Below are 229978 nucleotides of genomic sequence, written 5' to 3' on the forward strand. Positions count from 1 at the left end.
CGTTAATCGCCGGTTATTTTACAGTTGTGTCGCAGCTTAAGTGCCGCCTCGCAAATCACTTTGATAGCCAGAGTGTGTGTTTATACGCTGACTGGAAAATATACACATAGACGGATTATTTAATCGGCCCACGAGCCCAAAAGATGGGAAACTTCAACTGACACAAGATGACTATAAAGAGACAGAAGTGAAATAAAACAGATGCAAAAAGACTCAAAGGAGACAGAATATGTCCTCAAAGAAACGTTAACTACTCAAAGAAGCACAGGACTACAACAGCAGAAGCAAACTTACTGCAAAGACGCAAAACTACAACTAACAGACACAAAAACAACTATAAAGAGATGCAACACATGATGAGACACAAGCAAAGAGTCACAAAATGAACTCAAGATGCAAAAGCACAAAATGACCACAAGGAGACAACAAGTACAAAGGGACAGAACAAAAAACACTGCACAAAAAACCTATAACACACAAAACAAGGAGACACAAAACTTCAATAAACAAACAAAACTTTGACAAACTCACAAAAACGACCACAAATCAAAAAACTATGAAGAGACACAATATTCAAACAAGGCAAAAAATTATTTCAGAGACAAAAAAAAAATGGTAAAGAGACAGAAAATGATATTAAGAAAAAATAAAATAAAACCACAAAAGGAGACACAAAACAACATAACAGTGTAAACTGCAGTCAGTCTGTGTCCCTCAGTCTGGGGGTGTTGAGGATTTGAGGGCCCTCGTACAAGTTGTGTAAACCATCCACAGAAAAAGATGATTTATTCTTTTTATTCCAGATTCAAGATGCCTCGGAGAACAAGGACATGAAGAGACAGAGGGGGACAGAGACACACCACGATCATGAAGTCCTTAAGAGCTGAAGACATTCCAGATGGTGCTGGAGTGCAGGAGGACATCACAGAGACTGTGTGGCTCGTGAATGTCAACAACTCTGATTAAAAGCCATTCCGCTCGGGTGGTGGTGGTGGTGGTGGGGGGAGGGGGGGGGGGAGAAAGAGAGAGAGAGAGAGAGAGAGAGAGGGAAAAAACTGCTGGCTTTGCCTTTCATGCCCATTTATCACATGGAATTGTTTGTATACAGTTGTTTTATTCTTCCCGAGTGTGTGTTAGAGAGAGAGAGAGAGAGATGAGATGAATGTAATTAAAGTTTTTTTAATTAGACGCTGTTCTTTTCTGGGAAGCCTGTGGCAGAGCTGGGTGGAGCCAGAGTGGAGACAGGAGGTTTGTGGTCTGGCTGAGGGAACCACACCGGCCGAGGGTAATGGAAACCGGGTGTTCACTGTTCACTGTACAGACACACACACACACACACACACACACACACACACACACACACACACACACACACACACACACACAGACTCTCTCTCACACAAACAGACACACACATAAGCCTAAGCTTGAACACACACACAAACAAAGCCACATAAACTTATACATGAATTTGGAAGCACAGCCCCCACAATACTAATGTACACACACACACACACACACACACACACACACACAGTCATGTGACTACCTGTTTAATAGAATTCAGCCTGCTGACACGTACATTCACTAAATAGTGATGACGTGTGCGTTTGCATGCACATCCATGGGTCCAAGCTCATGCATACGAAATAAACAAATAACGCCTGACACACACACACACTCACACTCACACACACACACACACACACACACACACACTCACACTCACACACAGACACACACTGATGCACAATCCGCACGCACAGGCACGGATGAGCAGACGCAGGGAGGCCGATGCATGAGTGCACACACTCACCCCACCGCCTGTCACTCACACGGATGTGCGTGTGCAAACGCAGGCTCATTATAGATGCACAGAGTGTTTATGCGCACACAGACATATAAACACTCGGCTGCACGCACGCACACACACGCATGAGTGCACACTCTGCACCACCGCCACTATACCTCCCCATCCCCCCCCCACCGGGCCATTTCACATGCATACACACGCACACATGCATGCACACACATATAAATGCGCTTAGGCACATGCTTGAGCACTCACACTCTCTCTCTCTCACACACACACACTCACACACACACAATATAAGCCCTCATCACTCAAATCCTCTGGCACACAAACACTTGCACGCACACATTACGTTTCTTCTTCACAAACGCACGCACACACGGGCAGTCACGACAGCAGTGCTCACACATCCAGCCACAGTCCAACAATGTGATAGAAACCTATATCTCCCTCCCTCCCTCTCTCTCTCTCTCTCTCTCACACACACACACACAGAGAATGCAGAAAACCGGTCTCAGGCATCTCCTGACATCAGAGGGACAAAGACTTCTCTCCCATGAGACCCTGACGTCAATTTTCCACAAAAACCGTGTCACCCTAAATGACAGGGGATCAAACTCTTCCTCACAGTTAAGATCAGCTCGGTCAGAGGATCTTCGATAGGTGCAGAGCATCTGTGCTTCAAAGCAAACAGGGCGACAACAGAGAAACCCAGACTCAGTGATTCACAGGCCTCAGTCAGATGTAAACATGTGGAAAACACTGGGGGTGTGAGGCCGCATACATTTAAACACTGACACCATATGTGAGCTCCATCCTTCTACAAACACTTATTCTACTGTTGCACCTGCATCATCACCTCAGTGCTTCTTCTTCTTCCTCTGTCAGTGCTGGACAGTGCAGCTCCAGCAGGTCAGGTTGGGCAGCAACAGGTCAGTCGCTATGAACAGGGCACCATCTAGTGTTGCAAGCAGAGTATGAGACACAGCTGAGAAGTTTTACTGAGGAGGAGGCACAGCCATGTTGTGTGTGTGTGTGTGTGTTTGCAGAGTTTGTGTCAAGTGCAGTTTTTCCCCCCTGAGGTCACAGAAAGTTTAGTTTCACGTCAGAGTAGAACTATAGAAGTGAGACGGAGCTGAACCAACCTGGGCAGCGGTGGGACGCCGGGGTTGGGTGAGGAGGGGGGATGGGCAGCAGTTGAGGTTGTTTGCTTGAGGCCTGGACGCTCTGCTGCTGCTGCTGCTGCTGCTGCTCGGAGGACGGACTCGACTTGAACTTCAGTTTCTCTGTCACAATTTGAGCTGAAACTCGATTCAGTGGCTCTTACACTTAAAGCTGCAACGGTTAATCAACGTGTTTCGAGCGGTTTCAAGGTCAACTAAGTGTTTCAAGATGTTTGGACAAAACTGCGTCTGAATACTTCACCTTGTGAAACTCACAGGTGCTTTAGAGGAAGTTATTAGCTGCATTACATTGTCGTCCAAAGGATAAAACTTTACCATGTTTCCATTGTTCATCTGTTAAAAAAAACTCTTCACTGCTTTTTGAACACTTTGACATTTGCAGACATGAGTCACAGTGTGTTTGATCAGCTCCGTGCTGCAGCAGCAGACACCTGTCGCTCCCCTCTGACCTCGTTCTGACTGTTCACACGTCATCATCACTGGAGCCATTTATCACTTTAATGAGTGTTTCAAGTGCAAATAAAACCCAGGTAGCTTCGTTTACAGGAACATTTAACTTGATGTTGTTTTTTTTTTTTTTTTACGAAACCAGACACAATCGTCCCGTGTTGATAAGTTCGTGAATTAAGATTAGAAAATAAAGTCAATAAACCTTTTTTCAATACGACCGCAACAACAAATGACATGAACAATGTGGAAACTGCAGAAGGAATAAAAAGAAAAACTATCTCTGAACGATCTTCACTAAACACAGAATCTGTTAAAAAGATGATTTGGTTTTGAATATTCGACGTTCTGTAGAAACGTTTCAGGTTTTCACTGCAGGATACAAAACTCTGAAAAACCAAACTTTGCAAAAAACAATAAAACACAGCAAATGGTGTTTATTGTCAAAGTGTAGGAGTAGGACAATGTTATATGTGCATAATTCATTATTGTGTACTCTAATTGTGCAACAAACTAAGCTACAGTATATACAGACATCTATCATTAACTGTTGATAGCTGGATGACAGTTATACTGTATAACAGTAAAATCTAGTTGGCCGGTTGCTTGGGCAGGACAGTCTCCACAGACGATCCGTCGAGGGCCCAAGACTTTGGTATCATCTGCGTCAAATGCAAAATGGTGACTCTTACAGTGTAATATCAATCAATACGACTAAACACATCCATTTAAAAACATCCACATGAATATACTCAATGCAACAAATGTTATGCTGAACATCTTTTTCTCCCCCTCCCCTCCCACCGAACACTCGGCGTCTCTCTTTTACCTCCATAAAATCCAGTAAAGGTTAAACAAACATTTAAATGTTACATATCCCATAAAAGTATAAAGAGAATAATGTTATGAGAACCCTCAGTCTACATAGCAACGATGCTTTGTGAAAAATATATGTATCGTAGAGTGAACTAAACATTTACATGTTTTTACAGGTGGAAAGAAAACATCGTCTGGACATAACTTTTTTTTTTTTTAGAATAATAATAATAATAATAATACAGCCCCACAGTCTTATGAACATGCTATGATCTCTCGTTACTCACTCCGATCAGTGTCCGTGTGATCGGGCCGTCAGCCCGCCACAGGGTCGTGGTTGTGTAAGTGTGTTTGCATGTGCATGTATGCATGTGTGTGTGTGTGTCAGTTGGTGTGTGTGTGTGTGTGCAGGCTCAACAGTCTCCAGAGTTGTGCGAATGTGGCCCGGTTTCCATTTTCCAGTCTCTCTGGTCGGCGGCGTCTGCCTGGCCGTGCTGGGAGGCAGCGGGAGACAGTGACATCTGTCTTCGGGGGTTCCCGCTGTGCATGGTGTTCCAGTGACGCTTCAGGTCCGACGCTTTGATGAAGGCTTTTTCGCAGGAGCCGCAGTTGAATGGTCGTTCGCCTCTGTGTTGCCGTTCGTGGTCTTTCAGGTGGGACTTGTGCTTAAAGGCCTTTTCGCACATTTGACACGCGAAGGGCCGCTCGTTGCTGTGAACCCTCTCGTGCCTCTTCAGGTCGGGCCCCCTGATGAAGGCCTTGCCACAGACGACGCAGCGGTGAGGCTTGAAGCCGGAGTGGATCTTCAGGTGCTCTTTGAGGTGGGCGGCAGTGGTGAAGGCTTTGGGGCAGTGCTCGCAAGCGTAGGGACGGTTGGCGGTGAGCAACCGCTCCTTTTTGGCGTTGTGGTCCAGGGGCTTCGCTCCTGTGCCCTGGCAGGAACCGTGGTCACGGTGGCCGTACAACAAGTACTCCAGCTTCATGTCGCTGGAGGTGGAGGAGCCCCAGCCGTGGCTGTGGGGATCTTTACTCATGTTGGTGTTGTAGTTGTGTGGCTGTGACACGTGCGAGCCGCCCGGCCCCATCCCGTCCATCCCCTGGTCGTAGAAGCTGTTCTTCCTCACCTCCTCCATGGCGAGCTCCTTCAGGATGGCGTCCTGAGCTCTCATCCCGTGGTCGCCCGGAGCCTGGTTCTCCCGAGTCTTCATGTTGGTCAGCTCCCGTTTCTGGGTGCACAGGTTATCCAGGAAGTTGATCCCCAAGATCTGTCCGGAAGACATCATCATGTTGATGTCCTTCTTCCTGACGGCGAGCCGGGCCGTGTACATGTAGTTGAGCACCTCCTCGAAGATGTCGGATCGGATGAAGTCCAACTCCACGATGGAGTTGTCTTCGTCGCTCTGCTTCTTGAAGAGCTTCTTGAAGTAGTTGCTGCAGGCGGCCAACACACAGCGGTGAGCCCGGAACTCTATGTTTTCCACCACCACCACCACATCGCAGTGCTCACCTTCCATCCTCTGCTGGTTGAGCATCTTCAGGAAGGTGGCTTTGTGGTCGTAGTCGATGTATCTCAGTAAATCAGACATGGTGGATAAATAGGAGGAACCTGCAGGAGGAGGAGGAGGAGAAACAGGAGAGAGTCAAACACTTTGATTTCCACAACAGGAGCTGCACATCAGATGAGAGGGAGGAGCCTCGCATCCACAAACATCCACAGGAGAAACTTTTAACGCGTTTTCTCTGCTTTTCCGTCAAACACTGAATTCAACCAACTCAGTGGATCGTGCAGAAAAAACCTCCGGGAGAGAAAACAACCGAGAGGCCCGACGGCGGCGAAAGCCTCGGCAATGTCAGCAAAACACCGAAACAAGCAGCAGGAATCGAACACACGCACTTTTCTGCACCGGAGCGAGGTGTTCGCGTGACAGCGGAGTTGCGCGCGTGGAGGAAAAAAAAAACCTGAGCGAGGATATTTCACATTTCACTGCGCCCAGCCATTTTGGTCAGCGAGCCTCCATTGGCATGTTCCTGGAGCTGCACGGCGGCTCGCGAGCGGCGGGGAGCGCAGCGGCGGAGGGAGGGAGGGAGGGAGGAGGAGAAGAAGAAGAAGAAGAAGCGAGCGAGAGACGACGACGACGCGGTTCCGAAGCGACGGAGGAGAAGGAGGGGAGAGGAAACAAGTGTTAGTACCCGAAAGCCTGGACGCGATCCCGGTGTTGTCACGCAAAGGCAGTCGACGAAGATCCAGAGCTGTCGTTTTTCCTCTTCCTCCTCTTGTTGTGACTGCTCGGCTCCACAGGAAGCGCCGCGCCGTCCTGCTGCCACCCAGCGCTCCGGAGAGGGTACTGCAGGCGGGATCGTCTCCGAGCGAGGCGAGGGCTCACTCCGCCGGGAAAGAAGGAGGAGGAGGAGGAGGAGGGTACGGTGGCCGAGGGAGCCCAACGCACTGCAAATTAAAACACACGCTCAAATAGATAAAAACAAAAGCAAACAGGAAAAATCGTGCAGATGAATTCAGCACATTCCATCACCACCGAGGAGCAGCAGACTTCACTGTGAACTACAGCAGGTTCGTCACTTTTTTCGGTCCCTGGGAAACATTTCTGTATTTGAACGTGTCGACAAATTTTTTTTTCTATTTGCATTATTTTTCATCAAGATCTGTGGAAGCATGAGAAAACATCATCCTTCCTTACGATATTAAAGAAAGTGGAAAAACAACCCTGTCACAAGTTCCGTGGGTTGTACAGTTTTGCCATTCACACACATTCACACAGTGCATGTAGGTGCAGCACTTTCTCCATCACATGTGCTCATAGTTTGGGGTTTAGTATCTTGCAGAAGGATTGAACCACTCACCTTCAGGTTACAGCCCCCCCCCCCCTGTGAACCCTGACAATAACCGTGGGGCCTTTGGGAGCCGAGATCAGAGAACCATTTCACCTCATTATACTGTGAACAGCACTCATCTACAAACTACCTGTTTCATCACGATCTATTCATACATGATGAGGCTAAATTGATTTTAAACTACTAAATTATATTATTATCATATAACGATTAAAATGCTTAGAAAATAACAGTATTTGAGTTTAATTGATTTGACTAACTTAGGGGGGTGAACCTAACTTGAGAGAATCTGAGCTCTCCCATGTCTCTGCGTGGATCCACTCGCGCCCAGCAACAGAGACGGAGTGAGAGGTCTCACTTGTTTTGCTCCTCTGTGAAACGCGCAGTCAGCGGGGCGGGGCTTCAGAGGCCTCCGTGTTTTCTACATAATCACCTTCAAGAAAAAAAAAAAAAAAAAAAAAAAAACGCGTCTTAATTCGCCCGAAGCTTCAAATCAACTCCTCAATTAAGATATTATAGATATATATAATAAACTATATATACATATATGCATTTTACAGCTTTACATATAAATCAAGATTAAAAAAATTAATAAAAAATGTAAAGTTAGATAAATTAAAGATGGTGAAAACCAAGGTGAGCTCCAGGGTTATGATTCTATCTATATTATATATATATAAGTATTCTCTATAAGTCGTTGTTGCGATTGAACCTTAACACTTTTGCATTTTATATATAGTTTTATATATAAACTGTAAAGTCAACAAAAAACGAAATAATAAACAGGTTCACTGGCGACACAAGTTTCAGTACTGTGGTCAACATTTTTATTATTTCAGAGGAAAACAGCCAATTAAAAAAAAAAAACAAAAAAAAAATGTGTTTGCCATTTTTATTTCACCATTTTGAGGAAAACGTGGCTGCACAAGGACAACAGTTGTTTATTCAGATACAGTGGAGGAGATGGGGGAGGCACACTGTCGACATGTTCGGGAGGTGGGAGGGTGGGCTGATCTCTTTTGGCTTTGCATCGCTGGGGCCGCCGCGCTCGGCAGCCCTTCGCCTCACAGTCACACAAACCTGGGACTTGTGCTGCAGCCGATCATCTGCCCTGAAAAACATTCACAGGCTGCGCAGGCACATAAAAATCTAGTTCTTGCACAGAAATCTTGATTCCTTGGCGTTTTTGCCAAAACAGACCTTCAGTGGTGGAATCAACTGATGAGAAACAATAAAATACTGAAATGATCATTAAAAAGAAAAAAACACAATTCAAGTAGACAATGACACAAATCAACTGTGAGAGATGCTATTTTTTGAGGAAAGCTTTGTTGATATGTACAGTACTGGGCTGCGGGGACGCGCCTCACAAGGGAAATCATCCTGTGAGAGGCGATGCTTGCTGGCAAATGAGGTTGGCACTTCTACAGCAAGGTTAAATAGTGTTTACTTTCTAACATATACAGCCTATGGCGATTTAAAGTTTCTGGAGTGATGGCTTTATTTCATAAATAAAAGTCTGCTACAATTAATATTCTCGATTATCATAAAAATGCATCAAGGTCATAAGGCAGTGAAAGCAAAAGGTTTGCTCGCTGCACACAGGGATTCGGCGTGCAGGTGGATCGAGAACCATTTTTAAAAATCGTACGGGTTTCTGTTTAAATCTTGCCGTTTGTTTGGTGATGCAACGTTGCATCCCTCTCATGCAAAATGCATTGGTTTCTTTTGCAGGTTGATGGTTGCGACGAGCGGCGAGCTGCGGGAGTTGGAGAGTGAGGAGCCGTTCTTCTGAGGAGTCCCGCCGGCTTTCATGAGGAGATCTGGATGTTGGATTGTGGGAGGTTGAACAGAAAACAGCCCTCAGAGTTACTCCTGGAAGAGCAGAGCAAACAGGTTGGATTTCAGGTGCAGTTCTTTTCCCCCTCATGAACAGAGGCACTGAGGGACAATGCAAATACACAACATAGATACACAAAGGCTGCTGGGGCACTTTGACTATAACTCACTAAACCATTATGTTCCCGGAGGCTTCATCAAAAAAAAAATCAAACCGTCATGTTTTAGAGGGAGAGAAGAAAAGTAACGATTCTGACGTTTGAATCACAAACACAGAAACCACCATTATCTTTCTATCACGATGTGGTTTTTGATTTGAGTTTGATTCCAGTAAAATCTAAACACATCAAACAACTTCTCTTTATGCACCACGTTCAAAGAGAGAGGGAGATTTACACAATCTGCTCTTTGAGGCGTTTGGTTTCTAAATTGGGTGAGTTAAGAAGGATGAGTGAGGAATTGGACTTGAAGTGTTTCTTGCAGAGTTTGTTGGATTAAACGCAAAAGAGTTCAGGGATGGATTTGATTTGGTCAAATACAGGTGGACTGAAGAAATGTGAATATACTGTTATCGCCGCCTTCATTGGCTGCCGGTTGTTTTTAAATCATAATTTTTAAAGGAAAGTTCAAGTGGATGTTGTTTGTTTAATTCTTCTCTTATGTTATCTTTCTTTTGTTTTACTCCCAGGTATTTTGTTAGTTTAGTTTTATTATATTCGACCTTTTCACTCAAAGATAAATGTATTTACAGAATATTCTCTGTATTAATGTTCATTCATTCTCCCAAATAAGATTCTATATAAGATACATTACTTTGTATTATTTCTCACATCCAGGAACTGTATATAAAGAAACTAGAGACAACCTCAGACACACGGATGAAGGGAGGGTAATGTTGTGTGATGAAGACTTGTGTGATGCTGAGTTTAAGTTTTAAACTCTTTCTGATTCAGTGCCACGGTTCTGTGTGTATTTACAGTGAAGGAGACAAGCATCTGAAAGACAAACATTGAGTTTCATGTTAACACAGTAATGCTCAGAAACAGAAGCTGCTCTGACACAAAGGTGTTAGACAGGGTGTACGTGCACACACACACACACACACAAAAGACTGAGGGCAAGGCTGCAGAGACAAAGCCAAGCATTCCCATCTGGTGAGTCCCACAAGTACACACATGCACGCTGGCTCGTCACACACCCTGCACTTGGGATCGCCTCAGTGAGAAACATATGAAAATCAAGCTCCAGAGACAAAGGTAGATTTGAATAAACTGGACAATGTGTCGTGTCCAGAGACAAACAAACGATGCTTCAGAGAAAAGGTGGCGGGCTTATAACGACATGCTGATGACATGAGAAGGTTCCGTCACGCAGCTCCTCCCCTGCCATAATCCTGATGTTACTGATGGAGGACATGTTGAAACACAAATGGCTGCATTTGTGAAGTTTGGGAACGCTGGCTTTCCCCCCCACACAGAAAGTAAGAGTGCAACTGAAAGGAGCAGGATGTCACAGATCGTTCCCCCGGAAACACGCTTGTAACATTTCAGTGATTCAACAGATGAGCCGCTGCGTCGAACAAAACTATTGAGCACGAGATAAATGACGACACTGTTGGATAACTACCGTGTCATTTACGCAAAATTTACTTCAAATGTGTTTGTTAACCTTCTACTCGCTTGTCTGATATAATCTTTTATCTTAAATTAAAGATTATTGTACAATGATTTCTATGGTTCATAGTTATAAAACTGATGCTCAATGAATTTGAGCAAAGTTTAGAGGAAAGTTTTAGTTTTTTTGTGCCAAACGAAACCGACATAAATGCACATATCAATTTAATAATTTGTTTTGTTGGAACTGAAGTTATTTCAGTGAAGAGAGTTAAACTGAGATTGTTCACGAACCAAGATGAAAGTGGACTAAACTGTGTTTGAGCTCAGATCCAGTCAGCAGGACACACCGAGCGCTCTGAGAAGCAGAAGCCGGTCAAGCCAGTATTTAATAGCACATCACTGCCAGTGCCTTTTGTGAGGCTACACAATGTAGACACAACTGTGCGCGGAAACGTTTTGACAGAATATTCCCTGAGATGGAGGCTTAACTACTCCCACACAAGTTGTATTTCTATTTATAAGCAGATTAATAAAAGTCATCTCCAGTTTTCCACCACTTTTTCTTCTGGATGATGAAATTATTTGCATATTTTGGAAATTTCAAAGATCAGCATTGCAATCTAGATTTTTTTGTGATGATTTGCTTGTGTTAAGAGGTAAAAGAGCTTTATCATAAAAAGGGATGGAGCTTTCATCCAGCAGGGGGGAGTGTTGCAGTGAAGTTACAGGAGATTGCATGAGACTGCCAGCAGCATTACTGTAAAGGTTTTTAAGCCTTGTCATTGCGAGTTGAGACCATAATATCCGCTCTGTGAGCACACACGCACCAGCCGACCTTTTCCCTGCAGTGTGAGTGGAGCGGGAATGACAACATGATGCATTAGCTGTAAGTGCTACAGAAGCAGGGCTGTCTGTACCAGTGACAAGAAGTGCTGATGGGAAAGCAGCATGCCCGAGAATGGAGACCAGCTTGGAAAAAAAACCCAGTCCAAACTAAACGACACCAGACTACACCGGACAGTGCCGGGACCAGGACTGGGGCCTCGTGGTCTTACCTGGGTCAGTCCTCCTCCTCCCCCTCCTCTGGCGTGATCTCTGTCTCTTTATGTACCACTACTTTGGTCACTGACATGTCAGGATGCTGTTCTTTAGCCTCCTTTATGGCCTGAGCCAGAGCCTATACACGGGAGTGCAGTGCCAGAAGGGATCACCAGGGGGAGACAGAGAACGGGGAAGGGCAGGGAGGGAGCGGGAGTTTGGATTGTAAGTCACTTTCAGTCAGACTTGTCATACTTCCAGTATTTGTTACATCACGAGTTAATGTTTTGTTTTGAATGTCACATGCTGGACCTCCGAACTTGCAAAAGGGAAGTTACGGTCCTGGCGATTCACTAAGGTACGAATATTTACTTTGACACTGTTCAAACTCAATGACCGTCTTTAAAGGCAAAGGAAAATAATATCAAAAGTGGAAACATTAAAAAAAAATAAAAGATTAAAACTCTGAGAGACCTGATCGTGGTCGATTTCGGCATCTCCTGTGATGACGATCCTCTTCTCAATTCTCGTCTCTGATACTCCGCCTTTCACCGTCTGACCAACAGAACCGAAAGACACTTAAATCAGTTCACATGGCAACAATCACATTAATAAAGATTTATCAAAAAATATACAGCTGATAAAATAGCTTGAACATCTTAATCTAACTTCCAGCCCTAAAATTAATTTCCAATCATCAGCTATTTTCACAAGATAACCATTAAGTTTAAAATACAAGTGCACAGATTTGTTCACTTCCTTTCCCCGCTCTTGTTTAGACACAGAGGAGCTGGAGACATATATGAGGCTTCAAGTGTTAAGAGGCCAAAGAGGCAATAGATGAACCCTGACCTTTGTGATGTGTGTGGTGGTCGTGGTGCTGGTGGTTTCTGAGGTGATGGTCTGAGCGCTCAGCAACACCCCAGGGTCAGCGTCACCATTAGTGTCAACCTGGTGACGAGCAAAACACATCGTGAGAAGTCTGTCAGTGAATATGTTTAATGAGGATTTATTTATGAATACATGAATGTTTGTTTCTCACCTCTGCAGCCTCATAGGTGATGGTTTTTGTCTCTGTGTGGACCACAGGCATCTCTTTGGTTCCCACCTCACTGTTCTCAAGACTCTGGAGCTGAAGAAGCAAAACACAAACTCATTCAGTGAACCCTGCGTGTGTGAGAGCACCAGCGGTGCAAAAACCATCTGCTCAAGTGAAATTAGTCTGAAACAAATTGCTGCAGGTGTTCGCTGTTAACTGCACCTCTTTGTTCTTAAAATAGCACCGCAAGGTTGGACATAAAATTTTATTTGACGCAAATAAATACCGCATGCTAATAAACTAAACCAAAGGCGCTCGTTGTCGGGCTTAAATCTCTCAACCAGCATGCAGTCATGCATTAGAAACCCCTAATTCAGTGAAGGAAAAGATACTGGAAAGTGCAAATCACAAGGTTTCGATCAAGTGTGTGCACCACATCATATCACATGTCCCCTGATCTGCTCGGTGACAAACTGTTAATTTAGGAAGCGGAGATGCAGATCCATGCGTTCGCTGGAGTTTTGGCCCTTGATTATTAGCGGCAGATTGTGTCAGCAGGAGGTGGTGGTGAGGTTACAGGGCCGAGGGGAAGGCCGCTGGAGCCGATGTGGGGTTACCTCCGACTGAGACATGGCTGGAGGTGAAGGGGTGCGTGGGTTTTCTGTGGGTTCAGTCACGTTTGTATCGTGTTGGCCAGACGTCCAGTCTTCCTCCTGCGTTGCCTCCTCCAGTACTTCAGATTCAGAGACCACGTCTCCACCTTCTGTATCATTTTCATCGATTGAGTCTTCTTCTAGTTTGAAATTCAGTTCTTTGTCATTGAACTTCTCTTCTGCTTCTTCTTCCTTTGCATTCATCTCCTCCTCCTCTTCCTCTTCCTCCCCCTCCATCCTCTCAACTTCATCGTCTGAGCTGTCTGTCTGTGGGTAGTGGTATTTCTCTTTTTCAAAGGACAAAGATTTCTGGATGTCTGCAGAGGTCTTTTGCTCTTCATCCTCTGCTGGCGAACATTCATCCACCTCTTCAATACAATTTTTTAACTCTGTGGGAACCTCTTCTTCCTCAAAGTACTGCACCTCATGAGAGAACTGGACTCTCTTGCCTATGTCTACTTCTGTCTGATTTCTCTCCTTTGCATGTTTTAAATCTGTCAGTTCATACTCCAAACAACTCTCCACAGCCACCTCTGTTGATGAAAACTTCTCCTCCTTTTCACAACCTCCTATGTAAGCAGGAGTTACAGTGAAATTTATACATACATTTTCATTTTCTGACACCAAAGACTCCCTGTCAACACCTGCATTCTCCCCCTCCTCATCTATTGCTTCCTTATTTTCCATTTCTGCGGGCTCTGGCAAAGCACTGCTGTCAGAGAGACTCTCATCAAACCCCGGAGCTGTTGCTACTGGCTGCATTTCTGCTTTCACAGATGCACACTGTTGAACTTGCTCTGAAGACGGAGCAGAGCCAGGAATAACACATTTTTCACAATTAACTGAGTCAGCGGTTGGATCTGCTGAGCTACTGTCACTACTATCCCTGTGTAACATTATTATGCAGCCTAACTCTCCCTCTCCAGGCTCGGCTGACATTGTGACTGCGAGCTCTGCTGCGGTGTGCGCCGATTCGGCTTCAGCAACCTCTGTGGTCTGGATATTCACCGTTGGCCCAGTGGACTCGGCTGGCCCCTCCTCCGTCTCTGTGGCAAGCACCGTCTTCTGCTCTGGATCAGCTGGTGCCTGTGATTGATAATCGTACCGTTAGATTTAGTTTTTGAATATCCATGATTTAAAAACACAGTGTACTGCAGATTCACATATACCTGATGGGAGAAACATGGTAACGTTGATTAGCAGAGTTCATTATATTCAACAGGACTGAGTTACATACAATAGGCATAAATATCTAAAAGATAAATTATGAGGACCAGAGAGGAGTGGTCACCTTTTGAGAGGAGGAAACCCATCCCAGCGTAGACTGATGGAACAGAAGGATAGGAGGAGAGAAAGAGAGGACAGTCAAAAGTCACAGTGAACACAAGACCAAAAGCGAAGGAAGACGGGAAAAATGAAAAGGTCTGAAAAGTAAAATTTTATATGGAATGTATGGAATACCACAAAAGATCATTAACCGCTAAACTGGTGAAGCTAAAGCCAACGAATTGTAAAACAAACTGAAAGTCTGGTTTCAGAAATGCTGATTTCAGCTAATCTGCTTTTGAAAAACTTTTCCCTACAAGCAGTGAAACGTCCTTTCAGGTAGATCCATACATTTTATCTGTTAAAGAGGCAGAATGGGGGTTTTGGAGGATGAGGTGGGGAAAGCTGCTGTAGTGGCACTGAGCCAGGGCTATGAAGTCACCTCTTTCAGGAAACTGAAAAGAAAGAAAGGCATGGTGTAGCTGAGCCAAACTGTAATAAACATTTCATCCTTATCAGCTGCGGGAGCCAGCTGCTAAGGCGGGGTGAACTGTTTTAGCTGTCAACAAACGGAAAACAAACACAAAACAGTTGTATCAAAAAGAAGCGGCAGGTTGGACGGCAACACAAATCAGCAGCTTTGCAAGTGTGAGAGTAAACGCTGGGTGTTAAAGGTGCCGTTAGCCATGCACAGCGCTTGGTTACACTGTTAGACTGGTTTGGCTGCTGCTGGAGGGAAGGCAATGAGGGTAGGCTGCAGGTGGTGGTGGAGATATGGAGGGAGGCAGCCCTTGATTTTCATACAGTACCACTGCTATGGTTGTAGTCGAAGATTCCGGAATTGAGTTTTGAGTGAAGATGGACTTTGACTGTTCGGTCTGGACGACTTCTTCAAAGGTGAAGAATTCTGCTTTCTGCTGCAGGCTGTCACACTTCATCACCTCCTTGACTTCCTCTGCAGACACACTTATGACCTCTGATGCCTCAATCTTCACCTCCTCAGAAATCCACGATGCCATCGCCTTTTTAGGCGAATCAATACCTTTATTCTGAGTCATGTCATCAGCTTTTACATCAATCTTCGGACTCAGAGTCTTGACTACTGTCATTTGGGCTTCGATGACAACAGCACTGTCTTCTTTGATAGTTTCTGTCTCAATAGAACTGGAGAGTGAATCCTTCTCTTGAGCTTCTGGCTCTCCAGGGACAACGGGCTCCTCTTTTTCACCCAAAATGCTCATCTCGCTGCCCTCAGTGTCTAATCTATCCTCTTTCAAGATTATAAGCGTCCCTTTCTTGTCAATGATGGCCTGGGACACTTCCTGTCTTACAGCTCCAGGGCTGACCTTCAACGCCGACCTCTCTGACACCTCATCTTGAGAGTCGGGCGTTTTCTCCTCCACCTCCCTGAGGGTCCCGTCCATGAAGACGTCGTCATCCATAGTGGTTGACAGACTAATCCCGTGAGGCCCCGAGGAGGTGGCCCCATCTGTTACGATACTATCCGCCACGTATTTCACCAGATATCCTGCGGCCTGGGAAGACACTTGGCTCATTGGTAATGGGTCGTTCGAGTTAGTTAAACAAAGGGCAACACACAGCCAATACATGGCAAGAATCAGAAAGAGAGATTAATATCAAAAGACACTTAAATTGAGCTCCATAAGTACTCGAACAGAGACACTGGAAATTACTTTAAACTTTTATACTGCAAAAATATGGCAGAATGGTTACTTAAGGACTGTCAAAGGGAAGAATAATCAGGACAATATAACCACAGATATTATTCAAAAAAGCTGTGATCATATTTTAAAACTACTGTAGCGATTCCTCCCAATCACTGTGGACAACAAACAATCTTTTCAGACATGAACTCTGGACAGTTATCTTAAAATTGCCCGTCACATATGAAGAATGCAGCAGGAGATTATCCAGGTCACACGTGTTCTGAACAAGATAACGTTTGGAGCATTTAGGCGAGGGGTGGTGTCTGGGTGGAGCATGCGGGATGTAGTAATTCTGCTGCTGAAATCACGTGTTTCCGTTTACAGCAAGACACCAGAGTTGAGACTTATTACTAAAAGCTCTTCAATCTTTCTAAGTTCATATCCTCGTTTGCATCTTCTACACGTGTGACACCTCTTTTTTCTCCTGAGATTTGATATTCATTTTGTCAACGTGCCCTCTCGCCTAGGTGAATTTCTACTAGGGGGAAAATTCTGGAGAATGTCTGGAGCAGCTGACTCAGACATTTGCGTTCTCACATGCAGCATCTCCGATGAATTCAGGAGATTATCCAGAGGTCATTTGCATGTTTGAAAGCAGCTCAAAAGTCATGAGAAAAAAGGTGGATAGAGGAAAGAAAAATGGCAGAAACGCTGTTATTTTACAGCACATGTTAAGTCATAGGAGCCAAAATACCAAACACGGTTCTGCTGTCCATCTACATCGGGAGCGAGGTCGACACAAAGAGCAACAAACAGCATCAACACTCAAAAAACACAAGTTTGAGAAGACACAAACAAACTGGAGGCATTTTTTTTTTACCTCAGTGGCTTTAGGCTCCATCTCTTCTTTTGTGTCCTCTCCTGCAGGTGGCTCATCTTTAGTCTGCAGAGGAATCAAAAATCCAAATGTTAGACACATTGAAACAGACACATGAGGAGATAACTACTGTTACATCTTCAAATGGACAAGATCTGGGTCTCAAGGCTCCTGCAGAGAATCAGTTTTCTTCTGCTATCAGATGAGAAACATTTGATGTCAGTGATTAGGCATCAGAGGCTTCGATTAGCGTCGCTCATTAGTCCTGCACAAGTTCATCAGATTGTGTTACACAATTTAAGTAAAAGAAGAAACCCCTTTAAACTTCAGTACTGTCACTGATAACCATATTTTCTGATTAATGACTTCACTTTCCATAACTGAGATGAATTTATGTGCTAATTAGCTGCTGAAGACATAAAATAATAGTGGCAAAGAAAAAGACATTTGCAGGATTACATGTACAACTTTATATCACTTTGAAAGAGTTGCCCATATTCTCCTTCAATGTGCACCAGTGCCATCTGAATATACTGTCCGAGACACTTCTCTATATAAAAACACTATTCCCGTTACTAATATTGAATTTATTGCACTAGGAGTCATTATGCGATGACTCCCCAGATGTCTTTGTTCATAAAAAAATCTCCTTGGTGATGTCATTCCTCACACACACACATACACGCCGCCACTCAGTCTGCTGGAGACTGCAGCTTACATCCTGCAGCTCCAGAGGCTCTATCATGGGCGCTTCATCTGCCCTTGGTGAGTGCGCTGGGGATGAGGAGAGTCTCTTCTCCCACTCTGTCAGGCCTGGCGTGCTGTCGCCAGTCTCAAGGAAGGAGCGCTTCAGTTCGCTGATATTGGTTTGGTGCTTGACCATCTCCGCCGGAGGCTCGGTGTCCTGCAGTAGCCGGTCAACCATGATACAGAGAGATGAGGGCACGAGCAACGCGGAGAGAACAACGGCCATGCTTTATCATCGCAGCGGTAGCTTGCATATCCGATGAATTACGCCAAAAAAATGTTGGTAGCATAAAATGCAGTTCTGAAAAGGTCTGGAATCAAAATGTAAACTGACACAGACCTGAATCAGATGCAGTATGCACTTTATAATTCGTACATTTCTGGTCACAGGCCTGTTTACGAGGCTGTGCAGCAGATCAAACAAACAGCAAAGTAACAGCAAAAGATCCACCCACATAGCAGATGTAACTACGAGAGCAGCAGCTTGTACTTAAATGCTAACAGAGCATTTAGGACCAGCTGAATTGAAATGAAAAAATAAATGGCGTCATGCATATATTTACTGATGTAGTTTTACAGGTTTAGTTGAGCACAATACTCCCAAATCTCATTAGAAGTCAATGTATTTCCACTGATTTTATTCTGTTTAATTTCTCACAAAAACTTATTTTGATGTTCACAGCAAGAACTCTGTTAGAGAAAAGTTAAATAATAACCTCTCATTCACACAGGAACTCCGGAAACCATATCTGTGATCAGTCCTGTTATTGGTTAGGATTCCTCATAACAAAAACACCTGCATGCATATTTCAGTCATGCATTGTTTTCTTACCAACCTCTAGCATCAGATTACTATGCCTGATAAAAACGTCCTCCCCTTTTACTCGTCTTATGAAACTATACTGTAAAGACAAAGAGGGGAGAGGAATTGTAGACAAGGCTGTGTTGTTTTGTCGAATTTAGACTCTTGTTAGGAGAGATGGGAGCTTTGACTTCTTAGACGTGGCTGTCAATGACACGAAGGTAAAAAAGTCACTGGATAAAACCTTTAAAACTGTGAAATCTGACTCTTGGGCAAAGCAGAAGGAAAAGAAATGTGAACATGACCACTTTTTACACAAAAGCACTTGAGAAATGAGCTGGAATGGTGTGTTCAGAAGCAGCGACAGCTTTGCAGCAGCAGTCTGTGAAGTGAATTCAGGCAAGAGTGAATGGTCAGTCTGGTGTGTGGTATGATAATGTCAACAGCAGCAGCAGCAGCAGCAGGCAAGCCAAGGCGGCAAGATGACAAAGAGTGACGGATGGCTGATGTCTGTGAGGCTCAGTGCATCTGGTGGTGGTAGTGATGGTGGTGAGATGCACTGAGCTGGGCCATGAAGCGAGCCCAGTGTACCTGAGTCCGCATCTCAGAGTCGTCCTCTGCTTCCGACTGACAGCAAGTAAAGAGGGAGAGCACAGAGAGTGTGAGACGAGGAGGAAAGGAGCCATTGCTTTAAGAATGTTAGAAGAAAGTCAAAGGGACAGTCAAGTGAAAGAAAGTGTTTAACAAGGAGAAGCAAGCAGAGAGACAAGAGGAAGTGACTGTTTGCTAAACCCCTCCCATGAACAACAGTTATCAGATTATGGATTAGCAACCACAACAGGACTCAGCAGGCCAGTCAAGAGTAAGAGTGACATTGCATTTAGTTTCCTGGTTAGTGTAGAGAATGGAGTAAACAGTGCACTTGTCTGGTCAAACATGAGCTGAAATATTACCAGAGGTACCTAGTTTAAAGTTGTGCGACGTCATCATAATGTTCAATCAACATGTGCATATGGGCCACACAACTTGGAAGCTAGAAAACGAATTTGTGTTATATGTCACAAATCTTTCTTCAAATGAAAGGACACCTCCTTTGAGTTCGATATCCAGTTCCTGAAATGCATGGATTCACTCGACTCACTGAGCTACGAAAGTTGTCATTTCAAACTGTGAACATTCAATGTTTGCTGGCTATGAATGAGAAGCCAGAGTTCTTCTACACTTGTATGAAATCAACTGTTTCACATTCTACAAATTGAGTGGTATATCTGCAAATGTTTCCACCGTTTATTTTGTGCCAAGCAAGAACAAAAAATGACCAGACTAGCATCAGTCGTGGGATTGGGTTTGGCAAACAGTCAGTAGTTTTGTTTTTAGAGACATTGACATGAGGGAAAGAGTGTCACATTCCATTTTAAGTTTAAAATACATTAAAAAAAGAAAATAACTAAATTGACTAACAGGATGCAATGCATGCATAATATGCAGATCTTCAAGTGCAGGTGTTGTTTCACATTTCACAAGTATGATCCAGCATCACTTTTTTTCTCTCGTCTTTATCTGTGTCTTTCATGCCGGAAATACAATATTTTTCTCCGATGTACAGACCTCTGTGGCGGTCATCTCTCCATCAAAGGCAAAGTCAGTTTGCTCGCTGTCGGTCTGCATTCACAAATGCACCGAGACCGTTCCGAGTGGCAAGCAAAAGAGGAATGACAAGAACCCAACATTTAAATCCTTGAATACATTACTCATTGACAAAGATTCTTCATTACCACAGATGAAACAAATGGAAATGCACCGGTCGTTTCTGTAAGCTTCAAAAATACAATACCAGACAAGACTATATAGATAAGATTAGCAGTGGAATAACACAAAGATAAATAAAAGAAAATGCAAAGTAAGCAAGCAAAACAGACTCAGAGGAAGTTGAAACCTTCGGTCGGTCACTTTGATATTCTAACAAAAATATTATTTCATTTGCCTCAGATTCGAAAGGACTATATTCTGGTATACAGTTAATGAAACTGCCCAAATCTGTGTTGTGCAAAAAAACAAACCACGATAACAACATGTGATTTTGAAGTTTGTTTGTTGACGAACAGTAACCTGACTTTCAGGCCCTCCCCCCTCCTCTCCATGCATGTTGACACTGAAGGTGATGTTGATGCATTTGAGAATCACACTCTCTCTGCATCACATGGATTTGGATTTGATTCTAACTGATGACATTTGAGGGAAATATCTCATCTTGGCAGACTGCAGAAAGCTACGTTGTTGAAATGCTGAGAGCTCTTTTCAGCACAGTTTCCATTTAAATGATCCATTTTGTTTGAGCCTGGGTCAGGCAGCGATGCAGAGAGACTGAGAGCTTAGATCGATATGGAAATGTTGTCATGCAGCTGGTGTTGATCTTGTAACAATCACTATCTACACTTTTTAGCCTTGAATGTGGATATTATTGAGATGAGTTAGGCACAAAGCAGTGTTTTTTTTAAATTTGAAGTAACGTGAAGGATTAGTGACAAAAATGGAGGCCGACGACTTCTTTCAATCTTAGTGAGTATTAACATTCAGTAAAATAATTAAACGTTGGCACGATTATGTGTTTTACAGTGCAGCGGTATTTCTTGGAAATGTTTAAACATAAGTAAAAATGTTACGCTGGTGAGTAAAAGTCATGAGTGGTGCTCACTGTCTGTGTCGAACCCTCTCATAAAAGGTGACAATCAAATATGAAATGGTGAGACTTGCAGGTTCATCTCTGTGCACTCGTGATGTTGATGGGGATGCGGTCTACAGGATGAGAGTGACTGGGCAGAGATGAGGTTCTGAAAGTAGGAGAACTGACAGACACTGGGACAGACAAGGTCTCCAGGTCGGCTCTGAACTGGTGGAACAGCAGAGCGAGATACAGGACAGGACAGGGAGTTAACAATCATAATGAACTGTACGTCTAAGCCAGAGGCCATTACTGGAACATAAAGTCGTACGCACACACACCTCCTCTTCCTCTGAACTGTCATGGTCATGGTAGCCCTGGGCTATGGAGGCGGTCAGGGAGGCTGCCTTTGGCTCCAGGTAGCAGAGGCACAGCGCCAGGGGGAAGGAGAGGGTGAGAGCGTAAGGGACGGAGAAGGATGTGGAGAGCAGGAAGAAAAAGATGAAGAGGAAGCAGGGGATGAGTGACGGTGACTTAATGGGGAGGAAGTTCTGCGCACACTCAGGGAGGAAGCGCATCTCTGACAGATCGGGGAAGGTGAGGTAGCCGTCCTCATCCAGCATGGAGGACAGGTCAGGCAGGTGCAGGGAGAAGGAGAAGAGCGTACCGCCGCGGCTCTTGCCCTGCTCCAGCCTCTGCTTTCGGGCCGAGAGCAGCAGCGCCTGCTCCTGCAGCAGGGCAGCTTTGCGATCAGCATGGGCTTGCCGGCGGCGGCACCCATTGCCGTTCTTGGCTGGACTGACTGATGAGGCTCGTTTTCGTACATTCTCCCTGCGCCTCCGCCGCACTTTAGTTGATGAAACAGGTGATGAGGGGAGTGAGAGCTCGGAGCGGAGAGGGTCAGTTGTGTATACACAGGGAGAGTACTGACGGAGGGTAATGTCAACGAAGGGATGACGTGTGTGTAAATGGAGAGGAGCGAAAGGGGAAGGGGGCGAATACGCATGAGCACACACGAGTATAGTGTGGGGTCAAAGGAAGGACAAGAAAAGAAAAGCTAATTAGTAAAGCGCACACAAGATGAAAGCACTTAGGCCTAGCCTACTGCAGAGGGTTAAGCTGAAAGCAACTAGGAAATTCTATTCAGCCATTACGTTATTAAAGAAAGTTTATTAAGGAAAAAAAAAACAACTAAAATCTCAAAAAGGATTAAAAAGAGTTGCAGCAGCTTCTCAGGATCATGATCCGTCTCTCTTTGAAAATCCAAGGGCATATTTACCAATATTACCGCTCTTTGAGCCAAATACAAAAACACTTCAAAGCCTCTGAAAGGTTCTTTAATCTGAATGAAACGCAGCTCTGACTGCGCTGAAGGTGTCTGTACACAGTGGATTACCTTTGTGTCATGTCTGAGCGGTGTCGTGGCAGTGGGCTCCAGTGTGTCCGCTTCATCCATCGCAGTGTCTTCCTGCTCCGCCTTCTCTTCCTCTGCTTTCTTCTCGGTTGTTACCGTGGTGATAATGTCCCCCTTGGCAATGACTTTGGCTGCCCCATCAGCTGCAGTGTCCTTCATCAAAGTCTCGTGGTTCTCCATAATGGGAGCTGAAAGCCAGAGGACAAAGATGGATGTGAGGGGCCAGAATATTTTTATAGACACTGAGGGTCCGAGGAAAATCTGCGAGCAGGGAAATAAAAGGTTTGATTTGCTCCTGCACATTGATGTTATGAGGTCCTGTGACTTTGTCGCTTAACTACATAAGTGTACTAGATGTTTTAGCTTTGCCAGCTTTCATTTTTCTTGCTTCCTGTTTAAAGAAACAGAAAAGTCTCACTTTTAACAAAGAACATTTGATGTTGTTTTATTGTGCAGGTGACAGAAACAGGGTTTCTGCTCTAAACAAACTGGATAACTAAACAAAAGTCCTGGAGTTGACACCATTTCAACTCTGATGGCACTTGTGGCCAGTCAATGAAAACACAACCACAAACAGCTCCTCACCTCCATCTAAGCTGAGGGACATGTTGTAGCGTTTGCTGGCTGAGCGCTCAAACAACGGAGCAGGTCTGATGATTTGGGAGCTGGCTCTGCGGGTCTGAGCCTGCGTTCTGCCACTGTAGCGAAACTTGGAACCGAGGCTCAGGAACTTCTTCGGAGGTGCCTCTGGGGACACGAGCCTGTCGCCAGTTACAAACACTCACATTAATCAACAAGAAAACAAAACATCAATTTAAGCTGCACACTTTGAAAAGAATTAGAACGCCTTCTAATTTGAATACTCTCCAGAGAGCCTTTGGGCTTGACTCGCTACACAAAAGAACCCAGGAGACCAATTTTTGCCTTAAGCAGCACAAAGCTACTCTGCATGTTGTCCAAATGACAAGAGCTACTAACAAACTGAGCACAGTTCCACTAAATCAAGCATTTGAGGTGGTTATCAGTTCATTTATGTTTGCATGGCTGGCAAGGTCACTTTAATGAAACAATAGCAAAGAGCTGGGGAAACAAAGAAGCTTCTGTTTGACGAGTCCAATAAGTCAAAATTCTTTTCCTTTTCTACAAAGGCAGATTTTCAATCATCATCCACTTTAGGGAGGAATAAAATCCAACCTTTTATCTTAAATTACAAACCTTCTGCTATGTGAGAAACAGTTTCCTCGTTTATGTCTTACCTGAAAAAGGTATGATGTTCAACACAGACCTTCCACAGCCTTTTGGCAGCGCGATGATTTGGAAGCTTGAAACCGATTGTGCTTTCAAACTGTTCAAACTGCAACACAGATTAAACACTGTAGTCAGATTCTCTTACTCTGAACTTTCCTGTAAATACATCCATCTAATCTATCTTTTTAAATTAACTATCACGAATGTCCTCTTTACCTCGCCGGGTCGGATTTTAATGTAGAAATTGTTCCTCTTGTAGGAGATCTTGAGGATTTTGGGCCAGGCGAACCTGTTGATCCGCAACCGGTCTCTGTAGATGAGGAGGCCACTTGCACAAACGCCCAGCATGATCTCCACACCCTCCGAGTCCTGCAGACATTAACAGAGACACACACAAAAAAATAACAAAGAAAATGCACAAAAAAGAAAATTAGTTTAGTGAATCTCCTTATTAATGTGTAACGTTGGTAGAGTAACACTGAATCCCTGACAAAGGAGAAGCTTAAGAACAACAATGCTCTTCTTCTCCTGTTCTGCTAAAGATAAGCTCGTATTCGACAAACTCTAAGGTGTATGGAGGTTTTCGGGAGCCCGGGCACAGCAGGGTTATGTAGACTTGAACAGAGCTAACTTGTGATAAGAGAAGGGTAAAGCAGGCAGGTGATGAAATAATGAGTTCAGGCATACTCTAATCTTCTCTATGCAGGCTGTGTTGCTGTTGAACGGTGATTCAAAAGGGGCACAAAGTGAGTGAGAGTTGGCAAAAGCGACAGTGAAGTCTTGGGAAATGGTGGATGAGGCACAAAATGATGCTCTTCACTGCAGAAGCATGAGATGAGCAGGTGAAACCAGTGATAAAGGTTTGAAGAGGGAGGCTCTGGCCCCAAGCAGGAACAACCAGTCTAAAATAACAATGGGATGTTGAAAGTGACAAATTTGTATGTAACCATGCACGAGAAAAAAAACACACACACGCACTCACACACTTGGGTAAGCACATGGGATGCAGCCTCTTACCTCTCCCAAAGCTGGAGCCAAGCTTTCATAGAGACTCCCTACCAACTTTGCATTTAATGAGAGAGGAGAGAAGACAAAAGAGGGATGCTGGTCTGATATGTACATATTTTTCTCGTGAATCAAAACGGTGTCTCATAGAAGCAACGCTGAGCATTGTCGTCGACTCAGTTTGATCAAGGCCGCTTCCTCGTCTCTGTCATCTCCTCCATTCTGATCTAAATCTGCAAAGGCAATATCCTCCCCATCACTCACATCTACACCCATTTTGACTTTCAAAGCGCTTTGGATAACAGATTCATATCAAGACTGATGACTGTAATTTTCTTTTATGATGACAGTGGTCCTGCTGTCACATTTCAGCTCTCTCTTTACTGCCTGTGTTCTAATGAAGTGTTTGATCCCATCTGGCTGGCACACTAGACGAAAAAAAGAAAGAAGCCGAGCTGGGCTCTAGATCCCACCCCATCCCGCCCCTTTCTCCCCCTACTCTTTAGCCCCAGATCCACGGAGGTAGAAGTGAAATAATGTCAGTCAATCTGTGGTGCAGCAGAGGCGTTTCTGTGACAGCCATGATGTTTCTGAAGCAGCGGTGCTGTGGTGGAAAGCGTCGCTACTGACTGCATGATTGCGATGTGTTAGATTGCATAGAGAGAATACAAAACATATTCATCAGATTACTTGAAAACATCTTAATGCAGCTCGGAGGCACTGACTGTTTCTGGAGACATTAGGTTAACAAATAAAAAGATACCACTCACGATTTTTATGGTTGATATAAAGCTGCACCCAGCAGCTGGTTAGCTTAGCTTAGCATAAATGCTGGAGACAGGCAATGTTATTTAATTTTAGGAACTGTTTTGATAAACTTTATACAAGCAGTTAAAAGTTCATATGACGTGTTACCTTGGCGTGGTGGAGGTCCACACCATACATGGACAACTTCTTGGCGTTTTCCAGGAAGTGTATCTCCGCTTCGGCCGGTGTCATCCCCCTGATAAAGACGGAACCAACCAGACATTAGGAGTCAACAAATTGAGACAAGAAGAAAGATTTGATGCTTTCAGACCAAAGTTATACTCAAGACCAGTCCTGTGAGATCTGAACAGGGATACTTCACAGATTTATTGTATAAAAGCTTTCAGGGAAATGGTTGCTTTTATGGATGCTTTCAACTGAAGCGACACAGATAACCGTGAGTGCATCCATTTTTAGCATAGAGGCCTTCGGGGAAACTCTAATCCTGGCACTGTCATAGCCTCGCTCCACCCACAGGGCGAGACAGGACTGCATTAAATTACACACAAATCACTGTAATACAGAGAGAACAAGGGGCTCAGACAAAAGGACAGCCAGCTGGAACCATTAATAAGAAAACACAAATCCAGTGTCTACAGACGTGTTGCCTTTCAAAGAATATTATTAATCTTTAATGTGACTCAAGTTAACCGGACTGACTAAAGGTTTTAAAGTTAAAAGAACCTGAAAAAAACATTTTCCAAACCTGCATCAAAATATGAGCAACAGGCTTTAGTGGGAATTTTCTGCTGAAGTTAGATGTGTTCTTTTATTTTTTCATACGATAAACAGTTTCTCATTTAGAGGGTTTGTGCACAAATCAAAGTTTAGAAACATTCAAATCTGAGTGAAGAAATTTGTTTGGTTGTATTTCAGGCCACTTTCAATCAAATCTGATTACAACTAGAGCCTTGCTGATAAATCGGTTCAGTCATTGTGAAAACCTTTATTTTACACAGATAAACAATATATCAAAGATTTGCATTTATATTTGTACTGTAGATTAAAAAAAAACATGTTTATTTTCTTAATTCAAGATCTATATATTTGGTTGTATTTGTGTTTTCTTTATATTTCTAGTCTGGTTTAGTTTGTGGTTAAACAGTAAAATATCAAGCCTCAATTCCATTTCTTCATATATTTCCCTTTTCTTTTTTATATACATATGTGTTAGAAATATTTTACTCCCATATTTTACTTGAATATCTGGCTCTGAAAAATCTATAAAATTAAAACCTCACTTAAAGTAAAGATTAGATGTTTTTGATTATACAAAAAACAAATCTTTACCTTTTACTAGAATGATTTGAAATAACTTTTTAAAAGATGTTGTACAATTTGATTGATAAACCATCCAGGTCCAGGGCTGTATGAAAAGATAAAGCTATGAAAATTGTTTTATAAATAAAGTGGAGACTAACTTGTAGGTCTTGTGGAGTTCCATGACCTTCTCCTCTAGCTCTTTGGTCTGGTTGGGTGCAAAGCGCAGTTCGCTGATGTAGTCGCTGCCCAGTTCTTCAGGGTCATAGTCTCCCAGTTCAGACTGCACTGCGTAGGAACCCAGTACTGTGTGGGTGGCGAAGGAGCAGGGCAGGCGACCTGAAACCACATCATCTCTAAGCTGCAGGCACAGATAGTACCTGTGTGAGGAAGAAGAGACACAATACAAATCAGTAAAACATTTTGTCTGGATTTCCTTGAAAGCCTATCAGTGGTATTTAATGTCACTGCATGCACATAATTAATTATTTTCCCTTTTAAACTACATTTTTAGGCATCAAATCAATTAAACTAAAGCTTAAAAACCCACAATTGCATTACTAACTCACCTTGTGATATCCTCAGTGAGCTGGGAGGGATCTGGGGGGTAAAACTTTACGTTGAATGCAAAGTTCCAAGGACCAGCTGAGACATAGAAAAGACATTGAATTATTAAAAGCAGCACTTTCGAGGTGATACACCACATTTAATCAATTCACTGGATTCAGGAGGATATGAGACTTACTCCTTATCTGCTTCTTCAGTTCCTTGGAGGGGTCCAGCCAATTCTGCAACAGACAACCACAGACAAAAACATTCATCATCACCACTTTATGAGCATATTACTAACGACTGAAGTTCCTAAGTCGGACATTCTGGCTGTCTGAGAATGTTTAGCAGAGTCATCATATAATTTCCCTACATAAGGACTTTAGGAAAGTTTTAGTCAGTCTGGTTTCAATGTGGATGCATTTTACTCCACTAACTTTAATTTGAGGGTTGTCCCTAATATGACAGTTAAGATGATAGTTTGCTGAAGTACCTTCTGGTTCTCTACATCTTTGTGTGTGATTCCGAAGTAGTCTCTCTCCAGCAGATTGAGGTGATCGCATACTTTGTCAAAGAGCACTTGTCCCCTGGCTCGTTTCTGTGACAGGGAAAAAAAAACATTCAGCATTCAGTACTGTCATATAATAAAAAACTGAAAGCAGTGGGAATATAAGAAAGAGTGATCAGACTGAGTTTTCTTTAGAAATCTCAGGCCGTTTGCTGGTAATAATTAAATGAAAATTAACTCTAGATTAATTTTTGCAGTGCATCAACGTGACATCTTTTCAATTACAATAAGAGCGTGATGACACAGCACTTTACACTGCTGCTTAACGGAGATCTCTCTGCACAGGCAATGCCCAGAGGTATTGCAGCCGCTTTCGACCAGGTGGGCAACTCTGGATCAATTCATTCCCTCTGTATAAAGAAGAATTTTACAACAAACACACCTTTAAATTCCTGAGCTCAAGGTGAACCTCAGTTAAGTGAAGGCTTAGCAACGATCCAGTGCACATCACTGACCTGGAGCCGGATGTCATCAGCTGGAGCTGTGTCACTTCAGACTCATTTGGCTCGGCTCACACGGGATATTTTAAGGTCTGAGTTGCCACAACACAGACGCCTCCAGCCAAAGCCAGCTCCTCATGTCTGATACGCTGAGAGCCACTGCCACATTTGAGCAGCAGGAGTCACAACGCACCGCCGCATCTGTCAGATTCACATGTCAGGCACAGTATTGCCTGACATGGATAAACACACATCTGGCAGGGATTTTAAACAGATGCAGACCAATATAGTCTTCAACACGTGGTTGATTTGTGCGATTGTCTACATGCACAACATTCTCTTTATGAGAAAACTCCAGGGTATGTGCGTGATTTGAAGAGAGCTATAAAGCTGCTGTTGGCAGCGAGTTAATCCTATCAGAACATCTCAGATGGAATTAGCAGAGTCATGTCAGACTATTGCTGCCTTGCTGTGACAAGCAGCTTTTCACTGCAACACTTAACTCTGGCTTTTAATGACAGAGCCTCCACACACACAAGACAGAAGGTTCGGCAAATCTCTGTTTAGGCTCAGTCACAGAGTAGTCTGAGAGAAACAGCTCCAGTAACCAGACTGAATGTTAGGGCTGCAACAGATTCCACTGACTGATCTGGTTGTTGAGGAAAATGGAAACAGCAAGAAGCTGGAAGGAAAATTGATGTCATATTGAACAGCGACTGGAGATTCATAATGACCTTATGGAAAAGGAACTTACATCACCAAACCATGATTTAAAACTTGTTATACAACTAGTAACTATTTCCATCATGTATTTATCTGCAGACCATTTTTTAAAATCATTTGCTTTATAAAATCCTGCTGACAAACAAACAACCAAACAAACTAACAAAAAGACGACGGGGAATGTGTAACCTCATCAGCGGCGATAATGATATTACTGATTAACAGATTATCAAAATAGTTGCAGATTAACCAACATTGACTGGCATGCATTGCCATGTAGTTTTTAAGGCAGGATTAAAATGTGTATCTAAACTCAAATGAGTCTGTGATAGATAACAACAACAACAACAAAGTGAGGCGTGGGATTCCCCCCCCACCCTCTACAGAGAAATAACAGCCTCTGAAGTGAAGCGGAGGAGGTTCAGTCACAGTAAATGATAGGAAACGATTATGCCGGGACATTTGAGTTGAGCTGGAAAACTACAAGGTCAGGGGGATAAAAATGTCAAATCCTGACATTTCTGGATCAGTTTAAATGGGTTTGGGGGAGGGGGAGGAATCCCTGGCAGTTCTGTAAAGGATCCTCTGACCTTAATTGTATCACTGTGTCAAACATCATACACTGACCTGCCACAGCTCAGGTCCGCTGAGGTTTTACTTACCCTCTTCGGACACTTTCATACTGATCTTTTCTATTTTCAGGAAAACAGCATGGATGATGGATGTTCATGTTTGTTCCTTAATGGTTGCTATGACAACTCCTCTGGGAAGCAGGCAGCTGACCAGCTGTTATTTGTTGTAATTTGCTTTTGTATTGTTATGGATGTTTTTCTTCATGAAACCCTTTCAGTCGGTATTAGTAATATACACATGAAGACACTGGTACTGTGACTTCAGGTATCAGGATCAGTCGTGTATGATTCCCGCCTCGTGCACCATCACTGCATCATTAGCACAGCTTGATTCTGTGATATTGCGCTAATAAAAAAAAAAAAAGGATTCAGTCACAACCACGATTTGCTGAAGGGTCCTTGGAAGGTCTGAACTGAAATGTAATCAGTTATCAGGTTTGTTTTTTGCATATTTAAACACATTGAGAAAGGAGAAGCAGTTGATTAATGACTTGCTTGTTTAATGATAAATGGCTTAAAATATTAACTGCTTATCAGACTTAATAGAGACAGTGAGTACCAAGCACCAGCCTGATAAAAAACATATTGTTAAATTAAGAATGTGTTTGTGATTATGTTTCCAGTTTCTGTCTCTGCTGGATCCATTGTCTCACATTCCCTCTAATGACCTCTGCTCCAAGGTTATAAGTATTCCTCATCTAATGGTCGCCAGTGTCTGGAAACAATGAGCGAGACCCAGGTAGCCCTGGCAGGACAGCAGGACTGGAGATTACAAGATGAAATTAGATTCTTATAATGTAAGATGTCATTAAGACATGAATACAAACTTAACAGTGATGTTTACATTTCTTCAGTGTGTTTTTGTAAATCACACATTATCAGAGAGTAGTCTGATTACCTTAAGGATAAGCCCCTTGAGAAATATAATCTTGCTTTAAAGGAGAGTTCCAATAGATTAAATTATAATTAGATAATAAGGTTGTTGTGCATATACAGTTAAAGCTCAACTGCAGGATTACATAGTTAATGGCATCTAGTTTATACTCCATATCTGCACGATAATAAAATCAATATCGTGTTCTCAACGAAATTGAAATCATCACTCAAAAGGCTAATTATTGATTAAATGCTCATACCGTTTAAGCTGATTCACTTAGATAATTGAAGAATCGTGACTCGTAATTTATAAAATATAAGACATTTTTTTGTGTTTTTCATTTGCTCATAAATAACAAACAACATGAGGGAACATCTAACTCACATGAAGTTACTATCTACTATGTTTTTTTTACAATATCAGTTTACAAATTGATATTTGATATTTATTTTAATTATATTATCCAGCCAGTAAAAGCAGTTGGTAGATGGAGATGCAGCCATATCGGCCAGGGTCTGATTCACATACATACTATCATCAGTTATATTAGATGTAGTTTAAGGGAAAGCATTAGCACATCTCTCTGAGCAAAATCCTTTCAAATCAGCAGCACTGGAGAAACACAAAGGAACAAGTTGCCCACATTGTCCCTCATTTCCAGCTCCTTGTCCTTAAGAATCCTTCTCTGGCCTCAGTGGGACATCAAAAAATGCTGCCAACGCAAAGTCAGTGACACTGATTCCCTCCAACAAATGCTCCTGAGTCACGGTCAGAACGCCTCACCTCACCGCCACCACCAAAAACAGTGGGATTATCTTTCTATCCAAACCCCTGGTGGGAAGGAATCTGCTCAGAGGAGACCCGAGAAGAAAGGTCTGGTTCTTTACTTCAGCCCGCACACATTATTGGGAAAAGTAGAAAAGTTGAAAGCCACACAACCCTGAGAAAAGGCTCCACTTTGTATTGTTACGAAGAAAGAGTGAAATGTCAGGTGAGTTCACTGGTCAGATTTCTTTTTGAATTCATGCATTTCTGAGAAAGAAAGACTGTTTGAAGGCAGTAAGCAGCTACTATGTTCAAACAAATGCATTTACAACAATAACAACGCCTCTTTGACTGACTGTGGTGTCGTGTTTGATAAGCGTGAACACTGGAAATAATTACTCAAGGCTACATATGCTGTTATTTGACACAATAATAAATGTAAATCCTAAAGAATACATAAGATATGCACTGTCCTAACATATCACAGCTTTACTCTGGTGACCACTCTGTTTTGATGCAACTAAATCTAGGTCAATGAACATTCTATTTTTAATATGACCATTTTGTTTAATTGTCCAGACTCCAGCCCAGAAACTGATGCAACCATTCATCACCTCACCCTGCTCTTTCATTCTAACCCTGTATGATCAACAACCAACTCATGCTCCATTTCTCCTCCTCATAAACATCCCACCGCAGTATTTAACTTCTCCACATTATGATAAAAGCAACACTGCTGGGATGTTGAGGTTGCAAGCTTCGTATTTACAACACAAAGGCATGTATTTTTCAGTGTGTCGGTTCTCTTTCCCTCACAGGATTTATTTCTGGATCATGGATGAGCTTTGAAGTACCAACTAAACAGCTAAAGAGCTGTTACGTAAAAAAAAAAAAAAAAAAGACTGCAGGGAAGAAGCTTTGGAGGAAAAACAAATCCCCCGAAGCAATTTGGCACAATGCAAATGCACAGTGAAATCCATGAAATCCCTGTTTCTAAGAAGCACTGCTAAAAAAGAAGATTTTTTATTCTATTTTGTTACAGCAGGGCCAAGTGTCACAGGACTGATATTTGGAGGAATCCAGAAACAAACTCTCAGGGGTTTCATCTCCTTAGAAAACTGTCTTTGTGGAACACGTGTATTCGAATATACATGTTTGAAAATAATCTCCCACCGCTCTATCTAAAGGAAAGAGCTTATACATCAATTCAGACTGAACCAGCACTTATTCACCTTTAACAAAAAGAAAATGCTTCAGTCTTTTTTAAATGTTCTAAATGGTGACATCTTCAGATTAGTAGTGAATCCGCAGATGGAATGCTACGTTTTCTAATAATGGGTGATCATGCGTGATTTTTCAAGTGTTAAATGCAACACCTTTCGAAATACACCGCTGATGAAACAAACTGAGATTAAATAATCACACAGTACCCACCTCCACATCGAGTGTGAAGTCCGAGCCATCGAGCAGGGAGACTTTGCACTGCATGATCTTCACCTTCTTCACTCCTCTCAATGGAGACTTGGACAGACGACTGATGGATGACCTGTGGGATTCCTGGTCCTCTTCCTGCTGCTCCTGAGACAAAGGGATCAAGTGCAATATAACATCAATGAGTACATAAGGTTTGTATGGACTCTGTGTCTATTTCACTGGATGACTAAAAGAATTCTGATCAAGGCTTAAATGATTTTTGACTGGACGTGTTCAGACATGAAATTAGAAATACTATCTGTACACCATTTTCTTACCTAACTGCCTCAGACTGACCTAAACGTATTTTAATGTAGCTGTCTTTGACAAAACCACCAGTGCTGTCACATGTCCAAAACCTAAAAATAACAACGGGGACCCTGAGTGAATGTAATCAGGTCCCACTGAGAGGACCTAGAGGTGTACCGCCATTTTGTCTTTAACAGAGAAAATCCAATTTTCCACTTGGCTGAAAACAAAGCCTTCCTGACTGACTTTATGCTGAAAAAGAAGCATCAAGCCCAGAGACATTTTTTTTCTTCTTGTTCACACACAAAATGGATTTAATGCACTCTTTCATTCCCACATTGCAAATTTCTTATCTTGTTCGTCAGAGGAATTAGAATCATTTTTATAGAGCATGAGAATTGAAGTAACACCATAACTTAGATATGAATAACTTCAACTTTCCAAAGAATCTGTTTTAAGCTGTTATGGGTGATTAATGAGTGACAGAGGCAAGTGTCACTGATGTATGATATTCCAGTAGGGAAACTCTAAACAGAGGCCACTTCATTGATGCATCACAGCAATGACTGACTGTGTTGTATCAGGTTGCTGTGATATCTTTCAGCCGTGTTTCTGCTAATTCACACACCTCCGACAATGGCAGAGCCTCATCCATCACCGTCAGTGTGACATGATGAGGGCTGTGCATTGCTCTCGTTGTGTCAACATCAGAGTGTCGAGTGGACTTTCTCAAATGGAATCAGATGAATTGCAAAAATAGATTTTTTTGGGTAAAAACAACCTTTCTATCAACCTCGCCAGTAGCAGAAAATATGGTCACAACCTTCATCACAGTGAAAGTGCCCTTTAGGATATAAAATGTCAGCACTTCATTATTTTTTATCCAGTTACACATTAGAGTGAAATATTTTCATATTTAAAGTGAGATTCTTTCTTTCCTTCATTCACTTCCTCTTCCCTCTCTGCACTACTGAAATCGTCAACAACCAGAAAACATCATGTCGCTGGCCTGGCCGTCACAGAGTCACAATAATAAGAGAGGACAGCTCAGAGCTAATCCCTTCTCTAATGCAGTCTGAGAACCCACATACTCCAAACATCAGTCGAAGCCTGTACAGCCTTTTTTCATTAGAATAATAAATATTTGTTCTGCTCTTGAAGTTCAACCAATGGATGTAGCAATTTCTTCCTGATTTAAAAATAAACGTATAAATGGGTTTCAAACCTTGTGCAATGAGTAAATATCCTGCAGCTGAACTGGTTGATTTAAAGCTTGTACACGTGTAGCTACTCTAAAGCGAGTACTGCCTTGGGCTATATCAGTAACAAATTTGTGATCGCCAAGGTTGCCCATACTGAAGACAATCTGTATGCATGTACTCTCCTGCGGGCCAAAGTAGGACTAAAGCACTAAAGCAGGGAATGGGCTGTAGTTTCAGAGCACTGAAAATTTGATTTCCAGATCGATTAGATAGTGAGGCCTGGGGGTTGTTTGGGCCAAATTCAGCAGACAAGCACTTAGTATTCAGATAACATCAGAGGCTACCTGGACTGTCTGCCTGTATAACATGTATAGGCCACAGGCTGTATTTTTTATTCATAGAAGATAGAAGAACTGGGGTTTCCACTGTTCCACAGCAGAATATATAAATACCAACTTAGTCCACGAGCCTGGTGGTTGATCATACATATATATTGTTCATTAAATTCAACAACAAATAATCAGCACACATCACCGCAGATGAGACAGTCTTACAAGAAAAAGTAATCTAGATAAATTTGATAATGCTGCGAATGAAGACATCCACAGTTTGTCTGTGGTTTCTCAATCTGTGTTTTCACTGCCATTTCAAACTCAAAGCACAGAGCACTGATGAGGACGAGTCTATTTGTCAACAGATATATTTTGATTCAGAGCTGTAAGCACCACTGAGGCCTTTGAGGCCATGTTGTCAGTATTTTCTTTCCCATGTTCATTTCCAATTTTCACACAAAGACATAATTCATTCAGGAGAAGAATGAATGGTGTGTATTGTTTCTTTTTCTCAAATTCAAACCTACGATATGAGAATATGTAGAGTGTTTACATTCTGAGAATCCGTCCTTAATGGAAACACAGTATTTCTAAGCATCATAAAAAATAGGAGGGCATGTTTAAGAGTAAATTATTGTGGATGAAATGTCATTGAAGTCCAAATGTCCATGACAACCAGCTGGGTTTTTTGTAGGCCTGTATGTTCAGGAGACGGGGCCTATGTTGTGAATGTGGTTGTGAAGAGGCTGACCTGTTCTTTCCTGGCCGGGGTGCTGTGTCCGACAGCGGCTGGAAGCTGCTCCGGTTGGTTCTGCGGCGAAGAGGGCTCGGCTGCGGCCTGGCTCTGCTGGGATGCTGCTGCTTTAGCTTTCCCCTTCTCCGTCTCCTTGTTCTCCTGCGGCTGCTTGGCCTCTGAGTCTGTGCCTGATTCAGTTGTCATGGTAAATCACGCTGAAGTGGAGGAAAGAGGAGGATAAAAAGGAAAAATGGATGAGTCAGCTGACTTGTTATGAAGTGATCTACTGTTGCTTTTCAGACCAAATGTAATGATACACATGCAGACATATGGACAATGTTTGACAGCAGAATAACAAGCGAAATTAACTGAAGTGGCTTAGGTGCACTCTAGTCTTTTTTCCAATTGTGTTACTGGCTGATAATGAAAAGTGCTTCGACAGTTGGTGCTTTGACGTCAATGAGGGGTTTGATTAAACTGGCAGGAAATTGCTGATTATCAACCGATCAATTAATTGATAAACCACTGCTGAAAATAATTTGAATAGCACATTCTTTCACAGCCCCCCTCCCTGAGCATTAACACACAACCATCCCAAGTATCCCAACAGCACTAGTAAGCGTGCATGACCTTCTGCCTCTGTGAATAGCAGCATACCAGCTCCAACAGATGCTGCCCGAGAAGCAAAAACTGGTTAATGAGAGGAAACATCTAATGGCCAGTTTTGCCAAACAAAGATGAGAGATCCCTCTGGGGGCGCTGAGCTAACCGTACCCACAGGCTTTGGCTTGTTTTGGTTTTTTGGGGGGGAAGGGGGGAGTCTGGCTAGAATCTGGGGTGTGTAGTACGAATGCCTGTCATTCTGCTGTGGGCTTGCTTCTCCCTTAGCACTATTTATAGGGCGTGTTTACGCTTTGGTGGAATGGTTGCGAGGAGGATCAGTGACTTCCAGCCATGGCAGAGGACGGCAGCCTCTGCATCAAGACAACACTGAGGGCTGAGGAGATCCCTGAACACTGATGAACAACTGCAACAAGCACAGTTTAGAGTTGTGGCTCTAAAAAAAAATGTAGCAAAACAACAGCTATTGATTATCTGTAAATGCCACAAGTTTTTTCTAGGGGGTCAACATATTGTGGAATCTGTAGAAAACTGTTCGAGTCAGAAAAACAAACTAAATATGATCCACATGCCAAACACCTTTTGTCCCACTGAGAGGAACACTGGCAGGCACATAGCTTGCATATGAACAGCTGGGGTCTGTGCCCCTACCATGCATCTGTATTGTTTCGTGTGGTTAATGGGTATTAAAACGTAGTATTATAATGGATTATTAAGTAGATGAAAATGATGTTAAGTCAAAACTCAGGAAATCTGGACTAAGAAATGGGTTTGAAGTCTTAAGGTTTCTTCTGTGCTTCTTCCCTTGCTTTAAAATAAATCCGGCAGGAGTGTTGGTTTGAAGAATCAAGGGTCACTGAACACAACATGCTGATCTCCCTGAATATAAGTAATTTCCGGTGCCATAAAGAGGCTATAAAGATAACCAAACCGAGACTATGGGCCTGAGTGTCAGCAACGTGAATGATGTGATGCAGTCACAAGATCCAAACTCCAACGCTCGCTTTTAAAAGGACATGAAGATAAAAACCACTGAACTGAATTCTACCGAAATCCTGTCAAATCCTCCCTGTGTTTTTTTTTACTGCACTGTTTGGGGCAGAATTGAGAAGAGCTTCAGTAATCAGCTGACTGATTACGGGTGCACAGTAACCTTTGCCTCTCTTAACCCCCCCACGAAACAGGAACTATGGTAGGAGGGGAAGAAAGGAACATCTTAGCACCATAGAAACGGAGGAAGAATACGTTCAGTCACTGGTGACAGGCACTCTTCACATGACCAAACAACAGCCCACACAGTAGCCTTGTGTGTGACCCTCACTATGGACTGGCACATACATTATGCATTCAGAAAGCTGTATTCACAACTCATTTAGTGCCTTGGATTACTCCAAATATACAGGGGCGGTTGATGATTGCACCAATATAGCCTTATCATGCCGAGTATAGGATTCATTGCAAGTCTGTTTAATCTAATCATCCTTGATTGCTTCAATAAATAAACACGCTTTGCCGCTTTATTCCTGAGTAATCTTGCGAAATGAAAATCCAATCCCTGAGGTCATAAAGGCTTTTGCGTCATAAATGATTTGTGTTTGGCACAAAGGAAATGTGAATGATGTTCAACAGCATTTGATCAAATCCAAATCTTTTTGGATCCCTGTGTGAATCTTATAAAAAGGTTTACATATCTGTAACATTTCAGTTTATATCCAAAATAAAACGACAAGCTTCTGCCATTTCTCAAATAATAAAACAATACTAATAAAAATTGAGTGAGCTGTTAGTGTCTAATATTAATTAATCTGAGTGGTTTGTTGAGCAGGAAACGGATCTGGCTTTTGAAACTCATCCATAACAAGTAAAATCACTCCCTCAGAGACAAACTTCCCTCAGAGGAGCATCTTCTTTCCAACATAAATCAAAACCAGTAAGAGAAAAACAATACAGAGACAATGTTCATGTCCATGCCGCATAAACTCAGCACAGGCTAATCAGTATGTCGCTACGATACACAATTTATCAGTGACAATTAATGCTGTGGTGCTGCCCTGCAGATGCAAATCTCCATTTTAAGGTCCATTTATGATTATATTACACAATGTTGGAAAGTCACTCTCACACACACATATACAGAGGAGGATGAGGATCTGCCATCTGTGCTGAGTGACATTAGCTGAAGTACACCACAGCTGGTCCCATCCCTGCCACTCCTGCCCCCACTCCCACAACCCCCCCCCTCCCTGGGGGCTTATAGAGGTTACATGGAGGGGTATGGTTGGCGTATTTTTTGACACATCCCAGCCCATCCCGAGTGGGCCTGCTGTGAATGATGTGACCCCCTCCACATGGCTGCGGGGCTGACAGCTGTTACACAGTAACCCAGCTACTGTAACAGGATACCATGTAGCTGGCCTGGCCACTCAAACGAGACACCTCTGCTGAGAGGATACGGATCCCCAAAGTGTTTTTAACTGTCCCTCCTTCAAAGCAACAAACAACATTATTGATGTGTTTTTGTCGTGACATGTCACGTCCTCTCAGAGGTAAACAAAGTCCGTCAGTAGTTATTTTCACCGTGCATATATAGTAAATTCATGGAATTCATTGAATACAGTGAACTGCATTAACTTATTATAGATGCAACATTATATTCAGCTCTGGATGCATAGAGTTCCACCAATGACAACTACTGCATAAAGGTTGTACTGTCACAAAAGCAGAACTTTACAGAAGACATCTTTGCAATTAAATTATTAAATTATCTTCAACAGTTATGAACAACTGTCCCAAGCACAAATGTTATTGTTTTCATGGTTCCCACTTTTCAAATGAGAGAATTCGCTTTTTTTCTTTTGAGGTTTGAAATGAAGAAGAAGCAGAGAGGGGCAGGATCATGCTGTTATCTGCCTTACTGTACATCCATCATGGGGAAGAGATGAATCAGAAACTACAGGTGCTACACAACCAAAACAGTGGAATTTCTCCTAATACTCAGCTGGTACCCAATGATTGTCAGTCCAACTACAGTTGGGTCATGATGAAAATGTGGCAGATGCATTAAGACTATGGCAGACTGCCACTAGGTAATCACTAGAAATACAGATGGATTGTAACATCAGTGACTCAGCAAAACATCTCAAGGCTGATGCTTTATGGAATCGCTTTTTCTCTCAAATAAAATGAAGACTCATGCATAAACATGGTAAAACTAACACATTTGAATACAATATTCCTAAAAGATATGTTGCATCCATGAATTAGAATATTCCGTTTTTGTGTTAGAGATGTTTATGACAACTGTTGGTTTTGGAGAATGTAGTATATAGGGTGTTGTTGAAGTGCATTTCATTATACTGAGGAGTTTCTATTATTTCTACAATCCCATGCTAAATTACGAGCCCCAAAACATACATCCTTACATAATGATCACACAAAGTGAACATTATAACCTTCATGGGGGTGAGGAGGTGCAGGTGAATTCTCAAAGATCATTTAGTTGATCCCTATCTGACCAAACTTGACAGCTCAACAGCAGACAGTAAACTTGTGTCATGAAGGTGACTTTAAGCAGGGAGCATTTTTTGCTGAGGACGCCATAAATACTTTGAGGTCGCCGGGTTTACATTCTACTGTCTGCAGCAGTAAGGCATTCAGAGATACAGCAGGCACAACTTACTTTCATCTCAACTTGACTGACTCGTCTGCACTTCTTTGTGCAACAACAGTTTGTCATGTTGCTTAGCTGTTGCTTAGGGCCAGCGTTGTTTCCTTAAAAGCCTAACACAAACTACACCAACGTGTCTGAGAAGAAAAACAATTCCTGAGTTACATGTTCAAACTCAGTGGACTGTACCGCTCCTTTTACAAAGGGAAAATCTCCTATTAACGTAAGAGATTAGAACTAATTCTTGGTAATAACGTCTTATACAGTTACTGGTCGATGGGGATTAAGCACTTTATGAGATAAGCGATAGGTTATCAGTAAATCAGCTGTAACCTGATATACCGATCATTTCTGGGGGCAAGCATAAACACAGGTCGAAGGAGCAGCACATCACTTTTTATAATGTTTTTAGTTGAAATATGCTCTAAATCATATATTAATGTGAAGAGGTGGTGTCAACACCCAATCAGAGACTAGCTATTACAATAAGACAGAGAAACATCACGTCAGGGATGGAAGCTCGCACTGGATGATCAATATATGAACGTGCATCTGGTCCACCAAGTATTAGCTGCTGGTAGAGGTCACCATCTCTGGGCGGAGCAGGGAGAAGGAGGGGGTTGAGAGGAGCGGGGTGGTTTGCTTTCGATTGCCATGCTAGCATGAGATTGATTTCCAGAATGAACAAGCATTTTGGGATCTTGGCCTCAGCTAAGATGAGTGTTCTGTATTTGTCGTAAAACACTCTAACCGAAATCCATGAAATAATTTAAAAGACTATCACATATTACCATTTACTTCCATTAGAGAAGTAAATAAAATCATGGCCGCACTTCCTCTATTACCTGACGATTGTCTTGTCAACTAATAAGCTGGCATACATGTCCTACAGCCTGGTGGCGTTGTCATCAAGTTGCTTTTCTTGTCTCATCGGATATTTTCAGTTTACAATATTACAAAAACATGGAAAAGCTGTCCTCTGATATCCTCTGGAGCCGCGTTCTCTCGTGGATCACAGTGGACAATTAGGCTTAAAAACATGGAGTCGTTTTTTGAATGTCGGGGCTTAGCGACACTTGCATGACACCACAGGAGCAGTATGGAGTTACGTTTAAGGAAGTGGTCACCAATTACTTCTACTGTATTGGATTTGGCTGCAATGTTATTTACTCCTGAAACTCCAGAAGTGTTTGGCGGACTCAAACACTTCACTCACCTCTCCATCTACATAGTGGTGAGTAAATAATGAGTGAACTATCCCTCTAAGTGTTTTTAAGACTCACTTTGATTCTGCATTAATTATTCTGGCTCTGACACGATGTGTCCTTGTTGTTTGCTGTTGCAAGGTGCTGTTCTGCAGCTGCTGCAGCACTCCGGCCCAAGATGAATGTCCCCATGGGCACAATAAAGCATATTTGATTAGAAAGCAAAGCAAAGCAAAGGCCTCCCTTTTCCCCGGTGATGTGGCTGCGGCTTCCAACGCATCTGCACCCACAGCTCACTGTGCATCCAGACGAAACTGTCCAGTCAGACCTCCGGCCATTGCCAGCGGAGCCCGCGGGGGATGAGAGGATGCTAGGAGCGGATCCGGGCCCCCCCTGGCCACGCCTACCCGCACTGCAGATCACAAACAGCCCAGGACGTCGCATCTGGATCCCGCAAATTTCACCGTTTTCACCCGGTGACATGTCCCCAAACGTCACCGGGTCCACGCAGCCTCCCTCCCGCAATAAAAACGTTTGATTCAACGCATCTCTGCCGCGTCGTTCCCCCCCCCACACCACACACACACACCTCGTTATTCATTTGAAATACAACGCTAGCTTTTGACTTTTAGCTTCCGACACGTCGGCTCGTTTTTACTCACAGAAATACAGCTACACAGAAAAAAAAAAAAAACCCCAGCGGGATTCAGAGAACCACGGTTCAGCCACGTCCCACCGGACTTTTTTTTCCGCCTGACTGGAAACAGCCGGAGAGGATTCTAACGCCGATGAAGCTGTCACCGTCCTGGTTGTTGTCAAATTAGGCTAAAATGGCTAAACCGAGACATGGACGTGTGGAGATGCCGCGAATGCATCCGGTGCTAAAGCTGTCTGAGGGTGAGACAACCAGAGGGAAGCGGTGAAAACAAAGAGGAGGTTCGTTACCGGGTACAGCCGTCCTTGCTCGGCTGGTTCGGCGAGTTGTTAGCGGGCTCCTGCTTCCTGACAGCGGTGCTACTCTGCTGCAGTTCCCCCCTCTGCTCCTCCAGCAGCCTATCACACTCCACCACTACTGACACCGAAGAATTGTGGGAGATCTGGACAGCGGGGCAGTTACCGACACACACACACACACACACACACACACACACACACACACACACACACACACACACACACACACACACACACACACACACACACACACACACACACACACACACCCTGTTTTTCTCAGGGAGTAATTTCCATTTAAAGGAAGATGAGATTAAATGAAACTGAATAAGCGACGGAATGTCACAAAGTACTTGTACTACAGTTCTGTACTATAAAAAAGAGGTACTTTACTCTCTCCGACCAACCGACAGGTTGAGCAGGCGTACTAATATGAGAGGTTTTGACTTGTAATTGTTGAATTGTAAGATTACTGCTCTTACATAGTAAAAGAACTGAAATTAGAAAACATAAATCCAGGCCATATTAAACCAAGTTAATAATAAGCACATGCATGTAAAGACACCACACATCTGGTCCCCTCCTCTATAGTTCGTATGTTCCTCTGTGCGCAAACACAGACATAAAAGCCAGTTTGTAATTAGTGTCTGTGTTGTTCCCTCCAGGGACTTTGTGGGGTTTTGCCTCCTGCCTCCCAGTGGGAACTTGACCCGACTCGGTCACCCATTTCACTTTTATTTCATCTAATTGCTTTCATGCTCTCGTAGGAAACTACATGCCGACACTGTAGAAGTCCACAAATATAAAGATATGGTTACGCACATGATGTCTTACTACTTATTTCTTCTGCTGCAGTCGAACATGAATTCCCTAAATAGTAGCGGAGACAGGGGAGGCATGGCTTTGAGATAATAGAGAGTAAATGTAATAACACACAGTGCAGCTCTTATGTGCAGCAGCCAGACAGCTGGCTCCTCATTCAGCCTCTAGCTAATTGTAACACAACTCATAAAACAAGCTCAATGGAAACAACAATGGAGGTTTTACACTGAAGACGTATAATTCACATTACAATAAGAGCTGTTGTACATGCAAAGTCTAATTCGTCAACACAGACGGGCAGTGAGGAGAAAGAGGTTTTGAGCTGCAGTGGCCTGACAACACATGTAACTAAATATTCCTGTAACCTTCAATGCAGGGAGGAGAAATAATATCTGAGAGAGGCTGTCACAAGGATACTTGTTTCAGAGTGATCTCAGACACTGTAATAACTTATTGAGCCATCATCCCGAGTGTGAATGCGATACCTCCGTTAACAATAAGAAGTCCAAGGATAAAAGTCCAAGGTTGTGACAATTTCACAATCTGCAGCTTAAAATGATTCAGTGACGTCAGCTGTCGCATCATTCTCTCATTTCTCCAGAGTTATGTCTTTCACTTCCTCCTTCATTTCTTGTTCTCAAGGTTCTCAGGAGCGTAATTGTACTGACGAGTCAGTGCATCACCACAACATTATTCAAAACACAGTTACAAATAACTGGGGTGTCTGTTCTCCACTCGGCCAAACAATAGTTATCTACATTTAGAGCAGGTGGAGTCTGGCTCAGTGTTGTCATGACCCGACTGATCGTCCCAGACACTGCTCATCGGGGGCCTGTCTGGCCAGTGGGTGGTGACTGTGCGGCTGTAATGCAGTAAACAATCTGAAATTGGAAAATGAGAGGCTGCATAATGACTCGTCTTCACAGGAAATACAAATTCTTAAATGCTTTCCTTGTTAAAAACAGCAAATTACAATGAAGCTCTGATTTATTATTACATTTTTTCTTGATACGTAATTGTCCGACTTCTGCAGAGATTAATTCAGGACTTAAACACTGAACCTGATTGTAATGACAACTGAATGATGTAAAACATTAATTTATACACATTTAGTTTAGTGCATAGTCAAAAATATTAGTGCAGAAATCAAAAGCACATGATGCATAAACTGGCCTTTGAAGCTGCATTAAGCCATTTTGACCACCAGGGAGCAAAAAGTGCTTCTCAGTTGAGCACATACCACAAAGAACCACAACATTCTCCTGAAATTCAATCAAGCTGCACCAAATTTCACACACTATTAAATGTTTCATCAAGATCCAGAGGAATCCGCCCCCCTGCGGACCCACGCCTAAATTTAACTAGTTCTTCTTCGGTCAAAGCCCCACCCTTCTACAAAATGTAATGAAAATTGGTTGGTTAGTTTTTGCTTAATCACACAAACAGCAAGGGCATCACAACTTGGTGGGAGAGAGAGAATAACCTTAAACTCTCCCTCTCTCTCTCTCTTCTGTACAGGAGACTGTGATGACATCACGGTCGGAAAACCCCCTTATACGAAATTCCTGCCAAATCCTTCAGGATCATAGAGTTCTGAGTCTAAATGTGTGTGTGTACGATGTCTCATTTAAGTGTCTGCACCCTGTTTATGATTTTGACAATATAAGAAATGTTTGAGGATTGAGGGGGGTGTTTTCAGTATTGTCCACTAGCGTTTTCAGTCTGTCTCATTTAACTCTAGTGTATTTACTCTGATGTGCTGTTGGCTCGTGTAACCACCTGACAAGCTGCTGCCTTCAGTTTTATATCCAGTGACAGACTGAATGTTTTGGTTCCGCAGATGAAAGATGAAAAAAAAGGAAGTGCGGTCGGTGGTATTGGCCGCGCTGACTGAGCTTTCACGAAACCATCAGACATTTGATGTAAACGTTAATAAATCGAAACAATTGTTATTATAAGCAGGCTAAAGTTATACCGTTTCAATTCCTTTAAAATCACATTAAATTCCAAGAAGAGTCATCATGTCGATTGGAAAAGTGTGACTGTGCCACGAAACACAACACACACCCACTCTGTACTGGCATATAGAGGGAATTGAATTTTGCTAAGACATAACGTTCTGTTTGTCCTTGTTAGTTAATATAATACTGTACGTTGTAAATTTCCACCCTATGAAGAAAAATTTTCATGTCAGAGGAAGTAATGTTCACATCTGTGTTTCACAAATGGAGAGTTTAGCTGAAATGGAAAAACAGTTTCTCGTGTCCCTGAGGTTTCACCTGCAGGGGGGTGAGAGTTCAGAGCTATGACTCCTCAGAGAAACAGCCCTCAGTCGGCAGAATGATTAAAACCACACGAGACAGACAACATGTGATCTCTGGACTCTACTTCGCTTATGTGGCTGCTTAAGTCTTCACTTTTTTCTGCTGCGTACAGACACTTACTTCCTGTCCTGCTCTTCTGCTCCCAAGCCTCGACCTTGAACTCCTTTAACTCTGAATCACTCACATTTTAAACAAGTATCGACACAGCACCATTTCCACTATCTTATTATCATCTGATGGGATTTAAAGCCTTGGATACATTCATCACATCTTCTGCTTGCATAGCAACTTCGTAAATAAACTTGACTAAAACTGAAACAGAAACTGAAGTTATTTCAAATCATTACTCATTCAAAAATAACACATTTTAATCAGCCAATCCTGGTGTGTATGAAAATGTGTATTTGCAGAGTGGACCTCATTACAGAAATCCAAACTCTCGAGCTCTGAGGTCAGAACAAGCAAGCCTTCATTAATACATCATTACACTGAAGCATGCTCCTTTCAATACAAAGTAAATCAGCTATGTGATTCAATTTAAATAAATTAAATCCTGACGTACATTCCCTGCCATCCCTGTGGTCCGGGGGAAAATAATTCCTGGTCTAAATTTCTATTTTGTTTTCACACAGAGCCACCATAGTCAGGGCATTAACATGGGCCCTGTTACAAAGATTAATGCATATGTAGTCATTTATAATTAGCAGATCTTAAAGGCCTTAACACATCGATGGCGATACAAGTAAAAGACACAAAATAGTGAATAATTGGGACACGCCTGATTATTCACATTATGAGCGAGGCAGTTAACAATTGAATTAAAAAGAGATTAAAAAAACTGCACAGGAGTTGAGTTGCCTGTTGCTTGATCCAGGCATCAAGTCATCATATCCTTTTAAAAACAAGAATAACTGTGAGTGAGGGCTAAAGACAAAGGTATATAAAGGATAGAGAGCTTGTATTGACTGGATACAGGTTCTAAAAATATCAATAACGTGCAAAGTAATCACAAAAAAAAGTGTTGCCTCAAGGTCGAGGTTTCAGTCTCTATCAGTTCAGTCTTATCACTGGTTGCAGGTTTATTTCAATGATTTGGGACCATTTCTGTTTTGCACTTCACCTCTGACTGACCAGAGCTACTATTTCCCCTGCTGCCTTCTCACTTGTGAAAAGCCGACCAGCAAGCATACTATCTGATTCTGATTCCGACACCCCAAACTGGGCCAAAACTCCCAAATCAACACCTCACCATGAGCACTCCCTCGTCACATCACATCTCCTGTTGGACAAGTCGGTGTTTCCCACTCTGGCTTCCTTTTAAGCAAGATTGCAAAGATGATTTTAAGCAAAAATGGCAAGGGACACTCCTTTTTTATTTTATTTTTTTCATTGCAGGGAGCACATCTTATCTTGAGGAATCATAAATGCAGCCGTGACCTTTGGAAACAGTGGGGTAATGATTGTGCCCTTCAAGTGATTGCAGACAAGGACATGTGGCTGAAAAGAAAAAAACAGCAGCAGTGTTTGGAATCACCCTTCTCTTTTAGAGCTTTCTATGGATATCGATATTTCAGCTTAAGGGAGGGTGATATATGTGTATATGAAGTGGTGGAGATGAGGTAGAGATATTGCTTAATTGATTTTGGCGGCATAGTTCAAAGAAAGTTCAACGGGTCATATGTTAAATCAGGGTCGATGTTTTCATCTATATCTTTAATTGGATTGTTTAAACCTGAAATAAAACACATGATCATTCCAGCTACTGGAAGACACTAAAATGTAGTTTACTGTGCAAGCTTTACATCTTCTGTGTTTAGTTTGTTTAGTAACACTAAAGCTGTGACGGGTAGTTTGGATAAACGTAAGCGTCTGAATTTTTTGGCAGCAAACAAAAATTCCTGCACAGTAACACATTTAAAGGGGAAGTCAAACGGAATCCCAGTTTGTAGCCCCGACTCTCCACTATAAATACCTCCGGGACTGTCAAGGTGCCGTCCCAGGAGCCGCAGCTTTATAAGGCAAAGACGGTCCACATGGCTCCCAAGTGATCCAGCATCACTGGGGGAGATAACAGGACTCTCAACAAGCTTATCTCTTCCACTCAGCAAGATTGAGTCATACGTGTTATCTCCTGCTGCTCCGAGAGACACTGAGCTCACGTGTGGAGCTCGGCTCACTTCAGCTGACTGTGAACTACTGAGGAGGCAGCACAACTCGTGACTATTTTCCTTAGCAATTTTGTTTTTAAAAAATTTACACAACATATATTTACAAGGAGCCAAAACCAGCGAAATCTTGAATCACTTGAATGATGAATCACCTTGATGATGAATCACTTATCACAACAGTTACAGAACTTAGATTATGTCGGTTCAATCAAACAATCTAATCAAGAATGGTGTCAGAGAGAATTAAGGGCGTTTGGCTGTAATTTTTAGGATCATGTCACTTGCATGATGACATAATGCAATTTGTACTGAAGACTTTCAGAAATCGGAATACTTTTATTTTTCAAGCAATATGTTGGCAATTTAAATGATTGTCTTTTTATTTTATGGCTTTAGACGGTGACACATTTGAATAAGTAAATTTAGGAAACTGATGGTCAATTTCCCTATGGATGAATTTATAAATTGAGAAAATAAACAGCAGATTAATCAATAAATGCACTCGAAATGTTCTGTTTGCCAACTGGTGCAACATAATGATATGCTGCAATTCTAATTTAAATATAAAAAAGAAAAGTTTAGTTTTTAAAAAACTAAACTTACGTATAATTTGTTTTGCCGTTTACTGTTACCGAGCAGACATTATTAGCGGGGGTCGTTCAATAAAGGCTCCAGCATCTTATGTGCTGTGGTTGTGGGTGCAGTGTAATAACTCAACCCAGCGTCTGCAGATATTACTTTTCTCTTAACATTTGCGCATCTTATCAGTAAATTGTGATAATGGCAGATCTGTGTAGACTATTTCTTCTAACCTTTAACTCCTGCACACATGGCCCCTCCACCTCCTTCATGCCTCAAACAGCATCAAAGAGCAGGAGGTGACGCTGTGTTCTCCTGCAGCACTACACCCGTGATATTGATCGTAGCAGTTGATTTGAATTCCTGGGATGAATAGGAGATAGTGTTTATCACTGGTAATATCAAATGGAAAAAAAAACTGTGGGAAATCTTTCATGTGGAGACACTAGAAGACGGAGAGGAGACATGAATGAGCTTTTCTTTGGGCCACAGAAATTAGATTTAATCTTGTTACGTCATCCTGTGTGGGTTGAGGAATGCAAAAACAGTCACATCCATTTTCCTGAAGGAGCACGTTTTCTCTTTCTGAGCAAAGGTCACCGGGGTCACACATGACGATGACTAACGCCAAAATGGGCTTTTCAGCGATTTGGCCTCAACCGCTTCTTCGAATCCACACCTGATGAAACAAACAACTTTCGGACGCACGCTGCATTCCTCTCAGATTCAGAATTTGGAAACTCCCCACTGCTTTCCCATAATTACAACCCTCCTGTGCTCCGGCGGCCTGGCTCGGAAAAAAACAGGCAAGAAACATGGTCACCCACAAAATTTAAATACACTTTCCCATGTTGGGGTTGGTATCACGTAATTTATTGTGGACTAGCTGCTCTGTAAGTGCAACTTTCCATTTTGAATTTGTAGCCATGGGATTATGACATTTTGAGCAGTGTAGCGGCCTGTGTTCGGGCTGTGAGACCCCATCTGGGAAACCTCTTGTTTGAAAATAATGCCCAGGAGTTTCCTGAATGGAATTCCACTTTTAAGGCCTCTTCCTCAGTCAGGTTCTTACTGTAAGGGACAGGAGCAAAATGAAACCAGCCATTTGTTCGGACAAATCTAAAACAGTTTTGGTTCGGTGTGTTTTTTTTCTTCGTCAAAAAGTCTATAAAACGTTCGTGCTCTGCACCAGACAACCGACAGACTCAGTAAGGAACAAGCTGGTGGACAAAGTGAAGCAGTTAGCAGCTTAAGAGCCAAACACTTTCCCCAGGAGTCGGTGGAAACCACAAAAAGAGAGTGAATATTGGGCTTAAATTCACCACATGGCTCCAAATGAATGACAATGCTGCTCCATAAAGACTGAGTGTGTAAACAAACAACCGAGTGCTAATAAAGAAAACTTGATGTATCAATGTTGCTTAATGGATCTAATTTGCAGCGGGAAGCTTTTTTCCTGAAAATCCAGCACCTTCGGTTCCAACTGTCACTGCAGACAACCGTACATTACATAAGACACTCATGGGATGATATAACACCAACTCCCCTGCAGACATGGTACGACCCACATTGTGTACATTTTACATTTGAGGGTCCCCCCCCCCCGCCTCAGGAATGATTCATTAATGAACACTGTCCAGATAGAAGCTGCAGGACTGCACATGCCACTAACAGCCTATGAACATGTTCGGTCCCACAGACTTTGCCCGGCCTTATCTCCCCGCTCCTGTACGTTCACCTTCATCATTCAACCTCATAAACCCGCTAAAGCTACTGAACTCTGTGAACGGCCATAAAAAACAATGCTCCCTATTAAAAGCACATGTCCAAAACCCTAAATATTAAATAAGACTTGATCGAACACAAGTGGACCTTCAGGATATGAGAGAATCGACCAAGCAGTCCAGTGTTTAGATGTCTCGTCTGGTCTGAATGTGCAGTGTGAAGTCCATGAAAGATCATTTCAGAGTATTACGACAAAGAGCCCTTCCTTCTTTGATTCATTCTCTATTTTGGGGAGCGACTAAACGGAAACACATGCTGTGAGCACTTCCCATTTCCGAACTGCCCGTCTGTGCCCAGCAGACTTTGGATCAGGTGTGTGTGTGTGTGACTCTGTACATGTATGTGTGTGTGTGTGTGTGTGTGTGTGCTAGCTCAGCAGTGATTCAAGTTAAGTTAAGAAACAGCCAAAGAAAAAATGCTGATCTGGAGACATGTCAGCGTGACAGACCTCAGTCAGCACGTTCAAAGGCCTTCAGACCAAAGTGTCATTGAGAAACTGTCCGTCAATTGAATCTGTGGTGAAATCTGAGGTTGGAAAAACCTCCAGCTTATTACACACTTGAAAAAATAATTCCACCTTAAGAGTTGTGATCACTTCATCAGCACTGAATGACTTTGGTGCCTTTTGTTTGACCCTAATTAGAGAAACTAAAAGTGACGTTTCATCAACTGTGTGTGAACTTTGCTTCCCCAGAATCAGAATCAGAATCAGAAGCTTGTGTGAATGAAAGCTTGTACTCACCAGTTCATATTTCAAGTCACCAGGGACGCAGCGGGTCACAGTGGGAACCGGTGGGTGCAACAGAGAGAGAGACTTTCATTATTATCACGATCCGACATAAAAACAACTTGTTGGAAGTGACAATCAAACATCTGCCAGATGTTCACATAACTTCACCGGGAGGCTCTAACGCGCTTCATTCCCAGTTCGGAGTCTCAGTATAAATGTGCTGTGTGTGTGTGTGTGTGTGTGTGTGTGTGTGTGTGTGTGTGTGTGTGTGTGCACGCGGCTGAGCGCTCGACAAACCAGCCGTCATGAACACCGCACCGCACTGTACCTGGGTCCTGTGAGCGGGGACAGGAGCTCCGTTTGCCGGCTGAGAGCTGCGGGTCACCGGGGGGAGCAGGATCCCGACGCGGGGCTCGTCCGGGCGGAAAAGGAGCGGACACCTGTGGGAGGCTCTTCTGTCCGAGACCCGCAGGAGGAGCAGCCCCGCGTTAACTCCGCCCCTCCCGCCTCCGGAACGGCGCTCATCGTGCTCAGAACCGGGCGCGCCCACAACAACAAGTCAACTATAAATAGATCAGCGCCTCCTAGTGGCAGCTCACAGGAAGAGCAGGACATTTATCTCATGTCACATGACCACTAGAGGGCCACGTCTGAAGTTTGTGTGATTAATGTGAAAACTGAGATGAAAGACGACAGGTAGCCTTTGTTTTTATAATAATATTGATAATAATAATAATCACCATCATTCTTATTCATATTATTATTATTCATACAACTATAATAATAATATCATGATCATGAATAACATCCGTACAGCCACGCATATTACAAGTAGCATTTTCACCACATGTGCTGTATGTTTGGTTTTTATAACAACGATGATGACGATGATGATGATGATGATGATGATGATGATGATGATGATAATTCTTCTTTTCCTTCTTCTTCTCATTATTATTCTTATTATTCACAATCTTGACCTATATTCTAAGTATTAACCCTTAAATATGTCATAACTTTTCCTAGTCTCTCTCTCTCTCTCTCTCTCTGTATGTCTCACTCCCCCATTTTTATCCTTTCACCCCAACCAGTCCAGGAAGATGGTCGCCAAAATTTTGCTCAGGAAAAGTACAACTAAAAGTCAAACTCTTCACTATGCAGCAGAAGGATCCCCATGATGTACTTTATATTATTTTAGTCTTGGGTTATAGTTATTGATGTATAAACTGATTTTTAATGTTGCAGATTGTCTATGTGAAGCTAATTTGCAAGTTGCTTTACTGAGCTGAAGCTAATTCAGTGTAATGGTACACAACTGTAATAATAAATCTCACTTTGTGTGATTGTTTTGAGTTTTGATTGAATTTGCTCATTGGTTCAATGTTATGGTCATTTTGGAGGCTGGAGGAGAATTTTATCACACTGAGGTGTTTGTAGTCATCAGTAAATAACATAAAAAAAACCTCTTGGATATAACTTTCTGCAGCTGACAATGTAAAAATAGAAATGGAGTAAAAATTGAAACAATACTGAATGAAAAGATGCATTAAATGGAAAAACTCAAACAACATACAGTTAAATATACTTGTAGTTACTTTCCACCAATGATTTACTTTTCATGGCCACTGGTTCAGGGAACACGTTCAGATGACAACTCCTCAAGATCGAAAGTTAAATGACAAGTTTTTCGATGACTGGCACTGATGAGTATGAAAACGATGTGAATGGTAATCCTACTACCTGGGAGCATTTGGAAGAATGTGTTTGACTTCCACAACGACATTAAAACATTAAATTATGACAAATCTTTTTACTGGAGTTAAAGACACAAAATTAAAAAGTGCAATCAGGTTGTTCAAGATGCTTCTGGAGATTTTATCAATACAGTTTCTATTGATTCTTCCTTTTATTCATCACCAATCTGAATCAGCAGATAACGGTTACTGATAATTATTCCCCTTTTAATGGTAAAGCCCCATAATTAAAAACTGTAGCAAAGGTGACTGGTCTCAGTTGAGTTAGCAGAGATAATGTAACATCAATACCACTGCAGTCTTTCCCAGTAGAGCTGCTGAGGAGCAGGAGAACTAAATCTATATCTCTGGGTTTGCCACACGCTTAATCACGCACACATAACTTCTTTCTGACTGTTTCATCTCCACATTTAATCTCATCTCACACAAGGACACCTTTCAGAGCAGACAGGAGGTGTTACAGTCAAGTTTATTCAACCATGAACGTCTCATATAAACATGTGTGCACATAATAGGGAAGACCTCGTCCTCAAGGTCCTGATCCTAAACCAAACGTCTACCTGAGATTCAATTCAGTTCACTTATTCATGTGATATTACCACAACGATGTAGAGAAATAAATCTAGGCTATGTTTTGTAGTTTTCTGTGGCGTGTGTCCATGCCACAGTACAACACGTCGCACAGAAGCTCCCAGTGACAGTTTTTGGCAATTCTACAAGCTACAATGTTTGCCTAGTGTTATAGAAAAAAGGAGTTCAAACTCGTCAGATATTCTTCTTTTCTAAATCTGTACTAAATCTTCTTACAAGTCTTTAGTATTGCTCTTGCTACATTGCAAAAAATAGAAACTTTACATCTGAATATTGTAAGTTGTGGATGTGGTGTTTGTAAAGATCCTTGCTCTTGAGTGTTCATGGCTATGTTTCAATAGTCCTTATAGCTGCTTACTCTCCACGTTTCCTCTCCCCTGGAATGGCCCGGCTTCGCGTCAGCAATCCAAGAAGAGGGCACGAAGCAAAGAACGAGACATTGAAGAGTTTTAGGAGGCTCATGAGCAAAAGAAAGAAAAAGAAATGTCTAGTATTCTGCAGAGGTGCTGGGCGTCACCAGGTCGTCCTCTCCCTGAGCTTCTTCCTCCACGGCTGCTGCTGCTGCTACAACTGAGTCCGCTGCTACTTCCCGTTCAGTGGCCACTAAAGAGGTGTCTGTGTCAGGGGCTTCGAAGGACTCGCCCCCCAGATCAGTCAGTTTGATGTAGCCCTTACTGTTGGAGCGCTCCAGCCGAGGGCAGCTGAAGCGCCTGCCTCTGTCGCCTTGACTACACACAGACACAGACAGGCTGCAGCGTCGCACAGACCTGGGCTGATCTGTGAGGGAGTTGAGCGACAGCCGTGACCCCATCGCCCTGGCAACAGGTGATGGGGGAAACAGCTGTGTCCACTGTGGTTGAGGCTGAGCCTGCAGCGCCCCCTGCTGGTCAGCGGTGTCTGTGGCTATGTCCTCGTGGCTGTGACGGGGTGGGGGACGATCTGCTGTGGAGGCGTCCCTCTCCTTGCTGCTGGCCTCGTCAGTGTGGCTGCTGCTGGCCTGTCCCTCCTCACTAATGCTTCCAGCATCGGCCTCGATGACGACCCCTTCCCGTGAGTGCCCCCCCGCCTCCTCCCTCTCAGACCCCTCCACCTCACAGTTGTTCAGTTTGATCACAGGGAGGGTGAAGGCGTTCACAGAGGAGGTGACGATGGAGGTGGTCTCCCACTGGCGGGGCTGTGGCGCCTGCTTGCTGCTATTGCTGTAGTCTTTGTAGATGCTGTAGACAGTGTCTGTGAAGGTCTGGACATCTCTGGACCAGCTACGAGGCCTGCTGGCCAAAGACTGGCGTCTAAACGCCTCCTCGCCCCCCAACTCCCCCTGGAAACCAAGTCCAGTGGAGGGCCAGGAGCTGCGGGTGAGCATCCCACTGGAAGGTAAAGAGCCCGACGGGGCCTCCGCGCTCCTCGACTGAGTGTAGTTCACCAAACCGTTGAGGGGGGAGTACTCCTTCGACCGTATACTGTGCAGATCTATCACCGTGGAGTAGATATCCCTCAGGTTGATGATTTTGGTTTTCTTGTCACGATTTTCATGGAGGACTGCATTGGCGCAGATGAAGAGGAAAATGCCGATTCCCATCACCAGCGGGCCAAAGACTTTCAGATTGTCCGAGTACAGGTGATTATTCAGGAAGTCACAGAGGAAGCCACAGTGAGGGGAGGGGTCGGTGGCGCTGCTGTTAGCATGGCTCTGGTTCAAGACGGAGGGAGACTTATCATGGGTGAGGTTTGAGGGCACAGGTGGACTCTTGGAGAAGCTCAGCCTGTTGTTGTGGTACGCTCCCATTCTGCGTCGCTCCTGGTACTCCTGCTGGTTCTGACTGGGCCAGTAGCCAAGTACAGCCATAGAAATCCCCACAATGAGAACTATAACTCCAACTGCAGCAACCAAACCGGCCGGGGAGCACAAATTAAGCTTCCCCTTCACCACCACCACATCGTTCTTCTTCTTTTTCGGTTTCCGCTTCCGCTTGTTCTCCGCTCGGTTTTTGGAGCGGAGGGAATCTTGGCGCCGGTTCATGCGCAGCAGGCCGCCCGTGGCTATCATGGCGGCGATGGGACAGCAGGCTCGTCACTCAACCTGGCAGGACACAGATCGGAGAGAGCGTCAAGCATTAATGATATACGTGGCAAGCAGAAAGAGTAGGCATATATAAACAGCTGGAGAGTAAATGCTGAAGAGATTACACATGTAATCCAGATGTATTATACATTCAAACCAGGCAAAGCTGGCAACTAACCCTTAGGGAGCACAAAGCCCCCAGGTTCCCTCGGTGAAGTATGCTGCTGTATTATGATTAATTTCAAATTTGCTCAGAGATATTCAACACTGAAACACAGTAATGTCAATGTGGAGGTGTAGAAATCTAGTTTTTACACATGTAAAGCCCCAAAAGAAACTATTTCTGGTGGTCAGCACACAGTTCTGGCATTATGGAATATTTTTTAAATGGAGTGTGATTATAGGTGTGGGTTGAATCGGATCAATCCACACCCACACAGTCCTGATAAAGCTTTATCAATGTTGAATTTAAATACATAAGATTCTTGTCTTTGGTTTCATGATGCAAAGTTAAGGAGTATTGGTTTGGTTCTGAGGCAAAATGGGTCAGACTAAAAATGTAATGACTTCATGGGGGGGCCCAATGGTTCATTTTTGCCCCAGGATCCACTCAAGGATAAATCCAGCCCTGTAACTGAGATTATCCCACAGGTAGAGCAAACACTGCGTCTTTGCACAAATCCAGCTAAAGGCAGATGCAATATTAGTCATCAGCTGGACACTAAACCAACAGATAACATCCAGCGGCTGCTGCAGAATCTATAAATATGACGATGTCAGTGAAAAACAGACAAATCGCTAAGTTGACAGCAGAGAAGAAGGACTGTTATTTATCTATATTCAGCTGGTGCTCGATCAGAATATGAAAATGTAATGTGTCCAGACAGGAGGCCAGCGGGCATGTTTCTCTCCACCTCGCCCTCGCTTCCTTTTACTCTCCTTCCTCACCCCCTGCCTCCCCTCTCTCCCACCAACCTCCAACACTCTCCCTCCACCCAAATCCACTTCACCATCAACCAGCGCCACCGTGCTTCAAGATGACAGCGTCCCTGCACTTGCAGCACACCACGAAGACAACCACCGGCCACTTGTTTACACACCAACCTTGTCTCTGCAGTGAAGGGATGTTTGCATTTGTTTCTGCTTTTTCCTGATTGTGCAGCACTGACCGGTTAGTGCTGCATGATGGGAGAAGCTGTGGTCCAAAGGGCAATGAAAGCCACCAACACTCATCATGATTACAGGCACTGGTGATGGGCCTCGGCCTCATGTGGTGAATGATAATCAAAGGATAAGGCTGATTAATTAGACATCAGACTGCAGCTTGATTGTAGCCAGGTATTTAATTCGACTAATCACGCCTAATTGTGTGTAACTTAGGGCTCAGGTTCATGAATAACTTATTCCACAAATTCCTGTCTGAGCAGCAATTAATAAGATCTTTCCAGAGGCTGCTGTGGACGTTGCTCCCAGTCAAAAGTAATGATGGCGGAGGCCTCTGAAATCCCTTTATGATCCAAGTTATTACGCGCAGCTCCCACGGAAGGCAGAGCACAGTTGGCCGTGTGCACCTGAGCTTCAGCAAACAACACGCCGGTGCTCCGCTGCTGTTTATAGCGACGCTCTCTGTACATCACATCCAATAACCACTCAAATGCCTCCCGGGTGAGCGCGAGTCAACCTGCGCTAAAACTGACAGCGCGTAGGCGGACCTCTCTCCACGTTTGGGAGGAGAGGAGCCGCGGTGGCGTGGACCAGAAGTGGGTGTGGACATGTCGGGTTATGTCTCTGTCTGCGGTGCTGAACAGGAAGCCGCCAACTCCTCGGGTTCGTCTCGGGGAAGCTGGAGAGCAGGGGTGGAGAGGACGGATGGAGAGGATGGATTTGACGCGGGGGCGCATGCTTTTTTCGCGCAATGTTGCATGAGTAATCGACTGTTGACATTACAGCACATCTGTTTCACTTCTGCTTGGAAAACGCAGACACACGAAGCCGCCGTGTGGAGCTCGGAAGGTGTCCTGAAAATGTCCAGAGCCACGGCGGCGCGCGTCGCTCTCACACAAAGACAAGCACTCCGTATTTTCTACGCGCACGGTTTGAGGACAGATGACAAACATCCACACCTCCGCCACGGCCTGACGAAGCCCATGCTTTTATTTTCACTGACACTACAACTCAGAGCTGTATGGTAATACACGACAGGCCCAACACTGTGTAAACCAATAACGCACCTCTCCAATGATTTGCCTCCTTGGAAACGACAATCTAAACGCAACATGCAGCCATAAAAAGTTTAGCTGCGTTTAAAAGCGGGCATGTTCTCAAATCCACTACAATCTTTACTTCATGTCCCCGAGAAATTATACAGATAAGACGTCTGATGTGTTTGACAAATGGAAATATCTCAAGTAAATTGCAGCAAAATCCTAATTTTAAGCTCGGAGATAAAAGTACTCGAGTGCGTAACGCGTCAAGTCCTCCATGGCATCCAAACGCTTATCGATTTATTCAAGATATAAAAATACTACAAAAATACTCTTCACTTCCCAAAGCTCGTTTTTTTTTTTACTTCGACCCAGCCTGCATGTTTGGAGTCTGTGAGGAATCAGCTGCACAAAAGAAGCACGGGGAGCTGCAGGAGAAAAGGGCGCAGGAGGAGCAGATGTCTGATTCAGTAGAATGAGATTTAAAAACAGTAATGGAATAAAAAAAACGCACATCAGCGCGTCTCTTACCAGAAATTGTGTTGTGTCAGTCGAGCATCTTCTAAAGGCGCACTCCCCTTCGCTCAGCCCCGCGTGTCGCGGTGCGCCACTTTGGTGCCACTGCTGGAAGTGCGGTTTCCAGTTGAACGCGGATTCATAACAGACCGGCAGGGGCGGGCCAACTGCATTTCCATTGGTGCTGCTGATTATTGGGCAACGTGAAAAACGAGGGCTGCCCAGGACATTTATCATTTTCTATGTTATACTCCAAACATTTTCTTTCCTGTGAGGACATAAAAAAAAACACAGGAACAGTGCTGAATTGCACTTGACTGATTTTTCATGCCAGCAATGACAAATGGCAAGAGCAAGCTGCTTATTTTTATTGAACATACCTTGGATAAACAGTTTTAAAATACAATGCATCAAAAAAAAATTATACAATATTGCACACAGTGAAGGTGAAGCCAGAGAATCCATCATCTCTTGCATCATGCCCCTTCCTCCCCCCTGCATCTCTCCCCTGGGTTACATTCTTATAATTGCTGGTATGCTGCATCCGCATGTTTAACAAAATGAAATATGACGGAGTCCAGATGTGTTCCAGTGATGTGGGACTGGAGACAGAGGCAGCGGCTCTTACACTGGGCAGGAGGGGAGCGTGAATAACAAAAGCTCGGAGCTGATGCTCCAGAGAGTTGACTGCGAATTTATGACCCAGAAATGTGTTTTGTTTATGGCATAAATTAGTGGAAGGGAGCAGAGAAAACTCCAGTGTGCATGGATGCTGCAGTCAGAGTCACAGTACACACAGACCGGGGAAATAATCCAAGGGGGATGTACTGTATAAAGCTGTCTTTTAATCCATGGTGTTGTGGAGGTCTGGAGGTCTGGAGCAGCTTTCAGTATAGCTCTGTGCAATATAGGAAGCTATAGTGACACACAACAGATGTTTCTGAGCTCCTGACAGAGGCTTATGATGTCTTAGGATGCTGTTACTGCCAACTAATGCTCCAAAATATACTTTTGCAAGATAGCCAAGGGAGAAAGACAGCAGCTATTGTTACAGCATCACTGAGTAAAATGTATCTTAAAAGTCTGTGTAGAAAAAACATGAATTTCATGATCAACTTGAAAATTGTCCTGACGTTGTCGCTGTCATTCCTGCAGGAGCTCAAATAGAAGCTTCACCAGCCTGTCCGAGTGCTCACAGCCAGAAATATAATATATCATCTGTTTCATCCTCATGTTCATATGTGTGGAAATGAACTCTGAAACCACACAGTCACTATAATCATCATCTGTGTATCATTCCTCCATGACTATCCCTTACTTCCCCTTCAACAACTCTTGATTCCAATCAGCAATCAGTCTGAGAACACACACTCACTCACTTCTACATTAACGTCACACTCACATTCTTCCTCTGCATTTCAAACAAAGTCTGCTTTCGCTTATCTACGAGGTCCGGAGCTCACTGAGAGCTCGCTCAAATGGATCTCTGTTGACGGTGGCTAATGGGCTACGGTGCCAAAGGCCTGCCAGCACATGTCCAGCTTGATTAATGAAATAATATTAAAGGAGGATAAATTCATCAGTCTTTTCACAATGTAGGGCTGTATTCAGGTTATTGGTTGTAAGTTTTCCATGACCTACAGCTGAAAGGGTAATAACTTTACCTCATGTGTTATCAAGATATCCCCAGGTAATTAAACTGCACCTACGACATGTTGATGGATTGCAGGTTTGGTGGGTTTTCACTGTCACCTAGAAAGAACAAAAGAATATGACAGAGAGGAAGGAGAAGAAAGGAAGGTGTGTATTATGTCACTCTCTCCTGATACTGCAGGTTTCATCTTTGGGAGAGGTTCTCCCATCTATTCTGCAGCAGTAATTCAATAACTCAATGTATTCCATAGTGATTATATTTTGTTTGTCAGGCCTCTTCATTCCTGTCTGCTACACACCCTTCTATTCTAGATTCTAGAACAGATCTGCTCCTATACCATTTTTTTCATGCTTGTTAAAAAAAAAAAGGTTCATTCCTCAGACATCGCACAGCCAGGAACCTCAGGAGAGTGCACCACAGTAGGCCTCACACATACTGTAGTGTCAAAAAATAGTTCCAGCAGATCTCCTCCTGAAATCTTTCTGCACAGCTGCAGCACAGAGGAAGACATTCACGCAATCTCCACTCCGTCCTCTGGCTGCTGGCTTCACTCTTCAGATTTCTTTCATTAATATGCCAGTTAACAGCCACGAGATCTGTGCAAGGCGGCATCGGGAGCTGCGGGGGGTTCATTTCATTTCCTAAGCTCGGACTTTGCGGGCTAATTGGGAGTGTGGAAACTTGGAATATGGGGCTCAGTGAGGGTTCAGCTCCCTCCTGGAAATGTTACCATCATTACTCGCTGAGTTTCCTCGGGAGTCAGAGGGCTTCATACGCTGCAGAGATAAAAGAGCTGCTCGCTCCGAACTGAGGCCGTAGAAATGGAGCCAGAGTAGCTGGAAGTGTTCGTGGGAGATGATGGTCAGTCAGTTATACTTACAACAACTGCGTGTTGTGATTGTGTTGGTCTGTTAAACTATATCACTTCTTAAATCATAGGTCCCCACCAGAAGTTTGCCGGTGAGATCCCCTTCCAAGTCTATTGTGGGCGAGGTTACCTAAATTCTACGTTGGTTAGTTAATCAGAATGCATCCTGGGTACCTTCCATTGGAGGTTTACCCATAGACCCAGGACTCACTGGGACTGCATATCCCAACTGGCCTGGTAACTTCTCTGGTTCCCCCAGGAAGAGCTGAAAGTGTGTCTTGGGAGAGAGATGAAAGGGATATGGAATACCCTACCTCCGAAACCCTAGTTCGGATAAGTGGAAGACAATGGATGGATTGATTACTAAACAGTCTAGTGGCTATTGTATATTTGAAGCAGCAGAGTTGACTCAAAAACACGTCACAGTGCAACGGGATTCGTTGATGATAATTTGAACTCCTATAAACATGAGTATCAATTCAAACTAAAATAGGTTCAATAATAATTAAACTCAAACGCATAAATCAGTGTGTCGACCTTCAGTTTTAGACCCAAAGCTACAACAGGTTCATTATCTGTACTCTGAAGCAGTAGAAAGGAGAAGTTCCCCATTAATCACACCCGAGTGTCCCACACTAACCATCATCTGCACCATTGTCTGCTGGGTACTGTGGGGAGGAAGATGTTCTGTTGATGAACGACCATCAGGGTCAATCTGCAGGTTTCTGGTTGTGGGCTAATGAGATGCGTGACAGCGCGGCGACTCATGCAGGTCGCCGAGATGTATGGGCATTTCTGGTCCATCTGTTCCTGCGTTGGGCAGCCATGCGTCTCTGACATCATGTGGAGCGCTGGAAGTGGAACGAGACGAGGGTAGTGGGACCAGTGAGATGGGTTAAGGAGGAGAAAGGATCAGAAGAGGGTGGGTGGAGGAGGGTGGGAGCGGAGAGCAGCGGGCGGACACTTGCTACCAGCAGGTAGCCGATTCCCACTGCTGACCTTGTTTCATTTCCACAGCATAAATGGCTGATGAATAGGCAACCGAGCGTCCTGAACATAAATAGAGGCCAGCATCCGCTCACATATCATGAGTTGTAACACTAATGGGAATTCCTGGGTAAAATATGGCGCTGATGCATCCGTGTGATGGAGGATACAGCCCTGGAAAGAGAACTCAGAAACCTCTTTTTAAGTTTGAACCTCCAAAGTTTGCAGAAACAAAATGTCAAATCTTTCTTTTTTCCACCACCTTCTGTGAATATGAGGATGAAGTAGGGAACAAACAGCTCGGAGCAGACCAGAGTGCGCATTATCTCCAAAAGAAGACAGTAATTACAATCCTCTACATCAAAAGCTCCGCTCCTCCTAAACTGCAGGATCATGAATCTGTGTTTCCCTCTGTTTAGCTTCATGGCCACGTTTTGCAAGTGCAGCGAGGCAGTTGTGCAATAAGAGCATGATTCTCTGGCTCTCTGTGTGTGTGTGTGTGTGTGTGTGTGTGTGTGTGTGTGTGTGTGTGTGTGAGAGATCCAAGCTTCATGGGATCAGAGTGAGAAAGCCTTCTTTGATCTCCCATCCTAGATAATATAGGTCATCTCTTCAGGGAGAAACAACAAAAACCAAATGAGGCGGAAAATACCATTCAGCCCACCTCTGTGGAGCAAGAAGCAAACAGCTCCTCCAACGCCGTCACCATCGCTGACCACGACCACAACAGCCTCGCACACCTATTTATAGGGTCTTGATCTTTGGCATCGTCAACACAACCGTCCATTAGCTGTTGCGTTGCTGACGAGAGAGAAAAACAGGGAATTATTCTTTTTAAATATTGCATCTGTCATTCTCCGCTGCCTGCATGTGGAGCCTGTTCGGAGTGGGTATCCATGGCAACCGTTTTATAATGCCTCACGAAACACCTTAGAAGAGGTTTCCTTTTTATCTGGGCTGGAGGGCTGGGACACAGACAGCAGGGAATCATATCATAGGGCAGAAGTGAAGGCTGACGGGGGTCTTACATCAAATATTTTCCCAGCTGACCCCCTCCAAAGGTGTGACTTGCAAAAAGGCAGCAGATAAGGTGGAAATAATGCAAAGAGCTCAGAGGAGAGAGATGAGAGGACATGTGATGACATAAGAATATGTCTGTTTCTCTAATGCCAAATGTCCTCTGGGGACAGATTTAAAGATTTTGTTTCTGCATTTGTCGCTGTCACTGCAAGTGAGACCTGCTGCGACATTGAGGAGCATGGTTCTCCAGATCCTGCACAGAGGCAGCAGAGAATCGTTGCAGTGGGCAACAGTGATGGCTGACGGGAATTTAGTTTCAACTGACGTGCTTGTACGTCGCGTCCTCGAAAGGTGTGACTTGCAAAAAGGCAGCAGAGAGCTCACCCTGAGAGACCAGAGGACATGTGATGACATGAGAACATGTCTGCGGTGCCAAATCTCTCCTGGGTGCAGATCTAGAGATTTTGCTGCTGCGTTTGTGGCAAACAGCCCACTTACTGCAAAAAGACTGCTGTCGCTGCGTGTGTCTCAGTGAGACATTCTGGCTCCAACATTCACCGCACAGGAGCACGGTTCTCCAGGACCTGGAGGACGAGTCCAGTCATGTGGAATACAGCAGGCGTGAACATGATGGGAGGGGGGGCACAGAGCCAGCTGGGTCTTCTGCAGGGGGGTGAGCCAGAGCCCATGCCAGGAGCTGACAGGACCAATCAGGGGAAGAGCTCGGGCCCCATCCATGCATGCTAATGAGCCTGGGTGGAAGGCATCTGTAGGTGTTCATCGCCATGGATACAGCGGCAGTCACACAATATTACCTGAGCAGGTAAATCAAGCGGAAGGAAGGAATGCTGTGTCCTGGCATCGGCTGCACGAGGCTCTGTGACCTTCAGTTACGTCACCGCGAGCAGTTAAAGGCTGCAGAGTCAGAGAGCAAAAAGGTTTTCATACTTCTCAGCTGCTTAAAGAAAGCACTGCTTGATTAATGGAGGATTTCATTCATCCTTTGTTCCCTAAAAACAGGTTGGAAAGAAATCCAAACCAGAGCACGGTGTCTGAAAAACACGAAGGCTGTGGCAAAAAGAAGTCGTTCATCATTTCAGCCCAATCCTACATAAGCGGATTTCAGGCTAATGTGGCCAGTTTATCTTTTTTGTCACAGCTCCACTCCTGCTTCTATTTTCGGTCGTGCGACACACATGGTGTTACCTCAACTTTGTGTCAGGTGATTTTGGAGACCAGACGGTGTGACGGGGGACCAACATGCAAACTCCCCGCAGTGTTTTATTCCTTGGATAAGCTTGTTAATCGCGTTAAACGGCTCGACTGAGTCACCAGATTGACAAACATCATGTAGATATAACAGCAGAGAGGGGGAGACGTACTGTGATTATATTATTGTGACTCTGGAGAATTAAATATGCTGTAGATTTGATGACATCGATTCTTTGCAAAACGTATTCATCCACAAAACACTTTTCATTTTGCACATTATAGTCACTGATCTCCATCACAAGATTTCCAGTGTCTGAGCAAGTGCTTTTTTTTCCTCAAATCAAATTAGGTTTCATCATGGTGGTCGACCTAACACAACCACTTTTGACTGCTTTAATCCGGAGCATCTTTGAGGTCATTCATCTTTTCATATGCTAATGTTTTAATCAACATGTCCCGATGAATGAAGCTTGGACTCATATGTGTTATCAGGGCAAATTAACCTTTACTGCTGGAAGGACGGTTTAAAATCCCAGCTGTCTGAGTCTGCTCGGAGGTTTTTCTTGATGAGAAAACAGCAGAGGAGGTTATGTTTTCACCCAGGCCCATTGGTTGGTTTATATGTTTGTTTATAAACAGGATTACACAAAAACAACAGAGTGGATTTTAATGAAACTTGGTGGAAGGATGCAGTATGGGTCAGGGAAGAACCCAGTGAATTTACAAATGTGCAAAAGTGGAAAAGCTGCAACAAAATCACAACTGGCTTGTGTTTTAAGTTAATTTTGTAACACGTGTGGGCCACTTTAAAAAATCATATAAGTTCAATAGATAGCAACAGGTGATATTCGTATATATCTCTGAGGTTCAGGAAAGGTTGTAATACAGATGTTTATCATTGATCTTCTGTAAAAATATTGATGATCAGGAAGAGACACAAAGCAAAGCAGAGACATTTTTCTTCTTCTGCTGCTTTTAAATGATTTTAACCCACGTTCATTTTCTTTACCACTAAATAAAAAGTGCAACAAGCTGCAAACAAAACTCTGAGACACCTCCACCTTTAAAAGTTAGCCAACGTTGCTTGTTTTAACATCCAGCAGATACAAGAGCACAATTATTCCGAGTTGTGCTTTGTACCACCTGATGACAGTAAATTCAATATACACTCTTCCTCTAGCTTTGTTATTGCTGCACCATCTCCAGAGGGAAATATCAGCCTCTCTAATGCTCCACTATAAACACCAGCTAGTTGCCAACCTTGTCTGTTTGGTTCTCGGCCAGTAACATACCGTGTGTTTATCAGAGCTTCGCATTAAGAACAGCTGCCCGCTGCATCTGGATGTGATGCTGATGAGAGTCTGTGAGACTGAATCAAAAAAGCATCAGGTTGGAAAACCAAATCAAAAGCTTTCTTAGAACTGAGAGGAGCTGAGCCAGGTGATTAATCCTCTGCAGGTTTTGTTATGAAGTGACTCTTTTTAATAAATTTGATCCCTTGTTAATAGAAAAATATCAATTACAGCGAAAACAAAATCAGCCTCAACACCTTTTTGATTTGGTGTTGGAAGAGATGACCTGAGGAAATCATGAATATTTAATAAGCAGGATGGGGATGTGCTGCGGAGCAAAGCCATGCATTAGAGATAACATTTTACATTTTAATTTTCAATTTTAATATTAAACAGAACCGTGCAGAGATCTGAGAACAGGTGTGCTGAGATGGAAAATGACTCTTTTTATGTCTGGCAGTAGCATTTTTTTTATGTCGCCTGCAGCCACAGTAGACTGATGTGTACGAAGTGAGTACAAGTACAGTCAATAGATAAATTAAAGTTTTTCTGCAGGTACCAGTGACATGAACTCTAACTTACAGTATGTTAGTGGCTCTAGAGGTGCTGTTCCTGCTGAAGTTTCTTCATTCGTCTTATCTGTTGGATGAAGCGCCTTGAAACTGACTTACTGATTCTCTGACTTTACCTCTTGCACCAAAACTTTAGCATGAGCGGACACGTGTCCCTCTCAGGATGAAGTGTAATAACCATATACAAAGATGGACGACGAATCCTGTGCTACAGCCACAGAGCTGCTAACTATGCTATAGACCCACATTTTGTCTGAGATTTCTCTGCGGCATGATAAATCAACAATAACACCAAGATGTCTGACCTTTGTGTGAAACCTCGTTGTCACATTTCCTTGAGACAAAGCAAAGACAAGCACGATTTATCACAGCACCGGCCTTTATAGTAAATACTGTGCACGGCCAAAAAAAACCCACGATGAGCACAGGCAGTGGAACATCTTGTGTAAAATCCCTCAGACATACTATTCGCTCCACCATTATCACCTTCTGCTGAGTCTGTAGAGCATGTGAGTGGGAGAAATGGAGCAGAGACGGAAACACAACAACAAAGCCTGGTGTGTACATTGGCCACAGACCAAAGTGTACGGTGAGAGCGCCTACTCATCACTTTCCTCCGTCTCTGAAAACGCACAGCGAGCGGCGGAGGGCGGTGGGACGGTGACTGATTGACTCCTCTGTTTTAACTGCATTATCGACACACATGGGGCCGAGCACAGCAGTTACTCACGTGCACTGTCTTTGCTTGAATTTAACGCACCCTCGATTATTCACTGTAGGACAATGGATGTGTATAAAAATCAATAAGCAGGACACATCTTCCCTATGGAAAATCCTCTGGGTACAGCTGTCACACACAAGCCATCAGTGTGCACTATGGTAGGCAGTCACATGTATGCATATTCTGTAATGCTGACTGCTTTGTATTTTAGTTTCTGCAACTTTCAAAAAATTGGTATAAATTTGTTATGAACATTTTTATTTTCCCTGCAAGATTGTCACAGTAGCTTTGAGGGCAAATGGGGGAAATGCAGAAGCAGCTCAAACTGTTTCACGCACGGCACAGTCACTAAAATATTCCCCAGGTAGTTTTTCTTCACTGATAAATGTTCCTGCAGCAAATTTATGCAGCGAGTGTGTTTTCCCGCTGCACCTAATCTCAGCCAAGCTCTGCGGGATTTGAGGAGCAACTGAAATTAAGTCTCTGTCATGTTCCCCGGGTCCATTAATGAAGGAGGAGACTCGATCAACAGCAGAAACCTGCACTTATTGAAATAATGCAGAGTTGCTACTGAGCTGGACGGACTGTGTGCCAAGAGAAGCCTTTAAACAGCAGCCTAAAGCCTTTTGGTCAGACACAAGGGCAACTGGATCAATGGGCTCGTACTGTTAACAGCAAATTGTGACCCTGACGTCAGCATCTTGTGACTTGCGTTACAATTCATCAAACCAGCAAAACATTTCCCACACGATTGCTTGGTGATCAGTGCTGAAGGGAGCTTTATTGTTCTTATCTTGAGGATATAATCAGCTCTGCAGATGTAGTTCATCCACTGGTGGCAGATTTGCCTGAAAAGATTAAAGGGATGGTTGGCAGAGAAGCAGGACGCCAACATCTGACAAAGAAATGCCGCGAGACAGAGTGGCCCCAAGACCAACCGCCCTCTGAAGCCTGACATGACGAGAGCAGATCGCTGACACGTACGTTTGATAGTAGGATGTGTCAGGTTTGGCCGCCTGCAGGTTCTAATGATGGATGGATGAGGATGCAGAAAGAGATCAGATTGACAGCAGGGAAAGCATTGAAGATTTTATTTTTTAAGATATAAGAACCATCCCCCAGGGTGGATGCTTGCTCAAGGCTGAAACAGACGACTTGGATCATTTTCTTCTCATGTGTCTTTCTCTCTTCGGAAGAATCGTGTTCAGAGAAAGCAGGAGACACTGGAGAAGAAGTTCTGAATTCTGTGAAAGATGAGAGTTTGAACCAGAGATGGGGTCTTACAATGCACCTCACACTCCAGGAGTCAGCATGTTAACTCCCTTTGTCCTCACAGTGAGGGGACCAAATGGCACTTCTATATTCTCACCACAGGCAAAGGCTGGCAGGCACCACTGCTGCTGCACACAGGGACGGTCTCCATGAGGCTGCACATCTTGATTGGTGCATCCAAGTGGTGAGAGGAGATCTACTCATGCAAATTAAAACAACACGTCTCACCTCATCTCGAGGTGAACAGTTGTGTTATGTCCCTTCAATGCTTTGTGTATCATAATTAAAACATAAATCCTTGTAGCATAGTTTCTACTGAGAGACAAACAACAAACTCATCTTTCATCTTATTTTCACATGTTTTTTGTGAGTCACTAATGTGCGAAATGGGTCAAGGAAGAAGCTGTTCAATTTCAGTTCAGTACCAGATAAAGGGGCAACATTCTGGTTGATATCTCAGAGAGTTATGTGAGAATCTTGATTAAAAAACACAAATTTATTTATTTTAATTTTGTTTTAATCTAAGGGCCTTCACATCGGTGAGTGCATTTCCATTTTATCATATGTGACAGAGAACTGACTCTGACTTCCTTGTTGCTTGCACAATCACCATCACTTTGAAGGCTTTGTGTGACTGCACACATCCACATTCTAATGCAAAATGAGTCAGCTGCAGAGTCCACTGCAGGTTAGCTTGTCAGGCACATCTCTGTAACATCCACCGTCCCTGTGTAGCTCCTAATTAGTACCCGATGAGCACGCCGCACATCCAAGTGCAGCGCCGCACTAGATCTCAATATAGATTCACTATCTTGACATCTACCTTCTCCCCCTTCTGCTCCTTTTGTCTGCTCACCATGTTGCGAGCTCTGAACACAGGCAAGCTCAGCTCGATATAATGTGTCGGAAGATAAAGGAACTGACTCCCTGCCATGCCAAATCTATCCAGAACGCTATTATGGTGCCATGGCAACAGATGAAGACACGCAGACCTCTCTGGATGGGGGCACCGCTGGTTCACTCGTCTTCTCTGCTAGACTGACTGGCAGTTAAGCTCCACAGGGCTGCTATGGCAACAGACTGATCATATGCAGAGAGGGGCTGTTGGCTGCCACAGCAACATGGGGGCCAAGTCGTCAGTTTCCCCCCGAGTTGCAGGAAACGAGATTGACTTTGATGAGGACTTGACCTCCGGCACATTTTCAATATCGGTTTGCATCTTCGGGATTTTTGACATGATGGGAATTGATGCTGCAACATCAGCAAGTACTGCATGTGTGCATGTGCATGTGCATGATTTTTGTCAGGTTGCGTTCATGAAAAACAGAAAAACAGTTATACAACATGGCAGCCTTTCACCAAACTAGGCTATCCACTGGTGGGTTAAAACTAAGCTTGCAACTTCTAAAATATGTAGTCTCCAACTGCTGAAAAATGTATGCCACGTCTGTGCACAGTAACACTGTTTCTCCATCCTCCTCACATCCAGCCTGCAACCAAGAGCACTCGAGCACCAGCAGACTCAGAGGGCTGACAATGCAATCACATCAAACTGTCGGGGGGATAGCAACACTATCAGGAGGCCGGAGACATCTCACTCTCTCCCATCTCCCCCCGCATCTGCATGAAAATGGAGGAAATATGAGATATGGATTTACCTCAGATGTGAGAGGCTCGACAGGGGCAGTTTTTGTATGTTGAGCCGGTCCATTGATTGATCGCTCGCTCCCCCTTCGGCAAACGCTCGATGGCAGGGCTGCAAACCGAAAAAAGCAAATATGCTGAATTATTGGAAGTCAGCTCAAAACAGCTGCGACATCATTCTGCGAAAGGAGTGACGGGGGTGTAGCCGCGATTATAAGCTTTTCAAAATGTTGGAAACCACCAGCAGCTCTTGACATAGCTTGAAATGTGGTCAAAGTCAAATCACATTGGGGGCAATTTACTTTTTTATTAACGCTAAGACCTCTTTGTCACTGTCAGTTAAAATACACACAACAGAAAACCACATGGGGGCAACTGAAGATGATGTCCACTTCACGCTCAGCTCTCATTTACAGTGCAGCCGGAACGCTTGTTGTTTTGTGGTAGGAAAGCAAAGAAATGAGGGTGGGGGTGTAGGGGGTGGGTGGGAGTGATGGAGGTGTTGGTGGTAAGAGATGAAGGAGGAGAGAGAGAGAGATAGAGAGAGAGAGGGAGGGAGAAAGAGAGAGAGAAGAGAATAATCCAGCCCCTGGAGATGGAGACATGCTGTTGTGCTCCAGTTGCTTCTGCTGCCCTTTGACCTGTGTGTGGATCCGCAGTTGTGTTGCATGTGTGTGTGCGTGTGTATGTGCACACGTGTGCACGTGTGTGGGAATCTGCAGTGATGTGTGTGTGTGTGTGTGTGTGTGTGTGTGTGTGTGTGCTGTAGCGTTGTTTGCCTGTAATTGCGTGCAGCATCTTGATTATGAGAAAACGCAAACACTTAATCTTTCATTGCCAATTGCAGGGTGATTCATTATTCAGGGGTTTGTTCATTACATTGTTACATCAGCGCAGAGGAGACGGAGTGTGAGGAAATATTATAATATTATGTTCATGGCTCCAATGTGCACATGGAGCGTGAAGGAAGAGACACAATGTGGTCCTACAAACCACAGCTATGTAACTCTCGCTCCATCCACGACATGAACAACTGCTGAATCATTACAACCAATTCAAATCTGCTCTCATCATGTTCACAGAATTTAAAAAAACATCCTTTCTATAATTTCCCACCGTGCTGAAATGTTGAATTTGGTGAATAATAACTCACAGCTGAACTGATCCTGGATCAGAGTGAGCACTGGCCATCCTCTGCTCCACACTGCCACCTCATGGACACGCCACGCCACATCAGCAGCTATTAGGGACAATACATCTGCAGCAGCAGCAGCAACTTTGCTCTTCTCAGTTGCAGCTCATAAAATATTCATTCATTCAATGCACTGCCTACTGTTTTGGAAAATGCGGAACTTGATACCTGCAAAACGACGTCTGGGGTGAGCGTCAGTGTCAAGTTATGAAGGAGGTTTGGATAAATCACTAGTATCAAGATCTTCAGTACAGTCTTCTGCATATTTTAATAATTTTTAGATTAGATTTTAAGATTTTGTGGTTGTTTAAGTGTTATTGTAGTTCTCTTTAATCGCTGTGTTTGTTTTCAGTCTTCTTGTTGTTATTTTGCATTTCTTTTTCGATTTGTCTGTGATTGTTTCGAGTGTCTTTCTATGAGTTTGTGGTCATTCTTTACAACAGTGTCTCTTCAAGTCTTTATTCTGTCTTTTTGTGTTGGTTGTTTAAGATTGTTTTATGTTTCTCTTGAATCTCTTTATAATACGTAGGTTTGCATCTTTCAACAGACATATTTTGCATCTCTATAGCCTCTTTAATGGTTTTGAGTACCTTTTTTTGTTGTTGTAGTTTTGCATCTCTATGTCATTGCTTTGCATCTCAAATAAGAGTCCACTAGGCCTGCTCAGTATTCCAATCACGCATACAGCAAATAATTCATTTATATCATAATTTGATTTGCATTTTTTTGTGTTTATGCATCAAACCCTGATGAACCACAAGTCTGAGACCAGTTAGCTAACAGTCTTTGTCGTTTTCTTGGCTTTACATTCATTTTGTTGACAATGACTGGAACAGATTTCTGTTGCTATTGTTGCAACAACAAAAAAAGACGATACAGCTCTGTGCATGTGTTTGTGTGTCCACATCCCGCCCATGTTCACCTCCTCATCTCAGATCCATATCGTCTTCCCTTATACACTGAGACTCCTCAGCTCCTCTGCCCTCCATGTGTGAGAAGAGGAATAACTCACTCAGCAGTGTTGCATTGAAATGTGAAACCGTCCCTGGTGCCACGGCGCCTGTAGCTCTGACCAGATGGAACGTTCAGTAAAAGGGAAAAGACGAGACCTTCAGCTTCCAGGAGGCTCTGCCAGAGATTCCTTCTTCCTTCCAACAGAGTCCTCAGTGCTCTGCTACAACTAACAAAGACAAACCGGTGATTAAAAGACAATAATAGTCAAATTTGAACTGTTAGCTGTTTTCTTTTTAATCTGCAATGTGGAACCCAGGTCAACATGGACATTTGTGCACATGGTGAGTTGCCAGTTCTGCATTTCTGGTCCTTACAACACAAGTATTGCCAAGTTGCATAACAACATAATATCAGAAGGAGAGATTCAAAATGAGGGAGCATATTATCAAATGTAAAACCATGATTTAATGACCTCTTGTGGTTGAAAGTTGCAGCTACATCACTGCAGGAAGAAAACTAGAATGTACTCAGCAGTGTTCCTCCTCCAAGGCCCAACAGTCGCCTTAAATTCAATTAAGCTGCATTAAATCACACATATTCATAGATATCGACCTCTGAAATGGGTTAGGGTCCTGGGAATCTGTTTAGATGTTTTTGCGTGACACTACAGAAAAACCAACCAATGGACGAAGCAAAAGGTAAAATACAACCAACAAAAATGAGATTTCATTATTTTTTCTTTACACAGAATCAAACTGACTCCCACTGTCTTCTTTTATCGACTAACTGATCCATGCAGGTTACGTGCAGCTTCTCAAACCCCCACAGTGTGCTGGTGAATATCATCTACCACTTGCTGTAGTATTATTTATTATTGTTGTTGTTAACATATGAAAGGTTCCCAAGGACCACCAGGGAGAGCAAACACCAAACAAATCAAGAACTGAGTTCCTCACAGTGGCTCGAGTGATTTTATCCCAGTAAACAAAAAGCTAAATGTCAAATTTGTAAAAGTAGTTTTAATTTTATTTTCCAAAAAATGTGTTACCAACATTTCCTTGTTTACTTTAGTGTATAATTACCAGCGTAATCAAACATTAGTTTTCAAGTGTACATCTATACTTTAAAGGTTCAGTGTGTAGAATTGAGTGACATCTAGAGGTGAAGTTGTATGTTGCAGCTGAATACTCCTCACTTCCCCCTCCCCCTTCCCATCATGAAAGAGAACCTGTGGTGAACTTCAGTTGTCATGAAAACTCAAAAGTTTTTAGTTTGTTTAGTTTGGACAACAGTAAAAAACATGACCAGGATTATTTTATATTCAAATTCTGCCAAAGATTCCTTTCACCTAAATCTCACACACTGGACCTTTAACAGTGTGAGTACACTTCACACTGAGTCCTGTTCAGAATAATGTGATGCTGTGAACTGACACAGCTTTTGTCTGTGATCCGTGTTCAGCTGTTCTCAGAACAGACGTATCACCTTCCTCTGCTTCACTAATCAACCATCTGTGTGTGTCAGGCTTTTGTTTCTGTGCAGGTGCTCGACAAGCGTTTCATTTTTAAAGTCATTGTTCTAACTCTGACAACGAGCTCAGGCGTTTCTCTGTCAGTCAGAAGAACCGGTGAAAGTTTGGTGTCACTGTGGTTTGTTCATCGTGTTTTTAAATTAAATCATTTGTAAGCAGCTGAAGTGTCGGTTTTATTCCAACTTGTCAAACTCATCACACAATTTAAAACTTTAGGATTTGTAAAGGCGGCAAGTAGAAATAGTCCAAAAGTAAAATATATTCAAGATCATAATGCTTTCATTGTGTAGAATTTAGTGATATCTAGTGTTGAAATTGCATGTTGCAGCTGAACACCCGTCACCTCACCCTCTCCTTCCAAACATGAAAAAGAACCTGTGGTCGACTTTAATTGTCACAATAACTCCAACGGTTTTTTGTTTGTCCAGTTTGGACTAATGTAAAAAACATGGAGGCCTCCGTAGAGAGAGACCCCTCGATGAAAATATAAAGTATTTGAATATAAAGGGTTTTTTCTCTGAGGTAAAGAAAACTACAATTCATACAACTTAGATAAAATGAACTAGTGAAAACATCATGAGGATTATTCTATTCTATTAAATTTCTGCCAATAGATCCCTTTCACCTAAATCTTACACGTCGAACCTTTAAATCATCTTTTCAAATAAAACAATAAAATAATATATATATGGCTTTAAAACAACCAACATTATGACTGTGAATAATTAAAAGTAATTTATTACTGTGACCAAACCTCAACTAGAATCTGCAAACTCAGACTCATTTGCAGAATTTGTCTCCAGTTTGAATGTTTCAATGACGTCTGTAAATTCAAATCCATTCAACAAATATGCTTCAAACTCTACAGGTAAAATTGTAATTATACGACAGCATGATGTTAACACTGTGGCTCCTTTAAATCTATAATCTATAATCTGTCAACATGTGGTTTTGTTTTTCCTCATCTCTCCAGCAGATGTCACCCTAACGTCATGTTTTCCAGCTCCACTCAGAGAAGAGGCAGAGATACAAGAATCCAATGTTTATAATGTAGATACATTTATATAATATCTTTACAATGGAATCCATCTGTCATACAAGATAACCAGAAGAAAAAAAAATAGCACACAATACAGTCAATAAAACAAACCTATAGAACATATGATTGTCACTTACTGCGAGTCACAAAGAAATTACATACCGTGAATAAATAATCTACAGAAATATGTACAATATGCACAACGAGAATTCAATGGAAGTGCAAATAAAGCTTTGGATCCCTGCACAGGAGAAAGGGAAAGCAGATGTAGACTGAGCCAGCTGTCCCCAACGAACAGTGATGAAGCAATAATCATCTAGAAGTCATCAATTTACAGGACATTTAGTAACATTTAGGCTTTGAGCTCCTGCATTTAATGACTTTTTTAAAAATGAAGAAGCTGAGCAAAAAAAAAACAAAAAAAACTGAAGAATAAAAAGAACACATTTCATTATGTACAGTGTTTCGCATTCCACAGAAAACTGGATTCGATGCTCGTCGAGCATCAAGGCAACATCCACGGGAACCACAGGCGGCGGAGAGAGACGGAAACGGAGAGAGATCCAGAGAAGAGGCGACTCACTGCAGAAAAAAACAAACCCCATTGTGCTCCTGCTGGCTCCCTCAGCCGGTAATGACAGATACAGGCTGCGGTTTATTTAAACGCTGTACAACTCTCGTCTCCTTCCCATTTATACCAACTGAAGACCAGGAGAAGAAAAGAGCTGGTTGTGTGGTTGGTAACTCGCTCACACACACTCTTAGCACAATGCACACATGTAACGTCCCGAGCTTTAAGTCTCTGGTGGGTTCATTAGCTCCGAGTTACCCGGTGTTCAAGTACTCCAGCGCCACTTCATAGCAGAACTTGTACTGGTCCTAGAAGACGAGATCAAACAGAGAAACATAAATGAAGAGCAGCGGGTCACTTATTAACCTCCTCCTCTCTGTGCAGTTTCTGGCCTGAGGCTCGCTGCATGGTAATTTGCTCAAAATACATATTATTTTAGCCAAATGAATCATACAAACACAATATGAACTGAAATAATGGTTTTAAACTGCATTTGGACAGTGGACACCACTTCAACACACATTAAGTCGGCTGATATTCCGCTGTAGTGGTGCATATTTTCAAAATATCAAAATTAGACTTGATCGAATTACAAGAAGGCATTTGCATCACAGTGAAGCTCAGGCCCTCAGGCTTTGTTAATGTAGACTTGGAGAAATAAATATTTATTAAAATAATTGTAAAAAAAAGCTACTTGCAGTACGGCTGCGCAATGAAACTATCAATAACTATCCCAATACCGTTTTTTTATCAATAGCAGTATAACAAAAGTTCAATGTGTGTAGTGAGTTCATGCATTTTGCAAGCACAGGGAGGACAGAGAATACATGATCCACCTCAGATCCCTAAAATATTTATCAAGTGTTTGTTGTTCTCTGCTCATAAAGACGAGTTTAAATCCACAGAAACATTAAAATGTCACATTTACTGTGATCATCAACTGATATGAAAATGTTTATCTTGATCCAGTCCCAACTTGCAGATATCTTTATGTTTATCTCTTTGTTTTCTTATATCCTCATTGAATAGAGGAAAGAGAAAAGCTGACAGAAAATGAAAGGAGAGAGAAAGCGTTAATACAAAGGTCAAAGGCCAGAAGCAAAAACTGTGATTGTTATTTAGCATGTGTCACTGTCAGGACGTAATAATAAACTGTTGAAAGGGCTCCTCACCAGTAGATCCACCATGTTGGGTTTATTGTTCCTCAGTGTTTTGACGGCGTGGAAAACATCCACAGAGCGCTGGTGCTGGAGCATCTCACACACAATGCTGATGGCACAAAACGTTCCACTGCGACCACCTCCGTTCCTACAGACGAGACGGAAGAGTCAAGCGTTAGAAACTTAATCACATTTCAGTTTGATATAGAACGTTGAGGCTCACAGTGAGAGGTTCAGGTTTTATTTCGATGCAGTAAAGCTCTTCTGTCAATAGGTGGAGATGTTTCATTTTTAATGTCCCAGCTGACTAAACCTCCTCCTGCAGAGTGTTGAGGAAACTTACAGACAGTGGACCACAGTGCGTCCCTCGCCCCCGTCGTACTCCTCCTGCCACTTGTCCACCTGTCGGATCAGCTTGAGGAAGGAGCGCTTGGACATGGGCGTGTCCCTGTACATGGGCCAGCCCAGGAACTGGAACTGCTGCACCATCCGGTAGCCGTCCTGAGGCTGAAGGACAGGGGGAAGAGGACACACCGGTTATCCCAGGTTAACACACAAACACACAGACGAGGGGGGGGGGGGTTAATCGCTGCTGTGCAGAGATACAATCAGGCTGTCGGGACGCGGGGGCTGAGCTAAGCCTCGATGGCGACAAGTAGGACGAGAGATGGATAAGGCCACGAAGAGATGGAGGAGCAGACGGATGAGGGTGATAGATGAGCACAGTCATTGCTGGAGAGAGAGTTGAGCAGACACAGACCATCTGAATCACACTCAGACATATTGATCAATAACACTTGTCAGTGATCATGTGTGATTACACTGGACTGCACTTAACGTGCCCGCGGTGCCCCTGCAGGTCAGAGGATGGTATGACACGGTAAGTGAGGAGCGATTATTGGCAACCTGAGACGGACTGTTGAGGTAAGGAGCTTACAGAGGTGATGCCGGCCTGGGTCAGAACCGTGTCCGTACAGTGATGACGAGAAGTTTCTAAAGAATATGTTGTGTAGCTGAGGAAACAGTGTCGTCACAGCAGAGAGGTTTGGTTTTATTATTTATGTCCATCTCTGAGAAGTGTATTCACTTTGGAAATATAAAAATGTTTGGAAACTTCTCGCTCCAGAATAATAATAGATCGTCAACAATGTTCATTTGTTGTTTCCAGTAGTTCCAGTGAAACAGTTATGTGGATTATCTCGAGCAGTGGTTCCCAACCAGGAGGTCAGGTCTCCGCATGGGGTCCCAGGATAAATGTGATGGGACACAGGACGATTAAAAGGATGAGACCAACAACAAAAAAAAACATATGCTGCGTTTCTTTTTCTGCCTAATCCTTCTTTATTACTTGTGAAACATTGAGATCAAATACTTTGATTCTATGAAAGTTGATTCAAGTTAAACAATCTTACGAGGAAAGGCCAATGAAAGCTTGAACCTCTGATCAGGATCAAAAAGTTAGAAAGAGTCCATCAGCTGATCCAGAGCAAAGGTTCCTTTTGACGTATGTCCCCTCAAAGTGCTGTATGTTAAAATACACAGGTTCAATATGTCTGTAGTTTCCTACGAGTGTTTAAAACGGTGTTTTTCTACTTATTTGTCATAAAAGTGCAGTTGTGTGAACATGAATTTGGGAAAAGTCAGAAAAGTATACATCATTTTGAATGAAATATATTTTCAGTATATTCCCCAATAATCCTCTGTTCAGCTTGAATTGAGCGTCAGGCTTATGAGTGGGACGTGAGCAGTCCCAGAATAAAGTGGCTGTTGGGAGGAAGTTTCCAAAAAATAAGTAGCAGGACAGAAAGTTTTCTGTGTGAAGCGAGACTCTGTGTCACCGTACCCGCGCTGCGTTGTAGATCCGAAATATTCTGCTGATGATGTCCTCCTCCAGGTCGGCAGAGACAAACTCCACCTGGATGGGTCCATGTCGGTGGACTCCGTTTTCTGGCCAGTACTGTGGGCACAACTAAACAAAAGAGGCACGTACACACACACACACACATTCACACACAGACAGATGCACGTACACACACGTACACACACGTACACACACACACACACACACACACACACACACACGCCAAGAAAAAAACAACAACAAGAAAAACAAAGAAGGGAAGATGATTCATTAGTTTTGGAACCGAAACTATACTGACATTGATTTCAACTGTTTATACATGTGATTTATGTTGGAGTACAAAGTTTGAGGAGACAAAGATTCAAGAGGCAGGCAGACACACACACACACACACACACACACACACACACACACACACACACACACACACACACACACACACACACACACACACACACACACGTGTGGATATTGTTTGAATAACGTCATTAATAATAATGTCTTTATCTGCGACCTTTAGCCGACACGTTTACATTACTTTTGTCTAACTAACCATTATAAGCGTAATTCACTATTCATCTAAAGCTGTTTAATATTTCAACAGCTAATGTTTAACAGTTTTCTTCATCTCTTTTATGTCTCATTTATTTCTGAACTCGTTGTCACACACTGTCGATTGTAACCTGTGATGATCCGCTGATTGAAAATTAAATTCAAATACGTTGAGCTACCCTACAATTCTTCATTGTACTCCCTGTAAACTGCAGTACCTCTCGATCAGAATCACACTTTTTTGATTAAAAAACGATTGATTATTGCAAAATGTAAAATAATAATCATGGCCCTTAATCGAAGGAAGCAGTTTGTGATAGATTGTGTTTCAAACAACTCTGGAACAGTGTTTAAAGTAGAGAAGGAGAAATTAACTCCTGGGACAACCTCATAAAAGCTGCCAAATCTCCTCTATTCCCGCTCCTCGGGAGAGAAAGCCCAGTTAAGAACATGCACCTGCAGACCTGCACACCTCCAGCTTCATATAACACTAAATCAGACGACTGGGAAGTGTACAAACACACACACAGATGGACAGATTCTGCACCGACACACACACACAGCGTCACACCGTCATGAACAAACAAGGGGAGAGCGACTACCTGGGAAGAAGGTAAATAACAGGGATGAGTGCATGCATACAGATGGACAAACAAATATATGCTCACACAGTCTGTGTGGCACCTAAAGCTAAACCTCTAGCTTCCTTTCAGAGTGCGTCAAATCCTGACAAACAGATGCAAAAACAAAGATGCTGATGGAGAAGCCGTTACAGCTCCACCTCTCTATCTCCGCCTCGCCGCCTTCCTCCCATCCCACCTGTGCTGTTTTCCTTGGCTGGCTGACTGGCTGGCTACAGTGAGAATATTGAATGAAAGGCCTTTTCTTTTCAGCCAGTCACCGAGGGAAAGGGGATTTGGATGGGGAGAGCAGGCTGGTTTCAGGCTTTGATCCCCGGGTGTTATGACAGAGCCTCGGGCTGAGAAATCCGGAGAGTCTCTTCCACAGGCCTGTCTCTCCATCTAACTGTGCTTTCATGGCAAGTCCTCTTCCACTGTGCAGCGTCTACCTCATTTCAAACATACTCTGTATACATGTGGATATGTGTTTGCGGTTGCAGATATATCCGCAGGTTCACACTCTAACAAAGAGAAAGCAATCTTTCTCTGAATCCAGTTCCCACGCCGTTTGTGTGACTTTATCGGATGAGCGCTTCTGATGAAAGGATGCTTCCTGCGTCGTCTGTTTGCGAATCAGCTTCTTGCCTTATCCCTGGAGGATTATCGTTGTGTTGTTTGTGTCGGAGTGAATGTGCACATGTATCAGGTCGGGTTTACCTGGGCTGGGTCAACGTCGTTGAGCATTACTATGGAAGTGCAGTGGTAGTCCAGCACCAATCTCCAGAAGTCCTTCACTGTGTTTGGCAGCGGGTGCTGGGTCACTATGAAGGCAGAGGGCTGCTTATAACTCTGGAGGAAAACAGAGACAAAAGCAGAGTTAAAAACATGTCACTGAAGGCATCACATGCATATTGCACAGGTTGTAAGCTGATAAACTCCCCAAAATAAACCTAGAACCATTTCTAAAATGACCTCCATCCTTTGACCCGCCTCTCGCTGAGTGTTGTTTTCTAATGGAGATTTCATGTCTGGGGAGATTTTATTAGGACGCTGCACTTTTAATGTGGTTTCTGGCTCCCAAACGTTGCCTATGTTAACTGAGAGGATCCTGCACCTCTGAGGTCACCTGCTCGATCCAGGCAAGAGCCAAAAAGTCCATCACACAACACGTGCCTCGTCAAGGTGATCTCTGTTAGGTCCGCCCTGAATAACTCCATCACCTGAAAGTTGCTGTACGTTGCATTTTCTGTTTCAGTTATTGTGACGGGGGATGGGCAATTAAACAAAAATTTATCGTCACTGACATTTATATATATTCATGTAATACTTTTCTAACCAATGAGTGCCACTGTCGGGTTTACATTAACAATGAACACCGACACTATTCAGAAGTTATTAGGACACGTGGACTCTCTGATACTGGATTTGAAGTTTACTTTGTGTTTGTTTGATTCGCTCTAGAGTTTAGTCTATCTTTCGTGCACACAGTTCACACACAGCACGAGATGTGACGGGATGCGTTCACACAGAGAGGAGCAGCCAAAACTTTCTGTCTTATGAGTCAGCATCAAAGTACCATTTCAAAATCCCAGTGCTGCAGTTCAGAGGAATCAGAATCTGCATATAGTAAAAAAAAAAAACAGGCAAATCTTTAAATGTTCCCGTCTGGGTTCGACTCTTACGTCCATGAGCGCAGCGTTGATGTAGTTGGAGCTCTCCCCGTCGATGGTGATCAGGAAGGGGAGGCAGCGGTCCGGCGGCAGGACGTCCATGCAGCGGTTCTTCTCGTGGTTCCTGGGCAGCAGGGCGATGCTGCAGTCCTCCACCCGCAGCGTGGGAGTCACCATGTTCAGAGTCTGAGAGGTTGAGGCAGAATTACAGGCTGTCACACCGACACGAGAAGGTAGACACTCTGGTGTTGGAGCGTGCTAATTATCTCCCGATATAGTAATTAAAAATGCAATTCTTTAATCAGTTACGTTAGCGACTCCCCTGATGTGACTGTGATGAAACTTAGGGGCATGACGCGTCTCGTATAACGCTGATTGGTCTGAGGAGGGGTGCTACTATTACACATTTAAGAGACATATCTGCTGCTGATTGGCCCAGAGGGGGACCGTGCCATTCATCAAGAGACAACCTGTTTACTGTTGTTCTGAACTTATCCTGCACCTGATAAATATAATAACAGATTCACATACACAGATTTTTTATTTTTCTTTCAATATCAAAGTCTCCTCACCCTGAACTCCTCCTTAATGGGGCTGGAGTTGGTCTGCGGGTCCAGGCGGTTCATGTCGTAGTAGACGGAGCGGAGCTGACTGGCCGGTATGGTGGTGTCGCCGCAGAGACATGCTTCCAAAATGGCATCGTGGATGAAGACATACTGCTCCTGCAAAAAACAGCATCCTCATTGCGGATCCATCAGACCTCTACATTTCACGACAATGCCGGCAGCAGCAGAAATACATGAGCCTGTGTGCCTCTGCATTTCGCCAGAAGAATTCACTGACCTTTCCACAACCTTACCATGATTATTCTTTACCCCTAAGGCAGTTTCTGTGACTAATATTTGTCATTGTCTATGTTCAAAGGTTACATTACATATTTTTGCATTTTTTGGTGCAGAGCTGATTTCATTTTCTTACAAAACTCTGATTTTCGTGACATTTTAAAAACCTTAAAATATTCAGCGGCCGGTAAAGAGGCATTTTCTTCAATTCCTTGACCTTTTCAGGGTTTTTTTTACGACCCCATCAAACCCCGGTGAGTGTGGAAAGGTTTAGATTTCATCCGGATCATCGTCACGATCAATGCATGAGCGAGGTTGATATCTTAAAAACAAAAACAACCCCTGCTGTCCTAAAACGTCCTGCAGAGCGAAACAGGAAATCGCGACACATTTCCTCCTCTTCGCATCAGTCAGTCAAGCAGTCGACGTGGTGACACGGCTGCAGGCTTGACGCAAATCTCTTCTGAAGTGACATTTTCAGCTGACACCCTCCTGTCACTTCGGACCAAAATCGCACACATGCACAGGGGTCACTGATTTAAAGATTTACAGACAGATGTTTCGCCATTTGTTAAGTCCAGTGAAGATTGTGAACTGTTCACCCGAGAGTTTGACCGGCCCGGGCTGGGTGAGCGGGTCGGTGATAGCGATAGGCGCAATCCGCAGATTGATAGATCGTATCTTAGCTCATAAACCATCAACAACAACAAGGCTTTTCATTTCCGCAGACAGATTAAACCACGTCTGAGAGCTAGTGTCTGGCCGCAGGCTAAGGAGCCGTGCCAACGAGCCCGAACACCTGCGAGGGAAAACACACACATACACACTTTGAAGGTCACTGAACTTGAGGAGAGTGACTCAGGGTGAACAACATTTGGTCTCCAGTTACTCAAATCCCAATCCGGACGTCAGTGATGAAACATTTGCCCATTAAGTCCAATGACGCTTGTGATTTAAAGGGAATTACGGGGAAATGATGCATTCAATGAGACTATGGACACCTCCAGATGGCTAGTGTTCAAAAAAGCACAAAGTCCTTTGGTGGTCCACACTGGCGTAAAGCTGTGGGATGAGCCAGGGATGTTTTCAGCCATCAATATGAGCTAAATACTGTCAGTTACAAGCCTCTAAATCTTTTTATTATGGCATGTGCTGCCAAGTACGTGTGCTTAGCACCCGGGGGAATAGTTAGGGGGTGCACTTCAGTCAATGCAAATGAGAAATTATCAAATAAAAAGTAAAGGGGGGAAGTTTGACGACTACATCATGTACAATAAAATCCACACTGGTGCTCCAGCCATTAATACCACTGCTGTAAATATAAACACTGGTCACCATCTTGTGTCAGGATCACAACACCACCTGTCCACATGCTGGCAGTAAATAATACTGCATTAGTACATGAACACTGGGTAAGTAGTACTCATTACTACATTAACAAGAGTACTCAGCAGTCATTACTAGATTATTATTATTATTACAGTACTCAGTAATCATTCACACCAAAGGTTGAAAATGACTGACAGCAAACATTTAAACTAATTATGCTGCATTTTAAAATGGATGTCATCAGACACTGGCAAAATATCCAGATAACGATTTGTTCTCCTCAACACTGACACATGTACTTGATATAAGTTCTCCATTCTTTACTCTTAGTTCTAAACATTTGTTCTGGAGCACCAGAGAAGTGGGACTTAAGAATTACTCTGCGTTACTAGTTAATCCACCTTTGACCCACTCCTCTGTGTGCTACTGAGCGTCCTCAGTGGACGGGCCCGGCTCCGGCACCAGATTTGCCGTACCTCAGTCTGCACCATGTTGACCCTCCGAGAGCGCAGCTCCCTCACACAGTTGTAAATATCAACCACGCCCTCTCGCTCCGCCATGTCCAGCATGATGTCGATGACGATGAAGCAGCCTGTCCGACCGGCCCCGGCGCTGATGATCAACAAACACAGAAGATTCTGAGTAAGACAACTTATGAGTAAGATAACTCTGGGTTATTCATACAATTTGTAATAAAAAGCACATAATAGCCTTAATTGATCACTCAATAGATTATCTCACCTGCAGTGAACCACCATGGGTCCAGCGTTGGTCAGGGTCTTGGACTTAACTCTCCTGATGAACCCCAGCAGCCCCGTGGCGTGATAGGGGACGCCGTGGTCCGGCCAGCCCGTGAAGTGGAACTGTCGAATCTCCCGGATCTCGTGAGCTCCTCTCTGAGGGACGGAGCGGTCGTGTTACACAGAGATGTGGTGAGAAGACAGAGGTTACACAGTGTACACATGATGTGAGGGGTCACTACAAGGCAAACACAGAGCTGGATTGAATACAAACACACACTTCATGGACAAAGTCAGGAAGCGGTTTGAGCAGAGTTTCTATTATCTTACAGCAAACGAGATGTTGAAGACTGACGTGGACTTATGTCTTTACCCACATTGCACCTCTCAGTCCTGCTGGGTTCTACCACGGACACAGGTTGTTACATCTATTATTTGGACACTATGTATTTAACATATAAATCAAAGTTCCTAAAGTTTTTGGAAGTTGGGATTTAAGTTTATTCTGCAAGTGGATTCACAGAATAAACTTGTTGCGTTGGGGAATTACAAGTTGCAGTATGCAAAATGTCATTTTGATCGAAATGTCCAACTCTTTGTTTTTCAACATCAATTAATAATTATTTTAGGTTAAACACAAGGAAACTTTCAGTAAATAAAGTGACCAGTATGTGCTGTACTTCCTTAGCTACATATTGTCTCTGCAAAATACATCTCCTTTAAAAAACCCACCAAACATGGCAGCCTTAGTCACATTGTTTTAACCTTGATAAGCTGTTTGTGGTAAAGTTTATCTAGAGCAGAACTTTTATTCGAGTGACATTAAACTTTTAAAGATGACCCTCTTTTCAACCACTTAACAACAACACTCAGCCTCTTTATGAGCCACGACCCATGACTTCTCCAGCTCTGTCAAAGGTTGAGAACTGTTCGAGAGTGCCGATGTCTGACGCTGTGAACGTTAGTGCGCTGTTAAAAGTCTCTTTGTGAAAAAGGTTAGAAACTTTACCTTCTCCACAGCAAAGGTCCTGATGACGTACTCCGACAACAGCTCGGTCTCTATCAGCGTCACCTTGATGTCTCTGTAGATCTCAGTGTCATCAGGCCAGTACTTACAGCACTTCACCTGAGAGAGTAAAAAGCCTGTTATAGAACCACATGCACACATTCTGTATGTTAACCGCAATGTATTTATGCATCTGCAATTTATCTTGCTCTGCACACACATTCACTCACACAAATTATTTGAGTGTCTTCAACATGCGGTGCCATTTTTTTCCTTCGATAAAAGATAATTGTCACATAACGTTATCTCCCATTTGCCACCTGATATTTCACTTTCTCGAGACCTTCTTTCAAGTCAAGATGAGATTTGCTTCGTATTAGTTTCTGCCCGCGGTCAAGGATCTGCTGTAAATGGGAATCTTATATATCGACGGAGAGCTCATTCTCACATTATTGCTTTTTCATTCTCACGTCGATAATGTGAAAATGAGTGTAAAGGTAGATTGTAAAAGAAACCTGCAACAAAGCAGATTAGACAGAGAGGGGGTGTGAGATTTCTCCTCCTTAAAAATTTTGACTACCGGTGCAGAGAAATAGGGCAAAACATAAAAAAAAAAAGTGCACTAGGATTGGATGAGGGAGATATAATGACGATCTAATAACAATGTGAAATAATGAACCCTGAGCTGTTTAAAGCAGATTTCCCAGCAGGAATCTAAAACAGCCCACTGAAAATATTACTTGTATTAGGTGTCATAAGAGTGCAAATTTACCCCACTCCCCTCTTATCTCCCCCCCCCCGTTCAATTAAACTGTTGATACTGGGGGAGTCAGGCTTTAAATGAGACGGAGATCTTGGAGGTATATCAGAGAATGATAATTTTTGATGAGGGATATACGCGACATCAGCCACAACTAGATTCAATTTTCATTTCTGGAGTCTCTGCACTGATTAGGAATGAAATGAGATTTTGGTTTGTGGAGTGACACAGACAGAGGGGGACTTTCAGGTCCCTCTCTCCGACACCCCCGATGACTAATCCCCGATGACAATCACAAATCCATCGTCCGCTTCCAGCCAGATTGAATTAGGCAAAAGCCATTACCTTATTAGATCACTCTGAATCAGGAGCCTGGTTTCGGGGGAATTAGCCTTTGGGCTGAATTATGCCAACGTATATACAGATGTTCTTTTGCGTTGTGGATACGCTGAGCGTCTCTTGAACTCACCTGCTCTTATGGATAAAATATATGGAAGAGAAGCACACGTAGCATCACCTCATCACACACACATCAACACACACACCTTCCAAACCAAACCTCTCATACATCAAAGTGTACCGAGCGCCCGCCCCCGAGTGCGGAACCAGCAGGACGGAGCCTGTGTGTGCGTATCTGCGCGTGTGCCAGGATTTCCCAGAGTTCATCAGCAACTGTGGCGAGCAGATGGCCCACTGTGATATGGCGGAGCGATTTTATGGGGCCCTCTGTGGAGCCGCCACCACTGTGACCAACTGTGCCTACCGCCCGCCATTGGACAAGGATCATATAACAGACGGTTTGGGGGCCGGGGCCCGCCGAGGACGGCACCGCAGCTAAGCAGGTGTGGAGAAGGTGTGGGGCGGGCTGGGCTCAGCTACTGTAGAGGAACGGCCTAATGAGGTACCTAGAGATGGGCCCATGAATCATTATCAGCTCTGCTACATTTAAGCCCCACCAAAAATGCACATCAGCGAAATCAAGGTGTGCTGGAGTTTAAGGGGCTTTCAGCGAGAGTGTGTTTAAAATTCTTAAGAGAAAATCCCCCGGCGGTAAGAGCATTACAGTGTATGTTAAAACCTTCATTTTCTCTTGATTATAACCTCACCAGGAGGAACTACACTGAGAGTTAAGTGGAACAAATTGGGACTGAAGTAAGGCGGTGGGGTTTTCCTCTTCTACAGTTAGGCCCCATGCTGTAAGCGAGCAAAAAAATAAATAAGTCAAGCCTCCGCCATTAGTTTGATCATAATGAAGCGTCCACAACACTCAATAACACTCCCCTTTTTTCCCCAATGAGCACAACATTAAGAGATGTTTCTGCTCCGAGGAGCCTGGTAGGAGCTGCTGGCTACAGCGGAGTATAATCTGCTGTTATAGAGCCACTCAGATGAAACAGTAGTCAGTCGCCTGGATGCCTCTCTGGTAATGAAGGCCATCAATCAGATTCTTCTCTCTTCTCACTGATCAGATAGATGGAAAAAGAGCTGGCGGGATGCGAGACCCACGCCTCACTAAGCCCCACACACACACACACTCACACTCACACACACATTTGGGCACTGATGTTCAAAGACACGCACATTAAAAAAAGATGGCTCCGTTTGCCTTGAGATACAATCAGACCGTCAGTCCACTGGGGGCAAGGTAATCTCATTTGAGATCTGCGGTCCTGATGAACACGTATTTAACACCCACCCTGCCTACTTCCACCAGGTTGGTCACCATGACGATGGCTGCCGTGTTCTCCTGCCAGACCATCCTCCAGAAGTCAAACACCGTCTCCTGCATGGGTCCTGTGAGAAACAGGGAGGGAGAGAGATTTTACCACTACCACAGATTTATTTTCCCTAATTTACCCATAAAATTTCAGATGAGAGCCAAATAAAACTTCTCTCTATGAAATTGTTCACCAGGCAGAAATGTCAGGAGAATATTTAACTGCTCGTGATAAAGTCAGTTTGTTTGTTTGCAGGATTACACAAAAACAACTTTACGGATTTCTATGAAAAACGTGGAGAAGGTTTGCACTCTGCTCAACTCTAAATTTGTATAAATTTGGACATTACATTTCAGGATTCTTTACATTTTTGGACCTTGGACTGTAACACAACTCTGATCATACAGTATACAATTACTGTATTTTGTCTCTAAACTAAGGGTTTGTTCTACACAGTACCTGGACTGTTGGATTTAATGTATGAAAGGTTCTACAAAAACAACATTGTTCATTAATGTAATCATTATCAAATCAAAATATATAGGTTAATTATGAAAACAAATACATTAGCAATAGTCTGAATACAAATTCTTCTCCCCAGTGACTCCAGCACAACAGTGATATCACACACAAAAGAAAAGGGAAAAACCCAAAAAGCTTAGCATGGACACTTGAATCTACTTTACCGTGACAACATTTTCTTTATCAAGCCAATAAAGCTTCCTTTTCTGTTTACAGAGGCAGACTAACAGTCAGATCAGCTCACACATAAAAACACAGGGGATTTGGAGGTATTACAGCAACAATGCAGTTTATAGACCAATTTCCCCTCCATTCTCACTCCTCGGATCGAGCAGCGGAAAACACGCCAAGTCAGATTTATTTATAGGGCGTTCTACAACTGATTCATCGCAAAGTGCTTACTCCACAGCAGAGAGCTTAAACACAGATGAAAATGAAAACAAGAGTACAAATTAATCACAAACGCGGAGGTGAGACGAGAGCCGGAGCCTCTGTGTGTGTGTGTGTGTGTGTCTGTCTGTCTGTCTGTGTGTGTGTGTGTCAAAGCTCAGAGTAATTACCACTACACCTCATCTGCTCATCACCAACTTTTCCACTGAACCGAACCCAAATGTGTCAGGTGAACATTGGAAATAAATGAGCAGAGAGCCACTCAATGCCTCCAATATTTAAAACTTCACTGAGCAATAATTGTGGATTGATTGGAATTTAATTATTATTCTGGTTAATTAAAAATATTAATATTAGTTTTAATCAAGAAGCAAGAGAGAGAGAAAAAAATGCTTCTGACAAATTAATTAGTAAATGCAAATCTCTGCAGTTGTGCATTCTCCTGTGTTGGCCCAGATTACCTGGAGACATGACACATTATGCAGACACACACAGCGACACAAGCTATAACACAACATGGCTCAGACGAAAACGATTAGTGTTTGTGTCCCTTGTCACTTATGAATAAATGCACAAATGATTCAAAAACCTTTTGGCCCCTGAGACAGGTCACGTCAAAACACTCACTTTTATTTTTGCATTTCTTCCACTGCTCTTTACATTTAGTTTCTCAGCTTTCATTTCCAATTCCACACTAACATCTACCTTTAAGAAATAAGAAATCGTGTCGCTCACTCACAAAGATTTCTGTGAATAGTTGATTTTTCATCCGGTTTTGGGGCATTTCTGTTTCTGTGAGATAGCGGAGAGGTTTGAGGTGGAGAGACAGCGTGAGACGACCACTGAAATCGAACCAGACATGATGCGATCACAGTTTCTGTTATGTGCCTTTACCACAAAGCCCCCGTTGTAAATAGAATTTGCTACGGAGCATTACTGAATCCTTACAACTCCAAACAGGGTTGAGTGCTTCACAATGCCTTCACTCGTCCACACACACCGACTGTGGCACCAGACGAGTCAACGACCCGGTCATCAGGAACAATACGGGGCCGATGTCTTACTCAAGAACGCAATATGACATTTTTTGGGGGAATATGATTATAAAAGATGTTGAATTTAAAAGAAACATTTTTCCAGAACTGAAGTTGTCATCAAAACTACAATCAATGCTCCGAGGTCGGCCTTGTGCGAGCTGATTGGCTTCATGCTTCACAATCACCGGCTCATTCAGCTCTGTGGTCGCTGACATTCAGTCATAATCGTGCAGTTAACAGCACGGAGATTATAACCTGACACTCGGCACTGTAACGGCTGATTCGAGTACCGACCCAATACCAGTGCATTTAAATCCATCAACTTAAATGCACAACGTATTTTAACATATATTTAAATTTGAAATAGATCTGGCTGAAGCTACGCGACCAGAAATCACTTCTTCTCCGTGGCAGTAAAGCACAACTGCTGTTTTGAAGCGACGAGGAAGAAGAAATGATAAATCTTTGAAGAGCTGCAGGAACATTTCCTGTGACTGACCAATCTCTTAATTGCATATTTATGTATATGTTTGATAACATCAAGACACCAGTTGCAGTGGCCCTTTGCGTTTGCTGCGTGTTTGTGCTCCTCATTGCCACACGTCTTCTGCAACAAGCTGATTTCCCTCAGGGCATCAATAAAGTGTCATCAACATTTTATTCACTTGACTGATCAAGCCATGTTTGATCTGCTCTCTGCAGTGCATAAACACTTCTCGACTGTCTTGCCTCTAATTGTGCTCAAGTCGAGCCTCATGCGTGAGTTTAAATCACTTCTACTTCGCACCAACTCTGCAATTAAATTCAGGAGACTTTCGGCTGAGAGAGAACACGAGCACGAGCCATCGTCTCTACCATCATGTTTCCACTGCTGCTGGCAGCCTGTTCACACACCTCGCTTTTTGCAGCGTATATTAGTTTTTTTTTTTATTTTTCCAATTGGATCTCTAGAAATTTGGAACAAATTTCCTCAGCATCTTCAGTTTGTTTTCCCTCACTTCCTCTGCTTCGCATGTGCTGGTGGTTTGTCTCGATTTCTAACTGTAGGACCTCGAGCTCCAATTCCAGTCACTTCCATTCTCTCCCGTCACCACCCAACCTGATTGAGCCGCCCACGCTGCTGCCTCCTACACTCATCCCCCGAGGAAGGATGCACACTGCCGAGAAGTTTGGGAGAGGGAGACTGAGAAGCAGGACAGCTGGTGTGTAGGACTTCAGTAACACAATAACACTTGGCATTGTATGGTAAATCATCCAATGGGAGGCTCATGCCAGACTTCAGTCGGCCAATTTACACTTCCATATGCACGCAGAGATGGAGAATAGGTGAGGAGGAGGTGCCGGGCAGCACTGAACCTGATGACACTGCAAAGGAAGTGATTATGGCTGCTGATGAATATGTGGCTCAGAACAAAGACATTTCAGCCACAAACTGTTTCATCTCAGTTCAGCTGGAACTTTTGGTGACAGAAGGAGGTCGATAATAATAATTCTAAGATAAGTTTGGATTCAACTCTCCGTGGATCTAAAAGTTGACACTTCCCCCACTGCCGTTATTAAGTAGTAAACACAGACTGTATATAAATGCATGTATATAAATGCATATATATAATGCAGGCTACTTGTCTTTACTTTATTACGTCAGATCTTAAGGATGTTAAGAATCGCAAGATGTCCATTTGGTAAATTATAGACCCAGTTAAAGTCAAATAGATGATAAATGCGGAATGCTTCGAGGTGTTAGCATCGTGCAATGGGTGTAGGTGTGTCCTCCACCTAACATCTGATAAAAATAAAACAAGATGGTGCTGGACAAATGCCTGACTCGAGGCCTTAAAAACGACAGGTCAGAAACCAGTAAGTGACATCACAGTGGGTTGCCAGTTGCCTGTAGTGGAAGCCCACTCAAAACAAACCTAGTCTTTGTTTGTTCAGACTCTTGAAACTAGCGTCCTCTGTGTGGTCATGTAAATAATGACTTTCAGGAAGTATATTGTTGTAATGGCACCATAAAACTTATTGTGGACATAAGGGCTGGTTGGGTGAACAGAGTGTGTGACTTTGACATTGGAGACATCTGTTCACATCCAGTCTCCTGCCAACAGGCTCGATTGATTTCTTTTAATTGTGATCACGATGCTTTCCTCAACATATCTAAGTTTCCTGACGACAGGGACCATCGAGGATGTTATGGGAGCCACTTGGAAACTACTACTATGTAAACAGGCATTGGAAAATCTTTTCAGGCACGATTCGGACCTGTGGACGCTGCAGAGCCTCAGATTTACTTTAATAATATTGGTAAATCTCTTTCTTTAGAAAATTAAAACTAAAGATACTAGAATGCAAAGGCCCAACAGTACCCTTATGAGAGAACTTTTAAATTCACTAGATGGGCCTGATGTCTTTAATCAAGATCTGCAAATTAATGACGAAGTAATCAAGGAAAATGTTGAAAACCTATCCCACAGTGTTAAAGAAAGAATTTTCAGAATCAGCCCCCCTGATCAACATCTGCACCAAAACTGAATGGCTTCTTCTTTGACCCATAATGCATCCTTCAACCAAGCATCGTAATTAATCCCTACTAACAAACAAACAGGGGTGAAAACCTCCTCACAAATCAACATGTATCAAAGTCATCATCCATCTTTGCACCGAGCCTTGCTGAGTGGCTGCTTCCAGCGTCACAGTCTTGGGTTACTGGAGAGGAATCGGTTGGAGAGCTCACTTGAGGAGCTACAAGGTGGGAGCAGCGTTTCCCGTGCGGCGTGCCTGGAGCCTAGTTGAAGAAGTTTGGAGGAGGCACTTCACAGAGGAAGGAACACCAGTAGGAGCTTCACTTCCAGCTGTCAGAGAGCTAATGCTGCTGCAGCCAAACGCTGCGTTTTGGGACTAGGCCTGTTCCTCCTTTAGCAGCGAGGAGTGTGACAGCTGCAGAATTCCCTCAGCCAGGTACGCCACAAAACTCTTGATGATCGTGCGTGCGTACACACTCCGCAAACAAACACTGGCTGTTTTCCCCTCTTGCCCATTAATATTACATGCAGCAGACTTTGGCATAATGTACACTCACTTATCATTGATTTGCTCCTCTCTTTCTATCTGCCAACCCCCCTCCATCAGTCCCCACTGGGGTTTGAGATGTTAACCTGTAAATAATAAAAGTTTGGCGCTGCTGGTGACATTTGCCACTTGTGAAGGAGGAGGAGGAGGGAAGAGCGGAGAGGACTGGAGGGGAAAGCTTGATGAAATTGAGCCCTTTCCTGCATCATGAATATTTTCCACATCACCAGGAGGATGCTGGGACTTATCGGAGCCGTTTGCACCCAGGCTTCGGCGTAATTCACGGACTCCAGCGGTATAAAGCTAGAGTCTGATCTGTATTCAAACAATCCGCAGGACATTAAAATGGACAGAGGTAGAGCGGCGAACTGGGAGGGCTGCTCCACACGCACGTACTCAATCTGCTAAGTAGGTGAGCTGCTGCTAGCGTCGGTGAATTACGCAGTTCTTGTATCTCTGCAGCAGAAAAGTCCTGGATGAGAGAATGACCTACATAATGACGAGCAGAGCTTGGGTGATGAGGCTTTTATGGAGTGACAGCTGTTCTACCTGCCATCCTCACCTTGACAGAGCAAAGGGACTCGTCAATAAACCCCAAACTAATGAGTGTCATTGTAGTTTATAGCGTAAGAGAGCGGGGACGACGTCGTCCCACATGCCTGCCATATTAAGCACCCCCTCCACCACCCCCCTCACAACCAATTTATGACAAAGAATTTTTTTTTTTTTAGCTTATCCAGCACTATTGTGGGCCTCATCATTTTCTGAGCCACCCGATGGTCCCGGTGGACTTGGAGTGGAAAGTGTCACTCACTGAAAAACTTTACTGAGTGGATGGAGGGGGGGGAAGAGAGGGAGAGAGAAAACAGACTACTTCCTCATTTCCAGCAGTGGTGCCAATGCCCAGGTGCTCTTTTCAGGTGCTACGCTATGCAGTTTGTCTGACTGAGAGAGACAGGTCTGTGTCTGGTGCTCCTATCATCTCTAGCTGCTCTTTGCCTTGGTGTCAGCAGAGTGAGCCTTCCTTCCTGTCAGTCTGCCGGAGCTGATGATGAATTATAAAAGGGCCCGCTCTCCCAGAGAATACAGATGTTTGCACACACACACACACACACACACACGTTTCATGCTGGATGGCTCTACACACTGAAAAGCCTTATCGCTCTTGCGATACAGTCAATGGAAAATGAGGACTTATTATGCAAGCTGAATGAGGAAGCAGGGGCTAATTAACTTGAATGGAAACATGTTTGGCTTCTTGAGCTTTTCATCTCAAAGAGAAGCTTCTGTTTGCACCGTTTCTCTGACTGCTGATCTCCATGTGCATATTTTTAAATGAAATATAAGAATGCTCTTAATGACTGGAGGACAATTAGAAGAATCATAATAGTCCGGTTGAAATCCTTTCAGGGGTGAATGTTTAAGCGCCGTGTTTTAGTGAAGTGAAGCCCCCCCGCAGGAGAGAGTGGGCACTTGACAGACGGCTTTGTTTCGGAGCCTCGGCGGTCAGTTTAGAGCCGGAGCTGTGCGTATACAGTGAGACAGACCCAGTGAGTGGCCGCTGCCTGATTGGTATGCCTTCTCCTTCTGATTTAAGAGCAAACAGAGGGTTGTTTTAATTGAGACACTGAGGAAGAGAAGCGACGCACTAATAAACAGGTAATTATGCAACTCCCAGCTCCACCAAAGCAGATTGTGAATCCATTAAGGCCTCTTCTCAAAAAAAAAAAAACACGCCTCTTCCTTTTTTTCTTCCCTTCACTGATTTTTTTTATCTTCACTAGAGTGGTACGCAGCATCCCCATGCACGCAGACCTCTTGTGGGGGAGTAAAGCCCTCCACGCAAAATTCATAACAATTAACCATCAATCAGACTTAACCTCTGGGGTCGTGGTAAGTACTCCTGGCTCTGCGAATCTGCCTGCCAGATTAACACAGTGACAAAATGTGCCTGTACATGTCAGCTAATCCATTTATTTATTCAGCTTTCTCCCAGACTGTCTGATTAATCGCTCCCTCACCACGGACAGAGAGAACGAGCGAGGAGACGGAGAGAAAGGGGCTGTGCTCGGAGTTGCCTGTGTTTGTGTGTGTCGTTTGCATGTGTGTGTGTGTGTCCACTGAGCGGCAACAGATTCCCCGAACACACAGTTGACTGAGCATCAAAGAGTAGTTTGCGAGAGCGTGTTTAAACAGAGATGTGGTTGTTTAGAGACATATTCACCCCCCCCCCCCCCCCCCCGGAAACAGACACCCATATTGTCACCACCCACACATTCCAGGTCAGATGACCTCGCTTATTTTTAAGAAAGTTTTATTCTTACCTTGAGTCGCGATGTAGTGGTTCGGCCTGTGATAGCCCTGGAAAAAAAAGAGAAAAGAATAGTAATGTCACATCACTTTCCTCCTACTCATGAAGGATGAGTCCTCTTAGAAAACACCCTGACTTTGATATCTAGTTTTCTGAGAGTAAAGTTGAACACTTTTTTCAAATTTTCCTTCCATCATCTGCCCGAGCCAACACTGGGCAAGAGGCGGGGTGCTTCCTTAATGGGTCACCAGCTGTAGCAGGACCAACATACAGAGACTAACAACCACATTAACACCCACATTTACACCTATAGACAATTTAGGCAAGTTCAGACCAGGTATTAACATCTGTCCTGAGGGATCAGATCACAAGTACGTGTGTTCACACCACGTATTAAAATGCATCCTCAATGTTTCTCCTGTGATCTCACTTCTTCACCCTATATGCAATCGATCACGTGTAAATGGAGTGAAGCGATGACAAGGTTTAAGTCTGCATGAGCAAGAGAGTCAGAGGGAACTGAATGAATGAATGAATGAATGAATGAATGAATGCAGCTTCCAGCAGCTGTGCAGGAAGATTTTACCCATTTAAGAAGAGCGTCCATCACTGTGTGGTGCTCAGTGTTGATATTGTGTTGGTGGCTGCAAACAAATCAATGTATAAATACTAATGGTCAGATCTCAGGATGTTATTGATGTTGATAACAGATTTGAACTTTGAGTTTACAATTGTCTTTGGACTGAGGGAGAAAAGACAGAGTGAACATGCAAACTTCACACTGAATGGGATTTGAACACTCTTGCTGAGAGGTGAAACTACTAACCACTGCCCCACATTTACATGATACTGAACAGAACACATTGAAACTGAATCCCAGTGCTCCTATCATCTCACAGTAGCTGCTGTCTCAGACGTCTTCCTCTTTTCTGCAGCCGGAACGAACTCACTGCTGAGGAATTGTTTGCTGCTCAAGAATCACTGTGCACAATGAGGCTAACCAGCTACTGTACTGTGCACCCCTTCACGTCTTTGTTTCAAGATCAGCCGGCTCGTGATGGATGCTGCTGCATGCAAGATGCACAAACACTCTCCATCACGCTCTCCATATGCGGCACACCTCTGGAATAAGCAGCCAAAGTGGTGATAATCCCTCCAGATACGACTAACAGCACAGATCTTCACAACAGGCCTCTAGTCTCTGGGATTACTCTAATCCCTTCAAGTTTTTATTTGTCCAATTCCTTGTCTTCTCTCCAGAGATATGAGGCAGGAAACAAAACATTAGGACTTAAAGGCTCTTCCCCCAGTCCTGCCTCCTCTTGATTGCCCCCCCCTCTGCTCCAAACTCCCCACCCACCCCTGCTGCTCTGCTTATCTCACTCATATTCAATTTAACTTGGACCGTGATTAACGCTTCTGCAATGAAGGGAGGAAGACACAAAGGATATTTTCCCTCACTCTCTCCCTCTCTCTCATCCACGGGGCTCCTTCAGCTATTCAGCTGTCCTCCATATTTAATGACTTCTTTATCTCTGGACTGAGTAGGAGATTTGTTTGTGCTTTCATGTATGTTCTGTCAAGTAGAGTGGAGGCCCAGTACGTCGTCGGATTAGAGAGGGAGAGACAGAAAGAAAGGAGGGGCCCTGACAGTGACTGTCAGGTGAGTAGAGCTTACTATAAATGAACTTGCAGCTTTTAATAAGCATGTTACATTCAGTGCATCAGTGTGTTTCTGCCACACAAAGAGATAAATGCAGAAATGTCAATGTTGAAATTATTAATTGAGCAGGCTTTGTTTCCAGGGATGTGTAAATTACCAGTGGAATTGAGTTCTGCTCTTTTTTTTTTTCTTTCTTTGCTGCATTGCTTATTACAATCATCATTTACATTAATTCTTTCCAGTAACAGTGGGGTGTTGAATGTCTAAAATATGCAGCTTGGAGTGCTTCTGCCCCCGGGCATGAATTTGTATTTTCAGCCTGAATATCATTTCATTAGACGGCTCACTTCTGCAGATCGGGGGCCAAACACAAACCACCTGGAAAATGCATTTAAATACTAATGATGTGCTTTGCCAAATGCATTTAGGAGAAAATAAAGAGTAAGTGCTGTCTTTATTACTTTCTGACCCAAAACTCAACATCCTTAGAAATGTTAATCTGACATCTCGACCATGATGAAGTGTGTAACTGCCCTGAGGGCCTGGACCTTCAGGGTAGGTTTGTGCATCAGTTGCTTTGTGGTCATTTTAATTTTATGCAATAAACATATATATATATATATTCTTTAGTTGCCATTTTTATTTTTTCTGACTTATTTTAGTTGTAGTTTTTTTCCAGAAACCAAAAAGCCTATTTACCACTGCTGCAGTGTGCTGTGTGCCTGACTTTGCATATTCCTCAATAAAATTGTGTTTAACCAAGCAGCAGGTCGGGAGGGGCCCACTGTTCAGTTTTGCCCCAGGGCTCCATGCTGGATTAATCCAGCTGTAAGGATGGATGGTTGGATTCACAAAGTGGGAGAAGGAGGTTTGAGTCCCAGGTGTTGTTAGTTTCAGGCTGTGGTTTTGGTTGAATATTGACAAAGTCGACAGAACCCCTGTTTGACCGAATCCTAAATCATTCCCGAAAGTGATTTAAGATGCCAAAACCAAACCACTGCAATGACTATGCCACTATGAGCAAAACAAAAAGTAAAATACACCAACTCATTATCCTGAAAAATGTGATTTAAATTTGTGATATCTACACGACTGAGGGAACCTGAGTGACATTGTTTCTGTGCATCTTTGCAATTTCATCGAATCAATACATTACTTGAGTTTAAAGTGCACAACCCCAGCAAAACTCCTCAAGCCCGATGTGCGCACAAACAGAACTCTGCAGGCGACAGGCCATTAAAATATGTTTCCTTGCCTCCTCAATGCTTATGAAAATACTCAATCAGCTGCGCAGAAGAGAAACACACCCGGCCGGCTCTGCTTACTCGAACATGACTGGAAATAATCGGCAGTATAATAGAGTACAATAACAAACACTGTGGGAAATGTTCCACGTATAAGAGTTTATTGGGCAGGACAAGCTTTCAGATGGGTTAAAAAGCTTTCTGAAGAGCAAAAACATCATTACCCATCTGCCTGCATTTCTACTAAGTACTTTTCCAATGAAGCTGGCAGAGCAGTGGAAATCCTTTTCAATCAGGGCCCTTTTTAATATGCGTATATTCTTATCTTATAATGGGGCCCTCTCTATTGTGAGAGTCTTCTCCGCAGCGTCCCTATTCGCAGCATAATGGACCATAAACCGAATAGTGGGAAAGGTAAATAATTTAAGCCGCCTGCATTTACTGTGGCACACCTTGCATTATGAATTTATGTTTGAAGGCGTAACAAGAGATTACAAATTACCACATTAGAGGGACGGGCGGGGGGGGGGGTGAAGAGATGCGGGGAGACGGAGGGAGAGAGAGCGAGTTCTCTCCTGAGCAGAAAACCACTTAGGGAGTCAGGTACATCACCAGCCCATTACACATGGAGTGGAAGCATCTGCTCAAAGAGGCCAATGAGCTGCTCTGATTGGTCACATCCTGCTACTAACACTGCTATTAACAGCAAATCAGGTCAGATCAGGGGGTTCCATATTGTCTGAGTGGAGTGAGAGATCTGTTTTTAACAGGAGGCATGTCTCACGCCACTTTTTAATGACTTTTACTCACTGTAAAGCTAATGCTAAAGTCACCAAAGTGCATGTAAAAGCTGAGCTGCAAGTGCTCTCCTGTGGTAAGAAGTGTAACTAAACGACTGCACGGGCGTTTAACTGTTGCATCTCTTTTGATTCTATAGAAGAGGTTTTCCTGTAGCGGAGGAGGAAGCTGCCGTGTATAGATGAAGTAGAGTGATGCTGATGTTTCCAGCATCACTGTACTTCCACCAAAATCCCCTCTGAAGAAGAAGAAACCTCTACCATTCTATTTAAGTCAGTTAAATTGTATTTGTGTAGCACCAAATTATAATATACATTATCTCAAGGCCCTTCAAATAGTGAGATCAAGAGCTTAAAAATGATAAATTGATGTGAAACCCAACAGTTTCCACAACGAGCAGCACTTTGGTGACTGTGGAGAGAGAATTAACTGGCTCAATGACGGTCTTCTCTGCAGTAAGGCGACAGTAGTGTGACTTATTTTTGCAGCAAATCATGTAAAGAAGGAGATGGGAGGTGGATGGTTTGACAAAAGGCCCGGTCGGTCGAACCCGTGGTCGCTGCAGGAAGACTCAAGTCATGTAGCTGTACCTCTGTAGAATTAGTGTCTTAGTATGAACTTGGAAAGACAACGAAGTGACAACAAGAGACCAAATAACATGTAGAAGATGAATTCATGAATCAATGAGGTATGAGGAGTTGTTGAATCTTATCTGATAAGAACATTTAAAAAAAATATTGAAGCAGCAGAACAATTACTTTCGTTGTTCTGTATCTTTGCTTTTAAACTTTATTTTCAAGGTAAAATTTCTTTGTGCATCAACTTCTCTGCTCATTTTTTTTCAAAATGTTGTTCAAAGCAAACGATGACCTCAGTTTCCCGAGTCGACTGGTGTCTCTTTACTCCCACCAGGCGCTGTCACTCTCTGATGCTTATTCCTCTTAATATATCCAAAGAATACAGTGGTACGGCAGCCCTCTAAAGTTGAAGAAAAAGGCAACGTGTGCGTGTTTGAGTGTGGCTCTGTGTGTGTGTGGGTGTGTGTGTGATGGGCGGGCGGGCGGCGGGGGGATGCTTTGTCCCTAAGGCCCCCCGTGACGGCGGCACCAGCGCCCTCTCCCTCCCTGAGAGGAAGCGCAGTGACCTTTGCATTGGTGGCGCGGTCGGTGTGTGTACTTACATCAACGTAATTTGCATTAATGTAATCGGAGCTCTGTTCCCCCTCCAGGGCCTGCAGCCTGACACGGGAGTGATCATCTGGAAGAGAGGCGGAGAGGAAGAAACCAGCACTGAATTAATCATATTAACAAGGACATCAGCAGAAGAAACGGAGGGAGAGGGACACAGAGACAGTAAAACACAGAGAGGAAGTGGTGACGGACGACTGGGAGGACAACCAGACTGGTATTCAAGAGTGGCTTAATTAAAAAAGACAAAACATGGCTGCAGTCATGTGACACAATGATGCTGCTGTCGTTGATAGTTGATAGTCAGCAGCAACAACTACAGGACGGATTACAATCAAACTTGTTGGAAGGACGTGTTATGGACCAGGGAAGAATTTTGGCTTTTTGATTTCCCATAATATTATTATTATCAATGAGAGCATATCCAGATAAAAATCTGGTTTAAATCTGATTTAAATGTGGTTTAATGGCTTCTGCTTTTTCCAGCCGCTGTTCAGTAACAAATAACCTGTAACTATCACTAATGTGTAGCTGAGAAACGTAATGTGGCCTGAGCTGTAATGTTTTAATGTAAAGGGATTGGAGACCCTTGGCGGACGTATTCACTCTTATTGCAATTCATGTTTAAATAAACTGGATTTTTGGGATTTTAGAAGCTTCCTTCAATGGTTAATATGTGAAAATGATGCAAAAGTATTAAAATAAACCAGAACAGATGTAATTTGAATAAGGCCATAGAGTGATTATGGTGGATTTGTAGACATAGTGAAATCCAAATAAACATTTTCAGTCAGCATTCTACATTGAATGTGAAATATACCTTTAAAGTAAATCAGTGATGAGGAAATCAAAAGTTGACCTTCAAGGTTTTGCAGTTGAGGGTCAAAATTACTTTTGAGCATTAATTGGCAAATCTGCATCACAGCTCAGCTCAAGTTTAAAGACCTAATATCAGCGCAATAAAATTTTACATTTTTATAAACACCGCAGAGGCTACATGTTATGTGCCATATGCTGCGCGGCTTATTTCTCATAACTTAAAAGACGCTGCGGGAAGATGAATATAAAAGTAGATTGGAAAGGTCAAAGCTGCTCTTGTTGGCTGATAATAAAACTCTGTTTGAGCAGCTTATAGTTATCCAGAGTCACACGACTGGCCAATAAATCAGACAGAAGAATGGGAACAAAAATTCATGAGCGCTGAGGAGGTGCTTTGTACACACATGCAATAATATTCCCATATCGGTTCTTCATGCGGTTCTCATCCTTCTTGGCAGAGTCCCATGGCGCCGACTGTCCTTCAAAAAAGCTCTGAAAAGAGAGAAAACAGAGAACAGAGAGGGGGGGATATGAAATATGGTGTCATGTGTGAGCACTGTAAATGATAACCAGACTAAAGGACACAGTCTTCCTCTTTCAGCTCTAAAAAAAAAAGAGGAAGGGAACATTGCAACAGAAAAGCAAGACGCAGACAGAGAGATATTCGCATCATTATGAGACGTGAAACACAGGGAGGAGGGAGGAAGCTGTGTCAAACAGCAAGTGCCATTAGGGCAGAGGCAGCGGGAGTCACGCTCAAACCGTTCCCCCTGCGACACTCCGCCGGGCGGAACCACTGCGGCGGCTGTCAGTCTGCCTCTTCTGAAGGACTCAATCAGCTCGTCGTGGGGAAAAATAAAGCCAGCTCATCGTCTGCAGATCAAAAACTGCTCCGCTCAGATTACGCTCATGAAATATTTATCATCTCTCGCTGGGGAGATTTCCATTCTGATGGCACACCAGGCACAATTAAGCCAAATTATGAAAATACATCTCCACTGCCAGTCCACCGCTGTTCGGCAGGGCCGGGAGGGGCTGGCTCCGAGCAGACTGGTCTGGACAAAAACAACCTATTGTTCTGGCTTTTTGATAGTCGGCTAATGCACATTTGAAAAGTCAGCTAATGCATTAGAATGCAGGCCGTCTGCAAATAAGGATCTGAGAGCGTTGATGGAAGGTTAGACGGATTGTTTGGAGAGTTCCTTCGGTGTGGTTCGCCCGTCTGAGGGAGCCGGACACTCTGTCGTCAATCATCGCCGCTCTCGGACTTGATGGTTTCATTCGTCTCAGCGGCGTGGCAGCCAGCGGGCCATTTGTCTCGCAAATAAAGGCCTTTCAGACACCTCACAAGGACATATTCCCATATTAAGTCCTAAGGATTAGTGATTTCACTGAGAAACAGCTTTTATATGCTAAAGATACGTCACATCCTTCCGGCGAAGATGGAAGCTTGTCTCAGGGATACATTATATAAGCCTCTTCTCCTGTATGCCTGCAGTAAATGCACAGGCCAATGTCGTTCTCTCTGTCACTCTGAAGGATACGAGTCTAATATCAAGCTTCTGATGACGAATCGTCCTCAATCTGAAAGGCGTTACCTGGCAACTTTATAATCGCTTTCTCTTGAACCCAGTGACCCTGCCTGTCTCGGAGGCTACAGCCTCGTTCATCCAGCTGTTTGAATTCTAAATTCAGAGAAACGTTATTATGGTGAAGTAGTTTCTGTCCAAACAGAGAGAAATGTGAATTTAACGGCTACACACCCACACTGGGAATAATTGGTTACCTGACAGAGACGGAAAAAAACAACGGATGGCTCCGCATGTAAAAACTATTCTGAAGAAAAAGACCTGTGATGTATTTTACAGTGTTTTTCTCAGTGCATCTGCGGGAAGTCGTTCACCATCCACAAATTATTCCCATTGGCCCAGATCCAACTTGGTGTGCTTTTAATTACAGACTACCTGCTGTACTCAGGTCCCAGCACAGTTTGTCTGCGTTGCACATCACTTTCTCTGCAAACAACCAGGAAAAACCTACATATGGCAACAACAGAGCTTTCGGCATACACACCATGGAAAAGTAAGAAAATAAAAATACGAGGGGTGGTAACAGAAATAATAGTTTTTTGTAATTTTGTTGGGGAATAAATGAATTAAATCGTTTGGCGTGTGAGAAAAGGAAACTCATTCAAACTAGACTAGCGCTCGTTCGTGGTTGGAGCTTAATGAATGTCAGGTTGGACGCCACACAACTGAAAACTTGGAAAGTTGTTTTCTGTTGAAAACTTAGACATGCAAAATATATTATGTTTGAGTTTATATGAAGTATGGCTTTACAAAGCTTTTGAAAAGTTTGGTTACATAAATAATTAAATTTGTGAGTATAAACTGTATTATTTTTTCCAAACCATTCAGATTTCATGTTTTTCTTTTTTTCGGAGTAACTGGCTGCATATCCTTTTAAATATTCTTTTGAAAAGCTTTGTAAAGCAACATCTGAATCACTGTGAGCTGTGAAGCGTTTGTGGATCTCACACTTCCTGATCAAGGGAAAACATTTCACAGTGACATTCTCAAGACAAGACAGGACAAGAGTTAAAAGGAAAAACAAAATGTCACTGTTGAACACATTGCATCATCTGTACACTGTCAGATAGTTTGGTAACTTTGCATAGCTTCTGTTGGTAAATGCCCTTTTTCAGGTCAGATCAGTATACGTGAGACGGTTCTTTTGAATCCCACAGGGCCTTACATTCAGCCAACAAGCACAATCAATCTGTCAGGTTTGAGATATCATCTGCAAGTCTAAAATAATAATAAAAAACTCACAAATAACCAAAAGTATTGGCTTACCTCGTTTATCTGATCCAAAGTTAACGTACAGAATAACAAGAAGCATGGGTCAGAGAGAGATATAGTACAGGGTAAGTTAACAGGTTGAGAGGTGCACGAGGCTCCAAAGTCTTATCATCAGAAATCAGAAAACGGTTCAAAAGGGCATTAACCGTAAGACAGATTGATGTAGAGAAGACAGCAGAGGAACACAACATACAAACTCATCGCTCCAGCCGAGAGAGAATGAGCTCCGTCACAAACTTCAAGCATCTCACAGGCCCTTTTTTTTCTGTTGGACAGCTATAGGTGACAGCACGGCGAAAGGGGCAGGGGCCAATCGCTGGTTGTGGCATTGCTTCTGCTTGATTGACTGTTAAGCGTTTGTACGACGCCGGTCGCGTGAACCCAAAACACCTTTATCCATAATGGATTAGGCCCGGAGGGCAGCCCAAAGCACTCCAGCCCTTCAATGATCTCATGCAGCAGGTAGCAATGGGAGGCTGCATTATTTAACTCTGCAGTCACGAGGGGGAAGTGGGGAGTTAATTACTGATAAATGTGGCTCGCACATAGTGAGACTAAGCGGGGTGGAAGATGAAGAGCGGGAAAAGGAAAGCAGGAGAGGAGTGCGGGAGGTGTGGATAAGTGAGTTACAGGGAAAGACATTAAGAGAGAGAGAGAGAGAGCACAAAAGAGGGAAAGGATATGAGCCGAGAGGACGGAGAGAGAGATCTGATGAAAGTTGAGAAAAGAGAAGAGGAGGATGTTTGATCTTGATAAGGAAAGGAGATAAAGAAAGGTGATAAGTAAAGAGTTTGTAAGTATGAAAAAAGTGGCAGCACTATCAGTGAAAAGATGGAGGGCGACGAGAGATAGAAAGATGCAAGTGATGCACATTAGATGTTTCAAAAGAGGGATTTATTAAATATAGCTCGGAGCCAGTCTGTTCCAACCTGGCGTCAGGGTGAGACGAGGCTGCCTGGTGTTGTGCTGAGGGATTGCGAGGAGGCTGGAGTGCCGCCAAGCCCTGCCAGCCTCCCGCACTAATGAGGGGAAATGAGAGTGATGCTCTTCTGGGGGGAAATCTTTTGTTTTGGTGTCAGCGAGAGGCCCGGTGTCACATTACGCTGCCGTGCTGTTGTGTGACAACAGTCTTGAGAGAGCAGCGGGCCGCCGTCGCCGGTGTCTAATCGGGCCCGATACAGATAAAGGAGGGGACGAGGGCGAACACGTGGCGGGACAGGGGATTTATTTATTTCTTTTTTGGCATTTCATGTTGGTCTGTAGCTAAGTCTCCGAGGGGGGGGGGGGGGAACAACACGGAACAGATGAACAACAAAACGAATCACACCGTAAACACACTGAGACGGGGTACATTAACAATTTATCATAAAAGTGCATCTGGGGAGAAACAAAACAGTTCTGCTGTGCAGTGCAAAACAGACGGAGAGGCAGACAGAAAGAGCAAGAGACAGACACAGAGAGAGAAACACAGATGAAGCCTCGTTTTAGATTGATCAACATCTCCACTCCACAATCTCCATGGTGATGTTACAAGTCCATCACCGGGCTTTATTTGTGTTTTGCGACCTTCACAGGCAGCGGGGAGGACGGCAGGGGCGGCGTCCTACCTCGTACTCCTCCTTGAAGCCGTAGCCCTCGGCGCACTTCATCTGGGTGATGTGCTGCAGGAGGTCGGCCACGCGGATCGCCGGGTGCAGCTGACCCGTCTGGTACGGCACGTCCACCGGCTCCCGCTTCCTCAGGGAGTGAGTGTGCGACTGCACCAGGCTGCTGGTGTCGCTGCCCATGTTCTGGCTCTCGTCTGCGGGGACACAAACGCAGACACAAGGCCAGGGCAGGTCAGGATGGAGAGTTAGGAGCGAACCTCATGTGACTCATTAGCAGAACGTTATAAGACACATACGGGTGACATGATGCTTGCAGCAGTAAATGTCGGTTGTATTTTATGAGTTTGTCGTCGAATAAAACTCGGTTAAGTTCTCGGATCAGGTGCTGTCGGACCTCCATCGGATCATATCTCACAACTGTTGCCATTGACAGATGGCACATTATCTCATTTACTGTTAAGCATTATGTCACCACCCTCCAGATTGACAAACAACTCTCTGCTAGTAATCTGTTTGTTATGGATGGTCATAACAACACAACATCATTGAGTAATAGGATGAGTCATGTGGTGAGAAGGTTCACGTCCATCTGTCTCAATGTGTGGCTGTAACATCAGAGGCCTACTGTACCGAGCCATTAAAGAACAAGGCTCTTTAAGAACTGCACTTTCACTATGAGCATTTAATATGGCTACTGTCAGAATAAAATGCACCAGTGGCCCTCAGCAGAAGAGCGATTGTTAAATTCCACATAAGGATGCTGTAAAACAACTTTTTTTTTCACTGGCGGTACAGTATGCTGGTTTGGGCTGCAGCTCAGATTTTTGCAAGTGAGCAAGTCCACTCCAGCTCTTCCATACTGTAATCCAGTCAGTGGCAGACATGAGGCACAGATGCTGTGGGGGAGCCAGCGGACGATGGAGGGTGTCCAGAAACATGGAGGAGGAGGATGTGAGGGGGTGCGGTGGGCCACAGTGAGCATGTTGCAGCAGGCACCGTCGGAAGCATCACACAGACACAGCGTGGAGTCAAACCCCCGCCACCCGGTCGTCCCCAAAAATATTCAAACAAAAAAAGAAAATCATACCTAAAAGGAAAGAATAATAATAATAAAAAAACAACAACCCAGGAGGGGAGCGGAGATGGGAGGAGAATGCATGGGGTGATGCTGCCATGGGGCACTGTACATACTTTGACCATGCTAGGCTAATGGTGGCTTGGTGGCACGGTACGGAGGGTGGTGAAATGCTAACATGTCCACTGGTCATGCAAGAAATGTCGTAATGTCCATGTCAGAAGCAGCCTCTCACTGTCAGGCCTGCTCTCTGAGTAAAACACCACCTCCTTCCCCCAAACCCAGGGCCCACTTGGGAAAACTTACCATTAATGGGCACTTTTTAGATAGCAGATACATAAGAGGTTATGTATGTAAAGAGAAAGAGAGGAGAAGAGAGAGGAGAGAGGGGATAAGCAACAATACAGCATGAGAACCTGATACAGTTGTTTTTTTTTTTTTTTAGAGCTACGCTACAGGGCAAGATCACATGCCTCCTCAGTCCAAACCGCCTACAGGTAGAAAGCCTCGTCAAGGGGGGGGAGGGGGGATGTCGAGTGGATGGATGGGGCAATTTCAACAGTGCAAGACAAAAGTAAAAAGAACAAAACAAGGAAGTCATGGATTTCAAGGGAGAAAATAATGGTGGAATACTTTTTTTGGAACAAGCTGTAATTGTTTCAGATCTGCAACTTGCAAAAATTCGAACGGAGCCAATTATATTTGACATTCTGAATTGCCGTAATTATATTTGCATGTGCTCGCGGTGACACCTGTATTTACACCTTGTTTTTTTAATTCTTTAAAAAGCGACGAGCGGGCAAAATAAAATAAAAAAACATCGCCACTTCTCGTCGATCTAATCAGTTTTGATCGTTAACCTGAGCTGATGAGACAATGCTGTGACCGAGCGTGTCACAACTGAAAGCATGTAACCTTTTCTGGCTGCCGTAATTTCATGTTAATTGTTGCATGCTTCATTAAACGTGGAACTAACATAAGCAGCTGTCATCGCAGCGCTGATGAAAGACGCTGCTCAGAGTTTCTCTTATGTGAGAATAATATGCCCGATAACAGAAGTGCTGTTATGGTGCTTTCGGTGAGTTGCTCGTTGCGTCTTTGCTTCTTGGCCTCCAGTATTGAAGTATTTCAGTTCTAGTGCCCCACTTATAGCTGCATTATGTGCTCTGCTGCTAGAAGAGCATCCAGCACTCTGTGCATCTATTCCACAAAGGCTGGTGATAATTAACCAGAAGAACAAAACGCTTTTTTATTATTCTATCTTATCACTGAGCAAACGCTAAACAAAAACAAGTAGGTCACTAGCAGTTAGCCAAAGGCAGGGGGAGCGACTTTAAAAAGAATAATAGAAAAGGTTGTTGTTTTGGGGGGGGGGGGGGGGAGGGGAGTTGAATGCGCAGTGAGGAGGTAGGGGGAGGGAGGGGAGGGCGGCACAGCCATTGCTCGACGTAACACGTTCAGACCGAACGCCGAAGCCATTTTTTTTGGAAAATTTCGGCAAAGACAGCTTTTTCTCCGTCTGCCTCTCGTTTTTTTATGTTTCCGTCTCAGTGCCGCTGCTGTGCGACTGTAGCCTCGGCGGAGAGGGGGGCGAACTCTGACCCCCCCAAACCACCGCCACCACCACTTCTGACCACCCCGCCCTCCCCTCCCCTCCCTAGACACTCCCCCACATCCAGTCCACATGTCTGTCCATGCATATGAGAGGTCAAACACGTATGTGACATCACACGCACGACACGCAATGCGGATGGGATGGAGTGAAGCCAGCCTCAGCCCAGGGAGAGCCTCTCGTTTGACGGGAGGGAGGGAGGGAGGGAGGGGAGGAATGAGGGAGGGAGGGAGGAGGAGAAGCAGCAGGCAGGTATGAAGGTGAGGAAGCCATCTTTAGTAAAAGAGCCAACCAAAAACTCAAAATGGAAAAAAAAAAAGTAGAGTGTGCTTTTTTTTTTTTTTCAATCCTCACAGTTAAGTTTTCAAACAGCGATCGTATGAATGTAATGTAACTCTGTCATTTCACTGTAAGACCGACGTTACAATAAATCATCAACAGCAAATGGGAAAAGGAAAATGTGTCTCACCTAAGATAGCGGTTGGCACAAAGGGATCTGCTCATACCCCCATAACACGTGCAGGTGTCGGAGGAGGAAAGAGAGTTGTAGTAAATAAAAGAAGCAAAGACAAACCCACAGAAAAACAACAGCAGCACAAATGGACAGACACTTTTTTTTCCTGCCAAAGTTACACGACACGAAACTTATCATATTTTCTGGAAAAAGGCAATTATACAGTCAGTTTAGTTGATTGAAAAAATAAAAAATCTCGTTGCCCTTTACTCCGTCTAATCAATGAGCTGTGATCTGATTGCATAAGACACACAATTACGGATATTATTTGGAGAAATTGAAGCTATAATTGACGAGCTGAATCCCACTCGGTTATGAGCGGAGACGTAGCAGAGTGAAAACTCATCTAAAGTCAATTTATCTCTCTTCTCATTAGTGAAATCTTTGTCTAATTTGTTGAGCACATATGAAAACTATAAATCCACATCTCACATTAAAGCCTTCGACTTTAATTCACACAAAAAACAACATATAATTAATACTTGTTAGAAAATATTGTCTGTATTTAACACAGTTCTTGCACAAATACAGTGAATGTTTACCTGGGTAGTAGGAGTTGGTGGGGATGGATGTACTCAGAGTGTTGGCTTTAGGCAGCGTGAAGGAAGAGGGTGATGATCCGGCTGCAGATGGAACAAAGGAAAACAACAGCGCATCAATAGTGGAGGAGGTTTTCAAACTTTACAGCAACAGCAACATATAAGAAAAAAACAAAGATGCCTTTATATTCCTGCCGTCAAGATAACATTTAAACATTTGTCTCTAGACTGAAGAGAAAACATGTTCTCCTCTGGAAAATAACATTTTTTATTTAGTCGTCACTGTGTGGTGGTGGCAGCTGAGATCTCTGAGACCCTGAGCAAATCAAAATGTTACAGTCAGAGGAGAAAATGTGTTTCTTTGAAATTTGAGTGAATGAATCCTTCACATACAAGTAAAGTTTAGTCTGAAATCCAACATAATTAAAGTTGATTTTTGCTTTTTACACATGTTATCTTGCCTTTTTTGAGCATCTTTGGAACTGCTCTGACCCCACACGCATGGTTTCCTTCTTTGCTGCACAAATAATTCTCATTTTGTCAATTTAACAAAGTGTAAAATCTCCTAGATATTCAAAACACATCATGAATAACTTTACAAATGCACAAATGTGCCGTCATAATCACCCAGAAGATCATAATTTAACATTGCTAAGGAGTTTAAACATTTAGTTTCACAAATTATACACATTTAAAAAGTAATGGTAACATAAAAGTGATTTTATTTTGTATTTTTTATTGAAGGTTTATGCCTGTATTTAAATTGTAAAAAAAAAAGAAAAACCTATATTTACAAGATATATTGCATTTTATTTTCAGATGTTTAATCTTTGAAGTTAAAATGAATCAGTTTTGTGTTACTGAACTTTGCGAACATCATGCAGCATAAACAAGAATAAATAAAACTTTAGCAGTAAAATGTTTCATGTGTTTATTGAACTAAGTGTTTTTTTTAAATTAAGAGAATTTAACTTGTAAAAAAAAAAGTTTGTCCAAGTTAATTCTTCTTTTGGAAGTTACATCATCATGAATGAGGCTGCGACTATCTCTTATTTCCATCATCGGTTCGACTTACTGTCTTGATTTTTCAATAAAATGTCAAATACGCAGTGATTGTTTGTAGTTTTTGTTTTAACATGATATTTAAACATAATATCATAATATTTTTTTGATTCATGCATTGATTGGTCAACTAAAAAGTACAAAAGTAATCATTAGAAAGCAGAATAATCACGGTAGTACTGCATATTAATGAATTATGAACCAACAAATACGGATTTAGACATATTTATATATATTTCATAAATACGTATACTGTTGTGTCTTAAGGACGTAAAGGAAAGTAATATGATTCCCATTCTATCCATAAAATTAGGAACTATAGCTGTTCTGCTGCTGTGATTTCACTGCACCAGAGCAGCAGCACTGACAGTCAACTGTCACTAACAGGGTTTGTGTTTATGAGTTCAGTTCGTTCAGCCATAATGTTTTGAGGCAAAATGACACTATTGACAGCCACATAAGGTCGTGACGAGCAGGATAGAGGTCAGAGTATTAACATTACACTGACAGGCAGAGGGAGAAGTAATGCATTTAAATCATTTACGCTGGCAGACAGATTTGAGCAACCACACTAACAGACAGTTAATCAAGGTCAGAGCATCTTTGGGGCTCATCCCCTGCAGGGGTGCCGAGACAGAAGCTGCTGTGCAGTTTTAATCTGATGGTTTTTGCCTGGGATTATACCAGGTCAAGCCTCGGGTGCAGATTTAGCCGAGCTGTCGATCAGCAAAGTATTAAGTTTTAACCTGGGACGGAGAAAATTAGTAGGTTATCGCAGCGGAGCACATCTAGTATGTGTTGTGCGTTTCCTCCATGAATTGGAAACCGAGCGGGGGCTGAGTTTCTGCTCGTGTTCATGTTTATTGATAAGCTCTGAGGTCAAGTTTGGGATTTTGAGATGTCTTCATTATTGATCAAGATACCAGATTCGCTCCAGGCCATTAACAAGCGTTTACACAATTATTACCACAGCTGACCAGCTATGGTGCAGAAGCCACACAGCCAATCATTTATACCATTCACTTTTATCTCATTTAACATTTAATAACAATTAATGTAAAAACAGACAGAACAACCCCCCTGGGAGCTTCCTGTTGAAGAAAGAAGAAGATCTTTCTCGAAATGATTTGAAATCTTCAAATCGATGTAAATTCTGTTCAACTGTTTTGAAGAGGGATTTTAAAAGCTACAGCATTACTGTGGAACCTTTTGCATGGGGTGAATAAAGTCTGAATGAGGTAAAAAAAAGACAAGTGAAGACAACTCTTCATTTAAAATCCATTTTCAGAACTGATTCATGCAACTGGTTGTGATAAGTGATCATGATAACAAAAAAAAAATAAATACAGATTAGTGTCGGGAAACGTCAAAACAAATGTGTTCCTGAAAACGACAATTTAAAACCCAGGCTGAGTTCGTTTTTTTTCTTCCCTGAGCATGTTCCTAATCCAGCGTTCAAGTTGTCCCAGTGTGACCACTTCCTGTGCAGCCAGGTTTGATTTCTGTCTCACCTGATCAAACCAAATAAATTGCCTCCAGCCTGCCGTGTGTGTGTGTGTGTGTGCGTGTGTGTGTGTGACAGTAGAAAGGCAGACGCTGGCTTGTCTTACCTCGACCGTTGAGGGTGAGGGTGCACTCGCTGCGACCGTTGAGTGTGAGCGCACACTCGCTGCGTGTGTTCAGCGTGTGGTTGTGTGTGTCCATGAAGGACAGCGCCTCGTCGCAGTTGGTGCCCTGCTCCGTGTAGCTCTTGTCCATGGAGTTGACCATCACGGTCATTTCCTGCCGGGTGCTGTTCAGCGTCTCTTTGCGCTTCTTGGCCAATTTCCTTCACAGGGGGAGATAAAAAAACAAAAAAACAACAACAACACACAATCAGACAAAAAACGACAATGACTGCGCTTGAATGGATCTGATATGATTTTGGTGGTGATGACTCATGAACCTAATGAGTTGGCTGCAGAGCTAATGCGCCCCGGGTTGTGGTCACATTAAGGTTTATTAGGCTCCAGATGACTTTTTCCGAGCAAGGGGGAGATAAATCCTTGAGAAAGTGGAAAGGTGTGACACCCTGACCCAGTTACATCAGCGGCCCTGATGATTTAAAATTAGCTGTGAGTTCCGGGGAGGAAGAATAAGAGTTGTGAACGGTGAACTGAAACAGTCAACCTGCTTTTATTGACCTACTTTGCGTTGTTGTGCTGGAGCCTACAAACGATCCGTTCCTAATCAAACACCATTAAAGCACTGTGCAGTTAACACATGCAGAAATGTACATATATGTGCACGCTGAAACGAGAGGAGAGTTTTATGTAAAAGCAGCTGCGGTGCTTCATTTCACTGACTCACGCTGGAAAACAGAATCAGTCGATTACATCCTGCAAACATTCTCATACAGAGAATCCTTTCATCGATGTTAATACAGTGAGCTACTGTGACTGTGAAGATTATCATGAGGTTATGTTTTGGTTACTTGGAGGAAGCATGACACATAGACCAAGAATGAAACCTGTGAATTCGGAGGGTTGATCGAGGGGCCAGTCCAGGATTTTATTTTTTCAATGTCTTTAACATTGCGAGATAGATTTCTTTATGTAGAAGATCACATCTTAGTGTGTGTTGTTTTGTGCAGCCTGATTGAATTCAGGGGCCTGTTGGGTATGAACTGTACTGAGTGTTATTCTAGTTGACTGGTTGGTTTATAGCAGGATTAAGCAAAAACTACAGATTTCTGCCAACCTTTGTGGAGCGATGGGACCTGGGCCTGGGATGTTTCTTTCAAATTTCTTCTATAAGAAATAGACGCGTGTACATGCTTTGTATCTGTGTGATTACTATTTTCATGGGCTTGTGTTCTCCTTAGTTTCTTGTTTGCTCTATAAAGCACATCCATCTGACAATGTTGAATTTGTTCATCTCCACCTGACTGAGAGTGAACCAGCTTCCTTCTCCACTTACTTTGCTCAAGTGTCAGACGTGAAGCTGTGAATCTCCGAAGGCGTGCCGCTCTGAAGCCAACCATCACCTCTGACCTCCTCCAGGAAGGAGTCACTCACATGAAAGAATATCCCCGTGGTGATAAATAATGCATCGCATTATCACTCTGAGGACGACTACCCCCTCCCTCCCCTCCGCTCCTATATTTCCACAGAAGTTGCACAACAGAAAAAATGGCAAACAGCTTGAGCGCGAACATACTTTAGCTGCGGCTGCACCCGACGCCTGCCGCTGCTCTGTAGCTGGAGGGGAGCAAGCGGTGTAAAAATTAACTATGGCAGCCCTCACACTGATCCTCGCACTTTGTTACTCTCTGTGTGACCCCTCTGCCTGTTTGAATTGCAGTCTCTCTCGTGGACAACTGCTGTCTAATGACGCACTCCTGCTGCTTTGTTTTCGCAAATCTCCCCTGTTTGTTCAATTCTGTCGCTGTCTTGTGCCATATGGCGGCAGGCCCCCGCTGCCTTCAAACAGTCATTTGCTCTGAAGGCCGCGACGTGAGGCTAATGGTTCTTCCGTTCTTCAGAAAGGAAAGTGACAAAGTAGTGACATTTTCATCTGCTGGACCCACTTTCTGTCTTTAATATGCAATTAAACTCGGGAACAAAATGGCAATTGTGTCTTTTTTCCCCCCATTACGGCTTCATATTGTAATAGGACAGAGTGAGGAGGGGAGGGGGAGACATGTGCACCCCAGGCAATATCAAGAATGATTCTGCACTGTGTGAGCTCATGCGGGGGGGGGCTGTTCCAGGTTTTTAATACTGTATCACTTTTCTTATTCCTGCATCTGCCAGGACTTGGATTTCCGTTTCTCCCGGCCTGTGTGACAGTTGAAGTGGGAGACTTGGAGGTAAACAAGGCTGCACAAACACCAGAGCCAAAATGAGGAAAGCACCAGCAATACTAGGATGGTTGCTAAGCACGGTGGGTGTTAGATGAAGATTAATTGGCATGCTATTCTCTCCTCATTTGTAAGAAGGGAAACTGTAATGATAGATGACTATATTACAGGGTCTGATGTGCTGAGAGCGATTGCAAAAGGAAGTGTACAGTGTGAGTGTTTGTGCGTGTTGATGAATGCGACCATTCATCATATCCCGTGATGGTTATCCTAAAGCCGCACATGTAAAAAAAAATCCCAACAAAACATTTATAGTAATTGATTTACTCGCAGACATGCCCGACAATAAAATCTCAAATTTCTCTGAACGCCATTGAATATTAAAGGGACGAGACAAGACAGATGGCGCAGACGTGTGTAGAAGCAAAGTGAGCAAACATGCCAGGTAACTATAACAGGCAACCCTCATTAGAGGGATTGTCTGCAGTTCAGCACATGACAGGCCTGGTGTATCTGGGATCTAAGTGAGCAGTGGCTCCTAACTCCATGAGTTCAGCTACAACAAAAAGGAAGTCGCTCAGATCGAGCGTGTGTGTGCTCGCCAGAATGTCTGTTCAGTGGGAGGTGACGCTGCCGCAGCTTCTAAAACGAGATCTTCAAAAACCTCAAGCTCAGCATGGTGGGCCTCATTTCAGCGCTGGAGCAGCCTAAACCTTGTGACATTGGGACAAAGAAGGCGTCATTAGACGCTGCACACACATCTGTGCCGCGCGCATGTACGTGATGACTGACACCCAGCCGGGAGGGGCAACAAAAGCATCTTTGATTAACCCAGTGGGGGCATTTCAGTGGTTGTTTTGCGCTTTGTCTCATTTCAAACTTTCCCCCATCTTTTATCACCTTCTTCTGCAAACTGTCTGTTCATCCATCACCTATCTGCTGTATTTACTCGCATCAGAAGACGAAACAGCAGAAAAACTGGTATTTCTCAAAGCAGACTATTTATTGCTGCAACTGTGCTGTTTATCTGCTGACTTGATTGCTTCATTGATTCTGCACAGCCGTGCTTTTTTTAAACAAACAGTAAAAAAACAAACAAAAGCGTGTCCATTAACAACTCTCTTCATTTTTTGGCTCCTCATCCAAAAATAGGTATGAATTTCACAAAGGAAAGAGAAACAACTTGAGGAGCTGCACTGCAACATTAAATGTACTGTTTAAATTTGTGTCCACGTTTTAAAATAAGTTTGAAGTTCCTTATTGATTGTATTGCCTCTAAAATTCTTATTTTGACCCTCACGAAATATGATCACAACTTTTCACACAAGAAACCGATGTGTGATCGGTGCCAAACCTGTGCCAGACATTTTGTGTGTATTTTAGAAATGCATTTAAAACGTCATCATTTTCTTCGGCCCGACTGCTCTTCCTCCTTCCTGCTCCTCATCAACATGCAGAGCTCGTAGGTGAAAAAAATCTGCAAGGCTTGTACCAATTAATGTGATTCCTGCTGCATGTTCGTCTTGTAAGGTTTAATCAAGGTGCTTGCCCCGAGCACATTGTGTTAAACATGGTGCATTTAGGAGACCTCCCATTCTGACTGAGTGCAAGACGGCTGATTATGAAAAGATTTCTAAAGAATCACAAAGTTGATTTATGTATCTGACTGTCTGTGCTTCCTTTTGTTATATTTTAATGTTAAACATTAATACAAGTATTAAAAATGGCTCCATCTATCTGTTCCTATTCTATTTCTTAGTTTGATATGACTCTGGTCCTCACTCTCCTTTTAGCTCAATTTTTGGTCTCCACCAACTCCAGAGGAAAATATTTGGGTCTTCAGCTGCTTAAAGTGCAATAATATTACCCAGCTAGTTGCTAATTTTATACGTGCTGGATAGATGATGTACAGCGGAGTGTTTAAAGCTTTTATTTTTACGAAAACAATTCATTTCTAAATCAACTTTCTAAAACGTTCTGCAGAAGTAAAAAGAACTGCAGAGACATCACTCCAGTCAACTCCTTTCATATTTAACATAGTCATTTAATCCTTTGTTCATAGAAAAATATTTATCATGCAAATTAAATTGAAAATCAAATTGACTTAGTACAATAAAGAGATTAACGTCAAGACTAAATTTACTTGTAGCTACAACTGTGTATTAGTACAGCCGCTAAGGTAAATTGACACATTTTCTACAGCTTGTACTTTAATCAATGTAATCAAGACAATTTAAAATCTGTTTCTAGTTTAAACGTTTTAAGCTTTAGTGGATATTTTTTTATTCTTTACGTTCTTGGTTTTCCATTGAGCGATAAGTTAAATCTTAAATCTAATAATAAAGACAGTATTTGACATCACACACCTGGGGTTTAGTGAAAGTAAATCAGTGAACATATTTCTACTTAACATGCCTGTCGCTTGGTGGATAAATCCAATGCTCACAGGAGTAAGGACCCAATTGCAACCCCTTGCCAGTAAATGCCAGTAGATCTCCTCTCATACCCAGCAGCAGCGGGCGCAGCGGCCACAGTGGCCACCTGATTAAAGGACGGTCATATATTTGATCACACATGTAACCGCATCAGTAATGAGCGCCCTGACTGATGTGTTGGTAGCCCCCGCAGCCACCTCTGGCAATCCACCTAAAGTGCATATTTTGGCGAATGCAGGATTTTCTCGTGTCTTTAAAAAAGACTTTGATGAATGCGTGAGAGCATTAATAGGGTTCATCAATCATAGAGGTGTTGTAATCTCATGGCTGGCAACAAGGCATCATCAGAAACGCTGATGGACACTTCAGAGGAGGTTCTGGAGGAGGAGAGCGTCTTCAGAATACAGTCTATAATAAACTTTAGGTTTAATCTGCTTAAGTTTAGAAACCTTTAAAGTATCACCAGAGAGGGAGAATATCATGGTTCTCATTGTTAAGGTGATAATCTTGTCAATTAGCTAACATGCTTCTCTTACTTGCACCGATTCTCAATGCCACATGATGGAAACCTGTCCCAACTCTTAAAGGCCTTGTGGTTTTAGATGGTGATGCACAACGAGCTTTGAACATGTATTTAGCTGAAAATGTATTATGAAGTTCTTACTTTTATTAATTGACTCTAAGAAAATGTGATAAAACTGCAAACAAGATGCTAAGAATCATTAATACTGAAATTTAAACTATTAACATGCAGTGAGTCAATACAACAGCTGCAGGGGAGGAGACTAAATCAATTCAATTATCATCAAAATGGTTGTCAAGTGAATTTTTACTTTGAAATTAGCCTTTTATGTTAAAACAAATGGGGCTGTTGTGGATTTTCCATCGACAGCAGTGCGAGGGTCTGTGTCACTTGTTGCAGCTCAAACAATATAAAAAAAAATAAAAAAAATTCATTTATTTGATTTTGCAATCTCATAAACTTCATTTGCAAAAGTGTGTTTTATCAATTATCTTTTAGAATTTGCTGCCGTCGTGGCACAAGGACCATTAATATTTCATCTAACTGTATAGTCTTGTTAGCTAGAGAGTGGAGACACAACATCTGCAGCCCTGCAGATCCCTTCTTTTGAAATCATGACTGTAAACCCTGCGTTCATTCTGATGCTTTAACTACTGAGCCTGCGATTTTGGCTTCACACCATCCCATCCATTGTTCGGAGCCAGAATACCCAAACTGAACCGCTGTCAATTAAAGCCAACAAACCCTCATCTAAGATTAAATGTCCTTCTTATGCAAGAATAGACTCGTCCAAAAATTTAAAATTAGCAATTAAATCCCCAACTTCCTGCAGCTCTTCCCAACTGTCCATTCTGGAGGCAGCCACATGATGAAATATAGTAAAATTCAATGAATTTATGTCGGGGCTTGTTTTGATACAGCTGCATGCACACTGGCATGACGCCAAGAAACCAACACGTAATAATTAAAATGACAAAAACGATATTTGAATTGTTTCACTGGCATCTTTTCTTGCGTAACTCGGCCAACGTGCGCTCACAGCTTTGATGGCACTACTCCTCTAAGTCATCGGGTTTTCCATTCAAGACGGCTGTGATCTAGCGTGAGTGACACGCGGCGTATTCAGAGTAGTATTATCTGCAGGTGTATTCTGAGATGTTCTTTGATGCGAGGCAGCCTCCATTCTCCCCTCTGATCACAGTCATCTCAACACAGATTAGTTGGCATCCGTCACAAAGACTGTACAGAGGGAGCGACGGCGGAGAAGGCAGAGCTGCAGAATAAGCTTCTTTACCATTCAGAGGTGTGATGCGGGGTTCATCTGTTGTATTAAGAGTGAATCAAGCGGTGCTGCGGCTTTTGTTCTATGATGTCGCACACATGTAAATACAGAGGAGGCTGGTGTGTGATCACATCTGCTTGTTCAAACGTCCTGTCGGCTAAAAGACACAACTCCACCATCACCATTGAATCGATGGGATGGACGTGCAGTGACCCAGGAGAACATGCTCGTAAATAAAAGCAGGGAAAAGCATGAGAGCTGAGATGGTGTGATGACATCGTGAGAGGATGGAGAAGGGGAGAATAAATCATCACATGCACATGGAGCCAAATTGGTATGGTCAACATGTTAGCTCATGCTTCAAATTTCAGTGCAAAAACCTAAAAAACGTGGTCAATTCCACAGAGTTATCGACTGATTTGCAGAGTGTAAACATAAGTGTTCAAAATGTGAGATATTCGAATCACCTCATTGAGGTTCAGGGCACAAGACGCGCCGTGATAGGCACTTCAAAACATCTGAGTCTGACAAGTCAACAGAGATGAAATCATCGGAGGCGAATGAAAAATTCACACTGAGTAAAAATGCAGTAGCTGCTGCATTGACTTTTTTTTTCTCTCTCACAAGATGAGTTTGGCAGCCATACAATCATTAAGGCAGTTTAGTTCATCATTTGATAAACAAACCCCTTAAAAGTCTCTGCAGAAATACGTCTGCAGTAACGTCTCTGTGGCAGGTTTTGTTTCGTGGGGGTGCAGCAGCCTCTTGTGCGCTTTCGTCTGAAGCCGTGCCAACGTGACATAAAGCGTGATGTGCTCATCGCGTGGAGATGCATCGGAGTGGTGTCCTCCGTTCCTCCCGCAGAGATTACAGTTGGGCCTCTGTAATAGCTCTGGGCAGGAAAGGAATGACATGGCTCTTTGCATGCATGGGAAAAACAGCGTGTGGGTGAGAAGCATGGCACTAACATTACACAAAGTGGTTACTTACAGGTAGTAAGTGTAGGAGTGATAGGTTCTTCTGCCGAGTGGGGTGGTGGTAGGATTTAAGCAGTGGAGGAGGGGGAGGGGATGGAATGAAAAGGAAAGAAAAAGTAAAAATATATTAATGTTTGAAAAAAGAGAAGAAATGAACAAAATCAGATATGGTGGCATACGTGGAGGTAAACTAGTGATCGTGAGGGCAAAGGTGATCGCTTGGAGTCATGTCATGCTTTGCGAAGGGGCCTCGGTATGGTTCAGAAAACTACTTAAGTCGCTATTAGGCTACGCTGCGAGACTGCGAACGAGAAGAAACCAGGCTTTCGCTAAAAACCCACTTTTATGAATACATTTATCCACCTATAAAGAATTACCATATCTGACCTCAGAGGCTGAAACCTAATGAGTGGATTGAATGTCTACACACAACTACCGATTCCCTGTTGGTAACAGTAAATTACACAAAATTCAATCAATGAAGTCATCTCCATCTCTGCTTTGATTAAGGCTAATTGAAAACAATTCCATTACCGTGCGCTGATTTTCACACCCACCCACTGATCGCTGTGCTACACAGACAGGACCTGCTGCGGAAAAATGAAAAAATCTTTCTTTACTGTCAAAAATAAACATCTAACATGAGGATTCTTTATTAGCAGTACACAACTATACCTTCCCACTCTGCTGCGTTTACCTCATCTATTGTACTGACCTTTGCGCTTTAAATCAAGACAAGCAGTGGAAGAATTAAAAGTTGAAAGTACATTAAAGCTAACAAACTCTAGGCTGTTTTTTGAAATGTAGTTTGTTTTTCCTAGCGATATATTAAAGGAAGAATAGTTCTCTGCAGAAGCTGACAATGTATTGTGTGGACAAGAGGGGGTTGATATTTGCTGAGCTTTGGCTCCTCTGATTGCTGGGATATGTACAGAGGACCCCTCACCAGTATGGGGTCCAGGGCTAATGTAAACTTGGCCTTCAGCTACGCCGCCAACCTCTTTCCTTTTGAGCCTTTCATCATATTTTCTTTCTTATCTCTCCCTCCCTCACTCCATACCACAGGCCTCAAAAACTGTTTTTTTCCTATTCCCATTCCGATGTCATTGAAGCGCTGCACATTTGTTTGAGAGTGCCGTGGAAAGGGATTAATTTTTCATGGCACACTGTATCTCATGGCTGTAAACAGCCTTAATGGGGCGTATCAACATAATCAAATTAATTATTTACTATGACGCTGACAATACTACTGTTTGAGGGAGGAATATACAAAATGATGCCAGATTGAATGGGAGCGACTGTTTTTTAGGAACTAACTTCGACCTCTTGCACGCATCTGAATTCGTATTTCAACGAGTAAGAGGGAAAAACAAACCTTTTCTTCATGAGGAGTACGACTCCTAAGAAGATAATGACGAAGAGGAGGATGCCGGCGATGACCCCTGCGATCTTCACCGTGTGGTCGGTTTGTTTCTCTGGTTCCACCGCGTCAGGTTTGTGAGTGGCTGCTCCTGGAAAAAATGCAAATAAAGATCAAGCAAAGAAAGTGTAAATCCACTGAGCAGAGTGTGAATCGAATCTAATGACTATTTGTTATTGTTCTACATAAACCAAACGTCAGAGAACACGTCTATATTTCCAGAATTTCCTTTTATTGATCCGACTGTGCGGAGGACGGAGGTTGACAAATCAATACGCTGATATTCTGTGGCATTCCGCAGAACGAAATATCAATGCACATTTATTGGCTCAGACTAATGTTTATTCTGAGAGTGAGAGACTCCCTATTGTCCTGAGACTCCACCTTCAGCTCCATCCTTCGTGGAAATCTACGCTCTGTGGATCAAGCTGCAGCGGGAGCGATAAGTGTGCACCATCTTTACCCTTGGTTAATCATGTTTGGGGCAAATGGGTTCTGGGCTGCAGAAAAATGTAGGATGCAGGACGGCAAAGATAATACGCACCAAGATAAAAAAGCCTGAAATAACCAAAACATTAAATATCAGCTCGGGGGGAGATAGCCAACAACGACAGACACAAAGAGAGAGGGAGAGGAGGGGGAACGCTTGTTTTAACAGCATCTGCTCCCTGGAAAGTGATAAGAAGCACTTTGAGGACGACAGCATTGCCGGAATCACAACTGTCCACCTGAACAACACCATTATTCCTTGTCACCAGGGGTAAATTTAGAATGATAAATTGTTGTGTCAGACAAATCTGTTACAGCGAGCTTCCTTCCACTCCTCAGTGTTGCCATTTTCTCCCGCTATCAAAAAAGTGAACATCCATCCTGAGCTGCTTGTGACATATTGTTCTTGCTCTGGTGTGTTGTTATCAACAGCCATTGCTTTATTTAGGTATCAGTTTTTTAGGGCAGAGCAGTGGAGGATTTTTAAACTGGCGGCACATTAAGAATCATGTCTGGCCTGATTTTGCTCCAATATACTGTTTTAGGCTTAACTTGTAGAGATGCTGTCTGTAGAAAGTTTCTGCTATAAGTCAATGTTCTTCCATTCTGACTTCGGGAACTTGTGATTCTAACACAACAGGTAGAAAATAAGCAGATTTTAAATTCTGAACTCCTGAAAATGTTCCCAGATCTTCACGACGAGCACTTCAGCTTCCTTTTGTGTGCTTACAGTTGTCACAACTGCAGCAACCAACATCGACGAAACACTTAATCTAACTGAAATAATGAGAAATATTCATGAAAGGGGATTAACTCCTGACAGAAATCTCCAACATTGACACATCAAATGACAATCGCACCTCAAACAGGTCTTTCAAGTCCAGTAATACCGAGAAGATAAAGGCAGAGGACAATGTCTGCGAGTCTTTGATTTAATCGCACTGATTCTACGCAAATTGAAAGATGATAAACAAAAAACACACACATGCAATATTTCACTTGTTTGTTTTTCCTGTAGAGGTTGTCATCGGTATGACTGTCGCATTAAACACAAGGTGTGATACCAGGGAATGTGCAGGAAGCTACAGGTCTGACCTGTTAGTTGGTTGTCACCAGCCGCTGGGGCGATGCGGATGTAGGGGGTTGTGAGCTGAGTCACGAGAATGGCGGCTGAGTATTGTCAGTGGATCCAGGACAGCATGCAGCAGAGAGAGAGAGAGAGAGAGAGAGAGAGAGAGACAGACAGAGAGAGAGAGAGAGGCCACACTGAAGCTGAAAACAGCCATATCAACAGTTCCCATCATCATGCAACACTGAGGCAGAGAAAGAAAACCATTACAGTATTAGAAAGTATTTCACAATTTGTTTCAGTCAGTCACAAACAAGGTTTTATGTCTATGAACCTAATGTGGTGCATAAGAAGAGCTACCACCTTGTACTAAATGTCTGAGCCAAACATCATCTGCCCACACTCATTGGAAGAATTCAATAAAAAGTATTTACATGATTATGATGATACATTAATTATAAGAATTTTGTGAGGTCACAGTAAACTTTGACCTTTGACCACAAACACCCAATCAGTTCAACCATAAGCTCAAGTGAACATTTGCACCAAATTTGAAGAAATTCCTTCAAGGCCTGAATGAGATATCGTGTTCACAAGGGTGGGACGGCCACGGCTGTCACTGGTGCCGAGGCATAAAAATGTGTCCCCTCAGGTGAGAAATTGCTCCGATGATCCTTCCACTACTAGAATGTGCTATTTGACTTCGGCCAAGCAGATGGAGATATCTGCAACTCCAAGAGAAATCTGCAGTGAATGTAAAATCCACAATATACAAGATCGTTGGGGCATATGACAGGACCCTCCGCAGCTCGGAGCAGAGTGTGACTGGGGCTCCCTCTGGCCTTATCAATTCTGCTCCCGGATCAATGCTGCTTAGACTTCATCATCCTTAATGTGTGGAGCTGGACGTACCGGCAGCATAGCTAAGTACCTAAAGACCTAAGTGGGCACACTCCCAGTCATTGAAAAACACATGTTCTTGTGCAATCTGTTTTCCTATTTCATGTGAGGTCCACTTTTGTTTTTCAAGACAATTACAATGAACTCAAACCTGCTTCTGCTTTGTGATTCGATGAAGAGTGAGACTAAAATGTGATTGTTGGTAAAAAAAATCTAATTTAGTGATTCTCATTCAAAAACATGTTAATTTTGTTAGTCTCCACAAATCCAGTTATGTTAGGATCCAACAACATCCTCCTTCGCGCAATCTGATCTCATCCTACCTTTTGTGGCGACTCGGACACAGTCGATTTTGGTCTCCTGTGCAAACACATAAATAAGAGGAGGCCGGGGGTGGGAAAAGAAGGAGAGACAAGGATCAGAGAGGATCAGAGATCATTAAAACACACATGCACAGACGTGAGACACACGCACAAAGACACGCTCACGGCGCCAACAACACCTATCTAAGAACCCACGGTATACGACACAACAGCTCGACCAGCTCCACGCTGTCCCCTATCATCTGTCGAGCTCAATGACTGTGACACAAAATGCAGTTGGGCGAGAGGGCCCGTAGCACAGATTAGTGGTGCTGAGCTGCTGATTTGTCAGCCAACAGCGATCTGTCGGCAGCCCGCGGCTCAAGGTGGTCAGCCACTGTGGAGAAACCACAGCGCTGTGACAAGCGACACCAATCCCAGCATGCGGAGCTCCAAAATGACACGTCAGGGAGCCTTTCTGAATATGTAATGGAGTTTCAGCTCTGACAACAGCCTTCAACAACGTAAAAGAACACTGCTCTTACTGCTGGCAGAAAAAGTTTCATGTCAACAGTGGTCTAGTGAACAGGAAAAAGGACACAGACAAGAACAGGGAGGCAATGAGTAATGCAACACAAAAGACACGAGTGCTGTGTCCCTGTGTTTGTGTCCCCAGACGAGCTGTCCAATGAGCAATGAGCACAAGTGGAAGAAACAGCATTTGGAGGACGAACGGAAAAACAACATTCATGTGATCCTGGGTGCTTGTGCATTATTGTAGCTCCACAGGTGTCAGAAGGTCCTTATAGTTGAAGGCAACATTACAAGAATTCATATTAAATTTTTATTTGAATAAATGGTGAAAAAACCTCGGTATGGATTGAAGTGCTAACTTTATTTAAGAGGCTCAAACAAATCACTCCAACATCATTACACATGAATTGAAGCTTGTTCTATCCATTGACAGGGACCGTTTGATAAAAGAGGACATTTGGTTGCTGTAAATCAAATGACTGAACATAAAAATAATGTGAGAAATGTCATTCACGGCTGTGTCAACAAGGGACACATTCATTTTGCTTTCAATGAAGAATATTATCATCCAATTCATACCACTCACCACTTCACCCTGGAAAGTTTCAGGCCATTGATGCGTTACTCTCAAGAGCAAACACACTAATTGCATTCAGCCCTGCCTCATGTGTTTATTTCTATTTCCTCCTTAAAGACGTGCCGGTGCTTCTTAAGGAGGCTGTTTCTGGTGATTCTCATTCAAGACCACAATCGGTGGCGCTCTTGAAGTTGCCACTGAGCTGTCTGCCGCGGCCCTGCGGAGGGAGGGCCCCCGCCAAAGTGCCACTTGATGACAGAGGCTGCGACCTGTGCGATCGGTAACCCCGTTGTTGTTGCCTGTCTTCCGCACTTAACTGCCGCTGGGACATCTGCCTCTCTTAAATGCAGTTGATCAAAGGCTTGTCTGGCATTTGGCACAAAGCTCCATTGGAAAAGGCAGCGGGAACAGGGCCACGGTAATGGAGGGAAGGAGCATAGAGCTATGCATTTCAAGCTTGACCTGGCTGTATGCTATTAAGAGTGCAGACAGTGCTGCTGCTGCTGCTGCTTCATGCCACCAGAGTACCGACACATTCATCAGAGGGCACATGCAACTGCTGATGTTTGCATGTGTGATCAGCTACTTCGGTCTCTTTCAGCCAATACATCCGTCTGTCAGCCTTTCACTCTCATTAAAGCAAACATAATATGTAAAACTGGTTGATTATACACTTTAAGGGGTTATATAATGTGCATTATGCTTTAACATAGAAGTCATGCTTTGAAAGGTAAAAAGCCTGTAAACACTAAATAGGAACTATATTTCTCAGAGTTGCATGACAATTTTCCGACTCAACATAAAATGGCTTAAGTTAGTGTTAGCATCATAGTCGAACTGTGTGCTGTGTACGTTGACCCATCTGAAATTGTCACACCGAAAATCTGCAGCAATTGAAGAAATGCTGTCGGTGTAAGTGGCCAATTAAAACATCCATAAAGTTTTTACTGTCCTGGGCAGGCAGGCAGAGTTCAGCATAAACCTGATAGATACCAGCATATCGTTCTCATCAGCTCAACACTCACTCTGCTCTGCATCAGTCCCGGTGTGTTCACGTAACATAAAAAATGTAAGTACTACCACCAAATTGTACACAAGTAGAGCATTGTACAGTACAGTGAAACTAAGATAACTAAGATTTAATGAATAAAATAAAACTATGAGGAACACCCACCCCATTGGCTGTGCTGACAGCCTGGTAATAGATGCTGTAGCTCTTCTGGGGCAGCAATGGTGCGTTCCAATAGCCGTTGTAGGTCTTGTTGTCCCCCACAGTGAAGGGCTGGGGAGAGTGAATGCCAGCGGCGGGGAACTGAGCGGTGAAGTAGTACTGTGAGTTCAGGAGCGTGGCGTTCTGGAAGTGAATGGGAACTGGATAGCAGCGCAGGATTTCTGCTGTGCCCCGTGCTCTGCGTGGACGTTCCTCCTCCACCACCACCTGGTACGCACTGCAAACACAGAACACAAACAGACTCAACAGGCTCCAATGGGCCAAACAGACACTTGTGGAACATGGCTGCCAGTGCTGCTATTTTGCCGGTTAGAATTACAGTTGTAAAGTGTAAAAACAGCGACTTTAGGAAAGGCAGAGACATTTATGTTGCAAAGCTCCAAATCTCAGAGCACACCAAGGTTTAAGAAACTCTTATTTATTACGTTAGGATTAGCAATTAGGATTATGCTACTGAAGAGAATGAGGAACTTGGCGGAAGGATGGGACATGGGCCTGACGTTATTTTCTTTTTCATTATTCAACAACCGAAAAGGTTAACGGCTCTCTCCATTTCCTCTCCACCAGAGCCTGGTGTTTAGCTCGATCAAAACTGCAGCCCTCTGTGCCTCTGACAGAGATGACTTTGTCTCCGAGCCGGCCACTTAGCTGGAGGGGGAGACTGACTGTCTTATAGATGCTCGTGTTAGTATGCATCTCGCATCCACCTGTTAAATCTATCGAGTCGCTGAGTGACAAAGAGACTGTTTACAGCTGCCGCCGAGAATAACCAGCCATGATGGGGGACGAGTGCTTCGTCTCCGAAAAGAGTCATGCAAACGAGTTATTATCACAGACAGCAAGGTTTCACTGCTCGGTGAATAAACGTGTGGATGAATTAACACAGTGATGTGCTCTGGTAATCTAGTTTTGAAAAACTGAGTTTAGAATCATTTTCCTTTGTCAAATTTTGGGTGACTTGTTTACAAATGAAATATAATGAATAAATAATTTGCAGTGAATTTTAATTTAACCCATAAGTAATGCTATGGAGCAAGAAGATCTTGTTATAGTTTGACATTCCTCCATAACTCCATCTCTTATGACCATGCACATGTGCAGTTCAATGTGAAGAATTGAAGGAAAGAGTTTTCAAAGTAAACAAAAGTGGGTAATGACATAAGTTTGAGAACTTTTTTTCACGTAAAATATAACCTTTTAACGAGAGCGTGTTAGTTTGTGGAACTTCTGTGATATTTTGTCTATGCAGCACCCATCAAAACATGTTGACTTTCACCACACTTTTTCAAAACTTATTTTTTTACTCACCCTTTGTGTAATCCTAGCCTTTTCCCTTAACTTGAAAATCTTGCAGGAAATGCATCCTTAATTTCTTTAATATCAAGTGGTGTGGATCTTTCTTAGAAATATCAAAGTTATTTGAAGTTAAATGCCAAGACACTTTTTTCGGAAATCCTGAGCAAAAACTTTGAAGAAATTAGTTTGAAAATATGCAACTCTTACATAAGCTGTTACCAAACAGGGAAATAAATATACTATCCACGTGTACGTTGGGAAACTGCTCCGAGCAGTTGTGAAATTAATGTGATTTATTGTTAAGCAGAGTGGGACAAGGTGGTTGTTCCAAATAAATGAAATCGATAAAACAAAACGAGGCCTGACTATCAAACTAACTGAAAATGAAATGGAACAAACAAAGAGACACGACTCACTTATCTCAACAGAAACTTTTTCCCAACTTCAAGGAAACAATTAAAATGTTTGCCATATGAAAATGACAGAGGGTGAAGCCGAGCAGGATGTCGAGCCTCGGTGACCCCGATCACTTTTTCTCCGCTGGCATTATTAGAACAACAAGTTGGAAAAAGAGAAATCATTGTCTAAAATATCTGCTCTGTATTGGCTCTTGTGTTAAGCTGTATGGTGGCAGAACAAACAGCCCTGGAGATGATCAATTGTTCCCTGCGGTTGGTGCTGGATGATTAAGTGTCCCCTTACGTGTACAGCATCTGCTCTTTAACCCTATAGTTTATCATAAGGGGCTTTGCAGCCTCATTGGAAAATCCCCCCTTTGCTCCGAGTGGGTGTGTCCCACGTCTCCTGTTTAGTGTTGGGAGGTGATGAAATATTCAATCCTGCGGAGAGCGTGCAGCAGAAATCAGACTTTAATTACTGTTCCCTGAGGAGAGCGGGGGTCAAAGGGCAGGAGGAGACAGTACATGGGAGCCACTTAAGTAGCTGCAGAGCGGTGGAGGAGTGAGAGGAGAGGCCGCAGTCAATACACTGTAGATATGATGTCAGCTACGAGGGGGAGAGACAGTATTAAAAAATTAAACTGCTGTCAGTCAGAGTACAGGACTCTATTGTACGGCTGCAGTGAAGTAAAAAACCACGGTGACAAATCACCATGGCAATAACTTCTAACAGAAATGGTTCTACTGACAATGCTCACCATTGATTGGACAGTTGAACTATACAGAATGAAATGCTGAAAAATTGTCAATTCTCAATAGCTGCTGCGTGTTCTCAAGTTATTTTAATTTGCTGTTTTCTCATTTCATCGTTTGCAGTTGTGTTTTGTGATTTGTACTCCTTTTATATATAAATAATATTTGCCCATATTTGTGCTTTATATTCCAAATCAATCTGCAGATAGCGAAATAAAAACAAACTCTGGCTCCCAGCGGGCGGTTGCTTATGATATAATAATGTGGCTGTGCCAGAACGGGGCTGGTTTCTTCTCCTCAGGCTAAATACCAAGTGCCAAAGGCGATGAGGCTCCGAGGGTAAGAACCCTTGTAATGTGGAGATCGACCGCAGCTACACAGAATATTCACTGCAGCAACAAACTTACAACTAAAGAAATTATAAAGTTGCAATTTAAATGACATAGATATGTTAAATGATAGAGACGATAATATCCTGGTTTCAATTTAAGTGTTTTTTGAGTTGCTGTTTTCTAATAAAATATTGAAGCAGCTGTCTTTAGTGAATGAGAAATAAAACGCTTTTAAAACCTAAATCTTACTCATGGTTTTAATCTTGGCCTTTTGAAGATGCAGAGATCTGTTTTACTTTGCTGTAATTACTGCTGTCATGTTAATGTGCCTACGAGCAGCTGACACCTTGTCACCTCATGCTGAGTTCACAATTTACAGTATGAGTCATTTTGACAGACAAGAGACATTTAGTCATATTCCTGATTTAATGTGACACGAATGAGCAACGGAAAAACAACAAATAACAGATGAACAACAGTCGCTTGATAACGGGAACAACAACCCTCTAAAGCTCGTGTTTCATTTGATCTGATACCAACCAGAGGATTGTCAAGACTCTCACAGTCATATTGATGATGAAGTATTTGATCACTTACTGAAGCAAAGTAATGGAGTAACAATACTGCATTACAAGTAAGGTTCCCGAATTCAAAGTATTATATGTGTTATTCAAGCATTAGCAAGTAAACAAAGTGGTCAGTTATGTAATTAAATAACTGCATCATTATTATTGATGCATTATTATGTAAGCACTACTTTAATTGTGTTGGTTCCTAATGTTGTGAGGTTGTTCTACCTGTAAAATATATTAAAATAATCAAATAATAATAATAATCAAATAAACTGATAATGTTGTTTTATATAATCATATTCTCAAAGTCTGTAAATTATTCATCCAATATTTATTGAGAAGCATACAGAGGAGGTACAGAGGTACTTCAGAGGCTCATTAGTATATTTTCTGTTTAAATATTTGGTTATTTTTGTGTTTTCTTTTTATTTGTGGTGTTTAATGATTATGATTAAAGTTTCTGATTAATTGTTCGGTAATCAAGCATGAGTTTCTTCATTGTCAATCATTGTCATTTCTTATATTTATATCAGTCCTTCCAAATATCAGTATGCACCCCCAGCCCACATAAATCAATATCCACTAAATGCACTCATTACATTCAAACACTGTAAAGTTCTGTATGATTCCAAACATATGTCCAGTAAAAACACGTTTTATCAGCTTCGCTCTTGCCAGTCAGCGATGTTGTTGAAATAATGAACAGGTTCAGGGAAATGTTGGCTTGTAGTCGTGGTAACGACTAAAATAACCTTCACAAACTATACAAATAACCGATTTTGAAAGAGGCCTCATAAGAGAAACCCAACAGCTCTCACTGCTTGCCGCTGTATGAAGTGCGTGATTGTGCTTAATTTCAAAACTCCTTGAGTAGAAGATGGAAAGACACGGGGTGAATGGTATAATCTGTTAAAAGTGGTCTGGCAGAAGGGGCCGGCAGAGCAGACCTGTATTCCTGCGGTAGAGCAGCAACCTGAGCTGACACCAATTAGGCCTCCTCCAGCCTGGCTGCCCGATAGATTTCAGCTCGGCCGCCATGTGACGCCAACCAATTATGGCGGATTGACTCGGAATCGACTGGATTGTGACCTGAAACTCAGATTTATTTTTCATGTGGGCTGATAAGGGGAGAACTCCAGGCGGTTTGAGCAGATGAGGGAAGGGGTATGGGGGAGCATTTCAATCACTGTCTCTCTCTCCCTCTCTCTCTGCAATGTTAATCGGTTGGTTCTATATGCCTATATGTCTGATTTAAGAGCGGTTGTAAGTAACACACTTCTCCTGACCCAGCATCCGTCCTCCTCGCCTGTATATTCTTACTCTATATTTCCCCGGTGTCCGTTAAGCTATAAAGCAAACAAATTGGAAGGTGCCATAGATTACATTCACCATTAAATCGTAAAAAGCATCGAGTTGTGTCACGTTTATGCACAGCTATTAGCGTTTCTAATTCCGTGATCAAAGAAAGTTAGTGCTTATTTTAGAACTGTAGAAAATCACTTAACTGATTTCAGGCCACGGTTGAGCACAGAAAATCTGCTGCTAGGTGGAAGAAACAACACTGGAACTCGATTTCCTCAATATGCTTCGAACACCAGAGGAGACAGCCGTATTTTATATCTTTTTTTTCTGTTTATGTACGTGTGTGTGGGTTTGCTCAAGGCAAAGGTTATGGCAGGAAAAGAGAGAAGAGCTGATTTAGTGGTTTGAATGATAAGGGAAGCATCTCAAATCATTTTATTTCTGCAGAAGCATGTAAACATTTATTTTGATGCTCCGGAGCGAGGAGGCGTATTCTGGCCCTGACGAGGGGCCATTGCAAACATTAGTTTAACGCGACGTGACTGATAGACAGTTCACTAATCCTCTTAAAGGAACAGTGTCCCCTCTGGTAAAAACTGTTCCCGGCTACGCACGGCGTCCCCAGAGATTAGAAGCCAAATCCAAGTTGGAAATGTTATCCTGATTAGCCATTACACAAATATGACATACTGCCTGCCTCCTTCAGCAGTGACAACGTCTGCCCAGATCCATCTGAAATATGATTTGACTCCGGCGTCACTGCAGGATGCCGAAGCGAAACGGACATTTGTCGTCTGTTATGTCGTGTTTTTTTCATGAAGCGGCACTATCATGTCATCTTCCAGTGCACTCCCCTTCCTGCGTTACAGCAAAACATCTGCTGTTTGAAACTCAAATGTCTGGAGCTCTATTACCTCCCAAACCCAATCAGCGTGCAAGATTGCCTTATCAAATCACGCTCCATGCTGCTCTGCAGCGTTCTCCCTTGTCAAATCTCTATTTCATAGGGGCTTTAAAACTGATTTCATAAAGCATTCAATTTTCAAAATGAGCTACCCACCACTTCAGAGTAGCGATGGCTACTTCTGCAGCGTGAGCGGATCTAACTGCGGTGTGAAATTTAAGTTCTCGATAGACAAAATGCAAACTCTTCCATCACGAGTTGAAGTTTCGTGACTTCGGGGACTCTCTTTCCAGGCTCCGAACATTTAGGAAAACATCCCTTTATTCGAGGCTTCACCGAGCATGTCACTTAGTCATGCGTCTCAACTCTCTAACCCCAAAAAAAGAGATTAGAGATGTTGTTGCTCTGGGAATTCAAATGACTACGTTTATCATTATTGGCCAGACAGCCGATCCCAACGGTCCGCCTAACTCCGCTCTGTTGAATGGGTGCTACTTTATAGTCACCTTAAATTTTCAAAGGCATCGCGTGTCACTCGAGGTGGAGGTGGAAAACACCTTCAAAAGCTTGCCCTATCTCGCCCGGGCCCCGCATCGTAATCTCCCCCCTGTTTGCCACCTCTGCCAGCTCCTTTCTTTTGCAATTCATATTTCTTGAAACATCTGGCCAATGCATGAAGGCAGAACACTGGCCTTTCTGTCCCGAGAGACTGAAGATGAGTGTGGAGGTGGAGAATATGTGTGTGTACATGAAAACCTCCAAAGTTTAGATGCGGAGAGGCTCTGCTGTGATCAAAGAATGCCTGAATTAGCTGTGAGGTGCGGTTGTGCCATGTCCTGAACTTTACTGATACATTCTTTTAATGGATAAACTTGAAAGACTCATTCAACGTACACAGGGGGATCCTTAAAACTAAATGTCAGTATCAAAACACACCATTTTCTCTTTATTTAACAAGCACCTAGCGTATATCCATCGATCTAAGAAATCCACAGATCTCTGTCTGTCTGTCTGTCTGTGGCTCACATATCTCCAGAACCGTTCATCTTATCGTTTTCACTCGTGACATGTGAGTTGTTAATGGCTCAAGAAAAGTGCAGTTTAAATGTGGTGTGATTGAGACACGTGGCGAAGTCAATATCTCACTCTTATCCTCCTCTGGAGCTGCATTCCTGCGTGGATAACAGTGGACGTTTAGGCTACAAACATATATACGTGAAAATCACGGCGTTAAATGTGAAAGTTTGGGCTTACGTTTTAAGAATCCATTTATTTCAATTGTATTGGATTTGGCCTTTAATGCACAAAATAGGCAACCAGTGCTCTGCAGCAGGGGTGGCTGGGACTCGTCAACATAGGTGACGCCCTTAATTAACGACAACCGCATGTTCTTAACAAAGGAGAGTGGTTCTTCAGTCCTGGGTTCTGTGTACTGAGTGGAGCTGCAGTAAACTTTGAATAAACAGGTGAACAGCTCTTTGTGCAGCAGCGGTGGTGGTGGTGCAGCTTCTGCGGAGTTTCAGAGTTTCAGAAAGAAAACTGCAATAGAATGATATCATGAGTTAATGTCTCAGCTCACTCACACAGAATGAAGTGGGTCTCAAACTAGAGTTTACATCTCTGAAGACTAATCTCTTTCATCTGCTCCTGAGGTGAGCATGCTTTCCAACAATAAACAAACGAGGAGCCCGGCGTGCTAATTAATGGCAGCTCCGATTCACGACACTCTGTTAATTATAATTAAGGCTTTGTAATTAGCCCACAGAAAGAATGGCAGTCAGAGTAAGGCCTTCTGAATCGTACCTGTGAGGAGATTAAAAAAACGATCGCTCTGTACGTCTTTCCTGCTCAGGCCCCTCCGATCGGTGCTGCAGCGTTAATCTGGGCAGCTGCACGTGTGGCAAACATGAGCTGACAAGCCTGACTAAAGATCTGCGGCCTGTTATCTTCAACAGGACTCAGATGAGTTGATAGGGTAAAATTGAGTTTTACAAGTGTTTATCGCTGCTCACGTGAAGAAGTTAACTCACTCTCCCCGGGCCCCCGGTGGCTGAAAGCACAAGCTGTCATTGGCCGTGAACATAAACTGGTAATGGCGTCGTAACTCGTAAAATGGGCCTTTTCTAAATATTGGAATGGTCCTTTTAGTAGTAAACCACCACCTCCCACTGCTGTGCATGGACAAGATCATGATCCCTCACTGGCTTCCCACTGCCACTTGTTTTTGATGGGGATTTCTTGTCAAATGCTTTTTTATATTAGTTTAGAAAAACAATATTAAACACTTACATCCTTTCCTGCATTCTTTTAAAAGATATCCAGTCATTACTTCAGACAAGGAGGTTTTTCCACATGTCCGTAGGTTTACACAAAAGATATTGATTCAATGGGGCATTTACATTTTGGTGTGGACGTGGACAAAGGGATCCAGGATCTTTTCTGTCTTTCTTTAACATTGGACATGTGAGCATAGTGATTTATGACTGTGTTTAGTTTTGTGGAGAATAAAACAGAATCAAAATAAAATATATTGTGGTTTCTTCAGGGGACTGTGGGGGTCTGAGATCTGGTAACTGTAAACACCACAGCATCCGATTCCCAGGATTTTATACTCATTAAACATTCCAGTAACACTGTCATCCTGTTTCTTCACCAATTTATCAGCTTGTTCCTGCTTCCAGCTCCTAATACTGACCAACACAGAGATGATCAAACCGGCCCGTCTGCTGCTCGTGGATTTAAATCCAAATGATGACTTTTGGCATTTAAACAGAACAGCTGTATAATGACTAATAAATGCAACATCAAGCAGGCAGGATTCTCCCAGAAGCCTGTGGTGGGGTGAGCGGCCCGCTACATAAAAGACATGTAAAGGCAAGAGATCCTGAAGTCGGCCTCAGCTGCACCGGAGCTTTGTTCTCATCTTCAAAGCCTCGGCTTCTTTTTCACAGGATCAAAATCCACAAACAAATAAAGCTCGGAGAATCTGATTCATTCAGAAAGAGACAGAATTCCCCGGTAACTTTCCTCGACGGGGAGGCATTGATAAACACGGGCTCTTTGATAATTTTTGTTGCTGATGCTGGTTCTTGGTGTTTTAATACATTGTTTTGTTGTTTTTAAGTCTGCACTGTGTGTGTGTGTGTGTGTGTGTGTGTGTGTGTGTGTGTGTGTGTGTGTGTGTGTGTGTGTGTGTTTGTGTGTATGTGCATCCTTGTTGTGGCAGCGTACCTCACTGGTGCACCTCTGCTCTGGGCAGGTTTCAGCAGTACAGTCACTGTGCTGTCTGTCTGGTTCAGAGACGTCTCCTGATCGTACGCCGGCATGGAGGGAGCTGAGGAGAAAACCAAACACGGGGAGGGGGGGGGGTTACAACACTGCACTGTCAAAGAAACACAGCTCGGTCTTGGTCAACAACTAGTTTTATGGTTTTTCTTGCCTTGTGAGTCATTCAGCTGAGCAATAAATATGAAAAAAAAAAAAAAAGCAATCCCAGTTTTCTCACTTTTACACCGAGCACTTTTTGCCTTTATAGCAGCATAATTTAATCATTAAGTGGAGCAATAAGAGAGGAGCCGAAAGACAGTCTTCACATACATCAGGATAAAAACTGGAGAGAGCGAGAAAAATCACCACAAACTTGCCTGATCGTCATCATCTAAATCACTTCCAGTTTTCATTATATACAAGCAGCCATGGTTAATGGAGATTAAAACCAGAAGTCATAAATGTAAGGACCTGGATATTTGAGCTTTTTGTTGTGTCTTTAAACGTCTTGATAGCATTAAACAAAAAGGATATCAGTAAAGAAAAAAGCAGCCGTATCAAACTTTCAACTACAAGCACTTCATATTCCATTCACACGTTTTAAATACTTGTTCAACATCGTCCTCGCTCTAGCTCTGTTGCCTCCACTGACCTGAAATCTTGGTGGTGAACTGGGTGATGACCGGGGGCCCGTAGCCCTTGGCTGTGCTGCCGCGCAGGGTGAAGGAGTACGTGGAGCCCGGGTAGAGGCCTGTGAACATGTGGGTGGTCTCGTTGCCGAGCTTCACTACCTTCCCACTCTGGTTGGAGAGGTCCAGCTCGGGGTCAAAGGAGCTGACCGCCTTGTAGGAGATCTAGGGGGGGGAAGGAAAGGCATATTCTGATGGTGGCCACAGGTTCTCCACATTTAGCTCTGCAGCTGAGATCAGTGTAGATTGTGTTCAATATGATAAAAGCGTTTTTTTATGATGGAGGCATCTTTCTGCACTATGTTTAGTAAGGTCAAAATTTTATGATTTGATTATGAGACAGTCTTATGATGTATTTCTTCAGCTTATAATAAATCAATTAAATAATAATCCAACCATAAGAGCTAATAGTTTTCCTATATTGTCGCATATCATGTTGTGAAGCCAAACAGATGAGGATTTAAGATGTCACTTTCAAACCATTATGACAAAGAAAAAAAACAAAGACCAAATATTTCTTCATGCATATCTAAAATAAAAGAAATACAGATGTCTGTTAAAGGCTCACATTGACCAAATATTTCAGTGCAACAATAAATCAGTTGGGCTCTAATACAAAACATAAATTTGATGTTTAATACACTGTCATATTAACATCAGACGTTTTTATATTAGAGACCTATTATGCAGTTATTGTCATTTTATTCCTTATCTTCAGTGTATTTACTGCATTTGTCATTTACATTGGTTTAGCTCTCATTTCATCCAGACTTGTTGTTTTCCACTTGCCACAATTGTAAAGCACTTTTCGTTTTAATGTGCTATATAAATAAATTGGCTCGACTTGACGTAAAAAACACAGACCTGGAAGCAGTTACACTCCCTCTGAATGTAACTGGCGAAACAAATGGTATATAAATGTTATTTCTAGATGCCGCAAAACAATATTTGAAATGTCATTCATTCAGACAAGAAGTTCCACATTTGCGTGTGAGCTTCTGAGTTCATGTCAACAAGACATTACCAGAATTAGTGAGGTACAAAAGAAGTGTGGAGTGGGTCTGTCGAGTAGCAGGGGTTAGGATTGATCTGTAAAAGCTGAGGTGCACAGATTTCAATCGAAGCTGATGCAAGCCCAAGTTTTCACGGAGTACAGAAATTCTCTTAATGTATTCCCTCTCCATTAATAAACACAGGCAGGTCTGGAGGGAAGCATTAAGGTGAGTGTTTTTGCTAATATCCATTTTGAATAACTCCAACGTCCCAGTCTAAGAAAATGCCTCTGCTCATAAAAAGGAAACCTCCATTATAATTCCAATTAAGAAACACAAAGGGAGTTTGGAGTGGTGCATAATTTGTGTCCATCAAGTTCTGAAATGCTTCGATGGCTTCTCATTTAGTCTTTGTCTGTGAAATGAGTATGTGATGCCAAATCCTATATCATAACATTTCAGGGAGAGGAATTTAAAAATGACTTGTCAACACTGGGCACACGGACAGCTTTTTAAAATTATAATGGAACTGACCGGAAAAAAATCCTGAATATTTGAGCAAATTAATTTGGACTTGGCTGTAACCATTACTGGACCTGATGGATGAAGCTTCTTTTTTTTAATTTTAAATCACAGTGGTTGACATTTTTCTTGTAATGTCAAATTTATGAGGTGTTCATAAAATATAAATGGCTGAATAAACTCCAGCAATTTTACCTGCGATAAAAAGAATAGTGCTAAATAACTGGTAGATGATTCAGTGATTCTTTTATTTGACTCCTTTTATTTGCAGAGGAGTTTAAACCTTCTTGGGCAGAACTACAGTAAATATTAGTGATCTAAATTCAAAGTGATTTGAATAGGCAGCAGGTTTTCATAAGAACAGCAATGTTACTTAAAAGCACCTTTTGTTTTTTGAAAAATAAACAACAAATGCTACTTCAGAATTAATTGTTGCAACTAAATATGGATGATGAAGAGGAAATAAATGAAAAAAAATGCTGTTCATTCCTTTCAAGCTGCTGCCTCACGTCTGTCTGGAAAGTTGTCAATTAAATGGCATTCACAGAGCCTGGTCAAAAAGGAACGGAGCTGAAATCTCTTTGATATCAGGCCTTGTCAGGCATTTCACTCAGAGTCCTTTGATAATGTCAATTCAAAGCAAGGTCCTGACTTTTGAGAAGTAACTTCTGGGGGAATATCAGTAGAATACATCGCGGCTTGGTGCTTTTCTTTTACCAGACTGTAGCGGAGAGAGGGGGAGACACCTGGAGCAAGCTTCTGGCACGTTAAGATTTATTTCTCATCTGTCTCCCCCTTTAAGACAAGATGATGTGAATATTGATACTCTGTCTTACTCTAGAATGAAATCTGTGCTTAGAGAAATAAATCTGTAATCATGCTTTGAAAAATACTACAATGTCTTCTGGACCTGTAGGTATAGTGCAAGGGCTTTGCAGACACAGGAGTAAATGCTGCAGCATGTAAATACTAGGAAGAGCACATCAGCCATTTCATCACCATATTTGTTACCGTACAGCAACTAAATAAAGTTCACCTCCATAAAAACACTTATTTTGATTCACAAAATACAGATATTATCCACATCAGCAGCAAAATGCACCTGATCATAGATATTAGCACGTTACTTCATAAAGTAAGAGCAGTTTACCTTGTGGGAAAACGCCCTTTCTCACTATGTTACAGAAATCCACCTCCTGATCTGGATCAGCAACAACATTTACTGGGTTCTTCCCCCACCCATGACACATCCCTTCACCAAGTTTCATGGTAATCAGTTTAGTATTCTGGGGGAAATATTGCACATAAACAAACAATCGCGAATGAAAACTAGTAACACCCTGCAGTGGGTATATTCCTCAAAGTGAAACACGTGCCTCAACATAAATATGAGTGAATTTGACGAAGCAGCAATGCAAACCACACCATTTACTGTGAAATGCTTTTAGGTGTAGCATGAATTTTTTAAAAGATAAACAGCTGAAACATGCTTCTCTAAGAGTGATTGAGTGCGCGCTAAACCTACCATTTTACACACACTGTTTCCATACTCATGCTGTGATTGTAATGCATCTGCGGCGCCAGAAGAATATCTCGTTCATATTTCAATCACCTCAGTCACCTGATGTCAGGGCAGCAGATAGAGCAACAAGCCTTTACTATTCAATCAGCTCCCCCTGTATGAGAAACAGCCCTGTCAATGATTTCTAACCTAGTCAAAACACCAAGCGTGAGCAAACGGCGACAAGAGGGAGAATCAACAGAGGAGAATCAATCTGTGGAAAAGGCTGCAGGATTACTTCCACCTTAAGCTGGTTAAGATCAATGTGTATATATATCGTGTGTGGAGACTGTTTCTATTATTCAAGGCTCAGTGCAGCTCCCAGTGTGGAGCCTTGAGTCAACATTTACTTGGTGCCGGATGGTGATGTGTGTTTGAGGTGTGTTACAGGGTTTTTTTTAGAGGTCACACACGTGTCAAAGGACAGATGGTGACGGCAGCTCGTAGTTGGCCCTTTGCTGGGACACGTTAAGAGTGGTAGTTCATACAGTAGGATCAAACAATGACTATAACACTGAAGATGGATGACACTTCTCTACTTCCTCCCACAATCCAAAAATGAAACCAAGACATCTGCGATCCGGAGAATGTGTGACAGTGATCAGGAGATGGAGGAACAGGTATTTAGTCATAAACCAGAGAAGTGGTGATAGTAAGAGTTTGACCTGATGATGGTGATGGAGGAAAAATGAGGAAATCAGTGAAAGTTATAACAATAAATAATGCAGGAGACTTTAAATAAAACTAACCTACTGGGACACTGGCATCATCACTACAGTCCGACAGCATGACTGAAAATATTATGGCAGCATTTGAATTTCAGTCATATCACTGAACGATCATATATATCACAATATAGCTTATACATAGAGAGAGAGAAAGCTTAAGTCAAGGATGGAATGTAAAAATAGAGGACACTTGAACGTTCCCAGGTAGCTGCCGACATTATGGAAATACTTTTATATTGAGAGGATTTATTTTATGATGTGTTTTGCTGGAGGACTGTAACATGAGAACTACGAAGGATTTTCTCTCTCTTTAGTCTGAAAATAGGATTGTAACCCTGATGTAAATCTAAGCCTGAAAACGATCCTGACCATGTGTTGTTTGTGTTGATCTGACAGAATACATTTCCTTGGGATGCTGGAGTAAAGCTGGTGTCATTAATAATCGCGGTATATAATATCACTTTACCACTTGGTTCTTCTAAGAACAGGCGGATGCAAAAAGACAAAAAAAAAAAAAAAAAAATCCCGAGCCTTAGCACAACAAAGCGATTCACATGATAAAAAAGAATCAATTTGAACATTTCTCTGGCAGCTCTATGCACTGATGCTGCCCATCACCGTGGAAAAAAAGGACTCAACACAATCCTCCGAGATGGTGGAATAAAACAGCTTAACGCTGGAAGTCGGTCTGTTTACCTCTGGAAACACTGATCAATATCTCGAACATTTTGCAAACCAGCGTGCTGGTGTACCTCAAACTGAGTGATGATCCCGTAGGTCTGCGCCGGTTCCCTCCACTTCAGGATGATCTTCTCCTCGTAGGCACTGCCCTGAATGGAGTCCAGAGGAACAGCCCCTGGCACTGTGGGAAATTGTCACAGACACATTTGTTTCTAGAAAACTGTCGGCGATGCTGTAATTTTCAAGGTAGAAATACAATGAAGAAGTCTGAACAGTAAGATTTCTTTGGCGTGCATTGATATTCTCCCCATCTGTTGTTTGCCAATTGAAAATGTTGTAAACCGAAGTTGGATAAAAGCCAATGCTACTTGTAATTTACCCAACTTATGCTGCTGTGCATAACACGATCAATACGTTTGCTTTTCAAGGACACATAGTCATGAGCCAACATTGGACACATCTTAATAAGAATCTGTGACTTTATTTAAAGCCACTGTTACTGAGAACACATTTTAAAACATGTTTCTTTCAGCAAACCTGAAAACTTCTCACATAAACCACAATCTGTGACAACTATGAACGACTCACACCAAGGGAATAGTTGGAATTTTAATCTTTCCACAATGTTTACATGTGCCGAGATACAGAAATGTGGTCCTCCAGCCCCTCATGTGAATTGCTTTCATTCTGTAACTGAAACAGAATGATCGGAGATGTCTATTTTTTTTTTCTTTATCTTCATGAATGCAACTACAGCTTCACCGTGTCTGAACACTTTTTCCCACGGGAGCCTAAACACACAGATCTGCAGACAAACACGCAGAAATACACAGCAGTCAGAGAGTGAGAAACAGTTGCCACTTTCAAGTTTTCAACCAGAGGTATCTGAGCCAGACATGACAAGACTCTCTTTTCGTCAGCTGCATGAGCCCGTTTGTTATCTGGCGGCCGGGGGTTCCTTGAGACTTCTGTAGAGTTCATTTCCTGTGTCTGCTGAGGCAACACACAGGATCTTTCATCTTTGAGGAGGTGAAACACCTCTACAACACAGAGCCGCGCTGCCCGACTTCTGTGCTCTCCTGAAAAAACATCCCCAACGTGTCTGTATTTTGATATTTTAATAATAAATATATGAATAAATTAGTTTTGCCACTGTTGGTGAGTATAACAGTTATTTTGCTTGTTTCTCCTCTAAACAGGTAAAAACAGCTAAAATTAAAAAGGAAGATTTTTAAATAATGTCTCATTTGAGTGTGATGGTTTGAAATCAGCAAAACTACATTATTATAGATCCTTGATGCATATTTCTAAGATCATGATATTACTTACTATGACACCATCTTGGTGTTTTGACAGTAATTAACACAATCTTACAGTAATGAATTAATATTAATACACAAATGAATAAACACATAAAGTGTGTATGTTATTATTGTTAAGAAACATGTCAGGTCATGTTTGACTTCTTATTGTATTTATTTTTTCTCCATACTCTTGAAGATGTAATTGATTGTTTGTGTACATATACCTTGACTTATATTTCCACAAAGTAAACCACCATCACACTCACCATCCTCATCCGTCTGAACCTCAAGCTCCGTGCTCTCCTTGACCCCCTCTGGGTTGCGGAGCACCAGCTTGACACTGAGGTTGGTGAAGGGCGTCAGGTTGTGGATGGTGTGCTGTGGATCTCGGCTCTGCGTGTCGTAACACACCTCCTCCCTGGTCTCCTCCTTGCCAGCCACCCTGGAGCGGTACTGGACCGTCAGGTTGTAGCTGTGGCAACGGGTCACATTGTAGCCCAGAGGCTCCCAGCGCACGGTCACCTGCTTGGACTGGATGTCCACCACCTCCAGCTTTCGTGGGCCGTGCATGGGCTCTGGCGGGATGGACAGAGGAGAGAGGAGCGTGAGCATACATCAAAAAAAGCAATTAGGCCGCGTGAAAAGGCAGGTAGCACAAGATAATTTCAATAAAATCAAGGAAATGAATGAGGTCTATGCCAGGGCACAGAGAAGGTGGTAAAAAGTGTACCACTAGATTTTCCTTAACACTTGAGACCCACTCAATAATTTTATTCATATAGAAAAACTATTTCCTGTGTTTGGACCTGCTATTTCCAGAAAATGATTTTAAATTTCAAAGCCGCAGCCTGATACTGAACATTCCCACATGCCGCCACCGTCGCTAACTCTGTGTCACAGCAGCTTCACACACCAACACACCACAGGTCTGTTGGTGGACACCCTCAGCAGGAGGTGCATCATCCCTTCAGAGTGTGTCTTTCCTCTGCTCCTTCTTCCATGTCCTCTCTTCTCTTTTCCATCTCACCCAGTGGCGCTCAGCTATTAGTGCCACACTGATACAGACTCAGCCGGCCTGTCAATCCAGGCAGGACACAACCCCCGCTGCCATGCTATCACCTCTAATCACATACACTGTGTCTCCTCGCCTTTTCTCCTCTACCTTCTCCATTTTTTCCTTCTATCTCCTCCCATCCTTCCATCTCCGTTCTCTATTTCCTCTCTCTCTGTCCACCTCTTTTTCTGTGGCTCCCCCATTTCTATTTCCCGCTCTATCTCCCTCTTTGTCCTCTGTCTGCTTTCCCCCCCACCGTCTATTTTCCCCTCATGCTCTCTCTCCCTCTCCTTTCCTTTCCTACGGGTGGAAAACAGCCCAAGCACAAGGTAATGGGATCAATTTCCATTCCAGGTTAAATTCGCAGTCCATTTCTCTGGAACTTAACACTTTACCACCTATTAGGAAGAGCCAGGGCTCAATTTCCCCGTTCCCCAGGAGACACAGTCCAGCAATTCAGAGGCAGCCGCGGCGGCCATGTTTAACATTCTGGAGGTGCATGGGGAGGGGAGCACTGGCCTGAAGCTCCGGTGTGTTGCTCATTTCTACAGACGTTGCAAAGGACATGACAAACTAGCCACAAATCTGCAAACCACACCGTCGCCCACCGCTGAAGTGAAGCCCCTATATTCCTTGTATGTCCAGCGGACACTCACTGAAGTGTAAAGGGCACAAATATTCAGCAATCCTTTCATTTGTCTCTGACATGAATATAAGACGATATTCAGTGTGGTGCTTCAGAAATCCTGCAAGACAAAAAGGAATAGTTTTCAGGAAATTGGGTCATGACATGTGACATGACAGAAGCTTGTACGAGTTAGGAGGGATAATGCGAGGGAAACAGTGAGAGAGATAAAAAAAAAAAGGCACCTGCTCGTTGAATGAAAGACGGAACACTATCAGATTTCACGAGGAGTGACAACAGATGTGATCGTTCTGCGCTTTCATAACGCAGATGAAATAGAATTATAAGGGACTGAAAGAGGCAGAGGAAAGGGGTGTTGAAGACGGATGGGGGGGAAGGGTTAGCAACCTGGGGCGTACAATTGGTGAAGCATATATACGAAGATCTAAAAATGATAACGTGTGAGTGGAAAATGGAAAATCATCTCTAACTAAAGGGAACAAATAAAAATGAGGTTCTCTTTAAGAAGGATTTGCTCGTATACATCTTTGCAGACTGCAACAAAGCACCAACATCCTCCTCCGTCATTCAGCTTTACAAATGTTTAAACAATAGTTCATATATTGTTATCTGACTGGCCAGAGGTCATTAGGATTCAATGTCATTTGGATTTTTCCAAAACTGGGGCAAAATCGATAAATGATTCCAGTGACTAGACGGTGCCAGAACCAGTCTACGATAAGAAGAGCTTTTTCATTGCAAATTGGACGTTGAATTTGGCTGTAAACAGTTTAAAGAATGCTTAACAAACATAAATAAGTGCAGAACAGTGTGTTGCCACCTGTGGAGCTTAGGCACTGAAATCTGTGATGTAATCCGGCCCAGTAGGTTAAAGTCTAAAAGTCTAACGGCCGTGAACAGCAGTGTTCGATCGCCACCGGATTTCAGTTCCCATCTGATGTGTTCAGCATGACGTCATGCAATCAGACACAAAGCATTCATCTGCTTTTAAATGTTTTCAGATGCTTAATTACGTTTGTCGTATTCCTCCCTTCACACGGAATCGTTTTTAAAACATTTGCTGCATGTCCCGGTGTCAGAATCCTCTCATGTGCCACACTTTCAGTCGTTAAGCTTTAGGCATTTGGTTGTTGCGTCCGCTCGAGTTGGAGGTAGCTTTGGTAACGTTTTGTGCTGCTAGAGCCATGTAGGGAGTGTGTTGCCACCAGAGTAAAGTGTAACGTAACTAGGACCGCGCAGTGATGTAAATGTTGCCTGTAAGCAGGGGAACTATTTCATTTCAGAGTTTGGGCCCCGCAAAAGCTCTCTCTGAAATGTTGGTATGTCAGACATGAACCTTCAAAGTGATTAGCTGGGTGTAACATTCAGATTGAGTGTTAACAGAAAATAATCAGCCCAGCTCCACTGTTCTTGCAAACTATGTGGATAAATGTAATAATTCTCAAAGTCATCTTCCATTTTATTCCAATTAAATCAAGGCAAAAAATGAGATTCTGATGCAGAACTGGGAAGGATTGAAGGAGAACGGGCCTTTTTTCACCTCGGTTGCAATGTTGGGAAGAGTCATCCAGAAAATAGAAGTTTAAAATGCCCTTTATTTGCGGAACTATCTGTTGGCCGCACTCAGTAGGCAACGGTTACACTAAAAGCCCGGAGAATTGCAGGGTGGCCAGGCACAGAAATCAAATTAAACCAGATGCTCTCAAAGTGACAAATGCACCAAAGTGTGAATCTCAAGCAGACGTGCATGAGCGGCTGGGAGGGAAGTCTCATTTCTGGGGAGGCATTCAAGGAGAATGTCACACTCGCCTCACTCCATCTTTGTGGAGCATCACAGATCCACAGGTCCACAGCTCCCCGGTTCTAGCCAAAGGAAAGATGCCAACAAGAATAGGAAGCAATTTCATTTTAGGGACACGTGCCAAATAAGGAAGGAGAAAAATTCAGAGAGGAGGAAAGTATTTTTTCATATATAAATATACATTTGTCTTTTATTGACGTTAGGCAAGAACATCAGATGTTTTTTGTTGGTATAATCACAAAGAATATTGGCTGTTTGGTAAATAGCTCTTATGATTATTCTATAGCCTCTCCCTGGAGTTTTGTGAAGAAAAGGCTAATTGTTTGTTGCCCCATTGGCTCCCTGTAGAGCAAATGCCAGCTGTCTGAGGGAGGCAGTAAAATGTGAGGATCTGTGGCGGACGTCCAATCACAACTTGTACCCCATGACTCAGAATGACATCATCTGTTTGCATGAACAACAAGGTGTCTCATCCATTACAGAGCCTGGACGTGGTTGACTTTGAAGAGAAAGAACGAGAGAAAATAGCCAGCACCATTCCTCCGACACCTAATCTTAAAAGAACGGATCGTGTGGAGCGGCTGATATCCTTTAAAAATCCTTTCGTGCAGCCATTTTTAAAATGGGTCCTCAGGCTGGTGCATGAATGACAGTTGATGAGCTGAGCCTATTACCTCCACAGTCTACTGCAACTGTTATGTTTTATTGACCGAGCAGTAAGAAGCTCAGTATCAAAAGCACAAATCACAACAAGGAATAACAGGCCTCTCTCTTCAAATCCATGCCATTTGTTTTTTACAATTCTCACAAGCAATCAGACACTGAGGGCGAGGTTGGGGTGAAAGTACAGAAAATATGATTCTAATATCTCTCCAGTATGGCAGATATTTCTTGTGGAATAGAGTTATAATAATGGCTATGAAAGCACCCCTCGGAGCAGGAAATTACCGAGGTCTATCTTACGCCAGGGCACACAGAGTGGGCTCCGTTGAGAGCGAGATTGGTATTCCGAGCTGTGGACAAATTATCACCTGCCCTGCACTCGCCGATGTAATTGAATAATTTGAATTTGACATTTACATTGAACTATTAGTGATTTTTTTGTCATTACAGCCTGACATTTAAATAATGTTTTTAGAAATTACCAGCACATTATTGCCTCTTGTTAATTTGAGTGAGGGCCTGCATGCGCGCTGTCGCAGCTGAAGCGATAACACGATTTCCCAAAACATGAAACAAAAAAAACAAATAAATAACTGCATGTTGCAGCCGTCTGTCCTAGAGGGGGCTTCAAATGGTGCACTTAGCCCCTGGGTAGAACGAGACATTAGTCCTGGATGAAAGGAAACAAATTGGGCATGTCCGGAGCACAGTCACTTTACTGCGAGACAAGTGTGTGTGTCTGTTCTTTGTTTTTGCAGGGCAGTGTGCATACGCGTGCACAGCCCCACTCGTCTGGTTCCTCAGCATCTCACTGGCTATATGTACAGAGGAACAATTTACTTATCAGATTTTCCTCAGGCTCCGCATTCGGAAAGCCGGGATCTTTATCAGATCTACATCGATTAAGAGCAGAAAAGCCTGGCGCTGGCGTAGACTTCCATCTACCTGCTCAGCAAACAGAACCAGGGAGGAGGGCAGAGAGAGAAAGGGGGGGGTTGGTCTGCTTCCCCAGTGATTAGAAACCCAGAGCGAGTCAAACTGGCTCCGCAGCCCAGTTGCTATCTCATCAAAATAAGACGATGCTCGGGTTTGAGGAGAAGCAGAAAGAGGAGGAGGGAGCCTGGTTGTTTTGGGATGAAAAAAAAAGAAGGAATGCCTCGACTTTCTCAGGATGGCATGTAGGCTGTCGGATTCCTAGCTGGAGAATGTCAGCCGGGGCTTGTCACACACGGGCGCTTTTGTCGAAGAAGGTGCCAAAACAAAACGACAACGGCAAAGATTAAATCTTGGTCACAGGCCTGTTTTCATGTAAAGTGTTCCATTCGAGGCAGTTAGGCCCGGTATTGCCGTCACTTATCTCTCTATTGTTGTGTGTGTCTTCGCTCTGTTCCGTTTGAGCTGGGCGGACTGGGAGGCGAGCACATTTGTTTGCCTCTTTGTGTTGCATCTCAGTGATAGCACTGAGGCCGTTGAGGTAATGACATGGGTTTTACACTTAGGAAATCATTTTCATATCCCGCAGAAGCGAGCCGTAATAACAGCTTTTGATAACCGACAATCAAAGCTCCATCACCCTCCTAGAGTGCTCCTCTACGCAATCCTCTAGAGGAAGAGAACGAGTGGGAGGGAGGGGGTTAAGAGGGAGAGATGGAGGGAGTCATGTGTGGGTGGGATTGGAGAAAGAGAGCTATGAGACAGAAGAGGGGGAGTATGGAAGTGCCAACGTTTTTGTCACCATCGAAAGCAACAAGTGCAACCGGGCTGCAGGGTTGACGCGTTTACACATGATATAATTGATTGCTCTTAAATGGCACTCTGTACATGGACCAGAGTGTTCCAACATCACCCTCTACTCCCATTACTAAGTCAAAGACAAATGTCCACTAGCTGAGGACACACACACACACACACACACACACACAGGCACTTTGCCCGAACACCTTGGAGGCGTGGATAATCACAAGGATTTATTGAATGGTGGTGGTCGCTCCTCACTCTATCAAGTCCATCTATATAGGCCTTGTGATAAATGGGACTGCCACGATGGCTGAGGACGAGGGGCGGAGGGCCCCTACGACGCGCAGGATCGAATTGAAAGCGCAGAATGAGCCCCGGTGCTGGACCCGGCCGGGCTGCCACCTTGTCTGATGAACCCCCTGAAGCTGTAGGAGAGGAGATGAATGGGTGAAAGCCTTCGTTCTCTCGCTGCAAAGAATTGAGCGGGAGAGCGAGAGGAAAAGTGAGACGCACTTTACCAGCGCAGGAGGATGATGCATGTCAAGACTCGAGACTGTCAAGTCATACAAGGCAGAGCTCGTCCTGGTTCATGATTGACTACCCTGTGGTGGCCAAGCAACCAAGCCAACTAACAAGTCCAAAGTGTGCAAGTCCTGTAAGCTGCCAATATATAACAAAGGCAAAAATATACTTTTGTCTGCCTTTGTCTGGAATAACACCACTCACATCATCAACTAGCATTATCATAATCCAGCTATATATTATATATTTGCATGAAATCAGCATTTTCATGAATATGTTACAAGTACAGTTACTTACTTCCATCAGTAAAATATAAGGCAAAGCAATAGTTTCAAAGTTAGCAAAGCTAAAAGAGGTTGATCTGCTTTTTCTTCATCGTGGCAGTGTTTTGTGAAGCATACAAGGTGATGTTGCCATCGCATAGGACTTTCAGTTAAAAAGCAATAACCTTTTTTACAAGCATCTGCAGGTCAATCAGAAAAGGCTGCAGTTGTTGGCGACAGAGTCAAAAAGAAAAAAAAAAAAGAAAAATGCTGGAAAAGGAATGAATAAACCAATAAATACCAGGGTGTAAAATGTCAGTCTCTTCTATCTCTGACCATTTAGAGGGACTGTAAGGGACACAACAGTGAAGGGAAGTGCGAGTCAACCGACCAGATGAAAACAAATGGACAGCCAGTTCATTGGAAGAGTCGGGGCAGGGGAGGTGGAACTGGTTAAATCAATCTTTCATTTCGTTTCCACCAATATGCTGTGTGGTGATTGGGGTCAGAGTGACAGGTAGAATGACCCCCTCACCCTTCACTGGCCTTAACACACACACACACACACACACACACACACACACACACACACACACACATCTCCACCGTCAGACTCTTACTTTTATGTTCGGCTGCCCGGGGAAAATGCCTGTGGTTAGAGGTTGTAAACGAGAAGATCACGCGCCCTCATTTACCGACGGGGACACAATCTCTACAGGAGCGGTGGGAGGTTACCACGGTGATTCTTCAACTTCAATGCTCCCAGATGGCCCGAGCGGCGTCGTCATTTGTCGCCAAAAAACCTGCATGTGTTGTACTCAACTCGGGGTGTTACCTTGAGTGTAAATCAAAGTGTGGCGCTTGACTTTGTGAAATGGTTGCTGTGTTTTCTGAGCCACCTACACGAGAGATATACGAGAACTAAGATCTACCGATCGAGGTGTGGGAACACAAGGAATAAATCGCAGCCCTCCTGACATTCCCGTCCTTTGGCTGAGGAGGAGACGCGGAAATGTTCTGGAGCTGGAGTTATAAAACCAGACTGAATGAGTGCTTCCTGGACGCCTTGCAAGGGGAATGGGACATCTATAATTCAGCAAAAGGCTGGAGAAAATCTGTGACAAAAATTACGGCAGATAGACCATGAATTATTAATCACGGGGAATAGAAACATTTAAAGACCTTGAGAAGCATTTCAGTCCAAATTTAAAAACAGCTGAAAAAAAGGATCTTGCCAAGCCTGACTAAACTACCGCTATTTATCATTCTCCTGAGGCTAAAGAGTTGAGGATACAAACAACCTCAGGGATAAGTGTTTGTGAGGAGCTGAAGATGCAGCTCCAGAGAAGAAGAAGAAGAAGTTTATGTGGATGTCGCCAGAGTATTGTTTGTGCACATCTGTTCTCAGAGTCTCGATTTGTTTGTGCTTGGGGAATAGATAGATGGAGTGATGGAGATGAGGGAAATAATAAGAATGAAGAAATATAAATGCACTGTCTCTCACCGTCTCCATCTTTTTCTTTTTCAGCAGCAGCTTTTTGAAGACGCGTCCTTGAGAGGAATACAATTTGCCTTTTGCGGAGCCAATATCATAGAACACAATTTGCCATTCTACTTCCAACTGCCTGTGATAAAAAATACTTTTTATTGTGGTCCTCCAATAACCTTCCCCGCACACGACAAACTCAATCTACCCTGTTTTCTCTGACTGACAATAGAACACAAATTCAATGGGCCTCAGACCAAGGCTTTTCATTTTCCTTGCCACGGGCAATATAGAAACTCTACAGGTCACATGACTGCCAGCTATTGTGGGTGACAGACCAGACCAGTGTTGTCTGAGATAGCGAGGTGAGGAGGTGAAGTTCTTTTCACGGGCTCCAGGCAACAATGGCATTAATTAGACGCATCAAACCCAGCAAACCATTTCCTTTTCCCTTTAGACTCAGAAGAGACAGATCAGCTCAATCTCAGCCTGATACAGAGAAAAAAAGCAAAGCCCGAGCTGACAGATCATCACTCTCCTCTTTGTTAATACACCGCTAAGGCTTGGTGAGAGTTAACAAGACGAAATATCCTGACTCCCTTAAGTGAAATTATGTAAACTGATGGAGCTAACCTTATCAGCAGGCTTACAATGGTCCTATTTCTGTCTTTCAATGTTAGAGGTGCTGTTGGTCATTTGTAAAGAATAAAAGCTGCAGGACTGGCGCGTTTCTCTGTGCATGACCGGAGTCTTTAAAGATTCAGTGTGTAGAATTTAGGGACACCTAGTGGTAGCTGACTACCCCTCACCTCACCCTCCCCTACCAAACATGAAGAGAACCTGTGGTAGCTTGAGTTGTCATAAAAACTCAAAAGGTTTAGTTTGTCCAGTTTGGACTTCTGTAAAAAAAAAACATGGCGGCCTCCGTACTAAGGACTCGCTCCCGATGTAAACATAAAGTATTTAAATATAATTCTAGGTATGCTAGGGCCTAATTGAGGTTTACTCTGGTGATTGATCGGCATTAAAAAACAAGTAAATCAGTCTTAACGTTATTATTGTTAATATATTGTTTTCAGTAAAATGCCTCAGTGGACACTGCACATCTTATATGATTGCTATCATGATATCCACAATGCTCATGTAACAGTTCAGGCAGTAAAGTATGTTCAGATTTTTCTATGTATGATACAAATCCATACACAGGAGCAGCGCTTTTATAATACAGTTCATATACTTTTTTTTTTTTATCCTCACACTGTGACTCATACGTGTGACACTATTCTGGGAAAGAAGTGCTTTTAAGGATAACTCCTGATGAACATCATTTCTTCCTTTATCTCCTATATAATATTATTCTCCGAAACCTGTGCCTGCTGTTAACCCTTTCCATCGACACTCAGCATTTTATTACACTTTTAATTAACTGATCCATGCAGAGCAACTTTTTTTATATTCAGATTCCTAGGAACTAGTTGTATTTGCAAAAAAAGGGGGAGGTACATACTGAAAATTAACACTCACCATGTAACTGAGACAAATAATTGTACAAATAAAGTGACTGTACCACCAGATCCTTTTTCCATGTTGCCAGAAGGTCAAAATCCTAACTGGTCTTTCACAAATTAACCAGGACGCTAAATGCAAATAACCAACCTTGGTGTGGGTGAGCATAATTGTGCAGCTCCTCCCTACTCTCCACTGCTACAAACGACCGTTTAAAAGAGGGCTGATCCGTGATTAACGCTGATTCCCTCGTGTTTAATAGCCCTCAGTGCAACAGAATGGCAAAGTAAAAACAAACAGATGAGACTACTCCCACATGGTACCCAGAGCGCAGATGGAGACAACTTATAGATGGAGATGTGGATTTTGGCAGAGGCTGGAGTCTGAGCAGGTGTTTGGACCCAGCTTGGACATCATGTACTGACATTTTTAAAGCACCCGAGAGCCAGTGGGACAACAAAGGCCACAGGGTGGAGATGAGGCAGGCAGGACAAACTGTTCATCTACCATGGACACTGTGAAAATAACTCATTAGAAAAACATACTGATATCACTAAATCAACATCTAACAATGTTAAAGGACACGTTATGCTCATGTTCAGATTCATATTTTAAAAGGTTTACATGCTCTAATGTTCAGAAAACATCACTTTCCTCAGACTGTCCATCGCTGCAGCTCCTCTTTTCAGCCTCTGTCTGACACACTTAGCTCTAGCCCCCCTCCCAATAAAGCCCTCTCTGCTCTGATTGGTCTGTAGCTTCCAGCGCGTGGAGGAAATGTCGCCCTCTGCTCTCGCTGTACCTGCCTTTGTTAGGGGGCGTGTCAGACTAGCCTCAAGGTGTTCATTATGCATTGTAAACATGGGGCATTGTGATGTCATTGGACAACAAGTACTGAGCAGACTACTGATGAGGCGTTCTGTTGGATGAGAGGATTTTGCAGAACTTCTGCATATACGAAAAAAACTATATATCACACTAGAGTAAAGAAAAACTGAAAAATCATCATATGTCTCCTTTAAGACAAAAATAATTAATTGATTTAGACGTACGTGACAAAACTACCTGTCATCAGCTGATGTGGGCTGATTAGATCATTTCGAAAATAACCGTTTTAGTGGAGTAACAACATGCTCCAAGTCTGAGCCTTATGGAAAATTGCTGGAGAAAAATCCACATTCAATATGTTTGTGTTTGTCTTAACCCAAAGCAGATTGAGATGTGAGGAAGAAAAGCTCCAGCAAATACTTTCTCCACACAGATCTGAAGTGGAACTCAGACTGCAGACGAGTGGTTGTTTAAAGTTTGCCTATCCGCCTTCCTCAGGCTGGAAATGGTTGCTCTGCGTGAGACGGACTCTCAGTGGTGTTGCTGAAATGCAGAGCACCCTGCTGTGATCCTGGGGCATCACCTGATAATATACTGTCTTCCTTGGAGAAGCACTACCAAGCGTAGAGGACTCTGAAGTGGTAAACAACTTCACACAGACATTTCACATGCATGGGGAACACAGCCGCCAAATGCTTTTCTCTTTCAGCTCATGTTTGCCGGGTCATTTTAGGAAGGGGGGGCGACAAATTGAGAGCGGTTGTGAAATCGACAGTCCAAAGACATGAGGATATGCCAAAGCAAAATGTTGTCTGAATCACTCTGCAAACCGTTGAAACCTACAAATAACCCCTGAAAGCAATCACAGAGCCTTGGATAAGACATTCTTTTGATGTTCACCAGTGCTTCATGAGAGGAGGAAAAAAAAAAACTTTCAAGGCTGCCCTTTTCTTCCTCCTGCGTCTCAATTGAATTGGTAGCGTCCTTGCATTATACATTCCCTATTCTACAGAAGATTGAATTAAAAAATCCTTTGTCATCAGAAACTTTGCTCAGTTTGCTGAAGTGACCAAGGCATGGCTATGAATAATTATGTGGGAGACAGTGGTCTGAAGTGGCCACAGATTTTCATTAGCGCCTCCAGACAGCAGTGCAGGGAGCGGGGGTGCAGGTCTCTGGGCCTGTCTGTATCAACAGTGATGTATCACACAGCCCTGTGAGTCTTAACCGTTCAATTAGGAGCTCTGCAGAGGCCCGGCCCCGTCAGTGGGAAAGACCAGCAGAGAGCCGGACAAGATCAAGAGCCGCTTCCTCAAACACACTTCAGGAGCCGGGGCCATCAATCTCCCCGACTGTGACCGGCAGGGTGTCCGAGGGGCAGGACCCCCGCAGACGCTGGGCCCGGCTCAGAAGGCTGCACAGGTAGGGCCATTCATTCCTATCAGCTAGGCTAAAAAATGAATAAGCTATGACCTTCACAGTGGGAGGACGGGGTTACACCGCGAGCAGGGAGGGGAGAAAAATCTCATTTTCATCAGCATTTCTCTGGACACCAAACAGCATTAGCCTGGGAAACTGCTGAGGCTAGGTTTGTTTTTCTTTCCCGCGTCGGCATCCTGGTTCTACAGCATGGGGATTTAGCTGGTTAATGTTGTGAGAAGGGCAATTTGTACAATATCATCAGGCGTTCTCACAGTGTTTATGTGCATGTTTGAGTTTGAATGGCCACAGTATAACAGCGATATTATGATCCAAATTTAAGGTGCCACTCTGCCTCGCACATGAGATCAATCTGTGTTGCTGATGGATTAAGAAACTCGCAGGGCATAAGGAATGAGAGTTAGGCGAAATAAACAAGTAGTTATAAAGTTAACCATGTGGTGGGGTAGTTTTCCGCTCTGTGTGTGGAGCCAACTATAAATCATATAAATCATTATGACATATGGCTGCTCCACATACCAGAGGAAGTTACTTCAACTTTCCCCTGTTGGTTCACATGTTTCATCAGATTTCTGTTACGTATGAGACTTGTGTGTAACTCCAGCTCTGAGCCGCTGATAAGTTTGAAAAATGCTAAAACCTGGACAGGGGACTCGTTGGGGCGAGGGGGGCAGGGCAGGATGTGAAAGTGACATTTCAGGCCATGAAAACTGGAGCGTGACACAGAATCGTAAGGCACCACAGCTACAGAGGGCTTTAAAGAAGTGGAGGACTTTTCCCCTCCAGAATAATTTAGAAGAGAATTAATGTCCATATCCTTGAAAATCTTAATGAAGATCTAAAGGTGAAAACAAAGAAAGCATAGAGGGCTTTGTCTACTATAGAATAATAATTACCTCAATAAACTAGCAATAATATTTGTTGGGAAATTATGAGCTGCAGTTATTTTCTTCACACGAAATGAGGCTTTAGAGAAAACACAATGGACCTTTACCAACAATGGAGCCCTGACGACTATTTATTTATTACATGCAGGGGGTAATTTGTAAAAATAGGAAAGTTTTCATGATGTTTGGTTTGTAAAAGTACATTAGGAGCGGTACAAATACAAAAAAACGCATTAAAAAATGCTGAATGAAAGGACGGCTCGAACTGCTTTGACCACTCTTTTCATACGATCGTTGTAAATTCCAGTGTCTCCGTCTCTGTTTGTTTAAGTGGGGGCACTTTTGTTCTCCGTGCTACCCGACAGTAATTGTGTTGGAGCTGTGCAAAGTGCTGACGGTGAAAGTGGACCTCGTTTTTCAGCCGTTAGCCGTAACAGAGATGTTATCTTTAGTTCTAGATGCAAAGCGCCTAATGGCTCCACATTGTAGCCCACTTACAAACTCATTCATCCACATCAAACACCCTGCACGCTCTGCAGGGAGTTCACTTAGGTCACTTATATTGTACATGTACTGAACTCACTAGTTATTGTTGTATTGTTGTTGTCTATAGGAAGAGAAAACATCATCAGTAGCGCCATCTGCAGGAAACCATTAAAACCGAAGCTTTTTTCCCAGGTACAGAGCATTTGTTTTCACTGTACATGTCGTACTTCACTGTTACCTTGAATACCTTATTTTCTATGCCATGGGCATGTGTTGACATAGCAACCATGGATTTGATATGCCTTAAAGTGGCTTGCATTATGTGCGCGTCCTTCATGAGTTCAGTTTGTATCTAACAGACGTCCTCTTCAGTCCGGACATGTAACTTGGTTAAAAGAGCCTGAATAAACTTTGCATAGATGCTTTGTAAAGTACAAGGTAACAAGGCTTTTAATATGTTTATAAGTGTCCTGCCAGTACAATATTTCTGCTCTCAGTACACTTCACATCTGAATATGAATGGATGAATGCACAGTGGTTTCCATTTCTAGTTCACTTACAAAGCTGGGTGTTGGTATGACCGCTTAGATTCTGATTTATGTGTTGAACATGTGTCACAACCACTACAACATACAAATTAAACCTGTGACACAATAAAACAACAATGTATTGTTTTCCTTAAATCCCAGCAGTGCTCTTTAAGTAATTGTGTTTTTGGCCTCACCGGCACATCTGGTCCTGGCCCTCAAAGGGGGTCCCGGGGCTCCAGTGCCTCCCTCCAGAGGTCTGGTCAGCAGAACGCTGATCTCGTACTCTGTGTCTGGGTCCAGATGGCCGATCTTGTGTGTGGTCTTGTCCACGGGCTGCAGGTCGTACATGGTGCCCGACACTGTGCGGTACTCCACCTCCCTGTCGATGATCGGGCCGTCCCCGTTGATGGAGTTGGCGTTCAACTGGATCCAGAGATAAGTGGCACCGACAGCGGTCAGCTGGGGGGGTGCAATAGGCACTGGGGGCTCTAAGGGAACAGAACGTTTGATGTTAGATGTTTGATAACCACATTATAAATTCAAAAATCATTTTTGTAATTTGAGTAAAAACATTCCCACAAAATAACTTTAGATAGAATATCTGACACACGACAAGTATTTTCACGTTTTCCAATAAACAAGGTATTTAAGGAGAGCCATGCAACAATCAATAGCTCCAGCTGGGTAATGAAATGTCTCATCCTCAGTAGCACAATGACCGACTCATGTAATTGCACACGTTTTTTTTTTTAAAGTGACTTCAACTTCTAAGAGGTGTAAACGAAGTCACCCAGACCTTGGGTGACTGTGGCTCTCATTGAACAACGTATTGATTTTAATCAGAGGCCTTCAATGGAAAAGCCTCTGGTAATTGACAACTACAGTAGCTGTCATCTATCTCGTTCTAAATCAGGGGCTGGTTCAGTCTCTCGACTCTTGACAGTTTCAGAATTTTCTAATTTCTATTAAAAGTCAACAAGAACTGATGAGAACACCTGAAAAATAAAACTGCTTCATATTAATTTAAAGCGTTTGCAGTGATTTTTATCCCTTTTTCATCTTTAAAAACCTGCAGTGTTAGAAAGTGAAATCACGGTCGCTCTGCGGGAATCAAGCTGTTGAGCTTTTTTAGTGTGTGAGAATTTCATATAAATGTAAGCATTAAAATTACTAAATGGAGTAAAGGTAAGTACAGTACTTGAGTAATTGTACTTAATCATGTTAAAAAGAAGGGGCAAGAGTTGATGGTAAGATTTTGAGAGAAATAATTCCCCTGGTTCAAACTGTTTCAGGATGTTTTATCCCCCACAATATAAAAAATAACCAGAGTGGCGAATGAGAAATTGTATTTTAACACTTTTATTTTGACACTGAAAACATCCAACAATGTGAGGAAGGACAGCTTCATCTGTTTCGAAGCCCTCGTGTTTACAAATGTAAGAAACGTGGCTCGGACTCTATTGTACAAATATTTAATGAAAACAGGGAAATGAAAAAAAAATCAGCATAACAATTGAAGTTTGAAACTTTGTTGTGTCTGTTGTGATTTTTCTAAAAAAAATCCAGTTCTTCTTCAGTTTTAGTTCATTCTTTCAGACGAAAGTGTTTTTTCGACGACAACCTTGAAGTTGACCTTTATTTCCTCTCTGTTCTGCGCCAATATTTGTCTAATCTTGCCAACCTTGTGCCATTTCTGTTTTAACGAGGCCTCGTGAAATGTCAGACAAGTTATTTCAACTGTGGTGTATATTCAGAAATTAATTGTTATATAACTTGGTAAGAGGACACTAGTGGTAATGTCTGTAAGAAAGAGTTTTAGACTCTTTTCATCTTGCACACAAAGTCGTCACAATGACATTCTGAACATTTAAAGTCTCTCTTTAGCAGTTAAGTAACACAACAATTAATTATTCTTTTACTCAATCCATGTTCTGATTGTTCTCGTTTAAAAGGACTACATCCTCTGCTGTCAATCCCTGACGACGTGTCTCCACTTCCTCCCGTTATCCCGAAATGAAGCCAAAATATTCGTACGCTGCCATCTTGAGCCAAGGATGTAATTTGGAACCAAATCCTGAGCAGTAACTATCAAGGGCTGAAGCAGTGGAAGTGAAATCCTGCCGATACACAGGCGTGAACAATGGCGCATACCCCTGCCAAGGCCCAACAGTCCAGTTAAATCAGGCTGGACCAAATTTCACATACTGATACATATAAATTCCCAAAATGCCTCATTATTGTCATGAAGAAACATAAATAGTTCCTTGGGAAAACAAGGCGAACAGTTGACAAACACCTGATCTTGAGAAAATCAAACAAATACACCAGAAGAATGAGCATTTAATCAAAGTGTGAAAAGAACTAAACTGACAGAAACCATCGTTACTTTTAGTTTGCTCCATTCACTAACATGGAGGAGGCAGGATTTATGACTTATACACCAGCCAGCCACCAGGAGGCAAAGTGACGGCTTCACTTTTCTGCAGCCGTCATTTTTATGCACCCAGATGTTTTTCATGCTTCAAACACTCGTAGAACCTAAAACTTCACCAACAAAGAGCTGTGACCCACAGCTGAAGCTTTGCTTATGAATCCACCCTTGTCACGTACTACAATGGCTCCATGTCCCAGAGGCCACGGCGAGTAGCTCTAATGAGCACACACATGTAACAGAATAATGCCATTAGTCGCCTGGCTGCTTCTCGTGGAGTTGTCATGGAGAGGGAGAGGTCTCCAGGCACATTAAGAGCAGGTTGAGGTGTCCCACATAGAATTGGAGGCCCTCCCTCAGCAGATGGTTACCCCACAGTGACCTCCGTCGCAGGTCCCTAAACTCCCATTAATCCGAGCTTCCAGAATCGCAGTCAAACATCACCTAAAGCGAACCAGCTAATCCAGCAGGTCGTCTTCCTGGACACGCAGCACACCGGCCTGCGTGCTGGAGCCAGACAGGACAATGAGGTGATCCAAAATCTGGGCTCAACCAACAGACTTGTTTTGATGGGTCTTTTATGTTATGTCCTAAAAAGGCTTTAACTGAGTTAAGAGGCAATATGCTCGGATTCATTTGAACAAAAGAAAACAGCACAGGCTCATACTTCAATACCATCCCTCATAGTATAGTGGTTTATCAGAAAATATTGATACGGTAATGGTGTTTGACATTTGTAATATTTTAAAACATAAAATTAGAGTGTGGTTTTCCCTTTGTTGGCTTCAGAGAACAGATTGACTTGGAGTGATTTGGCCTTGTTGCTTTTATTTTATCTCTCCAGAAAAGCAGATGGCACAGTGAATTAAAGGACCAGATGTAATCTGTTTTATTTGTACAATGTTTCTTTATTCATTACAGAACTAAATGAAAAATAATATCTTTGCAAAACAACAAATCTGAAGAAAATTTAACTTTTGTTTTAATTGAATTTAAAATGTTATATTTTTAAGTGACTCATTTCATCACACCTTGTGATGCACATTGGCTTCAAGAAATAGCATTTTCTAGCAATCACGATTGGTTCAGAGGAGCGACACACTTGGTCAAACCAAATTCAACCATAGACTGTGACTAAAGCTCAATGATATGCCTCGAATGAACTCTTGGAATTAAAAATGAAGGTAAAATGTTTCAGATAAAGGTGCCACCATTGTGTGTGCATGTTATTTACAGCATCAAATAACTAATTAAAAGTAAACGTTCTATATGTACTTGACCCTTTAGTGTGTCCCATGTCCCATCTACTAACATGGAGGAGGCTGGGTTTATGACCTATACTGCAGCCAGCCACCAGGGGGGAGGGGCGACCGAGATGTGGGTGGAAGTGGGACTTCACTTTTGTGGAGTTTAAATTAAGTCTACATATTTAACTAACTAAGTTAGGGTCATTAGTGATGTGCTGATCTGGTTTTTATCTTACATGAAAACCACTGTCAGAATACAGATGTGGGACGGGAGGAAAAACCTTCAGTCGTTCAATCAATCTTCTCCGGAGAGAAAATGCTTGTTCTGCACTGTGATGCGTGGATGCCATTCAATCCGATTTTTGCTGCCATCACTTGAGACCATTTCCTCAACAATGCAACTACGCAGCATGATGTATTATGGCAATAAGCATTTCATTTAACTTTGAAAAGTTGCCGCTTCACAAAAGCAATAGCAGGTTATGGTGATGGAATAATTCCTGTAGGTGCAGTAATCCTCTGTTCAGCAGCCATAGCAGACGGATTACCAGTGTGAAATACACTCAAGTGCTGGAACACTTTAGGATATTAACAACTCAATTCCCACTGTTTAAGCCTCACGAGGAGGCGTCGCGGCCTGGAAGTGATGCTGAACCCGGCTACCGTGCCGGCTGGAGTCGGGGTGACGGCGAGCAGATGACAGTGGTGGCCATACGCGGGGGTCAGTGAGCAGCTGTTGTCATGATGTTGCCCAGACAGGCCCTTAGCCTGGCGACAGCTGCGTGCTCCTCTAACGCAGCACCTGCCAGAACGCAACCGCACTAAAGTTCACCGATGCACGTGCATCACACACACACAGAGCCAATACCAGAGGATGGACATATCAAGATGTAGAAATAAAAAACATATTTGTGATGCGACTTCAGCAAATATCTTTTTCATCAATAAAATTCTCTACTAACAATAATTGAGTAGTGACAAGTATATGTACATATTCTCTGTATATTAATTCTATTTATTTTTATTCTATTGCCTTTTTATTCTCTTGTCTCCCTCATTCTGACTATTTTCTGCTGTAATGGTGATTGTACCCATGGCTCAAAAAGAAAGTACTGCAATATTCATGAATTTGCAGTATTACGACCCGTGTATCCATGGTGACGTTCCTGGAAATAAATGCTCTGTTAAGTCGCTTCTGATGCAACCTGAGCATTTCCTGCTGCAGCTTCAAATTAAAACCATTTAACTGGAAAAACAAGGTGACTTATTATGACGTGGAAACAGTCCAATGTGTTTGTCAGCGAGTTTGGCACTTACAGCTACTGTTCATCAAAAAAGATGGATCCACGAAACAAGACAAGAGTCATGTTCGACATCTTTTTGACAGAGAAGATCATAAATATTGTCAGGAGCAGCCACAGTTTAGTTGTTAGATGAAGAGCTGCAGGCGACAGGCTGCAAAAGCTCCAACTTCTCAGCGAGGTAACCGGCTCCTCTCACTGTGCCCTGCTGTTCACAGGCTCACGCCGTGTGCAGCATGAAATCAGATCACAGTTGCTCACGGAATGATGAGAAAGGGACAATTCTTGTTAACTTGTTCGAGACGATAAGTTTGTTTTTTCAGAGACCTGTGGTGGTGAACCGCGTCTACAACAATAACCTACTGGTGTCGCCAAATCAACCGGAACTGAAATCTTCCTATAGCCACTTTGATGACGTAACAATGAAAGAGGCTTATTAAGTTTTTCCAGAACCAAAGGAGCCGGCATTGAAATAGCAATAATATAAGACAACGAAAAAACAGCACATTTGACTAAATGGACCTAGTTACTCCTCGGCCTCCTTTGGCCTCTTGAATGATCAATCAGTTCCTACAATTGTCATTTAATCTCTTTCCACTGATTATTCAATTAATCAACTTATTGATCTACACAACATTCCAAACATACACACACACACACACCTTGCCACACATTTGCTATTCAGCACACAGAGCAATAGTAAGAGCTGCCTCTCTGCTCTGTTGTTAGACTAGTTAGACCTGACTGTTTATACGTCCTTATTTCATTTGCCTGTTTCATCCACTGAGCCTCTCTTGTTAAATTGCAAGAGGTCCTCATTATGTCGTGCACTCATCTAACTGCTGAGAGCAAAGCATTGATCTGGCTCCTGATATCAGACGTGGTGGCCGCGGGAGAAAATGATGAGCTTGACTGGCCGGCCTTCGATTTTTTTTTTTTTGTGTGTGGCTATTCTCATTAGCGCTGACAAGAGCCGCGCCTCGGCAGCCTTGAGTCCGTCGGTATCAAGACCCAGAATGCTACGCTGGAGCCGAGCGAGCGCTTTGTGGGCTCCAGGTGATTCTAACCAGGCCAAGAAAAGAGCCAGCACTTGGACAGGGGAGTAATTATCCCCCTTTCAGAACCACTGGCCGCACTACAGGGGGGGAGGGGGGCAATCCGTACAGAACTCTGAAATATACATGCACTGCACTTCCACATAAATCTGACTCAATACTGGCAAGAAAGCAGAAGTGATTATCCGGGATAATCAAGCATTCACTCGCCTCATGTTGGAAGAAGAAAGAAAAAAAGAAGCAGTGTATGGTAATGAAGGGTGGGTGTGCGACTGTAGCAGGCTCATAACACACAGAATCGCTCCGTGGTCACTCCTCCAAAAACGAGTCACGGACGCGGTGAATACACATTTAAGGCGGATTTACGACTCAGACACGATGCTGGGAGGGTTAAGCTCTTGTTTTACGACTGGTACGATAAGAGGAGGTATCAGCTTTTTTATGTGTGACATTTATAACCGTGAAAACACCTCTTTTCTTCCTCTTGACGAGTTAGCTTATGTCGGAGTCGTCGAGGTGTGAAACCACAGCGGAATTTAAAGTGGGTTTTCATTACAAGATTCAATATTTCCCTAAATCTAGAAAATTACGGTTACTATTTTAAATATTTACGACAAAAGCACTTCACACTTGCACTTGTGTAAAAAAAAAAATATATATTGCACATCTGAACGGCGCCATCAGCAGAAACGCGGCCGTCTGGTGAGTGAGCGTAAGTGCAAGGATGTGCGAGTGATTGCGTTTAAGCAGGAGTGTGGTTTCGAACGCCTCCAGTGTGTCAGTAAATTTCCTTTTGAGTACACCGCTGACACCCGCTGATACACTCGGGCACAGAGACTTTATCTCCCTCTTCACTCTGCTGTGTCTGGGCCCGGCCATTCTTCTATGATTGACAGACCTCGATTTGGACAGCCAGGATTAAACCTATCAATCACATAAAGCTCGGAGACAAAAAAGAAAAAACAGCGAGGAAGAAAAAAAATCGAGGCAGTAAATTCAATTGAGAGCACAGGGAGAAAATTGAGGTGAAGAAATATAGAAGGCCATTACCGGGCTATAGGGCTGTAGGAAAGTGAGGCCTTGCAGGATTTAGTTTCAGACGACTCCATAAATTCATATCAAATGACTGCAGAAGTGAAATATCAGTGAGGTTACCGTAAACCCTGGTGCCTCTCGCCTTTGTGATCTTTTTGGTGGAATTGTGCTCCGTCAAGGACAACCTTTACAGGGGAGGTATTAGTCCTCTGGATAACAAATCAACATAAAAAGATAGTATTTTTAGTATCGCCTCAGAGGACATTTCCATCTACAAACATGCAGCATTTCCTGTTTATTTCCTGGTGACTTTGCTGCGTGCGTGGAGGTCGTGTGGATGGAACAACATCCCTACCGTCTGATGGGCTGTTTATGTCGTACCCCTGCTTTGGGACCGATACTCACGTTTTATGGTGAGCTCCCCGTAATTGGACACTCCAACCCCTTTGTCTGAGTGGACGATGCAGCGGTAGCGGCCCGAGTCGCCCTTGGTGGTGTTCTCCACGTCGAAAGTGCCTATGAAGCGCCGATTGTTCCAAGGTTTAGTGGCTTTCATCGGGGCCTCCCGTCCGCCGATGCCCTGTTTGGAAGCGAGACAAACGAAGGAGTGAGCCTCCAAAACGGAAAGGTTTAATAAGCAGAGTGGCCTGACCTTGTGTGTTTCACAAACTCTGCTCCAGTGTGTGTTCTTGTGCGTTGTTTGTTTGTGTCCTATCGTTCCCACCGGTGGGTGATAGTAGGGAAAGCATTTATCACGCAGGGATGCACGTACACACACACAAACACACAGTGGGCTCTCCCCAGCTGTCACCCCTCACAGCAGGCAGATGGGGGACATTTGTTCATTAGAAATATTTCTTCATTACTGTCATCGGGGGACTTCACTTAATGTTTGTTTTCCAGCTCCTGTGCTAATGAGGACGTGTTTGTTAAAATGATGGAGTACCTGGCAGAGGACCTTTACCCAGCGTCGTGCTCCCACTGATCACACGTGTGGCATCGTGCTCAGCAGCCGAGGCGGCAGGGTTACGTCTGCCAGATACACTACCTCTGCTGCTCAGAACAAGGTCACTGCAAGACTGCTGCACGGCTCACTTGTGCCAGATATAGAACACGGTATCCACCGAGCCAACGGCTATATAGGTTAAGACCACGCTGCGGTGATCTGAAACAACTGTAATCCCCTGTCTCCAAGACGCAGAGGCCTCAGGAAGTGTGGCGGGCAGGTGACATCACAAATACAAACGCACAGTCGAGCAACGTGTCAATGTTTACATTTGTAAAGTCGTTTAAACAGGGAATTACAAACAGGCAAGTGGGATTTGGTATCAGCTTTGCTACGTAAATGATGGGCCAGGGTGAATAGTAACATTTACATTTTGTCTGTTGACGTTTGTGTTTCACTTTTAAATGATTTCTCTTACAGACTGTGATGGATTTTGTCTGAAAGCTCGTCACCCATTCCAAAAACATGCGGGTTACAGGTGTTAGCATCTTATTGGACAGTTAAACCTAAATCACGTCGTGTTTTGGTTCTGGTGTAATTTGAAAAAAAAGTTGGAGCCTCTCTGTCTGGGGCATTTGAATTAGGTATGAAAGTCCCTGAGCGTAGATGCTGCAATATGCTGCTAGTTGGCCCTTCATCTATAACCTGACCTTGAGAGCTGCCAGGAGAGAAGGGAGTTACTGTGCTCTGTTCTCCTAATGGTGCTGCACAGATGTAATGTGTGACGATGGTCAAAAATTCCTTCACACAGACCGATTTAGGTCTGTGGTTATGCAATTTCAATAGACATGTGTAAGCCAATCAGAAATCAGTGCAGTCCCTTGCTGTGGTATAAACGTTAACATTGGGCCCTGTGTAATTAGGGTCACAGTAAAACATGTTTTATGTGACACAGCTCTGGATTCTTCTCTTGTTGGATCTGAATCATGTTATTTCTCAAACAAACAATATTATCTCCGTGTCTCGGGTAAACCTGTGGTTTGGATGGGTTATATTTACTGATACATTTCATTAACATTCCTTTTACGTTTGTTTTACGCCCCGTACACACTTTTTCCTCAGTGTTTGAGCCTCTCGTCCACACATCAGTGTTTTAAGTCAGTCATCTTTACAAAGTACACATGAGTGTGTGCGTTTACTGTACATCGAGGGTTTGAGAAACTATGATGTCATGGTTTACTTTGAGCAGGTATTTTTTTGTATTAAGCTCCAGAACAAGAATGGCTGCTATACACCAGTTTCTCTCCATTTGATTATCGAAGCCAGGTCCAGAAAAGTGGAGAATATCAGTTCCAAAAAAATACCTGCACTGGTGTTGACAAGGTCTCCACATCCAAAGAGTGCATATTCAGAGGTCTGTTCACGAGGACATATTTATTTCCAAAGGGCCCAGGTCTAAAACTGATTCAACTCTCTGGTGGAGCTGTTTAAGCTAAGGGATATAAAAAAAGTCTCACCTGCAGCCAGAGGCGGAAGTTGTCCCTTTTGCGTCCGTTGACAGTGCAGTGAAAGGAGGCGGTCTGCCCGGCGTTGACCTCCACTCCCTTTATAGTCAGGAAATGAGGTGTGTTCACTGAGAAGAGATGTAAATATTAATCAGGCAGAGGTTGAGGAGATGAATAACATAATATGCCGAGATGCAGAGTTCAATGTCCCTAAAAGTGTCAACGCTTGTGCCAAGATTTGTAAGTGGAATCGGAGAATCGAGGGACGGACCCGTGAATTGATGCTGCTCTTATCTGTTGCCCCTCGGTGCCGGAGGCCAACATCACTTTGAAAGCAGCTAAATCTATAAAATGAGACACCACAGGCGGATCTTGCACCGACAAAAAACCCAATTTCTGTCGTCTCTAAACTGCATCCTTTCATTGATTGAGCGGAATTTTCCAAAAGCATTTTTCTCTCTCCGACCGAGCTCATTATCGGAGCGCTCACTGACTGGGACGCTCCACAGAAAGTAACTTATGTAGAACATTTTTGATTAGTGCTGCTATTCTGCATAGAAAAATAGGGCAATTCTGTGGAGCGACCTTGATTCAAAACATAACTGAATCTCTAAAGACTTGGCAAAAGCTAATTCTATCACTTTCATCATCAAGACTTTCACTTCTACTTAATATTTCATAACCTTGTCTTCCAACTACACCTCCTTTATAAATTTGTGCCGTCAATCCATCCGGTGCCAAAAAAGACAAATCTATTTTCCTCGATGCTAACGTCTTCTTTAATGATGGAGGGAGAGGCAGAGCACCCGCTGGCATAATCACACCTTTGAGCTAAATATTCCACATGGTCGTATAAATAGAAAATTAATTGGCAGTGCTCTCACTGACGAGTCGCTCTGATCACTTTGCTTCCCACTCAAAGAAACGCCATTGCCACCGAGCAGGTTATTGATCCGCTCGTACTATTACACATTTAACCATTGATCACTTCACAATACATGATTGATTTTCCCAAATGCATTTATATGCAACACCAGTTCCGATATAAATCCATCATATTGACATAACATTTGTAGGAATTCCGCTGGTTTCAAATGGTTACTGGGTTATTAGCAGCCAACAATCAGCGCTTGATACTTAAGCTATGAAAGGTATAGTGAAGTATAAATCAATTTATGACGCTTGTGGTATCGATTGACTGTGAAGCGTGAAAACCTCTCGGTATAAACTTGAGGAGCGCCACATGGACTAAAATGACTCTCGGCACTCAGACTGGAGGAATCCTGAAGAGCCCTCATCCTTGTCCTCCCACAGTAGCGGCCTATCCCAAAAGCCAAAGCTGTAATATTCTAAATGCGCTGGTGATTACATGTTCATTAGCTCCGCGGCGCACTCTCAAGTGCTCGTACTTCCATTCAGCAAGAGCGGTGGGATTGTGAACATCTGAGAGATGAGATGCTTTACTGAATATCCTTAAGGGAGGAGAGAATAATGGAATCCAAACACAAGCAGCAGTGGTGGCAGCAGCAGCGGCTCACTGTATGCTGGTATTTGTTTTTCCATTCTCTTTTTTTGCACTATTCCTCCCATCTCTCAAAGGGGAGATTTAACACAGCCACTCCAACATTATATCCCGAGCACACTTCAGCGTGTCAACTGCACGATGATAAATCTTCAGGGAGCGAGGAGGAGGGAGGTTTACACTTCGGACTGACTGTAGCATACTCTGTTTGAAGGCCTTTTGTTTGACTGGGAGGCCTTGAATAGAACAGCGATGCAGGTATTTGGGAGAGTGTCATGGAAAGGACAATGACTCTTTGATGATATTCTTTTATGGTGAAGGGAAAAAGGACTTACTGCACTGGTGGCCCTGGACCACGACGTCTTTGATGGCCAGCAGGCCGCGCTGCCCTGAGGTTACGGCTTCAAACACAATCTGAGGAGGAGAGAGGAGACTCATAACACCAGTGATGAATGGCCACATGTCTTCGAATGGCACTTGAATGAGGCCGCCCGCGTGCACACAAGAAGACCGGCTACGGCTAATGCTCTTAGCCGAGCTGCAGCCGGTCACACGGCTGCGGGCCACTGACATTATTTCCACAATATGTCATGGCTGAGAGGTGTTATGACATGCAAGTGTTAAATTAACTTTGAGCCTTGAGACGATTAGCACACAGTCTGTGACAAGCACAGGGTGCACAGGGGGTGAGACACCTCACATGTTTAATATTGTTTAAAGGGTCAAGACACCCGAAGCCAAAACAGCAAAGTTCTTCACTGTCATTTGATTTAAATTGTGGAAAGTTCTGTGATATGCGTCACTGTGAATTTACCTTTAAATCTGAAAATCAACAGAGACACATCTCTCTCTACACCAGTGGAACCAGTGTTCAGGTATTTGTAAACCAAACACATTCCTTTATGTTTGACAACTAAAGACTAAGTTTCAAACTAGCAATTTACTCCACGGGGTTGTCCCATAAAATGTATTAATGTGTTCTGTTTTTAGACTTACACATTAAAGTGATGCATTAGTCTATGAAATATCCATTAAAGAAAAAAACAATTAACGAGTCACTTTAACATCAAAACCCGTGGTAAATAGTTTTAGCTGATCTTTTGTAAATATCAGTAGCTACTGCCTCATTTTATTAAGAGCCCGACATAATACCATTATATATATATATATATATATATATATATATATATATACACTATTCATAAGATGTTGTTATCAAACCCTTATGACAGAAAATGTTCTAAATCATAAAATCTATTGTAAATAAAATTACAAAAAGACACAACAGAATTTTAACATAGAATATAAACAAATGCACATACATAAATATGTGTATATAAATTCAGGTTTTCAAACAAACATATAAACTGGTAATATATATCTCTGTGAAAGACTCAGATCAGTGAGAGAGAAATGTGATTTTATGAAGAATTTATGTACAATGAGGTTGAAAAAAGCCCAGTACACCAATTTAACCTGTAATGTGGTCCTTCAGTCTGATATTATTATTATTGTTATGATTAGTGCTGTATATGAAATGTAATTTGCAATCTCTTCAGTTTACACCATCATGCGTTTATTCAAGTCGAACATATTCCATTACTTCCTTCTAACTGTTACTATGATTTGCTACGTGACAGTAACTGGGAGTAAATGTTTCACAACATCTGCTCTCTATTTTAGAACTTGTTTGTGTGATGCTACCTGTTATATTTAGTGATGCATTAATCTACTACATTAGAACAGCTGGTGTCCGTGGCTTCTGGTTACTTTAATTTGACACTAGTTTTTATTCATGTTACAGTCCCTATAAAAGTCTCATAGATGAAATCCTCTAAACCTGAAAGAGATCTAAACTTATCTGCATGGTTAGACGCCACTAGGAGTAAGTGTGAACATATGCTTCTTCATAATGTCAGTGAACTAACCCTTCGATGCATGTCTAAAAAGCCATCTCTTCCATGGGAGGGGACTCCTGTTGCATTTCACAGTTGCTCTGCGTCTCGTGTTACTTGCTCAAGATGTTTGTTGCCAGAAAACCTGAAATCGAGCACAACTGTGCTGCGTAGGACTAACATGATCCTATTTTAAGGGACGAGCTCTCCTGCAAAACACATGGTCCTAAGCTGCGATGGAGGGCGTGTCCCGGCAGACTGTCAGAGTTATGCACTCCACGGTCCGCAGTGTGATAAAAAGGGAAACAGAATGCCAGTCCCTTCCCAAACCCAGGGTGTGGTGCAGAGAGCCATTACACCACACACACTTCAGCTACACATGTTCTGCATGCCGTTATTCCCTAAATACAAGCCTACATCTTCCAGCCAATGGTATATATTAATGGATAGATTCCGTACATGGTGACACCCAGAAACTTGTGTCCTGCCAGCTGTAGCTCGGCTGCACACGCCAAACATCTGAGATTCCTTTTGTAGTCCAGGAGTGTGGTGGCAGAGATAGTTACCATTGTCATCTGGGAGGCAGGATGCCTTCAGATAAGGCTGTCTAATTATACATTTCTTTTTTTGTCTCATGAAATATGAAAGTGAATGTCTTGGTTGCCAATTATGGCCTCATTACAGGCTAATTTAAAGGAAATTAAAAGGCCAACCACTCCATATATCGCCACCAGACAAATGAACTGGCCCCCTCTCTCTAATTGAAATCCTTTGTTTGTGCAACAGACATCAGTCAGCCCGCCTAATAGCTGTGATATAATTGATTCCAACATCAGTGATAGTGCAGCGCATAATTGGGCCTGACCCACCGAGTGAAAATATTCACATGGGACGGAAGCTGTTGATGTCAAGGGAGAGTTCACCATTCTCATTTGTCAGAGAGAGACAGACAGTGAACCCAACATTCAATGTCTACATCACCACACTGGCTCGCCCTGAGGGACTTGGCTAAGTACTACATTACAGCAGGATTGATTAGCTTTGCCATAGGCTGTACTGTATTGAAATCAAGATAGATGAGGACATTAGGGTTTTTCTTTCTCAATGTGGCGCTGCTGCATATCGCGATAAATTATGGGTTTTCATCTTATGCATAAAGTACACCTTTTCAATAGCATGTGCAGGACGTACAGAGACTTTATTCTTCCTGGAAATCCTTTTTGCACAATGTTCAGTTTCGGAAACTCAATGCCGGTCTCAATTAAAAGTTTTAGGGATGACCTGACAGAGGAGTAATTATCAAAAAGGCTGAAAGGCTCATGATGACTAAAAGCCTTAGTGGTAATTAAAAAATAATTTCCAAGTATCAGGTGGCTTCCCTTTGACAATTGCGTAGCTTACTATGCAATTAAAGATACCTATAATTAGTGCCATGTTGTTAATTAGTGACAATTTCAAGCGTTGGCCTCTCTCCTCTTGACTGGGAGCGTTGCTGAGATCATTAGCGTCCTCGCAGTTACCCGTGTTGTCAGTTCGGGTATGGAACAGTTACAAACAGAGACAGAGTGTCCGCAGGGGTTTGAAAGGCAACAGATGCTGGGAGTTTCCCTGAACACACTGGAAACCATCAGCTACAAAACACAACTCTGGATTTAAAAGTGAAATGCTGCTTTCTATAAGGGTTCAGATTTGTTTGTCATGTTTTGAATTCTCAAAGCAAAGCTGAGCAAATTTGAAGCTTTTTCATTTCAAAAGAGCATATGACAGTCACCACTTAAGTCTTGTGTGTGTCTGCAATTTCGTTTCAGCCACAGACGTCTGTGTGTCGGACGGATCCAGACGTAACAAGCTGTGCCTCCGCTCCAGGCAAAGTCCTTCAAGCTTCAAGTGTCTTCAGGCAAACTGAAAACATTTGACCAGACTCGCTGTTGCATCATTGTGTCAAACCAGGGTCATCACCCTGTCAACAGTGAGCAGTGACTATTACTGGAAGGTGCAGCTCTTCCCTTCCTCCTCAACTGCTGCCCCTCGCTCTCTCTTCTTTCTTTTTTTGTCCACATGTCTCTCATTAAACTTCCAATCTTGCATTCAGGAGCGAGATACTCAGCGGTGTGCCTTGTTAACTAAGTTATCAGGGTGGCTGTGATGAGCAGGCAGGAGGACACCCCTCAGCTCCAGTGCGGACCAGCCCTGCCCGGCCATAATGAAATAATTCACCGAGGGAATGTCTCCCATCGGGAGGTTAAGGGGTTGCTCTGCATCAATTAACATTTGGTGGACTTGTGGAACAGGCCCGGTGAAGACTAATAGCCAGGCAAGTGTGAAATCACCTCGCCCCGGCCAGCAGTCATGTGCATTGGTAAGTGAAAATTAGTTTTCAGAATTGGAAAGAAGAGAAGTGGCTGAAATGGAAGGCAGAGAGAACAGATTACCATGGATACCGAGCTAGCACCAGAAATCAATAATCGTAGGTGTTTTGAAAGGGCTATTGTGCGATTGTTTGGACCCTCTTGAATAATAAATTTGTCTTGCTCCACACAGAGAACAGACTTTAATGACTTTGGCTTAACTATAAAAGCTGCTTACAATGGGTAACCTAGTTTTGTGTAGAGGCATTATGCACCGGAGAGCTGGATTCACATCACATTTCCTCACCTGGTAGAAGTTGGGCCAGTAGGTACTGACGGCCAGCTCCACTTGTGCCCAGGAGCGAGTCGCCGGACCCGACACGTTCCAGACGGGCATCCCCATCGGACTGTTGTTTTCCTTGATGTAGACGTTCAGGTGGCCTGGGTGGCTGTTGTCTCGACCTCCGATGTAGAAGCTGAAAATGACGCAGTGAGTGTCGTTCTCCTTCAGCTGCGGAGTCAGCAGTAAGGCCTTCTGTCCTGCGAAGCGTCCGGAGGTGTTCACCATCACAAAGGCCGAGCCTGAAACATAAACAAGTGAATTAGCACACTCACGATTTTTGGCTAGCTGCAATCTGCGGCACCGTCTTGATTTAATCCAAGCACTGATTCAACCAAAGTAAAAGTCAATATAGTGAAATAGTCAACTATCAAACAATGTCTTGTATACAATCGTAAACCCAGTAGAAAACTACAAAACAGACTTCGAACTGTCATTTAAAAGGAGCTGGAACATTGGTGATGCATGTACCCATGATGCTGTGGCTCCCAGATGTTGTATCCTACTGGGTTTGGTCATTATTTAGCTTCTCATCTTGGACCACCATCGCTTAATGAGAAAAAACCTCTGAAAATAATTCATCTTACATTCCCATCGGCCTTATCTGTTCTTAATGTGAATCAATAACTTGCATATTGATGTGCAAAGACACACCACTGTGCTACTTCTCTAAACGACCTGCACCCATTGGACGGTAGTATACAGTGCTTCAATTTCTATTTTACTCTAAATTGGACAATAATTTACAAATGAACATCACAGTGCTGGAGAGGAAGCACCCTGTGTCTACGTCCATCTTTATATTCATACATATATCTCTTATTTGATAATTTATTTTATTTAATTAATTAATCTACGAAAACTAATATTTCATTAAGACTTTCAAAAGTTGTGTAGTGCATTTGGCAGACTCATGAAGAATAAGCTTATCATTGTATTTGATCTGGTTGGGTTTTAGAGGCAGGTTGTTTTAACACAGCAGAAAGACGACCCAGTGAAGAATTATTATTACCAGCGATCGAGTCCTGAGGTCTCACAGTAACTAAATAAAAGACGGAAATGAAGTATGCGGAAAGCAGGTAAATGACTGTGCTGAGACCTTTCCTATTAGCACTGAGAATTGTAGCATGTGACCCTTAATGAGAAAATCCTCTTATCTTTGGATTGATGGAAACGCTCTAATCATCATCATTAATCAAAACACAAGGAGAAAGACTAATCTGAAAAACTCTGCATGTTTGAGAGGAGTGAGTTTTTTTTTTCCCCGTCTTCTAAATGATAGAGAGGAGAGAAATGATGAGAAATCAATAAGTTAAAATCTATTTGCCAAGCAAGCCCCATTTAGATTTTATAGCTTTGGTTCAATATTAAAGGTTAATCTAATTCTCTCCCCTCTTGCCAATAAAACACAAGTGAGAATTATTATATTGGCAAACTTTCAAGGAGACGCAGAACATATTCTATTTGTCATCATCCTATTTAGCTTGGCTTGCTAATGAGATGGCACAAATTGTAACTGCATTTGAGACATAGCCAAGAGAGACTCCGTTTATGCTGATATATATTGTACACACACATATATATACATGCAAGTGTCGTAATGATCAGGAGGCACATTTCACTTAGAGGTGAGACAAACACCCGGCACGCTAAACGCTCCGCTCCGCTGCAGATCTGAACCGCGGAGGACGTGAATCTCTGTCATTAAATTACAGAGTAAATAACGTCAACTACATGAGCGGGCTTGGTCCCAGAGTTTGTCAGCCAGGCAGCCGCTCGCAAAACCCTATTTGTTCCGTCAATGACTCGAGCTTGCCCACTTGTCTTGTTGTGCTGCACTTGTAACGCTCACCAATTCCATCTGTCTCCAGATTCAGATAACGAGTGGGGGTTCTGTCATGTTTACACAATGAAACGGGAGGAGAGGAAGCAGAGGAGGAGGAGGAGGAGGGATGACATGGAGTCAGCCTCCTCCTCGCTTTGTTTATCAGGTACGTGTAAGTTGTTGTTTTAAAGCATCTTGACATATTTGGTGAACATGTATCACATGCACTGTATGATATATTATAGAAGTGATTTAAACACCTGCATGTAAGAGAAATAAACCAGTTGATGAGTAAACCAGAACGTCACTGAGGTTTTTCAGGGGGTAGAACAATATAAATATAACATATGATAATTATGAAATACAAATCAATAAATAAATAATTGAACATGGAAGTGTATTGTTGAAACTGGAATCAATAGTTGACAAAGATCGAACCCCGATCTTCGGATTGGTTGGTTAGATGCACTTGGGAGTTAAATGAGTGAGCAGCAAATTCAGATTTCTATCATCACTATCATTTTGCACATTTTAATCTGTTACATATACAGCATTGAATTGTGGGAATGAAAGCATTGCATTGCACTTTTTTGTCAATGCACTTACACAGTCAGTGCATGAACGGGCCAAATGTGTGACTCTGCAGTTCCAATGACACAAGAGGATTGTGATAAATACGTTTTTCAGTTTACTGCTCACTACTGACTTACCTGTTGAGTGTCTACGATAGAGGGAGGAGTGAACGAGTGAACAAGGGAACGAGTGAACAAGGAAACGAGGGAGTGATTTCGGACCCACAGTCCTGGTTGTTTGAGGGGTTGTCGGTGGATGGACCTTGCTCAGTCGTCATGGAGATAATCTTAGTTATCGTCACATGGGGAAGTGTGAAAATTCAGAAGACTGGAAGCATCTCCATGACAGCAGGAACCGTTTCAACGTTTGGTCACTATCACGTGATGACAATGGAGATGTCTCCATGACGACTGAGGGCGACATGTAGCATAAAAACAACCATATATATTATTTATTTAATATTTTGATCAATAATAGTTTGTATTATTGTCCATGTTGTATATTACAGAGTGGAAAGTATTCAAATAGTTTGTAAGTCTGTATCTTTTCAATTATGTCTGACACTTGTGTGTCCTTCCAATCACGTTTGTCATTTCACTCTCAATGTTTGCACATTTAAGTTTGAGTGTGTCGTACAAGGCCGTTCATTACATCTCCCTGTGTTTACTGCAATAACAGCAACGCCTTTTCAAGCTGTGAATAACTAATCTATGCTCGTTCCTTTTCTGTCTTATAGATTTTCCTGCACGGCATGATCACTTATAGATCCACAAGGCATTTGTTTATTTTTTTTTTACATTTTATTCTCCCTTCAGTTTGTGTCTGATTCCGGTGGTGGATGAAATTATCCATGAGGCCGTGCAGGAAGCTGTGTCATGCACATGTAGAAGTGCAGGAGATGAGCCGACTTTGTGACACTTGCTTGTTCGACCTCAATCAGGCCAAGGTCTCCCTCCAACATTCAGCATCTGCTCAGGTGCCCGGAGCAGCTTGGTCCCCCCCCCCCCCCCTTGGAAACATCAGCCACCCTTTGGTGTAATGCGAACCAGCACAAACAATCAGTTGATGAATTGTTCGGTTGTAGCTGATGTTACAAAGACTAAGATGCTGCACCGCTGCTTTCCACTATGATTAAAACAGGCTGTTTACTATTCATTTCAAATAGCCACGTTGTGACAGTGGTGCGCGGGAGATTTATGCACAGCTCTGCTCTTTGTTGGTAATTACAGATGAAAAAATCACTTCCCTCAAGCAGCATTTGCACATTTGTTACTAGCACGTTAATGAAATATTAATAAAACAACAGGTGCCTTTGGTGACTAGTCACTTCCTGTTTAATAAAACCGAATGCGGTGGCTGTTCGTGTTTAAGTGCAGCTACTTGATAGAAAAACGTATAAATATTAGAACACTTCCTCCTGGCTGTCAGACAGGCTGCAGCTCCACAGCATTTGTGAAGTTCTTGTCACCAAATTCGAAGCCTACAAATCATCTTGTTTTGGGTCAGTGAACCCAAACACAACAAAAAATAAAATGTCCCCTCATTATTGACCACCATGAAACATAAGACTACAACATTTCAAGTGACAGTGTGCCACCTCATCGTGCTGCTAACAAAAGATGACAGGAGAACAGCGATTGTCATTCACTTCCTATGCTCCCCCAGCCTAATGACCACATACTGTGCAGGACCTGCTGCACCATGACAAACTAATTAGCCAGCGAGACTAAGAGCAAATTATAATGACACTGTGTTAGCGCTGTGCTAATGTGCTAGTGATGCACGAGGGTGTCCTCGCTCTTCCTCTCTCTCTCTCTCTCTCTCCCTCTATCTCTTGTGCCGTAACAATGGTGTGTTCAAGACCAATTAAAAATAGAGAGCTCTCAGCACACTCAAGGCCCGTCTACCGCGACTCCTTAAAGGCCAGGGCTCGGCTATTGTCTGAGGTATTCAGAGGAACAGATTTATTATTATTACGATGTAGGCCGACTTCACCTTAAATTACAATGATGGCTGAACATGGAGAACAGGGAGGCTGGCATGAAAAATGAATCAGTCCTGTTGCAGATGCTATACACATTAAAGTTCATTGCAAACGAAAGGCACCATTTGTAGACGTTATTAACAAGTCATACTGAGTCTGAATTAGAGCTGCTGCTTCACAAATAACATCAACCGTGCACATATCAACAGACTGTTAGTTTGCTGAGGTTTGAAAAAGTGTCAGAAAGAATAAACTGTTTGGTTGTGGTCCCAAATCTCTTATATGGCTACACCCATATAAATATGTTGTTGTTTTAAAATGGTGTTTGCCTCCAGACAATAATAAATTATCTCACACTTGAAAACCATTCTCACATGACTGTTCACGTACACTGGGCGTGTTTGTGCTGGAAGCAGATCATCTCCTCATAATAAAGTTTAATTGTATTGTCAAAACCTTTTAGTAGTTCCAGAAGTGAAAGGTCTGATCAACTGCTTCTAATATTTGTCGACGTGAAGACTACAAGTTTGAAAATTAAAAATATTTCTGTGAGAAGGGAGTTCACCAGACCTCGGTAGCCGACTCTCTTTTCTCCTATGTTAGAGCCACTACGAGCACTTGAACCTCTGACTTAAGTGTCGGCGGTTGAATTGCATTGTGGGTAATGTTAAGGACCTGGTTTTGACGAGGAATGGGTGGAATATGAAAAAAAAACATTCTCTGGTTCTGCTGCATACATTTTCATACTTTAACTCTATAACGAGTCCGACAACTTTACTAATCGGCAGCTTAGAAATCCCTTGTGGTATTTTATCTGAACGTCACAGCAAGATACAGTAAAGAAACTTAAACCAACTTAAGCATCAGTCTAACAAGTGGCTGGACACTGTAGTAGTAAGTATTTCCCCAGCAAGTACAAAACCCCCAAATGTTCAGGTTCAGCTGGACGGTGAGTAATCCAGAAGTACAGCCTCAGTGGTTTAATGGTATTATGAACCATTCTGTCAGAAGCATGGATGAACTCCAGGAGACGGCTTCCATCAGGTTAATCCTCTAACCCGTCAGGTCACTCACACTGGCTGAGCAGTTGGGAATTGGTCGCAGCTTGTGTCCATATGGGACAGAAAGGTTCCGTCAGCTGAGACACAAAGCTGGCGACAAACTGATAATGATGCAAGAAATAAATACTTTAATTTCATGTCTTTTCAGCACGGAATTGTTCAATAAAACTACTTTTTGGTGGTCACGTAATCTTCTGAAGCTGCATATGGTATATTAAAGCCCATTTATCTGAGCATAACTGACATTATCCTGAGGAAACAGGCAAAGGCTAATGACCAACAAATCCTGTTTGGTGGAACAATCAAACTCAATTTAGAGATGACAGCTTTTCAGGATTATAACAATGTGACATGAGCGAATCCCAATTTCATCATTTTGACTCATTTATAGCCCCGTGCCTTCAGAATAGCTCTTTCTAAAACAAGTGCTGCAGAAAGCAGGAGGTTCAGGGTTGGTCGGGAAGTGGACAAGAGGCCAGAGACAAATGTCAGATGAATCCTATTAACCCTTTTCTGTTGAATTAAATTGACTGTGGGAATGAAAATCTCTAAAAGCAGAGATGAGTAAATACTGTTTCCTTGAAGGCCACAGAAATCGGTACGTACGGTATGTAGGAAACGCTTTTACAAAAACAGTGCACGTTATTGTCAATGCTCAGGACAATAACACGAGCTGCTCGAGTTTTATATTTATTTATTTTCCTCTTCTTCCCTTTTCAGTAAAAGGAAGTGAAGTCTCCTTAATGTAAATTCACTTTGATAATTTACTTCACATAAATAGACTACTGTCTGATCCTAAACATCACAGTCTATAGGTTGACGTCGATAGTTATTTAGATTAATTATGAGTTGAGTGATGGTCTGAGCAGAGGATATAATTTGCAATAATGACTAGCACTCATTATTTCTCCTCCATTCTGGTCCTGAACTCTGTGAAAATCATTATGAGCGGGGAAATCAGAAGGAAGGGGCGCTCTTTAAACCCAAACCCTCAAGGTCTCATTTGCTAATAAAATTCACAGAGGTCACCGCCGCAGAAAAGCGCGGCTGCTGCCTTGGAAATGTCAATGAAGACAGGGCTATTCTCTCCGTCTGCCACCAATCAAAAATGCTCTCGCTGTGAGGGTGAGGCTGTTAATGTGAACATCGGTGGCCTCGGCTCAATTTTCCAGAACTTTTGCTGTGTCCTCTGAAACATGAAAGGGGGGCCTGATAGAATAACACTGAATAAGTTGGAGCTCTCCATATGAAGGACCTGGCAGGTTTCTTTGACGGTGTCAAATAGATTCACCTCAAACCATCCATCATGCGCAACATGTCATTTCAGTCAGGTGGAAACGCTGACCCTTATTATGTTCCCCAGCAGCATCCTTTGTTGCCGCGTGTCAATCAACAGCAATTCTTAATGGCTTAATATGTCATTTTAATACGCCGCGCACACTGCTGGCGCTCCGCTGCAATAAATGGGTCATGTAATGGCCTGATACAAACCCATTACACCACAGAGTTTCCACAATAGCCACCTCGCTGCATCATCAGCCTTTATCGTACATAGCATGCACGCTAACGTCAAAATATAGTTTGCAAATATGTCCTCCATCAACAGAACAGATGATCCTCTCTAGAGTAAAAGGTGCAATCCAGTTTGCTCACAAGTTCAAACATGCTGAAATGAAATTCATCCCCAGGAATTTATTCAGGGATTGATCAGACATTGTAATTTGTTGTTCTGTTTTGTCCCCTGATCGTATTAACAGGGTTTCTCCTTTACCACATAACCTTCACCGAGCACGCTTTGATTTTCATACAAAATTACGAATGGCTCAAAAGCAATTAGCTTATTTTTACAACACAGTGCCCCCCCCCCCTCCTCAACCGCAAATCCTATCTTTTGCTGATGTGATTTAAATTCTGATTTAATTTCTCACGTCCTTCAGTTGGTGGGTGTTCTCTCCTTCGCGTATTTTAAGTGGCTGTGGCCGTCGCCTCTTTCATTCGCACGGCGCCGTAAACAGCGCTGGTCGTCCAGGTAATGCAAAGGTGAACAGTTTGCCTTTTAGAATGATCCGTCTTATCCATATGCAGCAGCCACGCTCTGAGCGAGGCCCCCGCCTGGGTTCAGGAGTGAGCCGCATTTGCATGAACGTATTATGAACCTGACAAGAAAGAACCAGGAGGGAGAAGATCACCGGCGCACTGTGAAGAACCGTATTCTGCCAATCCTTCACCATTGTCTCAGTGTCATTATCGACCAAGGGCACGCCATCAAAACAAAGACCCCGAGCTACAGTGAGACAAAAACATTCAATTTCTCCACCGCAACATATTTAGAGCAGACATTAAGAATAAAACAATAAGTCATTTAGCCTGAGCTGCGTTTGCTATTGTTCCTTGCATAATACAAAAACCCTAATTAATCTCAGTTAGAGGACCTCCTCCTCTCCTCCTCCTCCTCTTGCTATTATTCCCCGGAACGAGTCTCAGGGGACAGAGCATGGGAGCAGCAGCCGACGGCTGGCAACATCCATGACACCATCAGAGAGGAGGCAGCCTCTGCACCAGCTGGGGCTCACTAAAAACAGCCCTCTTCTTAATGGCATCTGGACACCACACTGCAAACTTCCCCACCCAGTCAGCTTCATCCATTCCTCTCCGAGACCAATGCACCAACTTAATAACAAATAACAACAGAGGGGGGAAACTAGAGGAATCACTGTTTTAGGACCAAAATTAGATTTGGGTGCTTTTATCTCTCATGGTATCACAAGCGTCATCTGAGTCTGACAGAACCGCGTCCAGCTCCCTCGAGTGTCGTCCTGGCTCAGACGCTTTTATTATCACGGTCCAGGGCAGAGGAGGCTTGTTGGTCAGAACGCGACTGATGGTGACAGTCCTGCCAGGGGTTTCTCCAGTTGGCTTTGGAGCAGGAACACGCTGGGAAGTGTCCAAGCCGACGTGCGGAGCCTCAGAACTGGGTTGAGCCACCCTCAAGGAGCCAAAGCATGCAATCAGAGCCGCGCAGAGGCATAAACAAGGCTACTCGCCGTCCAGACGTAGCAATTAGGTAGGGAGCGGATCATCGTAAACAACCCAGGGTTTCAGGCCCTCGCCTCTCTTCTGCGTGTGATCAGAGGGCTTGTTTGGTCGCGTTTCATTTCATTTTTTCCGTTTTCCATTAAACTCTGCTCGGGGCCTCTCATGAATGCATTCTCTACACTTACCACACTGATCCAGCATGTTAATTAAGGATGTCGCCCACTGATTCCAGGAGGTTTTTGCAGGCAGTCAACAGAGAGCGTGGATTTCAGGTCCAAATTATTATTTTTTTTACTTCTAATGAAAAGAGGAATACTAGAGCTGGTCAATAAAACAATATTAATATTAATAATAAAACATATATTTGATCTACCAAAGATGTGTAAATAGTTTTCTCTGCTCATAAAGAAGAGTTAACACCACAGTCAGTCTAAAGACATTGACAGGATTTTTGACCACCAGCTGTGACAGCTGTTACCATACGGTTATGGACGGGCATGATTGCTGCTGTGGCAGTAAATCAAGGGCAAAGTATAATGTCAGGGTACGACTAGAACAGTTTGAGGTTATTGTTAAAAAAGCAGACAAACATTAATTGTAGGCTTTGTTACATTTACATGAATTCAAACTCATTTTCTCCTGCATCAGTAACTTCAACAGAATTAACCGAGTTGGGAATACAGTCATTACAAGAATCAAGTCGGAATTTAGAAGATACTTTATGAGAATTAAGTCGTAATTTTACAAGTTTCTTGCAAGTCTGTGTGTTTCTTTCTTCAGAATAGACAAAGTTTCTCACACAAACTATTCAAAGTCCTGATACTTTTGATAATATGATGCAGATGAGCAAAAATGTTGAATATTATATCATTTGTGAGACCTATATGAAAGTATAACTTAACAAGTTTCCTAAAATAATGACTTTATTCTTATAATATATTGAGACTTTAATCTAGAAATCTCCCACTTGTTTTGGCTCAACTGTATAAAACCCCATCATAAAGTGCTTGAAATATCAAATTCATTTACTTGTTTAAAGCACCTTTGACAGTGATTATAACCTCGAGTCTTCTTGGGTTTGACCCGACAAGCTTTGCACTCATGAATAACTGGATCCATTGTGACGAAAGTGAAACGGTCCAAACGCTTCCTGAATGCAGATGTAGCTCTTATAGGGACAGAGGCTCGGAGTTTACAGTTCTACTAATAAAAATGCAGCTGGGTTTAATCGATCGTTTAACATGAAGGACCCTCGTACCCTATGTGGACAGATACAATCTACAAGCCATTTTAAAAGATGTTTGAGGTAGTAACGCCGTCTGTTTGGAGCCTACTTACATTTCATTTCCATCCCAGAACACCGGGTAGGATAACAATCTGCTCGGCGAGCATGATAAGGTCGTTCTGTGGAGATTTGTAAGTACAGGTTGAGAGTGGAACGGCTATCAAAGGTGAGATAGCTTCTTCACCATTGTGGCTTTCACCTAAATGCATTTCTACCCATCAACCCTCGCTCTAGTAGCCCTAAAACAATTTCAGCCGTCAAGCACTCTACATTTCACATCCCTCTTCAATGCGGTCAAAGAGGAGAGATTACAGATTCGTGTGGCAGGTTGAGTGCTCGCGTTGAGAAATGGAGAAAGAGCTGCAACCTGTTAATTACGCCCAATTCAAGACACAAAGGTAGAAAACAGGCCCACGTGAAGTGCACTCAGACCGGGAAGCACAATCAGGGACGCCTCTTAACGAGACATGGGATTTTAATCAGATATGTTAAATTTATACCGTGTGTTAATTTGTAGGTCAAGGCTTTCCCAGATTTCACTGTGACCTTTGCCTGGCCTCCATGTGTCTCCACATTAATCAATTGCGATGGGAAAAAAAAAAGTGGAAAGCAATTTCTCCGGAGCGGCTCAACACACATCATGCTGATGTACACACAAACAGGTCTGGGCACTGGCTGCTTAAAATTAGTGAGGGCCTGCTAATTAATTCCCCCTCTGTCACTGGGGGTGCCCAGTGCAATCTATCTGTGAGGCAGCCTTTGTGAGATTAGGCGTCAGATAGGAGAGGAAAACAATATCCATTAGTTTGCGACGCTACCTTTGTTATAAAGTGAAACAAAAAAGAAAAGCGTAATTCCATTAGTCTAATTCCTTAGGTGCCGTGTGCTCAGCGGCGGTGGCGGTGATATCTCTGCATTTCAAATCAAACGAAAAGCGATCAATGGAACATTAAAGAGACAAACTGTGTGCAGGGAAAGCATTTTAATGAATTTCAATACGGGGCTGATGGGAAGACTCCTTTAATTAAAATGGAGCATTTTGGTATCAAATGTCGCTTTTGTCTCGTGTCCGTCCCCATTCAGATATTGACGTTCAGAGAAGTTGTATCAACATCCCACAAGAGAACAGCGTTAGCCAGGGACACATGTCTGGGAATTACTTTTTGATTTGCTGTGAAAACTAAAGATTTAAATCATCATTTATTATTCATTTATATTGACATTAACTCGTATATGGACAGATACGTCTTCTTTAACAAAACTAAATTAATAAATACTAGTACATGAATAAATGTACTGTAATCAACATTTATTATTATCCAAACACTTCAGACTGTTTATTAATTTTAAATTATATATTGTGACTTATCTTCATTTTGTCAATCACGCTGACACAGCCCATTTGAAAGGTTATATATATACAAACATGTCCTTCCCATTTTGGAAATAAAACAAATTTATGTTAAACTAATTTTTGTTCGGGGCAGAATTTTGCCCCTTTGATAAAACAGACCACTTCAAATATCCAGACCGGTGCACTGATGAATTCTCTGTGTGGTTTCACAATCATCATTCTCCTCTTCACTGAGCCGTGCGAGTGTCACCATCCTCACCTGAGGGCAGCCATGGATCTGATGAAGGTTTCTCTCTGGTGTTGCTCTGCTCCCAGTCAAGGTCATCGTCTCTGCCTTGGCTGTACCCGCACGCTGCCAGCGGATTCTCAAAGTTACAATCGCCTGTGACAAAAAGGAAGAAATTTATATGGTTATACAGTTTTTCCATTAACTTGATGCTCAAATGAATGAATAAATTAAACTCCCCATTTTTTTTTTGCCCCAGTGGTATTCATAATGCAATATGCCAGACAATGAGATGCATTTAAGTGAGACAGAGTGAAGGATTACTGTAGTAGGCGAGGCACAACATACATTACCATCATTAGCAACACGGCAGTCCAATTTCACAATGACAAGTATGAAGTGTCCAAACTCCATCATCGTTAGGCATTATGTTCCCAAACTGCACCACCATCAGAGATAAATTGATTTATTTTCCTCGGCGGCCACAGAACTTTGCCGTTCATGCGCCTTTACTCCGCAGAGCAACTCTAATCCTTTCTACAAGCTGCTTGCAAAATGACAGCAAGCAACCATTAAGGCCAGCCTTCAACAAGGCCTGGCGTGTGATCGATTAATACAAATACCCCTTTATTCCTCGCACCTTAAAGGCCACACCGAGAATATGAGAGTTGAGCTGGGGTTTTTTTTTTTCCCCCCCAAACCAAAAGTGCTTTTCACTCCACTCATAAATCTACAAATAAGGCATGTCAGAACAGTATGTGGCTGCAAAAGAGTTCATGCAGAGTGAAAAAAATGCAAAAGGTGGCTTGAACACGATGGGAGGTCATTTTCAGAGGAGGCAGACCACTTAGAGAAGCAATGTTCAAAGTGATGAAGCGTCAAATACGCCATTACACTGATTTTATGTTAATAACAGATGTGCGGCATCCAAACAGTAAATCTGAAAATGTTTGCTTGCACATTTCTAATAAATGTCTAAACACAGATGACACAGTTTACATATTTTATTGCCTCTGGGAATGTCCTTTGAGCCAGAATCTATGCCAGGCCAACACCAATATCTCATCTCTTACAAACTCCCTCTGACATTCTGCTGCATAAAGGCTACGAGCTGGGGTTTTTGTTTTCCCATTTATCTCTCTGGTGACATTTACTGTACAAGTGCAAATGAGTGGCCAAACGGGAAGAACACAGGATAATTAATACCCAGCTCCATAGGGCAGCTGCTAATGATATATTTGCTGCTTTTTCCCTGGTTTTGAGGGGTAAGAACAGGGAGTGACTGTCAAAGTATCACAGGTGGAGGGGTTGTCCAGATATTCATTGCATCATCAAAGCAAATTGTTAGCAGTTTCCTGTACAGACCAATTTCCCATGTGGACTAATGTTAAAAGCCTTTTTCACATCAACAGCGAGGTGAATGACACAAAATACCAAATAATTCAGACGCACCTGGTTGTTCAGATTAAATGCAACATGATGAAAACAATTTAACCGTAACAACGCCGCTCAGGACATATTTCCATCTGATAGATTAAGGAACGGCTGCATCAGCAGTCCCCAAGTTTGAAGAAGCTGAAGAATGTCCAATGTCCAACACCAGACTCGCGAAGAATGGGTCTGTGAGCACCAGATCTGGACCATGGGCCAATGGAAGAAGGGCAGAGTGGAGGCGAGTAGAGGCTGACAGGTGTATATTTACCTCCAGAAGCAATTTTTTCTTTTCAAGCTATGATGCTAAGCTCATTAGCATTCTTAACAGCTGTTAACTGCCATTGTATAACTGGGTGCAAGTTCATCATTCAGTGGAAGAAGCTGAACAATGGATACGCCCACTGCACAGCAGCTCAACACACAGCCTGTTAAGTGTCGCTTAAAAGTGAAGCAGCAGCAACAGGTGGATAAAAACATGTTCCCACGACAAGCTGAGAATCTAGGTAAGGAGACGAGAAATCGTCTTTAATTACCACCAACATGCTCTTAGGCAAAGCTCTTAACCCTGTTCACCAGTAGGAAGCCTTGGTTCTCCTCCACATCCCTGCAGGGACTCGTGTGAAACTCGAAGCATAGGAGGGCCACGCTGAAACAGAGCTTGTACTTCATGCTCAGTCACCTTCCCCCTCTCAATAAATAAAAATGTCTGCGTTTCCCCGAGATGTAAGTCAGGGAACATTAACACAAGTCTAAGGCTGTAGCATTGCAGGGACTGGCTGCGCTCCATCAATATTTTGACTCAATAGTTCCAAGATCCCCGCGCCGCCCACCTCCCTCTCACAGCATGGCGGAGCTCAAACAGACCTAAAGAGGTGGCTTTTATTGGTGTTTGATATTGAAATCGATGTAGGAGCAGAATAGATTCTGAATCAGTGGGAGAGAATTTCCAGTGCTGAGGAGGAAAATAACAGCCATGAAAAAGAATATGCATAAAGCAGAGCCTATTCCTCTATTTTTTCTTTTAAATGCCAACTCTGTGTTTAATAATGAATCAGGGGAATGAGGGGGGTGAGGTCTCCATTTGAATCTTCATCCCCTTCAAATACATCATTAACTGATCTGTTCCATTAATGATTCTCTTGTTTCAGAGGTAATTTGAATACAAAAGAAATTAAGCAAAAAACATTTCAGTTCCAGTTGCATACGGAGGCAGAAGAAAAAGCAAAAAACACAAAACATATGTAACAAACACGTTGTTTCTCTACAGCTCAGTTTCCTTCCTGCCGTCTGACCTTGTGAGTCCACACAGAGACGGCTAAAAGACTTAAGTCAAGGTCCTTATTTTTCATCTGAACTTATCGCACGTCTAAAAATAAATACAATTTCACATTGTGTCAATCACCTTTACGTACTGACTTTTGGTCCAATGTTAGAGTTTTCAATCTTGGGTCCATTTGCTGTGTTTTACGTCTCGTCTCACAGAACAATGCTCTTTAATGTGCAGTCCAAGTGTTGCCTTACCACTGACATCCTGTGATCAGGATAATATCGCAGCTCCTCGATAAGAATATGAAATTCTCCTTGTTCTTGATGGCTTCTCTGGATTGGATGGACCCAATGTTGTCTTATGTTATGCTTCTTTAAGAATTGAAAGGAGCACAAGATCATCCAAATATTTTTGAATTTTCAGAACTAAAAGAATAATGAAATGCATCAGAGTCAGTGTGCGAGGTTTCTATACATAACGATTGGATAATTGGTACAGAGTATGTGCACAGACTGTATCCATCAATTCTAAATAAGAATGTATAAAGATACTAAACCAAGTCAAATCATGTCTCGGAAAATAATATTCTCAGGATCTGATATCAGAGGTAGAAGGGACAAAGACGAACTGACTTTTCATCAACATCAGTCGAGTTCATCAACATTCGATGCTGTGGCTGAACCATTTTGATCATTAAGGCCGAATAACAGGCTGTGAACAAGCAATAAATCAATCTGCATCGCTTTGATTTCCACACCAGGCCCTCGGTATCAGACTTCAGTATTGGGAACTTCTCCAATAACGCCTGTGACTTGTTACTGATCTGCTCTCTCTGCACTGAGGTAAAGATTCAAGCAGCTCGTTGTAGAGGAATTACACGGCATCACAAGCTCCTTTTAAATGTGACTTCACGGTCGTGAGTGCCCCAAGCCATCACCAATCACATGTTGCATGCCATCAATGAAAATGACTTCTTCAGAGTCAGGAGCCTGTGCACATGCATGCAGATGAACGCATCAATCAATAGCATCATAACGGTCCCTCTCTCTGCAGGAGGTTTATATCGCTGCCAGTGTGTGGCACAACCTCCATATAATCAACCCCGACAGCTGCTGAAATAGATATCCCAACAAGAGGCTGCCAACTCTCTGAAGGAGATTTAACTTTCAATAAAAGCTTATATGAGGTGTGGGTAGACTGGGAGTACGGATGAATGTGCTCCACCCTGTCAACTTCCCCCTTTCAAGAGAAGCAGGCAGCTTGAAGCTAAAAAAGGTGGGCCCAGATATGTCATGAAACAATTTATTCCTGAGTGAGAACACACAATAGTCTTTATATTCTCACGCAGAGTGCATTTCAAAGAAATCTATCCATCTTTTCCTGGACTGAGCCAGAGGCCAGAATCAATACCTCAACCCCTCAATGCTGGAGCCAATTTCTCCTAAAGATTTTCAAGTCAGACTTAAAAGGCCTTTTGTTATTGCACCTGTAACAAAAGTAAACTTTCAGCGTTAAAAGCAGTGAGTGAGTGAGAGTGTATGTGTGTGTGTTTGTGTGGAAGTTGGGTAATGTAGTGAAGAGCTGTGCACGGTGTTCTGACTGAATGGCAGTGAATGTGTGTGGGTGGGATTGTGAGGCTGTGAATATTGTAAATGAAGACTGGTGGGGTTGTAATTGACTACACTTTCTCTTGTTTTGCAAAATTTTGGCTTGTTTGCAAGATCACAGTTGAAGCTTTTTTTTTACTCCAGTAGATTGATTTCCTTATTTTTTGGTCTTTAACACATTCAAGAAAACACGGTTATTCAACATCAAATTCAGAGATTCTGATCTGATTCCAGCAGCTGTTTCAGGTCCTTGACTTTCAGCTACTTGACAGATAATTCTTTAGGAAATGTAATTGTTTTCTTGCAGAGAATGAGACAAGAGAGACTTTTCTCATTTGTCTGTTCAACAGAGCCCGACCAATAGACTGTTTTAAAGCTGATGCAGATACATTACTTATGACAAAGAAGTTTTCTTTTAGTTTAACCATAAACTTTATTATGAATAAAACCACAAATACAACCAAATATATATAAACTTGAATTCAGATTTTTTGTTAGATCTAAAATCTGAAATCCGGTTAGATTAATTTAGCTTGGATAATTTTAGCCTGACTAATACTCAGGGATAAGATACATGTATAGAAACCACCTATCAGCACCTTAACCTTATATCTTTGTCTCTCCAGACAAATGCTGAAATATTCCTTTTAGATGTTTTGCGAGTGTTTATCATGACAAAATGGAAAAACTTTCTCTGGCCGAACAGAATGTGAACTGACAATTAGCTGCTACACAATTATTGGTCATTTTCTACCCAGTAATTGTGAGCGGTATATCTGCTGTGTTACAAAGTAAGCAGATGAGCAACAGTATCATTAGTGTGGTGTGTATGGTCCCTTCTATGGCATGAGATAGAATATCCTCCCAGGGAGAAAACCCGAGACCTTTTCCAGCATCATCACCGCTGCCTCAGTCCCAGTGGCAGATATGAGTGCTGCAAGACCTCCTTAGCCCTTCTGCCAATTCTGCAATTACCAGCCTTCCAACCTGTTCTGTCTGGCTAGGAAATCGCAGGTCTGCTCTTCGCCCCAATCAGCCTCCATGTCTGCACTTGTTTTAACAAACATCTTGTCTGCCGGCAACCCCGCAGACTGAAACCACAGGGCAATCTTGGGTAATTTAAAACCAATGTCGACTATCTCCCTCCACCACGGCCAGTTTAGAGCTTCAGAATCCTGCAGCTAAGCCCCTTAGGGACTGATAGGCCTTTTCACTCTGGCCCTATTTCACTTATCTATTGGCAGCTCCTGCCAAGTCCTATCTCTGTACTGAATTGCATGTGAATATATACGATCTGTTTGGGGACTTTGAACTGTGGGAAGGGATTTAGACAATCAATCTCAATATCATTATCAATCACGTCTTGCTGTTCGCCACATTGATTCGAGACGAAATAAAGAAGTTGGAGTGGAGATTTCCACTGATAATCTGCCTGGCGGAGCCGCAGACTTGTCAGCAATGTTTTGCAAAACAAAACCGACAAACCGCATCGAGGGTAACGGAACAAAATCAGGGCAAAAACAAGAACATTTTTAAGATGTGGAACGTGCCTGATGAATATTTTGTTTTTAAAACACTGTGCACAAATTGATTATTTAAAAACACCCTTGGGCGCCATGTTTTGCTCAGAAGCACCTTATTACAAAAACCTTTTTCTCCTTTCTAGGGCATTTCTTTCCCTTGTCAGCCAAATATCAACTTGACGAATGTGCTTTACATCCGGAGTACAACATAGTTCCTGATCAAACCCACCCTTGTGCACGGTTAGATGTACATTGAAGATGACAGGCAGCCTTCTCCTTGGATATGCAAAATTTTGACAGATGATTTTCAAGCTCCGCACACCAGCACCGGCTCGAACATTCTCTTCCACGGTGTCTGTCAAGAACTTCCAGTGAATGACTTCAAATCCATCTCCATTCTGCAAAACCTGCCAGGCACCAATTAAGATGAATGTGGAATCTAAGACATGGAAGATCCTCACTGTCATTTTACTCTAAGTGATAAAAATGAAGGTCCTGCAGGCAGAGAGGCATCCTGCGGTGATAACGCCAAATATTATGTGCAATTCTCTCTTAGTGGAGGTCAGTTTTGGATTTCAGCTTTTACAGTGAGGTTAGGGTCAAACCACAGAGTTCAAAAGCGTATTTACAGTGAAAAACAAGCCTGCTCGCAAATGTCGTAGATCAGATTCGATCTCTGTAGACGAAGTAAATGCACCTGCGTTGCTCTGCGCTCGTTTTTCAGAGCTGTGGATTTTTAGGCGCATCCTGACTCCGACTTGACAGCAACAAGCCTGGTTAACAATGGCTTTTCCCCCCATTGTTCCCATCCTCATTCTTGTCTCTATCCACGGAGGAAGCTACCGTCTGTCTCTCAGTGTCTTTGCCCTCCAGAGAGAGAAAGAGATAATAAGGCTGTTCCTATTAGTGACTGTTGATACACTGAACAGAGCAAAACAGGCTTGTTTGGTTTCCCATTTTTTTCCTGTGTTCAACATGCCCCCTGAAATGATACGGTGACTGAGCACGAAAGGCGCTCCATTAAAATCCCTGTTTATTTGTGGCACAAGTTAAAACTGCGGCAAAGAGAAGATGCATTTTGATCAGTGGGGTGAAGAAAAGCTCTGAGACTTGTCAAATATCCTAAATGGAAAAAAAACAGAAATATCCCGCTGTGTCTGAAGGCTCTGCTACTGCTGATGCATGTCCCATGCTGCGGAGTTAACGCGTGAAGATGGTTTAAATTGGAATTAACCCTTGGTATTGATTCACAACATGGTTTTAGCTCAATACTGCAGCGCTGGAAATTAAAACTTCCTGCAGCTTGGTTTAACATTTGATCCAGGTGCGATGGGCCACTGGCCCGAGCTTCGATCAATGAAAGACAGTAGGCGAGAGGAGAGAACTCCCCTGTTTGCGGCTGGAAAATAGATCTCACCTGGATGGGAAGCCCTCTAGAAGAGAAGAAGGTAAAAGAAGGCAGCTTGTGCTAAAATCCCCCCTCAGCTCACTCCAATAGAAAACAACCTCCCTATTCCACAGCGAATGACCCTTCAGACTGAACCCCTTCAATCCTCTCAAAATCTGCTAAGTCAACAAACCTTTGAATTCGCCCGAGGAGTATAACAAAACAGGGATGAAATGCTAATGTCAGAATCAGCACCCCGCCACCTCACCCCCTCTTGTTCTCTCCGAGTTTCCCAGAGTCTAATTTGTCAAACATGCAAGTAACAATGCCAGAAATTAGCCCAAAGGGAGATTTCCTCCAGAGGAGAGAATGATTATGTTTGATCAGAGAATAAACAAGAACATTAACATGCTTTGTTGGTTTTCCAGAACTGGAACAAATGCTTGTTTTTATGTGCGGAGGAGGGAATAATTCAAGGTTGAATGTCAAAGAATTAGGAAATTGCTAAAGCTAATTAGAAAATGTAGAAGAATAGAAGAAAGGTTGAATCAATCCCTCTTGAGGAGGAGAGGAAATCTAGGGCACGAGGCAGAGCTCGCATGTACGTTGACGCAGAATTATCGACTTGATGAAATATCTTCGCTTTGCTTTTGTGTCATGACACATTGTCAATCACATATGCAACGTACACGTCTAATCCCTCGCTGCACACACCGCCGCGTGAAGCTAGGCGAGTCTGACCGGCAGCACACGGAGCGCAGGTGGAGGGTGGATCTGAGGCCAGGTGACGGGTTACCGTGTGGATCTGAGCGCTGTGTTGACAGGTGTGGCTGAGGAGATTTCAATCCCAGCGGGAGCTTTTTCAAAGTGCCGTCTTAGGGTCTTCACCTGCACACTTCAAACACATTCAGACCCTTTGTTTCTCTGCTGAAGCCTCATAAATCAGCTACCTGAGAGAAAAACCCTGTGGCCTGGCTAAATCCTCCAGGGTCAGGGGGGCCAGTGTGAGGCCCACTTTCAAATTTACTGCGGGTGCTCGTGTTGTGCCTGGCAACAGACTTGTCAGCCTCACTTCCTGCGGTCATGAATACAGATAATTCAATGCAACAGAATTTATAGGTTTGTCTCCTATATAAAGCAGCTAACTATATAATTCACATGGTTTTATCACAGTAGCCTGAAATGTGCAACTGAAATTCCTTTTGGTCAGAAGGGTGCCCATGATGTAACAGCTGACTGGGAGTCAACCCAACGTCTATATTTAGGGATGCAGGGATTCAGAGATATGATCTTTAGTGTTATATTAGCTTTATGTTATTGGAAAGTTCTGCAAAGTCAAAAAAGCATCATCAGTAGCCCGACAGGAGGTAAAACCAAGCCTTTTTAGACAGTGACTGAAAAGAGGAGCTGCAGCAATGGACAGTGTGAGGAAATGATGTGTTATCTAAATATCTTAGCCGGAAACATTTGGAGACCTTTTATATACAACACACTAACTCTGTCTGAAACGTTAAATAATTATTTCTAATTGATGGATCCATCCATTGATTGATTATTTCATCAGAATATTGTTATATTCTGCTGAGAAGTACTACGAATGTAATATTGTACGTTGCTGAAACAGGTATTAAATTGCATTATATGTGGTATTAAAATGATTTTATGAATTTAACACAGTGTGAAGCCCTGATCACTGACATTAAATAATAATTACACTCCTCACAATAGCTCTAAAGAAGAAAACATCAAATGGCTTAAATCAGACCCATGAAAGAAAATATCTGTTCTGTGTGAGTCGCTGCAGCTAACCCAATTTAATATGATCATATGCACGTGCAGGTCGTCTCCATGCAGTCAGTGACAGACTCCTGTGAGACAAATGAGAATTTTCAGCTGATTCGTTATCAATTCAGACAGTAAAGTGGCATGAATAAGTGAAGGAAACAAAGGAATTCCCAGAGTCTCATTAATATTATTAATTTTTAAATCCAATTATTGTATGACGGCTCATGACCTATTTTCTGATTTAAGTGTCCTATCAAAACCTAACACATCACACAGTGGAGAGGAACCTTTAAGGTTGTAGATGGTTCGTCAGCTCCTGCAGGATTCTCCTCTGGGAGATTGTTGGGTTCCCAGTCTCGGCCGCCTCCTCGGCCGCAGGAGAATATTACGATCCTGCTGTACAGTAACATCCAGGTGAGTTATCACAGGTATTAGCGCAGAGCACACAAACTTCTGAGGCATAGCACCTCTCTGCTCTGTCGTTACACTGCAAGTTTTTTCATTAGCAGTTTGACAAACGTCCGTATAAAGTCACAGAGCAAGCACTTTCTATTTAGACTGGAGGATGACCGGTGTGAACAAAAGTCAGGCCAGTGAATAGTGACTGTGCAGATGGAACCAAAAATAATCAAATGGGATCAGTGCAGTAATAAAGAACCTGTGTGCAGTGACTAATGCGAATAGAAAATATAAATAAATGGCACCGATTTCTTTGGCTGATTCTTGACCAGGACATTCATGACCTTGCTGGTTAGGTTTCCTAGACAACTACTAATGTTTTGGTTATTCAAGCCAAGTCAAGACAAAATGTTCCAGTTTGTACATAAGTTTGATTCAAATATGACATTATTTTATTTGTAATGTTGCATTTATAACTGTATAATGATAATGTGAACAATGACACATGACAACAAACACTAACGTTAAAGTAAGTCGAATAAATAACGCAGATTTTTTTTTAATCACGCTCAATGTAGCCTATAGTTTCCTGGAAAATTTGTAAAAATGTTAAAAACACAATCATCTGCCCCTTGGTCCCGATCCGCACCGAGATTTAACGGGTTCCTTCTTGACCCACGTCCCGTCCTTCCACCAAGTTTCTGTGAATTTATTTTTGTGTAATCCTGCAGACAGACAAACCTTCCACTCAAAGACACTGACATTCATAATCAACTTAGAACACAGGAATAAACCTGCACTCCCTTTAAAAGGTCAAACATACAAGCAACAATACATCTGTAAATATGTGCCTGAACAACCATGTCAATCAGTAGCCAAAAGAGGGAACATTAAAAAGGTCATTCAGGCTGATTCACTCCAGGAATTTGTGACTCAAAAGGCAGGTACATAGTGAGCTTTCATTTTAAAGTGTCAAGTGTATATGAAAGGGTGACGTCTTGAGTACTGTAATTACAAGAACTGCCTCCCTCCAAGACCTCATAGTGACCCGTAGAAACCCTGAGCAGGCCAGCCTTAAAGGATGGAGACGTCTGAAAGGGATGTGCACTTTCCCTCAAATAGTCCAGTGACGTGCATTCAAATGTTAATTCACTGCACAACTTAAAAAACAAACAGCTAAAGCGTAAAACTCTGAAAAGCAACCGTCCAGCAACAAAAAGGCTTAAGAAGAGATGTAAGGCTACTGCAGTTTGAGCGAAGAGTCGTTTATCTAAAGCTTCCACAGATCAGCAGAAAAAGTACTTTAAACAAGTCGGTAAGTGATAAAGTCAGTATCTGCTCTGTAAGTCTAAGTCAATAGGCATATTTCTATGACATTTGCATTTGCTCAGTTTAATGTGGCAGACTTAACAGAGTCAATGCCACGAGCGCACCTGGCTCTGTGAATAAATACACGGCGGGACTCCGTATCCATAATTGCATAGGGCTGCATATGATGCATATAGGTGAGCTGAAGTGGATTTAAAAAGCGGCACAATTAAAGATGTGTTTGTCATTTCATATTGTCTCAGCTTGAAATGCCATTCCTGTAAATGAGTGAATAAAAAACAGTCAGTGGATTTCTCAGTAAAGTGAAATATATAAGAATACAGCGATACGACTCGGCATCGGCTAGCGTGGCTCTCTATGTACAAATTCAATACAAAGTATATTAGCGTTGATAAAAACTGCAGTTTTATTTTTCGAAAATATCACTTTTTCTTTGCTGCTCCAAAACAGCAGTTGCGCTGTACTACCACTGGCAATTACTGTGTTTACAGAAGAAGTGATTCAAAGAAGGGTAGTGTTAGCCAGAGCGAGCTATAAGGTTAGCAATTTAGTAATATTACACTGTGTACTATATCCAAGACCTCAATGATAAGGGGTGTTGGGGAGATGTCAGTACTCGTATCGGCCAATATTCAAAGTCCAAAATGAAGTCTGAACATCTCAACTAGAATAGCTTCAATAAAAAAGTTACTGTGATCAACTCATTCTATTTTCAGTATCTGGAAATCAATCACTCATATAAACAGTGACATCTGTCGATCTGACCCTCCGGGCCTTTTTAAAAAGCGTCATCGTCTGAATGACCATAAAGGTCGTGACACCCGCAAGACTCCTACATTTGAGGAAAATGTCGGATCCAGTCACACATCACTCTGACACGTCTGCTCTGCTTGACCATCCCACAGGCCTTTCGGCCTATATTGGTTTGGCCAGAAGACGTAAATCAATCATGGAACATGGAGAGCTGCCAAAGCGTTCCTTCACACCCCAGCACTGCAACTGGCTGCCATGTTCAGGCTATTTTGACATGGTCTCAGAAATGTCACAGACAGCAATGGAGGCAGCATGCTAACGCTGCAGGGCGAGTGGATGTCATGAATTAGAACTTGGAAACATCAGAAAGGGGATGAGATGGATGAGTGTAAAAATAAAAGATTATAAAATATTTAATGACACATGGAACGAAGAAACGATTAAAACCTCTTGATGACTCATTTATGGCAAAAGCAATAACAAGCAGAAAAGTTTCATTTTACATGAATGCAGCTGTGTATACATCAGTCAAGTTCAGATCAAATGCTGCTAATCCAAAATAGTGAGAGAAATGATCCCTTTGATGGAGGTTCACCGTGGTACAGATTAACAAATTGAGCTCAACCATAAAACACACAAAAGTACCTCCAGGCAATGTGAGATTAGTAAGGGAGAGAGCGAGGGTGAGGCGAATAGACTGCGGATAAAGAAAGGGAGAGGGGGGTGTGGGTAAGAGGGTCGCTCGATCTCGCTGAAAGCCGCGAGCTTCAGCACTGCTGAAGAATCGACCATGACCTCAGGGCAGCGTCTTCAATGCTAATAGCAATTGACCAAAGTCAAAGATTTTTTTTTTTTTTTAATTTGGATCCACACCAAACTGCACCCACTCGTAAATATCATTCCCATAAACAAACGTGATGTTTGCATCAAGATTCACAGAAAATTCTCAGAGAAATCCATAAAAATGTTGAAAACACACATCTCAGAATAATAAAGAGGGGTCAAAGAATTATTTTGATCCGCCCTTTGATCCGGATCCACGCCGTATCATTCCACCTAGTTTTGTGGTGAACCGTCCAGTAGATCCTGCTGACTAACAAACTAACCTCCTGAAAATACAACCTCCCCCAGAGGTAATAAACATTTTTTAAACATTAACTCATATTTTCTATATCATTCAAACATGAACGCAGACACTGACATGTCTGTGAAAGGCTCATATCAGCTGATTCTTATCAGCCGACCATAAAATTGGTCCGGCTCCATTTAAAATCAAAAGCGAACCATAAGTCACGGCTTTTACAGTCACCAGATCTCGACCCAGCAAATCTGGATATGTTGGCCCAACATGAAACACAGCTCTCCCCGTCATCATATATCTTCGTAGGGTGTTATTCATTCTGACAGTAACGTTCAACAGATGCACGTTCAGAGTCTTGAAGCCCCGATTGTTCCTCTCATGTACAGTATTACCACCATCATCATTTAAGTCACAGGGTGATCAAAGACAAACCAATTTTCCTAAAAAAAAAAAAAAAAAATTACCGGGCAAAAATCCTGGATTATCAGATGCTTATTTCTATGACAGGAACGTAATGATAACACATGAGAGGAACAAACCGGGGCTGGGCCCAACACCTTACTGAAACACTTCATGATGCTTTTTGCTTCAATTTGCCACCCATCTGTAGATCAGCAGTCATCATGTGTCCCTCGCTTTTATTCGATTTCATGTAATTTGGAAGTTGTCCACTCCAATTTGCCTTTTCTCATAGGCCGGTGCGGCAAGTCACACACTGGAAATACAAAGCAGTGTGCTGCAGCAGAAAGGTACAGATGGTACTGCTGTGTATCTTTTATGGGCGTATATAGCAGCGATGGTAATCATCAGATGGCCCGAGCAAAAAAAAAAAAAAACAGGAAAAAAGATGGTCTCAAATTCCTATATTTCTGTATAAATAGCTGCGAGCAAATGTTATTTTAACAATGATGTTTGTCTGATCAGATGGAGACGGGGCGAAACCAGAAAGTTATTTCCCAGCCAGCTTTTTAATTTAACCTTGAGTAAGCCCCCTTCCATATGGCAAAACGAATCCGAGATAGTACATGTGATGGTTACACAATATATGGTCAGCGAGAGCTGAAGTCACTGCAACTGTACCATTCCAGATGTTTAAGTGAAAACCTGACAAGCAATTTAACACTAGGACCATCTGCAGCGCTGACCTGATGCAATGGGTAGAGAGAGAAAAAAGGATGCTGGCTTTGAAAGCTAAATAGAAATTTGCATCTCCAGCAATTAAAACAGCAATTATTCCAAATACAAACATGGATCCTGTGAAGCAAAAACATTGGAAACTTTTAACTAACACGCTGGCACTTGGGAGGAACCATATGCACAAACAAACAATGCACAGTACACAAACTTCTCCGACAGATTGAGAGCTGGCAAACTTCCCACAGCCTCGACATGACAAATCTGAATATGATGATAACTGGCGCCTGGGAAGCGTTTGCTCCTTAAAAAGCGAAAATGTGAACATTCAGCTGTACTGCCAGAAAAGATTCATAAATGCATTATCCATCTTGTGTATGAAATTAACAAGCTGTGCCTCATTTTGACACTCACAAGCTTTCATTTTCTCATGATTAAGGTGCAAAGTTGCAGCGTACAAGGTAAATTTAGTACTGGATCATTCTGGTGGATTGTGCCTCCGGCTTCGGCTCTTAATGAATTAGACGTGTGGAACTTTTCAAGAGGCATCCTCCATCTCACGCACACATTTCATTAACCTGCAGTTCATTCATTATTGCCGTGGGTGTGGAGTAAAGTAGCAGCCCCAGATATAATTGCGTTATTGGGGTTGTGGGGCTGTGGCTAATTACTGGCTGAGAACACAACATAGGCACTTAGACATCAGCCTGATGGAACAAACCACAATGGTTTGTGACAAGAGCTGTCCTCCCTGGAGTTCCAGGGGAAGACATGATAGCACAGTGATTCATGACTCACAACAGAATCACATCATCTCCATAGCATGAGAGACGACGGGGGGAGACGGAAATAAGTTGATGAGTTTACTACAACGCAACTTGACGACCAGATCCGACAGCAAACAGCTAAAACACAAGGAACATTTTACGAGAAGTTCAAATTAAGAACAATTTTAATCACCATGTAAACAAAATCCCCCTCAAATTGTTGTGGTTCTGCAGATGCTGCAACGCGGTGGTTATTCACAGAGTAAACTGGCACAGAGCCGCTAAGGTCTTATTTCAGTTGCTCTGTTTACTGGAGCTTTTGACAGCCTGCAACTGGGCCGAGTGAGGAGCAGAATATTCCAGTGAACCTGTAGCCTCCCGTTCAGTTAAACAACAAGTAAATGGTTTAGTTTTAAAGATATTTAAATATTTAATGAAGTTTTATTTTACAACATAAACAATCCAGGGAAAGATGTACATTTATGTCAATATTTTACAATTTGAAAAATCGATTTTTCTTATTCAAGTTCAAAATATCTGCATTTGTGAACATTTTTAATTGATTTATCTTTAAATGATCAAGCCTCAATTACATTTCTTTGTCTTAAGAGTTTGATAACGACATCATTGCCAATCTTTTAACATATCTATCGGTCAATATCATTGTGGCAGACATGTATTTTTACTCCCCAACATCAGTATCGGTATCGGTCAGCTTGCAAACATCTAGCAGGTGTGGTCAGGTATGAGATGTTTCACTTACATCCACAAACATCAACGTGGATCACCAGTAGGATTCATCCTCTTGATACCACGAACGTCTGTTAAATGGCATTTTATATTTGTAGAGTCAAAGAATCAAATGCATTTGGTCTAAACTTTTATCCCTCAAGTCAGAGAAATCCAAGACAATGTCTGCCACACAGCCTTCCTCATCTTCTGGCAAACACCATGTCTGACTCATCGCAGCTCTGAAACCTTTGGAGAAGCTCATGAAAAAGTGCTTTTGACGAGACGTCCACAGCAGCAGATTTCTTCACAATCAAAGCTCCACAAAGGAAGAAATAGAGAGTGCAGACGCTGGAGAGTTATCCTCATGAATCTCTGGCAAGTTTTTTTTCCCCCCCTTTATGCTTCTACCAACAGCTCGTCTGATTTTTATAAAAACCCATCCGTCACTCGCGTCTGCTCGTCTTTCATTGAATTGGCTGGAGATATCTTCTCCATTCATTGACCTTCAAAAACAAAGTAAACTAAAGAGAGATGTATTCAACTTCAGGCAAATCTTTATTTTCTGTTTTGACACGAGGGGCGATGTAAATAAAACAGATATGAAATCCGCTCTTCTCTGAAAACCTCTCTGCAGAGATCTTCAGGACCAAAGATTGTGGCGGTGTTGGGAAGACGGGCCAGACTCTGAGGCTGACTAGTTTATTTTCTTCTCTGCCATTTTTATCTCTCTGTTCACATGCTGTTCAGTGTCCATTTATCCATGGTGAGGGCTTCTCCTTGGCAGGAACAATCACTTTCAACAACAGTCCCCACGAATCAGGGCGACGTGTCACATCGTTCCAGTGACAACCAACGACTACCAATGTATCTGGGCAGGCTGCCAGTGCGCTGGGTTAGGAACAGCCTGGGGGGGGCGCGTCGGAGGACACAGCGGAGGGGGGGGCTGCACGCTCCAAGGAGACAGAGGTTTAGCTCACCAGTGGTGGCATTAAAACCCTCACATCACATCTCCTCCGTCAACAAAGCCCCTTACACATCATGTGTCGAGAGATGAAATCAATCTGTTTTGAGAGGCTGACTCTGAAACTGTATGTCTGGAGGCCGCAGTCCCAGAGTCCAACAGCACGACTGAGGAGGGGGCAGCACAGACATGGGGGTCATCTGATTCATCCAACAGTCAAGCCCTCTTTTCGTCTCCTCCCGACTCCTCATTTGCAAACCCAAGGTCAGGGGGGTTGCCGGAACTTTACTGTGCCTATATATATTTTGACTTTAAGAGTAAAACACACTATCCCCGTAAATAAACACTAATTGGTAGTTCATTTTCTTAGTTCTTGCCTGGATGATGCATTGCCTCTGGGCTCATATGAATTATTCATCCAAGTGGCAAAACAGCTTTATGTAGAAACCTACAAGGCACCGCATTCATTATGCTATCATGCCGAGTAATTCCAGGCACTGACGGCTGGTATTAGAATAATATGCATATTGGGTATTCTGTTTTTTTCCCGGGGCATTGGCAGGCAGTAATAGCGCTTCCGTTGGCAGGGACTGAGAGGGATGCAACACCCCTCATGGCTGACAAAACCCCCTTGTTTTGTCAGAGGAACGAGTGAGCAGGGGAACGAGTGTTTCAGCTCTGCCCTCATGCAGAGAGGATTAAGCTGTGTGGTCGTGCTGCCGGGTGGCGCGGGGAGTTGCTAGGATATGTTATCGTGTCAATCCTCCCTCCCGTGGTACCACAGATCTGCTTTGCCCCTGTGACTCCAAAAAGACGCACCTGGTCTGGCTGTGAGGAGCTCATCAGGCTCACTCCCTCTCCCTTGGGAGCCACGACTGCATCGCACTTTCCTCAGCATCCCAACTCTGGCTGACTGCAGAAGGACAATTCAAAGACGTACACACTGCAGCGGTTACAGGCTCTGTTTGTGCTCGGGCTTTCAAGCTTACCTCTCGCTGCCGTCACATCCAGAGCCCTGTGCTTTTCCTGTACACAAGTTAACAGCGACGGCAGCAGAGAGGGGGCGAGGAGACGGGCGAGAGCTGGTAAAACAGAGCTGTCAGTTCAGAGTAAGGTGAGACTGTTAAATGGCAGCAGGCGCCTGGCTGAGGTACCCGTCCTCCCAAGTGTTCCCTGTCACCGCGGATAGGTCTCTGCCTCGGAGATACCTTGTCTCCGGAGGCCCACGCCATGTCCTCAGGCTATGGAAACAACATCATCAGGAGAACACGCAGGAAACACGAGTGGGCTGCAGCTGGTTTTCCTCTGAATAGCAAGCTTCCTTGTAAGCAGAGATTTGGTTATTTGTCAGTCAAAACTGCAGCTAGAATTACAAAAAACACTGCATTTGGTTGAAAAGTTCAAGTTAAATGGTTATTCTTCCTCGTTAGAACAAGTCCTTTAATACTTTTGAAAACTTAACATACAATGAATGCTGGATAATCACTCAGTCAGGGACTTCAAACATTCTCTGTAGTTTTACCGGAGAGAATGTCTGAGCGAGCCCATGTGAAGACAGCAGAAAAAACACAGGAGATTTCACCACGAGCAAGTGAGTGCCTTGATGAGTTTCTCTTACGCAACGACACAGAATTGAGCAAAAAAACCAATACAAATATCCCAGGATGACATAGAGGTACACATAAAGGACACGAAAGAAAACTTAGAAAACAACGAGATTCGAGAGCTTTTCGTGATAAAGGCCGACAGCGGTATTGATGAGCTGTAAACAAACGGCAGCGGAATCTATGCATAATGTCCTGCATCCTTCATGCTCTTCCCAGACACCACCTCTTGTCTGAAGGCTCTGGAAAAGTCTGGCCACAATTTCCAGAGTTCATATCTGAAAACGGCTTCTCAGCCAAAAACAAAAAAAAAAGACCCTCGAGTTGAGAATTTTATCTTTAATGAAATGTGCCAAACAAACAGATCTGGTTTTGAAAGGTGAATCCAAATCTGGTCCAAACTGAGTGTCATAAAATTGGAATTTTGGGGCACATACTGGAAATTTGAAATCATCAATTTGATGAAAGAAGTTAAAAAAAAAACCACAGACACAGCAAGCTGATTGAGGGGGCAAATCAGAGTAGAGCAGTTTGCAGCGAGTACAAAAAATACAGCTTAACTGCAAACAGTTAATTGTTTCCTGGTGTCGTTTAAGAGATCTGTTGCCAATGTGTCATCATTTCGTTGGCACCAACAACCACTTGGTCGGTCCAGACCCCACACGGGGCTACAATGAAATGCGATCTGTCTAATAGAGCGTGCATGTTTGGAGGAATTATCTGTGTTTCAAGCGTTTCCCTCATTATACTGAGGATCAAACTGTGCTGCCTGATATTAGGGGGCATTAACATCACACATGCCCGCTGAGTCGGAATGTGTCCCCCGTCTCTGGACCCAAACTGGAAGCCGTTCATTTCAAGAAATTAGACAACCCATGGCTGAGTCAGGTGATTGGTTCCGTCTTACGTCCAATGCGCTGTCAGAGCAAAACAAGTAGTTATCCTATCCTCTGATTTAGAGACCACTTATATCCAAGGTAATTGCCTTTCAGTATTTTTTGATTTAAGAACTCGCGTAATGAAGGACAAGATCTTACAGCTGTGAAAATGTTCCTGGATGACAGCTGCTGTTGACTTTTTCCTGTGAGAGAAGTCCTGTAGATATATTAAACATGTTAAGCAAATCTCTACATATTCCCAAGTAAATTGAAAAGATGTTTAAAAACTTATTAACGGGCAAAGGATAATATCCCTCCTGGAATTAGGGATTGACAGAATTGGAGCAACTCAGGCGGAACATTAATTAAGCGCAGGGTTTGGATGTACCCCCACTGCAGCCAGTGGTTCGCCTCCTATCCTGTCCAGCGTCATCGCAAGAGCGGCCATGATGCAGGCCTAATGCACTCATCTAAAATGTCAGCGCATATCGTCAAGATGATTACATATTGCTATATTTTAAGAAACACCAGCGATGCAGGACCAAACTATTCAGACAACTCAATTTATACCCTAAGGGCAAATCTTACAAGCCATGACACAAAGTCACACACTGGTAGAGTACAAGCGTAATGAAAAATTGTGATGGAATGTAGATAAGAGCGATATCATAAATCCAGGGGCAGAAACCAAAGGTGAATTTTCAGAGTAAATGTCAGCTCCTCCCACGGCAGGATAAGGCTCTGTGCCTCGCCACTGTCACTGCTCTACAGTGTGTGCGCCGATGTATAAGTGAGAGATAAGGTGCTCACATCCGAGGGCATCCTATTTAATATCTGAGAATAGTAGCCTTCTACAACTGTACAAGATGAACTTCCACCTCGCCGAGCTACTTATAACGATTAGAAAGGAATTTCAGAAATTGTCTTTTTCCAAGGGTCTAGATAATAGTCCAATGAGCACACAAAACAATGTGACCCCCTCTGCTGACCCTCTTTGTGGCAAGGAAATTGCCTCTAATGACTCGCTGTAGCACAGACACATTAAAAAGATTTCTCTTACAGCCTCACCAATTGACACATTCTCAGAAAAATTCTCCACATGCAATAAATATGGTTATTCAATGTCGTAGAGTAGAAAAAAATCCACTTCATTACTCTAGCATCCTTAGTCTAAATCACAGTTTAGTAGCTTGATATAATATGACATTTTATATCCTGTTCTTCGGAATGGGCTGTTTTCTTGGCGATGCTGGTTGCATACTTTCTTTCTGAAACCCTAAAAGTGACCTGCAGTAATTGAGACCAGGCAAGTAAAATCTGCAGAACCATCCATGAAGCCGCCATCCATGCTGCAAAAAGAGCTGTTCACCTGTTAAATCAAAAATTCAGTAAAGCTCCATTACGCAGAACCGCGAACTGGAGGATCAGTTGTTGTTGTTGTCTTGAACGCATCCGTTGTTGTGCATGCACACAACACTCGACAGTGTCACTGATGAGTGTCAGCCGCTGTTCTTCCTCAGGCCCTTAGCAACACATATGCCAAGTGTTAAAATGGTTCCTAAGATTCATATTCCACATAAGAACGGACAAAATTGTCTGGAATTAGATGAAGTTGGGGGAAGTGTGTTTAAGAGATACGCACTAGGCGTACAGCAGTACACTTGGGCATATGAAAGTAGGAGGCCAGCCATCAAAGTAAACTGTGCAATTATCTTGGATGAAATGAATGTGCATGAATGCATTAAGAAAAATTAATAGGACTAATCTCAACCTATCTTTTTAGAGTCAGGTGCTGCTGGAAAAGCTGGACCATCTTTGGGGATTTCTTCAATTAAAAATGTGACACTGAAGCTCAGACCTGGTTATTATAAATCTCACCCCACCTCTCTTTCATCTCAAAGCCAAAACCACATATTTTTCTGTTGTCACTGCCGAGGCAGCCACTAATTACGACGCATACATAATCTTTTATGTAAATGTTTTCCGCCGGCTTTGATCTCTGCGTGTTGTCGAGGACAGCCAGATCACAGACTTGGGCTAGATCTGTCACTTGAGTAAGAAGGAGAGAAGTGAAGTGGAAGGAAATCTGATTTATTGTGATGTTTGTCGGCCCATGAGCACAGAAGATGTTTGATCAGGTCGTTACATGTGGGGGCCTAAAACAACATGGTCAAACCGCCCGGACCTTTCATCCCGATCTTCTGGGACAAACAGGCTTAGCCTCAGATGTGAACCAGCCCAGATAGAGGATAGAGAGGGATTTGAACACCTTTTAGTCCCTGGATTAATCGTTCCTGAGCTGCAATGCAATCACTTCTTTACACAGTTCTTTAAGTTAATGAAATGCTGACTATATGGTAAGAGTGAGTCGTTCCTCATAATGAACTTTTAAACGGCTGATATAATTCTGAATTTCAATGACAGATTATATTGGTGATGAAAATAAATGGGGCAAGTAACGGCCATCAGCAGGAGACCAGCTGAGCGACACGGCTCATACTGTACCTCATTTGCTATTACTCCAGCATAACCCCTGTGGTCCTTTCTGAGGCATAAACACAGCTGGGAGCACGACAGATAGAGGCCTGCTGTACTTTTCTCCTCCTGCCCAGAGACAAAGGTCAGATCTTACACCCTGGAGGGAGCCCTCCAGCTCTGATGGACACAAGGGAGACAAACTGGCTTCCTGTGAGTGCAAGGCAGGAAGGACGACCGACGACCGCAGGCACGTCCATCCAGTCCCAGCTTAAAGGGCTGTTATAACATAAGAAGCACGTATCTAACTGTGCAGATGGCATTAGCTATTTACATTATTATATCACAGCAGCTGCAACGGCAATAAATCGCAATAACACGACTCTTTAGAATGGCTGTGTGATTAGTAAAGATCTCGATTCACACTCATACACGATCTAATTTCTATGTGACAACAATTTAGTTGCATTTTAATTGGGGACATCAGCTGGATCTAAACAAGCCCTCCTACTTTCTCTTAAAACACCCCCGAAACACTGCAGTGTCTTCACTTCTCCCCCAACCAATGACAATACAGCATTACCCCCATGTGATGCAGAGTAAGAGAAAACCCGTAGAGAAATAGAGCGAGTTAATGGTCGGTATTTAGATACATCTTACATACGCCCCCGACACAGCCATCAGGGGCATTGTGGGGTTCAGTATCTTTCCCACTTCCTTTTGTGTCATTTGGAAGGATGGGGCTCAAACCATAAACCCTCTGGTTAGTGGACGACCCACTCTTTATGCAGGAGTGAGAAAAATAAAGAAAAGTTCAGAAGAACCCCTCCCCTGATAAGATGAGAGAATCATATAGAGAATCGTGCTGAACTACTTAGCACTGTGCCACAGCAGAAAGTGGAGTCATGGAGCGACACTGCAGGTTCAGGTGAAAGAGCAGAAGACAACGTAGATTTAGTTAACAATTAACAATAACTTCATATTTTAATATATGGCCATGAGGCATACCAGGAAAAATAATAAAGAATATACTTCTTTATGAGAAGAAGAAAGTGTAATTTTCTTTCTTCCAAAAGTAGCCACACTTTAACGTCTACTGGCTTTTGTTACGAGTACAACTTCATTTGGTCGTTTCATTTAAATACGTGGCAGTTCATGATAAAACCAGCCACAATGAAGAAGAGGGACAAAGGTTCATTCTAGTCAAACCTGACTCTTTGAAAGTGACAGTAAAAGAGACGGACTTGACGAGATGTAATGAAAAGGACTGAAAATGAAAACTCGGGGAGTGCTGAGTAGAAAATGTGGTTACCGGGGCTATCTTTAGTCAACCAGCGAGCGTATAGGTGTTCCCTCCTCCTGTGTGCTCTACAAATGAACACGACAGGTTTAATTCAGCGGTGTGAGGGCCGGACCTGGTGTCCCCTCTCCTTTCGTCCTGCCACTCTGGTTATCGCCTCTCTCATTCCCTTGCGCCACGGTGTCACCAATTAGCCGGGGCCCAGGTTTCATTAAGGCATCGGTGCTGCTGCCTTCAGCCTTCTGTCACTTCCCTGATAATAAGCCTAAGATGGGTTTGCTACCTGACACAGAGACGAGGAGGAAAACACACACAAAGACACAAGATAACAACCGTGCAGCTACGCACAGCAACACACACACCCGCTTGTGGCCATCGTGAGACACACACACACACACACACACATAATAAAACACTGTCCATGTGTTTATGTGCACAAACGCCTACACACAGGCATGATTGGCGCAGCTGATCTGTCACCGCTCGAGCGTCTTTTGTTCTGATAATTATAGAAATGAAGGCTGAATGATGAAATGTACAGTGATGGGAAGAAAATTCACTGTGTTGATCTCCAACGCAAGTCATGAGAGCTCTGCAATTTATATGCATAAAAACAAGGACATTATAAAAATATGACACCCAGCTATAAAACTGGACTGGAGGTGTTTTAGCTTTAATAACTAGTTCCTGTAGGGAAGCATCTGAAGAGTTTTAACCAACTAATGCAAACAGAAAACAGAAAAATTTGAGATTTCAACAAGAAAAACAGAATTGTATGAGACTAAAGTTGGAATTATCCAAAAATAAATAATAATTCTGCGATAATACATTTAAAAAGCTCGTAATTTTACTAGAATAAAGGTCATGGATTTACAAAAATTAAGTTGTACATTTATTTTTGGGGGAAATGCATCTCATTAAGTTATAATTTAGAAATGATTTAATACTCAATATTTTGTCACATCAGCTCCACATTACATACGTACCAGGACTTTGAAAAGAAAAAACTATATTCTCATAATATCATGACATTCTCAAAATCTCCTGTAGACTCCAACTTTAAATTTAAACATCTGCAATTCCGTGTGAAGGAAAACCGTTGATGGAGACGTACCGACTGACTGAACCTCGTGATGAGAGTAAATATTTAAGTCAGGAGCTACATCGTCAAAGACGAAGTAAACATGTTTACGAATATGTGCCGACATTGGATGCCAGCTCTTAGTCTTAATATTCACTGCTGCATTACAGTCGCTGTCAAGAGAGTATTGAGGCTCAATACAGTCCTAATTATGTCCAAACTTTCCCCAGTATTGCTGAGTCCAGTCACACGGCAGCAGACTGAATTACATTTCCTCTGTACACTTCTGTCCTCACAGCTCAGCCACAGCGATGTTATTCTGACAGTTTGGTGAGGGCACAGCTGGGGTGAGGTTTTCCCCCCGGGAGAGGAACCTGTGGGTTGAAGGGGGGAAGATTTTCAGACACACAGGTGCTGCTGAATATTAGTCTTATGGCGCGGAGTTTGGGCTCATGGGAGTAAATTATTCATCGTCTGAACCTCTGCCTCACCAGGCCACTGCGATGCTGATCTGCAGCGTTTGATGCTGCTGCTGCTCCTCCAGCGACTAAATGAGGACGAGTGGCTGCTCCAGAGATGAGACTCGCCGGACTGTTGATGGTGATAATTTCTCTACGAAGCTCGTTTCTAATTAGATATTTGATGCCTTACAAAAGAGGGTGTGGCTTCATGATTGTCAGCTGTGAGTAGTGTATGGGCGGGACCTTGATACTGCAGCACCACCCCTAGATCACAACTGTGCAAGCCAACGCCACTTGGTTAGGTTTCCAAAAGTGCAGTGGTCACGAAAACGAATATTAATCATGCACAGTAGTTTACTTATTTGTGTGTATTTATACACACATGTATACACCCAAATGTCAAAATAAATAGGAAATGAAAGACTTATTTTTTCAATTTTAAAAGGTCTTTCTGCTTCATTTGCTGTATTCTATCAAGCAAGGTGCTAACCAGCAGTTAGCAGCCTTACTTCTTTGAATACTGATTTTAAAACATTTACATAATTTGTAGGAGGGTGAATAAGGAGTACAGCGGCCATGACAAGCAATAAAAAAATAAAAAACATGACATTTAAATTTGGTTTAAAAGAAATATGTGGTAACAAAAAAAAATTAAAAATCATAGTTTTTGGTGTGAATCCAGCTGCTCTGGATTTTTTTCTTCTTGTGCCCGACTCTTTTTATAAATGTCTCCACAGCCCACCTTCAGCAGGGATCCTATTATGAATAATGCCCCATTTAGAGATCTGGGAATGGCAACAGGGAAATCCTCGATTAGCCTTGGGACTTGCTCAAAGACTTTGTAGGACGGGGAAAAGATATGTTTGCATTTTAGTCGAGCCTCATTAGCGGGTAATGATATTCAAACTGCAGAGATTCACATTGAGTGTTTTAGCTGTAGCTCTCGAGGCTAGTTGAGCAAAAAGACAACTGGACCAAGTGCTTAAAAATCTAAAAATCCAATAAAGACAGATTGTTTCACTTCAACATTAGAAACACAACAAACATGTCAAGTTGATTCTAACGTATTTAAGTGGAGAGTTATTCATCGTGATATGTGAAGCTGAGGCGCTGGGACTGATGATAATGTTGCTGGAAAACCAACTGGTGCTCGAGGCTCTCCCCATTAATTACTCCTTCTTTAGCCTTGATACAAACAAGTCTAACATCCAACTGACTGTACCCTCCCGGCGGGCAGCGTGCTATCATTACAATCAGCTTGTCAGATTTTCACCGGTTTGTTTATTCAGATGTGCATTTTTCCAAAAACATGTGTTTTCGACTTTGTTTCCGTTTGCGATGCGGAGCTGCACCGTCACTTCTAATGACTCCTGTGCCCTGTAATTTCTTTAGCATGTCAAACTGTGATTACAGGGTGGGAGCCCAGCTTCAAGCCAAGCATCATCTTTTCCAGTTATTGTTTTGTCTTTAGCGCGGGCCCTGCAGCTGCGTGTCTCAATGGCTGTGTCGATGAAGCGGCGTTTAACACCAGAGTTATTTGGTGCAACAATTTGCTACATTACAGCCTGTGGCTACTGTTTGTTAATGCACTGTTTACTCAGGCACGTTAGCGAATTAAACAAGAAATGTGTTCAAGAAACTGAGCTCAGTGATACTGACTGACTGTCCAGCAGTTATCCGTCCCCAGAGGAGCCATTAACACACCTGACTGTTAACAGAAGCAGTTTTCAGACCTGTCCTGCAGAGAATCTCCTGCAGAGAACTGGGTCCGGACTTTTGCCACAAATTTGCCTTCTACACATGCACAACGCAGCGGGAGATTCTCCACATGCACGATTCAGGAGAGGGGTGGTGCATTAGACAAAAGCGGGATGCAACGTAGTAATTCTGCTGTGGACATCACATGCTTTCGTTTACGAATATGGCACCACTTTTTCATGAAAGATATTTATTTTGATTTAATTTTCAACTTTCACGTGTTAGAAACATCATCAAACTCCCCGATCGCTAGTGTTCAAACCTGTCGTGCATCTCCAGAGTTCAGTGCATGTCTGAAAGCAACTAGAACATCACCGTGAGAAGAGTCAGAATATAATTTATGTTCTGATAAGGGGTTTGCCACATGGTTAAAAACTAAAATTGTGATTGACAGCGAGGAAAAACACCACGGCACCGCCTGATAATTCCATTACCACAAGATACTGAGTTTAAGGGCATAAGGGGGTCACATTATCATCCTCATTTTCCGCATGCTGAGCAAGAGACAACAGTTCATCTTTCCTCCAACATCGCTCCCACCGTCTCCCTCTGCTTACGAAAGGTACGGACAACCCCCCTTCGGCTCCGCCGGAACCAGAGTGACCACCCTGCGCTGTGCAAAGCGTACAGTAATGCCATTAAACCGCCGCCTGGGGAATCAGTCACGCGGAGGTTTGAGCTGAGGGCCAATACAAAGGAGACCCATTTGAAAGGGAGCCAAGCCCAGCCAGAGGAAGTCAGAGGGCTGTTTACAGAACAACAGTCTCTTATCAGCTGTATGCTTCCCCGAGGAGTCTCCACCACAAACAGATAACGGCCTCCAAATAGGCGCCAGAGTGTGACCGATAGGAGTATAATCAGGTACATTCTGCTTTGGGAGGAAGAAGTGGAGGATAAGGGTGGATAATGGTGTGCCTGACCGTTAGCAGCGAGATCATATGCTATGGGAATACAGCTGCATTTTAAACACACGGTACAGCAGGTAAATAAAGGTTGAAATCTGCCACATGTCCCTGCTAACGGGCCATAAAAAGATATGCGATGGTTCATTCATTTTTTTTTTTCCACGTCCTAATAACCATTATTCACCAAAATCAATGAGGCCTAATTCATCCTGGGGGATCGCTTCATTATTGAACAGTTAAATGGTCAACAGGTTCAGCCAAGGCAGCTTTTAGCACAAGGGCAAATAGACGACGTAAAAAGCCAATGCAAATAACAGGCACTCAAACGAGGCCTAATGCATTAATGACTGGATGACGTGCGCTAATGTGACGGCAACAGATTCGGACTGACAGTAATGGAGAATTTTGCCCCTGGTTATACTTATAAGGCCCCGGATTGGGAGGAGGAGGAGGAGGAGGAGCAGGGGAGGGAGGGACGTACACCTGCCTGCTGCCTGAGCCTTGACAGAGGCCTAATAAATAACAGGAGACAAGGTGAAACAGCAGAAGCTGACTCCCATCCACACACACACACACACACACACCTCAGCTACCGACACGACAAGTTGTGTGTGAGAAGCGGCGGCCTATACGCTGACAGCTTTTTGGCTCGAGAGAGAGAGAGTCTCCTCCGAGTTAGCGAGAGCACTCGTCCCGCGAAGCAGGCAACTCAAGAGTTATTCATTAAATAAGAGAAGAAACTTAGAGCCTCGTCAACTGTGACTCCAGCACAGAAGCCGTGACGGGCGGGCGGGGGGGGGGGGGGTTTATTTGACAAGACTTGAAATGAGGCCTCACTCATCAGGTCAAGGCTCTATACATGCACCAAATATCAGAGTGTGCCGTATCTGAATCAATTTCATTTCACGTAATAACCCTCGGGTTAAAGGCAACAAGCAGCCGACTGAAGAGCAGGTTTAGAAGATATGTGAAGAATGTGCCAGGGTCAGGGTCAAAAGAATCTGAGCGTAAAAGAATCTGTGTGGCTGCTCTTCGTCCGTCGCTGATACAGATTTAATTCTTCTCACATTTCAATTAAAGTGTTGAGCCCCTTTTCCACAAACATCCCACAAACATCTGGCTTTTGTCTGCGGTGGAAATGGACACAAACGACTCTGCAGCAGACACAGGTGTTAATCGATCTACAGCGACGGTAACTCGACACCTGGGTGAACACTCATTTCTTTTACCTTATTTTCTACACGCGGAGGCTTTTCCTTCTTGGGAACAACATCCAACAGCGATTTTCTTCGTATTTTGCAAAACGGCACCGTACTTCTCAACGTTAGCTTGCCAATAGCAATGAATGTGTACTTATTGGTTTTTGCATCTTCAGGACAGCTTGCAACATCAGCACTGGTAAGACAGCGAGGTGCAAGAGCTTCTCCTGATTAAAGGTGAAGAGGAAACACCAAGGAAACTCACTGGGAAAGGGGTAAATCGCGTTTTAGGCGTAAACCTGCTAATTAATCCAGCCTGGTGTAGAGAGATGAGGCCGAACAATCAATTGAGCAGACACACCGTAATGTCCTGATTTAAACTGCTTCTCCGACTCCTCCCTCATTCCCTCGTTTCCCTCCTCCGTCTCGTCACCATTAATAACAATTCAGACCCTTGGAGCACTAATTAGTGAAATTTTTCCCGTGCGCCCGGACTCTCCGAGCCACCTCCAACGAATGCAGACTTCTGTAAACATGATCCGCTGCATAGCAAGTTGTTTTTATACCCAGGTTTTTTGTTTTTTTACGACATGGTGATGAGATTACAGAATTGTTCGAGCATGCCCAACACACACACACACACACACACACACACACACACACACACACACACACACACACACACACACACACAGTCTCTCCTCTCTTACAAACACTCCCCTCTCTGTCTCTCACTCTCTCTTCATTAGTCCGCCCCTGTGCTGGCCTGTGTGCGATTCATTAGCTTTTATCCTCTTCATTTGAAGAAGGAGCTGTGTATAATTAGAGCATCTCTGTTTGTCCAGCATCCTTCACACAGTCACATCTCAAGGCCAATTATCATTCCGCTGCAGAGCTCCCAGATAACATAGCCACATCAGCCTGGAGGATGAACTTCAAACTATTACTGCCTCTCAAGAATGTAAATAAAATCAACAGCTAATGATTGAATGTGGAGTGGCACTCCAGGGATATGAAGATGATGAACCATATTGCTCGACTTTGCGTTCTAAGACTTTATTCACTTTTGTTTTCAGGGGAAGTGCTCGTGACGGACCAACGCTTAACTGATTTCCACACAGGCAGTGCAGTGTAGCTGCTTTCAGGCTGTGTGTGAGAACACAAATGTCCGACTCCAATTTTCCAGAACTTTTCCTGACGGCTCCCCGAGTAACATGTCTGGAAAACATCCAAGTGAAGCCCACGTGAGAAACCAGTGTCAATGTGCTGTAAACAAAAACATGTGATATCCGCAGCGGAATTACTTCCTGCCTCCTGATTGGTCTACCCAGGCTCCACCCCTCATCTGAATGTCAGATGTCATGTTCTTTCTATGTGAAACGTAAACTCCTGAAAATGTCCAGAAAAATTGGGTCTGGACATTTTCCAGAGTTCATGTCTGGAGACAGTCACTTGTCTGCCGTCTTTGTGTCGGCTCTGCAGTCCAGCACTTTTAACTTCATCCTCATCGTTTCTACTTTTCAACTTTAATGTGAGTGTTTAGCTTTAATTTGAGATTTAATTTCACATTATAAATATGGGTATTTGAAACAAAGTCCTGCAGTTTTAGGACAATGATCCTCAGCTTAGAGTCAAAACAACCACAGAGATTTTGTTATGGTCAAACAGTGGAATGTTCTCCGGCGGCCAGGTCAGTCATCTGACTCCAAACTATCATGTGTCTCTCGCTGAGGAACAAACTGGAAAAACAAAAACCAGGAGTGAAGGTAACTGCCGGACAGGGAAGATACCACGGGTCTGCTGTCTACAGGTCTTTGCATGAAAAGGATTTTAATTATTCAGTCTTATTACAGAAAAATACACATGGTCTTAAAGTACTCTGCGCAATAAACAAGGAGAAAAGTTTTATTTTTTATTTTATTTCATCAAGCTCATCAGGTTTTGACCTTGACTCAGCCTTTGCAGTTATTTTGTATTTTGGAGGATTAAGCGTGATGACTTTATTTAAGTTAATGTCAACTTATCAAATGACTTTCTGTGGCCTAAAACTGGAGTCTGTGTATTAAAGGAGCTCCAGCTGCTACACGGTGGATTTAAAAACACTCTAATCAAAAGGTGAGAGTTATGACTTTAACCTCACAGTCACTGTTTGATTTGAGATCTAATGTGCCGGAGTGTGGAGCCAACAAAACAAAAAATTTGTCATTGTGCAAATACAGACTGCACTTCAAGTTACAGTGTTAAGCCGACACATAATACCACTTTTATTAATTTGTAATGTTTGTTGTCACGACAGTTAGATATCATTTAAAAGGCTGGAAAAACAATGAGGAACAACACAATAAATGAAATGAATTAATCGTTGATTGAAATCTATGTCTTAACTGGATAGAGACGTCCACTTTTGATGACTGGAGCACGACTCCGCATCGATGCGATGTATGCAGAGTTATTTTATTTTTCTCAGGTGTCAGTTTCGCCTCTAACCTGCCTCATCTTCTCCTTCACTCGGTGATTTTCCCTCATTTCCTCGAAGCCCTTGTGGCGATTTCCAGAGAACAGATGCTGACTTCTCCCATAGAAACACAGCTGAATAATGTGTCAAGCTGTGTGCCCTTTACTCAGGATGCAACATGTTTTGTTATTCGGTTATAATAAGTCTAATGAGGATAGCAAAATGTTAGATAACCTTCTCTTATATGGTGCCGTGCACCTGGCATGACTGTTGCGTCTGGAAACACAAAGCTGATCTTTAATTTTCAGACACCGACGTTAGACTTTGACCTTTTCTGCCGACGCCTCAGACAGCGGATTTTATTTTGAAATGTGGATTGCCTAGAAATAGCTTGATGTGATATAATGTCGTCTATGTTTGGTCAGGCAGCTGTGCAATGAAGAAAAGAGGAGCTACACCAAATATCACTGATGGCTGTGTTGCATCGGTCTAACCGAGGGGTGAGGGTGTAATTGTACTTTAAGAACTGTAGTTTGTTATTGGACATAAAACATCAATTCAGTTCAGATCACATATTATTATAGTCACAGTTTTTGTGGATATTTGTATCTTGGGTTCAGAATCCTTACAAAGGTACTGAAGTCATGTTAGAAGTCACAGCAGTCATTTTACATGTTATTGCGTTTACATGTTACATGTTATTGACGCCTCACAACAAGAAAGTTCCCGGTTCGAATCGTGGTTCGACTGGAGTTTGCATGTCCTCCTCGTGATTGGCTCCAGCCCCTCCCCATAACCCTCAAAAGGATATAAGGGGTTCAGATGATCGATGGATGTATAAATAAATACACATATTAGACATCCTTATTGATGAAACATGCATTATATCGCTGTCGTCTTAGTCATTACCGCAGTATTTTACGTTTACGCGTTCTTAAAGTTAAGTTTTTAAAGTGACATCAGTCTTAAGACGACATTGCGAACAAACTATGAAAACCTTTTTTTAAGGAAGTCACACATGTAACCGCAGCGCTTGAACAGCTTCAGTCAATCCACGTGTTTCTACCTCCTTCATTATCTTCGTTGTAAAAAATGTCTGAGAAGCAAAGTCACAGAAGAATGTACACCTCACTTTCTGCTTTGTACTATCATCAATCACCAGAAGTTTTTTTTTTCTCCTCCTACAACATTGGTTGAAGCCATCCATATTAAAAAACATTAAAAAAAAATCACATGCATATTTAATTTCATTCTCCACTGGCTCACACAAAAGAAACTGCCACCCTTCAGGACACCTTTCAGAAAAGTCTCTATTAAATCTAAGTCAGCTGGGAGTGAAAAAAAAAAAGAAGAAACATTTCAAGTGAGAATCTAAATTATTGCCAGACTTCAAATGAAGTGCTGTTTATCTTCCCGAGCAGCCGACGTGTTGTTTTACTCCTTCGTCACAGCTCGGATGGCAATCAGGATCGGTCAACCAGGGCGCTATCAGCAGCAGTCACTCCGCAGTGACAAACTACGGCTGCACTCTCCAGGCACGGGCATTATTCTCAACACGCGACATGGCTCACCCCCATCAGAAAACAAGGCAGGTTTTATGGCTGCTGGAAAAGGTGGTAAACATAACAAAGTGCACAGCTCCCTGGAATTTAATGTGCTCGGTCAAAAGACGGAGTATAGATATCAAAGGCCAGGGCGTCTAAAAAAAAAAGAAAAAGCTGTCCTCATGAGGTAGGAAGCAGAAGCACAGGCCGTACACAACAAGTGATTTATAGTGTTGATTTATTTTTCCCTCTCTCCCTGCTCTGGAAATATTGCATCCAGTGGGCATTGTGAATGCAAAAGACGGAGAGGGAGGGGTGGATGGTCAACTCTACTAGAGATGTTCCGATACCAGCATCGACGATGCCTCCGATACTTCAGAAAATGCCGATATGCAATTCTTCTTCGCTGATACTGCCACTAGCAACTACTGTTCTAGCAGGGGCGGATCCAGGAGCAGGGCTGGGGGGGGGGGCTGAAGTTCGATTGGCCCCTAAAGCGCCCCTGTCCTGTCAGTGGTTCACAATTCTAATAATAAATATGACAATTTGTTAAGAATTTTTATTTCCTCAGCTTGTTTTAAGTAAACAAGATGATTGAAGAAGGAACAATTTATTCAATGATGCTCAAATCTATAGATCTGACAGTAAAGGAGTGACTTAAATGTGCAGCTTACTGAAACAGGAATTGAGCATGGATGTTTGAAATATAACCGTCCGCTCTGGGTAATATGTGGCCCCTTCATGGCCCCTGAAATCCTAGATCCGCCACTGGTATTACAGTGACGAAGAGTTCCTGTAACAGAGAATTAGCCACAGCAATTTGGTAAAATTTCAGTCCCACACAGCGAAGTTTACCATATGCATTTTACTGAACTATTAGAAACTTTGAAGGTCTTTTGTTTTGTGTATTCCTACATTTCTTTATTTGTGTTTTTTTTTGTTTTTTTTACATATATGACAATAAATGAAGTTCTATGAGATTAATTCCCTGTATGTATTCCTTTAACCTGGTTCTACTTGAGCCAGGCTATAAAACAAAGTTATCACCACTTCCATAAAGGCTTACACGCATACAGCTGTTAAATGAGCTGGTATATTTATAAATGCACCACTATGGGACCAGCATCAGTATCAGATGATACGCAAAGTCCAGGAATCTGCATCAGTATCGGGGAAAAAAATATGGTATGAGAACATCTCTAATCTGAAGTGGACAGGATGAAACTGAGACAGCATGATCCTGATTATAGAGTCAGTTGAGTTTTTATATGTGGAAATGAAAAGACTTCCAGAGGACCGCTCCCTGTGATCAAATTGCTGCCGATACTGTGCACTGGAGTACACCGACACTGTGGTTACCTCAGTGATCTAATTATCTCATGAGCTGTTAGCACATACTATACGCCACTCTCCACAACAAAATGTCTCAGTTCAGCCTCCCTGTGTGTGTGTGTGTGTGTGTGTGTGGCCATAATCCGTCACCTCAGCCTCACAGAGTAAAACGCATCCAATTGATTTCTTCCTGGTTTACATATTTACACACACACTCGTGCAATTAGAAGCACATTTATCGACAGCTCCGGCACCACTGGGAGCCCTGCAGAGCAAATAAATCTCCAGGTCCTGGGGCTGCCAGCGGGTGAGATTGATAAACCTCACACAAGAATGGACTGGGAATACTTTGAGCTTCAGGGTAAGAGAGTTCTCAGGCACAAAGAAAGAACCTGTGGCATGAAGGCTATACCACTTTAACACTATTTATCCATCACAACATGTTTAAATACAGCTTTAAGAATTAGCCCTTAAACATCCAGCACCAGCGTGCAGACAGCAGGGCCACGTAAACAAAATAGAAATGTCATCTTTTTAGCAGATGAGTTATCTGTTGCTTAAAAAAGTGGAGTTTTTTGTCTCAGCAGGGACTCGGATAGTTTCCAAAGCACATCTGAATCCTGATCTATGAGTCTGACTCTGGGTCCTCCACTCCGGAGCAGCTCAGCTTCATCATCTGGGTATCACATTATGTGTGTGCCATGCTGCCCCCAACAGGCTCTCTGAAAAATACATCAGCTGTCTGTTGAATCCCACAGCTTCAGACTGTGGAGCTGAAATCCACATCACAACTGCAACTTCCAACTCCACCGCTTCCCCAGAGCGACACATTAAAAATAAAAAAACACACAAACACACATATATGAATCAGACTTTTCCCACATTTTTAAAAGGTTTTTTTTGTGTGTAGCTCTAATTGTATTGGCAGTATGGATCAACTTCAGTACATTGATTGGCATGAATGTGGGTTAATGTCCTTTTCTCCACATTAAATGCCATTGTTGGCAGAAATGACCCCTGCAGGCGCTAAATTAGACTCAGAATGTGAAGTCCCTCTGGGCACAGCCATTAACAGTGAAGGTGAAAGTCTGTGTTATTATGAGGGTAAGTCTAATAAGTCAAATCATTATCTGTCGCTAATCCCTGAACTTTTTCTCTGCACAAAGTTTTAAGTAGACTTAATACAAATTAACTTGCTGAATATCATTAACGTGAGAAAGGCTGTTGTATGTGTGTGTAAAATGACAAATAGAAGTATTCTGATGCATGCAGCTGAAATCAAAGTGCATGCTATGGAAACTGTGATTCGATCATTTAAAATTTGATTTTCAGCACCAGTTCTGCAAAACCAGCTGTTTTATGAACTAGGGGAAGACACACACATAATTCACATCGTGCATGTTAAGCTGGGTGTTGCACAGTGATGTGACTGTGGCTCGTGTCCACACAGTGACCACAAGAGAAGAAATGAAGTTCGCACAGAGTTCACGATGGAATATAACGACAGTAGTAGGCTGCTTGAGGTTAATCACATTAAACAGCAACAAGATAAAGTTAGACACAGACTCTGAACTCTTACAACTCGCGGTCATTAGCTCGAATCGTGGCGCTGGAGGAGCCGGTGCGCACCTGCTCGTGGCGCACAGCCGCTCCAGCGAGGTGAGACACACTGGGCAACTGATGAACGCCTGCAAACTGTGGCGTTCACTGTGGATGAAACGTGAGTAAATGTCATGTATTTAACTCGGACTGTGAAATGCATCCACAGTGACGCACATCCCAAGTTGCTTTGACTCGAATAAACAACCACAAAATGATGAACTAACTGTGACGTTCACTGTGGCTCAAGCGTGCGCACGGTTCGTGTTTTTAACTTTGTCTGCAAAATGCATCCGTCACAACCTGACTCTCGTTGATTTCACTCGAGTGCATCCATAGAAATTCGCTAGAAGACGAGAAACTGTGATTAAAGCAGCTGTAAAAGAGGTGAGACAACGAGAAACCGATGGACTCCTGCAAACTGTGGCGTTCACTGTGGATCCAACGTGCGTAAATGTCATGTTTTTAACTTGGTCTGCAAAATGCATCCATCACAACCTATGACCGGTGTTAACTTCAGCCGAATTTACTCCGTCAACATTTTTAAGAAGACGAGAAACTCGGATTGAAGCAGCTCTGGACAGGTGAGACAACGAGAATCCGATGGACTCCTGCAAACTGAGACGTTCACTGTGGATCAGACGTGCGTAAATGCCATGCTTCTTAACTTGGTCTGCAAAATGCATCCATCACAACCTAAGATTCACATTGTTTTCACTCGAATCTGCACCATGGAAATCATTAGGAAGCTGCAAAACTGCGATTAAACAATCAGGCAAAACAGTGGACAAACTCGGGTTGAAGTGTCTCCACGCTCCACTCGCGGTGGCAGGGAAGAAACAGCGCGTGTTGTGTGCGCACAAAACATGTCCAGGTAATCCTGCTTACCTTTAAAAACTTCCCCTCGGGCGCACAGCAGCAGGGTCAACGCAGCAAACAAGCAATTGATAACTTTATCCATGTCGACCGCGGCGTCGTGGCGTTAACCCCCAGCAGCAGCGGGGTTAACGGGCAACTCTTCTTCTCTGGACCGCAACTTGAATCTAACGCCACTTTTCTCGCTGCTCCGTCTCCAAGTGTTCGCCCTGTCCTCCGTGCCTCTGCGGAGGAGGAGGGGAGGTGAGAGGACCCGGTGGCCGATCACGGCTGCTGCTCCTTCTGCGCCGGCTTTGCTCCACACTTGCAGGAGGAGGAATGTGTGAGTGAGTCCTGATTCCTGAATTGCGCCTGGATTGACTGGTCCGGCTGCTCCAGGAGAGCGGCGGCTGCGCGCTCGCTCTGCGGCCGGTAGAGGGCACGTTTGAGCCCCGCCTGTGAGAGAGAGGTGTCCCCTCCTCCTGCGGCCCCTGGCTCCGGTTCATGAGCACCAGCTGTGGACACGAGGTTCAAGCAAATCAGGCAGTTAACCATTAAACCTGGTCATGTAAAAAATAATAATCATAACAATAATCATCACCATCATTATCTTCACTTCTGTGAACCCACTCAGACATCATTAATTAAAGGTGGCAATTAATAAATCACTAATTGACATTGTTAGTTAAGTTATTTTTTATGTATTTTTAATGATCAATTATATATTTCAACATATTTTGGTCTTCGAACTTCCTTATTAAGTCCCTTTAAAGGGATAGTTCACCCAAAAATGGAAATTCACTCATTATCTACTCACCACTATGCCGATGGAGGGGCGGGTGACGTGTTCGAGTCCGCAAAACCCTTCTGGAGTTTCAGGGGTAAACAGTGTTGCAGCCAAATCCAATACAATTGAATTTAAATGGTGACCATAATGCCTCCATCCTGCTCCGGTGGTTTCATCCAAGTGTCTGAAAGCCCAGACATTCAAATTCAACTCAAAAAAAGTAGATTTACATCAAGTTTTCTGCCTGAAAGTTCGCTGTGATCCTAGAACTCGTACTGTCGCAGTAACTAGGAGGAGGATAACAGCAATAACAAACACTTGGATGACCGATCTGTAGTTTTTGTACGATTGAAGAACTGGTCGCCAAACGTCTTCATGCTCAACCTGACACCTCAATGTATGAATTTAACATAACTTTAATATAAATTTAAAATCTCTGCCAGCTGGATTCTTAACGATCGTTTGGCCATGAAAGAGAAATTCATGCTGACATTCAAGACGACCTCATCAGGTGACCTGGCAAAACAAGGCTGCTTCATCCCGCACGTTTTATTTCAGCTTCCGTGAATGAACGGTGAAGCTTTATTTTAATATACACAAATATTTGTTGTAAATTAGTCTTATCTGAGACGGCGAGTGCAAACAGCAGCGGGGTCTCCTCGCAGCAATATCAAACACCGAGATGGAGAAGCAACTAATGACAAAGTCAGCCAATGTCACTGCCTTATTGTTTTTGCATGCATAAACACACATGGCCATTTCACTGGTACCAGCAGTTTTCGTGGCTAATTAAAAAGCAGCCAGATTGACAGGGGTCCACATTTAGTTTCTAAATGACCTCCTGTTGTCAAGGATATACAGCTCCATGTTGTTGTTTCAGTACATGTAGCTGCACCGCGGCTCTCTGTGGTCTTCAGGCATTGTCGTGGCTTCAGCACTTGTGTTGCCAGGAATGTCAGGAATACCAGTCTGAGCAGAGCTGTCATGGGAGTTGGTGAGAATGAAACTCGTCTGATTGGACAGAGGGAAGAATGGATAACATCGCTGTGTGTGCTCCTGGATGCGGAGGGGAAATAGAGAGTGAGCCTGCTTGTTAGTGTGTGATTGAGGGGTGTGTTTCAGTGGTTCTGCATAAACACAGTCGGGCACCGAGTCAGGTTGATGAAATAAATCATGATAATATCTTTCACCGCTGGTTCCACCCATGTCTTATTTTTAACTGTCCATTCCAGACGTTTATATATAAATATACTTTTTATTTGGTATGAAATGATTCAATGCAGCTATAGGTAGTGAAATCATCACATATTACATATTAAGACAAATACAATTCCTCCACCAAGGCCCATCAGTCGTCTTAACTCAATCCAGCTGCCTCAGATTGCACACACTCAATCAATCCTCTAAATATGATATATATGTATTTTGTGTTGCTGATTAGAATCATTGGCGACAGAGCAGACCAGCCAATGTGCACTCACTTTATTGAAAATACTTATTCTTGGTCTCTTTTTTTTTTTTACCTGTAATGTTCCACAAGCGTAACTTTCCATCACGCTCTGAAAGCCATCGACAGAAGAGCTCTGACATTACAGTGATTGGATGGGAAGCACCAGAGCCGCGTCAAAAGATTCCATATTTAGGCCTCAAAGGTTAGAATCATTTCAGTGACTCACGGTTTCATCTGAACTGCGTCCTGTGCTGCTGCTGAATATGTGATGCTGACATTCTCATGGTGGAGAGCAAGAAGAAACTTCAGTAAATCTCCTCTGCATCACATCCGTCTGTGGATGTTTCATATCAGGCAAACATAAGAACGACCACACGACCAGCGTTAACGCTGACTGTCAATGATTCCCGACCTCCTCACCCTGTGTGACGGAATAGAACACACAACTTACACAGCAGTGATGTTTTCATTGTGATGTGTCAGGGACCAAGCAAAAAGGTAAAAAGTATTTTTTTTTTCCAAATGACAAATAACCAAGTACCCATAAAATTTACAAAAGTAGAAAAACTAAATCAGGACCCAAACTTCTGCTACAGTGGTGACAGCTTCATCATAACAGACCTACACACATATATACACAGGTGGACTGGTCCAAACAGACACACAGGGGAAACCTAATCAAACATACAACATTAACTACACAACTATCAACATACAAACAAAAAGAACCTATCAAAATAAGTATATACACAAATGAATAGAATTAAGTTTGAACAAACGATAACAAAGTCAAACAAAGAAGTTTCAACCCATTTTAGATTTAACACCCCTCCCCCACTTTAAATCTGCCTTTTGCCTCCTCCACTTCCTGTGGGCGAGGCTTAAAAGACCACTTCCTGCAGGCTTCAGGCCTTTTGCCAGGGGAGCTCGCTACAAACAAATGGTAAGTGTTATCGCAAATTAAAGAGAAAGACAGAATATTGGCTGAATTGTTTGCACCCAACTTAGAAAATAAACTTAAATAAATGATTGGGCAACCGCCGTCACAAGCTCGATTCCAGATTGATTAGCTGCCCTTCATTATGGGAAGTCACTCGCCGCCGGTGATGCTAAACTGTTTTCTGAGCTTTGGCTTATAAATGAATAACATCTTCAAATGAGGAAACACTGGTGCCAATCTGTGCTCACCCGGTCGTCGTGTCTCGCACGGCGTCTAGTTAAAAAACAAAGTTGTCGGAGCACACGGCAATTAAATCAGATCAGCAAATCCTGCTGCAGTCGGTGTGTGGGGGGGTGATCCCCGGAGTACAGCTGACCACCAGTGAGTGAGCACTGCACAACACGGTGAGGCTGATTGCCACGCAGCACAGGATCCCTTTAATTAATAGCCACAGTGCTTAAACTGTGTTTCACTCAACTGTACACAAGAGAGAGTTTTATAATTAAACCCCAATCATGGCTTTGTTTGTGCAATTACAATTAAGTGTTAATCTATGTGTTGCTTTAGTTCCTGATTGAAAGTCCTGCTTCTATACTGTTTGTTTAAAGAAGTAATACAAGTAGACATTTTATTTTAATGTCACTAGAATAGTAACATCCCCGCTGAGCAGTAATACCTGGATTCAGGTCATCTGACTCACAGCAACATCTTCATAGGTGCTTTTTTTGACAGCATGATCACTATCTGGGACAAAGACTTATTCAGGAGTGAGTGAGTGAGTGTGTGTGTGTGTGTGTGTGTGTGTGTGTGTGTGTGTGTGTGTGTGACTTGCATGTAGTTGCAGGTACAGACCAACAGAGGTCACATTTCTCTCTTTTCCACAGCAGCTAATCTTTTTTAAAAGTTGAAAACACGTTTTCACCTCATTGATATTCCAGCATCGAGTTGACACAGTTTTATTCATAGGGACGAGCTGGTGATAACAGAAATTAAGCGTTTCACAATCATACACACAATTACTCATCACGTCGCTGTTGTAGTTTTAGATAAAGTCACTTAATTATAAGCATCTTAATGAAAGTCGTACCAATAAGGATGATCACAATTCTCCAGGGAGTTCACCTAGAAACCTATTTTTTAGAACAAACAATTAAAAAGCAGCACAGTCACAATATCATTTGAACAATATGATAACAGAATATTGAGGGTTCATTTATGTACATGATGTTCGGAGTTAACATCTGTTTTGAAGAATCATGATCATTAACAGAGTGTAAAATCAATATTACAATATTGATAAGAAAACAATCTGAAATCAATGTGTGTTATGTGACAATCTGGAAAATGCATTTAAAGTCACATGAAATAATAATTTCATTAATTGATTATGGTGGTTACACTGTTAGGTGCCACTTGAGACAAAATTCCACACTTATTTATTTGTCTTTAATATTTTCTATTAAATTATCTTTATTTTTCTTCTGTCTTGTTTTGTTCTTTGTAGTTTTATGACTGTGTATTTTGTAATACACTTTATAAACGTGTTTAAATAAGTGCTGTAGAAAGTTAATTATTATTATTATATATTTACTCCAGGCTTCAGTTTTCAGGGATTTGACCTCATCAGTTTGTAAAAAGTAACTTGAAAGTATGGACTTCAGGATTAATGCGTGATTTGAATGATGTTGGTTCAGACAGTCAGTATTTAATCTTTTTAAAATGTTTTGCAGCTTTTAACATTTTGCTTTATCTCTACAGTTGCAGTCTTTAACTTCTCCGGACAATGGGAATGAATCATTGCATCAGTTAAACTTCAGTGTTTGTACCATCTTTTGATAATTGGCAATAACTACAAATATTTAACAAAATAATTCAAACTCTAACTTCTCTCATCTTGAAGTTTGCTTCAAGTTATTTCAATTTAATTTGTTCTACAGGTTCGTGTTAATCATATCATGCCTCGTAAAGGTCTTTTTTTCCAAAACTGTTTTCCACTTGTTTTTATTACAACGTTGGACAATCTCAGGGGATCTACCACCGGGCAGTGTCCTGCTCTGATCTGTTATAGAACAACATTTAATCAGAGTCTAAGTCCCTGTTGTGTTTTGTTTTATGTTTTTGCAGATCTTAAGCCCCCCTCCACTGTTCTTTCCACTGACCTTACCCACTTGATCCCTGTGACCTTAATGCAACAAAAGACAGTGGAGCTGATCTTCCCCCCCGTGCTCCCCCACTGTAACGAGCCAAACAAGATCAACCGACTAGTTATGGGCTCCCAAATGTAGACCTAGACTTTGTGTGATCTGCGTGACTCGTCCTGACTGCTTCACTGTGGATTAACAAATGTTTAGACATGACACAGCCATTACTAATTCTTTATTTATGTCCAAACCTGTGTATTACATAAAAAAGAATTCTATTCATCAGTCTGAAGATATCCCATCTTGAGACAATATATCTCCGTCAGTCAGTTTGTGGTAACTTCCACCTGCCAGGAGTCAGATCTGAGCCAACGTGGCATTACGACACACTCTTATAGACACACAAACACACATGCAGTAGGAGTCCCTCACGTGGGTTTGAGGTAGTTATAGAGGGCGCTGAGTCCTCCTTGCAACACCTCCTGAATAGGCTTGAGGAGGGGGTTGTGGATTATGTGAAGTCCCTTGTCCAGCGGGTGGCAGGCCAGCCTCCCGAGTCGGCTCAGTAGATACATTTCCACTGGTACATTTTGCAAGTCATTGAAGTCAACATTGAGGAGCTCTAAAGACTGTAGAAAACACAGTGTCTTCGGCAGTGTGTGGATACTGTTCCCCTCTACAATGAGGATCTTGAGGTTCACCAAGTCCTGGATCTGGTCCGCAATCGTCTCTAGACGGTTGCAGGCCAGGTGGAGGAAGACCAGGCCCTTCATAGTGTACACACACGTGGGGATGTGAGCGATGCGGTTGTGGCTAAGGTTTAGCTTGGTCAAACTGTGCATGGCTGCCAAGCTGCCAGGGAGGCCTGTGATCTGGTTGTTGGCCAGACTGAGCACCTCCAGGCAGGTACAGGAGCCCAGCTCCTCGGGGACCTCGCTCAGGCGGTTGCGACAAGCAAAGAGCACACGCAGCTTCTTCAGGAGTCCAATCTCAGGTGGGAGGCTCGACAGGTTGTTGCCCCAAAGATTGAGGATGACAAGATTGTCCAGGGCACCCAGGGTAGGGGGCAGCGAGCACAGGCAGTTCATGGACAGGTTTAGCTTCTGGAGCTCTCTGAGTTCCCACAGCTCAGCTGGGGTCTTGTCGAGCCCCCGCATGGCTAGACTCAGAGTGCTGTAACCAAAGTGCACCGTGGCGTGTCTGCGGATCCTCTCGGCAGCCGAGGACAGGCTGGGCTGGTCGTCTCTCAAAGCACTCTTGCTCCTTTGACTCATACTCACCTCGTTCAACTCCTTGCTGGAAAAACTGCGAGATTGCTTCCCACCCATCGTCCTCACAGTAACTTCAAGTCAAACGCCTCTAACACAGTGTCACCATGCGATTATCTGAATCACCAGCAATTGGAGCATTGAGAGGTGGTGCTGGATAATGACTGCTGATTGATCTCCAGGGTTCTTGAACAAGCCACACAGAACATGATGGCTCCAGTGGTACTGAGGTGCTTGGTTATTGTGGAACTCCTGATGTTTGGCAGCAGTTACTCTGAATCCTGGCTTGGTTTTCTCCGAGTGGAGTTGCAGACGGCTGTAACTGAGCGGTAGTCACTCTCCCAGACCGACTGCCTGTCGTACAGGATTTCATTCCCCAGCTGGTCCTGTCACTTTCCATGTCCACAGATAGCACCGTGCTCCCCACCCACCGTGGGAGGGGAGGACCGAGGATAGGATGCTGTGTGAGCTCAATCAGCTGAGGTCACCGCCATGATCTCATAGCCCCACACACAGAAATACTCTGGGACTCACAAACACCGTCACACTCTGCACACAACCCTGTTCCTTGTGTTACTTACACCTGCTCTCCTTTGTATTGTATTATGCAGTTAAAATGATTCAGATATTTAACATACCAGCTGCCTCTGCCCATAATCTCTTCTCACATTTTGTCTCGTGTCGGCCCCTGTGCCTCTGTGCATGTTCCCCCTCAACTTAAATATGGCACCAAGCCGGCAGACATGAAAACACTAAATCATCTCTCAAAAAAGGAACAGCTCTTAGAGGAATTAGTGAAGCCTTAAGCACAGACATGTGCTGGAGAAATCTCAAATGAATCTTATTTTGTTATGTATTTTATTTATAAGATAAATATTATTTTAGAAACAATACTTTCTCAATGCAAAAGGACATGAAGCAGTTAGTTACTTCCTAGAAAACTCATCTCTCATTGATACATTAATGCATTTTACATTTCTATTGCTCCTCACTGAAGCTTTTGTTCTACTAAATCTGATATTTACTTTGATTTTCACACTTTAGAGACTATAACCAACTATGTTTGCTCAGCTACTGTGAGCAATAGGTGTAAAATTGAGGTGAACAAATACAATTAACATTTAATAATACATCATAAGGACATTTATATATAACAGTTTTCAAAGAGGTGCCACTCAAATGACAACACATTATTAAATTATCTCTGCAACAGGAGAAGTCCTCGTTCATGAGCAGTGAACACATTATAAAAACGATAGAGGTGTTAATGGGCCCTTGGACTCCATCCACTTTCCTCGACAGCCGTCCAGAGAGTGACCAGGACGTGCAGTGGCCTTAGTCATCATTCTTCCCCCAGCCCAGTAATCAAAGTACTTGGATGACAGTTAGCAGTGATATCCAACTCTGGGGACTCGGTGGCTCTGCTCTGAGCATGGCTACATCAGCACTTATGAATGACAGGCTGAATCATGTGTTTGCTGAATTGGACACTGGAGATGGGGCTATTGGGGTGCATTGCCCATTCAGGCAGCTGCTTGTGCAGCATGTCTCATCTGGACTTTTTTTTTCTGAATGTTACCTTCATATCACAGTAATTTTGTGTAGAAAGCGGTTTCTGGCTGACTCCTACATTTCTCGTGTGTGTGTGTTTGTTTGCTCTAAAACATTTAATCACAAAGTCTTTATACAGCCTTCAGTTTTCGGGGGGGGGGGGATCTGATCTTGTGTGTTTGTGCGTCACGGCTAATTTCACAAACAGCGGGATTGCCATATCCTGTTCTCCTCTATTTACATGAAAAATGACGCCTCAGCTTTAACCGTCAGAGCTTCCCCCCATTTGCAAACATCTCCCCGCAGTGACAACACAAGGCTGGGAATGCATGCTGTCAAATAAGCAGAAAAACATCATATGCATATCCCTCATTATGGGTTAACTGTAGCTTTGCAATACCTGCATATAAAGCTGAGATGGATGGACAGGTGGGTGGCGGGGGGGCTGGGATAGGAGCTGGATAGGTAGGTGGATGAATGGACAGAAGGAATAGGGCTTATTTCTGTGACGGAGAGATGTCACCATGACATTCCTCTCCATAACACGCTGTCATCTAACACTCCATCATATTCTTGTGAGGCATGAATCTTCATTAAAAGCTCCCTCTTTATCCCGTGCATGTTTTTTTTTTCATTTCTATGAGAGGAACAGATGTGTGGAAACAGCTTGAGATTTAAATTACAAGAAAATGGGATTCCTCTCACATTCACACTACACCTTAATACTGAGTCCCATTAGCGCCAAATGAGGAAGAGTTACTCACTCTGAGAACAGTTACACCCTCCAGTCCTCAGGGTGACGGGAATGATCTCATTTGAGAAAGCTCATCTGGTTATGTGGCACAATAATGTCTCTGGATGAGCTACCTTTAGAGACTCAACTTCAAGATATATACCATTATTACTTGTTCATTACTGTTGAGCTTCCTGGCAATGACAGATGATATATGGCCTTGCTGCCACAGAATGTGCCTTAGGTGTCTCAGTCCTGTTTTAGAGTGGGAGAACCTGCCAAGACCTGAGGCTCTTCAGAATCTATACTGCAGACACATTACTCCCCGAAGCCAGCGTCCTTATTGAGGAACATGTTCCCCCTTTAGACAGAATACAAGACAAGATCGGGTTGGGGAGACAAGAAATATGCATTTTTGCAGAATAAATTAACTCCATGAAAGGGGAGAAAGCTTGTGAACAGGAGTGGATGGCGAGCAGCCTGAGATGATAAATGTCTATTATTCAGCAGGTGCAGATGTGAATATTCACACCGCTGGACACTTTCCATTTGTGCGTGTGGGCGTACGTAAACATCCAACTAATGGAGTCTGCGGAAGTGGCTTTTTTTTTTTCTGTCAAAAAATTGGCTGCAGTGCTACTCTGCCCAAACCACCAGGTGACAAAGGATGTACGCAGCCATGCAAATTACCAGGGTGGGAAAACTGAGTGAGTGCCCAACAAGTCTGCTTGGAAGATGTTTCAAATGGTCAATTATTGCCCACATTGGACTGAGGCCTCCCCTGGCTAGTTGTGCAAACTGGCACCAATGAAATGACATGTGTTTATAGCCAGTCTGCTTGACTTTGGACCCACACAGACACAGAAGGAACCTGAAAACTCTACTGAAAGACTCCAGCTGAACATGGATCCACAAGGAACCTTCTTGCTGTGAGACAATAACTGCTCTATACGTACATATACCATGTAAATCCAAGACCGCTTTGAAGGCAAATCTGTTCTTAAAGAGCACAAATACAAATCCGTATCATTCTTATACTAATAATATTTTTCACCTTCTTCTCTTCAACTCTATCTCCTGATCTACTAATCTCTTTCCCCAAGTCACACGCCAGGTATCTGTAGTTAGATCTGCGGTGAAGCAACCAGATTAATCTTGAGATAAACTGGAACAACATGATGAATAGATAATAAAGGCCCCCAGGGGAGAGCTCTATCCGGGTTAACTCCACCCAATAAAGATACCATTTGTAATGATGGCTGGAATCAACGGGGAAGTGCATTGAGCAAAGCTAACTGGGCTCCAAAGTGACCAAATCAGTCCCGACTTTGCTGATGCAGCAGACTGGAAGTACAAACCAATTGTAGCTGTGACAACAACAAGCAGGGTGATGAAGTACCGCCGAGCAGCCAATCTGGGTCTCACCTGCTCACAGCGACTGCTACAGGCTGCTGAGAGCAAAACTAAACAGTTGCACAGCGAGCACCGATGTGGAGTCATCATTACGAGCTAAAGTGTCCGTGCTGCGGGGATGGAAGTGAGATTGACTGATGTGGAGACGGGGTCTGATCTCATCAAGCCCGACAGCCTCAGCAGAGTCATAATAATGAGCTTCTCCTCCAAAGCTGCATTAGATATGGACACCAGCTAATATCTGAGGTATCTCTTCCTTGGTAAATGTTCAAGGAATATAGATCATGATGGTGGAGCCTGATCATGGATCGTGAGGATGGTGGCAGCTGATCATGGACTATGATTACAACAAGATTGCTTGATATACTGCTACTCACATATTCTACCATTACTGGCAATGAGTCCTCCCTTCATTTCTTTCAGACATTTTCTTATATATATATATAAAAGTCAGAGGAACCTCACCACCCCCAACCTCGAAATCCAAAATGGCTGCTCCGTGTATCAACAGCAGTGAAAGCTGTAGATTTTACTGTTTTGTAATGGAAATTTTGAGATTTTACCTGAATATGCTCAGGGAGTTCAGTTAAAGAAACCTGAATCAGCATCATGCTCCACTAGGAATGTTTGATTAAGTGTGATACCGAGGGAATGTTTGCGTTCTATTAACTGGACGATCAAATACGTAGTGTTTGTACACTTAGGACAGAGAGATCAATGTCCACCTCTTTCACCATGCAGCAGTCGCAGGATTTATCACAGATCAATGACGACATTACAGAGGACAGCTGCGTGTTCCAAAATAAAGCAAGCTCGTCAGAAGGGATATTTGTCAGATTGTTGAGCGTGTCCTGGCTTTAAAAACTCTGTCCCTATTTGGCCAAAAAGTAACACTGTAACCTTGCTTGTGTTCAATATAATTCTGCTTCCTGACCACATACTTCCTGCTTTACCAGAGGATTAAATGCAAATTCCCACCACAATAAGCACTTCTGTCATTAAGTGTTTCGTACAAAAAGTACTGTCCAATTATTATCTTGGCATGATGGAGTAACAACAAAGTTGGTTCAGCATCCGTTCAGCAGCAGGACAGTAAAGTAGCTGGAGAAGTTTTAATAGGCTGCCATATTGCAAAGACTGCGTTACATATTGTGGATTTCTGCTCTAGTGATGTGTCAGGTGTGGTTTAGAAACCTGTATCGCACATTTCTCATTGTGGCCTCAAGTGACAGAAGCTTCAGGGCTGATGATTTTTATGCTCATGCCACCACAACTATAGCGACAATAGGATCTGACAAGCTCTGTACTAGAAATTAGGATGCCTGCCAGACCATCACTGCCAGCAAGCCATAAATGTTTCATGTGGAGCTGATATGGTAATCATTGGATCCCTACAATGACACCTTGTGAGAGTTGGATAACGATGGCTGTCTTTCAGGGCTGTGTGACTCTGGAAACAGTCCAGTGGCTGAGGCGCAGCCCGATGTGTGAATCTGCTGGTTGAAAAGGCCCCGTTGCATCCTATAGGTGGGTAAAAGTCTCAAAGATGAGCAAAATAAAAGTGCAGCAGGGGTTTCCTCCAGATATACGCACTCGCTGCTGAAATAAGCAGCACAAACGCATTCCCCTGGGTTAAATACGCATTCCGTTTCATGAGGTTGTGCGAGCGGGTCCAGGTGCCCGTTGGTGGCACGGACCCAGCTGGAGGATGTGGCTGACTCGCTCCACTGGCGATCAGGCTGGCATACTAACAGAGCCAGGGGTGCTTTCACAGTGAGTTGAAAGAGGCTGGAGCCGGCGCCTCATGCCCAGGGTTCAGAAACACCGGCTCCAGCTGCATGTCCACCAGCTCGCGTACAGGAAATTAGAGACTGGAAATCTAAAGTGAATTCTCAACCTGCCGCCCGGTTCGCTTCATGGCAGGAGTATTGATCTCATGACAGCATGAACTAACACCACCACCTTAACCACGTCTGTGAGTCGTTGCACACATGTGAGATTTATTGCTGGGGTGAGAAAAAGAGACATTTCCCAATCAGAAGGGATGAAGCAATAAAAGGCTAACGTGTCTAAAAGAGCTTAATGTATTATTTCTGGGAGGCTTGTGTAAGCCTTTTATTAAAGTGAAACAATCTTGTCAGACACCTGTTGTTCTTGCAGGGGGTATTTATTGTTGGCCTTTGTCAGCACACTGTAATCCCTGGCTAGAACATGGCTGTATTACCAGTGTGACCTATTCTTGGTCATCGTAATTTTCCCAAGAGCATGTATGGGTGTGTGTGTGAGAGAGAGAGAGAGAGAGAGAGAGGGATTGAAAAAGAAAGAAGCAGAAAAAGTGAAAGCGTCCATGAGTGTGTATTGGTGTGTGTGTGTGTATCCAGTGATTGCAGGCACCCCTCAGCAATTTCAGTCGAGCTTTTTCTTTTTTTTTTGACACCCAATGTCATGCAGAACAAATCGCCCATTGCTGACACCAGTGATTTCTTGTCTCCAGTGCTGAGAGGAAGTGTGTGTGTGTGTGTGTGTGTGTGTGTGTGTGTGTGTGTGTGTGTGTGTGTGTGTGTGTGTGTGTGTGTGTGTGTGTGTGTGGGGGGATGTTGGGTCTTAGTGACGGGGAGTTGGACATTTCTGTGATTAAGTAGTAATGGCCCTGGTCGTGACAGGGAAACAGGGGATTTCATTGGTCACAGGGCAAGAAAAAACTGCACACCCCAGGGCCCGTGGGCTATTTTTGAGAGAGTATATAATCATTTCAAGAGTGTTTCTTCCGAAAAGTCTCTAAACTGGTGTTTAAGCTGTGAGAAAAACGGGGAAAATTCAGCAGTTTCAGGAGCGACCTCCCGGAAATGAAGTTTCTCTAGTACTTGAAAAGTACTGGTAGTGACTGACATGCATAAGAAAGATTAGGACTCTCATCATCTCACCGCCTGCCTTGAATACCATGTGTCTGCCGATGGGCTTAACCCACTAATTGTGGCTTTAGTTCCGATGGTATTGTTGCATGCCTGTGGTTCGGTTTAAAGTTTCAGTTATATCGAGACATGCGGGTATTTTACCATTTGTAATGGAACATCTCAGATAATCAGGGTTTGTGTGTCATCTGATTTCGGTGGGTGGAGTTGTTGAAGTGCAGTGAGCGAGCAGAGAGTCTTATGTTGTCGCTTGAGAAAGACTTTATTCTTTATTCACATTTACACTTCTATGCACTTTCTTCTTCTGTCACATGCCATTCATACACTTTTCATACACTTTGGCAATTTGGGTGTTTAGTGTCTTGACACTTTGGGAATGGAGAACTGAACCTACGACCTCCTGGTTGGTGGATGACCCGCTCTTCCCCCCTGAGCACACAGCTGTTCTGTGATGAGACTGTAATCAGGAGGTGGTGTTTCAGGGCGTAAATAGAAAATGAGACAGACCCCTGGTGGTGGAAGTTGGGCCCTGTGTGAGATATAAATGGTGTTGTGAGGACATCTACTGGCCAAGTAAGAGAAGGACAATCATGTGGTTGTATCTCTGTGGAAAAAACAGTGTTTCATATGCAGCAGATATTTATCACAGCACATGATCTTTATTGGTGTCATTTGCTCAGTTGAAAACTTTAACGATGTCTTGGTAATGTTGACTCAATTATTCTTTTAAGCCAAAATGTGACCTTTAATTCCACAGTATCTGTAAAACTGCATGATGAGGATCATGTGATGGCATCAGAAACTAAG

General features: G+C 43.0%; 5 protein-coding genes across 33 annotated transcripts; all 5 read right to left on the reverse strand.

Moving 5' to 3' along the window:
• Positions 1–3861: 3861 nt before the first annotated feature.
• Positions 3862–6579, reverse strand: LOC109646584 (zinc finger and BTB domain-containing protein 14). Of its 2 annotated transcripts, none has more exons than XM_020112341.2 (2): positions 6451–6579; positions 3862–5866 (listed from the first exon to the last, which is right to left on the reverse strand). In XM_020112341.2, the coding sequence occupies exon 2, from the start codon at positions 5844–5846 to the stop codon at positions 4674–4676; it is 1173 nt and encodes a 390-aa protein (XP_019967900.1). In that variant the 5' UTR covers positions 5847–5866; positions 6451–6579; the 3' UTR covers positions 3862–4673. The 2 variants fall into 2 exon arrangements, with proteins under 2 accessions (XP_019967900.1, XP_019967899.1); XM_020112340.2 differs by lacking the exon at positions 6451–6579 and adding an exon at positions 6155–6328.
• Positions 6580–7914: 1335 nt separating this feature from the next.
• LOC109642618 (band 4.1-like protein 3) lies at positions 7915–50951 on the reverse strand. 26 transcript variants are annotated; one of them, XM_069510702.1, is made up of 26 exons: positions 50780–50935; positions 35612–35784; positions 33039–33182; positions 28093–28197; positions 27796–27838; positions 27620–27695; positions 27212–27430; positions 25899–25986; positions 24996–25040; positions 24195–24347; positions 23987–24084; positions 23316–23491; positions 22713–22918; positions 21652–22242; positions 20263–20316; positions 19246–19281; positions 17824–18009; positions 17109–17171; positions 15371–16096; positions 14587–14619; positions 14304–14381; positions 12646–12735; positions 12456–12554; positions 12078–12158; positions 11621–11742; positions 7915–8985 (listed from the first exon to the last, which is right to left on the reverse strand). In XM_069510702.1, the coding sequence occupies exons 3-25, from the start codon at positions 33090–33092 to the stop codon at positions 11626–11628; spliced, it is 3417 nt and encodes a 1138-aa protein (XP_069366803.1). In that variant the 5' UTR covers positions 33093–33182; positions 35612–35784; positions 50780–50935; the 3' UTR covers positions 7915–8985; positions 11621–11625. The 26 variants fall into 26 exon arrangements, with proteins under 26 accessions (XP_069366803.1, XP_069366794.1, XP_069366796.1 ...); XM_069510693.1 differs by lacking the exon at positions 50780–50935 and adding an exon at positions 50464–50581 and having other exon boundaries at positions 35612–35811; XM_069510695.1 differs by lacking the exon at positions 50780–50935 and adding an exon at positions 42035–42252 and having other exon boundaries at positions 21658–22242; positions 35612–35811.
• Positions 50952–52655: 1704 nt separating this feature from the next.
• On the reverse strand, positions 52656–57721 carry LOC109643637 (transmembrane protein 200C-like). Its single transcript, XM_020108808.2, has 2 exons — positions 57594–57721; positions 52656–54876 (listed from the first exon to the last, which is right to left on the reverse strand). The coding sequence occupies exon 2, from the start codon at positions 54841–54843 to the stop codon at positions 53284–53286; it is 1560 nt and encodes a 519-aa protein (XP_019964367.2). The 5' UTR covers positions 54844–54876; positions 57594–57721; the 3' UTR covers positions 52656–53283.
• A 15498-nt stretch (positions 57722–73219) lies between these two features.
• Positions 73220–218814, reverse strand: LOC109642004 (receptor-type tyrosine-protein phosphatase mu-like). Of its 3 annotated transcripts, XM_069510827.1 has the most exons (38): positions 218665–218814; positions 218440–218547; positions 216794–217819; positions 216010–216491; positions 180405–180527; positions 168995–169269; positions 164780–164858; positions 162935–163050; positions 160877–161051; positions 153597–153890; positions 139820–140128; positions 138321–138430; positions 133729–133930; positions 133041–133143; positions 124196–124469; positions 121932–121968; positions 120735–120809; positions 119106–119241; positions 117744–117773; positions 110283–110500; positions 107614–107694; positions 107027–107053; positions 105252–105263; positions 103871–104064; positions 99807–99894; positions 98577–98653; positions 93705–93741; positions 86344–86441; positions 83891–84007; positions 82883–83037; positions 82618–82753; positions 80543–80692; positions 79983–80156; positions 79018–79149; positions 77111–77224; positions 75611–75774; positions 75280–75415; positions 73220–74415 (listed from the first exon to the last, which is right to left on the reverse strand). In XM_069510827.1, the coding sequence occupies exons 4-38, from the start codon at positions 216080–216082 to the stop codon at positions 74362–74364; spliced, it is 4575 nt and encodes a 1524-aa protein (XP_069366928.1). In that variant the 5' UTR covers positions 216083–216491; positions 216794–217819; positions 218440–218547; positions 218665–218814; the 3' UTR covers positions 73220–74361. The 3 variants fall into 3 exon arrangements, with proteins under 3 accessions (XP_069366928.1, XP_069366926.1, XP_069366929.1); XM_069510825.1 differs by lacking the exon at positions 105252–105263 and having other exon boundaries at positions 77111–77236; positions 218665–218813; XM_069510828.1 differs by lacking the exons at positions 105252–105263; positions 117744–117773 and having other exon boundaries at positions 77111–77236; positions 218665–218813.
• Positions 218815–221514: 2700 nt separating this feature from the next.
• LOC109637052 (leucine-rich repeat-containing protein 30) lies at positions 221515–223295 on the reverse strand. The gene has a single exon (XM_020099165.2). It carries the CDS (start codon positions 222620–222622, stop codon positions 221723–221725), a length of 900 nt encoding a protein of 299 aa, XP_019954724.1. The 5' UTR covers positions 222623–223295; the 3' UTR covers positions 221515–221722.
• Between the last annotated feature and the right edge of the window lie 6683 nt (positions 223296–229978).

This window comes from Paralichthys olivaceus, chromosome 16, assembly GCF_024713975.1.
Source record: "Paralichthys olivaceus isolate ysfri-2021 chromosome 16, ASM2471397v2, whole genome shotgun sequence".
Taxonomy (NCBI): domain Eukaryota; kingdom Metazoa; phylum Chordata; class Actinopteri; order Pleuronectiformes; family Paralichthyidae; genus Paralichthys; species Paralichthys olivaceus.

Bases quoted from the DNA above. Each gene is read 5' to 3' on its own strand.
- LOC109642618 (XM_069510693.1), bottom strand. From the start codon at position 35,800: ATGACAACTGAATCAGGCACAGACTCAGAGGCCAAGCAGCCGCAGGAG. The intron at 22,243-22,712 runs GTAATCCACTGT...ACCCTCCGTCAG, and splicing joins CGCTCAGACATGACACAAAG to TACTCTCCCTGTGTATACAC. The intron at 17,172-17,823 runs GTAAGCTGCAGT...ATTCCTCTGCAG, and splicing joins AGCCTCTGGAGCTGCAGGAT to ACTAAAGATGAGCCACCTGC.
- LOC109643637 (XM_020108808.2), bottom strand. From the start codon at position 54,843: ATGATAGCCACGGGCGGCCTGCTGCGCATGAACCGGCGCCAAGATTCC.
- LOC109646584 (XM_020112341.2), bottom strand. From the start codon at position 5,846: ATGTCTGATTTACTGAGATACATCGACTACGACCACAAAGCCACCTTC.
- LOC109642004 (XM_069510827.1), bottom strand. From the start codon at position 216,082: ATGGATAAAGTTATCAATTGCTTGTTTGCTGCGTTGACCCTGCTGCTG. The intron at 107,695-110,282 runs GTAAGACAAGCC...TTCCATCTGCAG, and splicing joins CCTCACCCTCAACGGTCGAG to CCGGATCATCACCCTCTTCC. The intron at 83,038-83,890 runs GTAAAGTTTCTA...TCCGTCCCTCAG, and splicing joins GGACCTTTGCTGTGGAGAAG to AGAGGAGCTCACGAGATCCG.
- LOC109637052 (XM_020099165.2), bottom strand. From the start codon at position 222,622: ATGGGTGGGAAGCAATCTCGCAGTTTTTCCAGCAAGGAGTTGAACGAG.